At 42.9% G+C, this 250,875-nt stretch overlaps 2 protein-coding genes across 4 annotated transcripts; one reads left to right on the forward strand and one right to left on the reverse strand.

The window, feature by feature from the left end:
• The first annotated feature begins 7,892 nt into the window (after positions 1–7,892).
• TGFBR3 (transforming growth factor beta receptor 3) lies at positions 7,893–145,064 on the forward strand. Of its 3 annotated transcripts, none has more exons than XM_035123643.2 (17): positions 7,893–8,026; positions 28,434–28,612; positions 60,925–61,109; positions 85,122–85,259; positions 102,609–102,792; positions 106,416–106,584; positions 107,909–108,056; positions 111,203–111,392; positions 112,697–113,007; positions 113,604–113,753; positions 116,299–116,439; positions 122,288–122,458; positions 126,986–127,282; positions 129,720–129,840; positions 134,736–134,777; positions 137,303–137,410; positions 140,214–145,064. In XM_035123643.2, the coding sequence occupies exons 2-17, from the start codon at positions 28,552–28,554 to the stop codon at positions 140,330–140,332; spliced, it is 2,535 nt and encodes an 844-aa protein (XP_034979534.2). In that variant the 5' UTR covers positions 7,893–8,026; positions 28,434–28,551; the 3' UTR covers positions 140,333–145,064. The 3 variants fall into 3 exon arrangements, with proteins under 3 accessions (XP_034979534.2, XP_034979537.2, XP_034979536.2); XM_035123646.2 differs by having other exon boundaries at positions 112,700–113,007; XM_035123645.2 differs by lacking the exon at positions 7,893–8,026 and adding an exon at positions 8,068–8,650.
• Positions 145,065–203,621: 58,557 nt separating this feature from the next.
• CDC7 (cell division cycle 7) lies at positions 203,622–235,306 on the reverse strand. Its single transcript, XM_035123502.2, has 13 exons — positions 235,218–235,306; positions 226,597–226,657; positions 225,700–225,786; positions 221,498–221,581; positions 219,252–219,387; positions 218,408–218,501; positions 218,179–218,321; positions 216,866–217,115; positions 215,139–215,228; positions 213,164–213,336; positions 211,212–211,294; positions 208,326–208,475; positions 203,622–205,025 (listed from the first exon to the last, which is right to left on the reverse strand). Exons 3-13 carry the CDS (start codon positions 225,773–225,775, stop codon positions 204,634–204,636), a joined length of 1,671 nt encoding a protein of 556 aa, XP_034979393.2. The 5' UTR covers positions 225,776–225,786; positions 226,597–226,657; positions 235,218–235,306; the 3' UTR covers positions 203,622–204,633.
• Between the last annotated feature and the right edge of the window lie 15,569 nt (positions 235,307–250,875).

Here is a 250,875-nt window from a genome sequence, read left to right on the forward strand (position 1 = left end):
GAGCGCCGCAACCCCGTAGTCTCCTTTGACTGGACTTAACCGTCCAGGGTCCTTTACCTTTTACCTCTACTGATTAGACGGATGACTTTATATCCCTGATCATAAACAGGCTGGAGTGCTGACTTGTTTCAGATTTTTGCAAAGCAATTGCTCCTGCCACGCTCCCTTTTCGATGTCATTCATGTGTGCACTCAAAAGACAACATCAGAGCCAAAGTCATTTGCATGTGGTCATCAACTTGTCAGATTCCGAGTTTGTACCAGAACAAAATTGTGCAAAGCTCTTTCCTTTATTTCATTGCTTTTTTTCTTCCAGGGTGAATTCCTTGGGGAGTTGTCTTTCCCAGGCTGGTGTTGCTCATTTGCGGAACTCATTTGCACCTTTTAAGATCAGTAGCAATGAGAATGTAAATCCATCTCTCTGGCTCTCTTCTTATTGCCCATGCCCTCCCCTCCCACTGCTGTCCCAATTTCTTCCAACATGGGCTCTTTGACATTTAATGAAAGGCATTATATAAAAGGAAGGAATTGTTCCACTGTCATGCTATGAATTCCAGCGAAATAGTGGCATTCTAAAGTATTCTCAGTTATTCTCACTTATGACAGGCAGCTTTGTGTGAGAACATGTTCATTAGTTAAAGGTGAACTTGAGAAGTGCACCAGTTTCAAAATGTGCTCAGCTTTCCCAACGAGCATTTAATTTGTTTCTTGGGGAGCCTCTTCCGAGTGCATATTTTTCCTCTCAGTGATGTCACTCCCGTGCAAATGCCATAAATCAGAACTGATCATATCCTAAATACTATATCTATATCTATTGCATAGCCTTACTAATTTCAGACTGCAAAAGCATTTTCTTTTAGGTGAGGAGGTCATGGAAGAGACTCATTCATGCTAAGAAAGAACTATTTCATTCCTAGAATTGAGTTTCAACTGAAAATAATAATTGAGAATAGTACCAAACTGTACCTTTACTTGAGCAGCTGTTTATATTATAAAAAACAATATCCAGCAACTGTCTCATGACTGTCAAGCAATTAGATAATTTGTAATTGACTAACCACCTGCTTTTTAACTCATTAATCATTTGCAAAATGATCATTCCATCATTTATTTATTGGCATATTTATTCACTTGTATTTATATTTTTATTCATATTGGCTGCCCAATAACATAGTTTTTATATCATAAAAACAATTGCAGCATAAGAATTTCTGGCAGAGACACACCCAAAATCAAATTCACCAGATAACTTAAAACTGCTGGTTTTAAGACTATAGAAGTAAGTCCCAATGGGTTGTGTCCAATAGTACAGCTCAGCTAGTGGTATGGCTTCTGTTAGTGGACCATTAAAGGAAGCAATTTCAGTGATTTCCCCTGCAGCCTTACTGCCCTGTTCCTGCAAACTATGCCATAAGCTCTCCATAAGAGAGAGGATGCCCTAGCTGTGTAAAAGTTTGTTTAGGAAATAGAGCTTTTGAACTTTAATGGTTGTTTTACATACCCTTGCAAATAAAGATTCTGGGGCCATCTCAGACCTGATCACTTTGGCACACACAGTAAGGCTGCTGTGCTAAAGTTCACAATCCAGTTTTGATTCCCCAAACATGACTCCCCCCCCCAGAACTGTAGTTTGTTAAAGGTGCTAGGAAGGGTAAACTACAGTTCCCAGGATTCTTTTTTTTTGGGGGGGGAGTCATGTGCTATAAAAGTACATTAAATGTATGGTGTTTGCAGGACCTTAAATTTGACCAGGAAAAAAAACGTGTTGATTGTCCTGATATTCAGGAGGCAGGTTTTCATGGAAAACTTAAGAAGGTCTAAGAAGATTAAGTGTTAGTTCGATGAAGTGACTCTTCCACTTTCCAATACCCTCTAGTTAAGTAGGAGGTGTGGGTTGGGTGCAGGAAGGTAACTGTGTGAGAGAGGAAACGAAGAAGATTGTTTTTTGAATGAGACACATCAGCAGCAACAAGCTGAGTTGAACAGAGATCTTCAGGTGCCTACTGTGTCTCCCTGGAGATCTGATGCCAGAACAGTGGACTTTAGCTGTCCGTTGGAGTCTGTAAGCCGTGTTTCCACCTAGGCTCAACCTATAGATTTGAAAATAAACACAAATATTACATATTCACGGTGAAGCCAGGACCATAAAGACAAACGGGGCATTGCCCCATCAACATCCATCTCAGCCTGCCCCCCACCTGCCTGTTTTTTTTTTACTTGCAACTAGTCCAGGGGGCAGCACTACCTGTCACCTTCCTCCTGCTCCTTAGTCCCTTAGCTCCAGGGAAACCCAGCCAGATGGGTGGGGTAACAACAACTATTATTATTATTATTATTATTATTATTATTATTATTATTATTATTATCATCATCATCCCATGATTTCTAGGCATGCGTCCACTACTTTTCACAGGGAAAATCCGCTGTTTACGGCTGAATGGAACAAACATCAAGCAAACAGCGGGTTTCCCCAGGGAAAGCATTTAGAGAAAAGAAAGATCTCTTGGACCTGTGCCTAGAAATCAGAGGGCAAATGCAAGTGTGGATGAGCCCTCTGTGTTGCCCCTTGTAGAACCCAGCAGGCAGGAGGATGAGGATAACACTGAAATTAGTTGGCTCTATCTGTCATTGACTCTAGCGCCACCTGCTGTCGGCCTCCTGGCCTGCTGCCCATTCCCAATTGGCACCAGCCATCACTTTGCATTCCAAGAAGTCTCCAGTAACCTGGAGCATCCCAAGCTTCGAATTAATGGGAAAACTTCCAGTTGTGACTTTACTCTCAACAAGCACTCAGATCTTTTCCAGGAATTCTATGAGTAAGACTTACGGTAGGAGACAGTACTGGAAGTGAAGTCAATTTCAAGCCAGCGAACTGTGTTCCCATCCTCTGGGTTCTGTGCCCTGATCCACAAATAAAGTTAATCCCACAAAATTCCCGAAGTGGAGCAGCCCCAAACCCCAATTGAACTAAGGCTAGTAGCACAAGTGCCCTTTATTAATTGCTCCGACCAAAAGCCATAGGAATTTTACAACTCACAAAAGCATGGAATAAAAATATGCCTGGATCATCATTTTTGCATTTTGATCAGAAATCCTTTCTTCTATGGAAGAAAAAGCAACGGTATTGTCATCAGTCTCCATTTAGGCACACACACGCACAGAGGGATTAGTATTTAAATTCAAATCAGATTTTCTGAGTATCATCAAATTTCCTTCACTGGGTTTACACTCTAGGATTACGGTCCTAGAGGCTAGAAAATGTTTAACATTCAAATGTGCAGATATAGCTGCAGCTCACCCTTTTCACTTTAAGTTCAAGGGACTTTCCTCTCCCACACCTCTCTGGTCACACAGAAAGATTATGCATCCTAAAAGTAGCAGAGCAGTGATAAGGCAGAGCAGTGGCACGCTGCAACATGTAGAATGTTCCAGCAAGTTTAAAACAGAAAGTTGAGAGAGATTGGCCCCAACTTGTGCCCGACCCTCGTTCTGGCGGCATTCTTGCTTGGGCTTGTTTTATTCACAAATCACACCCTGAGCACATGCCTGCTGTACTGTATTCCTTGCCACAGATTTACCTAAGAGTTTAGAAGTATGAATCTGGGATGATGCTCCCCTGCTGATTCTGCAGAACAGGAGACACAAAACGAGTGGAAAATATTGGGATATAAGTGGAAATATTGGGATATAAGCAGTTCTGCTTAGGGTTACAGCCAGTCATGCCTTATTCCTGATAGTAGAGCCTGAGACTCTTAATCTCAGGGTCATGAGTTCGAGCCCTACCTTGAGCAAAAGGCCCCTGTATTGCAGGGGGTCGGACTAGATGACCCTTGTGGTCCCTTCCAACTCTACGATTCTGCGATTCCATTCCATTTCACTCCCCTGCTCAGTCACTCACTTTTCCGCGGCCACAGTGTACAATCAGTTCTTCATTGTGCTTTGTGAGGAGTTCTCCAGCCTAGTTCCTTCCCTAAATTGAAGACAAATTTGTACTCCTTCAAACCTTGGTGTTTTCCCAAGCCTGCTGATACCTTCCCTCTTGTTTGCAGGTGCTTGCTCTTTTGGCTACATCAGAATCTCTTCCCCTTGAAATGATTGTTCTGTATAGATATTCCAAATCAAAGTCAAGCCAAATTGAAGCAGCCTGGTTATTCTACCACACTGTCTCTCTCAACATCAACCATAAATGAAGTTGATCCTGATTCAAAACTAGGGTTGCCATTTTTCAAAAAATAAAAACCAGGACACCCAGAAAGTTGTTGAGCTCCCCCCACTTTTGGGAATATGGCAACCCTAATAAAAGCATTTAAGGGGGTCTGGATTAGAGGAACGGCATGGGGGGGTAAGGTTGGACCCCCCTCTGTACCATGGACCTGATCCAAAAAAGGGTGGGGAGGCTGTGAATTTAAAAATAAAATTATGTTGGGCAGCCCAAATGCAAAGCTCCGATGTGACATGTAGTTTGGCCCTTAAAGGTAAAGGGACCCCTGACCATTCGGTCCAGTCGTGGCCGACTCTGGGGTTGCGGCGCTCATCTCGCTTTATTGGCCGAGGGAGCCGGCATACAGCTTCTGGGTCATGTGGCCAGCATGACTAAGCCACTTCTGGCAAACCAGAGCAGCACACGGAAACGCCGTTTACCTTCCCGCTGTTTACCTATTTATCTACTTGCACTTTGATGTGCTTTTGAACTGCTAGGTTGGCAGGAGCTGGGACCGAGCAATGGGAGCTCACCCCATCACGGGGATTTGGCCCTTACTTCCAAATAAATAGCCACAGGATTGGGCTGTGCATGGCACGCCTGAGACTTTGTGCATTATTACACCGGGAAAAGTCTCTCTACCCAATCTGGGAGTTCTGCTTGGCAGCTCAAGTTCTAACTGCTAGACGACGTCCGTTCATTTACTGCTTCATTGCTACAAAATAGGAGCAGTGAGTCATTCACTTAAGATGAGTCAGCATAGAAGTGATTAGAAACAGGAGCCTCCCCAGGAATTTGGCTTTTATACTTACTTGATTTTGAGACTCTTCGGTGGCAATCACTGTTCTGAGTTAATTTCCTCCTAAGCAGATTTTAATGTCATATTCTTCTTCCAGAGCTAGGGTCAGTGTGGTGTCATCGTTAGAGTCTCGCACTTGGACATGGGAGACCAAGGTTCAGGGTTCAAACCCCCACTCAGTCAACTAGGTGACCTTAGGCTTGTCACAGCCTCTGCCTAACCTACCTCACAGGGTTGTAGGGAAGATAAAACGGGGAGGAAGAAAACTAGGTTATGCCACCTTGAGCAGTTTTGGAGGAAAGGCGGGATTAAAAAACGCAAGGAACAAATGGTCCTGTTCCCGGCATCTGTTCCTTCAAAACTCTGCCTAAGAAAGTGGCCAGGAGTTTCCTGTTCTTTGGGAGGGGATAATGAGAACTGTTCAACGCTGGCTAAATTGGGATGCAATAACGCTGGCTAAATTGGGACACACGGGGAGGCAAGCTTCTATGGCAGAATGCAAAGGAGCACAGCAGGCATGCTTCTGCCATTCAAGTTGGGGCAGGAAAACCTTTTTTTCAGCATGAGGGCCGCATTCCCTTTGGGGCAGCCTCCCGAGGGCCACAAGTCAATGATGGGCAGGGCTAGAGGCAAAAGTGGAAGGCCTAATGTCAATTTTACCTTTGGTTAAACCACAGAGCCTAGGGCTTGCCGATCAGAAGGTTGGTGGTTCGAATCCCTGTGATGGGGTGAGCTCCCGTTGCTCGGTCCCTCCTCCTGCCCACCTAGCAGTTCGAAAGCACGTCAAAGTGCAAGTAGATAAACAGGTACTGCTACAGCGGGAAGGTAAACGGCGTTTCCGTGTGCTGCTCTGGTTCGCCAGAAATGGCTTTGTCGTGCTGGCCACATGACCTGGAAGCTGTACGCCGGCTCCCTCGGCCAATAACGCGAGATGAGCGCCGCAACCCCAGAGTTGGTCATGACTGGACCTAATGGTCAGGGGTCCCTTTACCTTTACCTAATATAGGCTAGTTTCCACACCCCTTCCAACCTTCCAAGCGAATGACATTAACAGATTTCAGGGATGCATTTTCACCCAAGGAGTTGTGAGGGCCAGGGAGAGAGGCTGGGAGGGCAGCATTTAGTCACCTGCTCTGAGGTTCCCTATCCTTGCTTTATTGTGCAATCAATAGGCATTCACAGGTTGACTGTCAACATTATATCAGGGTCGCAATGAATACTTTTGGGTGTAAAAGTTAATGAGTTAGGCATTCTAAGGATTACCTGGAGCACCTGATGGAGAATCTCCGGGCGGGGGCAGAAATCCTGTCTTCCCCCATCCTCTGTTCTATCACTCCACTCCTTTTATCTGTTTGTCAATTTAATTGTGTCTTTTGGGATTTGGGCATCATGAGGTTGGGGGTCTGAAAGGGTGGCACGATAGGAAGAGGAGAGAGACACCATTTCATGAGAAAGGGTTGTGGAATATAAAGATTGGAATTATTATGTGGAAAGGTTCTGGGAATATAAGTTGTTGTATTAGTTTTTTTTTATAAAAAAAACTGAATTAAAAGTCAGAGCGGGGATTTGTAACAGAGAAACAAGGGGGTGATTCACTTTGTTTTGTACTGGGAGTAACTAACCGTCCCTATTGCAACTGGAGCAATCTTAATGTGGGGGGGGGGATGCAAAAAATAAGTCATGTTTAAATACTTGCAGTCTCGGTTCTGCAGTCATGTACAATCCAGCTGTTAATGATTTGAATATTTTGTTGCGTGCAGTTCCTGTCTGGGGGAGTAGCAGTTATGCAACATTGTTAGGATGAAAATCCCATTGAATCCTGCAGGAATGCAGTGTTGACTTTAAAGCTGCAATCCTAAACCGACTTTCTAGCAAGTTCTCTTGAACTTAAGTGAGGTTTGCTCCTGAATACATTTACATACGATTGTGCTACGCAGGAAGCCACCAAGAACCAGTCTTAAATTCATTGCTCAGGAATGAGTTGGATCGCTGGCGGAATATTTCCTTGGCGGTGGACGGGACAGTTGGTATAAAGAGAGTTTTTTTTAATTAAAAAAAGCTGAAGAATTTTGTTGGTTTCCACAAAGCTCCACAATTTTTGTGGTTTCCTTAACAAATTCTCAATAATTTCAGTGTCTCCGCCCTAAAAAAAAAATCTCAACAATTTTGTTGGTTTCCTTAAAAGGCAGAAATGACGCGGGGGGGGGGGGGAGTATGAAATGTGGCGCTTTGTCCTGGATCTTAGGCAAGTCAATTTGGTGTTTTGGTTTTTAAAAAAAATCTCAACAATTTTGGGGGTTCCCTTAAAAAAAAAAACTCAACAATTTGGGGGGTTCCTAAAAACAACTTTTGGGATGTCCTGGTTTTTACATTTTGAAATATGGCAACTCTACTCAAACCTGGCAGCGGAATTCTGCATCAGCTGGACATGCCCTGAGGGGTAAAAGGTGCAAATGTTGCAATGACTAATTTCAGAAGTTTTGAGTAGGAGAAAGTGATAAGCCCGACTTGTCCGGCGGCGACCTTTAACCTAGAGAGGATCCCTCTGGGAACGGCTAGGGAAACTGTCCGGATTTTGGAAGACTGAGCTGAAATATTGCACAACGTGTTTTTAAACAGCCGAGACCCGGGAAGAGAGGGAGGGAGTAACGGAGGAGATCCGGGTCTTCTCACGTTTCCTCCCAACACGAGGACTCTCCCCTTCAAAAAAAAAAATATCTGGAGGCCGTGAGAATATATCCACTCTCCGGGGCTCCCCGAAGGGGACTGAAAGACCCGCCGAGGCGCGCGAGGGGAGAAAGAGCGAGAGGGGCGTGTCCCTCACTAGCCCCGCCTCCGCCCCTCCGCCCAATGGGAAGCCGCCTCGGCTCTGAGCGGCGGGGCCGCGCGCCACTCCCGCCCGTTCCTCCGGCTCTCCTCAGGCTTCATCGGAGAGTCTTCTTCGCCGCTTCCTCCGGACTGAAGGGGAGGCAGAGCCGGGAGAAAAGGGGCAACCGCGCTCCGAGGAGAACTTCGGTTATTTGCCAGGTAGGAGCCAGGCGTGTGTGGGGTGTTTGTGTGGTGCGGAGAGTGTGGGACACGGCTGGGGTGGGGTGGGGGGAAGCGCCGCCACCGTGTGGACGCAAATGCGGGGCAATCCCGGAATAGAGATGTTTTTGAGCCGCGCGGTGTGTCCGCTTCGGCCCACGAACCTACCTCCTTCAACCCGTCGCGAAAACCTGAAACCCCTCGGAAGAAGCCGGCCAACCTCCTAGGTCTCTTCTTCCTCCCGAGAAAGCGTAAGACGAGGAAATCCTCCCGGGAAGAAAAGTCACGTTTTGTGTTTCCACCCTCGCGGGAAACATTTGATGGTAGCAGGGGTGCTTTTTTTTTTAATGGGAACAAAATCGGAACCCCTCACGAGTGGGGTAGTTTTCATATATACTGTAGGTTCGTTTCTGAGAGGAGCAAACGGTTGCTGTTTATGCGAGGCGACTTTTTATACGCCGAGAGGAGTCGCTTCCTTGGCGCAGGAACTCTTGCAGGATTGGAGATCCGAGGGAGACAGCAAACAACAACAACCGAAAGACCGTGCATCCTGGAAAAGCAACAACACGACAACAACAGAAAGACCGTGCAACCTGAAAAAAGAGAGACAAGGCATGCACTTTTGTGAGTCAAGAAAATCTTTCATGAAAATAAATCTGTAAAAAAGAGAACAACGACACACTCTTGCATTTAGCTAAAAGCCATCGCAAATCCAGTTAGAGATCCGACAAACAAAATGAAATAAAAAGTAAAAACCGGTGTGTGTGTGTGCGTGTGTGTGTGTGTGCGTGTGTGTGTGCAACACATCAGATCAGTCGGTCCCCTTGCACAATCTGCAGCATGGTCTTTCATGAAAGCAGCACAAATACTTCTAAAATAAACTCCTCTGCCTCCCCCCCCCCCCCAATGTGCATTGACTCAGTGGGAGCTTTTTGGTGAAGTTCACAGTAGGAAATTCTCTGTCTCTGTGATGGAAGTTGATCTTTTTGATTCTGTGCAGTTGTGCATTCAGGCATGTGCCCAAAGCAGTTCTTATGGCGTTCTGTGTGTTGTTTACTATTGCGCAACTGCTACTATTATGCTTCTGAGTTTTTGGCTATGATTTCCCTTTTGATTTGTGAAGCATCTGAACTATGCTGCTCTTGCTGTGTTTACATTTTGATAAAAAGTTTCAGGGACCATACTCCCATATAACAGCAATACATCACTGTTTTTAAATGGTGTAGCCAAAACATCATAGCGTAATGCTGCATTTTCTTTACTTCTTAAAACGCCAGTGTTAAGTGAGTTTTGTTCACAGCTTGTTGCAGGATTTTTGTGTGACCCTAGGAAGGTTTCTAAACTTTGTGTTGTGGACCAGGAATAAATGAAATCCAGTGGATGAATACTGTTGAATAGCTCTGGATGGATGGAAGCTTAGGCTACAATCCTGTGCTGCACACCTACTTGAGAATAAGCCTAGTTGAACTCGCTGGGGCTTGCTTTTGAGGAAACTTGCATAGGATTGGACAATTGGAAATGTCTTTTAACTCTCTTGGGAGCACCAGTATATTGGCATTTGAATGAGTGTGTTCAAGAAAGTTACACTCTGTCTCATGTTCACTTACTTGGGAGTAATATCCACTGAATACAGTGAGTTATTTGGAGTAAACTTGCATACAGCTGGGCTGCCAGGCAGTGTCATTCCAGGACGGCAAGAGCAAGTTTGGTTTATGCATTTTCGAGTGTAGGTTTGCCATTTGTGGTTTTGTGGTATTGACTGAATTGGACAGAGCAACAACCAGCATAATATGTCGTTTGGACGAGTTGTACAAAATTATATCCTTCTGATTATTGCTGTTTCATTCTTGTGGCTATATCTTTCAATGCAGAAGGATAACACTGTAAGTTAATACAGCTTTGCATGTCTGGACTGTTTCTATCAAAAGTTTGTAGCCAATGTAGGGTTGTTGAGTGTTCTGTATTTAACCAGCTGATTCTTTAAAAGGCTGTCCCTTACTTTGTCTTATGCACTTTGTCATGAAATGTGCATAAGAGGGAATCCCACTGTTTTCCTGTTTAAAACAAAAATGAAACTTAAATTGATTGAATCAGAGTCAAGCAGGTTGTATTATTACTTGATTCCTAAATGTAGGTTCAACAATCATACTTTTTTGCTGCCCCCTTGGGACCTTTTGCAACTTCACTGAAGTTGAAGAAGTTTGTAGTTCCAGTCAAATCATTGCCACAACTACTGTATGTGCCTGCCATGATACCCCCTGTTCCTGCTTTTTACTATCAAGCTGCATTATAGTGCAACTCATCAGACCCCTGAACATTCACATCAGCATCAGTGCAGCTGCTTTCAATGCCAAAGTGAATATCCTAATAAAAAAATTCCTTCAGTAGCACCTTAAAGACCAACTAAGTTTTTTATTTTGGTATGAGCTTTCGTGTGCATGCACACTTACCAAAATAAAAACTTAGTTGGTCTTTAAGGTGCTACTGAAGGAATTTTTTTTTAAAAAAATTAATTTTTAATTTAATTTTATTTATTTTGTTTCGACTCAGACCAACACGGCTACCTACCTGTAACTGAATATCCTAATCATACTGTCACAGTTACTATGCATATCATCTGTGCTGTCCTAGTGTTATTAAAGTCAGTGGGAGTTGACTTTTGAGTAAATATGCATGGGGTCAGATTGTAAACGTTTGGATGGAAATGATAGATAGGTTGGCTTTTATGATGCCTAAAGAAAACAGTGTTCAGTGTGATGCTTAAAGATGGGTAAGGGCTGTAACTTTGTGTGTAGAAGGTCCATGTCCAATCACCAATATTTTTTGATATTAATAAATATCAGGACTGATCGCTGAAATTTTTATGCTGCTGGTTGTATCTTGTAAGCAATGTGTTTCCTCTAAGAAGACAATGCGATCAATGGTATTTAATTATTTTTGTTGGGAGGGACTGTGACTCAGTGGAAGAGCACATAGTGGCCCACTTCCCCAGGTCAAGAAGGCTGGAGCTCGAAGCTATTGCTTCAGTGAAGCAGCTCAGACTGGGAGCTTATACAGTATATAGACCTGGAGGCTCCACCTCCTTCCTGTCAGGTGCTGATCCACAGAGGAGTTTCCTTGTGCTTCCCCCTCCTGAATAGCCTTACAGATAGCTAGCCAGGTCCTTTGGTAGCCACTCTTAAGTTCTTTCATGGCTTACCATCTCGTCTGCTCTTGTGGCCACAGGGGAGGTCTGAGAGCAGGCCAGGAACCCAGGCAGCTGGTGGGGAGATCTTCAGTCTGGAGTAAGGATGTCCAGGTCCAAAGGTTACTCAGGATCATTGGTGGTATGGAGACATTCTGGAGGGTCCTGCTTCCTTGCTCATCAATTGAGGAGACATTGGGGGTTGAGGTCTGGCCAGGGTTGAATCCTGATGTTGGCTTTGTGCACAAAGAAGATTTAACATTTGGTCCCTGGCGTCTCCAGTTAAAATAATTATGGTAACTAACCAGGTAGGAAGTGGCAAAGACCTCTGTCTGCACATTAGGGAGCTTTCTGAAACTTTGTGTCCTCCAGATGTTTGTTGTTGAGCCCCAGTTCCCATCAGCCCAGCCAACATGGCCCACGAGCAGGGAATTTAACATTGGGCAGGGGGCTCACCTCTGTATCCCATTTGATGTTAAAATTGAGCCTCTACCCCAGAGCTTAGATGGGATTGTGGCAAATCTGCTTTTTAAAAAAACACGCAGATGTGCAGTTTGGCATTGAGAGAAAGTCCATTTTTCCCAGAGAAAGCCTGGGAGAAAAGATAAACTCTGCAGCATGCCCTAAAGGTCACTATCCTTGTGCTCTAGTGACCAACTGGGGAACGCAAGTTCAAAGATGAAGATCCTTTGCTGCAACTTTCTGTTTTGCAAGGGCTGTAAGGCTGTAAACCTATACCTACTTTCTAATGTGTAAGCACCATTAAACACAAAGGGGCTTGCTTCTGAGCATACATGTATATGATTGCACTGTAAGCCAGCCACTTATTGGCTTTAATTTCTCAGCTGCTTTAAGACTGAGACACCATAATACTGAAACAGAATCAATCTTTGCCACGGCAAGGAACTGAATGCCTGGCAACGGACACGTTAAATGGGAGCTAGCCAAAATAAATACTATTGTTTTCCCATAGATATTTTTTGCAATTAAAATTTTAAAAAGTTGTAAAGAACAGCTAACACTGTGAGCTTATTACTAAATCTACTGCATATTATCTAAAAGTTATCAAGTGGTTTTTTTTGGGGGGGGGGCTAAATAAAGGCAGCAAACTTTTTTTAAAAAAAATGGTTAAATACAGGATTGTGGCTCTGGATGCCTTGATAGAAGAGAAAGGTAGGAGTGCGGAATCCATTATGTTAATGAAATTATTTCCACTCTGCTTTGATTCTGAAAATCAACCTAACAACCTATTATGAAATTGCTTTTAATCAAGTAACCAGAGGGGTAATGAGATCTCTATTCAAATATTTTTGATATAGTTCAACAAAGGTCTTGACACTTGAAAAGCTACGTTGTGATTGGAAACATAGAAAGCTGCTTTTCACCAGATCAGACTATTTCCCAATCTAGCCTAGCATTGTCTATTCTCAACCTTCCTCAATCTGGTGCCTACTAGATGTTGTTGGACTACAACTCCTATTATCTAAGAGTTGTAGAATGAGAGTTAATTCCTTGCACTCATAATAAACACTAGTTACAAGTTGCACACAACCTTATGGTTGTATCAACTGGGAGGGGTTGATATGACTTTGGCATGATCCAGCCATAGAGTGTAGTGGCCAGAGGGAGCTTTTGTCTCTCCATCTTCCAAGAGTTGCTCACCTCTTCCTTTCAGAACATGTTTTATGTCTGTGCCTAGTAATCAAGCCAGCACATTTTCCACCAGATTTCTGTGATAGACTCTCAAGACGCTGCTGAATGTAGCTTAAAATTCCACACGATTTTAACTAGTGTTGTAAATCTTGAAAACTACAAATGGTGCTTACTAAAAAAGGACAATAATCTCCAAATGCCACAATTCTGTTCATCAAGTGTTATTGAACTGACATGATGTTGACTTTAAATGTGGGTATATGTCACTAGTAATCATTTGTCATGTAGATCTATCCTGACCTCCTACCCTTCTTTGGCTTTTGTTTTGACTATAAAATACTGATGTTCTAGAAAACATAGTTTTTGTGATCCGCTTTGATGATTATTGTTGTTCTCTTTGATTATATATTTATTTCTTATTCTCTGTTATTAGAATGGGAGGGGTACAACACAGTTGTAGATCACATATTTTGCATGTGTAAGATCTCAGGCTTCATCCTGACAAGCTCCAGTTTAAAGTTTCTTAGGTAACATGTGCCAAGAGACACCTTTGTCTGAAACCTAGAAAGTCCCTGGCAGTCAGAGTAGGTCAGGGGTGAAGACCTTTGTTGTTCTCCAGATGTTATGGACACCAGCTCCCATCAGCCCCCAGCCAATATGGTCGATGGTAAGAGAAAATGGGATATGTAGTTTAATATATGGAGGACATACCAAACCTGGTCTACACCTTTATAATGTGCCAGCAAGGCAGTTTGAGGACTGATTCCCTAGAGATCTGAAATAGTATAGATCTATAGACCTTTCCCCCCACATATGTTGAGGGTTCTGGGTACGGGCAGGCAGTTATTTCTGAAGAGCACTGGGAACAGCTTCCCCCTTAATTTTGTACAATGGCACTAGCGCTGATCCAGCACATGTAGCTTGATATCTGTAGAAATGGAATGGGAGGGAAGAGAGTCACTGTGGGAAGAAATGCTTGTGCATTCCTATCCTAATTGCAGTTGATTCTTCTAGCCTGGCAAGTCAAGGGGCTGTTGAAACTGAGAAGGCTGAATGGCAACAAGATTCCAGTCTGATCAGTTTCACTCCTGGCTTAGGGAAAAAACCGTCCTTGAATGACAGAGCAACGTTTAGAGAGGCAGACTTGCACTGCTTCTTCACTTCTTTAAAAACAGCTGCATGTGTATGAGAGTTTGCAAAAGAATAAAAAGTATGTGTTTGTTGCACGCCATGTTGTGCACCCTTTGCAAGAATGGGGGGGATTGTGAAAACATCTAGCAGTCCAAAATGCATGCTTGGTGGGCAGTGCAAAGGCTGGATGTTACTGTATGAGGAGAAAAGGAGAGTGTCAGTGTTGCTAAATTGGGTATTCTGACCTATGTGAAATGTGTTTCAAGTAGCAGCTTTTCCCTTGGAGTTGTTGAGTGGGTTTATATGTGTGGCTTCTGATCATTGTGGGTTAATGCGTGTGTGTCTGTGTGGGCTTGAATATGGCCTACCACCTATGGGGACCACAGATTGGAAAAACATTTGCCTCCCTACCATGGTGCCTCTGTAGTGGCCATCATTCAATGGTATGATGACTTAAGTGCAATTAGCTCTTTTATAGCTTCACTGGACTGAAAAGCAGCACAATGCTGAAGGCACTTTGGGGATTACCTTTGGATCAGTTTCTTGGTCTCTTTCCATCAAAAATGTCATTATTTTCTCTTTGGGAGCATCAAGTTTTAAAATCTATGCATTGCAGCCGAAAGCAGTGTGTAGCCTCCTAGTGTAGCTGTACGCAAAGTCCCTGATTCATCATTTAGAAGGTTATTGTGCTGAACTTTTTGCAGTATAAGCAGAAACCCCCCAACCTTCAACTATACGTAGATTATTAATGCCAGTTGCAGTTCTTCATATCATTGGGGGAACAGTTCATCTCAACAGCATATGTATTTTTTCAAAGCCAAAAGGTTTTCACTCTGATTAACGTCATTTTCAATCGGAAGCATTGAACTAAAGCTTAAGCAGATGGCCCGGACCAGTTTCTCAGTTTCTGTATGCAAGGATGGTTTAGTGATAAGAATTTGAGATTAAATTTGCCATGCCAGACCTTGAAGGAGGCCTATTTAGATTGCAAGAGAATAGCTTATCTGAAGGTCATGATCTGCATCAAGCTAGTTTTCTTTCCATTTTTTTTTTTAAATTGCATATCTGAGAGGCTGTGCCTCACTGTTAAGTCATGACAGAGGAGGTTTTGGCTATGAGTTTACTTTGGCTGATTTCATCGCAGCTGTGTAGATTTAGTGAAGGCTTGATACTGCAAATGCTTTTCCCATTGAAGCCAGTGGCTGTTGGGGTGGTGGTTAGACGGGGACAAGTGAATCACTATGAAGGCAAAGTTCCCATATTCAAGATCTGTGTCCAGAGCATAGCTGTCAAGTTCTCCCTTTTTTAAAGGGAAATTCCCTTATGCTGAATAGCTTCCTCACGAGAAAAGGGAAAACTTGACAGCTATGGTCCTGAGATCTATAGGACCTTTAGGACACATACAGAGCAGCCGAGAGGAGAGGACACAGCTTGCCTATGGGAATATCCATGTAATACATGGATGGGGTACCTCAGGAAGCCTCTCTTAACTGGACCCTAGCAATTCTTCCCAGGCCACACCCTCCTCTAGCCTTCCTTTGTACTCAAGTATGTTTGCCTGGCTGGAATGTGTCCTTAAAGTCTGATAGTGCATCTCACTTTCCTGGATGGAGGATAGAGAAGGGTGTGTGACTGCGTGTAGAAATTAGTGTACTATACGAAGGTAGAAATAACATTAATTGTCGTCATCCCCCCCCCCCCAGTTTTGCCTCTGGACTCACCCACCACCTAGGGCTGAAAAGGGTCCCCACCCCTGATTTAAGCTGATGGTTAAGCCATCAGGGGAAAGCACTAACAGCAGCTAACTTGTTAGTTCAGGGGTATCCAGCATAGTGCCCTCCAGATAATTTTGCTATTGGCCATGCAAGTTAATGGATGATGAGAGATGTAATCCACAACATCTAAGGGGCACTGTGTTGGCTTCTTCTGTGCTAGTTGGTTTAGATCTTAGGTGCTGCGATTAACTCTGAATGCAGATGATGAAGATCTGACTTGGTTGGCCCTTCTCACTGGACCTGCAAGGCAAAAAAGAAAGCTACTTCCTCATACTAATAGTTTAGTATTTGTGTTCTGAGGCTCCAAGTGCCCTTTCCTCTCATTCTGATTTACTTATATTTTGTAGAATAGCAGCAGCAGCAGCAACAACAACAAGCTTCCAACACATATAAAACATAATAAAACATTAAACATAAACAAACTTCCATATACAGGGCTTCCTTCAGGTTGTATAGTTACTTATCTTCTTGACTGGGGGGGCGGGTCACATATCTCCTTACTCTCCAACATTTCTCCGATGAAAATAGGGATGTCCCAAGGAAAAGTGGAACATTCCAGGATCAAACCAGAAACCGAGATGGCTTCTGTAAATCCAGGACTGTCCCTGGAAAACAGGGACACTCGGAGGGTCTGTAAGTTCTGGGTTCTGTGTAAGTTCTGTGTAAGTTTTTGTTAAAGATGTGCTCATGCAGAGACTCTAGGTCTTCAGCTCCTGTATTGGGATTCCCCTTCTTTCTTGGATGGCAAGACCTTTCAACCCTCCTTCTGGGCGACCTTTGATAAAAGCATCCTCCTCCTTTTCCTTTTCTTGCTTTCAAAGTGCCTGTTTCACTTCCAGGCTTGTAATGATTAGCTCAAAGCATAGTTAGAGGGCGGAGGGATGACTGCTATGCAGAGGAAGCACCTTTTGACTCATTGTTTTAGAGGTGTTGTGCTTAAAAGGCTTTCCCACATGTGTGGGAGAAGTTTCCTAATTCACTTATGTGCGTTTAGCGTCTGGCTTATAACCTTTATTGAAAGTTGGTTCACTTGATCTTATTGTTGAGCGTCTTCTTCTTAATCACAGAAATAAACTGCAGTTTTATTTGTTACAGGCATGAAAGGACTATGTTTCTGTTCCATAAACAAACCTCTAACATTTGTGTGTTTTGAAAATGCTAACGTTCAACACATCTTGCCAATGCTCATGTTCAAAACCAATTCAAGTTACAAAACGCACACACACAAAAAACCAAACAAACCCAACTAATTCACATGTCTCATCCTCGTCTGTGAACTTCCTTTGTGTGAGCCTTTGCACTACTACTGCCTTTTTATTCCTATAGCAACCTGGCCTCCTTTCTGATTTCAATCTGGTAGAGATTAAAATGGTTTGTTATCTGATAGGGAGTTTCCCAGTGAAGCTTTATTTAAACAATCTTAGGAGCTTTTATTATCTCTGAAAGCTAATTGCATCAACGGTTATGAGGCAGTGCCTTAGAAAGGACCTTTTCACCCTGGGAAGGAAAAGCAGTAAACTGTATCCCGCTGCTGTGACTTTGCTGATTTTGTTATTCACAAGGTGATGTATATCCAGATCCTTTGCTGTATATTCTGAATATAAGGCATCTAGGGTTGAGTGATTAACATATTTAGGTGTGTACAGTCATGGTCTGAGCCAAATCAAATAAAAGGGTAGTGCAATTTGTAGAAGGCAGGTGTAGTTGGAAATAATGTGTACCTTCTTCTGTTCATGATTTTTAGACAAAACTTCAAGGTGCTTCAGCAAAATAGGAAACAAAAGGTAGAGGGATGTGTGTGTGTATCATTCTGCTTATTGCATGGCATAAAACATTAAAATTCATGAACACTACCAAGTTAGGGCAATTAATTTCAATAGATCTATTCTGGGTAGCACTTAGTTGTGTGCAACCCAGTTTCTCTTATAGCCACCCTTTCACGCAATAGTGGGCCGGCTTGCGCCAAGCCTACATATTTATTTAAATATTTAATGGTATGTTCCATTTAAGTTGGAGATAATGACTCTAGTTTGCATCTGTTTGCACCAAACCTTACAGCACATCTATGACAGGCTGTGTCATACTCCTTGCACAGCCTTTGAGGGGCAAACTGGGGGTGTGGGCATTTGCTGAGCAGATTCTGTAAGGGCAGCGCTATTGAGGGAGTGGGTACAGAGGGTATTGACATACCACGCCCACAGCTAAGAACATGAGTCAGGTTTTCTCCCAACAGCAAAACCATCCCTGAGCCGTTATGTAAGGATGGCTATGTAATGTGTTGGAAGAGTAGCAATGAGGGAGGGAAAGCGGATTTTCCTCTTAGTATTTTGAAATGCCCTAGCTGCACATGAAGTTTGCCTTATAGTCGGGCCTTTGAGCTCTCTCTTCTTCAACCAGAAGGTTAGGACTTGCAACCTGACCTGAAGCGAATCAAACTAGTGGTTTTAACATCACACTCACACAAGCCCTCTAATGTTTGGATTAAAGGTCAGTCTTAGGTTGAAAAAAGTTGAATATTCCTGTTAGCTCACCAGGTGACTGGGGGGGATCTCTAGGGTCTCAGGTAGAAGTCTTTCCCAGCCAGGGACGGCTCATCCTGTTTTTGCCGCTTGAGGCAAAACGGGAAGTGTCGCCCTGCCCTGTCGCTTCCACTGCTGGTGCTGATTTCCAGCAAGTTCTCATGTCCACCACAAGATCTTGTGAGATTTCGCTGAGATCTCGTGGGAAATTAGTGCTGATGCTGGCACCATGGAGGTGACAGGGCAGGTAGCAGTGCTCATTGGGGTGCCGCCTCAGGGACGTCCACTGCCTGAGGCAGCGGCTTCACCCTGCCTTATGGTTGGGGCAGGCCTGCTCCCAGCTCTACCACCTGACAACCTTAGGAACCTAGAATGCTGCCTTATATTGAACCATATTATTGGCCAATCTAGCTCATTATTGTCTACACCGATTGGAAGCAGACTGGGGTGTTTCCTAGCTCTAACTGGAGACTCCAGAGATTGAACTTGGGACCTTTTGCATGCTAAATGTGTTCTCTAGCACTGAACTATTGCCCTTCCTCACATGTTAACTGGTAAATTCAGGTATGCTTGGAGATCATGTGTTCTACCCTCCATATATTGCTTTCAAATAGGCTTTTGTTAAACTGTCCTTGGGATGGCATGTCAAATTAGATTCAAAGTGTGTGTTAGAGAACAAGATGGATTTGGTGGCTGTTTGCAGGCAGCAAAAAGTGAAAGCCGCTCTCCTCTTCAGGATGTGATTATGTATATTTTGTGGCTTCCTGTAATTTGATGGAGCGCATAGTAATACATTAACCAAAGAAAGGAGCAAAAAAGTTACCAGAGTCATGTGGGAGTAGGAGGGGGCATGACTGTGAGTGACATAACACATCTAATCTTGGCATTTCTCCAATTCCCATAGCCTTTAGCTGAGATTTGCAGAAATGTCCTGATATGCACAGCAGCAACATGTCAGTAATTCTTAGACGTCAGAGCAACTCATCGGGCAAAACCAAAAAACTATTTTAGCTCCCTAAAAGTGAAATGCCTTTGTAAAGCCAAAGTTCAGTCTTTCCCCCAAGAGCTTATGAATCTGTTTGTTTTGAGTGATAAGGCTCATGGGCTGATTATTATTACTCCCTGAGAATCTTCCAGTAATATTTGAAAATATCATTGTTTTATTTCCCTATTATAGAGATGGGGAATATTTTTGGCTCTTTGGGCCTGATCTTCATCAGGATCTAGACTTGCGTGCCAAACTTCACAAGTGGGGAGGGTTCCCCATTTGTTAGTCACCTGACATCACGGTAACATCAGGTGATTGAGCACTTTAAAATTCTGAAGTCGGGAGTACCACGTGCAGCCCACCCAGGAGATTTTGGGTGTGTGTGGGACTTTCCCCATGGGAAACTCCCTTACGCATATGATCAAACAGACTTTGCAAAGAAAAGTCAGCATAGCAAGACTGCTCAGGCTATTTTGTGCCTGAGGCAGAAAATCCCACAAGTACCTCTCCAGGTGATTGCTGGAACTGGATTGGATGCTGGCTCTGGCATTCAGTGATTATCTCATTATCTGTGAAAAACCGGGCCTGCAGGACAACACTTTTCAGATCAGATACCCATTGCAAGAATGTGTATCGGAAGCTTAACTTTCCTAAACACACTGTGCTGCAGTTTTTATTTGGCTTTCTGTTTTAAGGATTTTGCAAATTGGTCAGGTGCTGCAGGATCTACAACTTGTTTCTAAATCTAAAGCACCGTGTAGGGAAGAGGAGATGTACACTGGGATCAAAAGCTAAGCAATTCCTTTTTCTTTATTTAAAATAATGCCTTCCATAGTCATTTTTACATTTTAAACAACTAAACATTTGCATTCTGCACATGAACTCAAAAAGTTCCTAAGGTCATTGGAGCAATAAATACACTTGAGAACTTTGCTGGACCTCAGCTCTCATAATCTCTGACCATTGGCCATGCTTACTGCAACTGATGGGAGATGTAGTTCAACCACATGTGGAAGGCCACACATTAGCCAACCCTGCTTTAGATCAGGGGTTCCCAACAAAATTTTCTCGAGGACCCCTCATCGAGCCGCTATTGTGACAAGGACCCCCATTATTGTGACAAGGACCCCCAGGGAGGAGGGAGGGGAATGGAGAAGACAGGGTACCTGCGCAGTAGCGCACAAATGAAGCCGACGCGCGCAAAGCATCTTGGGGAGGTGAGCGTTAGTAGAATGCGCGCGCTGCCTCTTTGCAAAACAGTAGTGTTTGTAAAGCGCCACCTAACAGCATACAGCAGAACTACTGCCTATCTAATTCTAGTTTTGCGCTAGACTCTGCTCATGCAGGAAGTGGCCAAAACAAAAAATCTGTTATCATACGAAATATATTTAATATATTTTTTATTCTAATAGCATCTTGAGGACCCCTCTGGCATAGCTCGCGGACCCCTGGGGGTCCCCGGACCACCTGTTGGGAACCACTGCTTTAGATAAAACACTGAAAAACTTTAGTTTTCCCTTTTAACAGGAACTCACCTTAGCTGTTGGGTCTTTTTACAAGCATAGGATCAAAAGTTGGCTGAATGTGTGGTGCCAAGGCAGGGGCCTGTTGGTGTAATCCGATCACCCCACCCCAGTGTGGCTCCTGCTTGTCATCTAAACATGACTTCTGAATGCCTTATTTCTAAAGGCAAGAGGAAGTACTAATGGCGGCGCCACCCCGCCATTTAGAACAGTGGGAGAAAGGTCTAGCTCTCCTGTCTTCTTTTGGAGGGTTTCCCATAACCCTGGCCATTTTGGGAAATAGGATGCTGGATTAGATAGATAGGTCCTTGGTTTGATCCAGCAGTGCTCTCTTTGCGTTCTTCTGCCCCTGCCCTCCATGCCATCGTCTGAAGCTCTGAACAGAATCTGTATATGCACAATTGTATATACACAAGAACCCTGCAAAAAGTAAGGCCTCCCATGTGTATTGTCTCGGTTCAGAGGCCAGGGGTGGGGTCTGCCCCTGTGATTCATCTCCCCCACCTCTTCCACACATTCAGTGTACCCTGCTGGTCATCTGAACAAGGCCGTAGGTCTGGATGCCTTCCAGATGGCCAATGGTCAGGGATGCTGGAAGGCATTTGGATTGGCATCACTTTGGAGGCAAGAAACCATGTCAGAATCTCTGTATGAAGCAGCTACTTCACATTTGCTTTGCTGAAAAGCTGATTCTGTTTTTTAAAAAATAGAAAGGCATTAGAGGGCCATGATTCAACAATGTCACTTAAGTAATGTCAGTGAGTTCAGCAGAGTGACTTCTAAGAGGAAGGGTTTGCTCTGAAGTAATGCTGAGCTCAGAGGTGGCCAACTGTGATCCTCCACATGTAGTTGCATTGCAATTCCCATCAGCCCAAACTAGCATGGCCAATGACCAGGGATGATGGAAGTTGTAGTCCAACAAACATCTGGAGGGTCCAGATGTTGCCTACCCCTGGTTTAGCTTGTCACTGAATGCTGGCAGAATGGGAAGAGCCTTGCGTTGTGCTGGATATTTTCTCAGTCGAGGCTGGAGGTCATGAACACTGACAGGAAGCAAGCCTTAGGAACTTTGCTGTGATAAGGAGATCAGGAATAGGAAGCTGTTTTTCATGCCGCAGAGAAAAAGTTAGACTGAGAAGATGATAGAATGCAAATAGGTGGAAAGCAAAGCAGGGAAATAAGTGGGACGGGAAGGAGATAATATGAGAAACAGATGGTGACATTTGGGGAACGGTACAGAAAGCGGAGAATGAAGGACCCAGTAAGACAGTTATGCCCAGTTCCTGTTAGAAATGACAAAAAAGGTTGTCCGGTCAGTGTGTAATCTGAAGTATATTTATTGTTCTTTTTTGGCTTAGAACAGTTGGAGGAATAGGAACAAGTAGCCATAATCACTAGAGGAAGGAAACTGTGAAGGCCTGAGGGACTTCGTTTACGAGAACAGAATATAATATGCACGTTGGTTGGAGCTCGATGGCATTCAGAAGGTAGAAATACTGCCTTTCTGCAAGTTTTCAATGTAGGACAGCACGTGGTGCAGACTGGTCCCTCACCATTTTTCACTTTTTCTGGCTATAGACAAAAGATGAGATTTTCAGCATCATACAGCTTCATCTCAAGAATACAGGGAACTGGGGAACCTGGCTTATAGCAGATTCCTTTAATATATAGTAGCCATTGTAGTCCATGCCACTGAATGCCATGTAATATGTACTGGATTGAGATACTGACATCTTTCTTTTACATCTTAATTTTTGTGGGGTTTTTTTTTGTTTTGTTGATCATGCTATATTGCAGACTCTCTTTAGGTGTGATGAGAGGGAAGAAACCACTGGGGACTATGAATAGGTCCTCTTGTAGAAATGTGGTGGCATGTTAACGGGTCAGAAATGGGGTTGGCAGGCCTTCTTTAAGAGAGTTATGTAACCCTCCAGCACCCTCTCTTTCCTGTGCAATGAAAGACTGACTTCGGCCGTAATCCTAAACACATTCACAAGTAAAAGCCCCATTGATGCCAACTGCTGCCAGGGTTGTGCCCTTTGCTACTGAGAGACGGAGTTGCTTTATCTCCCATGACCTCTTTTTTGTCCACCACTTCAGCAAGGCTCTCCACACCACAAAGAACAGCATTGCTGGATTATGTACTGACCTTAAGGAAAGAGTGATCTAACCAACGGCTACAATTTTCCTATTCAGGGTGTCCTGTTTAGCGCGTCTGTATCAAGTGATTCTTGGTTCCTGGTTCTCTTCTGTTCATTGTCTGGGCAAATGCTCATGGGTGCCAGTTTTAAAAGCTTTCAAAATGCTTTATTCATGGACTGTAGCATGTATGATAGCTGGCATTTTTGCATTATTCAAGGAACTGTGAAGGTTGCTTTGGTAATTGTGTCTTTGCCGTTTCGACAATTCATTCTTCTTGCATCATGAAGGCCCATCATTCCATGTATCTGATAAAGTGAACTCTAGTCCATGAGACTGTTTGCCACATGGGCACTGCAGTCCAAACCCCATTGGCACTTGGCCAGGGGAGGCCTTGGATAGAGCAGAGGTATCCTTCCACCCAGCTCTGCTGGCCTCTGCACATGGAGTGAACAGATAGACATTTAGAAATGGCTCCAGTGGAATCACCACAACACCAACTTGCAGAAAGCCCTGAAACATGGTGTTGCAGGTGCGGGGAGTGGCTGAGCTAGGATCTATTGGATTCCAATCTGCCCATAGTGCCAATACATGGTAGCACTGGGCCCAATCCAGACTGCAGACTGGTGCAGCAATTGGTCTGTCCTCCTACCTCCTGTCCTGGCCAGCGTGTGGATGCTATGGTGATCCTGCTGTTCTGTTTTGCCCTACCCTGTAGCAGTCATGATTTGAATTGCACCATAGATACATAGTCTTTAGAAGGCCTGCATTTTGATGTAACAAACACAGCTGTATTTATTGAATTGTGTTGTGGCAGTTGGAATGTCGAACTGGAACCTTGGAAATTTCTACTCATAATGAGTCCCGCTGTATGGCTTGAAGCAAGTGACACTCTCTTAGCCTAACCTACCTCTGAGAGCTATTGCAAGGATAAAATTGGGCGACTGTATGCTACCACGATCTCCTTAGAAGGAAGGTGGAATATAAATGCATTAAATAAATAAATAGTACTGCTAACCTCAGACACATGTGTTAAAAAAGTTATGTCAACCAAAGAGTGCAGGAAATAACTTTCTATTTTGACCTAGGAGTTAGCTGCCCATGGCTTTTGCCATCTTACAACTGTGTGTGTGTGTGTGTGTGTGTGTGGTTAAACTGCAGAGCTTAAAATGAATGCTGCATACGAGGAAAATGCTCTTAATTCAAACAGAGCTTAGACTTTTCGGAGTTTCAAGATGAATGCTGCTATATTACTACTACTACTACTACTACTACTACTACTACTACTACAGCATTCATCTTGAAACTCTGAAAAGTTTCCCCAGCCACTCTGGGCGATTTACAGCATATCTAAAAACAAAATAAGAACATCAATGATTAAAAACAAGCAAGAATAGCTTTCATTGTAAGTGTGATGCTGGCTGGACCAGTAAGGCAGTGTAGAGATGTATAGAGTTTGCACTCCGGTGAGTCCAGTATGGATTCACACTTGCCCTTTTCTTTTGTAAGGACTATAGCCTTCCTCATATAATTGAGTTACAGAGCAACTGATGCTTCCTGTTTTCAGCAGAAACACCGGCTGGGTAGAGTGCTGATTGGTTGGCCCTTGTGGCAATCACAAAGCCTCATCACTCCTTCCTTCTTGCTGCCAATGTTTTGTGGTTTATTTTTGACCAGCATAAAAACTGGGTAAAAAGCCAGGCGTCTGATTATTATTATTTACATCAAGCCAAAAAACCCGGCTGAAGCATGGGGAGGAGACATGAAAACCAGTGCTCGATTAGTAGCCAGATAAGAGGGTGATTTAGGGGACTGGTGAGATTTGAATCTGCCTCATTCAGCAACAGCAACAATATAGACAGTACTTGCTCCTATAGATAGATACCGTACATATACACTGTAATGTTGCAGATAATTGCTTATGTTTTCCCTACTTGAATACATTTCTTCCTTTTCTAAAACATTATTCCAAAATAGCAACTTTTCCTCTTTAGTTTAAATTTACATTCCCCTTCTGCCTTGTAGGAGTTACGTAGAGCCGAGATAATGGATGATTACATTCCAGTATAGGATCATCACATGCATAGTTCTTTAATTTCAGTGACACTTGTACAGAGACGTTACTGATAGTGTGATATATCACTGCCATGAAACACTTCTTCAGATGAGTTTTCAGATGAGAAAAACATTCCTGCAGTGAATGGTTAATAACATGTTAGGTCCATCCCTTTAAAATGTAAGTGCAGTTGATTCCACACAGAGTTAGTTGGACCTTTATTCTGCTGAATAGTTTGAGAAATTAGAGGCTTCTTTTCTGGGCTTGTAAACACCTTAAAACGTCATTGCCAGCTCTCCTTGTAATTTATTATTATTAATCTTTATTAAATTTTTATACCACCTTTCATCCGCAAATCTCGGGGCGGTTCACAACATACAAATGCAATATAAAAAATACAAAATCTATCTATCTATATATAAATGTAAACTGGGGATGTCCAATGTTCAACGAAACCGCTTGACCGATTGCATTCAAATTTTGACACAAAGTCAAATGTGACTACGAGAGCAAGTCCATAACAAATACAGATGTCACACCTGGGCCAGGTAAAACCCCCAAAACCACATGTTCCAGAACTCACAAATCAGACAAAAGTGCATGCTGGGAGCACAGGAGAGGTTGCAAAACAGCGCCCTCTAGTGATGGCTACACTGGTACTGCACCTAGGAAAACTTCCATCTCCACAGCATCTCGGCTTGGCTTTCCAGATTGGGCCGAGTGGAGGTGGGGGCTTGCCTGGGTGGGGGGTGGGGGATGGGGGAGAAGGGGGCGGGATCGGTCATGGGTTGGGACAGGGTGGGGCCAATCACAGGGATGAGCCGGGGGTGGGGGGAGGAGAGGAGGGGAGGGGCTGGGATGGGTCATGGGTCGGGACAGGGTGGGGGGACTCACAGGGATGCACCTGTGCAAACAGAACATGTGTAAAACAGGGGGACTCTGAAGGTGAGGGGAATCTGAAGGGGGACTCTGAGGCTCCATTTAACAGACTGAGCCACAGCAACGCGTGGCAGGGCCAGCTAGTACATAATAAAAATAAGAGCAAAAACAAACCAATATTTTCCCTCAACAACACATTTGACAGAGTATCAGTTGTTCATCAGCCAAAGGCCTGGTTGAAAAGTAACATTTTTGCCTGGCACCTAAAGGTGTATAATGAAGGCACCAGACAAACATCTGTGAGGAGAGCATTCCACAAACGGAGCCACCACAGAAAAAGTCTGTTCTTGTGTTGCCACCCTCTGGACCTCCTGTGGAGGAGGCACACAAAGTATTGTAATTTGTGGTTTGTGCCCTGAATGCTTGACACAAGAGAGCCTACAAGTAGTATCATAAATCACAGAGTTTTCTTAATATATTGCCTAATGACTATCTTGGGCAGGAAAAGTAATCTTTTTTAAAAATGCACAGTCCATAACAACAATTAATATTAGGGGCTTAGAATTCTTTTCCAGAAACCCACACTGTAAGTTTATGACAGCACTTTAAAACTTCTTCTATATGTGGATGTATTTGTTTCTGATTTGGTCAGTTGATTGACTTTAAGTCTCGTTATATGGAAGAGGATTTTACATTTTCAAAGAAGAAGAAGAAAAAGAAGTATCTGGCCACATGTAGCTCACATGTTTTACTTTTGGAAACCCATAGATGAACTTCCAGTAAATCTGCGGTTACACATTGGAATGGATTGTAAAGAACACATTATTTTGTTCCAAAGTCAACAGCAAAGTGTTCTTCTGCAGAATACGTGCAGTACTGTGGTTTTAATTTGTGTATGAGTGTGTAGGAAGGAGAGAGAGAATCTGGAAGCGTTGGTTAACACATCAGGGAGAAAGCTTGCTTAAAAGCACTTCTTCCTGACTTGTACACTTTCCATATGCAAAGAGATCTTGGCGCATGTGTGTGTGTCCATGCAGGAGGAACAGTTTAAAACATGAAACACTCAGACCAACATTGTTCAGTGTAGCATTCTGTTGCCTCTCAGTCTTCCATGCGGGTAGACAAATTTGCCAAGATACTTCCTAATCATATGGAACCTTACTCTGGAACAACAAAATATGGACTAGCTGTTGGTTATCAACTGCATTGCTTTTCAACACTGCAATGGGTGGAAGTCTCATTCATTGTCCATGAATTATAGACACATATGGAACTATACATTTATAAATTATTTGGGGTGGTGGATGGGCAAGATTGTTGAGACAGTGGTGACTGGTCAGCTTCAGGCGTGGTTGGAGGAAAAGGGTTATCTGGACCCATTTCATTGTGGCTTCAGGCCTATTTTCAGAACCGAAGGAGCCTTGAGGCACTTACTGATGACCTAGAATCATAGAATTATAGAGTTGGAAGGAACCTCCAAGCTGTCTAGCCCCTGCAGTGCAGGAATCTCAACCTTGAAGGAAGAAGAGTCCACCACCTCTCATGGGAGTCTGTTCCACTGTCAAACAGACCTTTGAGTAACTTCTGCCCTCCCATAAAGTTTTGGGAAACCTATGCTGCGTAATCATCTTCTGAGAAGCCTGCCTTGCTTCTGACGGTAAGATCCCCATTGAGTGCCCTGTCTGAGCCCCCACAGCAAAAGACCAAGAGAAGGAGGTGGCCTTACAGCTGTTTGGAGCCTAAGTCATTTAGGGCTTTAAGCACTGGGATTGGCAGCTTGAGTTTGGCCCGGAACTGAACTGGCAGCCAATCCCTGACTGTTGACTTTGCTAGCTGGGACTGTAATAGGAGTTGAAACCCAGCAACAGCTTTAGGACACCCAAGTGGGTTCCTCACACCTTAGCAGAATGCCCCTCTCCATCTCAAAATGGCCTCATCTCATTTTGAGATGTGGAAATCCTAAGGGATGTGTGTATGGAAACCTGAGAAGAGCTGATAATTTTGTATAGCTTCTGTGATTCTCAAGATTTTTGAGGCACTAGCTGCCATCATTGATGGTAGGCAAAGTTAGGCCTGGCACACAATCCTGGCACACAATCATTTTAAAGTGAGTATAGTCAAGGCCATGACATGGTTTGGTTCATAAGCAGGAGTTGACTCAAAGTCTGCTTTGTGATTGTGCTAAATTTTGATCAAAGGCTGCCCACCCATGATCAGATTTATTCTGTTGCAACAGTGAGTTCTAGAAAGATATGCTTGTAAAAATTAAAAGGGGGTTTCTCGGGATTTTGCATTGGAGGCTCTGGCTTGGAGCCAAATAGAGTGAATGAGAGTAGAATGCAAAATGAGTGATGGGTTTGTGGTTACACTGGGAGAGAATTAAACCTGTGACTGTAATATAACTGGTTTTTCTTTCATTGTTCCTCAGTATAAAGGCTTCCTTTCTTTTTCTTTTTTCTTTTTAAGGGTGCTGGCTTTCTCTGTGTTTAGTATTGTGTAGAAAGTCATTTCTCTGTAAGACATGCTTTTAAAAGTATTATTTTTAATTTTCTCTTTGCAGGTAACTGAAGACTCTGTATCAAAGCACCTATAGGTGTTACATTTTCCCCGAAGGGTGCCCACCAGGCACACAAAGAACTACAAAGGAAGTTGATCCGAAGACCCCTGGTGTGGCAAGAATGACTTCAAGTTGTATGATTCCAGTGTTTGCTTTGATGATTGGGTGTTTAGCCTCTGCAGGTAAGTAGCCTCAATGTCAATTTGGGCTTCCAAATGTTGCAAGCACTTGGATTTAATTGCAGGTTACATTTTTTTTTAATCACTGGGAGGCATTTAGTTCAATACCAATGTAAATTTTCCCTGGTGTGACTGCATTAGCAATAAATAATATTAGGAAGCTTATTATGGTCTACTACCGTACTACAGGCAAAACTGCAAATTGTAACAGAATGGGTGTGTCCGTATTCTACCTGTGGGCTTCTCATAGGCAGTTGGTGGCTTCCATGGGAAACATGATACAGAACTATATAGATGTTTGGTCTGATCCAGCAGAACTGCTGTTTTGTACTTAAAATGGGCTATTTCCGCCCATGTGTGCTTGCTGCTCATTAAGATTTGTTGGAGCAACTCCCCTTCACATCCCATTCAACATCTGAGTTTTGTTTGCCTGGGACACAGGAGAGACCTTTCTCTGTAGTCATGCCTATGCTTGGGAACTCCCTTCCGAGAAACGCCTGCCTTGACCTCTCCCTGATTGTGAGCCACCGGAAGGCCAAGGCATTTCTCCTTAGACCAGTGTTAGATCAGCCAAACTGCTCATGTTTTTAAAGTAATTGGTTTTGAGTTTTTAATCTTCACTGTCCTGATACATTTTCATCTTTTTGTTGGCTTTGTGTTGGCCACATTTGCACATAATGCAAAACCAAGATCTAGTGCTATCTGCCCAAACAGGAAGGAGCCTGAGTGAAGCACCAGGCTTGAGAGCTTCTGCCTCCCTTCCTGTGCTGCCTGAAGAACTTTGCTAGTGTTTAGTTTCAGGTTTCATTAATCATGGCTTGTTGTGCTGTGCAAACCAGAGAGTGTCCTTTAAAACAAACACTGGTCAGTTGCAAAGCAAGCCAACTTCTCAAGCATGGCCTGATTTGCATGCAACACCAAGGCAAGGTTAATGGAAGCCAAGGTGTATAAACCCACAAACCATGGCTCATGAGTGTGGATTTTGTGGTTAATAAACCATGGTAAAGAGGCTGGGCCAGGTTTGGACAATCAAATTACATCATGGTTTATAAACCATGGCATATGCATATACTTGACTTGTTCAAGTAACCAGATTTTACGTTAAACTATGGTGTCTGATTCATATGCAATGTTAAGCCAGGAATCTCTGAAAGTAAATGTGAGTAAAGTCCTTCTCCAAGCTGGACAGGAGGAATGGGGCAAGGGCAGGGGAGAGCCCTGTGGCTTTGGTTAGGCTCTTTCCTGCTTGCACACATGACACTACACCTTGGTTTTAGAGAAAAACTATGAAAATACATGCCGGCTCAAATACATACCAGCAGCAAGTTCATATGTTTTCTAATCCATGGTGTTCTGAAATGGTTTCTGAAGCCCACAAGTGCTTTTTGTTCTGGCACAAAAGTATAGAGTCCAGAGGGAAGTGTCCAAGATGATGTAGTGGGGAGACAGTGGACAGTGGATAGATGTCTCATTTAAATATGAGATGTTCTCATTGTGGAAATGGTGACCAACTGCAGGGAAAGACATGTCTGACCAATAAAGTGCATTACAAGCTGGCCTCTTCTCTCTCTCTCTTTTTTCATCAATTGCATGGAAAATAATACTCTTTCAAAAATATGTTTAAACCATCTGGGACTTTCTCCAGGGTTTAACTTCAACGAAGGCGTCCAGCCAGTGCTTATTTTGATTCGTTAACAAGAAGTGATTCCTGGATGTTGTAATGATCTTATTTGGTGACAGATAAATATTTTAAAGTAGGCCAAATGTGTCTGAAGTTGATGTGCAGGATATTGATGGTTAATAGCAATACTTAGCAGTTTTGACTGCTCAAAGGACTTTACATACATCATCTCAGTTATCCTTATGGCAACTTTGAAACGTTAGCCAGCATTGCTATCACCTACTTCAGAGAAGTTGGTGGTTTATCCAATGCTACCAGCTGAGTTCATAACCAAAGTTCTTTTAGGCTGCAATCCCATTCTCACTTAGGTAAGCCCATTGAACATAGTGGAGATTACTTCTGAGTAGACATATCTAGGGTTCCAGCCTTAATTATTATTTCCTGCTTGCCATTGCATCAACAAATGATTTAGTTGGCTCAGACAGGATCTTACTCGATGATTTTGGAAAACAGAAGTTGCATTTCATCAGCACAAATAAATTAGTGGTTGTGGGGGAAGGGGAATGAAGTTAACCTCTTGGATATATCTTGAAGATTATTTTTTATGAATTGTTTCCCATGAGACATCCCAAAAGGATTTTCAATATTTGCCCTCTCTAAAACAATCTTGGAGGTTGTGGACCTCGATTGCTGGGGAGGAGTAATCATTTGACTAGTACAGTCTTTGGTCCTCAGTTTCCCAGCTCATTTACAAAGGTCACCAGTACCTTAGACATAGCCTTACAAAGCGGTTCTTACGAGGATAAGGGGATGGGGAAATCCATGCTTGTATGCCATTTTGAGCCCCTTTGAAGAGTGGCATCCTTTAAGACTGACTGCATTCACACAGCAGTTTATCCAGTTTTCCTGGTATTTCCCTAAGTGCTACCAGTCATGTTGGCTCTGCACTGTCTCCACCGCCAGAGGAAGCAATGCTTCTGAGTACCAGTTGCTGGAAACCACAGGAGGGGAGAGGGCACTTGTGCTGGGGCCTGTTTGAGAGTTTCCCACAGACATCTTGTTGTCCACTGTGAGAACAGGATGCTGGACTAGATGAGCCATTGGCCAGATGCAGCAGGCTCTTGTGTTCTTGCATCCTTGTTGCATCATTTCACCAAATTATGATAGGTACCAAACAGCCTTCATGTTTTATTAGATAATACTGTACAGTAACAGTATTACAGTACTATTACGGTATTAAATAGCAACAGTATTACTATGTGTTACTGAATAATACTGAACAGTGGGTTTCCCCACCCAAACCAGTGGGATAGTGTCCTCCTTACTTATAATACTAATAAAACATTTTTTAATATAAAAATGTCTGTGTATGAAAGACAATATAGCACGGTTCTTTTAACAACGAATAGTAATGCTTTCCCTTTTTGAAATCTGTTTTCCCTCTTTCATCAATTCTGTTATTTCGTTCTGATAAGGAAACTGTTGCATCTCAGTTCTAAAGTCGTGCAACACCATGGTGACGATTGGCATGGAAATGGACAATAAAAATAAACATCCCATTTACGGCTGTGATGTCTTTTTTTTTTGTTTAGCTTTGTTTTTCTGGAAGTAAAATCCTCATGGGCTTCCTAGAGTGGATTTGCAAAATAAATTAGAAATTAAGATAGTAGAAACCCCTTGAACAGCATTGTTAATTGCATCATGGGAACTGGATGAGGATAAGGAAATGTTCACCCACTTGTGTTCTCTCTCTCCCCCTTGCTGAACATCTTCCAGGTTCAATAAAGCTCAACAATTTATGTCACTGTTTCCTTCATTATATTTAGTCAGATTTCATTGGAAAGTAAAAGATACAAACTTGTTTCCTTTCCTGAGGGGAGAAATAGCATGTGGACTGATCTTACATGGCTTTCTTAATTTGAACAACTTGTAAAGACTTGAGGTTTGTTTGTTTTACTTTTTTTATTTATTAAATTTCCATGCCACCCATCATCCAAGGATCACAGGGCGGTTTACAATATAAAAATACATAACATAGTAACAATCAAAAACAATATCTCCCCTTTACTATTTAGGAAATAGTAATGTTTTGCAAATAGATGTGTATTTTTAACATAAGAAAACAGCACACACAGAGAGGTTGAAAGGTGATAAAATGAATGGGTCAAATTGTACCAGTTTTGGTACATCGGGTTATCAAATGCAGCAGTAGAAATGCTCCAGAGGTAATGAACAAGATTCTCTCCAACTGTTGTTTGACTACAGTTCTCATCATCCCTCACCATTGGGCCTGCTAGTTGGTGCTCATGGGAGTTGTAGTCAAGCAGCAGCTGAAGGGCACCATATTGGTTGTATCTTGTACCTGTATCTTGAAGCAGATCCATAAAAGAAGATAAGCAGATCCATAAAAGAAGATAACCATGAGACTCTAAGGAACCTGAAGGCTATTCAATCCAGCATTTATAGCTAATCTGCCCACATCACCTAGATTATTTTAACTTCTAATATCTGTAATCACCTGCCTTAAGTATCTTCAAAAGTTGGAAAAATGGTTTAGAAATGATATAGAGAAGTGTTTGTTTTCCTTGGAAGCTAGACCTCTGTATTTGAAGATTATTAAGTCTGAGTCCCCCTGGTTTTCTGATATTGCTTGCCTGTTCATATGACTCTTCCAGTGGCCTCTTTTAAAGCATGTATTAAAGACACCCCCCACCCCCTGATTTGAGGTTGTTGATATTGTTTCTGTGTGTCAGAATTGTGCAAGTTATGTCTTCTTTGGCTTTTATAAAGCTCTGGTTCACTAGTGGTATATTCTGGCCAAATGGCTCGCTCTTGACATATTCCTCTATTTTTTCAGAGCTTGCCTGCAAATTTGGTCCCCTGTGGCTTTGATGCAGCAGAGGATTAATAAGAATGCTCACTGAGTAAATATGGAAAATGGGCATTTCGTTAAATCTGACACTAGATTGTGCTAGATGAATTCTCAAAAGCATGATACTACAGGGCAGTAGAACATCTACAGTGGGGTATGTTCAGGATTTGGAATTCTGTACAAATAGCTATTCAGTGTGTATTATTAATTTATCCAAAGCACCAAGCCAAAAAAGATGTTCTGCGTCGCATTCTTAGGTTTTCTTTTTCTACTTTGCTGCTGTTCTTCTGTTCCACTTCCTATACTGTGTGAAGTATGACTTTGTGCCAAAAAGAAATTTTTGCTGAGGTTTCCTTGAGTGCTACTGAAACTCAAGCAAGAGGAGATTTCCAGAGAGGAAATGAGTTGTGAAATGCTACAAGCCTTTGTACTATGTAATTGCCCTCCTTGATAGTTCTGCTAAGTGATACATTTGAAGATGCAAAACTTTCAGGTGCAAATAATGCATACTTCATTGTGTTATTACTGCAAAAAATGTTTGTTTGGTAGCTAGCAAAAATGAGAGAGCATGCATTTTTATTCATTTATTGCGGCATATCTCTATGAAAATGTGTTTTTTTGGGTGGGGTGGGGTGGAATCAAGGTTAAAAACAAAATAGGCACCAGGGAAATCTTACCATCAAAATCAAACTCCAAAAGCAGCACAGTGAAAATCAATATAGGGCATGGCAAAAATAGTCGGTTTTCAAATGTCAGCTGAAATAGAAAAGTTTTTTCCTGCCTATGAAAGGGCAGCAAGGGGGTGGTTGACAATCTGCTTCTGAGCTGTGATGCTAGCAATAACTTACAAAGGCTTAAAACAATTTGGGACCTAGGCATTTCAAGGACTGCTTCTTCCTGTACTGTTCTGTCCATCAGAAGCAGCTTTTTCCGGGTAACATGGAGCTGCAACACTTGCTTCCTGGAAGACAGAGGGGCCAGATGGTGAGGTCAGCACACTGCAGACACATAGGCAGGAGGCTGGATTAGCTCCACTGGTGCAATGGGAATGCTGGATTGCCTCCCCAATTGTGGAATGCTCTCCCCAGAGAGACTCGCCAGGCGCCATCATTACATGTTTTTATCACTTTCTGCCATCCATGCAAGCAAGAGGCATTATCAGAGTTCAAGGACCCGTTCCAACCATGCAAGAACTTCCAGGGAGGCTGCAAAGCAGGGCTGGTAAGGGATATGGACTCAGGGGAAGATGTGTGTCCTGAGGGGCTGCGTTTGGTCCCCTCGCCTGAGGTTCCCCACCCCTTTTATAGAGTATAACAGAACTTTGGAATATGGACTATATTTATAAAGTGCCTATTTATAATACAGAAGTTGCAATGCAATTTATCCTTTGTAACTTACAAAGCAACCCATCAAGCACCAGGAACCTCTGTCCCACAGGCAAAATTAGACCTGGCAGACAGTTATCCTAATACTGTTTAGGAATCAACAACGGTTGTTTTCCCCAAGCCACACCCATGACATCAGGTGTTGGGAGTTTTAAAGGATGCATCTCATTGTTCCTTGGCAAATGGGCTTTACATTTGGCCCGTTTTAAATTTGGCATCAAATGCAAGCAAGGGATTGGCTTCATTTTGGGAGGCTACAGTGTGCATCTTTGCACAAAAGCAAGACCAATTAAGCTAGATGGACTTCCTCCCAGGCAAGTGGATATAAGGCTGCAATAAAATAATAATAACAATTTCATTTCATGCAGGAGTGCAGAGCCCTTACCCAGAATGAATAAATGTACTCCTTGCTAAAGGTCTATACTTCTTAAACAAGCACCAGTACAAGAAAAACAGCCAGTATTTCTGGCCAATAATGTTAACGATAAAATTCTAGCCAATAATGTTAATGATAAAATTAGGTTCTAAATCCACAAATGAAGCAGGCTTTCAGTTTTTGATATTTACAAAAGATTTCTTTCTTTTTTTTAAAGAACAGCTGGTATCTATGCGCTTGATGACTTTTATACTTGCCGTATAATCAAAACCTTGAGCAGTGACAACAACAATGTTGGCATAGGCAAATATATTCCAGTGGAAAAGTTTATCATATGCAAGGACTGTGGGAGTTCAATAGCATTTTTTAATGAGCATATCAGGACAGCAATTGTTTTTCCAACAGCAGATGCTTCATTTCTAGCCAAGACACTTGGGGCTATATTTTTTACACTACTTCATGTGTAACTTTGTTCCTCCTGCAGACAGTCCAGCTGTTTGATAGGTGTGTGTATTCCCCTGTGAGGTAGCCAGTGTTTTACAAGCTGTCAGTTACTTGCGTATGTACTGTCACCAAGCTGGTCTCTTAAGCATTTGTCCCCCCATGCTGTTTGTTGATCACTTTCTAAGCGGAATATCCCATTTTGATGTAATATTCAGTCACAGGTTCATGGCTGGAAAAAGTATTTTAACAAGTGAAAAGCGAAAGCTCCCATCTCCAATTCTTACCAATATACAAATAGAATCTGTGAGGTTTGTTGAAAACTCCTTCCAGGCCACTTAGCCTTGCCCATTCATAATGTTGATGTAAATGATAAACAGAGGAAATGTTGTTGCCACGATAGAAGGGGCTCAGCAGTGGAACAAACTTTGGTTTAGCAAGGAGAGAACTTAAGCATGAGCCTGGGTTCAGGTGGCACTTGCAGACCTTCCAAGAGTCCCTATTTTTCTTGGATAGTCCTGGATTTACAGAAACCATTCTGGTTTCTGATTTGATCCCAGAATGTCCCACTTTTCCTTAGAATGTCCCAATTTCCATCTGAGAAATGTTGGAGGGTAGGTGGACCAGAGGTTCCCCTAGTGCTGCCATACACACTTAACTGGGAGCGAGCTCTGTTGAACTCAGTGCACTTTGCGTGGCAGCAAAAATAACCGGGAAGGAGCACAGTGATTGCAAGCTCCAGAGAGTAGCTTACTGTGTTGTGCAAACTAGACCTATAAGGGTTACAAAAGCATAATGTAGAAAGAAAGCACTTAGGGTAGGTCGAAAGCTTCCCCCAAATACATACATGCATGACTGCATTCACAAAACGTGCAGAGACTGATTTTGCAGGATCATAACTGACTTTCTACCGTGTGTGGCAATGTGAGCAAGTGCAAATTTTGCAGCTGCATTATAAGGAGAATGCTGGACCAGATAAACCTTGGGATGCTCCAGGAAGGCAATTACCACATTCTCATGTATTGCATGCGCTGTCATTTTTATGACACTCTGTTTACAGTTGACCCTAGTCTTCTATTTTAATAGGCAAAAGAGAGAAGCGAACCCAGTCTGGAGGTCATAAATGCCATAATATGATATGTATTTGTATTAACGGACGCATGTGTTCCAAGTGAACTGTCCAGATTTGTGTAACTTGCCTGGCAGATAACAAAGTTGAAATGTGTCCCAGTGCCTTTGATTTACAAACCCAACCCCCCCCCCCCGAGCCCAGCTTAAGCTTCATATTAAGGATTCTGATGAGGACTTAGTTGTCTGGACCATCCATCTGCTTCTGAATAAATGTCAGTGTTAGGACATCTGAGTATTTATTAGTGGAAAATTTCCCAAACAGTTCATCCCGGGGCTGCAGTTATCTCATTTAATTTGGCTTTGAAGAACCATGTTGGAGGTAGTTTGTTTGAAGGTTTGCGTTTGGGTGCTAATGCATTTTAAAGCAGCATTTAATTGTTTTGCAGCTTCCCTTATGGTCTTTGAAAATTCATCTTTTTTTAAAAAAAAATGCCTGTGTTTTATGGTAGTGGTGATTTGATTGGATGCTGCCTCATGCCAGTTGCTGTTTTTGGATTACTACCAACAATTTTCCTCTTTGAAATAATGTTCTCAGCCATATTGTTCTCATGGCTTGTGGCCACCACTGGACTGACCCTCCCCCTGGGAACCTCAGATTTTCACCCTGGCACTTTCAGGGAAATGAATTTGGCATGGTACTTATCAGACCCTAGAAGTGTCGTAATTTGGCATAAACCTGTCTAGTGGGGAAAGGACATGCCAATTTTTAGTCTCTAGTGAGTATCAGCTGGTTCCGAGTCCAGGTTTATGCTCACATGTCCAGTTGGGGGAAGACAATGAGAGTCTGCTGTTCCACTCAGAACAAGGGTCAGCTTGTCTCTCTGATAACACATCAGATCTCCCCTCAAGCACTTGGAAGCCTTTACTTCGTCATTTCTGTGATCAAAGTAGGGAGGTCCTATTCCATACCCTCTTATGAAAGTAGGGACATCTTAAGGAAAAGCCAGGCATTCCAGAGTCAAATCAGAAACTGGGACAGCTTCTGTAAATCCAGGACTGTCGCTGGAAAATAGGGACACTTGGGGGGGAGGTCTGAGAGTGACAGGAGCTGTGTTAACCCTTTCTGTTGAGGGACACATGGTTTGGAGTTGGGCACAAGAGGGTCATAGCAGGGGCCTTCATCATTATTGTCCTCTCTGCCATCTCTTAAGTTCTTTAACCACTGATATCTGATCTCTTCTCAATCCAGTTACCTTGCAGATTTTTAGAAGGGCTTTACAATTATTATTATTATTGGCAAAAACAAAGAAAAAGGTAGCCATCTTGCTGTTTTAACTATGTTCTCTTAAACATGCTTAGGCATGGTGTGTTATGTAACTGACTAAATGAGTGTGTTCCCCTCCCATCTTTTTGTGTAGCTCCTGCAATCTTGGCATATTCCTTTGTCAATGTAAAGGATTCAGAAGAACTGGAAAGAGAGGCTGCTATATGACGAGAAAAATGGTACCAGCAAACTATTAGCGTTATCTCTTAGCTGAGAGCCAGTACAGAAATCAAAACAAGACCATATCATAAGCCATTTTTCAAAGTATTGATATAATAAATGTTCTGGCCTTTGCAATAGCAGCGGTTATTACATTCAGTCTTTCTTATTCCAAGGACATGGCTCCATTACAATCTAGCTTTGTGTTCACACTGTAACCCTGTCATGCAGGCTAGGTTGAGAGGCCGTGGTTTGTCAAAGGTTATTCACTAAGTCCTGTGGCTTAAATAGGAATCTGGACCTACCCCTCTCAAGTCCAAACCAATGTAGCCAATATAACACCTGCAATATGCTGTCTTGACGATTTCCATTTCCGTCCATGCCTTATGTTTACAAGATCAAAACTGTACATCTGCGGCAAGAAGCATGTGAGTAAATCAACACATGAACACCAGACCAACCTTGATTTTATTGGTATGCTTTAGAAGAAAAGAATTCTAATGAAATGTTTCTGAGTGCTGCACCATTTAATGGTGTTGTTAAAATCTTCTAGTATGTAGCAAAGGCATAACAGGCCTCCCCCGTTTCTTCTTTTTGTCCATTTTTGAAAGTTTACAGATTATACAGTGTCTGCCTGCCAGGAGTAAGTTTATTTCTGCCTAGATGTGTCCCACTGCACATGAGCATATATGATGAGTGAATTGGCCAGAAAACACGACCTCTGCATTCACTTTTTGTTAAAAGTTCTCCGGAGGGTGTAAGCTAGGACTCTTGACCTAGACAATACCAGAGTTTGTGTTAGTGAGAATCCTATTGGAGCAGACCAGGATCCTGTCCTCACAGTGCCAGATGCCCATGGGAAGCTTGGAGGCAGGACCCAAGTGCAATAACATTCTCTCTGCTTACGGTTCCCTCGCCCCTGAGTTAGTGTGCTACTGTTGAAAGTAGAACATACCCATTGTAGCCTTATCTTGCAGGTTGTTTAATCCTCTTTTAAAGCCATTCAAGTTGGTGGCCATCACTGTGGCTTGTAGGAATGAGTTCATTTTCTGATAGTGGCCCCTTTCTAGTTTGATGATGATGATGAATGATGTATAGGCCAAGAGAGAAGAGAGAATAAGACTACTGTAATAACACTAATTTATCCCCCCCCCCCAAAAGATGGAGTACTGTCCTGAATTTACTAGGATGCCCGATCTGCAGCCAAAAGAGATTACTCACTGGAAAAGTGCAACAGGGCAAGAATGAAAACTTGTGCCAAATAACTTTGAGGTGCCACAAAACTTTTCTGTTACGTTTCCTCCATACCGTTTCGCCCTCTCGTGCTCCTGGTTGGGGGAGGAATGGGGTTGAGAGAGAACAATAATTTGATGCCACTCTTTCTTGTGTGTTTATAAGGCAGCCTTCCTCAAGCTGGTGCCTCTCAGAAATTTTTGACTGCAAACCCCACCAGCCCCAGCTGTGTGCTGACTGTGGCTGGTGAGGATTGTAAACCACAACATCTGGGAGGCACCAGGTTAGCAAAAGACCACTGCAGGGCAACAATTCCTGGGGAATATTATTATTTTGTGACGGTCAGATTAAATTTAATTCCTTGCTCAGCCTTCCAGAAAACATCTCTTAAGTGATGCCATCAGAAGCATGTGTCAGATTTGTGGGCATTGCTCCCCTTCCTCCTTGACTGTGCTTGAACTGCCAATAAATAATAAATGTGTTGGGGAGGTGGGGGTTTGGGGTATTGTTTTTGTTTGCTACTATGATACATATTTTTGGGTTCACTTAGGATAGCTCAGTTGGTAGAGCATGAGACTATTAATCGCAGGGTTGTGGGTTCAAGCCCCACATTGGGCAAAAAGAAAGATTCCTGCATTACAGGGGGTTGGACTACTAGATCATCCTCATGGTCCCTTCCAGCTCTACAATTCAGTGAAACTGTGATTTTAAATTGTAAACCACCCTGTGATCCTTGGCTGAAGGGCAGTATAGAAATTTAACAATGAATGAATGTGTTTGAACAGTGTGGCAGATGGGGAAAGAGCATGCATGAGCTCAAGACCTGCTCCTAATCTCACCTTGAGCAGATGCTGTGAGTGAATAATGAATAGCTTTCAAAGCACTCTGGATTTACTTTATGACTTCATTGGTTCCTTGTACTGTCCTAACAATGCTCATCTGCTGTGTAATGCAGGGGTAGGGAACCTGTAACACACCGGATGTTGCTGGACTATAGCTCCAACAGTCCATGACTGGGACATATGGGAGTTGGAGTCCAACAAAATTTGGAGGGCTACACATTCTCCACCCTTGGTTTAACAGATAGACCCTTGCTTAAAGAGGCTAGTTTGGGGATGGCTGTAAAAGGGGGCAGAATTAATGTTTAGATTTTGTGCTATGGCTACCTCCCATCCTGATCTCAAATTACTTTCCATTATCTTCATTGCTTCCATTTAAACAGAGTCCTCATTTTTGTGTATCAAAATTACTTAGGATGGAGGTTACAAGCAGGATGGGGACAGCAATGTGAGCTAATAAAAAGAAGAGCAATGTTAATATTTGCCACTGGCATTTTTTGCATGTGAGTTTGGGGCAGATCTCCCCTTCCTGCTGCCAAAGTTAATATATTTGTAAATAATGTAAGTAATGTAAATATCTCCCAATACTGATTTTTCACAGAACTCTGTTCTCAGTCCTGTTTTTATGTCCTGCAGTGCTTCTAATTCATTTGTGACTCTAAATGGATGTCAAATGAGACAGTCTTTTAAAAACAATTGGCCCAGTAATCTTTTAGATAATCTCATGGAACATTAAAGCTCAACAGTGTAGTTAAAGCACAGCTTTCTAAAATCAACAAGGAAGGACTGTTTTACATGCTGTGGAAAAGGGATTGTTTTGTATTTGGTTTGGATCCCTGTTTCCCGTCCTAATGAGTGAAAATTACCCTTGGCTTTATTAAAGGCTATGATGTTGGTCAGCTGTTTGTATGAGCTTTTGGCTAGGGATTTTGTAAACTGTACGTTTCATTACTATTCTATTTTGTATAGTGTTGATGTTGTGAAGGCCGCCTTGTGTATTTTTTGTGAAAGGTAGGATATAAATTCATGAAATACCTTTATAAAATGCATTATATTTTAGTATATACATCAGTTATACAATTGTCATCATTTATCTTACACTGTTTTACTTCCACACACATCCCTCTGTCGGGTCTTATTTAGTCCTTGTTAAGCTGCATCTCCTTAATTACCACCCTTCTGCTTATTTTAACTACTGCTCATATATCTAACCCCATTCGGAAGTTTATCTGATTGTTATATTTCTTTAAATATTCGCCGAAGTATTCCCACTCTTCTTTTATATCCGACATCTTGATTTCTTATCTTTGCAGTCAACATTGCTAACTCCACATAATCTGTTAGCTTATTCTGCCAGTCCATTTTTGAGGGAATATTTTTGTCCTTCCACCTTAGGACATTAAATAATAATATTAATAATAATAATAATTCATGAATTACAATAAAATAGTATTAGAAAGTTTTCTGCAATATGGAATAAATACCGTATTTTTCTGTGTATAAGACTAGGTTTCCCCCCCTAAAAATAATGTCAAAAATTAGGGGGCGTCTTATACTCTGGGCCATCTCCCCCCCCATTTTCTTAAATCTGAGTCCCCCAAAATAAGGGGCATCTTATACATTGGCGCATCTTATAGACAGAAAATACGGTACCTATTATTATTATTATTATTATTATTATTATTATTATTATTAAGAGGCTTCATTCCGGCTGTGATTGTCATTCCTTAGGAAGTGAAAAGCGGACTTTGGTTCATAATTACATTCACGCATAATAATAATAATAATAATAATAATAATAATGTATTACAAGTGTTCAAAGCAGCACTCTGTGTATATTACCTAATCCTTATAACATGCTAGACCAGGGAGAGCCAATGTGGTGCCTTCCCATCATTCATGACTATTGGCCATCTCACTAGGACTGATGAGAGTCCAACAATGTCAGGAGGAGGGTACCATGTTGGTTACTCTATCAGTGTAAGGTAAACCAGTATAATTATTTCCCATGTTGTAGAAGGTGGGTAGAACTGAAGGGGGGGGGGAGAGAGAGAGAGGCTTTCACTGATGAGAACATAGCAGAGATGAGATTTCAACTTGAGCCACTTTATACATAGCTCTGTCTCTTAGCCAACATGCTGTACCACCTCACGAGCAATAAAGTATGTGGTGTGTGAGAGAAAATGACAATATGAGATTACAGTGGAACCTTGGTTTACGCCTACCTCCGTTTATGAACGCCTCCGTTTATGAACCCCGCGGACCCCAAAGTGTTTACATCCGGGTTCTGCGGCGCTCGGATGCGCAGAAGTGCTCTATTTGTGCTTTGCGCCTGCGCAGAAGTGCTCTATTTGTGCTTTGCGCCTGCGCAGAAGCATGCCTTCGGCGAGCGAATGCCTTGGCGAACGAACGCCTCCGCGGAACGGATTGCATTCACAAACCGAGGTACCACTGTATAGGAAAGGAATACTCAATTTGATGTTTCTGAAGTTAAGATTTCTTTGCTGCATTCAAAATTTTGAATGCTGGTTGTCGCCATGAAGATGGTGCCTCACTTTTATCTCTCTTTCTGTGGGACCAACATGGCTACTTTGGATGGATTGTGAAGTTCAGTGGTACCTCCTGGTACAAGTAGAGAAGACTTGAATGTAATGGTCTGTAGGCTTTTATGAGTAAACCTGCTCACTAAGATTAACAGGCTGCTAAATTTCAGATTGAGATTAATTGGCTTCAGTATTAAGATGACTGACCACTAGAGATTGGTCTCATATCACCTAACATAACAAAAGTTGCTTCCTTGCTTCTCGAGCCTCTCTTTTCAAGAACTTGCTGTCTTACAAGCCTCCTAAAAAAAGCCAAATTTGTATGTCCGAGAGTATGACATGTGTTGTTAAAGATCTATTTAGATAAATTTTAGACAGCTTTACATTCCCGAGAAACTGGAGATACTTGATTGAAATGGCCACTACCAAGTTGTTTTGTTTAATGTTGCAACAGTCCAAGTTTGCCCTCCTCAGGGTTGGATGTTGTCAATTTTGATGTACATCGAAAGGCTGTCAGACTCTTTAGATAAAATCCAGCTCTTTAGTGGAGAGAGATAACCATGGTGAAACCACACCATAATTATGAGGGCTGCCCTGCCCCACCACATGCAGCACTAATGGCTGTATGTATATATATCTTCTATGAAGCACTTATATGAAATACCAATGTTCCATTAGTATGTGTATTAATAAGGTTATGGAAATATAAGTGACAAATAGAGTGAAACTGGTTAACCATAAATGTTCACAAGCTGCTCCACTACAGCAAAGGGAACAGCTGGCCATTAAATTAACAAAATTCATATCGAGTTTTTAAAGTGACATTTTTGTCTTCTGTAAATGTTGTTTTCATCTTGTTATGGAAACGATGTGTATCTAATTTTAAGTGGGTAAGAGTAGGAGAAGGAGGCAAACATCTCCTTTCATATGCACTTACTAGCTGTGGAAGTGGGAGGTATTAGCAGCCAGCACCAAAATTGATGCTGCAGTGATTTCTAAACAAAACATGCATCAAGGAAGATGGAAAGAGAGAGTGTCGGTTTATTCCTTACATGGCTTGTTTTTCAAAGATCTGACTTCCTTGATAACTTCTAAAAAGTAGTTTGTGTTGGAGGGAGTCACATCCCCAAACAGGAAAAATTTACTTGCATGATTTCACGACCAATCCCCTAAAGGATTTTTGAGATAATTACAAGTTAAGCTGTGTTTTTTTAATGGTTAGGGTTTCCTTTTCAGTTGCTTCTTTTGTGTAAATATACCATTTTCTGGAATAGCTTGCAAATGAATACAAACTAACCATATCTGGACCTGCAAAAATTGTAAATCCTATGCAGACGTTCAAACCCTTAGTAGGGTTTAGTAGGGAAAGTGGCATTGTAGCAACCTAACTCTCCATTTTAGGCTAGTTCACGGGACTTCACATTTTCAAAAGAGCTATATACATGCAATTCTTATACAGGTGGAGTGGACCGATGTGCATTATTGCCTGTTCTAACTATCACATCTCTGCCATTTAAAAAATCTACAAGTAAGGCCTGAAGTTCTTGTTTGGTTTAAGTTTGGCTCTGCTTCATATTGGTCAGTTGGATTGAGAAAAATCTTCCTGTTTCAGTATTTAAGGAACCAAAAGGCTAGGTAGAAATGGAAACAACTGTGGTTCTGAGGTTGTCAGCCAGATTTGTTGGTTTATTATGTCAGGGGTGGGGAACATCAGGCATGGAAGTGGTCCTGTAGGCCTCTATCTGGGCCCTGGAACTCTTCCCAGGCCACATCCACTCTCCTAGCTCACATCCCTCAGTTCACCTGGCTTTCCATTCCTCCTGAGTGTTTTTGTTTCTTGCTTGCTTGGATGGAGGATATAGATGGCTGTGTGAAACTGGGTAGGAACAAGCCTACTATACTAAGGTATATTTCACATTTCTTGTTCTTTCTACTTTTTCCTCCAGTAGGTTGTCCAAAAGTAAATGTGACCTTTGGCATGGAAAAGGTTCCCTATCCCTGGGTTATGTATATTTTTTCTATGTTAGAGTTCAGGAGGTTCTAGGCAGCCTGCTAGACACCCATCAGGCTTAGACTGTGTTTTCCTTCAGCAAGGTTGCTGTGTAAAGGAGCTGTCAAACAAGCCAGGTCAACCACAGGGCAGGCACATGCACGGGAGGCATGGCATGCAATTAGCTTTTTATTAACAGAAAATAACAACACAGCAGAGTTCTCTGATCCGCCTTAATCCAGGTGAGATGTTGCTGAAACTGACCACTAGCTCCGTCTTTCCCCCTCTAGACTTTCACTCTGGATCCCTCCCAAGCAGACGAAGGCTGTGTCGAGGGGGTGAACTCCTCCTCTGGGCCTGTTTGGCCCATTGCTCAGCAACGTGCAGGACTCTTCCCAAGCGGGGTGTCAGAGGGAGAGACGAGCCAGCAGGACTGGGACTGTCCTGCTACTGTGTAGCAGGGCCAACCTCTGATTCCTCTCTGTCTGAGTCTGCACTCACACTGGGACTCTCAGCCTCTGACCCTGTCCTAAAAGGCCCTCCTTCTGGCTCCTCTTGAACCCTCAACCCGCCAGCTTCTAGCACCTCCCTGCTAGACTGCAGACTGCTCTTCAGTGTCCCACCATCAGGATCCGGGATCTAAGTCTTCTTCGGTGGGTGGCTCCCACACTTATCGAGTCTGTCACTGAAAGCCCCATGCCTTCAGACCAGGTTGTGGGAGGAATTAGGTTGATGGAGTCTTTCCTTTGAGTCAGTTTAGAATGGACTAGACTAGTGCTGTTGTCACCCAGGTAGGTGAAGGGTGATATCCAGCCATGATCTCACTGCACTGTGTAGTTATTTATTTTGTATTTATTTGTACAGTGGTACCTCGCAAGACGAATGCCCTGCAAGACGATTTTTTCTCAAGACGAATGCGTCTTGCGATCTGATGGTGACTCGCAAGACGAATTTGTTTTGTGAAAAATTCGTCTTGCGAATCGCGGTTTCCCATAGGAATGCATTGAAATTTAATTAATGCGTTCCTATGGGCAAAAAAAGAAATTTCAATGCATTCCTATGGGAAACCGCGATTCGCAAGATGAATTTTTTGCAAAACGAATTGACTCGCGGAACGAATTAAATTAGTCTTGCGAGGCATTACTGTATTTAGTTATGAGAGTTTAGACCTGATACCGTCCATCCTATATGAGACCTTCCGTCAGCATAACTATAAAACTAAACTCGTCAACTCCAAAATAATAAGCAGTTGTAAATGTGAGGCTCTAACATGAAATAAATAAATAAAAATCCGTGAACCTTTCTGTGACCTTTTGTTGGAAAATATTCCTTTGTTTCTAGCATTGGGCCTCCATGTGGGATAGGTTTGACTGCTTGTCATGACTTGAACTGTGCTCAAAAGAAGCCAACACACTATGCTACAAACAGCTATTTCCCTGCTGTACTGCCTATCTTACAACCTTTGTTTCCCAGTGAATTTATGTGCTACATCATATAATAGAATAGCTGTCTATTACATAGTTAATAGATCAATGACCTTGAGCTGTGTCATCCTCCCCGCCCCCTGGTAAAACATAATTTTTCATGGCTGCATCATTATTTTCTATAATGTAAGTGGGCAATCAGTGCATGTCCCGAGGTTATAAACGGTACACATTCCATAATCAATCAAAGTCTTTACGTGTTCCAACAGCGTTGGCTTACACTACTGTATAACTCCTACTAATTTCACCTGCCATTTCTTAGCTATGTGATGCATTTAATGGTATTCTGCCTGCCTACCCTCAACCCCTGGTTTTATGGAGAAGTGGTGAATGATTTTTTTAAAAAATATAACAGTAAAAAGAAATACACACTGTTAGGTAAACAGGAATTTAATTGGATGTCTTTAAATGTAAAACCATTGAAGTAGTTGCCTAAGGAGAAACTGCTCTCATTTTGGGATTAGTTTTGCCTCGTAAATCATAAGCTTATAGCAGCAGGCAGCCACTCCAAGAGGCCGTTGGTGTAGCCAGCGCAAGTTGAGTGTGCAAAACCCAACTGTTTGGCTTTCTTTGAAAATGACATGGATTTATAGACCCCGTTGGCCATTGTTTAAAGAGCAGATATAATTGCCAAGCTAATCAGAAGCCTAGCCCTAGCCCCAAAGAAGAGAGAAAATTGAGTAATTTAGGTTTGGCCTCTCAGAGCTGTGTGCAGATGCTGCAGAAGCAACGGGTGGTAATTGCTGATTTGCAAACACAGATCAATCTCCCTTGTTCCTGAGAATGTAAGTTAGGTGGGACATTAAACAGAGCTTTGTCCCCTCCCCACCATGTCAAAACATTTCTGCCTGTAGGGTACCATCAAGAGGTGCTTCACCACAGCACAGGGTTTCTTACATGGTGGACCCAGTGGGCCATTTTCAGGTGGTCCTCAGTGCCGCAGCCTGCCCAAAGCCTGCCACTTGCCTGCCAAGCAGTGCCATAGCATTTGGGTTTGATCAATGTCAGCAGCTCCTTGCATGCTTAGTAGTGGCTGGGAGACAGAGAAGTTCAGGATCGAGGGGGGAGATCTCCTTCCATCATCATCATCATCTGAACTGGGGATAGGAAGAACGAGGAGAAGAAAGGGAAGTTGTTACAGGAGGAAGAGATGACTGTAAAAGCTCCAGGGAGGAGGGATGGAGGAAGCAACCAATTGCTGAGGGACGGGAGGTCTCTGAAAGGAGAACTGGAGAAGAAATTGGAGATGGGTTAACATATTTTTCAGAGGCATGTGGAGGATGGGAAGGGGAAGGTATAAAAGAAAACAACCTTTTCCACTTAGAGCCTCTGGTGGGCCTCAGTAATTTTCAGCTGCCTCAAGTAGGCCCTACAGTAAATGATGCCCCTGATGTTAAGCAACTGAGATAGAAATCGGAAGTTTCTAGTTCTACTGGTACTTACTAGGTGGTCTTAGGCAAGCCATTCTCTTTCAGCCTCACTTTTCCCATCTGCAAAAGGGTTACATCTGAAGCACTCTGAACATTTGAAAGTACACCTTGGTTTGGTTGGCCATCTGTCATGGGTGCTTTAGTTGAGATTCCTGCATTGCAGAGGTTCAGACTAGATGACCCTCGGGGGGCCTTCACCATACAAATCCAGGATTCCAGGATTCTATGATTGTACTGTTTTCAATACCTGCTAAAAACGTTTCTGTTCAGGCAAACCTACGCAGACATTTCATCTGATTGTTAAATTGTTTCTAAGACTGTTTATTTTACCTATATGTTTGAAAAAAATATTGTCTGCTTATGAAGTCTGTTGATTTTATTGGTATTTTCTTAGCAACGTTTTATGTGATTTTATATAAACTGTTTACTGTTTATTTTGATTAAGTGATACAGTATATAGATCTTGTTACATTAAAAAAAATAGATTTTAGGGGTGTTACATCTGCACCGTAGCCTAATGCATAGCTGGCAAGTCTCCCATTTTTTGCGGGAAACCCCTGTATTTTAAACCGTTTCCCGCTGGCAGCCCAGATTGGAAAAATTCCCGTAAATCCCCCAGATTTCCTGCCTGCCAGGGAGGCTCCATTTTGGGTCCTGGCGCCACCCAATTTCCAGTGCCCAGACATGGGTAGCGAGGCACCGGAAGTCGCCTCTACGCATGTCCTGACATGTGTAGAAGCAACTTCCGGTGCCACTCCGCCCATGTCTGTGCACCGAAAATTGGGCAGAGCGGCACCGGAAGTTGCTTCTACGCATGTCCAGACATGTCCAGTGCCGCGCCGCTACTGATCCCACATTTTTCAGCGGGAGACTTGGCAGCTATGGCCTAATGTGACAGTAGATTTCTGCCATTGCTAAGGGTGAATTTAATATTTTCAGAGACAAAACCGACCAAAGCCATATTAAGAAAACACTTTGTGGAGAAATGCCAGTCTTCTGTGATTTCACACCAATAGAACCAATCTGTATGTGATTTACAACCAGATTAATTTTTCAATTAAATATTGCGTCAATAGCTGTTTGTTTCTGGCACATGTATCATCAGGCTCTTGTCTGGATTCATTTTTTGCACGAGGCCCATTTTACTGAGAGAGGCAAATGGTAGCGCCATGGGAACTGTGTTCTGTTTGTTACAAAATGAGATATGTCAACGTCAAGCAAATTGCATCTAGGAATAAAATGAAGCTGGGGAATAAAAGTGCCTCTAAGAGGGGGCGGGGGGAACTAACCACCACCAAGGCAAACCAACTCTGTTTAGGCCTCATGCTGTTCTCAAGAGCCATATCTGTGCATCTTATGGATGCTGGAAAGTAGCCAAGGTTAAGACGAAGCGGTTCTGTCCCACAATACATTAAAAAAGATTCTCCCAGATGGATATTTACATGTAATAAAAGCTCCAAACACTTCATATTCCTTCCCGCTTCATCCCACCCAGCAGATTCCTGGAGCTTACCTCCTGAGAGTAGAATGATATATATGTGCTTGGGTGTAACATAAATCACATGCTCACTAACAAGAATGCTTAAGTGACTATGTTTACTAGGGTAGAAACAAGATTTCCTATCTGTCAGGTGAACAGCTGTAGCTGTTAACAATTAGTGGGAGATGCAGTTTTATAGCTCAATTGTCCAGAACAGGTGCAAGGGAAGGCAGCCTGGCCCTGGCCCAGTATTTCAAACAGCGATTAGAAGAACGGGCCCCATGTTGTCGAAAAAAGGCAAATGAAACCCCCAAATATCTGGACAATGTATTTTTTCCCCTGTTGGGCCTATCAATTAAAATAGATACCGGTAGGCTGAGGTCCTCTAACTTGGAATAAGGTTTTTCTGTAATTGGGCCTATATAGTATCCATAAAATAAAGTCTCTTCCCCCACCCCCTTTTTCTTCTACTAAAATAAGCATGGCTGAATGCTTACCAGGTCAAAATGGAAAACCTACATTCTTTCCCGTTTCTGAATACACTAAGCCAATGCTAAGCTATATATTTTCTGGCAGCCTTCCAGCAAAGCAGGCTTTCTAATTGAAAACAACCCCTGCTTATTGCTGACCTTCAAAATGTTCATGGTTTTTCTGGGAATGTGGGCCAATGTTTGTTGTGCTCAGGCACTTAAGAAACACACAGTGTCCACGGGGATTAAACTCTGGTGGTAAATTCTGTGGGGAAGGGATATTGCTATAGTAACCCGACGATGGTTTATGCTCCTTCTCTCGTGGCTCTTCTACTGTAAATGGAAAATACAGCTGTGGCTCTAAATATTTGTCCGCGTTTTTGGTGTTTCTAAACTCAGATCACTGCATCCTATTTTGCAGTTTACCCTGTCCCTAAAGTGAGGACTATGTATTTCTTAATGATAACAAAGATGCTTACATCTTGTTTCAGGGATTCCAGCATATGGCTCAAGAAAATGCCCTTTCCTATGTTTTATGATGAGATGGGCAAGAACAGTGTATCAAAGAACAAGCATGGTTTGATATCTGAAGGTCCCTCTTGATAGAACTGATTAACGTTAACTATAGACCAGTCAAATCTGCAAGTGACCTAAGCATGTTTGCATATATCGCTGCAGTTTTATGAAGGGTTTGGGGGGGCATGGGACGGGAGAAAGATGTTTAATGTTTAAATGTTCATGGTATTCCAAATAGCTGCTTTATTTGGCATCAAACTGCTGCTTAAACTTAGCATTATTTATAAGTCTCAGCTAGACTTTTTTTTTTTGCTAAAGATATTGTAGAAGTGTTAAAGCAAATCAGGGGCATCTAAATCTGTAAGGACATAAACCAGTCTATGTAATAGTTAGCATCACTGAGGTTAAGTGACGCTCAAAGCTGTGTGTGTGTGTGTGTGTGTGTGTGTGTGTGTGTGTGTGAGAGAGAGAGAGAGAGAGAGAGAGAGAGAATTCAACTAAAGGATAATTCCAGTCAGTTTTAGAAGTGGGAAACTGAAGCTCTGAGACTTGCCTGAGGCTACCTGGAAAGTCCATGACTAAGTTGGGACAGCTGCTTGGGCCAGACAGAAATCTGCACTATTTTTTCCTAGGGTGATAGCTACTACTGCTACACTTTTGTGTAGCCTAAGAAACGAATATAGATGTTTCCAACCTTTGTGAGTACATGGCTCCTTTGACCAACTCCATTCTTTCTGCAGGCACCCCTGTGGGACTCGGGAGCCTAGTTGTGTCACCTCTTGCCTGCAGAGCAGGCAGCCTCTTGTCCTTTTTCAAACACCCTCCCTTGTGGAGTGTTCCTTCAGGCTCCTCTCTTTCCCCCTCTCCTTGGGAGTCCTCTGGGCAGCCACTGGTATCTGAGCCACCCCATGCCCCAAGAGAGGTGCCTCCTCACACTGTCCCACAGGGGCCTGGGAAGCACCCCCTGGCCAGCCCCAGAGGCACCATTCACGTTGGGAGCTTGTAGCCAAGGCTGCTGCAACAAACAGCTGTGCAAACTTTTGAGAGGCAAGAGGGCATCAGAGAAGGAAGGAAAGAGGGACAGAAGCCAGTGTTGTCTGCAGCACCCCTGACCATTAATTCAAGTTACCACAGGGTGCCATGGCACACTGGTTGAAAACCACTGGACTAAGATACAAGTGGGACTGTGGGAGTGGCTAAGTAAAGCAGGGGTGATGGAGCTAAATGCACCAGAATACGACTCATGGACAGGATGGTTTACTAAACCCATTCTTCATGACCTAGTGTTACGTATGAATGCAGCCCATGTGGCTATCATTCTCTTACCTAGCATAGATCATGCACTTCCATCTGTGGATCTAGAGTTGTATTCAGCTAACTTTTACTCAGAGCAGACCCATTGAAATTAATGAGCATGGCTAAGGTAGGTCCGTTAATTTCACAGAGCCTCCTCTGAATGAAACTGGGTTGAATAATGCCCACTGTCTTTGGACATGCAACTATAGAGCTGGATTGTGCCCAGTAAATTCTGGACTCTTGGAACAAAGCAAAGGCTTTGAATGCAGTCTCAGATTTGTATTCAGGAAATGTGAGTCTGTTTGTGTTTCCATCCATGATTAAGAATTCAGCCTTTCACATCCTTCCTCCTCAAGCTTAATAATGCATCTAGTACACACATACATACATGTGCAGAGAGAGAAAAGTATCTATCCAAACATATTCTTTGTTCTTTTCTATTTCCCAATTATTATTTTAAAAACGAGAACTAGATTTTATTAGTGATTGGAGCAACAACTTTCAGGCTAATATACAGGTCCATTTTTTCTGTTTTGATTTCTACAAAAAATAAATTTTCAGTGCAGTAAGGGTGGATGGGGAAAGAAAAATAGCTTTCTTCCCCCTTATTTTTCTTAGCATTTTTAAAAATTTGAAACCTTACATGTCAACACAGAAGAATTGTGAATAAGCATATAACATGTCTTGTTTGTTGTAAATAAAAAGGTGCAAAATAAATGCAACAGGACAGCTAACTTTGGCGATAGGGCTGCTGGACCTCTGAGCTGGGTTAATTCTTTTATTTCACAGTGGAGATCTATTTTATAATTTGGTGGTGGGGGTCATTGTTTTGTTAACTTTTGGCCAAACATTTTCTCAGAGATGAGGTTAAAGCTTGGAATATTATAGAGAGGGAGGTTTTGTTTTGTTTAAGCTCTTGAAACAAGATCAGCTTTCAGGTTTGGTGTAATGAGATTGGCGAATGGGAGTTAACTCCTATTTAAAGGGTCAATTATAGGAATTCAGCCTTCAGCTGAACTTGGAAACTTGTTGTTATTCATTAGAAAGCTGAAGCTATCTCTCCTCTGCCGTTCACCCAGGGAGGCTTCACCCACACACCCACTTGGCGATGTATAGGCTTGGGGGAGTATCTTTGTATTTTGGAAACCACAAGTTTTGTAAAGCAAAGTACTGGTTTTCCACAGTCTCTATGTGCCTGAAAACTGCCATGAGAGAAGTGGTCCTCCTCCTTTTGCCATCCAAAGAACCCACCATACTTGTCAGCTTGATAGCAGAATGATGACATGTAGGCTGCATTGGGACAGCATTTTATTCTGTTTCTCTGACATTCCCTTACCAGATAATGGTGCACTTGGGTGCACATACATCGACAGAGGCCTTCCATGGGGCCCATAGCACCCTCTCCTTGGCTCCTCTCCTGCCCCCCCCCGCTGAAATAATGTTGCTGGACTAAAAAAAGAAAAGAAAAGAAGGTAAAGGATCCCTGGACAGTTAAGTCCAGTCAAAGGCGACTCTGGGATTGCGGCGCTCATCTTGCTTCAGGCCGAGGGAGCCGGCGTTTGTCCACAGACAGCTTTCTGGGTCATGTGGCTATGACTAAACTGCTTCTGGCTCAAAGGGACACCTTGATGGAAACCAGAGCGCATGGAAATGCTGTTTACCTTCCCGCCGCAGCAGTACCTATTTATCTACTTGCACAGATGTGATTTTGAACTGCTAGGTTGGCAGGAGCTGAGACAGAGCAATAGTAGCTCACTCTGTCATGGGGATTTGAACCGACGACCTTCCAATCGGCAAGCCCAAGAGGCTCAGTGGTTTAGACCACAGCGCTACCTGCGTTGCTGGACTACCAACAGCCTCAGCCTGTGGTCAGGGATGATGGTATTCCATTGTATTCCTGCAAAAGCTGGAGGGCACCATGTTGGCTACCCTCACCTCAGAGGCTGTGTTGTGCGGAAAGAAATTACGTGAAGGTTGAAATACACAGCTGTTAGGTTTAGGTACGCACAACCTCCATCTGTACTCTTGCTGGGCATTTTACCAAACCAGACAAATCCTGTGATCTTCCCTTATCTTTTGTTTTTAGTTTCCAGTGTCATGTGTTAATGACTTCTGGCTGCAGGACTGTAACCACAGTGCAGAAAGTGAGCAGCTACTTTCTCTCCCTTTCTTTTTTTCTCGCTTTTTAAGGATAAGGAATGTACAGACCTGCACTTATTTCTGCAGCCACATAGAGAGACTTGAAGCTCAATCTGTGTTTACTTTTGTGTGTGTGAGTTTTGTTTGCTGATTTATGAATTCCTGCACAATTTGGTTTAAAAATAAATACACATCCAGTCCTGGACTCATGCTCCAGGTTTTATAATGTCTAGCATTTCCTTACTTATTGTCTTTTAATTTACCAAATGAGCTTATTATGACTGAGTTTCAGCAGTACAATAAACAATACTGCTACACGTTGGGTCGAGGCTTTTTGGTTGTATTCTGTTAAAATACAATGGCTTTAAAAATCCCTTAAGGGTTATTTATATAGAGATAGCTCCGTGGAGTTTGGTTTTCTTCTCCCTTGAGTTTCAGTATGGAAACTTGACTGTACAACTAGCTGAAAGTTTCCTGCCCTTGTTACTTAAACAGAGCACTTCCATCCATTGTTTTCTGTCCAGCTTCCTACCCTTTCTGTAGTTAAGAAGGTTCAAACCAAAGACAGATTTATGGGTTATCTCTAGGTGGGGGTTATATGCTTGTGTTTGGTGGGGGGGGGGAAGGCTTGACACAAACCTTACACTATGAGTCAAAGTGATGAGTTAAGTCCAGCATCTCTGGTTTTATGAGCCTTTTCACTTTCTTGACATTTCCTGGTTTGCCAATTCATTGCAGTAAAATATTTTCAATAACTGAAATGCTTTGCCTCCTCCTCTCCCCAGTTTGTTTTTATTGGGCTCTTGAGGGTAAATGGGTGTTGCGTTCCAGAGTCTCTAAAATCCTTCCATTTGCAGGAATGTGACATAGAATTACTTTCTGCACATATCATGGTTCTTGGTTACAGACAGTCCAGTGTAGTATGTCAAGAGGAGAAGTGAATGAAATGTGTTTTTTTTTGGGGGGGGGGGATGAGAACAAAGAGGCAAGTAAGGGGGAAAGTCCAATGTAGCTAAATATTGGAGGTTCAGGACAAAAGACACTCACTGATTTAGTCCACGATGACTTGCTACCACAGATAGCTAGTAGCATGCACGCCATTGCTCTTGAAAGAGTAGCCACTAGGAGACAGTGTCTCTAAAATATCTCACTGAAGTCTGGAAGAGATTGAGGGAAGATGGAACATAAGAGAACAACATAAGAGAGTAAGCCTGTTAAAACTAGCTAAAGATGCATCCCCACCTCTGGCCTGCTGGCAATTGCCATCCCCCCCCCATCTGCCTCCTGGATGAGGCCACAGAATTATGGAGCAGCATTGCAAATGGTTTTACTTCTTCAACCTATAGAGAAGCAATGAGTTGTCTTGACCATGTGAATCCTCATCCCAGAACCTGTCAGGCTTGGACAGCAGGTTGGAACTGAGCAATACCAGGATGAGATTGTCTTATCCAGGGATTGAGGCTGTCATATTATTGAAACACAAGTGTCAATGGATCTGAATATTGGTTAGCCATCTGGGCCGACTCGTGTCCCATAGGCTGCTTGTTCACTCCCTGGAGCCAGCCCTGTGCTCAGATGAACTTGCTCACTTTTTTCTTTCTTTTTTTAGGTTAGGGAGTGACTCTTGCCCGAATTATCCCTTTACTGCATCTGTAGCTGTTATCTTTACCAATCTTCTTCCAGGTTCCAGCTGATTCTTTGCAAATTTACTATCCATTCCTGCAGAGCTGAGCTTTGAAACTTTTTGCCCTTAGGCTGGCAAGGCAGAGCTGTGCGAGATAGCATCTGAGCACATTTACAGAAAGTGCAGGGATATAATCCTGAGAAACAGCCAGCAGAAGCCTAGTGAACATAGGAATTACAGGTTTTTTAAAATACAACAACAAATAAGAACATAACCAAAGGCCCATCTAGTCCAGGATTCTGTTTCCCGCAGAGACTGACCAGATGCTTATGTGGAGCCTGCAAGCACTTTCAAAGTAATTTATGGTCTCCACAACAAATAGTGCAAAGAGAGGAGTGCCCCAGTATGGAGCCCTGTGCATCTGCCCCCCAAGACTTCTAATTACTTTCTACAGATGTTGCATCTTGGCCTGTATTGCATGTGCAGCACTCAGCAGAAGTGGCATCAATCAGGTTTCTTATTCATTCCCTTATTATTATAATTATTTTGTGTGTCTGTGTGTCTGTGTGTGTTGACGAAAGTTTTAAATAAACAGCTAAACTGCAGTTCTCATTCTATCTAGGTTTGTACTGTACTGTGTATGTTGGCAAAGTGTTTCCTGTTTCAGCAGAAATGCCTTTAAAAATATAATGAAAACCTTCTTTGGATGTGCTGTTTGATTGCTGCATTATGCGAGCTGCTCCACAGGAGGTTTGTTCTCCTTTTAAGCAGAAACTCCTTTTGTTTGAACGTGACCTCTTTTCAAATTAATAGTGTTGTACCTTGGTCTGTAAGTTATCTTGCCCCAAGTTTGCTTCCTTGGCACTTTGTAAGTAAGGGATGATGTGTGTAAGAAGAAGCAACATTCTGAAACTCCTGTAGGTAAAAAAAAAAAGTAATTTGTCATTATTTCCACTAAGAGGGTATAGCAGCAGCTGCTGATAAGAGTAGACCATTTTAACCCTGGCCCATGTGTGTTCTTATCGATCATGGCCCACTGTGGAGGCAAACATTATCAGAGGTATGGTTAGAAACAGAGAAGAATGCAAAAAGCTAGTGTTGTCCTGAGACAGACTGCAGTTGAGTTGAGAGCCAGTGTGGTGCACTAGTTAGAGTGTAGTTAGACCTGGGAGACCAGGGTTCAAATCCCCACTAGCTCACTGGGTCAGTCACTCTTGGCTTAATTTACCTCACAGGGTTGTTGTGAGGATAAAATGGGAAGGAAGAGGAAACATGTATGCCACCTTGAGTTCCTTGGAGGAAAGATGAGATATAAATGCATTCAATCAATTGATAATACTAGGATGTGTGCTGGGAAGGACAGCCTGGTAGGTGGAGAGAGTTGGACAATTGCATAGTTCATGGCCACAGACCGTTAAAGCAACCTTCCCCAACTTGATGTTTTGGACTACAACTCAGTTCAGCCCCAGCCAGCATGGCCAATAGTCAGGAAGGATGGAAGTTGTTGTGCAAAAGAGTTGGAGGCCACCAGATTGGGGGAAGCCTGCATGACAAAAGCAAGCACATGTACAAGTTAAGCTCCCCTGAAATGGAGTTTCAGTGGATATTTTGTACCATGGAATAATAATAATAAAAGGTTAGCGAGGTCTTGAACGGTGTTGATTCTGGTTGTATTAAAGACTTGGTGTTGAACCCACTTTAGTGAAAGTGGTGGGGGAAACAATATTCCCTGCAGTTTCTTTTTCTCCTTATGACACCCACCCCACCTCCTGCCAGGAGAGAGATGGATCACTCTTGCCGGGTGTGTGTGTGTGTGTGTGTAAAATGCTCTCTTGCTCACCGAGTAGGGTCATGACAAGCCGTGAGTACATCCAACCCTGCCCATAGCCTCTGGGAGAAAGCGTTACATATATGCATATATGTAAGGATATAAAGATGATGTTTTTGACAAGGCAGAACTGAGACAAAAAAGAGGGCCATGTTGCTCATATGCAATTACATCGATGGAGGGAGAGGTGCAGTATAAGACGATTTGTAATCCAGCATATATTTCTAGACAATCATTGCCATTTAGTGTACATTTACAGTATTTGTTTGTTTGCAGATGAGGGCAGCTTATAGGCATGAAATGCCTCCAGTACCTTCCAGATCCCCAAAGGCCCATGAATTGGGTAGATGGCAATTTGTAGCTTTTCAAAAAATGACATTACAAATATCCCTGGTGCTCCTGAAGCCTGCTGTTTCCTGTTTTGCTTTAGCAGCTGAAAGAAAGCTCTTGAGTCTTTCATGCGATGCACACAGTATGGCATTTCAAATGTTCTCTCCTCTGAAGTTCTGCTAATAAACATCTGTGGTTTCTTCCTGTGCGCTGGATCTCACTGGGGCAATCTTGGAGCTTTGGGGGAATCCTGTAGAAAATAGTTACCACACTCTGGAGGTTGCAGCACATAGCCATGCAATTTGTTTGACTTGGCCACACTTTTCAGCTGACAGCCTTGAAGAGTTTGTTCTCTGTGGAAATAGAACGCACTGCATACTGGCCTTTCTTAAGAGTTAGAATCAAGTCCGCCATGGTTACATGTTGACCTCAAGGTTGTAAAATCCCTCCTCTTCCTACATTGTAGTTGCTTTATTACAGCACAACACACGTTAAACATTAGTGACCTGGTGATATGGGAAATCGGGGTGCTAAAATTAAATCCAATAATTTCCAGATGTTGGTATGAGAACTGCATGTTTTTATTAAAAGCACATAGCGACAGGAAGGGGGAGAAAACTTGTTTTCTTAAAAAACCAATTATTTTAATAAGGCAGTTCTATGGGATTTTAGAGGGAGGCTGCCACCCTGCATTTTTTTTTTTACAAAAGCATCAGCATTGCAACTCTAAAAATTACATGCTGGGAATTTTAAGTGAAATTATATAAGAAATCCTATTATAGTCACACTGCTGTTTGACCAAGAGATAGGTTTGGCTAAGGGCAGCGGATTCCCCAGGGCTTTTCTTTAATATACTTGTCATGTTTCTAGTTTTATAATTTAAAAACATCTGTATTAGGTGTCCTCCTAATTGATTGATTGATTAGATGGATTAATTAAAATAAAACTGCTGGCAAAGTGAAATGGATGTTTCTTCCATAGATTTTTTTTATAAAAAACCCTCTGCCCTTTGTCTAAAGTTTCCAGGGTGATTAGTGACATGTTTGTAGTGACATTCTTTCTTTAACCAGGCAGCTGAACTTAAAACATTTTTGAGGATAGCCAAAGGAAGCCATTTCCACCGCACTGAAATGGGTGGGTAAAAATCAAATGAAGTGCTAGTTATGATTTGCTGAAGCCATGAAGGCACATTGAGCTAAGTAAAAAGAAGGGTTTTCTATGAATGGTGAATATGTTTTGGAAGATGCCAGTGGTTGTGGATGGTTTAGAGGGGGGCGGGGGGGGGGAGAGGCCAGGATGTGGTGTTCAAATAAAACACTGGCACATTTTGCGTAGTAGTTGGTCGAAGGTTTGGCAATGGACAAGGAAGCTGATACAGCATGAAATGGTTTGTTTTGATGTTGAATGCACTTTGCCAAGGGAAGATGACTCAGAGGCTATGGGGCTAAATGGCACAGTGTTGTGTCTTCATATTTATCTGATTATCACTTTTAGCCGGCTCCAAATCAATCCGAGAGTGAGTTATAAGGAAAAGTCACAATGCATGTGAAACAATAAAAAGAACATGAACTTTGAATTTATTTTGCAATGAATTAAAATCAGGGCAGGTTTCTACACATGTTCCAACCATCTTGACTAAACACCAGAGTGTTATTATAATATTTTGATATTATGGTACACTGAAATGTTTAAATGTTTGATTGCCCTTAGATCTTCCCGCTACACTTGCCATCCTCTCCTGCCACACTAGTGTAATGTGGTGCACCCTTTGAGAACCACTGTCCTACCCACTACCAAAACGTGGGATGGGAGAGATAAGTCACTGGCTGCTGTTGCCTTCCTCCTGAAACTCAGAAATGTTGCATCTTTCAACATGCCTACTTGAGGGAGGGCATCCTGGAAGCACCATTGCAGAAAAAGCTGAACACTCTAGAGCAGAAGTCTTTTGGAAGTGATATGTGGAGTAGAACTCGCCAGATGATCTCCAGTGCTGCAGATGTGATGGGAAGCTCCTATGGGCGGAGGTGGTTCCTAAGATTTAACTATGGCTCACACACACACACACACACACACACACACGTGTATACGTATTCAGCTATACTGAATAAATTCTAATTTACATTGATGTGTGCCTGGTAGGAGCTCAAACCACAGTACCTCTTCAGTGACCTCTGGAATGAAAAACATACAAAATCTCTGTAGGCTTGTGCATAGATTTGGAGACATAGGGCTGTTTTCCATAAACATTTGCCTTGCTTTAGCTTCCTGCAGATGTACTTTATATGCAAACTCCTCCACACACGTCAGCTGTCCTGCTGTCTTGCTATACCGCAGCCATAATGCTCTATACACAGTGTGAAAGTGTGTGGTTCTATACCGTGTTGTAGGGATTATTTGCAAGGATATACCCTGCATTTTGGGTGAGAGGGCTGTTATCAGTTTAGGCAGTTGCTGTTAGACGCAATAAACCAGGCACCCAGACATGTCCGTTTGTTTAGTGATAAAAGCAGCATTGTAGCATAGGCGGCTTACCTGACTGGTGTTTTTGTGTCCTAGATCAGTGCAACATCAAAAGCGATACAGTGAATATACAGTGTTTTTGCAGTTGTTTGTTCCAGATTTGCAATGAAGATACGTAATAAATAATCATTTATCTTAGGCATCTTCTTAAATTCTAGAATATTGTCCTAAATTCATTTCTTTCTTAAGAACATCTTAATCTGAGGTTGTATTACTTTCTGCACTCTTATCTTTCATAAGAGTAGAGAGGTCATCATTCTTGCTTTACAGATTAAGATACGGCAGTGGAAAGGCTTTTTGCTATTATCACCCTGTCAGTTTCTGGATGGGATGGACTTTGAATCTTTGATGCTTTAATCCTAGTCTAACACCTAAATGCTGAACAACACTGGCTGTTGGAAGATCAGTACAGCTTAGAAAAGAATTGTAGAGTTGGAAGGGACCACGAGGGTTATCTAGTCCAATCCCCTGCATTACAGGAATCTTTTGCCCAACATGGGTCTCAAACCCATGACCCTGAAATTAAGACTCTCATGCTTTATCAACTGAGCTATCCCAGGCTATAATAGGAATGGAAAAGCTTTGGTCAACCAGATATTGTTGCACCCCAACTCCCATAACCCTCAGCCAGCATGGCCAGTGGTCAGGGATGATGGGAGCTGGAGTTCAACCGCATCTGGAAGGTCACGGGTGCCCCATAAGTGTAGAAGAACCATGAATTGATTAAAAGTTGATTCGCTATAAATTATCTAGGCTAGGAAAGCACATTGCAGAAGGCTGTTTTTGTAACAATGGATACAACGCAAAGAAACTCACAGCTATAATCCTAATTAAATACCATTTTAAAAGTATAATTGTATGTAAAACTCATTAAAATTTATAGGGCGTAGTTTTAATTGAGTTTATTTTTAAGTTATAAATTCCATATATGATTTTCAGTCTAGTCTGTACTTATTTGTCAGAAGTAAGTCCCTCCGAGGGCAATGGGACTTTACGCTGAAGAAAGTGTGTTCGGGTTTGTATTCTAGCAGCACAATCCTAAACTGGTTTAAGAGAATCCACTGCTTCCCTGGATCTTATTCCTAGGAAAGTGCTCATAGGACTGCAGCCTTAAGCACTTAACATTGGTTTCAATGAAAGAAGAGTATGCTTGATTTCCCTCCAATCACACCCTGCTGCTTTAATTCACATTAAAGATGTTGTTTGTAACTTGTGTATTACCAGTTTGAAACCTTGCGGCAGCTCAGATAATAACAGAGTCAATGAGAGAACTGCCTAAATGTTGCCCTAATCTAGTTTAGCCTTTCCCCTCAAAATCCTGTTCATTTGTCATTTACTTTGCAGGTCCCGTGCCTACGAGCGAGTGTGCGTTGTCACCTGTCAATAGCTCCCACCCAGTTCAAGCCTTGCTTGAGAGCTTTACAGTTTTATCCGGTTGTGCGAGCAAAGGGACCGTTGGATTACCACAGGAAGTTCATGTCCTCAATCTCAGGAGCCCCGAAGAAGGCCTTGCCCACCATGAAAGAGAGGTAAGAAGGAGAAATTGTGCCGTTGTCTATGTGCCGCTTTTGAGGGCCCTTCACGCAACCATCACGTTCTGAGAATGGGGTTTTAGCCTGGCTAGCAGGTGCAAAGCAGAGGGGAGCAGGGTGTGCAAGCGAAGAAACCACCCCAGAGATCTTAGTATTATCTCTGTTTAAAAATAAATAAATTGTCATTTTCAGTTATATACATTTCAATAGTTTTACAATCATTTTAACATTTTGAAACTCAACTTCCTTCGTCCTCTTTCTGCGATTCCTTTAATTTATATTTATCATTTCCTGCATATTCTAAATTAACTTAACTTATTCTTTTCTTCATCTACTTTAATTATTTTCTCTTATGAAACTGCAGGTTGTTACAATAATCCTGCCAATGTTCTTATCTGTTTACAATTTATATGTACCGTACATATTCTATAAACCATTTTCATTCTTTTATAAGAAGTCTGTTGTCTTGATTTCTTATTTTTCCAGTAAGTTTCGTCGTTTCTGCATAGTCCATGAGTTTTTGTATCCAATCTTCTTTCATCAGGACTCCTTCTTTCCATTTTTGGGCAAGTAACATTCTTGCCGCTGTAGTCACATACATGAATAAATTTCTATACTGTTTAGGTAGTTCTACCCCTATAATTCCCAGAAGGAAAGCTTCTGGTTTTTGTTTTTTACAAATGTTATTTTAAACATATTTTTCAATTCATTATACTTCATTTCCCAGTAAGCTTTAAGCCTAATGCAAGACAACCACATATGATAGAAAGTACCTTCTTTCTCTTTGCATTTCCAACACTTACTCAATTTTGATATATACATTTTTTGCCAGTTTACTTGGTGTTAGATACCACCGTTGTAACATTTTCATTAGAGATCTTAGCATTATCGCATGGGATTCTGGGACACCCCTCACATTGGCTTCTGCAAGGTCACAAGGCCATGCACTGCATCAAGTACAAACCAAGAGGGTGGCATTGACCTTCAGAGGCTTGGCTCCTTAACCAACCTGGGCCCGAGTAGAACTCTGAAGCCAGCCAGTTACTCAGCAAGATATTTTTATCTCACTCTTCCTCCAAGGAACTATGGGTGTGTTAATGACATCCCATCCCCATATTTGATCCTCATGATGCCTCAATGAGCAGTAGCCATGTGTAAGAGGCCCTGATGACATTAAGTTTTACAAACAAGAAGTTGCTTTGGGAAAGGGGGAATGTAGAGGGGGAAGCGGTAAGGAAGAGGGATGCTTTCATTTGTGTGCTAGTCACCATTTCTTCTCCTGCAAACACAAACAGGGTTCTTCCTCTCCAGCAGACTCAGATGTCCGTTTGCAAAGAGAGGGGGAGATGGAGAGGAGAAATGTTAGGTAGAATCAAGCATTCTTCTGCTTGCCACTTACTTGCTTTAGATTCCCTGTTCCCAAAACAACTTAGTCGTGTCCATTAATATCAATGGCCTGCTTTGAGTAGGGCTAATGTTGGATACAACCCAGTGGATCTGGCCCCTCTTCTATGTGTTTTCCCATAGTCAGTCCATGGCATACTGGTTTGAGTGGCATACTAAGACCTGAGAGACCAGGGTTCAAATCCCCCACTTTATCCCAGTCACTCACTCTCAGCCTAGCCTACCTTTACAGGGTTGTGAGGATAAAGTGGGGAAGAGGAGAATTATGTACACCACTTCGAGTTCCTTAGAGGAAAGGTAGGATAAAAGTGCAATCAATCAATCAAAACATGAGAATACTCTGACAAATATTTGGCAATCATCTTCCAGGCAGAGGAGCTTCTTGGTAGTGGCACCCAACCAGTAGAACAGCCTCCCATCAGATAGAGATGAGTAACTATATAACCTTTAGAAGACACCTGTAGGCAGCCCTGTATCGGGGAACTTTTTAATATGCAATGTTTTATTATGTTTTTATATGTGGTGGAAGTCACCCAGAGTGGCTGGGGCAACTCAGTCAGTTGGGGAGGGAACAAATAAAATATTAAGAATAAGAATAAAAAAATTAACTCCTTTTATATGCTCTAGGACTTGGAACTCATCAGATTTCCAGAGTAGTTAGTTCATTCCTCACTTCTAATATGTTTAACTTCATTTACAATACAAGAAAGGAAAGGGTAACAAGAAACAGATTTTTAACAAGAAGAGGATTTTTCTTTCTTCAAAGCCAAATTGCTTATGTTGTAAATTATCCTGAATGCACTTGGAGCTTTGCCATAATCACTATAAACAAATCTTTAAGTTCATATGCCTTTAGCCTTGTAATGGATCTTCACTGCCTGTGGAGAATGGCGTTCAGAAAGCAATTGCTCCTAAATTCAGTCGTTCTTGTGCAATGTGCAAATGAGTTATTAATTTAGACATCATATGGAGGGATTAGCAAAAGAACTTTTGTTCTAGTTGCTATGAAAAAAATAAAGCAAGAAGAAGAAATGTTCTTGATATTAAACTTGCTCAGTGTTGTTTTGCTCTGAGAATAGATCAAAAGAGAATGCTGGAGAGAAAGAGAAATATCTCATCGCTTGACAGCTCACGTCGCTAGCACATGCCCTAGAAAATACTCCATGATGTAGCTGTATGTATTAGCTGAACATGAAGTTTTTAAAAGTAGACGGGGGAGAGAATCAAGTGGGAGGAGGAGGAGGAAGCAAAATTCTCAGCAGCCCATTACCCGAAAATAAATGCTTTTATCCGAACCCTGAGCCGAAAAACTTCAAAGTATGTATCCCACTGCCTTCAGGAGAACTTGCTTCCAATTAAGTGTCTTTAGTATTATAGTCTAAGGATGGAATGCTGTGCCAGCACAATGCCACAAACAAGGATATTAATTATATACTGGTGTTGCAGGGACTTTTTTTTAAAGTATCACCAAAAGATTTGCCAGCACAAATATGTAGGATGGAGATGGACCAGGGCCAGAGCCACAGCCACAGCATGTGGGCATTCTATCCCTGTTGACTTTTGGATTCTACAAAAACATTCCATCATTCTACCCAAATTGGCTTTTGGATTTGTTCTCCTAGTAGCTTTTTTAAAATAAAATAAAATAAAAAATAAAAATAAATCCTTGTGTTTGATATGATACATTTGTAAGCCACAACATGGGTCTCTGTGAGCTGAGACTGTGGATATGAATTTTAGCAATAAACAAATGGAATAAAAAAACCCCAATCCAAAACGTAGTCTGACTTCTTTTTGCAAAAGCTCTCATACCATCATTTTGAACAGTAACCAGAAGGTCCCAGACATGCTACTAATTTCTGATCAGAATGGTGTCTCTCAAGTATTCTCATACTAAATAACACCAAGGCCACAATCATTGCATAATTTTGTACTTAAAAATGGAAAGTGTAATGCTGGTGGTCAACAAAAGAGGTTTAAAGACTGTCTCAAGGCAAATCTTTAAAAAATGTAGTATAAACACTGACAGCTGGGAAACACTGGTCCACGAGCGCTCCAGTTGGAGAACAGCCTTTACCAAAGGTGTCATGGGCTTTGAAGAAACTCAATCTCAGGACGCAAGGGAGAAACATGCTAAGAGGAAGGCACGCTTGGCAAATCCACACCGTGATGAACTCCTGCCTGGAAACCAATGTCCCCACTGTGGAAGGATGTGTGGATCCAGAATTGGCCTCCACAGTCACTTACAGACCCATTGTTAAAATTGTGTTTATGGAAGACAATCTTACTCGGCTACGAGTGATCGCCAACAAAGAAAAAGAAGAGAATTTTGTACGCCTCTATCATGCTGGGTCACCTTAAGCACACCCATCTCTGTGCTAGACTGTGCTCCAGAGGATCCTTAGGTAATGTAGTGACACTCATGTTAAGAGGATATTAAAAGGATGGGGATGAGAGAGAGGGAGAGAACAGCAGAGGAACATAGGAAAATACCATATACTGAATCAGACCACTAGGTAAGGTAAAGGACCCCTGGACGGTTAAGTTCAGTCAATGGTAATTATGGGGTTGCGGGGCTCATCTCGCTTTCAGGCCGAGGGAGCCGGTGTTTATCCACAGACAGCTTTCCAGATCATGTGGCCAGCATATCTAAACAAGTTCTGGCGCAACACAACACCGTGACAAAAACCAGAGTGCACAGAAACACTGCTTACCTTCCCACCGCAGCGGTACCTATTTATCTACTTGCACTGGTGTGCTTTTGAACTGCTAGGTTGGCCAGAGCTGGGAGAGAGCAATGGGAGCTCACTCCATCGCGGGGATTCGAACTGCTGACCTTCCGATTGGCAAGCCCAAGAGGCTCAGGGGTTTAGACCACAGCACCACCTGCGTCCACCTAGTCCACCCAGACCACTAGTCCACCTAGCTCAGTATTACCTACCCTGACTGGCAGTGGCTGTCCAGGGTTTCAGGCAGGAGTCCTTCCCAACCCTACCTGGAGATGCCTGGAATTGAATCTGAGATCTTCTGCATGCAATGTTTGGCTTAGTATTAGATGCAAATATGGCCACTCTCACCCCTTTCCAAAATCTACAGCCCATAAAGAGTCTTCCATTTAATTTCACTCTCTTTGGAGCAGACACTTTATGAATATTCAACTATAAATCCACAGGTTGATATCGAGGACAAACCAGCTGCCTTGCTTTGTAGTAACTCACCTAAGTGGGCTTTCCCAGAAGTGTTTTCCATATCTGTCTTGTTTTGTTTTTTAAGAGTGTTGTTTAGTGGCCTCTTGTGTACTCTTGCATAGCACATTCCACATCCGCAATCTCTGCTTTATTTCCCGTATCCTTCTAAAAGTGAGGTTGTTGTAGCCTTTAGGGATGGCTGCTGAGAAAATGAACAGGAAACTAGGAAAAGGCTGGCTGGCGACAGTGGAAAGCAGAAGGCTGTAAACAACTGAGCTAGATCAGAATTCTTTGCTTCTAGGATACAAGGCTGAAAACAAAGCAGAGCAAAGGTTATCTTCACCCTCATTGTAAAGAATTGAGGCTTAGTGCCCAGGTTTTACTCAAGGAAATCCACAGCCTCCATCACCTTGTGTTGAGCACAGAGATGCTTCATCCCTTGAGTTGTTTCCTGCTGCCTGGCATTCTGTTTACAAAAGGCAGAGATTTATAAGTTGACTGTTCAGTGCGTCCAAGATCTTGGCACATAAACAGTATTTTCCATTCTGTTTTTTCTTTGTATACCCTGCTAACTTGTAAAGTGGTGGCAAACAAGCTCGCACATGCACCTGGTGATCTCGGGAGCATGGTGAAGACGCTCTTATTTGAAAATCCATTTCACCAGTTGTCTTGTTAGAAGTGTGTGCTTTGTTTGTTCCTTAAACTTGTCACATTACAGGTTCTGCTAAATTACATATGCCTTTACATGCTGAGAGGGAGTGCAAATGCCTTCTTGCAACAAATCCCTCATAGGCCTCATGCATTAAACATTCTTCCGCCGTTATCCTCGTTCTCATAAATATACAACATGTTGTGGTAATGTTTTTTTGACACTCTCTCTGAATATGCGGAAAACAGAAGTCTGTCAAATGTAACCACTTGGGGGCATCAATGATGATGGTGATGGTGATGATGATATGTTGCAAGCAGAGAGGTCATGATAAAATTAATGGAAATGATTTTTGCCCATACAATATATAGCTCAAGTATTTGCACAATTGTGTCAAAAATGTTTGCTGGGTGTTGAGACACAGTTTATAATATCTACTCTATGGACATCCAGCCCTGGCTTTTCCAGGTAGGACTGTGAATGTCTCCTGTCTGAAATCCCAGAGAGCCACTGCCAATCATAGGCAGTATTGATGGACCATTGGCTCTGACTCAGTATAAGGCAGCTTCATATGCATGGCTTTCCAGCTAAATATTTTAAAGCACTGTCTTTTCCACCTGATTTCCTTAGTTTTGCAGCTGTGCTGAAAAAAATGATACAATTTGGAGGAGGAATAAAAATGGTTTTTGTTTTGTTCTTTGGTTATCAAGATTTAAAATATTTCTTAGACTTGTCGGCTGTGTAATTATATACATGTCTGCGCAGACGCAAAGCCCATTGAATTTAGTACGATTTACCCCCAAGTAATTGGGTATAAGATTTCAGAATATTTATTATTATTATTATTGCTACTGCTTCTGGCTTAGTAACTTTGGGGCTGGTGTTGACTTATTTTGCATTTATATATCTTGTGGATGTTGTGTTGAATGTTTATTATGTAAGCTACCTTGGATGAATTGTACACAGAAAGGTAGCCTACAGAGATATACATACAGTGGTACCTCGGTTTTCGAACATCTCCGTTGATGAACGTTTTGGAACTCAAACACCGTAAATGCTTTTGTTTTCAAATGTGCCTTGGAAGTTGAACTGGAAATGCAGCTTCCATATTGAGATTTCCATTTTAAGGCTTCAATTTTGATTTTTTGGTTTTCGAATGTTTTGGAACTCGAACGATCTTCCGGAATGGATTACGTTTGAAATGAGGTACCACTGTACAGTATATGTATTTTTTAAAAAGACTGTTGAGATCTCAGGGATGCGAATAGGTAGAATTAAGGCACTTCTCCCTGTATAGGAACCCATATAGTAGTGCCTCTGTTGGTTTTAGAGGCACCCCTTCTCTTGCATCTGTGGGGGAAAGCTAAGTTAAGGATGTGTTTTCCACCATCACTTTGCTGCCTGTATTGCTTTCAGCAGTCCCAACTTTGGTATACCCCCCTCTGATTGCCCATTCTCCGAATGGTTAGATATAACTTAATACCTTAATAGGTTGTAGTTGTTGAGTGGATTTTGGCTGAAGGGGAAATGGAGCGTCTTCTGGGATTCTCATGAACAGGGAACTGAGCTGTGGAGGGAGAATATACTGTACTATAAATGTCCCAGTCCAAAACAGGTGATTCCAAGATGCCCATGAGACGCTCACAAGCAGTACTTGGGTACAACAGCACTCTTCCCACCTGTTGTTTCCAGCAACTAGTGCTCAGAGGCATAATGCCTCTGCCTCTCGAGATAGACAATGACTAGGTGTTATAGTCCAACAACATCTAGGTGCTTCCTCATCCCTGCTATATAGAGGTTTCAAGATCTAGCCTGCCCACTGGTCTTATCAATTTGGGGACCCCACTTTTACTGGTGGCCACAAGTACCGTTTCTGGCTTTCTTCTCTGTGTCTTAGTTTCTCTCTACCTCACTTTCCCTTACCCACCCAACTTGACTGGAATTGGGCCTCACAATAGTAAGTCCTTCACTATTTCTGTAGGAAGAATATTGATAGTTTACATTATGCCTAGTTTGTGGGCCTTCTTAAAAAATCTTGAACAGTTAATCCTCTTACACGTTCGAAATGTTGCCCGGGAATGTATTGATTCAATCCACTGGCCTAAAGTCTCAGATTTACTGACCTCCTTTTCTCGGCAGGTGTAAGGAATTTTTAATAACGCTTAACTTTTCAGTAGCTACTTAATGCTTGGGAAAGCAGTGTGATACTGTGGAGATTGACATCCAGGAGCATAAATAAAATTTACCACTGAGAAGCTTAAAGATTTAAAGGTTTCTTCGTTCTTTTCATAAGGATGTGTTTATAAATCTTCCTTAATTACAGACAGAAAACGTGAATCAGTAAAAAGCAAATTAAACTGCCTGGAGCTTCAAGCAAACAGCTTATTATCAAAATAAGAAAAGTATAACAAAAATATTAATCTCTTATGGGCAGTCTTAAAGTAAATTATGTGCTTATACATATGGAAACTGTTCAAACGTTGGCAGCTGAATTACCTAGAATTGTGATCATCCTCAGCATGAGAATGCTTAATGTACACCTTCAAACAGGATGTAAAAAGCCAACAATAGAATTGATCCTTGATATTTCTGGTGAAGCAGGTAGCAGATGCTTATTTCAGAAACTCCTATACAGGCAAATTTTCTACCATCTAAAATCCATACCGTATATTGCATATATGAACTTGAGAAGATAGGTAATACTGTTGGACCTTTGGTTCATTTTGCACACTATTGTCTCCTTTTGGCTAATGGCAGCTAGCCAGACAAGGGCCTTTTCTAGCAGGTTTCCTGAGATCATTTTAATTAGAGAAGTTAGGGATTGACCAATTTCAAAAAGCTGAAGGAACTACTGGGTGTGGTCCCGTGGTCAGAAATACTCAGTGAGAAGGGAGTCCCAAGAAGAATGGGAGTTTCTAACAGGAGAAATATTGAAGGCCCAAATGCAGACAATACCAACAAGAAAGAAAAGTAGGAGGCATCTAAAGAAACCGGTGTGGCTGCATAAGGAGCTTGAAGGTGAGCTGAGAGTTAAGAAGGGCATGTGTAAGAAATGGAAGAAAGGGGAAATCACAAAGGAGTACTGTATATACGAGTAGCCAACAGTTGCAGGGGGAAAGTCAGCCTGGCTAAAGCTCAGAATCAGCTCAGGCTTGCAAGAGGGGTTAAAAATAATAATAAAAGGTTTATTTGGCTATGTCCGAAGTAAGAGGAAGAACAAACAAGTGGTAGGTCCTCTGCATGGGGAAGAAGAAGAAATGCTCTTGGGTGACAAAGGCGGAACTACTCAACACCTACCTTGCCCCTGTCTTCACCCAAAAGGAAAGTGATACCCAACCTGGTGACAACAGAATAAATGATGTCAGGAGGGAGCTGCAGCCCAAGATAGGAAAAGAGGTAGTATGGGAACACCCAGCTACAAATCTCCAGGGTCTGATGAGCTGCATCCAAGGGTACTAAAGGAGCTTGCAGAATTATCTTGGAGAATTATTGGAGAACAGATGAGGTCCCTACAGACTGGAGGTGGGCAAACTGGTCGGTAGTTACCTGGGTCTTCCTCCCCTCCCCCCTTGAAGATGGGGACATCTTCAAGGGGAGGGGGAGGAAGATCCGGGTAACTACCGACCAGTGAGATTGCCATGTGGACTCTCCTTCCTTGGAGGTTTTTGAACAGAGGTTGGATGGCCACCTGTCATGGATGCTTTAGCCGGGATTCCTGCATTGCAGGGGGTTGGAATAGATGACCCTTGGGGTCCCTTCCAACTCTACAGTTCTAAGATTCTATGACCTGGGGACCTTTTGCATGCAAAGTCTGCTCTGCCGCTGTGTTGTTGTCCTTAGCTCAATATTTCAGCTTTATATTGTTGAATGACACAGGCAATCTTTGAAGTGTGAATATGATTTCCCAATGCTTCTAAATGATAGGAACGCTTCTAAAGATTCCTCTAAAGAAGGTTAGCTTCTAAAGATGGAAAAATAAGAAAAAGGGTAGAGCTTCTAGGAAGATATACAAAGAAAAACAGAATAAAAACATACATATTTTCCTCTTTTGAGGTAGGAATTGATTTGCAAAACTATGAAAATACGCTTTTTTGATAGAGATTTGCATTCATGATATGTTGTGATGGGGAGATCCAGGATAACAATGAAACTATGGAATCACTGCCATCCTACACATCAGTTATAACAGCGAAAAGAAAGAAGAATAAACCCAAATTCCAGGAGGCAAAACTCATTTCCAATATCTAAACATCGTAGTTGAAGCAGCATGTTGAAACCTATCCTGTGGCACTCGTCATCATAAATGTATCAAGCTAATTTTAAGTGTTACAGCTTATTTCACTCCTGCAATAATTAGGAAATATTGTCTGATCTCATTCAGAATTGCAGCTAAGTTTTTTGCTGTTATCAGGACAGCAACAGCTAGTCCTGTGATTCAGTTAATGATGTCAGACAGTTAATTGCCTTGAGTAGTTCACAGTGTTTTTGGCAACATCTATATATTGAGGAAACAACCATCTATAGCCCCTTTTATCCATTGAGTTAGTTGCAGTATTCCTGCCTACACAGAAAATTATGTCTTGTTTAATGTGGCATCTGCATCTTATTTACTCTGGACTGAAGTCTCTTCTGGGTTGTTTTCTAAGACTGTTCAGAAAATTACTGGTCATTGAATTTGAAAACTCTTTCATATTTACCAACCAGAATTTTCAGAGGAAGTTGTATGAGGGCCAAAAGACTATTTGTTTAGCGCTTCATGTCCAACAGAAACATGGAGCTAATCATAGTTTACTCAAAAAGAGATAATAACCAATTATTTTCATGCAGAGTGAACCCCAGCTGGGTTTCTCTCTCTCTCTCTCTCTCTCTCTCTCTCTCTCTCTCTCTCTCTCTCTCTCTCTCTCTCTCTCATTTTCTCTCAAAATCTGCAGTAGAAATTGCATAAGAATCATGTATATTTTGTTTGCAAAACACATTCCCTGACTGGGAAGAATCATGTATATTTTAAGGAAAATGCTGGAGAGGAGTATGGGATCATACAGAAGCCCAAAGAGTTTTGCATATACTGATTTGCTTCATAAAGCTTGGAACTATCATTAAGATCTGGTCAAAAGTAGGAGATAAGTTGAACCTGAAAGATGCACAAGAATATAGTGAAACCGGGAGAAGCACAGTGATGTTAGACACTTCCATAATCCATTTACTAATAGTTAATTAGAGGTCTAGTCATGATAGGGTACTGTGAAATAACACTTTGGCCTAATTCAGACTGAAACAACAAACCATGGTTTCTTGCTGCCCATGTGAAGCTTGGACACAAAGGGTGAATATTTAAAGCTTCCATTCCTATTTCCCACTTGGCCAAACTAGGGAAACTGTGGTTTGTACAAAACCCAGTTAGTTAGCAAGCCAATATATCAAGCCAGAATAAAAACCAAAAACTGCTACTTAAACAAACTAAGAATGGAAGCCTATAATCTCCTCCTAAAGGAGAAAGGAAAGTGTTTGAGCACAAGCAAAACATGGTTACAAGCAGTTGCTGACTTTTCAAACAGCGTGCTCTCTTCTCTCCTTCCTTTGTGTGCAAGGGGGAAGAAACCAGAAGCTTCTACTCACTGGCAACCACGGTATGCCACCGCTTAAACCAAAGTTTGCTCGCAAAACAGCATTCCAAACCATGGTTATGGATTGGGATGCTTGTTTGCAGGCAGACTCTTGATTAGATGAAACCATATTTGCTGTATTTGGATGTGCAGACTGTCAACCAGAATCGGAAACTTCTGATTATCTCCAGCCTTTGCATGTGTTGGAAGGGGGAGTGGCAGAAGCTGTATGCCAACTGCAGTCTCACACTTGCAAGTGCCAATAGCGGCACACCCTGGTTTGCTGTTACATAGAGCAACTAGAAATGCTTTAAATTATAGCTCCAAATAACCCAAGCTTGAGTTACACAATAAAGGGCTCATCCACACTTCCACTTGTCTGAGCAGTTTTCCACTTGTCCCGTACTTTCTAGGCACTGGTCCAAGCGGTTTTGCTATTTTCCCCAGGGAAAACTCGCTCTTTAGTGATAAATCGGAACAAACAGCAATCTGCTGAAAACCTGATTGCTGTTTGCTCCAATCCAGTGCTAAACCACAGGTTATCCCAGAGGAAAGCTGTGGGGCAAACAGTAGTGTGGATAAGCCCAAAGTGAAAGAGAGAGAATCAGTAGAAATGCTGCAATGCAGCACAAGGCTTTTACTCTAACATACACACCACATTTTTTTCCATTCTGTAATACTTAAATATAGACGCAATTACTAAGCCCCAGTCTCTTAAAGCTCCAATGTTTTCAAGTCCCCTATGACTCATATACTTCTTTTTCATACTGGCTCTAAGTGTGTGTGTGTGTGTGTGTGTGTGTGTGTGTGTGCATGCGTGCTTTGTTTTAACAGCATAGTGTTTCATTTTAAATTGGACATTTCCTGCATTTGACTGAGGTTTTTCTTTTTCTGAAACACACACCTGTAAAACGATCTACCTCTTTCATACACAGCTGGAGAAATGCATAATCTGTTGACTGAACTGACCTTCGGTGTTTCATAAATGCAGATATTCTTCCATGGGACTGTCACTTAAAAACGCTATTTTGCAATTAACCCAAGACAAAAATTGCTTTTTATTAAGTGGCCTGTCAAGGGGTATTAGTTAAAGTAACCTTTAAATTATTCAGCATTTTACACTTTGTAATGGAATGAGATTGCAAAGCTACACATACTTCCCTGAAAATAAGTCCGATTGAACCGGATCAGAGCAAATGCCTTTCTAGTCTAGCACCCTGTTCTCACAGTGGTTAACCAGGAAAGGGGCTCAACAGTACTATTTCCACTTGTACTCCCCAGCAATGGGTATTCAGAGACATACTGCCTTTATTTAACACTGGAGGCTTATCCTTCATGTCTAAATCCCTTTTCAAGCCATTCAGGTTGGCAGCCATGAATTTCACCAGCCATGAATTTTAGTGAATTGCATAGTTTGTACTGTGTGAAAAAAGTTACTTTCTGTCTTGTGACCTGCCTCTTCCAACATTTAACTTCATTGGGTTGCTCCAAGTTCTAGTATTATGAGAGAGGGAGAAAAACTTCTCTCTGTCCACTTTCTGTGCATACTTTTATACACCCCAGTCATTCTCCCCGCATTCATCCCTTTTCTCTAAATTATAAAAGCCCCCAATGTTATAACCTTCCTCTTAAGGTAGTTGACCCAGTTCCTTGATCAGTTTGGTTGCCAGTTTCTCTGGATCTTCTCCAGCTCTACAATCTCCTTTCTGAGTTGTGGTGCCCAAAACTGAACTCAAGTATGATCACACATCATAGATTTGTAAAGCAGTGGTGTGATATTGGCAGTTTTGCTTTCCTTCCCTAATTACGCCTAACATGAAACACACCCTTTACACCGCTGCTGCTCACTGGGTCAACATTGTCTTCGAGCTATCCGTTGTGATCCCAGGATCTATTTCCTGGACAGTCACTTCTCATTGCAGGCCCTGTAAGTGTCTATCCCCACTTCGTTACGTGTCTAGCTTGTAACGTACATGGCATGAAGAGGATGGAAAGCAAGATTGGCTCGGACATGCCATTGGAAAGCTGGCTTTATCAGAACGATAACATCCCCTTTGCCACCACTGGAAACTGCACTAGCAAATGGAACAAACTCCCTTGCCGTGTTTACACAATTTCTTAATGGGCAGCACTGTCTGAATTTTTGTCTCTAAAAACATACCTGTTCACAGAGATGCTTCTGTTTTCCGAGTAAAGAATCCTGTATTTCTGTCGCAACAAATCTAGCTGTAAGACAGCTTAAAGAGAGATCCTTTCCCCCACATAAACAACGTGACTGCCAGGTCTAGAAGCTCCAGATGTATCAACTTTTTATGTCCAGAAAGCACCAGGTACCTTGCAAGTTCTGGCACACAGTCACTGGGTATAGCATGTTGAAAGCTTTTGAACTCTCATAATTCCTATTAATGGTGTCATTCTGTGGCCGGTACTATTTTTAATGACCTGATAACTTGGGAATGGGGAACCTGCAATCCTCCGGGTGCTGCTGGACTAGAACTCCCATCATTCCTCACCATTGGCCATGCTGGCTGGGCCTGATGCAAGTTGTAGTCCCTCAATATCTAGAGAGGAATAGGTTTCCCACCCCTGTCTTAGGAGGTACTACTACAGTTCTGCAGAAATGCACATAGGATCAAACCTATACATAGGAAGGAAGTCCCATTGTGTTCAATGAGGCTTACCCCCAAGTAAGTGTGCATAGGGCTGCAACCTAAATCTAATAGCACCTGGAAATATCTACGTACATCTTCCTTGTCATGGATGCCTAGTGTGATTTCATGTGACTATCATCTTTGTTTGTTTAATTGCCAATTATTTGAGAGAGGGTGCAGTAAATTTTTCAGGGTGAAGTCTTCTTTATTTAAATAACTTACCCCCACATTTCTGTTCTGGAATGTCCACTGCTAGGGCTGTTTTGTGGTAAAAAAAAAGTTTTGCAAAAAATAATAATTGAGATGGCCAGGTCTCATGCTGTAGCTTTTGAGAGAATAGTCTCTTGATCTCTGTGGGGTAGTTGGCAAAAGCTGGCCTTGTGACTTTAAATAGAATTAAAAGAAGCTAATGGGTTCTTAAAAAAAAAAATGTGTAAGAGGCAGCCCCTGACTCCCATGGATACTTTTGATTGTGCAAAAATCCTCTTGACCTCTGTGCGCTGTGTTGAGCCGAGACACACAGATGGTTAAGGGTTTTATATGCTCATTTTGTAAACCAAAAGATTTTGCAGGAGATCTTGTTTTGCTTTTCCAAATCCATATCTGTATTAAGGCTCAGAAGCAATGGATTTCGTAGTCTCAGCTTCAACTCCTGGCCTCATATATATATGTAGAGTTCATTCGGTTTAAAAACGGCAGCTGGATGAAGCTGGACTAAGGCTTACTTACTATGCATGCTTCTAGATTTGCTCAGGTTATACTAAAAAGCTGGTAACCATTAGCCCAAAGCTGCTAAATAGCACTGGCTAGAACTGCTGCAGGACTGTGTGTTTTCTGTAAAACTGCAAGCATAGTATCTGCTGAGGAATTGGAATGTCAGGGAACTAAGATGTCTGGATTTTTAAAAAGCTAATTTCTTATCCTCAGTGTTGCAGTCAAAAGCAAATAAAAATGTAGGCAAGGGCTGCTGAAGGCCAGGCTAGCAGTCCTAGTGCTCAGAGCAGATAAAAGCACAATTTTTACTCTTTATCCTCATGTTATGGTACTTATTTCTGCCTCCTCACTTTTCCTCTGTTTCTGCTCAGCATCCTATTCTACCCTTTTCTCCATTTCCTCTCTCGTTTCCCCACTCCTTTCTCTCAGTTACAAAGAGAAGTTCTCCAAAATAATTAGGTTTGGAAAGAGATGCAATTATGCCAAGTATGTTAATTGTATGCATATTTAACTATGCACAGGGCCAAAAAAATAATATGGCTTTCCTTCGGCTTCGGCTTTTTCATTATTACTTTTTGCATGCTTTTTATACCAGACCAGATTAGTGTGCCCAACGTAAAAGGCTGTGTGAAGATACTGTATAATTTGGCTTTGGCAGATCTCTGGTAGTTTTTGCAGAGCAGGTGCTTGAAATTGGAAAGCAGCTGAGGGCTAAAGAGATAGGCAACATTATGTGGCAAAATTAGGACTTAGCAGGTCTATGTTTCTGCGAGTTCCTTTAGCTTCCTTACTTTATAGCATGGGTGTCAAACACAAGGCCCGGGGGCCAAATCCGGCCCGCCAGACCTCGTCATGTGGCCCGCCAAGCGCCCCAGGCAGCAGGACCCAGCAGCGGGACCTTGCTGCTGAAGCGCCGCGCCGACAAAGCGCCGACAAACAGCTGGGGCCGGGGGGGGGGTCCCTTCGCGCTCTTTTCTGGCCCTGAATCAAGGCGGCGACCCCCCCTTCCCTTTCTTTCTTCCTCTCTCTCGTTCTTATTCTTTCTTTCCCTCTCCTTCCTTCCTTCTTTATCTCTGTCTTCTCTCCCTCTTTCTTTTTCTTTCCTTCTTTATTCCTTCTTTCCTACTCTTCTTTCTCTCACCTCTTTCCTTCCTCTCTCCCTCCTGCTCCCTCTTTTCTTTCTTTCTTTCTTCCTTACTTCCTTACTTCCTTCCGTCCTTCCCATCTTTCTTCCTCTCCCTCATTCTTATTCTTTCTTTCCCTCTGCTTCCTTCCTTCTTTCTTTCTCCCTTTCCGTCTTCTCTCTCTCTTTCTTTTTCTTTCCTTCTTTATTCCCTTCCTTATTTCCTACTCTTCTTTCTCTCCCCTCTTTCCTTCCTTCCTCTCTCCCTCCCACTCCCTCTTTTCTTCCTTCCTTCCTCCCTCCCCCCTCCCCTCCCTCTCCCTCTCCCTCTCCCTCTCCCTCTCCTCAGAAACATAGGATGCTGCTTTATACTTCTGGCCCTTAAACCCTGGAACCAGGAGAGCAGCTCCAACCTCAGCCAGTCCCTTTGGTGAAGGGTGGTGGCTCACTGGCCGAACATCTGTCCTGCATGCAGAAGGACCCCAGCATCTCCAAGTACTAGTAGCTCTGCAAAGGTCCTGCATGAAACCCTAGCGAGCCTCCACCACCCAGTGCAGTTACCAAAAATCATTTTTCAATAAATTGTACAATAATTGTACATTTGAATATCTACTTGCCATTATTCTGACTATGTTTCTGCTTTCAGAGCTAGTTATTACTTACATTATTACAAAAAACAGTAATAATTGAATGCAGTGACAATAATTTATGATAATAAAGAGTGGACACATAGTCCTACAGATACAACTGGCCCTTTGAGGGTGACCAAACTGCTGATGCGGCCCCCGATGAATTTGAGTTTGACACCCCTGCTTTATAGGATCCCTAAAACATTTCCAAATTTTAATTTAAAACAAAAGCCTTAAAAAAAACAAACTTTGATTGATGGTTCACTCAAAATGTGGCAGCAAAGTGGGATGTAAACTGTTTAGGAAAGTAGTTTCCAAAGAATGATTCTGGGAACTTAGACATTTCTTGGATGCTTCTAGGGCTTCCTGAATGAGAATGGCAATCATGAATGGCAAACCACCTCCTTCTAAAAGGCCAGAGTTGCCAATCTTTTCCCATAACATACCACTGGGAGAATACCAAGTACATTTTAGAGCTCATTCTGAATTATGATGCCCAAAAGAGCTGGCCATCCCACCCCTCTCTCAACTGAATGCATATTCTAGAGAAGGCTTTCCCAAACTTGGTTCTTCCAGTTGTTTTTGGACTACAACTCCCATCATCCCTAGCTTGCAGGACCAGTGGTTAGGGATGATGGGAACTGTAGTCCAAAAACAGCTGGAGATCGAAGTTTGGGAAACCCTGTTCTAGAGTAGCCTTTGCCAAGCCGGTGCTCTCTAGATCACGGGGAGGGAACTAGATCTGGCTGACAGGCCAGATCCTAATCTCCCCCATGGGCCAAATCCCAATCCACCCACTTCTCAGTCACCTGATGTCATAATAATGCCAGGGGACTGGCATTCTCAAAATTCAAATGAGGTGGCTCACAGCCAATCCAAGGGCACGGCACTAGGAGCACACCTTCAAAGAGGTTCGTAATCAGCTGACTGTCAGTTACAAGGAAGCACCTTTGAAGTCTCTGCATAGAGGGGAATGCTCCTAAAACAGCAGCATTTCCCCCTCTGCAGAGAAATTACTTTGGATCCAAAGCCCTTTAAATGCAAACCACTTCTTCTGAAAAGAATTAAATGCAAATGTTTTGAATCCAAGCTACTTCCTCCAGCCCCAAAAGAGAGCTCTCTAGTGCAGCTGATGGTTAGAACGTCAGCTCTCCAGGACTCATTTCTTTGCACCTCCCCCAACCTGTCTTGATTGCCCCATATTTCAGTGCCCCATATTTCAGTGTTAACTGCAAAGCATGTCGGCATTGTACGTTCTTAGATATGGATATCGAAAGATATGAGTCTAGATCAGATCATAATAATTTTTGGGTTCCAGTCATGCAGGTATGTTTGGGGATGCTAAACTGTAGTTTGAGGGGATCAGGTTTTATTGTTTCTCTCCTCCTGCTGAATATATAGCCATGTCTCCTCATACCAGTTTTGTAGTCTTTTCAATAGTTGGCTAAATTGGGACATGGGTGTGATGCAGAAGGGATCACATGGTTGCGGACCACTCCATCATGAACACATCACATCCTTTTCCTCTTGCACCCAGAAGAGGAAACACAATCCACCTTGGCTCCAGCTGTGTCTCAGCAACTTAAAATGGTTGAGGGAATCCGCTTTTAAGATGATGGGATTGTACACAAACAGAGGTTGGCCCATAATTTTGGGCAAGTTGGCAGTTGTGTCCAAAAATAATTGCTAAGTGGTGTTAAATAGCAACTTGTATTCATTATGACTGATGCCCATACTCCTTACTCCCTGCACTGGGACAGTTCTCATGTATAGGGATTCTTGCTGTCCTGCAGCACTGCACATCTCATGGCCAGAGTGGAATACTGTAACTTATCAGCTCTGCCAGACCAAATGATGCGGGGAGCCAATAGTAACCTGGCAGGATCCTCCACTTTCCCTTGCAAGGCCTCCTCCAGGGTTTAGGGGGCCTTTGGCATAGTGCCCCCTGATGGTCACCCATCTCTGTTGGTGGAAATCTGCAGTAACAGCAAGAGTGCTCTAAGCACCGCCAGGTACCGGTAGATAGGTCTTAAAAAGGTAAAGGACCCTGACAGTGAAGTCCAGTTGCAGACAACTCTGGGGTTGCGGCGCTCATCTCGCTTTACAGGCCGAGGGAGCCGCCATTTGTTCACAGACAGCTTCCGGGTCATGTGGCCAGCATGACTAGCTGCTTCTGGTGCAATGGAACACCAAAACCAGAGCAGCACACGGAAATGCCGTTTACCTTCCTGCCGGAGTGGTACCTATTTATCTACTTGCACTTTTTGGTGCTAGGTTGGCAGGAGCTGAGACCGAGCAACGGGAGCTCACCCCATTGTGGGGATTCGAACCGCTGACCTTCTGATCGGCAAGCCCAAGAGGCTCAGTAGTTTAGACCGTCTTAATTTTTCATGGTGTCCCTGATGGAGGGCTGATTTGAGTTTGGAAAATTAAAAGGGCAGCTAAGTCTCAGCACTTCTTGGCATGGGAAGCTGGAGAATTATATTTTAAAGGGGGCCCAGGGCATGCATTCTGGGCTCTGCTGAGGCACTAGGGCCTTGGCACTAACTTAAGGTTGACAGGTGTTGGCACAAGCTCTCTGCTTGCTGTCTTTTGGATCTTGATTGCACACCTGCCTCTGTTCTCTCTCACCCCCCCCCATTTTGCACTGACCCCTTCGGAAAGGGACTCTTACAGCCCTGCCTCTGTGAGGCGCTAGTAATGTTTGTGTGAAATGCATCTCTTTTTTCATTTATTGTGGGGGAATAACTATCCTATCTTTTGCGTCTTCAATTTGCCATAGTGCAATTTGTCTATCCAACAGGCACTTGTCAAAATGTGGGTTTCTTCTTTCAGTAATCCATCTGTTTAAGGTTAAATGCAAATGCCATTTTTTCCACATATGGAAAAATGCATTCACATTGTGGTACAATGTGTTTCTTGCTATACTGAAAGATACTTTTTTCTATAATGCTTTCAAGGCTAAAGTATTGTTAGCAGTTCACTTTGCCGTTCTGTGACTGGTTTGGGGGAGGTTGCATGTGCTGGAAAGATGAACAGTGTGGGCAGGGACATGTACGTTTATTAGTCCTTTTGTTTGGCTTTGGGGTATTTTGTGTGTCTGAAAGAACCATCAGATAATAATGGGATTTAGAAGAGAGTGCACAGATAATTCATTGAAATACCATAACTCTGGAGGTTTCAGATTCTACTTTTTTAAAAAAAAAAAAAACGTAAGCTGAAGCTCTACAGCAACAAAATGTAACCCGATCCCAGAGCAGATTATAAGTATTGGAATGCTGTTAATATACCACCACCATCTAGATCAGGGGATCCCAAACTAAGGCCCGGGGGCCGGATGCGGCCCAATCACCTTCTAAATCCAGCCCGCGGACGGTCCAGGAATCGGCATGTTTTTACATTAGTAGAATGTGTCCTTTTATTTAAAATGCATCTCTGGGTTATTTGTGGGGCCTGCCTGGTGTTTTTACCGTGTTTCTCCGAAAATAAGGCACCGTCTTATATTTATTTTTCCTCAAAAAACACACTATGGCTTATTTTCAGGGGATGTCTTATTTTTTCCCTCCTCCTGCCACAGCCGGCATTGCTGCTGCGCCTATCACTATGTCTTATTTTCGGGGTATGGCTTATATTCCTTGAATGCTTAAAAATCCTGCTATGGCTTATTTTATGACTACATCTTAAAATAGGGGAAACAGGGTACATGAATAGAATGTGTCCTTTTATTTAAAATGCATCTCTGGGTTATTTGTGGGGCATAGGAATTCGTTCATATTTTTCCCCGAAATATAGTCCGCCGCCCCCACAAGGTCTGAAGGACAGTGGACCGGCCCCCTGCTGAAAAAGTTTGCTGACCCCTGATCTAGATCTAAATCAGGGTTTCTCAAACTTGGGTCCCCAACTGTTTTTGGACTACAGTTCCCATCACCCAAACCACTGGTCCTGCTAGCTAGGGATGATGGGAGTTGTAGTCCAAAAATAGCTTGGAGGCCCAAGTTTGGGAAACCCTGATCTAAATGAATGGAACTAAAATTATTTGTGATACATTATATAATGCAGACATGAATTCAGGACATGGCGTAAGTTCTGTAAACAGAACAATTTAGGGTAGTAAGGGTTGGCAGTTGATGCCCCTGGCCTAATGTAGCCATTTGGAAGGTGCTGCTAGCCCTTTCCTCCATGGCCTGTCTTCTTTCCTGTCTCCCTTCTAGGCTTCTTGAAACTGCTTGGAAGGAAAGGTCTTCCAACAGCTAGGGGGAGCACAACCATCCTTCTAGCTGTTTCCAAACTGGGATTTTGTGGGAGTCTATGGGTTTATAGGAAAAGAAAAATAGTAATCAGTTGAAGAAGAGGGACCACAACTATTAAAGTTGCAGGAGACCTCCTGTTCTCTCTCTCTCATCTTTATCTCTCTATCTCTATCTCTATCTCCCTACCTAGCCATTCTAGGCAAAGCCAACCTTTCTGCTCCCAGCTGAAGCTTCTGGTTGGCTACATGCGCCATCATTTTTCTTTTTTAATCAGTTGGCAGCATAGAGAACCTGTGAAGCAGATCCATATAAACTACTGTTGTTGCATATTTCACACTTGAGAAGATAAAAACCATGCTATGGTTGTTGCCCCCCCTTTTTTTATTGTTCACCTTTCAGCAGCTCTGTCCAGTATAAAATAGTACACTTGCAGGTTATGAGGCCAAAACGTGTGACTGAACAAAGAACAATAAAAAGAAGAACTGAATGAATAACTTATTAAGAGCAATCATTCTGAAAAATCTAGTGTATAGCTAAATTAAAAGTCAGTAGTTGGAGAAGCTTGGACCAAAGCCAGCCCCTGAAAACCAGTTTCCTCCCAACTCTCAAGTTACAAATTGAAAGAGAAAAAGAGGGTCATGGAGAATGGCATGGGGCTCATGAATATAGAAATCATATGTTGGCAGTACGTATGTTTTCTTATGAGTTGTGTCGTAGCAAACTTGTGACAAAGGAGGTGGCATTGGTGAAATTGTTGCCAAAGTGTGACAAGGCAGGGTTTGAAAAGCGTTGAAGAAGTGTGGCAGACTTTATGAACATGCCCTTCAGATTTACTAATTTTTATCACAACTCCCATCATCCCTGACCTTTTGCTAGGGCTGATGGGAATTGTAGTTTAAAACATCTGGAGGGTACTATGCCGGGAAAGGCAGTTTTAGAGACTTTCCCAGAAAGCATTGCACTTGATTAGCTTTCTGTTTGCACCCAAACAGCTACTTAAATTTATAAAATGTTTATATTTCAAGACATATAGTGCTGTAGTAGTTTTGTGATCTGAAGATACAAAGTAAAAAAAAGTGCATTCATCTTGAAAGTCCATTTTCTTTCTTAATGCTTTTCTGAACAGCTGCCTCAATATGGATACTGTAACTTGATATATTTTTGCCCTGGTTTATTAGCACAAATTTGTAATGGTTGTTTTGGAAAAAAATGTGCTGAAAATTAATCTGGATCCCTTCACACTACAGTGGTTAGTTCAGCATTACAAAACCTTGAGCATTAACTTTCATAACAGTCTTTGTAAGCGTGTGATTTGAGACCTTAAAGTCAGCAAAACCAAATTATACTTCAACAGTGCTTTTTTCTTTGATCATTTTTCAATATCTGTGCCCCAGACTGTTCCTATAATACAAATTACTTTGCCAGAATAATGGGGCACGAGCCCACTGGTCTGTTTTTGTAGTTTGGTTGCTGTGGTGATCCTGAGCCTTCCATAAAAACTGGTATCTCCAGGGAAACTGAAAGTTTGCAGCTGTCTTTACTTCCTTGATATTGTATGTGTCTGCAACGCTCTTTCGAAAGAGATTATTAATAACTGCAGATGCATGCAAAGCCTATATTGAAAGATTATTCACTTGATATGCCCATTTTTCATGCGCTGGATGTATTAGCTACAAAATGCTTTCAGTGAACTCTAAAACATTCTCTCATAACTAGGCCTCTCTCTTTCTTATTGACTGCTATATCTATAGCGGAAAAGAGGAAACAAGTGTTTTCTGAAACTTCCATTTCCATCTTAACCAAAACTACTTATATCATCCTTTGAATGATGGTGCATGTGAGTTTTGGTTGTTTTGTAAGCACATATTATTGATGTTTTCCTGATCGGTGCATCTTCAGAATACAGGCGATGGATTGCATGATAGCTAGCCTATGTCAGCTACTGCCGCCTAAGACAGGGAAGTCTTCGGCTTCTTCCCCCGCCTGCCTTTTTGAATTGTTTTGCCAGTACATTAGCAGTGGCAATGCTGGCAGTCCCAGACTTGAGGCCATCTTCTTTCTCAGTGTCCTTCCCCAGAAGGAAGCCGTGTGGGAAGATAGCCCTGAAGAGTGCCTGTGCCGCCATGACTTTGCCACAACACTGGGTGGCAGAGATAAGGGGGCTAGGCTTGTTCACATAGCATTAAACCAAGGCTAGCTAATGTGCTTCCCTCCAAATGGACTACAACTCCCATCGTCCCTGACCATTTCTCTTGCTGTCTGGGGCTGATAGTTGGAGTCTCAAACATCTGGAATGCACCATATTGGCTACCTCTGCTCTAACTGGTGCTATAACATTTCGTCCCAAATGTCATTCCCAGTGGAATCTCAGACACTTCCTGTACCTTCAGGTTGCTCAGTTTTCCTCTTTTTCACGGCCACTGTCACCTGGTGTGTGTTTGATTTTTTAAGAGAAGTGAGAAGGAAGTTAGATTATCTTGTTTATACAGCTCTTGAAGGAAATATGCTAGTACGTTGTGGGGTGGGGGAAGAGAATTTGGAAAAATATGCCCAGTATTCCAAACATTGATAAGTTCAAGCCAGAAAACTGTGATTGCCCACTTACAATGAAGGAAGAGGTTTTAGGATAATGGTTAAACTGAAGTATTATTTACTGTTGAGCAGGTGTCTTTCTAAGTTTGCCCGAACACTGTCGCAAGATCCAAAATATCTCATCTCTTTCCTGGAATTGTTTTCATTAGCAGACCTCATCCCGAGCTTGCTAGAGTTCTCCTAGACTTCTTCCCTAAAGGTTGTTCAGCCCACACGCCAGACTTTGCCACGGAGAATCGCTCCTGCCTTTTCCTCAAAAGGGCTCATGAGGCTTGTGCCTCTGTGGGCTGGTCAGGGGCCATACGTCCAAAATCTCCAAACCTGCCCCCATAAGTCTGTTAACAGCAATTTTAGGAATGATGGGGACCATATGGCAACTGAGCTCCGTGGAGCATTGAACTCCTGGTGGCTTTAGGATGGTAACTTTTCCCAGCAGTGCAGAACAGCTAATAACAACATTGTGACTACACTTAATCTGTGGGGTCAGGGGATGTAGTATTGAATTGTCAGTGGCTTTGGAATTGCTGTGCAGACTGGGTTTGAAGAGAAAATGGGCCCTCTACTGAGGGTTCGGTCTTCCCAGTCAGAAACAGGTTTCCTAGCTTCCCTGCCATTTATGAGGATTAGACTCAGGAACGCAAAACTGTGAACTTGGAAATTAGGGTTCAAATTTCACCTTGGTTCTAAACTCAGTAGGTGGCGTTAAGCATGCCTCTGCCGCAACTCTACCCCCATCTGTAAGTGGTAAGGGTGTTCGCACATTACGTTTAAAGAGTATACAAGTGGTGTACTCATTAGTTGAGGCCTACTTTGAGTTTGTGTGCATGATTTATTTATTTTTGCTCTGCACACATAGCAAAATTTCTTGAGATGGCTCTGCAGATGTACAGTATTGCTAACCCCTCACCCCAGCCCTGGCAGTGCCTAGGATGTTACTATTTCAAATTTCACATCAGTCATGAACTGAGTAGGCGGGCTTAAGCACATTCCTTTTCCTCAGTCCCATCTGTAACATAAGAAATCATCATCATCATCATCATCATCTTATCAACTTGTCTGTGTATAAGGATTACTGAGAAAATGTACACAAAGCACTTGAAATATTAAAGAGGCGCTATATAAATCCTAAATATTAATTATCTTTGGAATATTTCTCAAATAATGGCCACATTTTAATTGGTTGGTGTGTATTTGTGTTTTTTACAGGTCACCTTACATTTGAATCCGATTTCTTCAATTCATATTCACCAGAGGCCATTGGCATTTATACTGAACTCTCCTGTTCCCTTGGTATGGAAGGTGAAAACAGAAAGACTTGCCCCAGAGATTTCGAGGTTTTTCACTGTAAGTATTGGGAGCTTCATGAAGCTTTGTAGCCACTTCATAATGGACCCTACTCAGTTAGTTGGTATTCCTTTCAAAGAAGGGGAAGGGAAAGTCATGCCGATAGAAAGAAATGTTAACTAGTAATCAGGTTTCAGAGCAAAGGCTCTTGGGAGCAGTTAGGTGGCTTGTGGAAGCAATTTGAGTTCTCTCCAGTTATTTATTTGAATTTTTTGTTTAAAATGGGGTTTATGGCATTGCCCTTAATGTGTGATCATCGACTCTAGTGGGCTTCCTATTCTGAGAGGCTGTGTGGCCTTGTGACAGATCATCAGCCCTGGAAGGCATGATAGGAGCAATGCCAAAGGCAAGAGCATGGAAGAAAATGTTAACTAACAAACAACTTGCTTTCTGTGTGGTCTGCAACCAAATCTCTAATCACTTTGGGACGAGCCTCTTGATGCAGAGTGGAAAGTCTTTTTTATTATAATTTGAGGTTTTGTTAAAGGTACAAAAAAAACTAGGCCCGGGATGAAGTCATGTATGTGCTTCTCAAATACTGGCATGTTGCTCCTGGAGAAAGATCCAGCTATTACCTACTGTTTTGAAAATCACTCCTTCACAGTTTGCCAGGACATTCAAATTTGCTGTTTGTAAAGCTGAGCAGACTGGTTGTTTGGATTGCATTTTTAGGCTATGATATCATGTCTCATGATGTGTCCTTAAAGCTTCACTATTTAACATCCTAATTTCAGAAACAAACATTACTGTTGCTGGTTGTAGAACAATTGCACGGGGTCCAGTCCTGCTTTATAAGGCACAGCCCACAACATTAAATAGGGCAAGTGATATTCATCCTGAATTGGAATGAGAGAGAGAGAGTGAGTTTTCTCAAATTGCATCTGGAACCCAGCGGACAATCCAGAATGTATTAATGAGAACAAATGTTATTACCACATGTACTAAACTCATTGGAATGCAGTTTATAGCATAGTATTACACTATTCCTGCTATGAGCATGTGGGACAGAAAACTCTGGTTCAGGGTAGCTAATCTGGAAGAAGAGTTGTGAAGCTGTCTTGTGAGCTGAGCCTGAGACCCAGTCCAAATATTGGAGGGGCAGGGGGAATTACATTGCTCAGTCCTCCTGGTGCTATACTACAGGATTCAAAGATCCATTTAGTTCCCTGTGTATCTTGACCCTGAGATGGCCATTGAATTCAGAGGTGAACTATTGTAAATTTTTGTTTCTCACATCTTTCCCCTTTCCCAATATTAAGTTCAGTTTACTACACACTTCTGTGTCAGTTTGCAAAATGCATGTGTGAATAATATGTGTGGCCAGTTCTTAAACACATTGAAAATTTCTCCTTACTAGCCAGAGTGTTCAGAAATGTCTACCCTCAGGCTGGATTGTGCTGCCCTCACAGTTCCTCCAATGTCTAGGATGCAGAATTATTCAAGCTTACTCTGACCCTTGTACTGAATATTTTTTTGCTTGATTGCCAGACTTTCCATGCCACTACATCCTGGAAAACATAGTATTTTGAATCCTTGCACGTTCCCAGTTTGTTTTATTTTTTTAATTTTGAAAAAAAGTCCATTGTTTATAAAGAGAAATATGTGTGTCTTGCATGATGTACTAATGTCAGAATTATTGTGTCTGTCTCTATGGAAGAATTTAGCTGGATGATTCATAGACTTTCTGGCTTCTCTTGCTAATGTAAAAGGACATTGCTTTTTCATTAAAAAAATGTGAAGAGGTTATTTTCCATCAAAAACTCAATATTTAGAGATGAAGCTTCTGCTAATAAAAAGATGATGAACTAAGAGGACCTATACTTTAAGGATCAAAAGGAAGGCATTCTGGAGCAACTGGCAGCCAAATTAAAAACTTTCAGTTAAGTTGCCACATAACAGTACCTCTCAGGAACCTCTCAGGTAGGGCACAATGATGCTAGCTTCTCCTGTATTTTGTCTCTAGCATCAAACAATCAGAGAAATCAGCTTTGAACGTGGAAGTTCCATTTTTGGTTATCGTGGTTAATAGCAATTAAATGATACAGAGTTCGAAGCCCTTCACATGCATATGTAAGGTAGCCAGTTCTTTGTGGGCTGGTTTTCAATGAGATGGTCAAACTGTTTCTGGATGACATTGTTCCAAACTGCAGGTGGGGCTCACATAGCCATGTGATCATCCACACTAAAAAAACAAAAACCTTCCACATAGATTAGGGCTGTCATACATCCAGAATCTCTTGGACATATCCAAGATTCGTCTGTTGGAAATGGAGTCCAGGGAAACCCAGGTGTATGGCAACCCAGAAGTGTTGGGGTTTGGGGGTGAATTTCCGAAGAAGAAGAAGAAGAAGAAGAAGAAGAAGAAGAAGAAGAAGAAGAAGAAGAAGAAGAAGAAGAAGAAGAAGAAGAAGAAGAAGCAGCTCAAAAACTTCATTTTATTTTTGGAGATTTTGCAAACAAAAAGCTCAACAATTTTTGTATCCAGATGGCAACCGTAACATTGATGACAAGAAAAATGGCTCTAGGCTAGCCTTTTCCCTCCCTCAATGGTTTTCTGAGTGCAGGAATTTAGGGAGCCTTGTTTGGTCCTGCTCAAAGAGAATATAAGGCTATGTTCTATCCACTGCTGGAGGCAGCATGCCTCTGAATGCATGTTGCTGGGAATCTCCAGTGGGGAGAGTGCCCTTGTGCTCAGGTCCACCTTGTGGGATTCCCATAAGCATCTGGTTGGACACTGGGCAGACAGAGTCATGTACTAGATGTGGACCTTTGGCCTGGCCCAGCTGGGATCTCCTTGTGCTCTCAAAACATTAAATGGCATGATATCCCCTACGTAACATGCTTCAGGTGTACCACCTTCTGTGAGAACTAATCCTCGTATGTTTTTGTATGTTATGGAAAAGATATTTTAAAGCGATAAAGCGGGGGTGAGGGGGTGAGGAAATGGGCCGATAAGAAAGGGTTAAGAAGCCCCCTCCTCACTCCACTCTTTGGCCAGAGTCCCCCTTCAAATTGTAACTTCAGCTGCTGCATTTTTTCAAAGCAAAAAAGAAGAAAAGAGTTCTGAGGGGGGAAAGAATCACCGAACTATATGTAATTCCTCCGTTAGTGATATTGCAAATTGTATCTTTGATTTTTCAGCAACATTAGTTCTTATACATATTTTATTTGTATTTTTATCACCCGTGCTCGTAAAATCTTTCTCGGGCGCTCATTATCCCTTTTGTGCGTCCTCTGTGAATAGACAATGTTGAAGAGGACTGACTAGAACTATAGCCTGTCGACAACTGTACTTTTGAATGTGATTCATGAGGGAACAAATTCACAATGATTTTGGAGGATTTTTAAAACCTGTTTTGCATTGAAAAAAACTGGTATGTACTTTAGGTTGGTTTCTTCCCCTCCGCAGCCCCTCACATCTTGTTAGGAAGTGAGTTATGTTCTCCTCTACTAGGGGGATTAATTTAATAGCAGGAGTAAATCACTGTGAAGGGTAGATTGTTTGAGGTCTTTAGTGACTTGTTCATTCAAGCAGTGCTGGAAATGAAACACACACACACACACACACACACACACACACAATCCAAATTGGGGCGCATAGGATTTCAGCCTTAGCCTTATAGGAACCCAGGGGGACTTATTCCTGTGTAGAAATACATAGGATTGTACTACCGTAGGTCACATGACAGAACACTGTTCCATGACAAAACACCTTGTTGCATGTTGCCTATTCACCTCCTACTCCATTCCTGTAGAAACTATCACTTGAAACTGGTAAATATCATTCATATTTGAGCATGGAATCACCTGATCCCTGTAAATGGGATCCTGCTTGAAAGTAGGATTTGGATCACAGGGTTTATATGCCTCCATGGAACATCTTTCAGAGCCTTATTTCTTCCTTGAGCTTCCTTCTTTGGACTTGGCTATACAGCTGCAAATAAAACGTTTTAAGTGTGTTGTAAAGTGCAATACTGTATACAAATGTGACACTAGATGGCGGCAGTGAGATATGGCAAATTCAATGTATTTTTCAATACGTTTTTTAGAAAAGCACTTTCACAGCATTTTTAAAAATATGCGTGTGGATTCCACCTTACTTTCCAAATCTCACTTGGAGCAGAGGTGGATGTAGGTGTGTTAAGTGACTCTAATCTGAATAGACCTACTGTAAAACAACTCTTGGAATGCATGGCCAAACCGACTAAGCCTCTGCTGTTCCCATGTACCACTTTAACTGCGTAACCTGACCCTTTGCCAGATTAAGGATCTATAATGTACTGCATTCACATACCCATAGGAGGAGGACAGTGTTCTGGCTTCTCATCCAGCTGTGGCAGATTTCTTTGCCGTTTAGCATTTCAGTTAAAAGAAAAGTCTTTGCACAAGGAGCAAAACAATTAAACATCTGATGCAAAGCGGTTTCATTAGCGGAGCCCTTAAACACTAGAGATACTCGAAGGCAATAGGGGAGAACGCCATTCCTTTCCCCCTTGCAGGTTTTAAATATCTCCAACCTGCTGTTCCGTCCTAGAGGGTAAGGGAAATCCCAGCCGCACTATTGCTAATTCCTCTCCCTCCTTTTCCCCCCCGGCTTCAAGCAAGTTTCTGCATGAAGGTATTGGCAGGAAGCCATGCTTTTTTATTTTTTATTCTAGTGTCGAAGAGGTGGCCTTTGCAGGTGTTACTCAGCTGGTGGAAACTTTTGCTTCAGGAGGTAGCCCTTTGACTTTCATGGCTCGAGATCTTTCCTGCTGGAATGCGGCTGTTTGTTATGGAAACTACAACGAATCTTCCTTAGATACTTCATACAGTCCATGGCCACAGAGACATTCGTAGGTTTAAATATTCAGCAGAGGGCATGTGCAATGGTTTACTATTTTGAACATTCTTGACACAAAGCCAGCGATATTTATTCAAAGGCCTTTATAGCACACCCTTCCCCATATGGGACCATGTAACTTCCTCCATCCCCAAAGGTTGTGCAAAAAAGTGCACCTTGACCTGACATCAAAATGTATACAGCGACAAGATGCACCTAGGAGGGGAGGGCTTTCCAGAATTTGGGGACCTCCAAATTCTGTCTCTCTCCTAACAACAACAACAAGAACTTATTATTTATACCCCGCCCATCTGGGCGGCTTCCAACAAAATATTAAAATACACTAGTCTATTAAACATTAAAAGCTTCACTAAACAGGGCTGCCTTCAGATGTCTTCTAAAAGTCTGGTAGTTGTTTTTCTCTTTGACATCTGGTGGGAGGGCGTTCCACAGGGCGGGTGCCACTACCGAGAAGGCCCTCTGCCTGGTTCCCTGTAACTTGGCTTCTCGCAGCGAGGGAACCGCCAGAAGGCCCTCGGCGCTGGACCTCAGTGAGCTTCATATATGCTGTGGGCCTGAGGACTGTGATGCAAGTCCTTACCTGTCACTAATGTCATTGGGGTGGGATTCATGAGCATCCCTGCCATACCCAGAATTCTGGAACAGGGCATTTGGCTGCATGACTGAAACATCTTGCTCCTTGCTCACAAGTATTGATTCCAGAAAGGTTATGTACAAGGGTTTTTTTCAGGGTAGGGTCCCTCAGGCTGCAGCCCTTTGAGAGGTGTGCAATCTACCATAGGTTCCTAACTCTATATGTTTGCACAGGTAAGTAATCCCACTGGCTTTAAAGGGATTGCTTGTGGTGTGCTTGGTGGTTACTCTGCTTAAGGCTAGCAGTTAAAAGTCCTGTATCCATTTCTAGAAATATAAAGTGAAGCTGTGTCATTATTTCTGGCGAAGCCCGGTTTGCTTCCTTCTCCCAAGAATATGTTTCAGAAATGTTGGGCCCTTGCCATCAAACCACAGACCGCTCTTTGGTGTGCACTGGATTTTGGATGGCTGTCAAAACTCACTGAAAAACAAGTGCTATTTCTTTTCCTGTGCCTAGTATTTAACGGGAAATCAGGAGGCTACATTTCCAATCACTTGTTAAATCAACCCAGATGTGAACGGAGCACTAGGCTAAGAGGAGAAGAGGGTAGGATAGGGTAGGAAATGCAGAGCTAGTGATAAAACGTGAATAAATAGTGACCTTCATATGATTTCAAGTCAAAGAGGAGGACAGGAGGCAAGTTTCCTAAAGTTTGTGTGTGAATAATTTTATGGGATTTTTAAAAAGTTCCTTTTGTGTCCAAACCAGAAAGTACGTAATTGCATTTTATTTTATTTTTTACTCAATTCATTTGTCAGTTCATTTCTTCACTCTACCTTATGCTGCTTTAGAGTATGTGGAATTAGCTGTTTAAATTCCTGTTTAAAGTAAAAATAATTCCTGTTTAAAGTACATTAAAAGCCACTTTCTTAGGCCACTAACCATGAGTCATCTCCAGTGTTTGTTCTACTCGGAATAGACCCATTGAAATTAATGGGCACCACTAATTTCCATGGGTCCACACTGTGTGAAAGTTAAGTCGGCTACAACCCAATATTTTGAATATCTCCCACTAAACTAAGGATGCCAGAATGGAAGGTGTTGTTTATATAAGTGATTCCAATTGGGATTTTATTCCGCACTTGGATTAATTGAACCTGCCTAGAATAGTGGAATAGAACTAGGTGGGGAGAGGGTTTATGGTTGAGAAATTATGGACTTGTAATTATGTTAGGTTCCAGTTACAAGTAACATATGATGCACCAGCTTTTGTTATCTGCTTAAAAAACAAACACAAATACACGAAAATAAGCAATTGTTGCTGACTGATGCACTGAAATTATCATTGCCCCAAGCATTTTTACTACATACTGCATGTTCAGGATATAGACTGTCATGTTAGAAATATGAATGCGACTAGATCAGCGTGCCTCTTACAGTGCTCTGACTAGAAAGCACATATATTTGCATATGTAACAGACCATTTACCACACACATCTACACATTTTGATATATGGTATATCTCTTTTTACACGCAGCAGGACAAATGATACAGCCAGATTACCAAGGAGTTGCCTGCACATCACAGTAAGCTACCAATTGCTAAATCACCATCTATATCTACATCAAAGCCACCTCAGTGCCAGGAGGAAGATGTTCTCTCCCAGGAGTGGAGAACATCTGGACAACGTATGTTGCTGGACTACAGTTCCCATCAGCCCTGACAGTTGGCCAGACTGTCTGGGGCTTATGGGAGCTGAGGGTCTAGTAACAACCAGAGGGACAGGTTCTTCAGCCCTGATCTATCTCTCCTTATCCATGTTTGCTGGGACCTTCAGTCCCCTCAGACGTTGCCTTAGAGCAGGGCTTGCCCACCTTTCTGGGGTCAGTGGACGCATTTGGAATTTTGAGAAAGTGCCATGGACTTCCGTCACAAAATGACCATTAGGCTTGCTGACAGAGAGAAACTCTTTGCACGTCTCTGTTTGGTACAGCAGGGAGGGAAGGGTGCACAGCCCTAGCATTCACTGAAATGTGGGCAGGGTTAAGGGATGTTTTTGATGTCTGAGAGACTGAGCGAGTACAGTCAGAATCAGCATTGTTCATGCATTGTGGAGTTTTGAGGGGATATTTCTTTAGACTTTTTGCCGGTGCTATAAGAGCTACTGGCAGACACATTGGCACCCCTAGGCACCACATTGGCAACCCCTGCCTTAGTGCAACCACCTGCAGGTTTGGGTCATATGACGCAGTACTTCTTGGAAGCTGGAACAAATCAGATATTCATGAATGTTCGCACTGGACTTGTTGTTCACCTAACATTTCTGTAACTTGTATAGAAAATTAACAGATTTGCTCCTATTCCGTCAACACAAACAATTGCTCCACTTTGGTTATCCCCCCCCCCCTTCTTTGCTGGCAGGAAGCTCTAGGCCGGCCTCTTAGTTTAATTAGATGTAATAATGAAGTAGAGATGGGAGGATGAACAGAGATAACATAAATGGAGGTGGCAGGGGTGGGTGGGAATTGGATTACAGAAAGGCCATCTTGAATATTATAATTGTTGCCCCACTGAAATGTAGTGCTTGGGAAACAGCCCAGTGAGGTGCTCACTTTGTCCCTGATAAGGGGATCTGTACCTTCTTGAGCAGGCTTTTGCTCATCAGATAACTCAAGCAGAAAATGGCCTTGGCAGTCATGCAAGAGCAAATTTTCTGTTCATCTGCATACTTTTAAAACCAGATTATGGTAAGGAACATAAACAACCATAGAGTCAAGGGCGTAGATTATTCTGTCTCTTTCAGGGGAAAATAAAGAAAAATCTGCAACGAACCCTAGTCTGGTATGAATTTATGATATCTAACTGCTGGGGGAAAATGTGCTGGTTTGAAATAAACTTTGTTTCCACAAACATTTAGCGTAGCCACTTTTTGTCTTTTCGGGATCTACAATGAGTTTCTGGTTAGTGGAGGGAGAAAGTGGTATATCATGGAATCCTATTAGTTTTAATTCCTAATAGTCGTTTCCATATTGTTTCCCTTTATTTCTGTAGCTTTCTATTCAGACTGGTCTTGTCTGTTTAGCAACCCACAGCACCCATTCCAGCACCCATTTGTCATGTGTGTATCTCAGGAAGTTTTTTCACATATTTGAGAAATGTTCTTTTATTTCACTCTTACTGGTTTAAGGACTATTTTGGTGACCCCATGAGATTGTCACTCTCACCTTTATGAGTGCCATGGAAAGATCATGGACATGGGGTGGTCAGATCCTGAGGAAGAATGGGAGAAGCTTGGGGAATTGGAGCTTGATGACACAGGTGAGGGTCCTAGTGGGATGAGGGGAGTGAAACTGGGACCCCAATAGGTGCTGGGACCCCAATAGGACGCACCCTCTGACACATATCTCTTCCTGTGGCACCTTCCTCCTGTCATTGAGGAGACTCCTCCTTTGCAGCAGGTGACTTGAAGCAAATCAGATTCTGAGCCGCTGATGAAACTGCCTGCATCTCCCATGACACCTCAAAGACCCAACACACTTGAAGGAGTGCCCAGTTCCTTGCCCACTTTTGAGACTCTGGCCACTTGTTGCACTAAGAGCTATGGCTCTTCAAAAGAGAGGTGCAGGGACCATGTCACTTGTTGGATCAACGTCTTAGCTTGAGTTTAGCCATGCGCCAATACCTCTTTACACACATTCCTTTGTGCAACCTGAACTTTTCCTGTGCACTGATTTGATTTATACGTTAAAACCTTTGACAGAAACTCAATCTGTAGTTCAAGTTCTTTGCCTACCAGTGAGGGCCAGGACACTTGGAACTGCCACAGAATGACTTTTTAAAAACTTTATGAATGAAAATATATTGATCCGTTTCCATGTTAGAGTCTCGCTTATAGTAGCAGTCCTCCCTTTATTCTTTTCTTTACACCCCAACAGATGCTTCTTCCTGGGGAGTCGTACACATTACCGTAGTTGTTGAGGTAATCAGACCTGGATAAGCCTTTCTTATTTAATTCATGTGGAATTCCAAGTTACCACATCTACATTCATTTTGCATGAGAGGTGGCAAAAGCTTTAACAACTTCAAATTGCAACACTTAGAATAAAAAAAAATCTAGCTTGCTTGGCCTTTCAGATACAGCAAAGTCCAGTCTATGTGCCTCAGTTATTGGAAACTGGCCAATCCAAGGAGATGTCACAATTCCTTGTGGGTAAGGAGAAGTTACCTACAGAATTGTTGGAAATCAAACCTGGTTTCAGCAGCAATCGTGTCTTGGGGGAGGGAAAATGCATTTTAGAAACCTCGTTGCCACGGTTAGCTGAAAAGCTCAAGCCGCTTCAGAGGAATGGAGAATAAAATATAAGAATAATTCCAGTATACAATTGGGAGCGAAGCGTAGCATAGTTTGAAAGACAAACCCTTTCACCCTGTGTCCGTTTTTAAAGTGTGTGTCTCTGCTGTAACACAGGTGGAGCTGAAGCTGCACACAGCAGCAGAGGGGGATGACAAAGACTTGTCAAATGTTGGAAGCACCAAGAAGAGCAGGAAGTCCCCAGTCAGCAGAGGTGTTAAGTGCATCAGCTGAATTGAGGGAGACATCTGGCAGTAGGAAGAATACATATTGCCCCCAAAATTGTACATATGAAGCCCATCAATTCTGGTCGGGTTGTGAGACTCTTAAGATCATTTTAGTCACTTTATTTCTTTGTAACTCTTCCATTTTGGGGTAACTACTTAGCAATGCTCTGTTTGCATAGTTAATAGGTCATGTTTTGAGAGCACAGCATCTCACAGGTATTAGGCATATGTTAACAAAATGAATAAGAAGCACAGACATACTTACAATCTCATATAACTAGCTAAAGAGGTACCCATGGAGCTAAGAAGAGAGTTTGTGTAGAAGGACTGCTGTTAACGTGTAGCTTTTATCCTGTTAGTCATGTTCAATGGAATCCATTTTTCCCCAGTGGATTAATATTTTCAAAGACCAGCCAAAGGTTTCTGATGCATAGATTTTTGTGTCAGCAAAGACCAGCCAAAGTTCTCCGATTTAGAGAATTTCTCGTCTGCAAAGGGTCAGCTGCCTCATTTTGGGAAGGAGAACACTTTTGGCCGAAAGATTATTCTGAGAAGATCAAATGAGGCAATAGGAAAAAGAATAGGGAGGAAAAGCAGAATAGGGAGGTTCTTACATGAGCTGCTTCCTGTGTAAAAACTGCCCTTATCTGGAGCTCAGTGTGATGACTAGTGTGTGGTTACATTTGGTAGGTGCATCATGTGCTTAATTTAGAAAAGTGAAGCCTAAGTCATGGCAGATGGTGCCTCTATGGAGTTGGTTAAAGTGATTGGCAGAGACATTTTCATAACTCCAAGCCTTGGCACAGGGGTTGTTAGCCAGCCACCTGACTTGGCTAGGAGGTTCATTAACCTGTGACCCTGAAATTCAGGATCTCTCCCCCCCCCCAACTGATGCCAAAGTTTTGTGCTAGTTTTGTGCTGCCAACTGAACAAGGTTGGGTTTTGGGGTGTCCTTATGGCCCCCGGTTTGAGTGTCAGTTACTCAGTTTGGGGGGGTGGGGTGGCACGAAACACAGGGTTCACAGCACTAAACTAGCACAAAACTTTGGTATCAGTTTGGGAGGGGATCCTGAATTTTGGGGTCACAGGTTAATGATGCCTTGGATAGGTAGTCGGCAGGTGAACAGTGTGTGTACCTTCTGTGTGTCAACACAGGATCTTGCTGAATTAGAGAATGTTGGGCTCCAGCTGGGAAGTGAAATGTGTTAAAATTAAGAGCCCCAGCACACCATAGCAGGATTCCCTCTACTCTTTTGTTGTATAAGCTCCCTCATACCTGTTTACTTGGCAGGTAGGGGATCAAAGCAGTATGGGTAGGTGGGAAACGTAATTCCAGACACAAAACTTCCCACTGACTGCACTAGACCTGAATTTGAAAGTTCATTGAGATTGTGCTTCCATGCTGCAGAGTTCACAGGTCTCTCTGTCTCCTGCATCCCTCCATCCTGCAAAAAGGAAGTTTCATCCTCCCTCTGTTGCTGCAGATTTCCAAGTTTGCATCCAGTGCAAAGTTCTCTATCTCTCTCCCAGCACATGGTTTTAAAACGGCATACTCTTGGGGTGATAGCCTAACTATGAGATTCACAAAATAATTCCCTGAGCCATTAGTTAGTTTCTTTGTTCAAGCAGGTATTCTGAAATGCTCCTCTGCCATCATGTGATATCCTCCTCGCCTCTTGTCAAAAGGTGCTCAGGAGCTTAGCCAGTCCCTAAGCACCTTCCTGTTATTTCAGGCAAGTCCAGTTGTTGGCTTTGGAATGCTACCTTCGCAATTCACGTGTACCTTCACGTCCTGGATACTTCGAGAGCAGCCTCACTCTCCTGAAGCAGATCCGTTCTATAGAGGAAGCAGTTAACGTTTGATGAAAAGTGGTGAAACAAAAGTGACGGCTGCCTTTTCTTTCCCTCTCTGGAAGAGCTTCTTGAACTCAGTCCAAAGAAAATAACGTGCTTGGCTCATTGAATGTAGCCTTAAGCCCTCATAGTAAAACTTTGAGACCTGGCAGGCACAGCAGAGTCCTACTTTGCTCTTGCTTCCTCTGCTTGATTTCAGACTGCAACACTTTTTTTAAAAAAAGCAAACCATATGAAGCTTTAATTAATTAGCATCAGTTAACCTGTAATTCCAGGTTGGAAGCAGCAGCACCGAGCCACACTGACTGTGCATGCAGGAGTTTTTTCTCTCTTCTCCTTAGTCTTAAAGGGCAGGTGGCCCTTTAAATAGGGTGAAAGGAGAGGATCATGTGCTCAGTCAGTATGTTGCAGTGCTGTACTTACAGGCCAAAACCCAATAGTTCCTTCTGCCAATCTTATCTTTAAATAGACAGGGCAGGTACTTGGGATGCCATGTCAATGATGGGCAGCCAAGGGTGAGAAGCAGTGCAGGTAAACGAAGCAAGAGATGAGTAATTATCCCACAGAATTATTATTTCCAAGGGAGACTTAATCCTCCAAATGGTAGGCAGAAAGTCCTAGCAAAATAACTAGAGCTTGCTCACTTAGCTTGGAAATAACTTTGCCAAAATGCACCCTCAGATTTCAAGCACTGAAGAATACACTACTCGAGAGAACACACCAAACTGATTGCGGCATCTGATTTGTAAAAGGCAGCTCTTCTAGGCAGCAGCAAAACAAATATTTCAGTTTTGCTTTCCAAATGGACCGCGTGGTTCCTTCTGTATGCTCTCTGTGAAGAGGCGTAGGCTCGGGTAACATAATACAACGCAAATGTTAGATGGCAGTTTGTTAAAACCTTGTTTGCTCTCATGGATTTCCCAATACAGGATCAAGCTGTTATTATTGATGTGTGGTTTATGTAGCCAGCATAACTCCCTCGGAGCCTCAGGCTGTAGCCGCATGTAGCCTGGATCTCTGGATGCCTTAAGGCTACTACTTGATTTGTTTGCTTTCTGTCTGATGCTGTAGCAGAATTTGGACGGACATGCTCAATTGTTGGGAGCTGCCAGGTCTAAACTAGAAAGCCGTGGGCCTGTGCATAGCTACTGTGTGTGGTTAGCTGTCAGGGCTTCAGCTTTGAGCAAATCCCCTAGACGGTAAAGGGCTGAGGTTCTGGACCGACTCTGTGTACTCAGGCTAGACTCTTCTCAGGAGGACGGACTATAAAAGACTTCTTCTTTATGGTGGAACTTTGGCTGATCAGCCACCATCTCTCTGGCAGGTTCCAACTTGACTGTTGTCTATGGATCAGTTTGAACAACAGCCCCCTTCCCCAAATACACATTCTCATAAACTTTGTGTTTGGGGTATTTCCGATGCCAAAATGCGTGGTAGGGAAAACCATGCATGCTTCCCACCCACCCCCCTCCTGTTATAGGAAAGGCTTCCTACATGATAAAAGTCCTGGAATATGTGGAATTGAAACAAAAGCTAAAATAATTATAAAAAGGAAGAAGTGTTACCACCATGTTTCAGTGGGGAGCCCCTTGAAGCTGCAGATGAAGCAGGTTGATGCATGTTGCATACCTGGCAGTTCTCTTTGTTGGGATGTAGACTTGCACGTACCTGTTCCTGCCATGTTGTCTTCAGGCGTACTTATTATTTCTCCCCACCACGACTCCCCAGTACTGCAGTTCCTTCACAGACCCCCACACCTGATGGCAGCTACAGAAAATGAATGGTTCACCAAGGCTTCCATTCCAGAGATCTCTCCGTAAGTGGAGAAATGTTCACACCACACGTTGTCAGGGCTTAAGAAAGACGTGTTGAGACTACCGGGTGATGCAGTGCCAGAAGATGGTTTAATGAAATGTAAAACAGTGACATTTGGAGCCCTTGCTTTATAGAAGACAGGGTATACTTATGTAGCGCCCCTTGTTAAAATGATGCATGAAGCATTACATCGAATAGATTTTTTTTAAAATGACATGTTTTATGGTGGTCGCATGACCAGCGGCAACAAATGAAAGGAATCTTCGAGAGTTGAAACAGAGGTTAGTTTAAAGTTTTTGGAACTATTCTGGCAGGAGGCGAAGGGTTCTTAAGCTGCTTTCTGTGATTTGTCTGGGTGAAATGAACTCTTGGGATAAGAGGCATCTCTTCACAAGACAAGCTGTACAATAGGGCCCCAGTGGAGACGACCCATAATAATAGAATGCTGGATTATTATTTTTTAAAAATATGTTCACCAGTGAAAGCTCTGAGCAGGATTGGTCATATTTGGTCATTCTGTGCCTAGTATAGAATTGGGAGTATTTCACACTTGACATTTTTCTTATGCTCAGGGTCAAGCTATACTTTACAAATGCGTGTAATGTGCAACATCATTTTTCGTTGTGCGTGTTTAATTACAGCTGAGTTGGGAGCCCAATTTGTCATCAGGATTGCAGCACACAGAGAGCAGAGATTTATCCCTTCCTTCCCCAGCTATGAACACCACCCACAAGCATGGCTACAAAGCTTTTTAAAACAACAAAAAAACTTTCCTTTGCTTCAGTTTATGGGCATTTGTAAATAATAGCCATAAGGTCAGACAAAATAGCAGAGTGATAATATGCATTAAAGAGGTGGGGTAAAAATTATTAATTATTAACCAAACAAACATAAATCGTAAAAATGCATATTCTGGGACATCATTTGTGAATGATAGATATCCATTTTTAATGGCTGATGGTGTTAATTAAAAATTTAAATTGAAATATCACTTTAAACAAAACCTAGCTTTTAATTGTGTGGAACTATTTTGTGCTACAGCAACATCCAACTTTTTTACAGTTAAAAAGTACCCTGCAGTTTTGTGTAAACAATGCTTTACTGAAATGTATCTATTGTTTAAGGCTACATCTGTGTTTTTCCAGATGGAGTCAGCCAAGTGTTTTCAAATCTGTTTGCAACATGTTGTTGTTTGGAACAATACACGGTTGACATAGTTGTCCGGGAGATACTGTATTTGCAACTGCCGCGGCAAGTCAATTGGTCAGGGTGCTTAAGAAAATGTGTCTTCTGAAACAATCACATCCCTCTGTCTTCCTTTGTCACTTCTGTGCTCTGCTCGAACATAACAGGTCCAACTTTCCCACTGGAATAAGTTTCCTATGATGCAATCCTTCACTCTGTGAGATTTAACAAGATGAAAGACAACTTATCTATTTTCCTATATTTTCTTCCTCCAAGATAGGATGGAGCTGGATTGAACAGCTCATAAACCGCTGAAAACACAGGAAATGAGCTCCCAGTATAGCTTTTAAAATAGATAACCTGTGTTCCCTGTGTATAACCTCCTTTGAATCCCATATCTGTGTTTAGTTTTTGAAGTAAGTGATCTGCAGAAGTGATAGTCAAGTTTTAGAGGGCTGCTCTGGTGCCCACTACCTCCCACTACTTTTTCAACCCTTTCTATTCTGATCCAGCTGTTTGCTTAATCCACTATGAGCTAAAGGTTAATACCATTCAAGGATCACCTTGCCGACAGAGATGTGAAGGAAGCGACACGCTAGGTAGGAAGCAGTGAAGCCCTCTTGTGTTGTCAGCAAAGCAACATATAGCCTAATTACCCTGTTTCTCCGAAAATAAGACGTAGCCATAAAATAAGCCATAGCAGGATTTTTAAGCATTCAAGGAATATAAGCCATACCCTGAAAATAAGCCATAGTGATAGGCAACTTAACCTTGTAGGTTAAACTGTACCATACTTAATTAAAAAAATAAGACATCCCCCGGAAATAAGCCATAGTGTTGTTGTTTTTAGGAAAAATAAATATAAGACGGTATCTTATTTTTGGAGAAACACGGTAGGGCAGGAGTCCCCAAACTAAGGCCTGGGGGCCGGATGTGGCCCAATCGCCTTCTCAATCCGGCCCGCGGACGGTCCGGGAATCAGCATGTTTTTACATGAGTAGAATGTGTCCTTTTATTTAAAATGCATCACTGGGTTATTTGTGGGGCATAGGAATTGGTACATATTTCCCCCCCCCAAATATAGTCCAGCCCCCCACAAGGTCTGAGGGACAGTGGACCGGCCCCCTGCTGAAAAAGTTTGCTGACCCCTGCGGTAGGGTCTTTCTGGCATATCTATGCCATCCAAAAAATTCTCTGCGAGTGGGCATCAAAATGTGATTCAATATAAGCCATTGTGAGTGGTGCACACAGAGGCAAAAAATACCTCCTAGCTTCACATATATGCTAATGAAGTCTGAGGTGATGGTGACTTACCACGAAAGGGATTTTGGATTCACGGTGAATAGGTCAATGAAAATGTCAACACAGCTGTGAAAAAGGTGAATTCCATGTTAGGAATCTTTAGGAAAGGGACTGAACATTGCCGCTATCATAATGCTTTTATACAAAACCATGGTTTACTTAGATACTATTGTCATGTTCTGGCCTGGTGCCGTATCCCATGAAGAATGCCGGTGAGGTTAGAAATTGCAGGACCACAAATAGTAAACAACTTGCTCCAACAAAGGTTGAGGGCAAACCGAGCCATTTTAAGCTCTTGCTCTCAGACTACCTCTCTCAGGCTCTACCCCATTGCTGCTAACCTTAGATTCCTAAAGGGTCAACCCTCTGTCCTGAAGACTGGTGCTCCTCCATTGTATACCTTCCCAGCTGGTGTGCTGCCAGACAATGAGGTCCTGTGCAAGGCTCCTTAGTCCCAAGGGAAGAGTCCAGACTCTGGCCCTTAAGATATGGGAGTATTAGTGGTCTCTTGATCTCCAGCAGCAAGCTCTGGAGTCCTGTACCTGGTCTAGTTTCTTAGCAGGAGACTCTTCAGTCTCAGAGCCTTGATTGTTTCTGATGGGGAGCTAGATCTGTAGCTGATACTTTTCAAGTTCCATCCTCTTCTTTTGCATGTAGTTTTCATTACATCAGATACTGCTCAGATTCACAGTACCTTAAAGGCCTTCTGAAGTGGGATCTCCTGTGTCCCTTGAAGTAATGAGTGAAAATATCTTCTCTGAACCTTCTTTGTTGAGTAGTAAATGTGTGTTTTTGTTTTGTTCATTGGTTTAACCATATAGTGGAGGAAGGCCTATCAATCTCTAAATTTTTGGCTTACATATTTCAAACCCTTACACAACTTTGTTTTGGTCAAAGTAGCAGTGATAGTTTTTCCTATTTTCAATGGAGCCTCATCCATACAACTACACTTTTGTTCTTCATCACTGTCAACAAGACAAGGAGAATTCAATCTCACGTTCTTTGTTGTGATGTTCCATTGAACGTGAAAGCGCATTGTACAAATGGTTCACGGTATTGCCTGTTTAGCAGATGTTACGGAAAGAGCCCCTGTGAGAAACAGGTTTTGGTGTGACAGGTTTAAATGACTTTTTATGGGGGTGATAGTTCTGCAATCATGTGGATGTTGCATTAAAAGGGTGTTTCTATTCTCCTCAGGTATCAGCAGGTTCCATTGTGCAGTTTGAGAAAGAAAATTTCTCCTTGTCCGCAAAAATAGAGGAAAAACCTCTCCCTCAAGGAAATAAGCATCTGCTACAGTGGGCCCAAAAGGAATATGGGGCAGTAACATCTTTCACTGAACTCAAAATATCCAGGAACGTTTACATCAAAGTGGGTGAAGGTAAGTGTCTCCAAACTAGTAAGATTGTACATGGAGAATTGAATTGTATTCATGTCTGTTTTTGAGAAAGCATTCCCCCATACACAATCCTTCTTCATGTCACAGTGGCTGCAGACTCATTATTTGGATATTAGGACTGATCCTAGCTTCTTCCTTCCAATTTGCAATTTGTGACCACCAAGGCAGATTTCACCTTGAGCAATTCATACTAAAGGTATTATTAGTGTGATGTCAGTCTTCAGTTAGCTACCATATTGCATTGTTGCCTGTACTTTTCTGCCCGTTCAGGTCAGCTGGTCTTTCCCTTTTATTTGTCTACTCTCACATTTATTCTGTAGCTTTTTCTGATTCGCCATTGCTCCTTCTGTCTTCCTACAAAAACTCTGTTGCACAGAAGGATTTCACAAAGTATTAATTAGTTAACAATAGTTTGAAATCCACTACAATTAACTTATTGTTCCAGTTTCAGAGCTGAAACTTTATCTCCTTTCAACATTTGATAGCTCCTGGACAGTAATCCCTTTGGTTCTCCATTAAACCTTTTCAAAAATGAGTTCCAGCGGGGAAGAAATCTTACCTCTGATGTATAGCCCTTGGCAATAATAATTTGTTGAGGAAAGCTGATACATGATGAATGGTTCTGATATATTCATAAAGAGTGTCCTCACATTGTCAAGCCAAAAGCACTTGAGATTGCTCCAACTTTGGATCGTGTTGGCTGGAAATCTGATAGCAACACCTAATTTGTATAGAATGAAGCAAAACACTCTCATCCCTATTAAGACAAAGGTGTGACTCAAAGAAACTAGTAGGGTTCAGTATACAGGTCTTGGTTGCGGGCAAGTAAGCTGGCAGCATACATAGAAGACAGGTATCTATTACTGTATTTACATCACACAATTCTAGTGCATTCTCTGGCAATTGTTCCTCCTTATGTCTTCCTATCCAAATCAGATACCATGCTGTTTACCATTCCTTACATACTATGATAGGAACTTCAATTCAGTGCAATAAAGGAAGCCATTTAGCTCAGTCTTGTCTATGCTGATTGGCAGCAGCTCTCCAGCGTTTCCCAGCCCTACCTGGAGGTACCAGGGATTGGACTTGGGACATTTTAGATATACAACATGTGCTTTTCCTAGGGTTGCCATATTTCAAAAAGTGGAAATCCAGTCAGAAAAGTTGTTGAGATTTTCCCGGACATTTCAGTGATTTATGCCCAGACACTGTTTCTGATGGCCAAATCCCAGCTATGTCTGGGGAATTATGGGCATTTGGCAACCCTAGATTTACCACTGAGCTGTGAGTCTGCCCTACAGGTTGGCTAAACGGTATGGAAGTTAGAAAATATCAGCAATATTTGATCTCAAAGAGTTTAAATGAACAATTGAAAGAAACTGAAATGCTGTCGAGACCCTTGCTTGCTGTTGACAGTATCAGAAGAGTTTTCTGAAACACAAATGCAGGAACTCTTTCTGTTTTTTTAACGATTCACCTTAGAACCTGTGTTCCTCTTTCTGGAGAACTGGTTGGTAAGCTATTTCTCAGTTTAACAATAATGACATTACTAGTTCTGGCGAATTACATTTGCATGGCATCTTTATGTACGTTAGTTTGAGTTCAGCATGGACAACCTCGGGATCACTTTCCCTCATTTGTGTGGGAGGAGTTGGCAGAATCGTGACTGCTTTTGCATCCCATCTGGCAGGCTATTTAACAGATGTTTGAGGAGTGCTCCGTCAAGCTGCGCAAATAGATTTCATCTCTCATAGTTCACATAGAAGGATCCTCTAGAGAAGAAGGCAAAGTGAGCATTCAGATACCGTTTAGTATGGCAAGGGATCAGGGGGGGAAACACCCCTTGCCATTAATGCCTTTAATATACATATCGATGATGCAACTACACTTGGGAATACTGTGTACAGATCTGTTCGCTGAGCCTAATAAATAAATGAATTGTGAAGTTGGAAAAGGTGCAGAGAAAGGCAACCAATCTGGTCCAGCAGCTGAAGCAATTTCCCTAGAGAAAGGATTGTAATGTTTGAGGCTTTTTGTTTATTTTAAAGAAAAGGTGGTGACATGATAGAATTGTATAGAATTGTGCATGTTGTAGAGAAAGTGGATAGAGGGAAGTTTACAGCCAGTCCTTCATCAATGATAATATTTTACTATAGGTTGTGGGTTTTTTAATGGTTAGGTGTTTAAAAAAAAAAAAAACCACAACCCACAACTGCAGCATGTTTAACTCAGATTCTGCACCAGGAAACACAGAATTTTGTAACTGAAATATATTATGCAAAAATTCATGTCTCAATTTTTGTTTGTGAAAGTATCACTTCTAAAGTAAAAAAAATGTGAATGAAATGAAATGCTGAAACTGAAAATATCAAGAAAAAAACTATTCTCACACTGTAATTATCACTGTTTTAGAAACTTGCCTTGGAGCATGAACAATAAAACAAAATTTGAGATGCAAGTAGAATTGCAGGACTTGTCAAACCACTGCTTTTATGAGCATTTTACAGACAGCTTTTGAACATTGCTGCAATTTATTATAATTTATTAACATCGTAGAGGGTTGTCAGCTGTGCACAAACGTACAGAAAGGTGTTAGAATGTGGTTCTGACCACAGAACAGCTACTTGAGAGTCTCACAGAACCTTACAATGAAGAATGGGGAGGTGTGGAGCAAAAGCTCAGGGGGTCAGGTTTGGGTTTTGTTTTTATGGGTTTTTTTTTTTTGCCTGATCAAGCCCCTGTCTAGGAAATGGTATAGCTTAGGATCCAGGGCAAGCCTCGCTTCGTCTCCACAATCAAGAGACAAGGTAATTGATGTGGCTGTGAAACCATGGTTTGACATGGGTTTGCAAACTATAGTTTGTTAACCATGGTTAACTACTACATGCTGTATGCACCCTTTATGTGCTTAGCTTAACGGGGACAAATTATTATTAGAGATGTGTCCAAAAATCCATTTGAGTAAGGTACTTTGCCCTCTGAGCTGGGCACAGTTCAAAGTAGGATTTTGCACCCTTTCCCTATCACTTCCCTGTCAATCCCCTCCCCGCAACCTCTTTTCCCAGGTAAGGAAAAAGGCCTTACCTTGGGGAGGTAATAACAAGTGATGGAAGATCCACTTCCACACAGGAACAACCCCATAAGCTCTCTCCTTTGCTGCAAATGATGTCCTGCTAGGTATCATAGAGCTTGTACCGGTAGTTAGAAAACCAAAGACTAAGACTTTTGAACTCCCAGGCGGAAATTATGCTTAACCCCATCTCAAAGGAAGATGGACCTGCCTTAGAATGAGCTCATGGTGTTTTTTTTTATTGCGAGGAGTTGACATTTCTTTCTCCCACCTCCCATTTGAAGTCTTGCACTATTCCCAGTCAACATGGTTAAGCATTATTCCTGCCTTGGGCCTTTCTGCTCATATGGCAATTCTAAGCCATTTCAGGCCACAATGAAAGGAACAATGGAATCAAGGGAGTGCAATAATAGCCTTGGTGAATGGGAAGCCCTTGAGCTAGGATCCAGCGGGGAAGGGCACATGGTAGCTTTAACCTTTACAACCATATTTGATCATCTAAGGATGATTTGTTTTATTTCTTCTTCTTTTTTAGATCAGTTTTTTCCTGCAACATGCAATATAGAGAAGAATTTTATTTCCTTGAACTACCTTGCGGGATACCTGCAACCCAAGGCAGCAGAAGGATGCATTGTCTCCAGCATGGATCAAGAAAGAGAAGTTCACATAATTGAACTAATCACACCAGACTCTAACCCATACAGGTAAAGTGCCCGTTCCTATTTCTCCAAGCCAAGAATATTGTTTATTTCAGCCCATCCTGCAGCTTTAAAGGAACAGATCCTCCGTCTATGAGAAAAGCAAAACTCTGAAAAGTTTATTTGATATAAATACTTTTAGATTGCGGCACTTTGAAACAGAAGTTTCAATATGGCTGTTATTTGGCACATGAGGGATATGAAAACAGGTTGTAGAATTTGTCTTCAGATTGGAAATCAATGTGGCAAATTTTATCAAGGTCAAAGAGGCTGCTACAGGGAGGGCAATAGCTCAGTCAGTTAGAGCGTGATGCTGATAGTGCCAAGATTGCCGGTTTGATCCCCGTATGGGACAGCTGCATATTCCTGCATTGCATGCAGTTGGACGAGATGATCCTCAGGGCCCCTTCCAACTCTATGATTTTATGATAAAGGTGGGCTCTGGCCTAAATATTTGAGAAGATACCTCAGTTGATCATGGGCTTACGGGTCTTGTTCAAGTGCTGCTTCACACCCCCTCACCCCCCCAACCCCATTATCAGGATCGTACACTGAAATACTCATTAACTTCTACCTCAGCAAGTATCGGAGGTTGGGGAACACAGGAGACCTCATCTCACTCTTCAGGAATAAAGGAAGCCCTTGGGAGGGCACTCCAAATTTGACACAAAGTGTCACGTGAAAAGAACAGATGCATTTACATTAAGTTTCCATTATCCTAAAGATGAGCAGCAGGCTAAGCTAATAACTGCATTTTGAAAGTGTCCCATTCTTCATCACTGCCCAAACATACTTTGCTTTTTTGCACATTATTCCCCATTGTTTTCAAAGCTCAGCAGACAGATGCATTTCTCTCACTTATTATTCCATTTTTCCTTCCGTAGCAATGCTGCCAAGCTATAATTTTGAGGTACAATAAGGTGACATGTGCTCCAAATTAATGGAATAAATTGGATAGAAACGTCCATTTAAAATTTCCTGAAGAGATGGGGAAATAGCGGGGGTGGGAGAACAAGCTCCGAGTGGTTCTCTTTAACCAGCACCAAAGCAGTGGCAATGAGCAACCAGCAACCTCTAATTGAGAAAACAAAGCTGCTGCTGGACAGTAATTATTAGCCTAAAAAGCATTTTTGTTTCCATTGTTATGTAAAATTGTTTTAGCATGTGTGGCGTAACAGTCTGTTTTGCACATGTTGTACCGTCTGGGATAACCTCCAGCGTTTTAATCAGCTGGCCAGACACTGGAAACATGATGGATTGAAAGAAGGTTGATAGCTGGAAATTTCTGGCGTGCTGGGGCCTCACTCTTTTTTTTATTTTCCACAACCAGTGCTTTCCAGGTGGATATCATCATTGACATTCGACCATCTCGGCCAGACACCACACTTGTCAGGGATCTTGTACTTATCCTCAAGTGCAGAAAGTCTGTCAACTGGGTCATCAAGTCACATGACGTGAAGGGGAAACTGGAAGCAATTGTAAGTAGATACGGCTTGTTGTAAGGGAGGCACGGGTGCTGTTAACAGCTTAGGCTTTTATGTGAAGAAGTGAGCACATGATAACAGACATCTTCTCTCAGTATCTCCTCAACTTTTGCTATTAATCCTGGTTGTTGGTTCTCCCCACCCATCCTGGGTACTGAGTGATGTGCTGCTCGATTAAGAGGTGGTGCATTGCATCTGTCACCAGTTCTATTTGTCTAGGAAAAAAAGATGCCGGAACTCACCATGAACGCCCCCCTTCTTTGTCTTATAATGGCAATGGCGCCCACCTGAGAGGTGCCGGGACTTTGATGCCCCATTCACGGGCTCCTTGGAAGTATTTTACTGGCCACCGTTGGAAACTGGATGCTAGACCTGATGTTTGATCAGTTCCAGCAGAGCTGCTTTTAACCTTCTTAATTAAGTTGTGCTTCCAATTATTTGTTTATTAGCTGGACCAGTTTCACTCTTCTGCAATTTTGCTCATGTTTTTTCACTCAGTGGAAATGGCAGGGGTCCTGAGAGGCAAAATTAAGTTGCCTGTAAAGAAAGTTGAAGGAGTTAATTTGAGTTGGTTGTGCTCTGATGTATAGAATCATAGGAAAGACTATAGACAGGAAAGTTCCATTTCTTTTAAGTTTTGAGGCAGCCTGTGATCTCCAGTTTCGGCTTGACTAAGGCTACAGCTCTAAGCATGCTTTTGTGTGGGATGCACCTTCAAGTACACACAAGATTTCACTGAAAGTTGTGGTCCGCTGCACACTTACCTTGGAGTGAGCCCCATTGGATGCAGTTCAACTTCATTTCACATGTAGGTGTGCACTATTGATCACATATAATTCTTAATTGCAAAGTGTACCCTGGTAGGAGCCTTGAGCCAACAGCTCAAGCAAAGGCTTACATTGATGCCCGTTTGGCTGAATAAGAAAGTATCTTATTCATCCCAGCCACAATTGATCATTGCTTGAAGGAGGTGCTATCAGCTCACCATGTAAAACAGAGAAGACTAGGGCAAAGGCGTCAAGCTGGGTAGAGATGAATCCAAATTTTGAGTTGCCTTTTTTACTTTCCAAATTTGTTTTGATTAGCCCTAAGCATCTACAAAAATACCAGTGGAAGATGAGAGATTTAAAAGATAAAATTCCAAATTCAAACTAACTGCATCTGACCAATAGGAAAATCCGTGTCTAGTTTGAGAATATGTATTTTTATTTTATATTCACGCGTCCCAACATTATGTGCCAGAATAGTGCCAGAACATAAACATAGACCCTGTATGCTCCTATTTGGATACATTAAATCTTAATGGGTCTATATGAATAGAGAGGGACACAGTCCTTTAAAACGGGCAGGTTCTAGTTTTGACAATTATATTCTGAAAAATATTTGTTCAGCTGTTTTATCTAACATTTAAAAGAGAGAGAGAGAGCAGGAAATCCGGAAAATTTAGGGATTGTCATAATCTCAGATCAATCCAAACTTGCCTGCTTATTTGAAACATGTGTAATAAAAATTGTATTCAGATTTGAGTCCACTCAAAAGATAGTATTTTGGGCAGAAACAGGGCAGGCAGGCACAGCTCAAGACCAGAAACTCCTCCTCCGCCCACTCCCCAAAAGGGGATTTGCTACCCTTTTTGTTAATGCATCTCCTTTCAGTACCACCTGCAGCAAACCATTCAAACACATAGAGATTTCAAGATTGCTTGGCGTCTTCTGTAGGAGCATCAAAGGAAGCTTTCAAACATGGGTTTTGAAAGGTTCCATTTCTTCTTCAGTTGACAATTCATATTGCTAACCTTAATCATCACAAAAATGCAAATTATTCAGTGCACAAAGAGTCAGGGAAGGCCTTTTTAGTATTTTGCGGGTTGATCCATGTCCTGATTCTTAAAAAAGAAAAAAGCATTTTGACATGGAAAGGATATCTTTTCCCTGCAGCTTTTACTCAATAAAGCTGACTTCTATATTCATCGCCCATAGGCTACGATTGGTGTTTACTATGTGCTAGAAAATACTGGCATCTTATGCAACAGTATATAGTTTATTGACTACTTAACATTGCTGTAGTTAAAATAAATTCAGTAATGGGCCTCCATATAGCCCATGTGTGTATGTAAGATTGTGGAGTGTCCACACTCCTTTTTAGCCACATCCACAATTCCATGCACCCCTGAAAGTCTGTCCAAGGGTGAATGTTGCCCTTGGAACCGGAAAAAGGTTGACCACCCCAGTGTAAAATCAAGGGCCAGTCTAAACATTTCAGTTGCCTAAGGAGGGCCGGTGTGAAGTTGAAACGTTTTCAGTGTAACATTTCCAAATTCGATTATCTTCTGGATGATCTTACATTACCCCTGAGATTACTGAGGGGTGTCAACTTGAATAAAATATTGTGGGGGGGGAGGTGAACACATTTGAATGGCCATGACCATTAACCTTGGGTGGGCCTGGCCCCCTCAAATATTTTATTGGGCGGGGGGGCTGAATGGATCTTGGCCCCTAGGAGCTGGCTCCTATGGGAGTACTAGTCCAACAACTTCTGGAAAACCCTTGACTCATCTAGCACATATTTCAGATTTGCTACATCCAGTAGCAGAGTAGAGGCCATCCATCCAATGAGCCCCTTAACATGTCATGACCATCAGTGGGACAATCCCAACATGGAAGTTGTTTCAGTTAGCCTCCATGTAATTTACGTTACATGTCAGCCTCTACGAGCCCTGGATATGCTTTAGCTCTTACAGCTACTTACAGTCCTTGTTATCCTTCCACATTATCAAGAACTTTTGTTCCTTATCTAAAAATCATTGTGTTGAGAAGCGGGGGGGGGGGGAGAAACAGGTTGTTGTCTTTTGAGATGACACAGTGGCTCTAAGTGATTATACTGTCCCAGCAAAGTGTGGGGATGGAGCCTCATTCATGGCAAACCTTTCACAGTTCTGTAGTGGGAAAAGATTTGGTCGTGTGGATGACAAATCAGTCTGCCTGGAAGAAAAGTTCGCTGCAGAAATGATGAAAAGAAGTTGTTGAAAGGAGTTCCTTTTCATGTTATTTTTTACCCCATGTTATTTTTTACCTGACATGATTTCACGAGACTTGGAAAAGCCTCATCCAGAATCCTAATGTTATCTCATTTCTGCGCAGGCAGCAAACAGTGTTGGCTTTGGAAAGGAAACGGAACGCTCAATGGTGATGACTAAAAACATATTTCCCAATATTCCCTCCTCTCATGAGAGTTTGATTACGTGGGCTTATGACCATGGCTACCATCCGGTTACTTCCTATACAAAAGCACCTGTTGCTAATAGGTTCCATCTACGCCTTGAGGACACTGGTAAGTCAGGAGGCTGGCTTCTATCAAGTATGCAGCAATTTTCCTGAATTCTTCTTGCTCCTTTTCCTCGCCTCAAGAGCCTTGGATTCACTAAAGCTTTGAGAGTTGTAATGGGAGATATGCTTTGATCAGGAGATACTAGGTTGAATCCAGACTTCCAGGGAGCAGAACCCCACCTACTGGGTGCTCCAAATTGGTGCTGGGGGCTGCAGGGGGAATGGGAAATTGGTGAAAATGGCCTCAAACCCCCTTTTCTCCAGTGGGAGCCTCTGCCAGATCGAAGACCCTTCTGCAAACAGAAGCGGCCTTTTCATTTGCAGAGGGTCAAGTTTGGATCTAATCCCCTGGGATGAATGTTACATTGGTGAAATAAAGTTGCTAGCCTTGCAGTTTGATTTTTTTTGGAAGGTCACTAGCTTCAGCTAGGGAAACCAAGAATATCTACTACCTTCTGCAGACTTTTTTCTCGCCCAACACCCATCTGCTGTTTGCCCCTGAAAGTGCTGCGTGTATTACCTTCTGGGGGCAAAGCAGCTTCATGGGATGTTCTGCAAGAAATGGCAACTCTCCCTGTTCACTGCAGTTCCAAAATATATTGGAAGCCTCCCATGCCTTTTTGTTAAGAAAGAAAAGTGGCAGGTCCTATCAGAGTGATCTAATAGCATTTTTGACATACTGCAGGGCTTGCCGGTGTGGTGCCTGTGGGGGCAATGGTACCCCTGAGGTCTTCCCCTGTCACCCACAAAAGTCTCTGAGCCCCCCTGCCACTGCTCCTTATTGTGATAGAATCATAGGGTTGGAAGGGACCTCCCAGGGTCAACTAATCCAACCCCTTGCAGTGCTGGAATCTCAACTAAAGCATCCATGAGAGATCACCATTCAGCCCTGCTAAAAAACCTCCAAGGAAGAAGAGCCTGCAACCTCCCAAGGGAGTCCATTCCACTCTCGAGTAGCTCTTACTGTCAGAAAGGTCTTCCTGATGTTTAGTCGGAATCTCCTTAAAAGTAGATACAACTGAATGAGCAAGTTGGAAGAGCAATGCTGTTTCTGACTTCCTCTGACATCTCCATGTGTTTTCCAAGGCTCAGATTATTTCCACTGGATCCAATTTTTAACCATATCCCTTGGGAAAGTAGTGTGTAATCCTGATTGGAGGAACGGTGCACAAAACACTTACTCAGAAATCCCAAAGCACCCACAGGCTTAAAAAGGCTGGCAACCCCTGATGTCATGTGTAGCTTAGCTCAGAGTCAAAAGAAACTAAAGGAACGTCGTAACTTCTCCAAATTTCTGTCTTTCTTTAGAAGAGATGAATGATGAGGAAGACCATTTCCCACCAGAGCTGAAGGAGCTGCTGCGTGGCGTTAACCCGCTGCCAGCTCCACTCGCGCCCTCAAGCGAAGGCGTTAGTTTTGACTTCCACTTCCATCAAGATCATGATGGAAACTTGCCATCAACTGATATGGTGGACACAATTAGGACCAATCGTGGCTTTGAGCATCTCCTTCCAAAAGTCCCAGAACCAGAAGAAGTTCAGGGTAGCGTTCATGTTGCCATGACGGTGAAGTGTGATGACACGTCCATGATTGTAGCTGTAGCAAAAGACTCACTGGAGGTTGGTATGATCTCTTAATTTCACATTGGAACAAACTAGGATAGAGTGATTTGACTATTGAATAAACTATGGAGTGTGTTGCGTATGAAACGAAACCCCCATAGCTACAAGGGAACATATGGTTGACATTATCTGCCCAACCAGTGATCAGTCCTCTGCTTTTGTCCCAAGGCTGTCAAAGGACTGCATTCACTGCAGCTGGAATTGTGAAGCAGTTGTTCCCGTTTAAGTCAGAGCCAAAACTTAAAGATGATAAAAAATATGCTCCAAAATGCATTATCTTCTTTTCTCCCTTTGGAAAATAAATCATCTAAATCATCTCAGCGGGTCTCTCAATAAAATGAAACACTGCAATGGTGCTCTGGTGTTTTATTTTATTTTGTGCATACAATATTTGCCTTTCCACCAGACTGAATATTCTATAAACTGACTAATCTGCACTTTTGGAGGGCAATCTTTTAAAACAAAATTTTGCAAGATGGTAAATAAAAATGCTTAATAGTCAGATTTTTTTTAAAAAAAAACAATGCTGTCATTTAGAGCCCTGATTTGTAGTTTGGGGTGTAATTTTGCATCATGATCTCTCCCTTTTTTAGGCTAGCGGTTACATCGGGACACAACTCTCTCTGCTGGATCCTACATGTAGAGCTAAGACAAACAAGACCCATTTTATTTTGGAGTCATCACTGCATGATTGTGGGACTCAACGAATAGCCTATGCCTTGGATAACGTGTATCTGAACTCTGTGAGTCTATTACAGCAGAAATAATTGTCTGTATCTTGCAATCATATGGTTGTTGTTGTCTTGGTGATACTTTATTTCTTGTAAAAAAAAATTGAACATGATAGAAAGACAGGCTTAACAGCAAGAGGTCCCTGTCATTTCATGTATATGAATGCAATTTCAGGCATATTTTCTTGAGTGATGGCTTCTCGCTTTTTTCCCTACTTTGGGAGGTAAATAGCTTTCCAAAATAGATAGAAATCAATGAACTTACATTGATGGAGCATGGGCATCCATTTTTTCTCTTATGGAATGGGAAAGCAAAAGTAGCTAGTCATCTCTGCTTGCATTCTCTTTCTGCCCCACTTATTCTAGCATAAATGCAGAATCCAACTTCACTGTGTTTGCCCAGCCAGGGAAGCTCAGCTGGGCTAATAGGATCTGCTTCCTGTTGTTGGGAAAGAAAACAAGGCAAGACCTGCTAGCTGTTATTCTGTGTTTAGAACAGAACCCACTGCATTTCAGAGACAAATCTGGAGGGTCCAAAGTAACTACTAATCTCCAAGTATGTAATGGGAAGAGAGACAGCCCAATGTGGGGCCTTCAGAACAGAGCTTCTGTGCTGCACTGGGCATGCTTAACTGATTTTTCATTTTTCATGCTCCCAGAAGGGAGGCAAAGAGAAACAGTGCCACTTCCACAGCAAACGTCTGGTTACCCATCAAACAGTACATCTTCCCCTTTTCTGCAAGAGTGCGAGAGAAAGCTGCAAAGCCAGTTGTCTTGCCTGAGTGCCTAGAAGCAATTCTTCCAACCAGGAGAGTGGCTATTTACAAGCCTAGATTAATGTTCTTGAATCTAGTGGTGTTTAGAATGGAAACAGACAGTTTGCATCTCTTATAACATCTAGTTCCTTTCCCAGGATCAGGCTAGATCTGTAGGAGTTCTCCTATTGTTGTTCAAGCCTGTTGTTTTTGTTTTTGTTACATATGAACAGTGGTTCAGTAAGTAATAGCCTGTTTGAGGGCCTGAACTTGGCACATCAACCTGGCAGCTCTCAAATAAGTTTCCATTGTAAAGAAAAATGTATGGCATGGTTAGGTAGCACACACTAGTTTTTGTTAAGTGCATTTTAAATTACAGTTAATATATGTTCAGCACCTGAAATTTGAATCCCAAGTGCATAATCTGATTTTCCATGTAGCTAAGCAGGTATGCAAGAAATCATACGCCACTTCTAAGATTTCTATCTTCAGCACTAGGTCAACATTTTCACAATGATCGTGAATAGATTTTGGCCAGCTCAGGTTAACAGAAAGGGACATCTCTTGGCTTATGAGATTTCAGCACATAGTGGCAATTTTGGCATATACTGAAGGACTTATTGTCCAACTCAAATACAGTGAAGGCAACCTGATCAGACATAACCTAGTCCAATTTTAAAAAGGAGAAAAACTCCAGAAATCCTTTATTTGGCCAGACCTTCTGGCTGTTGATCTAGAGATGTACCCAACCAAAAACCATGGATCAACAGGCTGTGGAAAAATGCACATCTGGATCTCAATTCAGCAGTTGCCCCGCCATTTTTAATGGTGGGTTAACCCAAAACATGCCAAGACTTAAGTTTTACTCAAGATCCAAAGCTCAATTTTTTTTTCTGAGTACTGAATCTCAGGCCAGTTTCAACACCATCAAAGCAGATATAGAATTACGCAGTAAACGCCTGAAAACAGTAGAACTGCTCCTTTGGATAGCAACAACCCCGACATCTGAGCAAACAGATGAAATTGCATTAAGGAAAAGCTGAATAGTCAGGAAATGCAGAGGAATGGAATATGTGGGGAACGTTTGTATATGAAAAGTGGGCAGGAGATGCCGAACGCAGCCCAGTGTGGGAGTTATAGCAGGATACAGAAATGAGAAGGAAAACTAGAAAGCAAAAGAACTATTTTAAAGGAAGGGTTAGAAATGTATGTTAAAAAAAAAAAAGAATCACCATGTCAAAACTCTTGGCCCAATTGTATCTTGTGCTGATTTACTGTAAAGTAGGGTGTATACCAGTCCAGTCCAGTGAGCCATTGCTTGTTAACAATGCTGAGTATATAGCTTTACCAGAAGCAGAGCTGGGGCTGCTGGTATCTTCATCTACATACCAGTGACCAGACTGCAATACTTTTATTGCTCAAGCAGGCTCCAGATTTGGAAACAAGCTGAAGGCATTTCCTTTTACTTGCTCCAAGCTTGCCTTTAGAGATTCAGTGGTGGGCTTACTGGAAAGATGGGGGTTCAAATCCCTACAAAGATCTTGCACCAGTTATTATGTCACAGTCTCACTTACTGCACAGGGTGTAAGGATAACAGGGGAGAAACCACCTTGGAAGAGCAGGCTGCAGATGGGTTAAACAGTAATCCCTGTAAGGGTGCTCTGATAACACAATTAGCTTTTCCCACCAGCAACATTTCTTGATCCATGTTTCTGACTCAAGGGGGCAAGTGAGGTGGAACTCCTCCCCAAACAGCTATGGTAGAACGACAAGTTTTCTACTCTTTTCTTCCTTTGTCAAAGATTGTTATCCATGTGCCGTCACCAGTTGAGGCCAGTGGTTGGGCGGTTGACTATGAAGACATGGAATCAGGGGATAATGGATTCCCTGGGGACACTGATGAAACAGACGTCGTCATTTCCAGCAGGACTGAAATTGTTCGGGTATGTTTTAACAATTATCCACAGTCTGGCTGCATAAAGAAAATTTGGAACAGGGACGAAACTCACTATGACCTTGACTTTCAGAGTGTGGAGTGAATCGTCCCCGTGGTGCACAGGCAGTTGTGAGCTGAGACACAAACTTCTCCTGATGCCTGTGCAGTATATGCCTTCATGTATACCCCCTGCCGCCCCCCGCCCCCCCAATACCAGAGAAGCATAGGATCCGGAGGAAGCAAGCCTTTTTGCTTCCTTTTCAGAGCAGTTCTAAAGGCTTTATGCCCGTCAACTGTCGTCAACTGCCGTGCCCTTGCATGGTGAACAGTAACAACTACCCCATGATTTTATCATTTTTAATAAGCCTTTTTATAAGCCTTTTGTCCTCTTCATTGTGTGCCCTGAAAAACCCCTCAAAGCATGCCATGAACCCATATTGATTTAGTCCTCCTTCCCTGCAAAAAAAAAAAAAAAAAAAAACTGCCCATTGTTGGGCTCTGGGGGAAAGTGAGGACCCTTAAAGTTTCTGCTTTGTTCTGGGTACATATAGACTAGATGGAGTGATTTTCTTTTATCATGAAAGAGTCAGAAAGTAGCCATGTTAGATTGCTGTAGGGGGGGGCATGCCATTGTAGTACCAGACCTGGGCAAATTAGAGAGCCAAACAAAACAGGAGGAAGGAGTTACTTCTGAATCAAGCACTGGAGGAATAGTTGGGCCTTGGCAATTTTTCCATTTTTGTGAACCACTATTTATTTCCAAATATTGAAATAAACACTTCTGTAGACTGGTCTATCTCCTTTTATGTGAGTGTGCTGCAGCCGATGATTGTATGTGTTGGCAAAACATTATGCCTTTAATTCAGTGTCTTGCTGAGACAACCGATCTCAGTGGTCACGGGTAGGAGGAGGAGTTACGCTAAGACCAGACCATGTCATTACCGAGGAGGCAGACTTAGTCGTTGTCTGAGGACTATCCCTGCCTCCGGGTCTGGTCCTGACCGGACGGATATTGGAATCAGCAAGGGATACCCACATGACCTGAAGGTGCTGCTGTGCAATGCCAGGTCGATGATGAATAAGACCACTGCCATTCACGACCTGATTGTGGATGGAGGATTTGACCTGGCATGTGTGACAGAGACCTGGTTGGATGAAGCCGATGGGCCCGTTCTTGGCGCTGCTTGCCCACCAGGTTTCTCTTATGCACAGCAACCCAGGCCATCTGGGCGGGGAGGGGGGGTTGCAGTGATTTTTAGGAAGTCATTAGTTTGCACCAGGCGTCCTATTGGTAAGACTGAGTTTTCTGAGTGCATGTTCTGGAAGTTGGGCAATAGGGGCAGTACAGGATTCCTTTTGGTGTACCGACCTCCCCGCTGCACCAAGGATTCCCTGCCCGAGCTGCTTCAGGTCGTGTCGGATGTGCTCCTGGAGACACCTAGCTTGGTTGTCTTAGGGGATTTTAACATCCATGCCGATACGACCTTACAAGGTGCCGCTCGGGACTTCGTGGAAAGCATGGCCACCATGGGGCTGTCCCTGAATAAGTCTGGCCCAACTCATAGCCGCGGACATGCCTTGGACTTGGTGTTTACCTCTATGGATGTTGGTGATCTGACATTAAGTAAAAGCGAAACAAAAGAAGTGCCATGGTCAGATCACTTTCTGGTGCAACTGGACTTCTCCACAACCCTTCCCCTCTGCAGGGAGGTGGGACCGATTCGGATGGTCCGCCCCCACTACTTAATGGATCCAATTGGCTTCCAGAGAGTGGTAGGGGATGTTTTATCCCATGTCGATGGCCTTTCAGCTGATTCCCTGGTGGCCCGCTGGAATGCGGAGTTAACCAGCGCTATTGACTGTCTGGCTCCGAAGCGCCCTCTCAGATTGCATGGAGCCCGGACAGCCCCGTGGTTTTCCCCGGCGCTGAGGGCGATGAAACAGTCATTGAGACGGCTAGAGCGCCGGTGGCGGAAAACTCATTTTGAATCAGACCGGACACGGGCTAGAGCTCAACTTCGAGCCTACCAAGTGGCAATGGCGGCGGCGAAGAGGACCTTCTTCACCGTCTCCATCGCATCTGCAGAAAACAGCAGCAGGAGACTCTTCCAGGTGGTTCGCAATTTAGCGGAACCACCTGCTCCATCCGGGCCCAGTACGGGCCACATGATCTCCTGCAATGATTTTGCAAAGTTTTTTGCAGATAAAGTCGCTCAGATTCGGGAAGAGGTAGACTCCACCGTGGGAGCAGGGCCGGGGCAGGGGAGTGCTAGAGTCCTGTCTAGTCAAGTTTTGTGGGATCAATTTCAATCTGTTACCTCCGAGGATGTGGACAGGCTGCTTCGACGAGTGAAACCAACCACCTGTCTCCTTGATCCTTGCCCATCCTGGCTTATAAAAGCTAGCCGGGAAGGGCTGGGCGATGGGCTTCGCGGGTTGGTAAATGCTTCTCTCCGTGAGGGAGCCTTCCCAGACCCGCTGAAAGAGGCGGTTATTAAACCGCTTCTTAAAAAACCATCTTTAGATCCGGCCAATATGGCCAACTATCGCCCAGTCTCAAATCTTCCATTCTTGGGCAAGGTGATTGAGCGAGTGGTTGCTGAACAACTTCAGGCACGCCTGGAAGAAGCGGACCATTTGGATCCCTTCCAGTCAGGATTCAGGCCTCATCATGGGACTGAAACTGCCTTGGTCGCACTGGTCGATGATCTCCGGCGGGCTAGGGACAAAGGTAAGAGCTGTTTCCTTGTTCTGCTGGATCTCTCAGCGGCTTTTGACACCATCGACCATAACATCCTTCTGGACCGTCTAGAGCATGGGTGTCAAACACAAGGCCCGGGGGCCTAATCCGGCCCGCCAGACCTCGTCATGTGGCCCGCGTAGCCGCCGCCGACAATAACAACTCACAGTAGTTCTGGAGCCTGCGATTGGCCGAGGGTCAAAACCGGGGGCGGGGCTGCAGGTGGAGGCCGGGGCGCTGGAGCCGCGCTGACGGCCTTGGCCAGGGAATTTCAATTTCGAATGAGGCTGAGGGAGGCGGTGGCACAGCGGCCAGACGGGGAAGTGAGATGCAGGAGGAGGAAGCCCGCCGAGGAGGTAGGAAAGTCCTACAGGCACCGCCAGCAAAATTGGTGCCAGGACGGAGCAGCGCTGGATTTTTTTTTTGCGGGCTTTGCTGTTGTCTCCGAGAGTGAGTGAGGCGGCACTGGGGAGCCGCCGCCCGCCGCTTCCCTTCCTCTCCTCGGCTGCATCCGGGAGGTGGGCGAGCGAGCGGGCGAAAGGGACGCGGAGTGAGCCTGAGGGGGAAGTAGGCGAAGCGCAACAGTCGCTCTCTTGATGGAGCCGGATTTCTCTTCCCTCTTCCCCCGTTTTCTCCTCATAGACACTCGGGAGGGTGCCTGGCTCTTGCTCTGCCCCCCACCCCCGAGCCGCCCTTTGGCTTCTCAGTTCCGGCAAAGCTGCTCCCCGGGGGGCGGCCGGGAGGGAGGCGGCGGCAACAGCACGGGTTCCTGCTCTTCCCGCTCTGCCGCTGCCGCCTACTCTCAGCCACTTTTTTGGGGGGGGGGAGGTTTTCAAACCTCCTCTGCCTGCAGTCCCGGTAGGGAGAGGCGGCAGCGAAGAAGACAACAGCGCCGGTGGGGGGAAGAGCAGCTCTGAGGCGAAGATGCACGTCCGCTGGGGCTGCCGCCGCCTTCCTCCTCGGGAAATCCGCTGCCCTCCTTCAGCGCGAGGGGAAGGGACTCTGGCGCTGAGGAGGGAGGATGCAAAAGCAAAGCAGGGAGTTGGCGCTGCACCGCATGTTCCTGCCCCTCTCCAAAGCATGGGGTGGGTTGCAGCGTGTGGCATCCTGCCTAGCGGGGTTTGGGTGTGCGCAGGGCGGGAGAGGGAAGCCCTCTTTCCATCTGCAGGTTTTTAATCCCAGCAGTGGCTTTCTCCTTCCTGCCGAAGGTTTAGTTGAGCCCCCCCCCCAGAAGCCGTCAATCCCCACCTTTTGTTCAAATTTCCCTCGTTTACATCCCCTCCCACACATGCGCCACGACGCAGGAATGTGATCCGCGTGGGGGCGGGAATGAGCTTACATTATTACAAAAAACAGTAATAATTGAATGCAGTGACAATAATTTATGATAATAAAGAGTGGACACATAGTCCTACAGACACAACCGGCCCTTTGAGGGTGACCAAACTGCTGATGCGGCCCCCGATGAATTTGAGTTTGACACCCCTGGTCTAGAGGGCTTGGGAGCTGGGGGCACTGTCATGCAGTGGTTCCGCTCCTTCCTCCTGGGCCGTGTTCAGAAAGTGGTGGTGGGGGATGAGTGTTCAGACCCCTGGGCTCTCACTTGTGGGGTGCCTCAGGGTTCTGTCCTCTCCCCCATGCTTTTTAACATCTATATGCAGCCGCTGGGAGAGATCATCAGGGGGTTTGGGCTGGGTGTCCATCAGTATGCTGATGATACCCAGCTCTACCTCTCTTTTAAATCAGAACCAGTGAAGGCGGTGAAGGTCCTGTGTGAGTGCTTGGAGGCGGTTGGAGGATGGATGGCGGCTAACAGATTGAGATTGAATCCTGACAAGACAGAAGTACTGTTTGTGGGGGACAGGAGGCGGGCGGGTGTGGAGGACTCCCTGGTCCTGAATGGGGTAACTGTGCCCCTGAAAGACCAGGTGCGCAGCCTGGGAGTCATCTTAGACTCACAGCTGTCCATGGAGGCACAGGTCAACTCCGTGTCCAGGGCAGCTGTTTATCAGCTCCATCTGGTACGCAGGCTGAGTCCCTACCTGCCCACTGACTGTCTCTCCAGAGTGGTGCATGCTCTAGTTATCTCTCGCTTGGACTACTGCAATGCGCTCTACGTGGGGCTACCTTTGAAGGTGACCCGGAAACTACAACTAATCCAGAATGCGGCAGCTAGACTGGTGACTGGGAGCGGCCGCCGAGACCACATAACACCGGTCCTGAAAGACCTACATTGGCTCCCAGTACGTTTCCGAGCACAATTCAAAGTGTTGGTGTTGACCTTTAAAGCCCTAAACGGCCTCGGTCCGGTATACCTGAAGGAGCGTCTCCACCTCCATCGTTCTGCCCGGACACTGAGGTCCAGCTCCGAGGGCCTTCTGGCGGTTCCCTCACTACGAGAAGCCAAGTTACAGGGAACCAGGCAGAGGGCCTTCTCGGTAGTGGCACCCACCCTGTGGAATGCCCTCCCACTAGAGGTCAAAGAGAACAACAATTACCAGACCTTTAGAAGGCATCTCAAGGCAGCCCTGTTTAGGGAAGCTTTTAATGTTTAATGGATTTCTGTATTTTAATGTTTGATGGATTTCTGTATTTTAGAATTTCTGTTTTGTTGGAAGCCGCCCAGAGTGGCTGGGGGAACCCGGCCAGATGGGCGGGGTATAAATAATAAATTATTATTATTATTATTATTATTGCTCCTCCAGTTGTTCTGTCTGCATGAGCATCGCAGGTTGCCTGATGGAACAATCCCACTTCTCCTCCCCCAACCCCCATAGAGCCCATTCCAGGGGATACACAGGAAGGAGAGGAGGAAAGCCCCATTGCACAAGCAGAAGTCATAGAATCATAGATCAGAGTTTGAAGGGACCCTGAGGTTCCTCTAGTTCAGCCCCCTTCAATGTAGGAAAATGCAGCTGTCCTTTATGGGGGTCAAACCTGTGGCCTTGGTGTTATCAGCACCATGCTCTATCTAACTGAGCTATTTGAAGTCCCTACACAAGACTTCGCTGACGAGGCTGGTTAGATTCATCCCTCTGTCCCTATGACCACCCCACAGCCACAATGTTATTTTGCCTCCCTGCATCCTTAATTTGTTTTGTTTTTCTTGCTTTAGTTCAACTGCACGTTCCACCAGCTGAACTCTCCGAAATCTCCTAAGCACTATTCACCTGAATCGCGCATCGGCAACGTCACCTTCAGCATGGAACTTTATGAAACAGGCCTCTTCCGTACCCCAACCCAAGGGTTCTTCTCCGTTGCAGAGAACGGCCAGATCTTTGTTGAGGTAATGAACTGTGACAGAAATGGAAATCCATGAAATGTTCTCCAAGAACATGGGAGCTCGGCTAAGTCTGTTCTTGCCTGCCCTGCCCTGAGCTGCAACTGCGCTGTCGCCTCAGGCAGGCAGATGTATTCTCTTGCGGTTTCTGAAAGGGAAATTGTAGAGATCACAAGAGCGAGAGAGAATGCTTTTTGTAGCAGAGACCAAAGTCTCCTCTCAGCATGGGCAAGCTCAATGCAAATACATGTGTCACCCTCGTCAAAACCTCTGTGACAGAGCAGCCATTGAAGACGGTTGGCTCTTTGGCAAAGTACAATCAAAACATTTTTCTAACATTAGTACAAAGAGCCATCGGCAAAGCATAAGAATCCATTTTGTTTAGCAGTGCGGCTTAATTCCACCTGCAAAAGAGCAATATTATCTGTCCCAGACCTTAGGCAAAGCTGGATTGAGACCCAGATATTTATAATGCTGCCCTTCCCGCAATGAGTTCTCAATTGCCACTCACACCCTTGTATGCTCGTATCAACCCTGGAAGATGGATTAGGCTGAGAGTTAGAGGGACTGGGCTTTGCAGATGTAACCAGCCCTAGTTTGGTTCTAACCATTACACCACAATGACTCTTGTGCTGTTGGAAAGTTCACACAGCTGCACTGAGCTGGAGAGATGACAGCTACAAGGCAATATACCAGATCTGGCTACGCCCACTATGGATTTGGGCGTGGAAGTACTTAACCAAGTACTTCCTGCTCTTACTACTGTATTTCCCTACAAACTGGAAGGGGCAGCATGGGACAAGTGTGCACGTGGAACAAGTGTTTGCACCACTGTGGTCTTGACTCGCACAGGCTCAGTGATGTGCCCCCTGAATGTCTGGTGTCTCCTTCATTTCCCATGTCTGACTGAACAGCCCTACCCAGTCACACTACTTTTTTTAGTGTTCTCCTCTCTCCTCTCCTCTCCTCTCCTCTCCTCTCCTCTCTTTCTCATTAGAAAATAGACAGAAAAGACTCCAGGGAGTCGCTGAATAATGGGATTTTTATGAATACGACTGCGGGGGGGCGGGGGGACAGACACTGCTAGGATACAGTTTTGGATTTTAGAGATCAGAAAGAAATGGTGGAAGGGCTCTGCCTACCTTGCAGTTGTGATCATCCTCCCATGATGGCCCCAGGGATACCCTCCCAGGCAGGCCCATGAAGTGGGGCTGGGCAGCTGGGTACACTTGTCCCGGGCCTCAGAGGGATAAGTTGGCGGCCCTGCTAGGCGACCGGCCAGACTTACACTGTCATGTTTAAGTTTACAGCCCCGGGCCTCAGACCAGCTCCGCACACAATTGTGACCCTTATTGGAAATCCCTTTAAATGCCATTAAATGCACTAGAAGGAAAATATTCATGGGAAGGACCTCTCCCACTTTTATGTCGGGGTGCACTTTTAACTTACTATATTATTATTATTATTATTATTATTATTATTATTATTATTATTATTAAAATGTGTATACTGCCCTATATCTGCAGGCCTCAGGGAGGTTCACAGAATAAAATCACAACCTAAAAGCATGAAATACACAATCAGAATAAAAATGTAACAACCCATTTACCTACCTACCTACCTACCTACTTGTTTCCTCAGCTCCCAGCTATACAGATGAGTTCCTTTGCAATTTGTGTATTGCGCCCCTCTCCCCCCACCCCCTCTGTGGCATTTGCAGCATTGTGTAATGCTGCTCTGGTACACCTCAGCCACCACAGTCTCCAGGCCCGAGATCAGGAGCGTGTACCACTGTGTCATGCAACTAGCAATACTTTTGTGAGAGCAGTTGGAACGGCCCCTGGGGAGGAGCTGCATATCGGATGCTCTCTTCCCTGTCACAAGAGCTCTAGTCCATCTTGCCATCAGCACCAACAATTTGTTGCATGGCAAATGGGCTGTGCGTTCTCCCAGGCTCTGGCAATGCTTGTATTTTGCTGGGACTCAGCTTCCGGCTCTGGCACAAAGAGTAGTGCCAGGGCAATGGAGAATGTGTGTGAATTGTGCTCTAGGTCACAAAAGTGAAGCAGCACTGAAACACACTTCAGATGGGCCGGGTGTATTTTTTAAACAGTTTGTTTTTACACTAATAAAAATGGTAATTTCTTTTGTCATTATTGGATGAATCCCACTGACTCCAGATCTCCAGTTGGCCCAACTGTTAGTTCTTTGGACAGATGTTCTAATTTTTTCATCACCTGTCCTGGCACAAGCTCTGTTTTCGTCTTTCTACACAGTGGAAAATTTATATCTGTGCCCGACATCTGTTCCCCATCCCACAGTGACAGAAATTATTATTTTTTTGTTTTGTTTTCAAAATGCAAGTCTGTACAGTCAATAAATTGTCCATGATATAATCTGAAAGAACTCTCTGGGTTTTTTTCCTCTGCACAAACACTTTGAACAGATTGGTTTTGTTTATTTACATGCAATGCATAGGGACCTCTGCTTCACTAACCTTGGAATAATGGCCTTGTTTTTTGAGAAAATTGGATTATTTAAATTTATAACCTGAATTGTCACAAGGGCAAAGGATTCATAATAGCAATTTTATGTACAGTTCCTCTCACTGATGGGCCTACTCTCTGTATGAGACAGAGCAGAGAGTTTTGGGCCAAAGTAAAAATTTAAAAGTTAAGTCCAATACTATGGAAGTAGGCCATTGGCAGTTGCCATTTTTTTAAGGACAGTAGTTTTGTGACTTTAATAACGGTATGAAGTCAAAAATCCACAGAACACAAAACCCATATTTGCCTTTCAATGAGAGACCGTTCCAAGTAGAGGTATAATAGTCCCCCATTGTAGTGTGCTACTCCAAGTAACTCTCAAACACAGGGGTAGCCAATGTGTTCCCATCCAGAGGATGTTGGACTACAACTCCCATCAGCCCCAGCCAGCATGGCCAAGGCTCAGGGATGATGGCAACTGTGGTCCAACAACATCCAGAAGGCCCCTTATTATCTATACCTGCTATTTCAAATGGGTTGATAGCATGCAGTCTTCAGGCTCTTTGTTTGCCCCTATAAGAATACCGTGTGTTTAAATAATAATAATAATAATAATAATAATAAAAACTCACCATAAGTTTCTAACTCTTATGGTTGCAGAGAAGTGCTTAAAGAAAACAAGGAAGCAAGTAAATATAGGCTAAATCCTGTTAAGTGTTATGCACTGCCATCCTAAGCAACTTTACTCAAATAAGTGCCATTGTGCTCAATAAGGCACACTTACTCCCTAGTTAGTGTGTTTAGGATTGCAGCCAAAAGCTGTCATAATTTCTAAATCCTATGTCTCAAGTTTCCTTGAGGATGAAGTGGGTTTTCTCTTCAGTTTTCCAAAGTAATATATATATATAGATAGATATAGATAGATATAGAAAAACTGCCATTTTTTGAAACAATGGTTGGGCATCTCATGTGGCATGTCAAATACTTGTTCCAACTAGTTATCCTTAGCAGCAACCATCTGTCTTGTATTCTGATTCTGACATAGAGCTTAAAGCTGATTAAATTGCCCTTTCCTTGGATGTCTAGTATACAAAGGTAATTTCATATCCAGAGCACATCTGGCACCATAATTACAATGGTATGGTTTCACTGTTGGGTATTGCTCCAATACAACTGCCATTCCTCAGGCAGTGTTGGGGTATTTGGGGCGGTATGGAATCAGTTGTCAAGGTACAGTCGCTACATTAGCACATCACACAAAGCCATGCTTGTTTTAACCATGGTTTGTTAGATAACCCAGGATAAGTCTAACTGACAAGCAAAGTGACCGTCACTTGTTTTGCCTACATTTGGTTTTGTTTCCTTATGTTTCTTGCCTTGTACCTCCCTAGTCATGTGAGCCTCTGGAAAGGGCCATCAAAACAAACCAAGATTAAGCAAAGTTCTGACATTACATGAAGTCATGGTTAATGTAAGCCAAAATCCATAAGCAATCTTCAGGCTCTGGTGTGTCGTCCATGAACAAGCCATAGTTGGCTGCGGTGGGTTTAGATGTACAGATAAAGCAAAATGAAGCTAAACAAGCCGTGGCTTAGGGTTATGTGTTAACCAGGCCAGGTGCAAGGTTTGTGTGTGTCAAACACACCAAACCTAATCTCTGCTTTTTATATATTGCTACAATCCCTTTTATTGGACTCCTAACATGAAGAAGTTTCATTGCATTGTGCCATTTAAATGTGTCTACAGAAACCTTGATTTTGAAAGATTCTTAGTGCTATGAAACCATTTCAAATGCAACAACTTTTTAACCGTGCTTCCGCATTCTAGTATTTAGAAAGTGAAGATTAGGCAAAGGTGGAAATATTTTCACTGGAATCTCCAGGTGGGTACAAGGAACAAATGCCTATGAGCCAAGGCTAGCAATCTCTGATTTACTTTTCTACTGTTATCACACCTGCACACTGCAAAGCATTAAAAATGTCGATATTTCTAAGAAAATGCCAAATGCAACATATTAATTACAAATTCTGTTTTCTTCCTGCTGCAGATTTCTGTGACCAAGGCTGAAAAATCCCTGAGCTTTGCAATCCAAACCTGCTTTATATCTCCACATTCATACCCTGACAAGATGTCGGAGTACACCATCATTGAGAACATTTGTCCTAAAGATGAATCTGTAACATTCTACAACACCCCAGCTAATTTTCCAATGCAAAATGCACAGATGGACAGAAAGCGGTTCAGCTTTATGTTTAAGTCTGTATTCAACACTTCCCTTCTCTTTCTTCATTGCGAGGTGACTTTGTGCACAAAGAAAGAAAAATATACTCAAGAGCTGGCCAAGGTCAGTATTTGATAAATTTCTTTAAGATTTGGACCACTCAGCTTGCATTTAACCTGGAAGACACTGGCCATCTTGGGCCTAAACTGAAAAACACAAATGTAGGTTAAAGACTGCTAGGGTTGATCTAGCAGCTATAAACTGGTACCTGTATGAATGAGATATAGCATGGAGGGATGGCTAACGAAACCAATTAAGTAGGGTTGCTATATTCCCCCAAATGGAAAAATCAGGACAAAGTTGTTGAGGTTGTTTGTTTGTTTGTTTGGTCGAAGTTGTTGAGCCCTGGTTGCCATATGTCTGGATTTTGCCAATTCAGCAGTTTTTTTGTTTAAGAAGCTAAGCTTTCCAGAATAATCATGTGAAGCTATATTTCTGGGATCTCAGGCTGTTAAAACATAGAGGTGTGACTTCATATGATGGGAATTTAGTTTCCTGAAGGCCTTTTGGCTGACACAGACGACTGCTTAAGGGGAAATGTCACTTCTGCAGCAAATCTTTACATTGGAATTGTGTCTGCCAGGAACCATTTGGCCCCCTCGTGTAACAATAGGTTGCTGTTGTTGCTATAGAATATTTACCTTTTTCTAAATGCTGCATATACGTGTGGAATAGGGCCATATTATATGATCCCTATACTGTACTACCGGTAAAGATAAAGAGCCAAAGCTGTGAGTTAGTTGTGTGCCTATGTTTGACCGGTAAATTCAAACTGAGCACTTGCAAGCTCACAGCTCATTCTCCTCATAGCTGCCAAGTTCTCCCTTTTTTTAAGGGAAATTCCCTTATGCTGAATAGGCTTCCTCGCGAGAAAAGGGAAAACTTGGCAGCTATGATTCTCCTAACCAATGTTCTAGCTCTCCATAACATATGGTGACTGAAGCTTTTGTGCCTAAAGTGTCACAGGTACACGTAAGTGTGTATTCTGGATATAAGCATGTCCCTCCACCGCAGCAACCCCAAAATCATGTAGCAGTCAACCATATATAAATATTAAATCATTTATGAATGATTGCAATTAGTAGCATTGGGAGGTTATTTATTGAGGTTTTTCCCTGTGAGAACTGCTGTGGCTCTTGACAGCATGATGAGCATTTTCTACTAAATGGTTACAGGTGATAAACAGAAATTGCTTTCCACTATGGGAGTGGTGCAAATTTATTCAATGCTCATGGCATTAGCTGTAAACAATGCATTAGCATTGATTTTCCAGATCCTGCTGAGATATAATAACACTATTGTTTTTGAAATTCCATGTGTGAGTTATTAGGTTGACCTGCCTTATGAGGATTTGGAAGGGAAATAGATGGGTGTTTTGACTTGTTTTCTGCATTCCTTTTACAGTATTGCTTATCTTGCATTTGCATAGAAAATTCATTGCTATGGAAGCATTCAGCATATCTGTGTGGAGAAGGGATTTTTTTTTCATTTGTTTTAAGTAGATAAGATCACCCTTTCTCAAATAAGTATACCTGGATATCAATCTTCTCTGGTTGTGTCATTTGGTAGAATTCATCATAAGAGTGGGACCCTGACATTGTGAGTTTCTCTTCCCATAAGTCACATCAGTAGTTTAGGCTGGCAAAAATTGGGAGGGGGCATACAATATCCCTGCCCTGGCTTGCATAGTAAACTGTGCAAAAACAAGATGCTGACAGGAAGCAGGGGACAGAATGCTTTCTAAAATAAGGTAAAGGTAAAGGACCCCTGGACGGTTAAGTCCATTCAAAGGCGACTATGGGGTGTGGCACTCATCTCGCTTTCAGGCCGAGGGAGCCGGCGTTTGTCTGCAGAAAGCTTTCCGGGTCATGTGGCCAGCATGACTAAACCGCTTTTACCGCAACGGGAAACCGTGACAAGTGCCAGAGCGCATGGAAACGCCGTTTAACTTTCCGCCACAGCCGTACCTATTTATCTGCTTGCATTAGTGTGCTTTCGAACTGCTGGGTTGGCAGGAGCCTGGGACAGAGCAATGGAAGCTCACCCTGTTGCACAGATTCAAACTGCCGACCTTCCAATCAGCAAGCCCAAGAGGTTTAGACCACAGCGCCACCCCATCCCAGAATGCTTTCTACAGCATTGCTAAAGCAACATCTGGAGCAGTTTCTTAATACATAGGATTGGGCACAGAAAAAGCTACACCAGTAGCTCTATCACAAGATTGCATTGCATGGAGGAGAACCTTGGCAACCTCGGTGACTGATGGGTCTTCTAAATAATCTAAATATTGAGGCAGTGTTTACATCTTGAAATACCGCTGCTGGGGCTTCCTTGGAGTATGATTGCCATGACTTGGGGTTGTGATAATACTTTGTTGACTATTCCTTAAACATCTCTGACTGCTGCTGATAGCGAAGCAGCTGTGCGCCTATTCTGATAATGTAGCAGTTTTAAGTGAGTCCCTGATCTCACAAGCCACATGTTCTCTTCATCCCTCTAGTGCATCCCTCCTGATGAAGCTTGCACCTTTCTTAGTGTTGATATGATCCTAGCAATGATGCAGAATAAGAAAACCTTCACCAAACCCCTTGCTGTGATATCTCATAAAGGGAAGCCAGAAGGTACTGAATACATTTTGAATCTATTAACAGAAGTGCATTTCTTTAGACAAGATGTTAATACTTGATTTAATGGTTTTTTTCCCTTCTCCTTTTTTTAAAAAAATGCTCCAGGCACATAGAGTTTTGTTATACGGTATGGCATTATTGTTCCCAGGCTACAGGGCGCCATCATCTTTGAGCGCTAACATTTGCTTGCTCTTTTATCTCCCATACATATTTATGAATATATAGTTTGGCTGGGAAAGAAACACATTTCTGATGCTTTATAACAATATGGGATTCGTAAACATTAAATAATTCTGTGCAATTGCTTCCAGCAGTTCATTATTGCTGAGGCCCCTAAAACTTGTATGTAAATATTTATTTAGGCATCATAATTACAGTGGAACTTCTAATGTATTAAAAATATTAAAGGATGGTACAGTATATTGTTGTAAATATACTGGTACAGTACCATATATTGTTAGTAATATACTGGTACAGTATATTGTAAAGTGGGCAGCCACAGGGAGCATGGCTTCACCAGCCAGAGCCTAGGAGGCTTCCACATTTTTTCTCCCTATAAGAAAAAGAACTGCTTTTGAAAGGAGCTGGGGACTTTTAAAAGCAATTTTGTCTGATGCAAGATATGATTCAAATAAAATAATTAAAAAGATATTCAGCCCTTGAGCCCTTCTAAATAGTTATTTGGATCCTGTCCACTGTGTGCAAGTGGGGGCTGTTACAGTGGGCAAGTAGTTTATCGTCTTGGATGTGTGTTTCTCCTGCACACTCTTTTTCCACAAGGCAAGTGCCATTTATGTGTAAGACCTCAGCCTGTTTGGAGTTGCGGAAGGTAAGTATTGGGATAATACTTTTTAAATGTTCTGATTGTTCCTTGTGGCCTCAAAGGGAAAAATAACTATTATGTCAAATTGTTCACCAGTAGACTCATGCTTCAGGGCCTTTCTTCAATTTTTATTTATTATTTATTTATTTATTTATTTTTGCCATAATTGACCATCTGTGGGTTGTTCAGGGAATAATTTGCCCTGCTTTGTATGTTAGAATGTCTATAGCTTCCACCTGCTTGTCCTAAAATGGTCCCATTGCAGGGCAGGAGTGTGGGACTTGCTGTCATGACCTTCAGGACTGAGGCCAATTTTCTATACCACCAATTTTGATGAATTAAGTTAATCCTTTTGTTCCATTCAGTTGAAAGGCACTTTGGTGATGTCACTCAGAACTTAGATTCCAACTGGGTCTGTTGCCTGACTAAAGGAAACTTACCAACTTTGCTGATTTAGTTGATCAGTCAGTCAATTAAATCTGCACACATTTGCATATGAATAATGCCATATTTTCCTGGAAGTCCCACGTGTTTCATTCTAAAGGAGGAGGGGAACATAGTACTGTGAAATATAGCACCAAAACTTTGTCCATCGATACATCTTACTTATGCTAAGCATAGTTGAATTGTTACAGTACTTCAAGATCCCATTCTTTTACCACTGTTTTGTCCCAAAAATAAAATGGTCTGGCAGTGCATTCCTGCAATTGGAGGAAGATTGTGACTTGTCATCACCTTGGCCTGAAAGCTATGGAAAAACTACTTTGCCACCTGTCAGTTTCATTAACTGTGGGATCGATACCAATATGTCTTTTATGAAACAGAATATCATTTTTACTCAAATGTAATGCACCCTCTTTGGCCAAATTGCACCACCAAAATTAGGGTGCCCATTAGATTTGATGGCGCATTTACATACGCCAGCAAATACTTCCTTGGTTTCAAAGTTTTGAAAATGGAGGTGCGCATTAGATTTGATGGCGCGTTAGATTTGCATAAATACGCTACATAATTTTGACACATCTCTCTCATAATATACATTCTTTTCCGATTCTAGAATCCTTGCAGCTATTTAGCTCCCAGCATTTCAGATGGGCAAAAATGCAGCGTTTGTGTGGGTAGAACTGACAAGAATTGTAAAGGGACTCTTGTCTTTCTCAATTTGCTCTTGCTCTTGTTCTGCCTTTCAAAACGACAACATCAGATCATCTTAACATATGAAAACTGCTAATTAACTATTTATCTGAACTTGCCAGAGATCTGAAAAACTGGAGGAGCCATAGATTCGTATTAGCCTTAAAAATATCCCAAGTGTGATTGTTTACTGGCATGTATGGGGTATTAGGGGAGGGGTAGTGCATCTGATGGGGGACACGTCATGCTCCTTCAGGGGTAGTTTATCCACCTTTGGTCCCCATTCTGCACTCAGCTCTCACCTGTGGCTCCTAGAAGTTGTCAGCATGCGACAGCAGTCACACCCCATTGTATTCCGTGTTTACACTATGGCAGAGCTTGAATGTAGAACGTGATTGACAGGGGAAGGCGGCTATAAATAGATTTTATTGTTTTAGACATTGAAAAGAGGAAGGCAGGTCAGAAATCTAGGGGTACAAATCACATGTGTTTGCAAAAATCAATGTCGATTCTTTGTACAGCAAATGGTGGAGAAATATCAGTTAACAGTACAGTCCTCTGTGCAAAATATCCTTTCCTTGGTCCCCTTTGACAACTGCAGCAGCAGGGTTGAACATTTAAACTTATTTTTAAGACCTCTCAGTAAGCATCAGCCTTGCCTACTCTTGTTTAGTGTTCACATGGCAGTTTAATTAGAGGGTTTCAGTGGTTTCACTTGGAAATCAAAATCTTTCACTTGCATGCTAGGGCTGTTTGAAATTCTGGAATGCTTTCCAGGGGGATTTAAAAGCCGAGGATCAGCACTCCTTTAACCTCAGTCCCGCCGAGCGTGCTTTTTGGACGTTTCGGCAGTTCATGGGACACTATAGAGCATTGCTTGGGGGACTTTGAGGAGCAACTGTTTCTGTTTAGCAGCATGAGGCTGCGCTGAGTCTTGCAGCTTTTTCTTTTCTTTTGGTCTCAACGCAAATGAATCCAACTGAGGATAATGCCAGAATATTTGATCTCCAAACAGTTGAATTAAAAATGCATGGCTGTTTAAGCTTTCTAGGCCTGCTCTGCAGTCTTCCATTGATTACAATAACTGGAACAATCCACTTGGGGGTGGATAGTAACTTGGGTGGCAATTCTGACTCGCTAAGGAATCTAGTGCTGGGCTTTTTCAGTTCCTTGCTATTTTTTATTTATTTCGCAACTAGATAAGAAAACAATAGTGTGATACAGAACATGGTGCACAGAGGTTAGGCTGGATTAATTGTGAAATGTTTGGTGGAATGAGTCCTGGAATTTTTCAGCTGTCCAGCATATGGATAATGTTTCTTTGTTGACGTGCATCTTCTCTATCCTGAATCAAAGCATCCTTTATTAGGGTTAACTGCCCTTGTGAACAAACAGCAAGCATTGAGAAACGAATGGTTGTAGGTCTACAAAACTCCTAAACAAGAGCATATACATCTCCAAGAAGTTGATTATCATCTACTTTGATGCAAAGCAGGCCAGCTATTGTGTGTAGTGTTGTATTATTGGATCCATTCCTGTTAGATCTGCACCAGAAGCCAAACATGAGAGGCTTGAAGGCTCTGTAGACAGGGAGTCAGAACAGAATGTCCAGTTCAGGATGTCTCCAGTCCCCTCCACAAGTCACACACGTGACACCCATTAGTACTGATGGGGTGATATGTTGCAGGTCTGGGAGAAAACAAACCCTGCCAGGTTTTGTTCTACAATGCTGTTTGCTGCAGGCTCAGCTCACTGCCTTATGGAAGCAAATCCCAATGGAATTCGTCAAGCACTTTGATCCCTCTGACGCAAACCCGGCCCATGGTTTTCTTTTAACCACCCACTTTTGCAGGGTTCCTGCATCCTAGTATTTCTCGCTCATTCCACGCTGCAGTGGTGGACACATGTGAGATGATATGGGATGTTAGCAAATAATTTTGTGACGCAAGTTTAATTAAATAATCACATAGCAGAGGAGCAAAAACAATGCAGGGACTGCGATAAATTGGCACCTATCGTAGGTGGAAAATGAAAGACAGCTGTCGCTGTGATGGTCACCTATTGAACAGTGTCCATAATATAACTTAATGCAAGGGAAACTCCTTTCCTTTAAGCGTGAGAATTTTCAAGGGGCTTCAACCCCCCCCCCCAAAAAATCATTTCCTTGCTTATCCACATAAATGCTGAATTAACGCCTTAAAAAACAAAATTTAAAGTCCTCCAAGTTTAACATATGCAAGGCTACCTTGTCTCCTACTGCATTATTTCCACTTTAATGATTCCTTTTCTTTGAAGCATGTTCAGTCCCACTCCCCAGGATTAACAAAACAGGTCATCTTGAGTTTTTGTTTTGTTTTTTGTTTTGTTTTAAATAGGACAAATAAGTTTAGGCTACCTAGAAGGTTTATTTGAAAAGTTGTAGGATCACGGTGAGCAGGGAGGTGGCGTGGCAAGGAATGATGTGTCCCATTATTCTTTACAAACCGTCTCTCCCTTATTCTCCATGGATAAAAGGGCATTGTGTGAGTTGGCCATTACGCAATAGGTATGGATTGCCGCTGGAAGCCTGTTATGCTTAGAAAGAGCAAGGAGCACACAGGAAATGAATAAGATGGTGGTCCCAAATCCATCATCCACTGGAAAGAGATGCCAGCAAAAGGGGATGAAGAGCTGTTGTAGGAGAAAACCAATAGCAGATGGGTGGAGATGCTTTCACACCATCTTCTAAACCTATGTAGCACTGCTGTATGCACGTTTTGAGAGGGAAATTGGTTTTCTCCCTGTACACCCTAATCCAGACTGAATCAGTTCTGACTGGGTTTCATAATATATTGCAGACTCTGCATTGGAATTGCTGATGTAGTGTATGAAATTCTGCTGAAGCGAGGATCATTCATCTCTGTCTTTTTTTCTTTTCTTTTTTTTTTGACAGATAAACCTCCTTCTTACTCGAAACCTCCTGAAGGATTAGCACGTAAGTTAAACATGCCTCTCTCTTCTCCAGCAATACACCAGAGCGTTCTGGTGGTAAAGTGTCGAACTGCTAATCAACTGAAATCTTTGACTTCATAAGGTGTTCATTTGCATTTTAAAGGACTTAGAATCAAATGTAATTACTTGCGTGCCTGTATTATCTATCACCGGAGAGGGATCCCACTGGTGTTTAGTCCTGAAACTATTCACAGCAGAGGCAGAGCAAGTTGTTTTTATGGAATATAGTACTTCTGCAGAAAGCCATTCTGGAGAGGTAGCAAGAGTGTTAGGTTTGGAAACGGAGGACTCGGGTTCAACTCTCCATTCAACCATGAGCTTCACTTTGTGGCATTGGATCACACAGAGTTGTTCTGAAACTAAGGGCCTAACTACTTATTACAAGAATACAGATCTTCTTCCCTCCTGGGAAGTCACTCAGAGAGAGAGAGAATTTTTAAACAGAGAAGGAGCAGTGACTGGGGCAGTGATGGTGAACCTTGGCACTCCAGATGTTTTGGGACTACAAATCCCATCATCCCTGACCACTGGTCCTGTTAGCTAGGGATGATGGGAATTGTAGTTCCAAAACATCTGGAGTGCCAAGGTTCGCCATCACTGGACTGGGGTGTTTTGAGGTGGGTTTTTTTTTAACTCCAAAGTGGCTTTTCTTGGAGAGAGATGAAAGGAGGGAGGGCTGGATATTGAAGTTCAGTTATGCATGTGTAACACGTAGATGGGCCCTTACATGCCACTCTGGATTCCTTGGGAAATAAATGAGATATAAATGCAGGCAACAAGCAAATACAATCAAGAGTAGTGCAGAAAGGAGCTTATATAACAGGATTCAGCAACTGGCCTGAATCCAGTTCTCCAAGACAAGGGCATGGAACCTGTCCTTGAACTTCCACTTCCATCAACCACAGCCACCATGGGAAACAGTCAGGGATGATGGGAGTTGTAGTCCAAAAACATCTGGAAGTCCACGGGTTCCCCATCCCTGCTCTGAGAGGTGCTGCTTTATGCTCAGGTGCGTGCACACACACGCACCAGTATAGATGTGGACATTTGTGGCATTTGAGGGCACAGAATTGTCTGTCTGGCATCTTTGGTGGCACAGGAACTTGTATGTCAGAGTGGCCATTCAGGGAAGCTAGTTGCAAACGTAAAATATATAATAAGGCCTCTGGTTTCTTGATTAGCTCCAGATGTAGTAGTTAACGTATTTTGTCACCGAGCCCTTAGTCCCTAGAAATAATACATAATAAAACTGAGTCTTAAAAGAAATTAATTAGGATTGCATCATGTACATGTGTCTGTATGAAAGAAGTAAAAGATCAGGATGAGTGGAAGTTGCTGTCGTTTTCCAGCATGCGTTCAGAGCGACGCATTCAGGGACCAGATGCACTCTCGTACAAACTGCCCTGCCTCTCCTGTAGGGAAAGCTCAATATTATGGGCTGGAACTGATTTCCATGATTAAAACATCTGCCAAAAGTGGGGGGGGGGGGCAATTGTTTCTATTTATGCATTTGCTGACTTTCAAGCTGGCACCGCTTCCCAGCTTAACAGCCTTTCTGCTCCCCACCTAATAGACTGAAGATGCTGGGGAGCAAAATTGGCAGGGCACTGGTTTAATTATTTTTATTTTTAAATCCCTCCCTATCCCAAAGGCACATACTTGAAGGATATGAGAATTTAAAAATAAATCTGCTAACATTAGAAAATAAGTTATTTTAGTCTTACAAACTGAAAACAAGCAGCAGCTAGCAGGAAATGTAATGGGCCTAAAACTTGAACTGGCTTTAGGTGGCCCAGGGCCACATTTTCGGCCGTATCTAACTTCCATGCTTTGTTCCCATGGCTCATGCACTGTTGTCATGCTGCCAGATGTGCCGAGTTCTGTAGGTTAAGTCTTTCCTGCAAGTTGGCATTGGGTTCAGAAATATTGATGCACTCTTAAAGTGCAATACAGTGGCTTGTTTCAGCAGGCAGTTAGGGGTGGCAGACAAATCCTATCTGCTCTCAGAGTGGTCTACTAGCAGTTTCCCCTGCATTACTGCATTTGGTACTATTTTTCTAGAAAAAAAGATGCCAGAACTCGCCACGAACACCTCCCTTGTTCTCTCAGAATGGCCATGGCATCCACCTGAGAGGTGCCAGAACTGAGTTCCGGAGAGGAATGGCCGAAAATAAGCCTTGACTAATTTATTTATAAAAATATTTGTATGCCACTATTCAGTTAAGAAAAAGAGTCATTGCTGTTTACCATACATAGGGAGAGGTCTGAAGGCAGGTGGGCATGAAAGGAGGCACAGGGTCTGTTTTTAGCAAGGGAAGGAGGAGAATGAATTTGAGTTCCTAGTTGGTGGGCTCATGGGCTACTAACTGCTGGGCACTGATAATCAAAATGTATGGGGAAGCACACTCACACTTTTTGTTTAGAATGCTCTCTCTCTCTCATTTTTTTTAAAAAAGCATTCTAAATAGAATTTAGAATTTACTTAATTTATTTTCTCCATTTTCACAGCTGTCTTCCACGGCCTGGACACTTTGACAGTCGTGGGCATTGCCTTTGCAGCCTTTGTTATTGGTGCGCTGCTGACTGGAGCACTGTGGTTTATCTATTCTCACACAGGTGAGCATGAAAATTCTCTCTCACACACAAACACGCAGATTGCATAATAACATAATATGTTGACTGTGGGTCACCTGCTGGTAGCGGCCAAATGGAAGCGCGTTGAGTCAGATTAGAACCTTAAAGTCAGGATCTACCAATATAACTAAACTGCCACAACAAATATCAGCCCAGCAGAGGATTAAAAAGCTGAGGAGCAGTGGCATAGCCTGGGTTGCCAGTGCCCAGGCCCACACGGAGGAGGGAAATGTATGCAGTACACATGTGCATTTAGCTGCCTAAGGGTATCCATGTCACCCAGGAGATCACAACCACGGAGATAAGAAAACAAGAGTCATTCAGTTTTCTGGAGAGGTCACTTCCTGGTTTACACGGAGAAGCCATTTTCAACAGAGCCTGGTGATGGAAGTGTTTAGCTGTATTGTGCAGGAATTTTGCAAGCCTAACAAATTTTGCACTCAGGCCAACCCCCCCCACCCCACCCCATGCTACGCTACAGGTGGCCTGTAACTATGTTTTTGGTTTGGGCAAGGCTAAATAAGATTGAAATTATTTATGTTTGAACTGAATCTTTAAGAGGAATGGGTTTCTATTTGACTTTTCTGTATTGTTTTTATTTTAAGTGTGAGCAGCAGGGAGGAAAGACTTGCAATTGGGTTTTATTTTAGTTGTGTGCCTTGCGTGATTTGTATATTTTGGATGTTTAACTGTTTTATAAAACTGTAATAAAAATCTAAGTTTAGCAGCGGGAAAGGGTATTAAATCAAAGCAGGTCACATTGAGCCAAGCATGGCAAGGGAGGGCTTGTTTTGTACTCTGAAAACTAAGGATCTGTTTGAATGAATCAACGGTGACAGGGGGAGACTAAAACGTGTAGCGAGCATTCGTTGAGAAGCTATAATTTAGAACAAAGGGGAGAAAAATAATTATAACCATGCCCCAGGTGTCTACCAGTCTATCCAGTTCCTCCTCTTGAATAGCTTTGGTGGAGTGGCAAAAGAAGTATTGCCAGAAAGCTGAAAAGAACTGGAAGCTAATAAACAGGGGCACCTGCAACTTTCCCCTAGGAGATTCTCTCAAATGCCATCCACCTTCAGAATTGGTTTAGGGCTGTTGTTACAGCAACCGCCAGCAGACCTATCAGCTCTCGATCCCTGTTTGTATGTTTGAAAATCCCAAGCTCCAAATGGCAACCAGGGAATGAGGCATGTGCCAAAGGAAACAGAGGAGGGCAAAGCTGGCAGAGAATAGGGAAGTAGGGACTGGCAAACCCACTCATTCAAATTCGAGCCATTTTTCCAGCCACATTTTCCATTTCCCACTAGTTGGTGGGCATCTCACTAGCCGGTGTAGATTTATTGCTGCTAGGCTCATTCTGTGTACTGCTCTGAATGGATGGAGGCCGAGGTGCTGCAGTTGGAGGCCATTGCAAATAATGTTCGTTCCACAAGCAGAGAAAAACTGGGTTCTCTCTCCCCCCCTCCACCTTGGAAGAGGAGGAGGAGGATGGAGAAACGATTTAATCTCCAGCAGAGATCGGTGCCACCGAGACAAGGGGGCATAACCCCATACTGTACTTGAAAGGGGGAAATGCATCTGTGGAAAGCTGTCCGGAGAAAGAGGAAAGGAAGAGGTGAAAGGGAGGGAGGGAGAAGAAAAAAACGAGACTATATATTTTTGGCATTCAGACTTTGACAGCTGTGCATGCCTTTTCCCCTGAAGACGAAAAGGTATTCATTCTGCACAAAGTTAAAACAAAATGTATACAGATCATATCTGGTGCACTGTGGTTGCTGCACAGCTCTGTGTAATAGTGGAATGGGTGACAGCAAAGCTGTAATAGGACCCAGCAGCTGGGAATATGGGCCAGTTTTGCAGTTTGCAGAGCACTTTCCTGGCAGAGACTTGCAGGGGCCCTATTAAGGGAATGGAAGCAACTGTATTTTCTGTGTTTAATATGGAAATAGGGTGGTTTCCCCACCCCCAGCCAGCATTCAGTGTTCCTAATTTTTAGTGCAGGGAAGCTCTCCCCCACCCCCTACCCCCAGCTTCCCTAAACATGGCTTTTTGCTTACAGTGATACAGGATGAAGTGACCCATTCAAGTGAGGAACTTGAGAAAAATCCCAATATGTGGCATGAACCCAGTTATTGCTTAGATGGTTTTCTGCTAAAAGGCACAGCAGTACATTATGCTGCGGAAAGCATCAGACTAAGTTCTGATCTGCATTGCAGGGAATGTATGTGCTTTTATGGATTCACACCAATAAAACTAACACATTTAAATAAGTGTTTTGCCATACCCACCTTCCACAAGATCATTCCTAATCTAGTCCCTCAAATACCGTAAGTGTTTCATGAGAAATATGAGTCCCTTCTCATGTCTCCAGCCGGACATTCTGCCCTATTTCTCCTCCTTGCTATCCCATCCCTTCCAGAGGCCTCTTGTGGAAATAAGTCATTTTACTCAATTTGGGGGAAAGGGTCACTGGGATATAGTGCAGCAAACAGAACCTTGAAAAGTCTGTACCAGGGGGACTTGAGTTTGCATTGTTGAGCTTTGGGGCAGAGTCCTATATTCTTAACACAGGGCTGTTGCGAGGACAAAATGGATGCTGTATTTGAGCTCCTTAAAACAATAGTAGGATATGAATGATATGCACATATATAAATTAGAATCACAGAATTGTAGAGTTGGAAAGAACCTTGAGGGTCATCCAGCCCAAGTGTGATCAAGAAGATTGTGGAGATGTTCCTTGTAATGCCAAACTTTTTCTCCCTCCCCTCCTGTTTGTTTCCACCAGGAGAACCGGCAGCAAGACAGCCGGTCCCCACATCCCCGCCGGCCTCTGAAAACAGCAGCGCAGCCCATAGTATCGGCAGCACACAAAGCACCCCCTGTTCCAGCAGCAGCGCAGCCTAACCCAGGGGGCATGATGCAAGCCCTCGAAACCATGTAGGGGAGCAGAGGTTCGAAAGGAGCTGTTTGTTGCCGTTTGCTTCAAAACGATTGGTTTGGATTCTTTGGCAGAACAAGGAAGGATTTTCTTCGTGTTCCTCGAACTTCTTGCAGCATGCTCTAGGCTCACACACGACAAAGCTATTTACAAACAGCTGTGGATTGTGCAGAAAACATCCGCAGGCTCTCGATGTGAGACACTAGTCGGTTCCCCAACCATAAACGCTGTGTTGTCTTGACAGAATCATAAGTACTAGGTTCTGCAAACGTCAAGGAGACACGAGGTGTTTCTGTAAAGGGATTTCAGTCTCATAAGCTGGGGGGAAAGGTTTTGTTCTCTGTCTCGTTTGATCCGGGGATTCCACCTCACCAGAACGAGAAAGCTTCCAGCACAGAGGATTACCCGTTGCCATTATCGCAATATATACATCTTGCTCGTTTCTGTGGTTTTTGAGCTTAACTCAGTGCTGTGTTTGGCCCACCATTATCTTGTCCACCACATCAGGGATTTGCCTTCGCCAACCTTTAGCAAACAGAAACTAAAGTAATGTTTCCATACATAACATGGGGTGTGGGACATGTGTTGATTTGATATTTCTGATGACTTCCGTATACGTCTGTTTATCCATCCCAAAGCCTGCTTGCAATCAGGATGCAACATTCAGTGCCATTTCAGTTTCTTAATTTATTTTTTATTAATTGGAGCTATCAACCTTTGCAGAGGAGTTAGCCCAAAAGTCTTTTACAGTACAATGTCTGCCACCTGCTACAAGTAGGCCAGCAATTTGCATACAATTTGCATGCAAAGCCACATGGCGCCAATGCGCACATGCTGCTCCTGCACATACAACGAGCATTTCCATTGTGTGTGCAGAAACTTCCCTGAAATTATGGTGAATGAGGGAGACCAGTATATGCCCCAGGTGCTGTGTCCATACTGAAAAACCCATGGGGGTGTAACTTGGGGTTATTGCAAGTAATATTAAAACCACATGTGAATGGTCAGCACTTGTGTGCTCCAAAGTGAGGTTGGCTATGGACCAGTTTTGAACCTTAGGCCCCTGAATATACTTCTGCAAATGTGGTCATTGCCAAAGTTCAGGAAAATATAGAAAATATAGTCCTATTTGTGGTAGGACTAAGCCTTTTGGTTTTTTGATTCACAGTGATCTAGAAGCACATTTTTAGATCTGCCAATGAGTGCAAGTGTTTCTAGTTGTGACTTGGAGACAACTACGGCTCTGTGTTTTCGGACTGTTCTACAAAATATACATAGATATCATTGTCTTTTTTGCTGTATATAATCTGCAATTAGCTTACTGTTATCGAAAATTCTTAGGTCAGAGCTTCATTCTTTGCTTCTTCTAAGTTTTCCAAAATTTTGTGGTGATTTTTTTTTAAGCATTGAAAGGAGAAAACTATTGAGCTAATTGTTCTGTATGACTCACCATGAATAGGAATGGAAGGGTTCCTTAAAAGCCCCTTTCTGGTTTGTATCCAGTTGCTAGTTAGTCATCGCAACGTTGCAATTGGATATCTCCCAAAGTAGCATTTGGAATGCAAAAAAGAGCAAGCCGGTACTAATTTTCATAATATTTTTTATAACTCTCGCCTCCCGCTAGCCTTAAAGTACCTTACCTCCCAAATGAAAACCAAAGGTTGCAATTTGAAACTGTAGGAATATTGAGTTGTCGTTTTGTGAGCTGAAACAGAGTCTCCTGAATCCTCCTCCTTGAAAACAAAATAAGAGATATTCTCCCTTTGCAAACAGTTCACATAACCTTCAATGGATATGGCTTTTTTGTTTTGTTTGGCCTTGCTGTAGCAGGAGGCACAGCGGGGCTTTGCTGAAGCAGGTCAGATCTCTCCCCTGGCTTCCGGGGCCCATCTGAGAGGTGGCGGAACGCCATTGTGGCACGTTCCAGCTAGGGGGGAAAGCCCTGCCTAGATATAACACAGGTTCAGTTCCTCTGTTGCCCTTAACCCGAACCACCCTTTTAGCCTATTGGGTTTTACACTGGCAAAAGTGACAAAACTTCACAGGGGCTGGTGAACCGACAGAAAAAAAGGCTCTTGGCCTATTCGTAATATATCAAAAATAAATAAATTTGAACTTGCATAATTCACATTCTCAAAAGTGTTTGCGGGGTTGGATTAGTGAGAGGTATGTGGATAAGCAGTATGCTACCTGTGTATTTAAAAAGAATGCGCTTTGCCTAACCTTCAGCTGAATGTATTAGATAATCATATTCTATGTATGAAAACCTTTAAAATGTCTTCAAAGAAGACTAGAGTCTTTTAAGTCCATCATAGCTATATTTTACTACATTAAATGTGGGCACAAGTATAAATATATATTTAAATATAAGTGGCTTTATATAAGATGTTTAATTTCAGTTACTGTGAATTCTACGGTTTTATACGCTCTTTCTCTGCCCTCCTCTAACCCTCCCCCACCCCCCAGATTTTTTTAAAACCAGAGATATTATTGGAAGTATTATAAACTTGGTTGTTGGAATGAAAGGTTACATTTTTGTGTAAAATAATTAAAATAATTTTGTGTAAAATAATTAAATGTATATTTTTGAGAGAAAGAGATGCTGCATTATCAATATTTCTATCAAAATTGACTGAAAACCTAGATCTATATTTACGGACATACAAAACCAAAACAGGCAATATTTACAAGCAGACGAATGACATTTTTCTAGGCTTATGTTCAAGAATAATTAATTCATTGACCGTGATGCACTTAATTGTGAATGCTTCAGAATGCTCACTTTATTGCCGTATATACCAATTTTTATTATACTTACTTAAATGGAAAGTTCTGGAGCTAATGGAAAATTTCTGTTGGTTAATTGACAGTAGAGCAAATGCCAGGTGCAAATGATATCCCTAAAAAACATTTATGCTGCTTATGCAGTTATTTGTTCATTTGCTTTGATCCAGAGATATGTGTGCGCTAGGATGCATAAGCACATCTCTGGTTCCCATGGGTTGCTCCAATAGACTGGAGGAGCAAAAGGCATGTGTGGATTGGATCCGTTCCCGGAAATTAATAGGAAGTTCTTGTGAATGAGAGAATTCCATACCTGCTTTGCAGCTCTGTGCTCATCACTGGTAAAAGGTGTAAACCACAAAGCCATTTGGTTCAAAGTATTGCTGTTGTTTTCTAGGGTGAGCTGTCAAGTCCTTATATTAGCAATAGTGGAGGGCTGAGTAATGCTTTTTTTTAATAAACCAGCCATGTACTAAGAAAGGGAATTTATGAACAGATACCTTTGCCGTAAGAGAGAACAATGGTTTCTTCCAATGCCATTGAAGTCTATTTTTATGCTACAAATGTGAGCTCTACATTTTGAAGTCCTTTATTATTTCCTTCTTTTCATGTTTGATGTTGTGTGCTATTTCATTTCATGTTGTATAGTAGTGTTTTTGAGAACTTTGCATTGTCTCACTGACAAAGTGTTAAACTGTGCAAGTGGCTAGCCTGCACCTCGGTGTGTCCAAAAGGAAATTTATTCCATTATGAGTTTCACATTTCAGAATGATTTTGGAAGTTCAAGGATAACATAGCTTCTGGGTCACCTCTAACTACAGGGTTTAGAATTCAAAGTAATTATGATGTTAGTGAGGCAGGGCTTTCCTTTGCAGAAGCCATACTGATTCTTCTTTGGCAAAGCTTGTTCTTCAGTATATGCAACAAACTTAATGTTAATATCATCTTCTAACAGTTTATTTGTCTAGGGAGACAGGTCTCTGATTTCCTGGTTCCCCCCTCCCTGTTTCCTTTTTAAAATTCTTCCTGCATCAGCTACCTTCCAATTTTGAAGGCTGATTTTAATAGGCTGCATATTTTTGTTGAAAGTTCAGACATTTCACATTTGAATTCTTTAAAGGCTATCAGGTGAATGCCCGGGCAACTTGTTAATTTGGAATTTGACATCAGCTTTTGTTACCACCATTTGCCATTGCTCTTCAGGCACCCTTAGTAAAAAGCAAGGCATGTCCCTCACAACACTTTCCCGACCGACACCGATAGAAAGAATTCATCCTGTTTTTTGTCTCCTCCTCCTTTCATACCCTATGACATACATGGCTGATTTCCTGTTTCAGATACATTAACAGATCAAGATATTGGATTTTTTAATGCTATAGCAATTAACTCCTCATATTCCTCATTTGCTTGCCTTATCATCAACTTGCCTTTGCACAATGCTTGCCAGTGCGAGGGAGGTCCCATCACATAACTTAAGCTACTAAAATTGGGAACGCAGAATTAAGGTTTAAGGAGAAATGATTTCTCACTTGTCAAGCTGTTTCCCCACCCAGAAACTGCATACACACCAGAGTACTTTGCTTGTTTTGCCCTTACAGTATCTAATCACTCACGTTTGACTTTCCAATATCTTTGCATTGAACAGCTGTTACTTTAAGGTCACGTAAAGTCAACATGTCACACATTGTGTAGGGTTGACACAGGTTTAAAATACTGTAGATAAGTCAGAAATTAGATTGTTACAACAAGAGAAGAAAAAAAGCCCATGTAAAAATCCATATAAACTCTTTTTTTTGCTCTCTGGCGCCATCTGGTGCATCTACGCATTCACATTGTATTATTGTGACGAATGTAGCTGAGTCCAGAGTTCTGTGTATTACTTTGAAAGAGGATTGTATGTTGATTCTCCCCCCCCCCCAAAAAAAGTTTATGATGATGTGTTCTTGTCTTTTCTATGTGCATCTACCTCATGCTTCAAAAGAAGACCCTACTGCTGATTGTAAGTGCAATCCAACAGGTATGGCGGTTTGGCATCCACCATTCATTCCAATGGGAATTATGTAATGCTACTCAACAAGGCCCATTGGAATGAATGGAGGAGCCACAGCAGTCACCTGTCTCGGTTTGCACACTGTGTGAGAATAAGTGTAGATTTGTTTTAATGAGGCAACAGTTGTCCTGTTTTGTTTGTCTGTCTTGGGGTGTTCATGAAGCAACTGAATCGCTATCCGGGCTCTGCCATTTCCAAAACACAATACGCTTTATCTTTTTTTATACAAGAATATAACTTTTTTTAACTGAGCGGGAGAAATATGCCTGCTAATCCCTGTGGCCAGTATGAGCACCCCATTTGTCTTTGTTTCTGTAGTTTGTGTGTATCTCCAAAATAAATAAATAAAATCTATAACTGATAAGTTGTACAGTTTTGATAATGCCCATGCCATGTTACCTTGAATCTTCTCTGCTTAATAAAGTTATAACAATTATTAATAAAATCTGGTGTGTGTGTGTGTTCCCCTAAACAACAAACTGTTCTGAATCGTTTTGAGCTCTACCTTACTGAAAGAGGGCTCTCAAATCATACGTTTTGCATGAATGTTAATAGCGGATTTGAACACTCCATAATGTGTTGGAATAGCGGGGGATAGCGAGTGGCCCTTAGTGAGTTGTGCTGGAATCCTTCTAGACCCAAAAGGGAGTTTAATTAAGCATATCTTAGCACTGTATGGTTAAAGACCACAGCAGCATTCCCAACCGTTTTTTCTATTACTTATAGGCGCATCAAAACACGCTCCTAACTAGTCATCGGGAGCCTCGTGTGAAAGGCAGAGTCACTTCTGTGATTGGTTGCCAGTACAGATTGTTTGTTTGTTTGTTATACCCTGCCCATCTGGTTGGGTTTCCCCAACCACTCTGGGCGGCTTCCAACAAAATATTAAAATACAATAGTCCTTAGGTATTAAAAGCTCCCCTAAACAGAATCTTCCTGTTTGAAGGAGAAGGTTGTGTTAGGGTTGCCACATTTCAAAAAGTAATAATAATAATTTAAAAAAACAGGACACACCCTGGAAAGATAATTGTTAGAGCTTTTGGGGGGGCTGGACATTCAAGGATAGCCCAGGCAACGTCAGTTTAGATGGCATTGGGACAATCTTGTGAGATCACTTTCAGCTAGCCACATGTTGCATTTAGAATCAATCTTAAGTCACGCTGATTTCGACACAGCTTGCTTCCACATTTTGGCTCTGCGTTTAAAATGTTTAGGGCTCTTAGCAATGTGCTTTCATGCCACCACCCCGATGAATCATGAAGTCATTTCATAATAAGACACAGACCATTGCTTGTGTAGTGTTATAGCTCACAGAGGCACAGAAGATATGTACGAAATAAGCATGGGAGGCAAAGGAGCTTTTCCCCCCTCCTTATTAGAACATCGTTTTCTTCTCCAAGTTGGAATTACGATAAAACATAAAGCCTGTCCTTCAGCTATCTTGAAGACTTATTCATTTATGCTTTTAAGAAACGTTGCGTCATGCATTTAAGGAGGAAAAAATATTTTAACAACCAGCTAGTTCTGTCGATTGCGTGACTCAAAAATGTTATATATTGAAAGCTCAGTATATTGCGAAAAGAACATAAGTTTTAAAAGTGTCATTTCCTGCCATACACTTGTGAATGAAACCAACATTTTGGATAACAAAGACTATTAACCTAGTGTCGGTTGTGAGAGGAATATAGACCAGACCCTTTCCACTCTAAACAAAGTTTTATATATATAGTGCAGCACGGCCAGGACCAAGGCAACGTACGAGGCCAATGCTTTTTTTCTGATAAAACTAGAACAAGTCATTCCGTAATTGTACAGCTGAAATTTATGGGGACTGCTTGCTGCCTTTGTTTTCGTTCTTTATTCCCAGCGCCTTAACCTCAGAGCAGACCTTCTGAACTTATGTGCCTTTACATGGATTGCATAGTGCGCCTACGAGCAGAAACCAAATTACGTCACCCACCTGCCTAAAAAGCTCAGAGCTTACATTTCTCTTTCATGGATTTTCTCATTTAGTGGAAAACATAAGGGAAATCTTTGCAGCCAGTGTGGAAAAGGAGTTTAAGCCGAAGCAACGTTTTTCTCCTGCGATGGCACAAACAAATGATTTTTGCATCTTGCCCACCTCTCATTTTGTCCACTGAGTCTTTTTCTTTTCACTTCGAACTACGTTGGAAAACAAGCGCTTAATAGAAGGTTGGGAAAGCCTGTGAACTGAGTTGCCATTTGATTGTTTGTGTAACTATCAAGTTCTCAGAGTATTTATATCTAAATTTTAGAGGGGGAAAACTTGGTTGTAGTTCTGTTTTCTTTTTATAAACCTTTTGCTGGTTGCTTGTTTTCCATTATAGAATGACAACACGGTTCCAGGGACTAAGCCACACACTCCACTTTATAAATATTGTTGAAACAAATACAGGATTCTATTTCATTTAAAAGAATAATGGATATTTTTCAGCGGAGGGAACCATTCCTAATTGCTAGGCCCTCGGGATTCCTGAGTGGCTAGGACCTGCCAGTCACTCACACACTACGGAAGTACAACACAGGCTTGCTGAAGTCCATCCCCTTCAACATTTCTCCAATGAAAATAGAGATGTCCTAAGGAAAAGCAGGACATTCTGGGATCAAATCAGAAACCAGGATGGCTTCTGTCAATCCGGGACCGTCCCTGTAAAATAGGGACACTCATATCCTCCAACATTTGATGAAAATAGGGACGTCCCATTCCATAATGATAATTTTTACTATTTATACCCCACACATCCTACTCAGTTGTTCCAGACACTCTGGGGTGGTACATAATAAAACATTAAACATGAAAATATCTTCCCTATACAGGATTGTCTTCAGACGGCTCGGCGGTTGGATAATTCCATACCCTCTAAGATTTCTCTGATGAAAATAGGGACATCCCAAGGAAAAGAGGGACATCCCGGGATCAAATAAGAAACCGGTGCGGCTTCTCTAAATCAGGGACGTCCCTAGAAAATAGGGGCATTTGGAGGGTCTGGAAGAGTCTAGCCCTTCATAAAGCCATATTTTCTATAATGTGCAGTTTTCAGCATTCCAGGTGTGGAATCTTGTTGAAGCTTAAAGGTAAAGGGACCCCTGATCGTTAGGTCCAGTTGCAGACAACTCTGGGGTTGCAGCGCTCATCTTGCGTTATTGGCCGAGGGAGCCGGCGTACAGCTTCCAGGTCATGTGGCCAGCATGACAAAGCCGCTTCTGGTGAACCAGAGCAGCACACAGAAACTGTTTACCTTCCTGCCAGAGCAGTACCTATTTATCTACTTGCACTTTGACGTGCTTTCGAACTGCTAGGTGGGCAGGAGCTGGGACCGAACAACGGGAGCTCACCCCGTCGCAGGGATTCGAACCGCTGACCTTCTGATTGGCTAGCCCTACCTAGGGTCTGTGGTTTAGAAGCTTACTCGGGAGTAAATTTATACGTAAAAACTTCTCAAAAGGGTTTGCACAGAACCAAGGGAAGTGTTGGATGGCAAAAAAAACTCAAAGGGGGGGGGCAGAGGGTCTTGGCTGATCTTATGGAAATGCAGTCTTTCAATGATCCTGTGACCAAATAAATCCAATTCAAAACCTGACCTTAGACAGACAATTGCTGAACACTGAAGTTCTACTTTTGACAAACAATTGCTTTTACTGGAAGAGAGGTTGATTCTCCCTTTGGCCACAAAGTCACAATACTTCTTAGGATTCCTTTGTATTCAAATAATATATTCACCTACTTTTTATGCCCTTTACGAATAAATGTGTCGAGGTGTTTGTGTGTGTTTGTGTTCGTACGTGTATGTATGCAAAGCCAGGAGATCAGGACAATAGTTCCTTGGAGAGGGCTGTCTATTCCAGCAGGCAACTCGTGGGATTGCCATATTTCAAAAAGTAAAAACCAGGCACTCTATTTGAGCTTTCTTTTTAGGAAGCCACCCAAATTGCTTTTTTTAGACAACCCCCAAAGTTTTTGAGCTCCCCCCCCCTCTTACCCATTAATGTCTGGACGTATGGCAGCCCTATTAAAGGCAATCTAAGTGAGAGCAAGTACTTGGGCTTTCTATTGGCAGGGGGCGGAATGGGTTGGCCCAGATGTAAGGAGGCAGCGATTTCCATCCCTTCCTGTGTTCATCTCAAACGACATCTATTCTGCTGGAAGGGACGCAAGTGGCGCTGTGGTCTAAACCACTGAGCCTCTTGGGCTTGCTGATCAGAAGGTCGGCAGTTCAAATCCATGCAACGGGGTGAGCCCCCAGTGCTCTGTCCCAGCTCCTGCCAACCCAGCAGTTTGAAAGCACACCAGCGTAAGTAGAGAAATAGGTACCGCTGTGGTGGAAAGGTAAACGGCGTTTCCGTGAGCTCTGGCACTCGTCACAGTGTCCCGCTGCACCAGAAGCGGTTTAGTCATGCTGGCCCCATGACCCAGAAAGCTGTCTGTGGACAAACGCCGGCTCCCTCGGCCTGAAAGCGAGATGAGTGCTGCAACCTCATAATCGCCTTTGACTAGACTTAACCCTTCAGGGATCCTTTACCCCCCCTTTTTTAACCTTATTCTGCTGGAGTTCTGCTAAAACCCACATTCTTGGTCTTGCTATTGTCTGTGGCTAAAAGCAATCTAATTCCAACAGGAGGGAAATGTTTTTTTAAAAAAAAAAAAACCGACGTTGAAAATAATTCCATCCTTTACATAGCATTTCTGGGTGAAAACAAAAGCCACCATTGTCACTGGACGTGAATGCAAATTGCGGGAATTTGTGCTCGCACTTCCATTTCGGACAGAATTCTCCGACATTGTCCCGGTCAACTCTGATCCTCTGCAGGAGGTTCCTGAGCAGAGAATTATTGGTAGAAAGAGTTCTCCAAATGTAGGAAGCGTGAAAACTACTTCAGCTTATGGGTCAGGACTCAGTATTGGGCCACAGCCTGGCCCTTAAGTGGATTGCATCAGCAGCACAGAAATACATTTAAAACATAAAACAGTTGGCAACTTCTAGAGGACAACCCCATGGTCGAATGGAATTGCTGTCTAAATGTACATTTTTATTCTTACAGTAAATACGTCATGCTTAAAATCAATGCACAGCTGCTGTGGTTAGTAGTCCGTTCCTGACATGCTCACCACTGAGTTAAGTGGAAAGGCAAGGAAAAAAAATGTTCACTGCTCATCCGGATTTTGGGGTCTTCCTTAAAAAGCTCAAGAACTTTCTGAACCATTAGAATAAAACCGGATTTTCTAATGGCGTAAGTATATAGAGGAAACATTTAACCAACAGTCACCTTTATACAAACATTCAAGTGCAGCTGTTTAATGAGGTCTTTAAAGTTATGGCAAGGAAATCTTTTAAACGCATATTGAGGAAGTTGTGGAAATGCAGGGAAATAGGAGAATTAAGGTCCTTGAAGTGCTGCATTCGGATTCCATTCTTAGACCAAGGTAAAGTTGTCAAACCAAGACACCGTTTCCGGTTTTGCAGAGTTTGTAAACCAAATGGTTCTTAAACTGGACTGTTCTTAAACCAAGGTACCACTGTATGTCATAACACTGCAGGTAAATTCTAGGATTGCTGCCCAAGCCTACGGCGTCATTAATTACAAACCCCAAAATCTTGGATCCCCTCGAAACTGGTTCCAATTTTTTACAACCTTTTTGCAGTTTAGCAGCAAAAAACCTCCATTTTGCAGTGCCCCCTCCCAAAAAAAAATCTGGAGAAATGGATGCTCAAACCCAGGGGATCACAGGATGACCCAAAACCCAACGTCGTCTGATTCACTCCAAAATGGTGCCGAACATCGGCAAAAGACTTACAGCAGCTTTTTGCAGCTGAAAACCAACGTTCTGCAGCAGCCCCAAAACAAAGTCCTCGACACCCTAACCGGCAGGAGTCACAGACTCACCCTAAACCTGACATTGTTTTCGCTGTGGGGTCATTTTGTGGGGAGCCGTAAAATGTGCGCTTCTCACCGCCAAATTTTGCAGGGAGGTCTTGTTGGTGCTTTGCACCATTTTGGAGTGAGTCGGATGATGTCGGGATTTTGCCGAAACCGTGAAACCCACAGGTTAGGGCGCCGAAGGCTCCTTTTTCGGGCCACAGCGATACGTGGGGTTTTCACGGACAAACATTGCAGGCGGCCTGTGGCTGGTATTTGGAACCTCTTTGGAGTGAATCAGATGACATTTGGTTTTCGGCATGCAGCAATGACAGTGTGCCCTAGAAGTGGACTCTGGGCCTGCACGATTAAGTCCCAACACCCACAGCATCCACACACACGCACACTCCCAATCGCCAGGGGTTTTGTTGACAGACTGCTTCATTCAGGAAACACATTTGAGCTCCAGATGCACTTTAGGGAACCAGACGTTCCTACTGGGTTTGGAATCCTGTTTTGCTGGCGGGACCTGTGCACAACACATCAGTCCTCCCCAAGCTCCTAACTCATTTGCCATCTATTTTGAATCAACGTCTCATTTTGGGGAAGCCAGCTTCCAAATGTTAAAAGCATTTGCTTTCTGTCCTCCTGGTGCACAGGCCATCCTCTCCCATTCCTCCGCCTGCTGGGCTTCTTCTTTTTCTCTCCGCATTTTTTATTTCAAGAAAAACCTAGGAAGGATTGCAGATCATCACAGCTGGAGATTATTTCAGACATACCCTGGCAGTTGGCTGCCTCTCTCCTTCTTCTCCTTCTTCTTCTCCCACCCAGTTCCTCCCCAGATAGCATGGTGCCATAGTTTGGTACCATACAGGAGCTACATCTAGAGGGTGGGTTGGTGGTGAGTCCTTCTCAGGGGTGCTGACAGAGCTGTAGTTTGAGGAGCGAGTCCTAAGTTTGGAGAAGGGGAGAGTGAGGAAAGAGGCACAACACTCTATACAGCTTGGAACCAGAATGCTTACAAGATAATTTCACCTCTTATGCACCTCACCAGTCACAAGACTCTGCAGGAGAGGACCTCTTCTAAACAGCATCTCATCAGGAGGTCTATCCCATACAATGTAGGAATCAGGCCTTTAGGGTGGTGGCTTCTACTTTTTGGAATGGTCCATTACATATCAGGCAGGGGAGATTTCTATTATCTTTTTGACCCTTATTGAAGACTTTCTCCCCTTTTCAACAAGCTTTTACCCTTATCCCAGTCCCAGTCTAAATTGTATTGTGTTATAGAAAATTTGGGGTGGTTGGTTTTTGCTGCCCAATTCCCCAAGGGGCTGAGTCCCCTAAGTCCACGATTGGTCAGAGATGAATGGATGAATGCAGGATGCAGCGAAAGCAAGGCAGATCTTTACTTTTCTGTTGCAACAAGAAACAAGCAAGGAGGCAAGAGAGACCCTGAACGAAGAAGAAACAACTCTTTTAAGGGTTTGCATTTTGGCGTGGAGAAGGAGGACACCCCCTCTACAAACAGCCAGAAATTACATCACACATAAGATGGGGTTACTGTGGCTCAGGCAGGGTGATATTCCTGAAGATTTAGCAAGTTTTACATAGTTCCAGACACAGTTTACACAAAACGTTAGCATTTGATAAGACAATCAGGATGCCGGTCAGACATCCCTCAAAACAGAGCATCTGGGCAAACAGTGACAATTAATACGAAGGAGGTTCATAGATATAGCAGAGGGGGATTAAGGAGGCAGAGGAAATATTTAGAGTCTTTTAGGAGAGCTAAGATGGCTTTTGGATTGCTCTCCTGTACTATTTTAGACATGTGGTTTATATACTTACGGTATGTATGTGTGTTCACCTTGTACAATTACCCACATTTATACTATATTTGAGACCTTGGGATTCCTATAACATATGCACAATTGTTTCTCGTTGTCATTGTGTTTATTGATAAATTGCTTCAGGGTTTCTCAGGACAGGAGAAGCTGTTTGTAAATAAAATGAAATCAATAAAGGGCTAGAAGGTTTCTTTGCTGTCTGGATCTTGAAGAGGGAAAGCTCCGGCCATGGCCAGATCTCTTGGACATGCAGGAAATTTAAGAAATATGGTCCAGGATGCTACATCCAGGGGATTTTTAATGAAATGCAGTCCAACGTGCTCCATCGTCCCAATACGGCAGGGCTGTGCATATAACAGCACTAGTTCAACACTAAGACTCTCCCAAGAATAAGAAACTGTCATGGAAATTTAGGGATGAAACTGGTTAAACTGTAGAGATTGTTTATCTACTATTTGGGGTGTGTGAAATTGTCACTTTGTTCTCTCTGGATTCAGCTAGCTTGGTGAAGAAAAAACATTATATATGTGTTGTATATGTGATATAACATTGTGACACCAGATGGCACTGTTTGAGTCCTGTCTTTCCCTACCAGATTTCCCTGAATGAGTTTACAACGCGTTTAACTGAATCGCTTCTTCGATGTGACTAGATCCAACCTCTGTATTTGGACATACAGTAACCATGATTATTTCGGAGATAAAGTAGCAAGTTTGGGTCTATGTTTTAGGTACAATTGGACACCATTTGGAATCAAGATGGCACACCGAACCTTTCAAAACCCTATAGATTTGCTAACCACTGATTTCACAATAGCATTGATTTTTATTTTATTTTATTGGCCTCAACATGCCTGAGCAATACTCTAAACCTACATCTTTGTTTAGATTTCTTCCTAAGGAACATAAGCAATACAAAACACTGTAAGCAAAACAGGATGAAAGCAGGTTGAATGCTCATTGTCATATAACTTCCCTGTAAACAAATCAGAAGAAATGCCCCATAAAAATTGGACATAGGCTAATCACCATGCAAGTTTTGTGTAAGCAAATCAGGTTGAATACTAAATAAGCAGCTTGTCTGCAGGAAACAAAGGAAGCTGACCAGTGATAGGAACTCAGGTATATAAGCTAGGCGACAAGTGGCTCCTTAAACCAGGGTTGCAGTCACCAAAACTGAGTGCCTAGTTGCCATTTTTGGGCCAGGCGGCTCCAAAGTCGTCTTTTCCAATACAATGTGATACTGTTGTTCCTGAAATGCATTCTGACTGCAGATAAAATACCGTGGCTATAATTCTATAGGAATGTGTTGCTAGTGCGTGAAAACAGGCAAGATCCAAGGATCCCTAGGCACGCACCTCCAGATGGTGGAGACGACAGGTGCCACCCTGCTGCCTGGACATCTTCACTTGGTTGCAAGTGGCCGATAGCCAGGTACAAAATGCAGCTGGCGAATTTCAAACACTGAAGCTGACTTATACTGAGTTCGATCATCCACCCGCCTTGTTTAGTGTTGCCAACAATGAATAGCAGTTGTTCTCCAGAGTTTCCAGAGTCTTTTCCGGGGTCTGCCAGGAGATGTCAAGGATGGAATTGGACATCTTTTGCTCAAAAGCTATGTGTTCTACCACTGAGCTGCAACCTTCTGTTTGCCTACTGTCTCGCCAGAGTGGTGCATGCTCTGGTTATCTCCCGCTTGGACTACTGCAACACACTCTACGTGGGGCTACCTTTGAAGGCGACCTGGAAACCACAACTAATCCAGAATGCAGCAGCTGGTGACTTGGAGCAGCCTCCAGGACCATATAACACCGGTCCTGAAAGACCTACATTGGCTCCCAGTACGTTTCCGAGCACAATTCAAAGTGTTGGTGCTGACCTTTAAAGCCCTAAACGGCCTCAGCCCAGTAAACCTGAAGGAGCGTCTCCACCCCCATCATTCAGCCCATCATTCCGAGGGCTTTCTGGTGGTTCCCTCACTGTGAGAAGTGAGGTTACAGGGAACCAGGCAGAGGGCCTTCTCGCTGGTGGCGCCCGCCCTGTAGGATGCCCTCCCATCAGATGTCAAGGGAATAAACAAGTATCTGACTTCAGAAGATTATTTGAAGGGAGCCCTGTTTAGGGAAGTTTTTAATGTTTGATGTTTTATTGTGTTTTTAATATTCTGTTGGGAGCCGCCCGGAGTGGCTGGGGAAACCCAGCCAGATGGGCAGGGTATAAATAAATATATTATTATTATTTACTACTACTATTACATTTATATCCCACCTTTCTTTGAACATGTAACCCACAGTGGCATGCATGTGGTTCCCAGGTGGTCTCCCATCCAGAAGCTGACCAGAGCCAGACCTGCTTAGCAAGATAGTGGCCTCATGTGCCTGCATAACATAACCTGAATTGTGGGAGGGAAGTCCTTGTGCTTGCCCCTCTTTGTTTTAGCGTCTCCTTTGAAGGTTGATTGAAGATTCTTCGGGGACTTTTTTGGGCCCAATCTTTCTATCGAAAAACTGGGGCACACCCAGGTTTGAGCCATCAGGTCTGGCCCCCATTGTGTGCAATCTGAGCCTGAGAAACCATTAGTAACTCATCATGTTGTCCAGACATGCAGAATAAAATCCCCCAATTACTCATCGATGTTGTACTCATCTAGCATTGTGTATCCCCAAACATGTTCTCGTTCCCATCCAAAGCATCTGCTTTTATTTAAATCATTTTACAACTTTGTTTCTTTTCTTTAGACACAAACCAAACATGCTGCGCCCCACCCCCTCCACACACACCCGAACAAGCCCCTCCATCTAAGCCTGCTGTTCTTTAACAACGTCCGTATTCGGCTGCAAAACGTTTTAAAAAGAAATGTTTTCTTCGAGTTTGGTTTGGAAGTTTACCCCAGCGTAACAGGGTAACTATTCCTGAATCACTTGTACTCTTCTGAGGGCTGTGTGTGGTTTCAGGTTAAGGGCGGCGGCATGCCAGTCAATTAGTGAGTAAAGTCTTATTCAGAAACAATCCCAAATGGGCTTGGCCTCATATTCAAAATGGGCCTTGGCAAATCAGAAGCACATGAGCTGTTCCATCGCAGCAGCAACGAAATACTGAGCTGAGTACACAAGGTTCTTGTTTACTCCATAATAGTTTAGACCGAAACCCTAATCCTAATAGCATGTGAGCAAATCTTGACACAGGGCGAAAAGTGGAGCTCCCAGAAATGCTTCCCAATTTACTCTACTTCCCAGTAAGTTTCCAAGAGAGTATAAGAACTGCCTTTCTGGAATACAACAAGGTCCATCTTGTCTAGCGTTTGGTTTCCAACAGGAGCAAGGGATTCAGCTACTGTGCCCCATTAGATCAATATTTGCCCATCCTTAAGTTGCTGGAAAACCCCCTGTATATTGAGGCTTGGAAGCTGAAGGGGGGGAATCAAGAGAAAATCTTCCATATCTAGATCAGAAGTGAGAAAGACTCCTCTAGTAGCCAGTATGGTGCTCTCGAGATGTTGCTGGACTCCAACACCCATCGTTTCCAGCCGGCATGAGCAATGGTTACGGATGATGGCAGTTGTAGTCCAACAACACCTGGGGGTGGAAACAAAACTCTGACTGCAAATGGGCACTGTCAGGAGCCTGGGAAAAGCTGGTTGTCCCCATCAAGCCAGGGAGATTATATGTGCAAAAGCAAGTCTGTATGATCAGCATCAAATAGGACTGTCTTACGCCTGGATCTTCCTGGACATTTCTGGGATTTCGAAGGCAGAATTGACGTTCAGGGGGAATTTCCAAAAGATGGCGGATCTTGGGCATGTCAATTGAAAAATCATTTGGGGGCATCCGCGACTGGACCCAATGGTCAGGGGTCCCTTTACTTTTTTATTGGCCACTTGCAACCAAGTGAGGATGTCCAGGCAGCAGGATGGCACCTGTCGTCTCCACCATCTGGAGGTGTGTTCCTGGGGGTCCTTGGGTCTTGCCTGTTTCCATGCACTATCAACACATTCCTGTAGAATTCTATCCGTGATTATTTATCTGCACAGTCAGAAGGCATTTCAGGAACCATCAAGCCGTATCGAAGAAGACGACTTGCGAGCCGTTTGGTCCCAAAAGACCTGAGGCCATTCGGCAATGGGAAGAGAGGGCTGAAGAGATCTCAGACAAAGCGTTTGGCTTTAAGAGGCATTGCTATGCAGCTAGCGCCTGGGATGACAGCAACAGACGCAGAGTGTCCTCATCAGTGGTTTTTTTCTTTCTTAAAAAATGTTTAGGGGTGCTCTCTTTTTGACTCAATAAAATCACCATTTTATAGTTCAAATCAGGAAAAATAAATACTGTACAATAAAATGGACAAAAGTACAAAGATTCACAAAATGTTTAGGGGTACGTATACCCCTGCATCTCCCCAGGAAGAAAAACCACTGGTCCTCATATAGCCCTTTATTGCAGTTAGGCAACGAGAAGCTTTTCAAGAAGCTGAGTTACCCCCTTGGCTGCTCTGCTTTCTCTTCACCTGTTTGGATGCCAAATCTGAGTCTTGAAAAGCACATACAGTGGTACCTCTGGTTACGAACTTAATTTGTTCCGGAGGTCTGTTCTTAACCTGAAACCGTTCTTAACCTGAAGTACCACTTTAGCTAATGGGGCCTCCCAATGCCACCACGCTGCTGGTGCACAATTTCTGTCCTCGTCCTAAGGTAAAGTTCTTAACCCGAGGTACTACTTCTGGGTTAGCGGAATCTGTAACCCAAAGTGTTTGTAACCCGAGGTGTTTGTAACCCAAGGTACCACTGTACAAGCTTCGTTCCTCCTCTTTCCTTCTTCCCTCTTCAGTTCAATGTACTTTTAAAGGGAGGAAAACTGTACCGATCCTCTCTGCCTCGTGACAAGGGTGGGTGGGTGCGTGGCATGTGTTAAAGGTTTTGTGGGCACCTGGGAAAGTCCTCAAAGGCACCACTGTGCCCATAGGGGCCACGCTGGCAATCCCAATTGTGCACAAGGTGGAAAGAGAATGCGTGTGCAATGTGCAGGTAGAGCATAATTTTGTGCTAATTCACAAAATTAAATATTCTTGCAAAAATACAACACTGCTGTGAACCTCGTGGACCAAACTGCACGTTGCTTTTATCATCACCCAATTGCAACACGCGTTATAAGCTCAGGGACATTGCACACAGAGAGCAAATGACCTTCTAAGTCTTTTATTTTTATTTTTATGGAGATGTCTTGTCCAAGGCCATCTAACAAATGGTCCTTGATTTTGGCACAGGAAATGCGTTAGCGAAACACATGTTCATTTACTTCAAGTGCTTTGAAGATTTCGTTCTGTTTTTATATATATATATATTTTAAAAAATATTCCAGATTGTAAATCTGGTTCTCTTCCAATATTTCAGCTTGGAATGCTCGCAGAAGTCATATTCAAGGCACAATTGGTGTGGCCTAATATATATCCATTTCATGACTTCGATAGTTTGTTTTCTTTCTTTCTTTCTTTCTTTCTTTCTTTCTTTTTTCAAGTGTTAAAAACTGTTTATTAAAATCTGGTGATACTGTTTCAGAAATGTACATAATGCTGTTGTTGCAGGTACAGCCCACAGAGGACAGTACATAAAGTACAGGCTCGTTCAAAGTGTTTTTATTTTTATTTTTGTTTGAGAATACATATGCCATCCCCTCTCCATTCCCCAAGAGCGGTTTAGTGTTGGGCATAGGTTGACAGTAAAGTTAAAAATAATATCTCTGAAGGCAAACCCACAAAAAAATAGATATGGGAATATATACAGGAAAGACTTTTGCATGAGGTTTTGCACTCTTCAAAGGCAAGACAGGACAGCCTGTGGCAAAATGTGATAGTTTGTTTTCTTAGTGGCAGGTTTTTACCAAACAAGAGGAAGAGGAACCTAAGCTATTGAAGGTCTTCTATCAAGTTCAAGGTTCCAGCTTGGTATTGCCTCAAGCAACCCAAAATGATCGCCTCCCTCACAGAAATCCAACACAAAAAACCCATAACAATATGATCAATGATCCTAGGTGGGAAATGATGTTATTCACAAGATAAATAATAACGGGAAAGGAATGGCCTAGCTTCAAAACATTGAGAGAAGGTTGCTGACCTTGTATTCTTAAACAAAGTAGAAGCATTGCCATAATAACAAATGAGAAGCTGGCTTTCTTTTAGAGATGCATGTAAAGAATTTCCCCCAGCTGGGGGAACTGTTTTTCTTTTTAAAAAAATTAAACAAGTATTTTAGGCTCAGAAATGGAGATTGGCGCAAACATCTTATTTGAACAGGCAAGCCATGTTTTGCAACGAACACCTGCGTGTGCTGAGGGACTGAGGGGATAGAACAGGAAAGGGACGAGGGGAGAAATCTCGCCTGCCAGCCTCTCTGATTTTGGCAACCATGACAATTCAACATACCAAAAGGCCTGAGAGTCTTTTCCTCTTTTGGTCTATTTTCTAGGAGGAGATATTCCACTTTCGCACTATAAACCGTGATATCGCTTTTTGTATGACACAAGCCATGCGCCTCCCAAAATGGGTTGCCCTTTAGTGCATCTTTTCGGCTTTTCATTAGGTCTACCCAAGCTCCACCATGCAGAACCAGGTGCGAAAGATACCAAATCAAATCAAAGGGTGTCTCTGAGCACATTCTGAGTCTAGGATTATGGTCACAGGGCTGGAACAGGGCTGAGGTCACCAACCTTTTGCAGATCCTCTTTGCTATTGTTCATAGCTGCCAAGTTATCCCTTTTTTTAAGGGAAATTCCATTATGCTGAATAGGCTTCCTCGCGAGAAAAGGGAAAACTTGGCAGCTATGTATTGTTAAACAATTCGGACTCAGAAACACCTGCAAAACACCAATGGATCTACCAATAGATCCTGATATCCCTTTGGGTCACCCTTCCCCTTGCAGTTTACAAATCAATACATCAAATCAAACAACAAACCCTATAATTAAGATTCCAAGCTCCTTGTCATGTCACCAAACCAGCGTATAGTCCCAGTTCAAGGGAGCCGACGTTTGTTCACAGAAAGCTTTTCTGGGTAATGTGACCAGCAGAACGAAACCACTTCTGGTGCAACGGGACTCTATGATGGAAGCCAGAGTGCACAGAACTTCCTGCCACAGTGGTACCTATTTATCTACTCATACTGGTATGCTTTCGAACTGCAAGGTTGGCAGAAGCTGGGACAGAGCAACGGGAGCTCAACAAATCTCATGGATTCGAAGCGCTGATGTTCTGATTGGCAAGCCCAAGAGGCTTGGTGGTTTAGACCACAGAACCACCCACTGTCTGTGGACAAACGGCAGCTCCCTCGGCCTGAAAAGTGAAATGAGTGCCGCAATCCCATAGTCGCCTTTGACTGGGCTTAACTGTCCAGGTGCCATAAGAGCAGGACTTGGGGGCAGATGTTGAGGAACCCACTCAGAGCTAGCTTGCCCCATCTGATCATGCTAGAATGCATTCAGAGGACGGAGACCAAGATGACAAAGGGTCTGGATGTCGAATGGTTTAAGTTTTAAGGTTCATTATTGTTTCACAAGATGTGTTTCTCTTTAAAGGCCAGAGTAAATATCATGACCTAGTTTTACAGCTATGAGGTAGTATAGCAGGTGCTGTGAAGTTTGTGTTAATTAAGCTGTGTCAGCAATATAGAATGAGCATTGTGTACCTCTCTCAGTACCCTGGTGGGTGGGTCAATGGATGGGTCATGTTTGTAGAGTTAATGTAATTTCTGTTTTTGTCATTAAAACCAAGCAGAAGATTTTTTTTTGCATTCTTTTTAATTACTTCCTAAATGTGTAGTCTCCCCAGCATGCTTTCTGCAGCGCAGTCAAACTGTTGAATTTCTAACACTGGAAACCTAGTTTTATGAGGAAGAGTTGAGGGAATTGAATATGTTTAGCCTGGAGATTGAGAGGAGGTATGATAGCCATCTTCAAATATCTAAAGGGCTGACACTTAGAAGATGGAACAAGCTTGATTTCTTCTGCCCCAGAGGGTAGGACCTGAACCAATGGCTTCAAGTTACAAGAAAGGAGATTCCGAAGAAACATCAGGAAGAACTTACTGATGGTAAGAGCTGTTTGACAGTGGGGTGGTCTCTCTCGGGAGGTGGTGGTGTCTCCTTCCTTGGAGGTCTTAAAGCAGAGGTTGGGTGGCCATCTTCTAGGGATGCTTTAGTTGAGATTCCTGAATTGCAGGGGGTTGGAGTAGACGACCCTAACAGTCTCTTCCAGCTCTACAATTTGATGATTCTACGAAATAATCCACACAGTAGTGGGTGACATGGTGGGACAACAGGTTTACCTTCTGTCAGTCATGTCACTATTGCTGCTTCCAGGAGGTGGAGAGGGCAGCAAGGCTGGTAAGGTGAAAATGTGCTTGTGTGAGCACCGGATTGGCTCATCTGGGGCATCTGCACGGCACCAATCTTGCTACCTGCTCGACCCTCTACCTCCCAGTAAGCAGCAGTGATGCAACCAACTGGAGGTCACTGCCCCAGCATGCCACATTTACCATCTCAAGAAGGGAGGAAAGACAGACCATTAGGTTCAGCCCCTAAAATGACCTAACTGCAACACTGTGCATGTTTGATGTTTGACAGTAAGAGCTGTTCGGCAGTGGAATTTGCTACCAAGGAGTGTGATGGAGTCTCCTTCTTTGGAGGTCTTTAAGCAGAGGCTTGACAGGCATATGTCAAGAATGCTTTGATGGTGTTTCCTGCTTGGCAGGGGGTTGGACTGGATGGCCCTTGTGGTCTCTTCCAACTCTATGATTCTATGATACAGGATAGTTTGGTGAAAAAGCATGCGGGACTCCTCAAATTTCAATCGTGCAGACAAGGGAATCTCAGCAGGCGCAATTGGTCATGCAAGCTACGGCTGTTGCATTTCCCTCTTCCACACAATGACTAAATCTTCAAAAGACATCTTGCCTTTCTGCACCTTGATGCTTCTGGGAGGAACAAGACCAGACCCAGACTTGGGCCTCAGTTTGACGGTCCCTGCCCATCCTCTTCCTTCTCCTCTGCAACTGCTGGTGCTCTCCTCCCCACCTGCCTTCTAGATGCAGCTTTCCACCCATGCCCACTTTCTATCTCTTGCCTTGCTCAGTTTATTGTTTCTGAGGAGGCTCCCTCCCTTCTCTGCACAAGGGAACTGACCTCCTGCAGAGCATACGGTTGCTTCTCAGGAGACTCACCTCCCCCAACTCAGACTCCCCACTTCTTGTGTCAGCCTGTCAATGACACCGTAACCAGGATTTAGAGCTTGTAGACTTTCTCAGCTATTCCCAATAGGAGCAGGTAGTGTACAGGTCATGTGTCGTCGTCCCCCACAAGTGAAAATTGGCCAGCTTATTCTATAGTACAGGATGCATACTGAATAATGTACATTGCTATGCATATAATAATACATGCATGTATGGGAAACAGCAATAGCCCCATGGTAGAGCACATGCATTGTCATGCAAATGGTCCCGGGTTCAGTCTTGACATCTCCTTAAACCCAGGAAAGCTGCCGCCCATCCAAATAGACAATATTGGGCTGTATGGACCAGGGGCGGCTGTGCTATACAGCTTCCTCTGGTCATCATTTGTGATGTAACAAACTGCCTATCAAGAACCTGAAACACTTGGAGGCGTTGGTTTATCTAGCAGATTGCCAAGCTGTCTTTTGGAAGCCTGTCTTACACTAGATGACAAAATGACTTTGAGGAATCTTTTGTGGAAAGAGAAATGTGCTGCTCTGGTCTGGGTTCCTGATAATGACGAAACGGTTAAGAAGGCCCTAGTGCAACAGAACATTGCTTACCCAAACAAGATTTTCAGTAGGAAAAAAGTGATTAAAATATTCTGGTTTCTATTGGGACAAAGCATTTGTAGCAAAACCACATCATATACCTGAGACCTCTGGGTATAGGGCAGTATACCTCTGCTTGCCTTCTATCACTGTGCCATACAGAGCGTGATCACGTACGGTTTATGTGTGTGGTACAGAAGCTGTACTTCTCAGGATAGAGCAGGGCTGTGCAGATTTATTAAAACAGCAGAGAGCATTATTGGCTGCTCACTCTCCACCTTAGAACAAATCTACACCACCAGGTGCCATAGAAAAGCACTAGACATATCAAGAGATCCAATGCACCCTGGTCACCATTTCTTTGAGCTCCTGCCATCAGGACAGAGATATAGAACAATGCAGGCATGAATGAGCCATCTCAGGAACAGTTTCTTCTCTAGAGCGATTTTGGCCTTAAATGGAAAGTCTGGACTTTGAAGTCATCCTATTTTACTTGTTATTTTGTATCATATTTACTCTTTTTAATTAGGTTTTGTAGTAATTTTGGATTATGCGGAATGCTTTATCTGAGTGGATGTAGCAACCGAGTAATTTCGTTGTTTCCGCACGTGGGCAATGACAACAAAGATATCTTATCTTATCTTAAGGTAAAGGTAAAGGGACCCCTGACCATTAGGTCCAGTCGTGACCGACTCTGGGGTTGCGCGCTCATCTCGCATTATTGGCCAAGGGAGACGGCGTATAGTTTCCAGGTCATGTGGCCAGCATGACAAAGCTGCTTCTGGCAAACCAGAGCAGCACACGGAAACACCGTTTACCTTCCCACTCTAGCGGTTCCTATTTATCTACTTGCATTTTGATGTGCTTTCGAACTGCTAGGTTGGCAGGAGCTGGGACCGAGCAACGGGAGCTCACCCCGGGTTTAACCCACAGAGCCACCTGGGTCCCTTATCTTATCTTATATAAACTCAATAAATAATAACACTTCCACTTTCCGCCTAGGGCTGCTGAAGAAAGGGGCTCATGAAATGTACAGGCTACAGGTGATGGACTGCATTCAACTGGCCAGATCACGACTGCAGCGCATTGGTTTGTAGAAAAACTGCATATACTTTCTTCCCCATCTGTTTGCAACACCTAGCATAGACCACACAATGCTTTTAATACCTTCCTTTTCAGTTTGCAAGGTAGGCCCCCTGGATCAAAAGGAGGGCAATTGTTTGGGATGGTGCACAGATCAGTTTGCGTAACCCGATAGGCCCAGTAGCTTACATTTGCAAATATTTCTTGCTAATGATACACACGGGCAGAAGGGAACCTCAGCTCATTTCCTTCTTGGGCAGAACGGCCCTCTAAAACGAAAGAGGGGCTTGAAAAGTTCTTTCTGACATGAAGATCAACATTGAACAGATGGCGGCATGCAAAACGGATATGCAAGCCAGTGCCATTTAGCGTCTGAGACAAGTGCTGGCTCAATTCTCCCAACTTAACTCCCTTGATACAAAGTCAGTTTGTGCAGGCATTATGGCGGGCACAGGTTCAGTCTGGAATACTGCCAAGGTTGCCAGTACCCATCCCTTTTAAAAACAAAACTTCATATATATTATAAAACATAGATGGGTTCCGCATCCGTCAAATGGGAAAGTGCGCAGAAGGATTAACTTTGCAAACCAAAATTAAAAAACATGGAATTGGATACATTTTTTTGAGGCCAGCGATGGTACATAGACGAGACTTGGGTCACACAGCAGCTGGAAGATGAGATGAAGTATTTTATCCATCCCTCAACGCCAATAAACTAGCGTCTCCCTCGGACGCCCTGGTTTGGTTTCCTCCCTGCTCTCTCTTCCCATGGACTCTCCCTCGTGGCTTCTGCAGCAAAACACGTGCCTAGCTGTTGTGGGGGACTGCAGGGAGATGAGTCCCTGAAGATGATGTCATACCTTAGTTTGAGAACATGTTCGGAGCGAATTAACTGGGATCCCCAACAGGGAATGGTAATCAAAAACTCCATATAGCACTGTAGCCAATGCCTTCTGCCTCCCCCCCTCCACCCAGCTTGGCTCTCTGTCCTGGCAACAATGAATGAGTCGCCTCCATGATGCATCTGGCAACTGCTCATCAGGCCTAATCCTTTATCCCATGAGAGTTTTCGGCAGAGGAAAGAACAGGTTTATGTCAACGCTAGTCTAGCATTGTGACAGGGAGGAGCCGAAATGACCCATTTCCCAAGGAAGACCCACCATGCCCAACTTTTCAACACAATCCTTAGCAGCACGTCCCTATTTCCATCAGAGAAATGTTGGAGGGTATGGAGTTATCCGAGCTCCGAGCCGTCTGAAGGCAATCCTTTATAGGGAAGTTTTTTTTAAAAAAAAAATGTTTCATGTTTTAGTATGTTTTTATATATGTTGGAAGCTGCCCAAAGTGGCTGGGGCAACCCAGTAAGGTGTGTGGGGTATAAATAGTAAAATTATCATGATGGAATGGGGTGTCCCTATTTTCATCGGAGAAATGTTGGAGGGTATGCAGCTGCAGGCAACAGCAGGATACATTTATATGGGTCTCCCCCCAGCATATAACCACATTCCAGGAAAATGCAATGTTAGGAATGGCCTTCTATTACTGCCTTGGACCTGGGATCATGGACAGATGAAGTGTAATGTTATTTTTTGGAACAGAATGTGAAAATTGGCAGCCTCCCGTGCTTTGTTTCCCTCCATATGGAAAACATGACCCCAGTGTGCCCCGAATGCTTCATTTTTCAAACGGTATATGATGGAGGTGGGGGGGGAGGAGGGTTTGCCACCTTTCCAATAGCTATTTCATGGCAGGCTGCAAGGTAGGTGGACGAACAACTTGCAATCCCCAGCTTTTAATGTTACAAGCACGTAAAGTACAAAAGCTGTTTGGACTAGGCTGTCATTTCCCTGTGCTTAATGAAACGTATGGCGTTGTAACCAGCTTGGCATTCCGTGGAATTGAGAATAAGCCATCTCGCCATTCTTCCCAAGAAAGCTTGTCGTTTGCCATTCTGCCTGACAAAGGCAACTCAGAAGCTTGTCTCTCACCTGGGTCTTATTCATTTAGTCAAAAAAAGCAGGGTTGCCATATTTTAAAAAGTAAAAATAATGACACCCGCACCCCCACAAAAGTTGTTGAGCTTTTGAGCTTTTTTTAAAGGAAGACCCCAAATTTCTTAAGTTTTTTTTTAAGAAGAACCAATTTGTCTCTTAAATTGAGGCTCATACAACAAAAAAATATTTAGAATATAGATTTAGAAAAGAAAAATGCGGCTCCCTTCTACGATTAGATCGAAGACGTATACAAACCCGCAACATATGAACAACTTGCGTATAAATGCAGACTTGCCATGGACAAATTCAGTGATTTTTGGAATCCATTCTTACAAATACTGTAATAGGTTAAGACCTGGTGAAGTACAATAACAACTTTGTGAAGTAAAAAACAAAACACAAAAAAACCCCATGATTTTTCACTGCCCCGGACATCAGTTCCGGACATATTGCAACCCTACCCTAGACAAAGATGTTTCCTCACCATGAAAACCCTTTGCTTGTACCTCCTGCTCCTTGGAGTGTTTAAGTTTCAGCATGACATTTAATACGTGTGCAGACTTATTCTCCTGTACCAATTATGTCTGTTTTGACAAACATATGGTTGTATATCTACACCAGATGCTAACTAGAAACAGACAATATAATAATGCAAAAGCTCTTTCGAATGCAGTATTTTGGTACCCCTCTGTAGCTGGTGTACATTATTCCCCGCCCCCCAAAAAAGAGGGGGGGGGGAAGGAATCATTTATGTCAATAGATCATTTCATCCCTTCTATCTCTTTTCTTTTAATTGCTGGTATGAAAACCAAAAAACCAACTCTCTGATCCTTATTAAACTGCCTCGTTTAGTTATAATTCTCAGAGGAAATGCCACTAAATATCTCAGCGAACATTACTTCTGCAGATATGAAGAATGGAGGAAAGAGAAAAATTATTGTGTGGGGAGTGAATGTGCTCAACAATTGCATCTAAAATCTGGCAAATGTTCTATAAATCGGTGCTCTGAAGAACATGTGCTTGGAAGGATCTTCCTATGATCTGCTGCAAGGCATTCTGGGAATTTTAGAAACAGCAGGAAATCATGCAACCTTTCCAGCTGTGAACTGGCAGAGCCAGATTTTTCATTCTGGCCCCTTCTACCCCCAATCTACAGTTTATTGTAATCACTGCCCTCGGTGCACCCTTAACCATAGACATGCTAACTGATACAAGACCCCACTGGTGGCTTTTGTAAGCCACGAAGCTGAATGCTTGTGGGAGGTCCCAGGTTCAGAAAGACCAGGGAGACTCCCACCTGGAACTCTGGGTAGTTGCTGCCAGTCAGTGTAGACAACACTGAGCTAGATGGTGTCGGGATGCTGTCAGCGGTTCCCGGCTGGTTGCCCAGAAAAGTATAAAGACAAGGAAAAGTTTCTTACAGACCTTTTTTATTTCAAACATTACAGAGAGAGGCTATAGAGCCCAGCCTCTTGGATAATGGTGTTATCCCAAGTGAATCTCCCACTTCCTCATTCATTCGTCATCATCCTCACCTCCTCTATGGGTGCCGCTAAGTGCCCTCTGTCTTCAAGTTCTTTGCTCTCCTACTTTTAAGGCTCACCGGGTTCTGGGAGATGGTGGGTCTGGAATGCTTTTTGGTGGCAAAGTGTCAGCCAGCTGCTGCTCTGGTTCTGCCTGCTCCTCCTCCTTTCCCATAATTCCCCCAACTTTCCCCCTCATCTGCTTCTGAGCTGTGACCTCCAGCAAACCACTGCTGTAAATCTGTATGCCAGGGGCTGGACTGAGGAGGAATGGTGGGTCAACCCCTTCTCCTGAACCTTCCCGAGAACAGGAGGAGAGGATAGTATAGATTTAGAACAGTGGTTTGCAGAAGGACATCAGAGACTGCAGAGGGGAAAAGCTGGGAAATATTGGGAGAGGAACAGCAGAAAGAAGAAACACTGGGGAGATACAGCTGACACACTCAGTGTCTTTGGAGAGCATTCCTGAGCCCCACTCTCCCAGGACCAGATGGGCATTGAAAGTAGTAGAATAGAAAGCAGAGGCAGAAAGCACAGATCAGCTGGCACAGGGGTGGCGTAGGATAAGAGAGACGGAGGGGGTTTAGCTTTACTCAGACCAACGCCATTATTTAATAGGGACTGCATTCCTTTGTCTCTCTCTGTGAATACTGAATAAATTACATGGTAAGAACTCTTCTTGTTTAATCTGCTTTTTTGGCTGAACCTTGACACTATACAGTAACTGTCTTCCTCTTCCTCCTCCCTGGAAGGGTCAAGATAGGGAGGCAGTCTCTACCATTCCTCCTCCTCTGCCCAGTCCCTGACAGATAGCCCAATGGTCTGACTCTGCATAAGGACGCTTCCTATGTTCCTGCCCAATGAAGAGTATAGCACAGGTGTGCTTATGACACCTGCCGGAGTGTGTCATCTGAGATGGTTCCCTCTCTCCTTGCTTGCTCCGTCAGAGGCCTTTCTCAGTGGCGCTGCCTGTGACACAGCAGGAGAAGGCAAATGGCCAGTCGGCCTAAGGCCAACAACAAGGAAGTGGCCCTGCCATAAATGCATTTGCCAAGGTGGATGCTCACAGCCAGGAAACTGGACAGAAGAAGAAGAGATTGCCACTAGGGGTGGGCAATTAAATCAATTATACTTAACAGACTGTGTATATTATTAAGGAGAGCATGCCTGAGTTATTTCTGTTTGCTAATTCACGTGTTTCCTTAAAATACAGCTTTACTGTCTTTCAAAATCTGGTCAAGCTACCATAGGGTTGCCATATTTCAAACAGTGGAAATTCAGACAGAAAAGAGCTTTTTCTTAGTTTTGCCCAAAGCTGTTCAGCTTTTTTGGACAAGAGTGTAAAAAAGAAGAAAAGCCGCTTTTGAGCCATTTTAAGGGGAAATCAGCAAAATTGGCTCTGCCAACATGGGCTGCCTGCCATATGTCCGGATTTTTGGGAACATTTGGCTGATTTCTGCCCGGACGCTGTTGACAAATGTGGTATTCCGGATACGTCCGGGAAATTCCAGACGTATGGCAACTCTAGGCTACCATCTGGCCTACCTGCCTCCTCCCGCCTTGTATGGGTTTGTTATGAGAATGAAATACTTCTTTGAGTCCCTTGGAAGAAAAGTGAGGTCCCAGGTAGAATGCATGATCCCAAACAATGCTGCATTAACCTCCACAAAAGTGGAGTTGATCCGTTTTCTCCTGGTGGGTTTCCTACAGTGGAACATGTGGTAATCACATGTTGTAGATAAGCAACAAAACAAGGAAGAGTCCATGTGGATACATTTATTAGGTGGGCATCTGGTTATTGTCTTCTGGGAGAATCGTGGTCACGAATATGAGGTTGTAAACATGAATATGAATTCATTTACATAGAAGAAAAGTTGGTATTAATTTTGTTTCTCTCACTGGTGGGGTCCTTGTCTTTGAGAAATTGTCTTTCTTTCTTTCTTTCTTTCTTTCTTTCTTTCTTTCTTTCTTTCTTTCTTTCTTTCTTTCTTTCTTTCTGAGGAGCCACCATGTAGCGAAATCAAGAAAGGCGCTTCTGGCATCACAAAAGTTAACTTTTAATCTATGTAGTAAAGAGGAAGCGAAAGCAACAGACCCAAGCATTCACATCTGAAGACTCTGCCTCCCATTTGGCCTTAGGGCAGGCATCCCCAAACTTCGGCCCTCCAGATGTTTTGGACTACAATTCCCATCATCCCTGACCACTGGTCCTGTTAGCTAGGTATCATGGGAGTTGTAGGCCAAAACATCTGGAGGGCCGCAGTTTGGGGATGCCTGCCTTAGGGGGTTCCCTGTTGCATTTTCTGTTAGGGTTGCCATATGTCCTCTTTTTCCAGGACACGTCCTCTTTTTTCAGGGGTAAAATTTCTATCCAGGTGGATTTTTTTAATTTGCCAAAATGTCTCTGGCTATACTTTCTGGATGAGACACAGACATAACTGGTGGCTGAAGACTTGCTTTCCTCTTCTCTTCTCCTGCCCCCGTTACCAATATATCACAGCTTCTATAGCCTACGTATAGTAGGGGTATTTAAAAGGAGAGTTGTCATTTTAGCATCCTATTATTTTGCTCTTCAAAATATGGCAACCCCACCTGAATGCAACAGGGGAATGAAATGGAAAAAAATAATGCTAGGGTGCTTTGGCAATTGAGCAGAAGTAGCCAGTCTGCTTTGATCTTATAGGTTTAACAGGTGAAATGTGCAGAAATCACCAGTTAATCCCTGAAAATGAAACTGCTGCTCAAAGTGCAGTTACAGTCGGTGGTCAAAAGGTTTGCTTCCTTAGCACACTTCACAGATGTGTCATGTAAAAGGGAATTATACATATACAGTGGTACCTCGCAAGACGAAAGCCTTGTGCAACGAAAAACTCGCTAGACGAAAGCGTCTAGTGATTCTTTGTTGCCTCGCAAGACAAAGCTTTCTATGGCCGCGTCTCACAAGATGAAAAAAAAAATTGCTGCTTTTTTGGGGGGGCCATCTGCCATTTGTTTCCACAAGACGAAAATTTCGTAAGACGGCCCAACCCGTGGAACGAATTATTTTCGTCCTGCGAGGTACCACTGTAATGCTACTGTGCTATTGTCCCTAACCCCCAAATTGTGTGGCACAATTGGCCGCATCCTGCTACTCCTACTATAAGGGGTGAAGGTCCCCACAGGCAAGCTTCAGAACGCAGAAAAGCAGGGCCGGCCCTAAGACAAGGCTGGGTGGCGCAATGCGCCAGGGCGCTGGGGCGCCAGGGGGCGCTGCACTGCGCCCGCCCACCAGACAGCCGCGCTGCACCCACCAGACAGCCCAGCTGCCGTCCCGCTCACCCTGCTCCTTGCCACCCGCCCGCCACGGGTTCGAGTCCTGGCGGGTCGGGGGCATGAGGAGGACAAGAGGCCGGGCGCTGCGCAGGACTGTCCCGTCCCCCCCAGCAGAGGCCTCCGCGCAGGAGGAGGCGGTGGTGCCCCGGAGGTCAACCAGGCAGCCCGGCCCACCCGCTGTGGCGCCCCTGAGCCCGGCCCGCTCTCAGCGCCCGCCCCGCCCATGCCATGTCCCTCCTCTGCAGTGAGTTGGGGGGCAGCGGCAGAGGGACCTTTGCGCCACAGCGCTCAATGTGGTTAAGACGGGCCTGCAGAAAAGCATACAGCCCATTGGCTTTCCCTTAAACAATTTGTGTGTCAGACAATTTGTGTGTCAGAACAAATTGGTGTGTCATCTGCAGTGTGTAGGTGTGTTGTGCGAATGCTCCCGGGGCTGGAAAGGGGCTAGTTTAACCTCCGGTTTGCTAGTAAAACTGAATTACTGAGTCGCAAAATGATGCATGTCTAAAAATGCGTCACCAGCATGAAAAGTTTGGAAAGCTCTTCCTTACAGCCTTCAAGACCTAATTCATGGTTGTTGGGGTTGGAGCAAGCAGTACCAGCCAACCTTAGGGCCAGAGGCCTAGCCCTATTCTAACCACAATTCCCCTTCATGCACACATGCATTGGGCTTTTGAAGCAGATAAATCTGTCCTACTACATGTTTCAAAGTCACACTTTCCTCACTGGGGTGGAATCTACAGACATATAAAAAACGCTGTGAAAGTGTTTTTTAAAAAAACGTTTTGAAAAAATACATTGAATTTGGCGTAGCTCATTGTCGCCATCTAGTGTCACATTTGTATAATGCACTATACAATACATTTAAAACGTTTCATTTGCAGCTGTATAGCTGAGTCCTGGGTGTCCTCTCACAGCCTGGGGGTCCTTTCTCCCAGAGGTCAATGTACCGGTTTTGCAGCACCTGGGGCACACGGAGGACAAAAATAGGCCGCTGAAGAGTTATTGGTAGCTGTCAGAAAGGAAAGGATAGAAGCGTGCGAGAGAAGCTTTTATTGAAAATCAGATCTCAGACAAAAGGTCAGCAGCAGTGAGGGGTCTATTGTGGTCTCCTCAGCTAGAGGGGGTGAGGAATTCCCACTAGAGTTCAGAAGATTTATGAACATAAAAGCACTATGAAATGATGGGAAAATAGATGGAGGATGTTAAATTCCACTGGTGTATTAGAAGGCAATGCAGAGCGTGGAACCCTGGGGTTAGGCTGCTCCTATGAACAGAAAGAATGTCAAAGACTGCCCTGTTGCTATGAAAAAAGTCTACCAGAGGAATGCTTTCTTTTATTATCACTAATAATACACGTTTGGGGAGTTTTCCAGAGCGAGCACATATTTTTGCTGGTGTAGTAATTTTTAATTTAAGTCCCCCCTCCCCCATTGTCCAGAGAATGCATGCTTCCGAGACATATTGAAGGTGTGTTTTTTTAGGAAGACCCAAAAGTTGTTGAGCGTTTTGTTTTTTAAAAGCAAACCGCCAAAAAAAAGCACGTTTGGTCGATTGACTGACATATGGCAACCGTAGTAGAATCCTTACCTTATGGCCCAGGACTCCTATCCCTTGCAGCGCTGACTGACTGGAACAGAAATTATTTATTGTTTTCTTAATACACTTATTTATTACAGTTATATCCCACCTTTCCTCTAATGTGTTCTGAGCGCCATAGATGCTTCTCCCTTGCTCTCTTGGCTGCCTCTCAGACCACGGTGACAGAAGTAAGGAAGAGACAAGTCTCAGCACCCTCAAAACTTGGAGTAGGCAATGGGAACGACACACCTAGCCAGACTAAATGCCACACTCCAAGTTTAAAGAGTTCAAGATCAGGGTAAGGCATTTAGAAGTGCACAGAAGCAATGGAGTTGTCCCAACAGGTTGCCACGCTCACCTGCCAAGCTTTTAAAGGCAAAGTGAGCTTACCTGAAAGACTTGTGTTCCTTGCAGGAATATCAAGCATTCAGAAGCACATGGAGTTGAGGAGAATGGGCCTCTTCCCCAGGGGTGCAGGAAAATAGGGGCGGTGGGGGCGGTGCGCCCCGAGCAACGCGATCCCGGGGCGACATCGCTGCTGCCCACCCCGCCCCAAAATGCGTGCCACGTCACTGCGCATGGTGTGCCCCGCCCCCCCAATGTGCGCCACGTCACTGGGGGCAGTGTGCCTCCTCTCTGCCCCCGGTGGCGAAGCATGAAGCTCCGCTGCTGCTCTTCCCAGCAGTGGAAGCACCACCTGGTCCTGGGTGACCTGACAGCCCTCTCCCCTTCTGACTCTCATTCTTCCACCCTTGATTAATGCCCTCCCCAGACCCCATCAATGCCTCTCCCTGGGAGGGGAGAGCTGGGGTTTCTGCCTCCCCACCCAGAGCTGCTAGATCCTTGGAGAGGGGAGTCCCCACCTCCATTCCCTGGTCTCAGCCCCTTCCCCCCCATCCCATTTCATCCTCCTCTTCTCCCTCCTTGTTCATCATAGCCAGCCAATCCAAGCCCGAGCCTGATGCCACCTTGGGATTCATTATACCTTCTTATTTTTATCCTCACAACAAGCCTGTGAGGTAGGTTAGGCTGAGAGAAAGAGTGAATGGCCCAAGGTCACACCGTGAGCTTTATTGCCGAGTGGAAAATTGAACCCTGGGCATGCAAGTCCTAACCCAGGCATCCCCAAACTGCGCCCCTCCAGATGTTTTGGCCTACAACTCCCATGATCCCTACTTAACAGGACCAGTGGTCAGGGAAGATGGGAATTGTAGTCCAAAACATCTGGAGGGCCGAAGTTTGGGGATGCCTGTCCTAACCACTACGCCAGGCTTCCTCAACCTCGGCCCTCCAGATGTTTTTGGCCTACAACTCCCATGATCCCTAGCTAGCAGGACCAGTGGTCAGGGATGATGGGAATTGTAGTCTCAAAACATCTAGAGGGCCAAGGTTGAGGAAGCCTGCACTAGAAGAGGAGGAGGAGTTTGGATTTGATATCCCGCTTTATCACTACCCGAAGGAGTCTCAAAGCGGCTAACAATCTCCTTTCCCTTCCTCCACAACAGACACCCTGTGAGGTGAGTGAGGCTGAGAGACTTCAGAGAAGTGTGACTAGCCCAAGGTCACCCAGCAGCTGCATGTGGAGGAGCGGAGACGCGAACCCGGCTCCCCAGATTACGAGTCTACCACTCTTAACCACTACACCACACTGGCTCACTGTACTGTATTCATACCATCCAACATTTCTCCAATGAAAATAGGGACGTCCTATTCAATCACCACCACCACCATCACAGCCTCTATATATAGCCTACATATAGTGGGTGTATTTAAAAGGAGAGTCGTCATAGCATCCTCTTTTTTTTTTTGCTCTTCAAAATATGGCAACCCTATCGCTGTTGCTAAATACATCTAACATGCTGTAAACTGGACACGGCCAGGTGTACACAGAGAAGCAGATTACCAAGAAAGAAATGAGTAACATTTTTTTTAACAGGTTGGGTCTGGTGCACGGGAAGGTGGTGTGGAGGGGCCTGTACTTTCACCCTCTCATGTCTCTGTTTATTTTCCCTGAAACGTCCCATGCGGTGTGTTTGTTTCTTGCCACAGCATGCTTCCTGCATGTAAAAAAGATGTTTTGTCAGTGGTTTATTGCCATTAGCTTGCTTAAGCTGGGAATGCCTTTTTATGAGCCAGAGTGGGGCTCTCGGTATCTCCAGGGTGCCCTAGGAAATAGAAAACCTGTGTCTAATGGATGCAGGGATGTGGAATTTACAATCAAACATGAATTTTGTGTAAATAAATGGGTGGATTCGACGCACATGTTCCGTATTAGGTTTCATAAGTAATGAATGCAACTCTAAGCAAGGGGGAGTAAAAGAAATGTTGTTTATTGGGCGTTTTGACCAGATGGTCCGATATTATGAACCACGTACTGAAACCATTAAAAACCCAGTGGTCATTTAAAAACCCTCTAAATATTCTAGTCTCCACCTTGGCTTTATGGCTATTCCGGGGTGTAGGGTCCGTAATGTCTGTCACATACTTTCCTATATAAGATTCCTTTCCAGCTGCAGCCAGTTGATATATAAAGTGAGAGGAACTTCAACAAAGGTGGAATCTACACACACATAAAAAACTCTGTGGAAATGCTTTTAAAAAAAAGTTTTGAAAAATACATCAGATTTCCGTAGCTCACTGTCACCATCTAGTGTCACATTTGTATATTGCACTTTACAACGCACTTAAACCGTTTCATTTGCAGCTGTGTAGTTGAGCCACAAGTCAGGCTCTGTACGCACCACTGCTTAGTCCACATCCAGTGCGCTCCCATACTCTCCAACATTTCTCCAATGAAAATAGGGACAGCCTATGGAGAAGCGGATATTCAGGGATCAAATCAGAAACCAGGATGGCTTCTCTAATACAGGGGTGTCCCTGGAAAATAGGGACACTTGGAGGGTCTGTCATTCCAGGCTTTTGGAGTTGGGCTTTGCTTATGAGGAAGTGCCACAAACTGTCTCCAAAGGTTCCAGGACGTGGGAGGTTATGAGAGCAGCTGTTACTGGCGTTGTATTTTGGGTTTTTAATAGGAGAAGGGTGAATCAGCAAAAACTCTCTGCCCTTTGGCATTCTCTCCAATGCATTCCTTCTCCAAGTGAGCCTCGAATAGTTTGTTGTTGTTGTTCTGAAGAATCTGAGGCATCATCAGATTTGCGGTGTGGATAACGCTGCCCTCAGAGCAGTTGGACCATAAGTCCTTAGGGGAGTGTGTTTATTCATTGGGTGACAGAAATATGAGTTGGAGAAAGGGAGGTGGGAGAAAGTTGACTGACTGGGGCTTTTCCTCCTGGATAGTTCCTTTAAACTATTCTGCTTGTTTTGTTACAGCACATTTTTGAGATGATCACTGAGGCAGGTAGTTCATTTTTTAGTCGGCCTCCTCAAAATCCCGATTAGGACTGTATCGTTAGTTCTGCTTAGGAATAGTATCTTATAAAGAGTTGTGAATTACTTTATCAGTAAATGTTTGCGGGCTTGCGGAGAGATGTGATGGTGGCTCAAAGTTTACGAAGTGACAGTTGTTATCTTTCCGGATGAAACCCTAATAAGCCCTGAAATCCTTTCCTTGCAGCCTCCATACCAGACACTTTCTGAGTTCCTCGATATTGGTTTCTCACTAGACTCGCTAAACTTCCAATTTACCCCTTCTGCCATTTTAGTAACAGGGCTGCTCCACTTTTGTAATGAGAAACACAAGAGAGGTCTTTTTTTTTACCTCTTTCAGCCTATCTGCTGGGTTCTGTTTTAATGGTCTGATTTTATACAGCTGTTTGTTTCTTTGTCATTCCTTCCACACTCTTCTTTTATTGAACTGATCTCCTCAGTTCAGTGGAAGTTTTAAAAACTGGTCTAGCCAAGACAAGAAAGGCTGTTTGTATTAGCTGGCTGTGATCTGCTGCACAATTGCTAGCAATTAAGTCATAGGAAAACAAATGACCCTTGTACATGAATCGGTAAAGGTAAAGGTAAAGGACCCCTGGACGGTTACATCCAGTCAAAGGTGCCTATGGGGTTGCGGCGCTCATCTCGGTTTCAGGCTGAGGAAGCCAGCATTTGTCCACAGACAGCTTTCCGGGTCATGTGCCCAACATGACTAAACCACTTCTGGCGCAACGGGACACCGTGATGGAAACCAGAGCGCACGGAAACGCCGTTTACCTTCCCACTGCAGCGGTACCTATTTATCTGCTTGCACTGGTATGCTTTCAAACTGCTAGGTTGGCAGGAGCCAGAACAGAACAACGGGAGCTCACCCCGTCACGGGGATTTAATCTGCTGACCTTCTGATCGGCAAGCCCAAAAGGAACAGTAATTTAGACCAATGGGGTGTTGTGGCTATCCAAATGGTCCCGCCCCACAACAGGGAGGCAGTTTAGGTGATCTCACCGCAACATGTGCCCTCCATGATGGAGGACACAATTTTCATGCAAGCCTGGTATATTAGTAAACTTGTGCCTCAGAAATGACAATTGGCCATGTGCAATGGGTCTGAACACTGTGCTTTCCTGTTATTTGTGAGTTCAACTTCTCTATTGTTTATCATTTTATTAGTATTAATATTCCTTAAAGTATTTCTTGAGAGAAAGACGTTTTACAGTCAGAAAGGTATATTTTAGCTGTTAGCTTGGAGGGACCAATTTTGATAATGTAGAAAAGCGTAGGTTGAGCTTTTTTCTTTTTCTTTTTTTTTAAGTACAAAAACACCACAAAAACACGATTTTTCTATGGACTCTCCTAAGATCCAGGACAAAGCACTACCTTTCGGAAATTCCCCCCTGACATCAATTCTGCCTTTGAAATCCCAGTAATGCCTGTGAAAATCCAGACCTATGGCAGCCCCACTTTCTAGGAATCTAGCAGATGTGAAAACAGGCATGAGCAGTGGCCTTAATATTTGAACATGGGGGAGGGGGACACACTGCCCACACCCCTTCTTGCAAAGATACAAATGCATCTCAGTTTGAGTCCCAGGTATTGAAATGAATGGTGGGAAATGGTTTCAAATGTCCTTTGGCAGAAGTGCAAGCCCACAGGAGGCCAAAGTATCCCAGGGTAAGGGATATTATCTGTGTCTCATATCGTCATACAAAGGGGGGAGAGCCGATGCTTACCTTGCCAAGACATGTTCCCATTTCTTTTTGACAGTCTGGCAAGATGCCACCAAACCAAGAAAGGCTGAGCAGCAGAGCAGATAGAGCTTTGCGAGGCTTACGAAGGTTGTCAAGATTTCTGACAAAGCCCGGGTCTCATCAGATCCAGCTCATCCGCTCGTTTCCACCGATCTTGTTACAACAGCACTATATCAGCAACATGTTTCCAATTTGTAGGCTTCGTGGGGCTTTAACTGCACTAACTAAAGATTTGCCCGGTTCTTCTGTTTCTAAGGAAGGCTGCTGGCCTCGTTGCAACTTCAGTATGTATAGGTATTTAGGTGCAGGGAATGAGAGTCCACGGATTCCAGGTGTGAGGTGCCGTGGTCTCAGACCACAGAAGGGACCATTCGCCCAGTATTTCATGCCCCCAAGGGGAAGGAGGAGAATTAAGTGGCAACAAAGGGTAAGTACTGGCGCACAGGGCAAAGTGTGTCAAGAGAAATGGTGGGGGGGGGACTTTAAAAGCCTAAATAAACACAACATTCTTCATGGGTGGCTCCCAGGTGCCTTGAGGCACTTCCAACTGTCACTATGTCATCACAGATGGGCAAATTCGGATTGAACAATTATAACTGACTGGGAGACCTTGCGCAACAGCACAGTGACTTGCTCAAAAGATTGGAATTTTATTTTTTGCTATAAGCAAAGTGACAGATAATGCAGATCCTCCAACTGCCCCTATTTTCCAGGGACAGTCTCGGATTCACAGAAGCCATCCCGCTTTAATAATAATATAATAATAATTTATTATTTATACCCCGCCCATCTGGCCGGGTTCCCCCAGCCACTCTGGGCGGCTTCCAAAAAAACAGAAATTCTAAAATACAGAAATCCATCAAACATTAAAAGCTTCCCTAAACAGGGCTGCCTTGAGATGCCTTCTAAAGGTCTGGTAATTGTTCTCTTTGACCTCTAGTGGGAGGGCATTCCACAGGGTGGGTGCCACTACCGAGAAGGCCCTCTGCCTGGTTCCCTGCAACTTGGCTTCTCGTAATGAGGGAACCGCCAGAAGGCCCTCGGAGCTGGAGCTTTCTTATTTGATCCCTGAATGTCCCACCTTTTCATAGGATGTCCCTATTTTAATCGGAGAAATGTTGGAGGGTATCATGTGACACCCCTGAGTCAAGGAGATAATTAACTATACAACCTTTACAAGACATCTGAAGGCAGCCGTGTACAGAGAAGCTTTAGAAGTTTAATGGTTTATTATGCTTTTATATGTGTTGGAAGCCACCCAGAGTGGCTAGGCAACCCAGTCTGATGGGTGTCATCTTCTCAAGATGATTGAGGTGGCCCTCCCACTTGCAGAGAGGACTTTAGCCATGATCAACCAAATGATCTTACAATCCCACTTCAGACCTCCCTGCTCAACATGGGAGGTGTCAAGGTTGGAGGAGATGGGATGGCAGCACACACACACACACCCTCTCAATGTTTGTTCGCAGTAGGGCTGCTTTGTCAATCGAAAAACTGTGTTTTTGTTTTTCAAAAATAGCTCAACAACTTTCCAGTTTTCCTTAGAAAAACTCAACAGTTTGGGGGTCTTCCTAAAAAAAGCTATTGCAACCCTAGCAAAGTGCCTTACAACAGCCCATGTTTAGCTTCCTGTTTGTGTATCTGAAGAAGTGTGCATGCACACGAAAGCTCATACCAATGACAAACTTAGGTAGTTGGTCTCTAAGGTGCTACTGGAAGGAATTTTTTTATTTTTTATTTTGTTTCAAATTATTTTCATTACCTTGCGTAATCTCATGCTATAACATCTACCACTGAGTATTTTTCCCCGACCTCTTAGGATTATATTCTTGTTACAGGAATTGCAATTTATTACCAAACTTAAAACCATGGAGAGGCCTGGTCTGAATAGAGATATTGGGTTCTTATCTCATTATACATGATAAAGCTTTCTTCAGCCATCTCACGCCTTGCTTTTCCCTGCAAGACCAATTGCAGTCATTAACAGTCGTCCACAGGTTTACCACACCTATCAGTCAATCACCCATTCCCATCACCCTTCTGAGTAATACCCCTCCCCACCCTCTCACTATATATAAGGGTCTGGTGACTTCCATTTCAGTGTATCTGAAGAAGTGTGCATGCACACGAAAGCTCATACCAATGACAAACTTAGTTGGTCTCTAAGGTGCTACTGGAAGGAATTTTTTTATTTTGTTGGTTTCGATTATATTCTTGTTATGGTATTTCCCCATATAATCCATATATCATATCCAGTCCTCTTTCGGTCTCTTGCCATCTTTATTTCTTAATCTATTTGTCATAACGGCTCTTAGTCTTTCTCTTTTAAATAGCGGAGAGTTGTACGGCTGTTTTTAAACTTCACCTTTCATCGAACTAATGAAAGATGTAGTTACGGCATGTTTAAAGAAGGCCAAGTTGCTCTTTTTATCAAGCCACTTCACCAAATATTTACTAAAATAGGGGAGATGCTTGTAAAAGTAAAAATAGCTGGTTACTTATTTAAATAAAAAACGATCCTTACAAACCTTATTTGGTATGATCTTCTGATAGTGTTTATCGTTTGGGTGTGTGTGTTTTTTTACAATTAGGAGGATTTTTTTCCATTGTAGATTCTAACAGTATAAAAAGAAAGGAACGCTGCCAGAAAGGAATAAGTTATCTCTCCTATAAAAACTTGATGCAAAGCACACAGCTACGTTTGGTTCTGAGAGGCTATAAACATGTCAGCCATGAAATTTGTGAATAAAATATTTGTTTAGTGGTATGAACGCTGGAGTTTGTTGTGTGCAACAAATGTATCATGGCTTGGAATTTTTCAAATAGCATGGCAGTGAAAAACTCGATTTTTAATGTATAAGAAGTTGCCTAGAGCAGGTTTTCTTTTTCTTTCCTTTTTTAAAAAAGGTTTTCATGTCAGACTAGTTATTTTACATGGGCCAGCAAAACCATATCTCAGAGAATTGGATGGCATCTGTTACGCTGTATGTGTAAATTAAGATACAGTTCCTTATTGTATTGTTAATGTGAGCTGATTGTATTGTTTTGTTAAATTGGGTCCTCCCTAACAAGAGGGCATGTGTTGCAGTGCGACCTGGCAACCAGGCTCTGTGTTGTGGGTGGAAACATTGGAGTGGCCACAACACCCTATTGGCATAGCTGCCAAGTCTCCCGTATTCCCCGGGAAACCCCCGTTTTTCCCGCTGGCAGCCCGGATTTTTAAAATCCCTGTAAATCCCCCGGATTCTTACCGGCCCGGGGAGGCTCCTTCTGTGCATGTCTGGAGTCTCTGGACATGCGCAGAAGTGATTTATGGCGCTGCAGCAATTTTGGAAATGGGCAGAGCATGCGTAGAAGCGACTTCCGGTGCTGCTCTGCCCAGTTCCAAAATGGCCGCAGCGCGACTTCCTGTGCCGATCCCGGATTTTTTAATCTGGGAGTTGGCACCTATGCCTATTGGTCGTCCCTCGATCTTGGAAGCAATTGGGCCTGAGGGACGCCAGTCAAAGCGATCGAGGGACCACTATTTAACCTGATGCACGGCTCCCTGAGCTTCCTCTTTCGGGCTCAGTGCATTGGAAGACCCGCCCACCTCTCCCTATATTTAGAGCTTGCGCTTGACCTTGCTATGCCGTCATGTGTCGTCTGTCGTTGGGACAGGGGCACTGCAGGAATTTCCCCCACTTGGCTGATTGGCTGGTGCCATTTGGGTTTCGCCTGCCACGTAACAAATCGTCACAACTTATTAGGTTGCGGATAGGCTCTGGTTCAGGTGATAGGGAAGGGTATTCCGTTAAAGGAAGGGTATGTGTAGGGTATTCCGTTAAAGGAATCCAGGGACTCAATGGTTTGGTCAACCCTGCGGGGGGTTGTGCCCGTGCCTGAGTGCAGGGGGACATCTGGGTGGTGGACATAGCCTGTTCCCGGCTTTCCGGCTATCCAGGTGTTCACCCTAGGCTGACCTATGGTTGGTGCCCTGGGTCAGCGATACCTGCAAGGGTGCAGGGAGCTAGTCGAACCACTCACTTGATTGTAATCAATAAAGTTTTGGCCTAAATTCTGCCAAAAAACCAAAAACCAAACCAAAATTTGAGTCCAAGACATAGTCCCCCCGTCCAATTTGAAATCATACCAGACCTTTGCAAATGTGCCAGCTGTTTTATTGCTGCACCACTAGGCTTTTGGTTGCACTTCCTTCTGCAACCCACCCCCAAATAGGTTTTATTGTTATTTTTCATTTGTTCATGCTTTTATACCAAAAAAAGCTGCAAAACAACTTATAACAGCATAAAATACAAAAACAGTTCAAATGAGTTAAACACTGGAGAACGAGTGACTTGGGTACAAGTAGCTGTTGTTTCTGTGTTTTCATAGATTCACTCGCCATCCAAGAAAGGAAAAGTATTTACAGAGTTGCCCTATTTCAAAAAGTAAAAACCAGGACACACCAAAATCAGTCAAAGTACCCATAAAATCACAGCTAGGAGCATTCTGTTTGCCCATTATTAAATTGCCTTGTATTAGTCCATAGAATTGTTCGTTATCTTGGAGTTAATTTGCATCTTCCAGGCCTGGAATGAGAGGTTTCTGGATAAAATTGACTGCAATGTGTCTCAATTTATTTATAAAGCTGGTGAACCCTAAGATGGGGCAGCGCCAAATCCTGGAAGGTAACTGTGTCTGAAGGCTTGAGCTTGGAAAGGATTGTGAATGTCTTTGGGGATGAGGAGTTAAATATCCAGCTGTGTTTACAGAGATTTGATGTGGGAAAAGCAGTTTGGCATAGGGGAGACACTTGAACTCTGAGCTGTCTGTCTGGAGGCTTGGATGTCATGTCTGGACAAGGCTGGCTGCTTTTTTCAAGTCCTGGTTGTGTAACGCTTAGTCCCCAAGATGCTGGTCCTGCGCTTCAGTATTCCCACTGGCTTCCTTCCATCTCAATAGCCTCAAGGGAACCAAATACTTGCTGGACCAAGAACTGGCTGCTTTCTTAAGAAGAGTATTGTTTTGATTCCAGATGGAATCCTTAGGTGAATTTGGGGCAGTGGGTGGGTATCATCAAGGCAGGACTTTAGGGCAGATATCAAGGTCCTCACTCCGCAGAACATGTTCGGTATAGTGATTTAATTCACTGAAATTGGGAATGCTAAAACACATTTGTTGTTGTTTAGTTGTTTAGTCGTGCCCGACTCTTCGTGACCCCATGAACCAGAGCACGCCAGGCACTCCTGTCTTCCACCATAGGTGCCAAGTTCCAGATTGAAAAATCCGGGACCAGCAGTGCCGCGGCACCGGAAGTCGCTTCTACACACTTCCGGACATGCGTAGAAGCAACTTCTGATGCCGCTGTGCCCATTTCCAAAGCGACTTCTGGCGCTGCAGACATTTTGGAAATGGGCACAGCTGCATCGGAAGTTGCTTCTACGCATGTCCAGAAGTGTGTAGAAACGACTTCCGATGCCGGCGCGGCACCAGAAGAACATGGTCGCCGGCAGGAGCTCCGTAATCCCGGGGAATACGGGGTATTTTGCCATTCGGGACACCTGCGGGAAACAGTAAGAAAATACGGGGGTTTCCTGGGGAAAATGGGGTACTTGGCAGCTATGGTCTTCCACTGCCTCCCGCAGTTTGGTCAGACTCATGTTGGTGGCTTCGAGAACACTGTCCAACCATCTCGTCCTCTGTCGTCCCCTTCTCCTTGTGCCCTCAATCTTTCCCAACATCAGGGTCTTTTCCAGGGAGTCTTCTCATCTTATGAGGTGGCCAAAGTATTGGAGCCTCAGCTTTAATTCTGGAATGTTCCCCAGGAACATTGCCCATCACATGCTGTTTTCCACTCAGCAGCTGAAAAAGTACCTAGAAGCTGTTCATCTTCACAAGCAAAGATGGGCAGCATTGTATTTATGTTGACATTTTTTTTTAATTTGTGGGAAATTAGCCAACACAGACGCTCTCATTCACAAACCGTGTGAGTGTGAGAAATTGTGAATGATTGGGATCAGACCTACATGGTCTGATTAGAATAAGCTGAGTACCGTATGCACTTGTGCATCAAACTCCATACAAGCACCACCACAACAGCAACAATTTATTTGAAAACCGTATAATAATTCTACGGGCATAGTAATTTCAGAGTTTTTCTTAGGACATGAACATGTCACATATAATAAAAGCAAGCATCTTTAAAATACACCTGTATGTTTAAAGTGATCTAACAGATGCCAAGTCACACTTATGATGAACAACTGATTTTGAGGTGAAATATTATTATTATTATTATTATTATTATTATTATTATTATTATTATTATTATTATTATTATACCACCCTATACCTGGGGGTCTCAGGGTGGTTCACAGAATAAAATCAAGATATAAAATCACAAAATACATAATAACAATAAAAATAACAACCCAATAGCCCCCTCCAAAAAAAAAAACCATTTTAAAAGGGCACAGGATGTAAATTAGATCAACCAAAGGCCTGGTTAAAAAGGAACATTTTTGCATGGTGCCTAAAGGTGTGTAATGAAGGTGCCAGGCGAACTTCCCTGGGGAGAGCATTCCACAGATGGGGAGCCACTGCAGAGAAGGCCCGTTCTCATGTTGCCACCCAGTCTGGACCTCTCAGAGAGGAGGCACACGAAATACAAGTTCTTAATTGTGCCTTGAAAATGCAGTCACAGATCAAGCAAGAACATTTTGAATTAACTTTCTATAAAGGGGTAAAGGCAGCAGAAGCAATTGTTGGGACAATAAATTGGCCTCGAGCCTCTTATTCACAATATATTAAGTGCCTGGGAGCCGCTGGAGGACAGTTCATTTCCTCTCTGCGAAGCTGTCATCACAAGCTGGGGGCGATATTCCTTGTTAATGTGTCCTGTTTCTGAAAGAGGTGGTGCTGTTGCGAGCTGCATTTTACAGAAGGGATTCGAGTGCATACTGGAAGGATAGGTTTGTGCAATTAATGGAGATCAAAGCACGCTGTCTCCCGAGCACAACAATTTAAAGCAACAGGCCTTTTGACGTTTGGAAAGCAATAGGAACCAAGTCCTAATGGGATAAACTCTGCATGCAAATGAGAAGGGATGCAGCAGAGATGGTCCTTGTAGCCGTTTTTTTGGTAATCCACTCAAGAAAGTTGTTGAGCTTGGCAAAGTTGTGGGGGAGTGGGCAAAGATTTTGGAGAAGTTTTTTTAAAAATTGACATTTTAGAGCTGTTTTTAAGAAAAATCGCCCAGAACGACACTGCCAACATGCATTGCTGTATTCCCAGACATTTTGCCGATTTCTGCCCGGACACTGCTTCCGACTGTAGTATTCCGGACGTACGGCAACCCTAGTAACCACGCTGAAAATAAGTCAGAATGAATGGTCAATAAAGACCGCAGAGAGGCTAATCCAGGCATCCCCAAACTGCGGCCCTCCATATGTTTTGGCCTACAACTCCCATGATCCCTAGCTAACAGGATCAGTGGTCAGGGAAGATGGGAATTGTAGTCCAAAACATCTGGAGGGCCGAAGTTTGGGGATGCCTGGGCTAATCTCTTCATAGGCTCTGTGCAAATAAATCAGGGTGCATGCTGAGTAAATAGGCCATCTGGATTAGCCCTTAAAAAGTGAGTTGAGCCCCATGTACGAAAATACTTTTCATGTTCAAATGAAACACTAGATGCTAATGGTCATTCACACAAAATTATTCCACCCTCTATAAATACATTTGAAAGCCTGCTTTCCTCCTTCAGAGAGACATTTCCCCCAACTGTTTTCATTTTTGAGGTGGAAGTATCACACATTTTTGAAAAATCAAATATTCCTGGAGATTCACATGTAGTTCTATCTTTAAAATTATATGTGTAAAAAACACTTATGTTGTGAACTCACCAGTTGGGGCCAACAGTTTTTGGAAAACCCATTCTCACTGAATTTCAGAATGTGTTGAGGAACACCAAAGTTCTGAAATGACATGTACTGCTGGAAGATGGGATTTAATTTCTGGAAATTTTCACTCTAGAACATGCGGAGTATCACAGAAAAAAACTTCTGTGAAAGTACATAGTAAAAGCTTGATGCCCCAAAATTGCTGAGCTTTCTTTAATGAAAACCCAAAAGTTGTTGCATTTACAAAATGTGATTTTTCATTTGACTTGTCTAAGATCCAGGACAAAGCGCCACATTTAGGAAATTCCACCCCAGACGTCATTTCTGCCTTTGAAATCCTGGTAATATCAGGGAAAATCTGGATGTATGGCTACCCTATTTTTGCATCTGTTGTGATCATAGAAATGACTGCAGTTTTTGCATGCCTTCCTGCACAATGGAGGGATTGCATGGAGATAAAGCAAACCCTTCACATATGTGAATTATCCCTATAGTGATAAAATTATTAAGAAATGTGAGTAGACCTCTGGCCAACACTTTTACAGCAGGTTGTTTGAAGATGAAAAAAAGTTAGATCTGTAAAGTGCTTAGTATACAGTACTTTAATAAACGCCAATGCCATCTGATGGACATCTGCTCAGGAGAAAGACTCGCTGGGTTGAGCGGGGTTTACTCCCGAGTAAGCAGACATAGGATTGTAGCTTACAAACAACCTCTGAGTGGTTGATTTTGCCAGTCTTGTGAGCCAATGCAAAACTAGTATGTGAGTTGTTTTGAAAAGAAGAAGAAACTCCCACTGATTATTCTACCAGGATGATGTAGGTTCTTATTTCACTAAATAAAAATCCAGCTAAATGAAAATCCAGATTGGTTACACATGCACATAGAGAGATATAAACAGCTCTTGCATACTTCATGGAAGAAGAACGAATGAATGAATTTATTTGTTTGTTTAAAGTTTATTTGGGGTTTTCAGGTTTACAAGCAACCAGAAGGAAAACAATTAAGACACAATCAATAAATCCCTTTTGACTTCCCTTCTCCCCTTGTGTAGATTCTTATGTCAACGTTTTCTCCTGTATCTCATCTGTCCAATTCTATCTTGTTTTTTAATTAATCAGCTTTTATCTACAAGTCTCATATCAATCCTACTAATAATTTTAGCTGTTTACAATAGGTTTTTTTTGGAAAGATTAATTAAGTATCTCCCCCATTCCTTATTAAAAATTAGATATTCCTGATTCCTAAACCTTCCAGTCAGCTTTGCCATTTTGGCGTAGTCCCCTGATGGCGAACCTATGACACGCGTGTCAGCAGTGACACGCAGAGCCATTTTCAGTGACACGCAGAAGGGGCGCCAAACAGCTGATGTCAGAGGCAGGCAGCAGCAGAAGCAGGGAGAGGCGCCGCTCCTAACTGTGGCTAGCAAGCCTGTCCTGCTTGCTTTGCTGCGAGCCAGGCGGTGGGTGAAGAAAGGGTTAACTTTCAGGGAAGGAAATCAATTGTCCCCTCCCCCCCACAATAAAGCTCCTTGAAATTAACCCACTGAGCTCTCCTCAGGGCTGAAGCAGGGATCCCAGCAGCCTGATCTCAGTACCACAGCACTTTCCCAATTCCCTCCGCTTGCTTTGCGCTCTCTCTCTCTCTCTCTCTCTCTCTCTCTCTCTCTCTCTCTCTTCTCTTTCTCTTTCTTTCTCTCTCACACCCCTTCCACCTGTCTGTCCTTCCTTCTCTCTCTCTCTCTCTCTCTCTCTCTCTCTCTCTCTCTCTCTCTCTCTCTCTCTCTCTCTCTCTCTCTCTCTCTCTTTCACACCCCTTCCACCTGTCTGTCCTTCCTTCTCTCTCTCTCTCTCTCTCTCTCTCTCCCTCCCTCCCTCCCTCCCTCCCTCCCTCATCCTTCTCTCTCTCTCACCCCTTCCATCCGTCTGTCCTTCCTTCTCTCTCTCTCTCTCTCTCTCTCTCTCTCTCTCTTCTTTCTCTCTCTCACCCCCTTCCATCTGTCTCTCCTTCCTTCCTTCTCTCTCTCTCCCCCACCCCTTCCTTCCTTCCTTCCTTCCAGTTTGAGCATTTTGTAGTGAATCCACCAAGACAAAGTTATTGGTCTTTATTTCATTTATCTCATAAAATTTATACACCGCTTGATTCTTTTTTTAAAAAAAAAACCGCAACGTGTTTTTTTTTAAAAGAAGAAAGCAATAAAATCATGGGCAAAAGCAGTTAAAAACAACTATTAAAAATTCTAAGTCAGTGATAAAAAGCACATGCCAGTATGCTTCATATTAACCCCCATCCCCCACTCTTAATACATAGACCCCCCCCTTCGTTACACACACTCAACCCCCCCTTTACTCCTGTACTGAGTTTTCAGCTTTACAAAGCCCATCTGAAACAAAAAAAAAGGTCACTAATAGGTAGGTTAGTTAAATAATTCTCCCTCCCTCACACTTATCTTAGTTCACAGCACCCCACACAAGTTAAATAATATCAAAGCCAACAAAAGAAAATGACTGACAGATGAATAAAGAGGTCACTAAGCGGGTAAGTTAAATAATTAGGTTTTGGTTTGTTGTTGTTGTTTAGTCGTTTAGTTGTGTCCGACTCTTCGTGACCCCACGAAGTTTTTGGTTTATTAAATACAATTATATATTACAATTATACATTTTTGTTATTTAAACTATAAATATCGCAAAATTATGGTTTTTTTCTCGAAGTGACACACCACCCGAGTTATGCTTGGTTTTTGGCGAATTTTGACACACCAAACTCAAAAGGTTGCCCATCACTGGCGTAGTCCATCAGTTTTATCTGCCATTCTTCTCTGGTAGGGACTGTGTTTTCTTTCCATCTCTGAGCTAACGGAAGTCCGGGCAGCTGTAGTCGCATAGATAAATAGTCTCTTCTGGTCTCTTGGAATCAGAAGAAGAATGTATTTAAGCCTAAGGTGGTTTGGGGAACTCAGGAATTCATTGCCCGCTTTCCCTGGCCATCTAAACAATACTTTTGTGGAACATTAACAATGTTACCGCACAACTAGCATGTTTGGAAACTCCTCAGCTATCACCTTAAGGGCAAGGTTTTTCTTTTAACAAAAAGTTTATAATTGGCATTATAGGTTTATAATAACAGGAACAGCTGACTAAAAAAAAAACCCATTCTACTTCTTAGCATAGTCTAGTCATACAGAAGAATGCAGCTTACGGACTGTTTGTCCTAAAACAATTTGTGGAATGGTGTTTTCATTTTACTGGTCTCCTTAAACAATTTTTGGAATAACTACAGGCAAGTACAGACCCTCCAAGTGTCCCTATTTTCCAGGGACATCCCTGATTTAGAGAAGCCGTCGCAGTTTCTGATTTTATCCCAGAATGTCCCGCTTTTCCATAGGACAGCCCTATTTTAATTAGGGTGACTTCCAACAAAGATTAAAAATACATTAAAACATCAGTGATTAAAAACTTCCCTAAACAGGGCTGCCTTCAGGTGTCTTCTAAATGTCATATAGTTGTTTATTTCTTTGACATCTAATGGGAGGGCATTCCACAGGGTGGGCGCCACTACCGAGAAGGCCCTCTGTCTGGTTCCCTGTAACCTCACTTCTCGCAGTGAGGGAACCACCAGAAGGCCCTTGGTGCTAAACCTCAGTGTCTGGGTTGAACGTTGGGGGTGGAGATGCTCCTTCAGGCATACTGGGCCGAAACCGTTTAGGGCTTTAAAGGTCAGCACCAACACTTTGAATTGTGCTTGGAAACATGCTGACAGTGTGAGATCGCTTTTTTCACATTTAAACACTCACAACTCCCTCCAGGTTAACAAACAAGCAGGAAGCAGGTTGCACTGCATTTTTCCCCCTCCCTAGCATTTTGGTTTATTTTACATTTAAAAACTTGATTTTAATAGTCAGAGACGCACTGCTCCCTGCAGCCTGAAGTGATATCCCAGAATCCATAGTAATTCTTCGGGATTCTTCATTCATTTAGCTGTAGTCGAGGCCTGAACTCAATGTTGTTGTGGTTTTAAAGCGCCATGGTGGTGGTGGGGAACGACGACACACAACTGAAAGGGAAGAACTCTACCAATGCCTCTGGGGAGCAGTGAGTTAAAATTAAGTTCCTAATAAAACGAAAGTTCTGCCAATCCCTCAGTTGCTGTTTGCCCTGGAGAGAAGAGTTTTCTGCCCATCTGTCTTGGCTTCTGCATTAAGAAATGTCATTGGATGCAATGGATGTTGGCCTTTGCTCAATTCAATATCTGGCCTTGGTTAAAAAATTAGTTTTTAGGGCTTTAAATAATATGGAATCTATCTGGTCTGGTTTCAACATTGCACACTACGCCTTATGCTGGTTTCTTGCCTTCACGAATGCATATCTAAATTATGTCCCATGTAATACCCTGGGTAATCCAACTTAAGTATTATGAGTAGTGCTTTGTTTAGAGCATGCTTTTGTGCGCAGATTCTGGAGCAGGAAATCGGTAGATTTATTTCAGATTTCTCCTGCCCTCATTATCCTGTTTCCTTTGCGTGCTCACCAGATGCAAGAGGGGGGAAAGCAAGTAGCATAGTGTTGCTATTAAAACTGAACATCCGAACAGAAAAGTTGGTGAGCTTTTTTCCTCTCTTTTTTTAAATGCATTTTTTTATTAAAGTTTTCTTAGTTTACAAAAGTATCTGCAATGTCTCTTTTTCAAGTTACATTTTCTACAGATCAGTTTCGTTTGTTGAGACATTAGTGTTACATTAGGAAGAAAAGGGGGAAGAGGTGGAGGGGGCCACATTGGGTGGGGGTGGGGTCGGGCGGCGATGTTTCTATTTTACTTAATGTATGTGTGTCAGCATCACTTGTGCAGGTTCTCTTTGCTATTCGCTTGTGTTCTTTTGGTGGCGAGAGAGGTTGGGGGTTTGGCCCAGGTTGTGCTTGTTTGTTTCTGATTGGCTGTGGTGAACTTTTTTTCATGTGTGAGTGGGGTGTGTGTGTGTGTTTGGATCAGATTAGCCCTATTGATTCGTATGCTGTTGGTGGATTCTTGTCGTTGTCTTGTTGGGCTGTGTATGTGATAAGCTTTTTTGAGTCCTGCCCAAAATTGCTGAGCAAAGAAAATTGCTGGCCGGGGCTGCCATCTTCCTGAGCGTTTAGGCGATTTCTGCCCGGACACTGCTTGAGGCTGCAGTATTCCAGATACTGAAATTCCAGACATATTGCAACCATAAGTAACATCTCTCTAGATGGGTTAAGAGGCAGGCATTGTTGGACTGGGTGAGATGGGATGGGGCACTGAGAGCAGTTCCTTATGTTCATTGGGGGTGGGGGTGGGGGAGTCGGAAATACATTCCATCCCAGAATAGCTTTGTGTCGGGTTAGGGTTCAGCACTGTGATTACTATGAAGATTCTGGGTGGGCAGCAACAGAGAAACTTGAACTATACGAGCCTCGCTTTGGATCCCTTGCATCTTATAGGAGTTTAAGATGGTGTTTCTGTGCTATCTCATGAAATGAGAGAATTTAAGATGAGTCCTGCTGGACCAAAGATCTAACTAGTCCAGTATCCTCTTGTCCATGGTGGCTTATAGGAAACCTACAAGCAGGACATGAGGGCAATAGCTCTCTCGTACTGTTGTTGCCTACTGTCTCTGATCCAGGTGATAGGACGATTGGTAGTCATTGCAGGTCCCTTTGCAAGACCCAGGTGGCGCTGTGGTTAAACCACTGAGCCTAGGGCTTGCTGATCAGAAGGTCGGCGGTTCGAATCCCTGTGACGGGGTGAACTCCCGTTGCTTGGTCCCAGCTCCTGCCAACCTAGCAGTTCGAAAGCACGTCAAAATGCAAGTAGATAAATAGGGACCGCTACAGCGGGAAGGTAAACGGCGTTTCCGTGTGCTGCTCTGGTTTGCCAGAAGCGGCTTTGTCATGCTGGCCACATGACCTGGAAGCTATACGCCGGCTCCCTCGGCCAATAATGCGAGATGAGCGCGCAACCCCAGAGTCGGTCACGACTGGACCTAATGGTCAGGGGTCCCTTTACCTTGCAAGATACCAGTAAGCCGAGCTGTAGCTTCCCAGCACCTGAAAATGACCAATAGTTGATATCGTTTTATATGGGATTTTGTTGTAGTTTCATTGCTCCTTTATACAGACTTCTATCGATTTATCATGATCTACTCTGACTCACATTTCAGTGATGTAGATTTTGGTCTTTTCAACTGGATTGTGTCTGTACAACCTGGCCAAAAAAGTAGACGTCCTTTGAGTCCAGTAGGAGTGAAATCATCACATGCTTTAACCCTCTCTTGGCAAACTTTATAGCATTTATAGCAACATCCCTACCGAGAGAACATTTATGACCAACATGATCTACTGTTTTCATCCTGTTCCTCAGAGCATCTTCAAATTTTTTCATTGCTGGAAGCCTCCTGCCCAGAAGTGAAGGAGCTCCTGCCAAACGGTGCAGAAGTCTTTAATTTTCGAGCCTTTCCGCCTCCAGCCACCTGAAAGATAAATACTCTTCCTTCAGCTTCTGTGTCACGTTCAGCTTGTTCTAATTGTTCTACCTGGGATTTTCTTCCCATTGGCCCCTTATTAAAAGGTTCCCGTACTTTTTAAAAGTAGATTCCAGGAGCACCCCTTAAGCTTTCCAGTGAAATAATAAGCATGGACTTTGCTTTTTCCAAACCCTACATTGTAACTTTGGATGACACCACTTAGCCAATAATTCAAAGAATATGTGCTTGGCTGGAGCAAGCCACAGATATTTTCCTCTCTTTGATTTTCCCAAATCTCTCCTAATCTTGCTACTGTTTAAGTGGGCTTCCACTAGGAATAGGGAGGGAATTACTAGAAGCTTATGCCAAGTTGGGTGAGAATGGTCCAACTATTCTTAGGGTTGCCATATCCTCAAAGGTGAAAATGTGCACAAAGTTGTTGAGTTAATTTTTTTTTGGGGGGGGGTCAAAATTGTTTTTTTTAATATATGTTTTTTATTAGTTTTACAACTATGTACAATAACAAATCACATAAAAACGAAGAAGAATCTGTACCATACAAAAAAGGAAAAGAAACCACAGGTATCCATTTACAACATTACATTTCTCAAATAAAGTATCATTTTATACAGATTGTCAACCTGGGCTTGTGTCTCAAGTTATTGCATTTTTGTTGTTTTTGATCCCTGATTCTCCCCGTTAACCTCGCCAGCTCTGAGTATTCTATCAACTTCTCCCTCCAGTCTTCTATCGTTGGCACTTCCATTGTTCTCCACTTTTGTGCTAAGATAACTCTTGCGGCCTTGGTGGCGTACATGAAAAGTTTGTGGTCTTCTTTCTTTATGCTTCTGCTTAAGATTCCTAATAACATTTCTTCAGGTCTTTTTGGGAATGTGTATCGTAACAATCTTTTTAATTCGTTATATATTTGCTCCCAATAGGTCTTTACCTTTTCACAGAGCCACCACATGTGGTAAAAGTCTCCTTCTTTGATGTTACACTTCCAGCATTTTTTATTGTTAGACTTGTTGATTTTTGCTAATTTAACCGGCATAAGATGCCATCTAAACATCATTTTCATGATGTTTTCTTTTAAAAGAGTGCAGGCTGTAAATTTGATTTGGTATTTCCATAGGTTTTGCCATTGATCAATACTAATATTATAACCTAGATCTACTGCCCATTTGATCATGCACTCTTTAGTTGCTTCATCCTTCATATTCCAATCTAGGAGGAGGTCATACATCTTAGTTAACAGTTTTTCTTTGCCTTCCAATATTTCTGATTGAAATTTAGATTTTTTACTCTCGAAACCGTGATTTTTGATATCTTGTTTGAACAGATCATATATCTGGTGGTATTGTAACCAACCTATGCCCCTTTCTTTCAGTTGATCATAGGTTAAGATTCTCCAACCCTCTTCGGTTTCTACAAGAATGTCTTCATAGCATAACCAGTTTGTTTCCATATTCGTTTTTTTAATTGTTAAGATTTCAGTTGGCGACAGCCACCTTGGGGTTCTCCTTTCTATTAAACTTTTAACTCTACTCCAAACCTCATACATCATACCTCATACAAAATTGTTGAGGGGAACATCTGCCATAAAATATAAAGTTTGGGGGCTTTTTCATAATTTTTATGGATTTTTTTCAATATACCCCTTGCCCTATGTCCAGGTTTTCCTGGACATTTCACCAAATCGGCAAAAATCCCCCCAGACACTGCTTGAATCCCAGCCGCGTCCAGGAAAATCCAGACTATGGCAGCCCTAACTATTCTTGACTACAAACTCAAGCTAGATGGGTTGTGAGTTTGCCCCACCTAAGCATCTCTAAAATCCTGACACCCACACACCCATGACATATTATTCAAGAAGTGAACTCCTATTCACGTGGAGGAAGCCTAAAAGTCCATTCACTGTTAATAACTCATTCTTTAATTGCTTCCCCCCCCCTAAAAATCAAATTGCCCCCCAGTGGGGCATGTGCCCCATGTTGGGAACCATGGCTCTAGATCAGGCATGTCAAACCTGCGGCCCTCCAGATGGTTTGGCCTACAACTCCCATGATCCCTAGCTAGCAGGACCAGTGGTTGGAGAAGATGGGAATTGTAGTCCAAAACATCTGGAGGGCCACAGGTTTGACATGCCTGCTCTAGATGGTCTTGGGCTCCAGTTTCCATCAGCTGCAGCCAACATAGTTTATGACAGGCATACGCAAACTCGGCCCTCCAGATGTTTGGGGACTACAACTCCCATCATCCCTAGCTAACAGAACCAGTGGTCAGGGATGATGGGAGTTGTAGTCCCAAAACATCTGGAGGGCTGAGTTTGCCTATGCCTGGTTTATGAGCAGGGATGCTGGGAATTGTAGTCCAGAAACATCTGGAGGTCAGCATGTTGGCTGCCCCTGTTGTGTGAGAATTATAGTAGTCAGAGGCCCCAGTCTAGATAGTCTGACCATCACAGGTTATGTATAGTGCAGGCATCCCCAAACTGCAGCCCTCCAGATGTTTTGGCCTACAACTCCCATGATCCCTAGCTAACAGGACCAGTGGTCGAGGAAGATGGGAATTGTAGTCCAAAACATCTGGAAGGCCAAAGTTTGGGGATGCCTGGTATAGTGTAATGCAGATACAAAAGAAATTGACCCACCAGTACGGACAAAAATGTAAGAGAAGAAAAGCTCCACATGCATAGAAATGTAGCACATCGGGAAGATTAACCTAGCATTCTTCTCCTTGACATGCTAGCTTTCCAGAAGCACTTCCATAATGTAAAAGAAAAGAAAAGAATGAAGCCTTTTTAATCACAGGTTTAAGAGTTCATCATTTGTGTTTAGAATGTTTTTGACTTGGGAATGCACTGAAGCATGCAATTGTCCACTTGTGACTTGACGTGACATCCAGGAAGTCTTCTGCCACTTGATATTCCCAAACACATAACTGTTTCTTCAGAATGAGCCTCTGTTTCCTTTCATTTATCAAAGTGCTTATTAGCTGCCTCCCCCCGCCCCCTCCCATAAGTCTCAATGAAGTAATACATATGCTGCAAGACGTAATACAAAGCTGCCTAAAACAAAACCATCTTGGCCAAATGAGATTCAGAAGCATCAGGGAGTTAGGTAAATTTGGCAGATCTCCCTAAGTTCGTGTTCTATTAAAACAGCATTTCTCTCACTTTTGACTGGCAAATGAGATTTACCCGGAAGTCAGAAGCTCATCTTTCTTCAGTGTTGCTATTTAAACACAGGGGAAGTTCAGCTATTCTACCTGGGTTGTCTTTTCTTATTTTCTTAAATGCAATGAGAACTGGTGCTTTGTGGACATTCCTTGTCTCCAAGGAGCAGCATGTGGGGGCTGGAGGAAGAAAATCAACAGAGACATGTTTATTCTATATCTAGAGGACCGCAGAGAGTGGCATCTCCATATGCTTTGTGAAATCCCTGGACCTAATTTATTTGCCAGTTTTATTGTACGTCATATACATTTCATAGTTAATGAAATGCAAGTGGAGCATTTTAAATGGTTTATTCCATCCCTACAACCAGGCGCCCTCCACCACACTTATTTTCCCTTTTCCTCTTTGCACATTGTTTGACACTAAGCCAGAGAAAGCAGCTTTGGTCCAGTAGTATCCAAAAGAGCTTGAAGAATGTTTCGCCCAACTGTTCCCTCTACGGGAAAAGTTACAATATTTAAACAATTGTACATTCCACTGTACATCCTTTACAAATGGACAGATTTCTGATGCAGTGTTGCACTGCTACCGTATAATATTTATGGTATGCAAGAAAAGGACCCAGGTGGCGCTGTGGGTTAAATCACAGAGTCTAGGGCTTGCTGATCAGAAGGTCGGCAGTTCAAATCCCTGCAACGGGGCGAGCTCCCGTTGCTTGGTCCCAGCTCCTGCCCACCTAGCAGTTCAAAAGCACATCAAAGTGTAAGTAGATAAATAGGGACCACTCCGGCGGGAAGGTAAACGGCGTTTCCGTGCGCTGCTCTGGTTCGCCAGAAGCAGCTTTGTCATGCTGGCCACATGACCCGGAAGCTGTCTGCGGACAAACACCGGCTCCCTCGGCCTATAGAGCGAGATGAGCGCCGCAACCCCAGAGTCGGACACGACTGGACCTGATGGTCAGGGGGCCCTTTACCTTTACCTATGCAAGAAAAACTGGTCATGAATGAGGGGGCAGGAAGAGAAAGCAGAACCTTTGGGGCAACCTTTTGCATTGATTTCTTCATCTAATTTCAATATGATTCAGCTGCACTCGGTGGTGAAATTGTCTAAATTTGATTGCAAAGCAGCTTTGGCCCTAGTCACTTTAGTGCTAAGGGAAGCAAGCATGCAAGCTTCAAAAAGTGCGCAGGTGTGCTAAGGAGAACAAGAATACACACTATTTCAATACATTATTAGATAGCAACTCCATGGCACATACAGCCTCATGACCCCTGGTGCATTGCATCTTTAGTGTTGCCAAATGTCCGGAATTTCCTGGCCATACACGGAACACTGCTGTCGGAAGCAGTGTCCAGGCAGAAATTGGCAAAATATCCTGGGGAAATCTGGATGTATGTCAGCAACGCAACTTTTGTGTCCAGATTTTCACTTGTTGAAATATGGCAACCCTAATGTCTACTCAGCAATAGCATTTGTTGTCATTTACCTTGATTTGCTGTACTTTCAACACAGTCTTTTGTTTAATTAATGTCAGAAGCAAAAAAACCAAGGAGGACAAAACTGATCCCAGAGCCGTTTCCACTGTTGACAAATGTGTGTGCCAAACGTCAGATTCCACTCGCTGGGGAAGTGCTCCAGCACCACTGGATAAGTCTTGTTTGTGGGTAGAAATGAGCACAGCAGGCCTTTTGATTTTTGCCAGAATATTCATAAATGCCGGTGTCCCTGAGGCAGAGAAAAAGTAGTGTCTGGCCCAAATTCCATTTGTAAAAAATGTATAAGCTTCTGCTGTTTGCTTCTTGATTTGGTTGGCCGTCCAAATTTAGCTGCTACATCCGGAAATGGTATTAGTCATTCTTGGGGTGTCATTCCCTATGTCATCCATACTGGCCTAATAATATTGTCGCCAACCCCCCCCCCCCATTTTAAAGGCTTTCATGGGCTTATAGGTTGGAAGGGACCCAAAGGGTGATGTAACCCAACCCCCCTGCAGTGCAGGAATCTTTTTGCCCAACGTGACCCTGATCTCAAGAGTCTCTTCCTCTGCTGACTGAGCTATCCCTGGAGCTATTTTAATCTCAGCTACAAGAAAACAAGTCCCATTTGAACCAAGTGGCATTTGAGTTGCGAATGACCAAACAATGAGCTCAGCAGAAATGCAGGTATGAAAAGGACGCTGGGTTTCCTAAACTGCCTCTCTTTAGAACTTCACATTTCCATTGACCTCTATAGATTACGTATATATTCTCACTTGAGGAGCAAGCACTAACTGTTTCTTTTGGCACACTGGTTGAGCGGGAAGCCTCTGTGCTCATCAGGGGATGGAGCTGACTGGGTGGTCCCCAAGAAGCCATTGTGAAGCTAATCTTTTGCAGAAGCTTTGGAGGAGGAAAATGAGGCGATGGTGTAAGAATGCACATTTTTAAAAAATTGCCTCTATTTTTTTTTTTGCCTCGAGCATTTTTTTGCCTCGAGTGAATACATTGTCTTCCTCACTACTACCTTGCTCTTGGTCAGGGGTCAGAAAACTTTTTCAGCAGGTGGCTGGTCCACTGTCCCTCAGACCTTGTGGGGGGCTGGACTATATTTTGGGGAAAAAATATGAACGAATTCCTATGCCCCACAAATAACCCAGAGATGCATTTTAAATAAAAGCACACATTCTAATCATGTAAAAACACCAGGCAGGCTCCACAAATTACCCAGAGATGCATTTTAAATAAAAGGACACATTCTATTCATGTAAAAACATGCTGATTCCTGGACCGTCCACGGGCCGGATTTAGAAGGCGATTGGGCCACATCCGGCCCCCGGGCCTTAGTTTGAGGACCCCTGCTCTTGGTCTTCGTTTTCTTGAATTAGGCAATTCCTCACAGGTTATTTTTATGGCCATCTGTAGGGTTGGCATACGTCCGGACATGACCGGGATTTCAAAAGCAGAAATAATGCCCAGGGGCAAATTTTTGAAATGTGGCACTCGGTCCTGGATCTTAGGCAAGTCAATCGAAAATTTGCATCTTTTTGGTAAAAAACTTTTTGGACTCCTAAAAAGAACTCCTAGTTTTTACATTTAGAAATATGGCAAACCTCTAGAAAGCTTCCTGGATAGAGTAGCCACACACAACACAGCACAGGGTCGTTCATTCCTTTAAAAAGCTCAACAATTATGGTGGTTTCCTAATATATATATATTTACTTTTTGAAATATGGCAACCCTACCATGTGTGTTTGAACTTTGCTCCGGGGGAAGCATTTTGTTAGTCTTCTGGTGCGTGTTATATAACTGAGGCTGCAATCTTATACCCATTTCCTCAGGATCCCACATGTATAGGATCCCACTACTGTATTAAATTAAAAATCAGAATGTGCAGGGAGGGGGGATGAGGCCTGGCCCAATTAGACACAGACATTGTACCAGAGCTTTCCAAACTTCTCGTGCTGGTGACACTTTTTAGACATGCATCATTTCGTGACCTAGTAATTCAGTTTTGCATCATTTCGTGATGCAGTCATTTAGTTTGACTAGCAAAGTGGAGGTTAAGCTAACCCTTTCCAGCCCTGGAAAGGAGCATGGGGAGGATTCGCATGACACAGCTACACACTGCAGCTGACACACTAATGTGTCACGACACACAGTTTGGAAAGCTCTGCATTATACCATCGTGCCAGTACTGTAAAGCTTTTGCTCTGCTTTGCAGTTATGCTTGTTTCTTGGCTTTTCTCAAAAGACACTGTAGCTGGCTTCCCAACCTCCAAATTCATATGCCTTATTTCCAAGGCTTTTTTTCCCAGCCGGAACTTAGTTCCCGCACCTCTCAGGTGGATGTCATTGCTATTCTAAGAGAACAAGGGAGGCATTCATGGCGAGTTCCATGAAAATAGAATTGCTATAATGCTATTTATACATGTACAGCCACATGACGTCCCCTAAAGAATCTTGGGAACTGTAGTTGAAGGGTGCTGGGAATTATAGCTCTATGAAGGGTAAACCCGAGTTCCCACATTTCTTTGGAGGAAGATGTGCTTTAAATATATATGATGTGTACAGTTGTGACCGACTCTGGGGTTGCGCGCTCATCTCGCATTATTGGCCGAGGGAGCCGGCGTATAGCTTCCAGGTCATGTGGCCAGCATGACAAAGCCGCTTCTGGCAAACCAGAGCAGCACATGGAAACGCCGTTTACCTTCCTGCTGTAGCGGTTCCTATTTATCTACTTGCACAGGGATTCAAACCACCGACCTTCTGATCAGCAAGCCCTAGGCTCAGTGGTTTAACCCACAGTGCCACCTGGGTCCCATTCAGAGCGCGTGGCAGATCCATCTAATTACTATCTAGAAGATACATTAACTTCTGTATTAAAAGATTGCATGTCTTCAGGCAGGACCTTTTGATTGACAGGATACAAAAGGAAGAGAAGTGGGAGAGAAAAGGAAAGTGAGGGCCGGAATAGCTGTTCCTTCACTGGCCAGTTGATAGAGCTAGGTTGGTCTCCTTGCCACAGTGCTTTTCCTGGCTGGTGGAAGAAGCCAGGGAGCGGCTTCCTTTAGTTCTGCAGTCCTGGCAACAGCATTCTGGTTAAGAACTTAATTCGTTCTGGAGGTCCGTTCTTAACCTGAAACTGTTCTTAACCTGAGGTACCGCTTTAGCTAATGGGGCTTCCCGCTGCTGCCGGCACTCGATTTCTGTTCTTATCCTGAAGCTAAGTTATTAATCTGAGGTACTATTTCTGGGTTAGCGGAGTCTGTAACCTGAAGCGTCCATAACCCGAGGTAAAGGTAAGGGACCCCTGACCGTTAGGTCCAGTCGCGGAGAACTCTGGGGTTGCGGTGCTCATCTCGCTTTACTGGCCGAGGGAGCCGGTGTACAGCTTCCAGGTCATGTGGCCAGCATGACAAAGCCGCTTCTGGCGAACCAGAGCAGCACACGGAAACGCCGTTTACCTTCCCGCCACAGCGGTACCTATTTATCTTCTTGCACTTTGACGTGCTTTCGAACTGCTAGGTTGGCAGGAGCTGGGACCGAACAACGGGAGCTCACCCCGTCATGGAGATTCGAACCGCCGACCTTCTGATCGGCAAGCCCTAGGCTCTGTGGTTTAACCCACCTGAGGTACCACTGTACAAATAAACTGGTCAAAGGTATTAAGCATCGGGGACACTTTCTGTGCTTTCCTATTTGGGCCCATATGACAGTTTAGGTCCTTTCATTGGCACGGGAGACCAATTTCCTCCTGTGCAGTGCTAGGCTACTTACTATATTGACATTTCCTGGAGCTTGAAGAGCTAGTCCCGATTTGTGGTTTGGAAGCGATCCAAGGCTTGCTCCCAAGGCAGCTTTAATAAATATCGAAAGTGAGGACTCCAGTCACATGGTCTCAAATAAGGATAGTAATCATTTCACAGGAACCCCACAGATTGCAGTATGCTTGGATATAAGATGAGGCCTTCAGCAACTCAGCAGGAAGCGGTTGTGGTTGTGTGTGTTTTTTTGCCAACATGACACCCTTGTGCTGGCTAGGGCCAATGGGAATTGTAGTCCAAAATTAGGGTTGTCATACATCCAGATTTTCCTGGACGTGTTGGAATTGGAGTCCAGGGGAATTTCTGGGAATCAGCAAAATGTCCAGGTCCCCCCCCCCCCAAAAAAATCTAACCAACTTTCGGGTGTGTGTGTGTGTGTGATTTCCCAACTTTCCCGGATTTTTACTTCTCAAAAGATGGCAACCCTACCAAAACGGTCCCTCCCAACTTCTATGATAATCTTCTGCATGGCACCAGTCTGGTGAAGATGGATGAAGTGCTAGTTTTTTTGTTTGTTTCTCATGCTGCTCTTTATGTCTATCCATTTTTGCCCTTCCATTTGGCTGTTTTCTTTAAACACGATAAATAAGAAGTCATGTAGGACCAAGCTACATATAATGCAGATCTATCCTAATCTCTTGACATTTTCATTTTGCATTAACAAGTTTCTGTAGGAACTCAATGTGCGAGTAAAGCAGCATTGAAGGAGAGCCAGAGGATGGAGGGGAGGGGAGAGAGGTAAGGTTCATTTAATCCTGAACTATTTTCCTGACCTCTATCAGCCCCTGAAGCTGTTTTTACTTGCTTTCGTGGTGGTGAATACACAGGGGGTAAAAATAGGTTTAGTATGAAAAGTAGTGTGAAATTATAATTTTTATAATAATTTCACACTACTTTTCATACAAAAGCTATTTTATATTACATCATGTCAGCAAAACTCCCATGTAACATGTAGTTTCACCATAAAGACACACTTTGTATGTTGTTATAAGGGATTTCCCCCAATAATTAAAACTGCTGTCTGGTCCTGGCATCCCCAAATCTAGTTTCAAATCTGGTTCATTTCTGGACATCGCTTTTCAGATTGCAAGATGATTCACGTTAGCCAGTACCCTACCTGCAAGAACTTGATAATTTAGTGTTGCAGCACCAACACTATCAGTATCCAACAGGTGCCTTCAGCGTATTCCTTTTGTTGCCTGCTGAAGACATTCTTATTTAGACATTCCAACCCATACACGCAAGTTTTGTTTTAATCCCATTCTATTGCGGTTTTAATTTAATGTTTTAAAATCCGGCTGTAATTTTTTTTTTAGTGGTCGTTTATTGTCTAACCTTTTTTTGTAAGTTGCTTTGAGGTCGTCACACACACACCCCTAACAATCAAGCAGCATATAAATTTTATGGAACAAGTAAAACAAATAGACCTCCTATTGAAGAAAGGAATGTGTCTAGGTGCCCTTCTGCCTAGTTTGAAGTTACGAAGAACAGAGCTGTCTCCCTTGTACCCAGCAGCCAGTACAGGAATTAAGACGAGAAGCAACTTGTTAAAAATATCCTTACTTCGCTCCATTCTCTCAGAGGGAAATGGAAGGGAAGCTGGCTGTTGCACTAGCACCCACCCTGTATTTAAGGCATCAGTTCCTTGCTTATTCAGACAACAGCTACTCTGTCCTGACCAGGCAAAAAGCAGTTAATTTTTAAAAGGAAAAAAAGGGTGTCGCAGCTCTCCATGAGATGTCGTTATGGGGAGGAAGGGGGGACTGCTTCCTGCCCTCTGCTTTCTCTGTGATCTAAGAGCAAGGCAAGGTTAAGTCAGTTCTGCAAGACTCTTCTGCTTCAGTCATCCAATAAATCTGGTGGTTTTTTTAAATGCTCAAAGACAGGCAGAAATGGATTTAACTCCACACTCCCCCCCCCCCCAACGAGGGAGTGTTGGTACTTGAATCTGTCCAGATGCAATTGTATAAAAACATCACATGCCCAGTTTTGGGATATTCAGCCAGCTGAAACTCGCAACATTTCCATATGTAGTGAAAAGGCCAAAGGCAAAAACACAAATTAAAAAAACAAAACAACCCACCACCACCCTTATTCAGTTTTGAGAGCTTAGCATAGAAAGTGGTCCTTTTTGCTTGGCGTTAACTAATATTCTAGTAAGGCCACAGACACAATGCGAGAACATAGGAGGAAATAATACATCTACAAACACTGGCAGAAGGCTCAGCTTGCCAAATTTGGCCACAGTTCCTTTAGATAAATAACTTCTCGGTGACGTGCTGCGCTGAAATTACATAAACAGCAGAAATTGCTAAGACGTAGGCCCCAGGGTTTTGTGGGTTTCAGGACTTTCTGCAATCAATATTCTGACATCTGCAAACATTTATCTCTAACAGCTGGTGCCAAAAGCAGTAAAACACACACACACCAACAACTTACCATCACTCTTCCAAAGATCTTGATTCAAGTATCATTCCATTTAAAAGCTGCTTTTCATCTGCAGCTTTGTGCAATTATTTTTTTTCTGTAATAGAGACCTTATATGGAAAAGGTTTTGTTGCAAATGTTAAAAAGTGTGGGAACATGTAATTATGTAAAAAAAAAAATTAAGCCTGCAGACCCATGCACAATTACTCAAGAGCAAGTCCCAAAGAACTCAATGAAACTTACTTCCCAGTAGACGTTTATAGGACTCTGCCATTAGTATTCCGTATTAAAATAATTTTAGGGGGAAATCGTGAAATAACACAGAAGTTAAACGGATATATCTTTAGTACAAGGTGACAAAAGCTACACATTCAGAGACCAACCTCTTGGGGAAGCAGAAAATCCACTACTATGGTATTCAGTTCTGCCAATTAGTGCTTATGTTGTAATTATTAGCTTATCTTACATTGCCTTTAATGTAGTGAATGGTGTAGCTTTAAAAGAGGATTTGGCAAATTCATGAAACATTAAAGCTATCAATGGCTCATCATGATGGTTGTATACTATCTCCAGTATCAGAGCCAAGATGTCTCTGTCATTTACAGTAGGACATGTGCTGGCTGAGCCTGTCCTTTTTTCTTTTTTTGCAACCAAAGAACAAAAATAACACACACACACACACACACACACACAATCAATCTTATAACATATTGTTGTGCGCTAATCATATCCATTTTTAAAGTGTATGAAATATAGGTTTACTTTTGGTCATTCTAGGAAAATCAAATTGTTCCGACAATCGTACACATTATACAAAATAACGTGAGCTAGTGCTTGACAAGCAGACAAATACACAGGTCTTGCATATGCAGATATTATGACACGCAGTGCGGAGCAACTGGTACCCATCTCAAATGCTAGCAGAGCAGGGAGGAAAGGTAGAAGTTTTCAAAGAGTACAAGAACACAATCCATATTTTCCTTAAACTCCAAAAATTGGGGGGGGCGGGGGGGCAGGGAAATCTTTACGGCAAGCACTAAGCCTTATTAAGCTGAATGGCCATTTAATTATATGAAAATTGTTCAGTCTTGATAGTGACATGGATAGGGAACAGGAACGGCTGGTAGGGAATGGCAACACTGCAGATCTGGCCAGCTTGGAATCAGTAATGCTGATGTGGGTGAGGCAAGGGAGCAGCAAGCTCAGAGTGGCATGGCTGCACCAGCAGGACCGGCAGGTTGGCTCCACCGGGGTGCTGGCACTGCCCTGTCCTGACCACCATTCTGCCCGAAATGTTCCAGTAAGCGACAGAAAGGCTGAGGCTGGGAGGCAGCATCTGCAGGGGCATCACTCCCCACCTGCCAGCTCCTGGAAAGAAGGGAAATGTGGGTCTTTTAAGTTGGCTAGGATTGGACACACTAGAGTAACCATGTTCACAGCTGCTTCTTGTTCCACCTAAAATGCATGCATTCAAAAGCTGTAGTCCGAAGCCCTTAGAAACTACTGTTGTCGGCTCAGAATTCTCTGTTTCTTCCTCCGAAGAGAGAATGCGTTTTGATGACTAGGACAAATTTTCAAGTATACTTGTTGGTCTGCGAGGCTGGAAGTACAGTGGGAATCTTTTCTCTATCACAGTCTCACATTAGCACCCTTCACATGGTAAAGGCACATTTGTACAGGTATTAGGAGCTGATTAAGAAGAAGCGGTGCTCCTAGAAGTCAAGAACAAGGCAGCCCAAAGGAAGCCTATACAGGTATCGTGCAGAGGCCAGACTGGGACCACTGTGGGACCACTGTATGGTGTAAGAGCATGGGGAAAAATCTGTCCCAGTCTGCCTTTGATTTGGACTTCAGTATGTTTAATAGCTGACAAGGTTTTGTTTGTTTTGTTTCCGGCAAGTTGGATGTAGCTATGAAGCAATTTAGAGGAAACAATGTCCCTCTAGGGATTTTGATTTTGTTTAAAGATAAGGAAACTGTGACTTCCAATGCTTCTGGTGGTACAGAGCCGAGCATCTTTTCACTGCTTCATATTTTTGAAGAAAGGATGAAGCAAGGCATCCTTTGCAGTTATTCTAGTAGCAGGATTTAGGTCTAGCAGTTTATCCAGAAGATCATAGGCCTCATCAGGGACTTTGTCCCATCCCAGTTCAGCTGCCTTTTCAGAAGTTCTAATAACCAGGCCATCACGTTCATGACAACTTGGCTTCTGATACTGCAGGTGCTTTTTAGATGTCTGAAGTGCAGGCTCTGAAATGTTGAAGATTTCAGCTTGTAGCGGAGGTTCCTGAGAAAGGTTGATCTGCCCATCACCTGTCGATATGTCAAAGCTGGTTTTGCTTCCTCTCAGCCTTTCACAGAGCATCCGTAAATCCTGCGCTGGGATATCTTTACTACACAGTATTGATTTACCTGTGTGAAAAGCAACTGTGGTTAGAATGGGTGCTCGACAGCTTTCAGAAGAAACATTATAACACTAACAAAGACAGTGGATGCACACATACAATACATTAAAGCAGTACTGTTGACCTTTCAAAAAACATAAGCTAGTTTGTCACTTAGCAAACTGGTTTGCACTGAACATTAAAGCCATTATTTTAAATAAACTATGGCTTAATGTAAATGTGCAGTGTGCGGACGAATACTGCTCAAATGTCCCCACTTCGTCCCTACCTGTGCCATGCTTGGAGGAAAAAACCTGCATCACTGGCTTGGCATTGCATGTGTACCAGAGCTCATTGTTTTCCCCAAAACCATGAACAGGAAGGCCATGGGTTCTGCTTGTGGTTTAAAATAGAGAAAGAAACCAACAACATTTAAGCCAACACTGTGAATTGTTTCCTGCAAGCACAGCACAGGACGTAGGAGCCAACTCCTAGGGGCTGTGTGGGCTTTGGCCCCCACAATAAAATATTTGAGGGGGCTGGATCCCCACAAAGTTGATGAAAGTATGAAATCTTTATTACGGCCAAAGGCCCACAATATAATCTTATGCAACACAATGTACAAAAACACTGGGCAAGACAGGATAAAATAAAGCAAGAGTAAATAAAGTTTAAAAAGGACTTAAAAATTCAATACATATAAACAGATATAATTTGCAATAATTCCTTGGATAAAATAGATGGAACAGTACGTTTGTTTCGACAAGTTTCCGCTATAAATCGGGTAATAGAACAGATTTTCAGTAATCATGAAGTAAACCATTTTTCCTTTTGTATGAGAGAACTGTAACCAAATATCTTGCTACTAGCAGTGTTCTGCTAGGGTCGCTGTCTTGTAGCAAATATGTTAACTGAGACTCCAAGTTCTCAGTCAAACTTTCTGTTATTAAGGGAAGTAGAAATCTGGTCCGGGAGTCCGTGTGCAAGGGACAACAGAATAATATATGATGGAGAGATTCTATAGTTTTGTTATCACATGCACATAATGCTGAAATTTGTCCTTTAGTAAACCTATTGCCCATAACGTTGGATGGAAAAACGTTAAATCTTGCTTTAGTAAAAGCAAATCTGTGGGCCGCAACAGATAAAGATGACAAATAAGATGGAATCTGCGGTGTAAGCCGTATACCAAGATTCAGCGGTGAGCATGTACCACTTCCCATTATGACATTTTGTTGGAGATCAAACTCATCTAGTTTTTGCGTAAGTGTTCTTTTGGCCGAGGCGAGATCTAGTTTCAATAGGTCCGATGGAGACAGTCCATAGGACACGATTTTTGTATGTATCTTCTCTGCCCATGGGCTAGCGAATTTGTCTCGCCAGAGACATTGACACAAAGTTGATGGGCATTCCCATTCAAATGGTGTGTGCACTGTGTCATGTGGTCAATTATGTAGGGCCCCACAATATTTTATTCAAGTTGGCACCCCTGGCACAGGAGTAAAGAGGGGCTTTTGAGCTAAACTGGTTTAACGTTATGCACAAATTGGGTCAACTGAACCTTTCATAGAACCAAAGCTTGCAAAACAGATTTCTCTCTCTCTCTCTCTCTCTCTCTCACACACACACACACACACACACACAACAAGAGATGAATCTGCCACATTGCTATTTTGTAATGGAATACAAAACAGCTAACAGAACTGAGTTAAATCCTGACCAAGTCCAAAAGAACTTTTGATAGGTGTGTTTTGGGGATGTGCGGGTATGCAAAGAACCCATGTTGCACCTGTGGATGAATAGGGATAGGAGGAACACGGGAAGCTGCCTTGAACAGAGTCAAACCATTGTTCCATCCAGCAGCAGCTCTCCAGTTTTTCCAACGGGACATTTGCAAGACTACCCAGGATGCAAAGCAGATGCTCTGCCTGTGTCATATACACACGTGTGAATCTGTGAAAGAGCAGTTCTGGTGACACTGGCAGTAATTCCCACTGTGGGTACATGAAGCACAGGTACATACTAAGACAAGGAAGGGCATATGGCTGGAATACTAGGTTACGAGGCCAATTGTCTGCACACTCTCAGCTATTCTAAGAGGGAGACACCTTTAGAAAGTATGCAGCCAACCACTATGTGCTTCGGTTTAGGGGGGACAGACAGCAATTTATTTTGAGGGACACTGCAGCCAATGCTGTGGGACATTCCTCATCAGCTGATGACAGGCAGGAGAAAAGACTTGTGGGAAACAGGCTCAATTCCCTCAGTTTTCCGGATTCGCCAAGCAGCAAGGTACCGACGGAGTCACTGAAAGGAAACAATATACAGTACCTGCCTGCTTCCCCCTCCCCACCTCGGGAAAAACTCAAAGAGTAGGACTAAGATACATGTCACTCAGGAACAAATAACAATTGAGAGCCCCACATTAACATCAGTGCATCACAGAGCACCCCAGGGTGGGGTCCACTGGCTCTGGCGCCCCTCTCTTACATCTACACTTCGGGTAAGGCCAATTGTTCTTTTCCATATATTTAATTTAAAAAATTATAATCAAATGTTAAGTAACTGACAGCAGCAGTTTTAAGGTGTGATTAGCTTATGTATTTACCTGTTGCAACTTTTATTTGCATGAACACAATCTAAACACAATCTGTTAAGTCCAGACCAACGTATTTGGTTGTTCGTGAAATATCAGGAGTAACAGATACCAGATAAATATTTATACGATGATGCATGAAGGAATAACTTCTGTGAGGAAGTAGTGGTGATGACAATGAAGGCGCTGGCAGCTATTTGCTGGCCTGCCTTCAAGTCACCAAGGGGTGAGAGGTCAGCTGTTTTTGTCCTAACAAGTGCCAGGACAAGCACACAGGGCTTAGAAAAGGAAGTGGCAGAGGTCCAAGAAGGCAATCAGGCCCATGGGAAATTTGCAGGGGGCAGTCTAGGGCAGAAGGGATGAAAGAGGAAATGGTAGAGAGGATTGAAGCAAGAATGTAACTATGGGAGATTTTAGGAGAGGAAAATGGGAAGAATTCAGAACAGTGGGCAGGACCAGGAGCTGCTGCAAAGCCGAAGGTCATTTATTGATGAAAAACAACCAGACACATCTTTGGTAGCAACCCTCTATATCTATAAAGCTTAATTTCTATTGGGATTATTTAAAACTACTTGAGGTCAGCCTGATTCTGGTGTTTAGACCAATAAATTCCAATGCCATTCGAATGACTCTGGGAATATAAACACAAATTATCTACAGAAAGCGGATGGCTACAAAACAGTCTGAACGTACACTGAATCACAAAAAAAACCAAAAAAAAAACCTGCGCACCAAATGTTTTAGCAGCTTGAATTGTTTCCCTAGATCCACGAATAGTCATAATCTGTGCCAAAGCTGTTAAATCATCACTCGCTTTGTAAAATGGATACCGGCCACTCAGCAGAGAAAGGAATATGATTCCTGCAGACCACATGTCAATTGCTGCAATTAAAAACAAACTTCAGTTACAATTACTTATACTCCCAGTGTGTTTGAAAGACTGAGTAAAAATCGAAAGCTGATTTTAATTTACATTTGCTCACGACAATGATAACTGGTCTTATAGAAAGTTACTTTCAGAGTTAGACTTTCTGCTCAGCATATAACTGCTCTATTTTCAAAATGGGACCGCTGTTATAAAAGAACAAAGTTAATAGGATTGCCATATTTCAAAAAGTGAAAATCCAGAAACAAGAGTCGTTGAGCTTTTTATCACAAAAAAACAACCCTGACGTTTCTGAGGCAATTGTATGGAAAATCAGCAAAAATGACACTGCCAACATGGGCTGCCATACACCCGGATTTTCCCGGACATTTTGCCAATTTCTGCCTGGACACTGCTTCCAGCTACAGTATTCCGGGTATGTCTGGGACATTCCAGTCGTATGGCAACCCTAAAGTTATAGGTTTGTTTTGTTTTTGTTAATCTCAGTTAACAACTGAATCAGAAAATCTTTGAATTGGTCTGAGCCAAATCAGGCTGTTTCCATGAGGGACCACATTGGGGTCTCAACCGAATCTTGTGGTTGGTGCGTACCCCTAAACCAAAGTTTGCATGTATGGGCTGCTTCATTCACTTCAATGGAAAGGACAGTTCCGAACTCTTAAAGATGTTCCCACGTAAATGGGAAAGCACTTGAAAGCAAGAACACATGGGATCCATTGCAATGGACAAAGTATGTGCTCTAATTTGCCATGCCATGCCATCAAACTCTATGGTTACTATCCCAAGCTAAGTATGTCTATGTCTCACTGACTTCAGTGAAAGAGAGCTAAAAGTACATGCTTGCAACTACCAATGAAATCACATCAGTGGAACTCAAATGGGCTTAATTTTTGCTAGTATTGCCATATGGTTACATCAGAAAAGCGAGCTGAGCGCCGCATCCCATAGTCGCCTTTGACTGGATCCAGGGGTCCGTTACCTTCACGTCAAGCCAGTGATATGCGAGAGTGTTGGTGAAACATATATAAGTATGATCAACATCAAAGAGAAGAGGTGGAATAAACTGGTGTGGCAAAGTGGATAGGGTTGGAATGGCTTAGAATAGTTAGGGTTGCCATATTTTGAAAAGTGGAAATCTGGACACAAAAGTTGTTGAGCTTTTCTTGGCAAAGTTGTTGAGATTTTTTAATTTTTTTTTTAAAAAATGAGTTTTTGAAATATTTTTAATGGAATCTGTCAAAATCTACACTACTGACATGGGCTGCCATACACCCGGAATTAAGGCCTAAATGCCGACGTATGCTGACCCCAGCTTAGTTGAATATTTTCAGGTCCACATCACGTTTGCTGCTAGACTGGGATTTGCTGAATTGCTGCTGGCAGGACTGAACTGGTGAGGGAAAGTTCTGGCTTCCCAAGCAAGGGAAGGTTCTGTTCTGGCTTCCCATGCCTACCCCCAAACCTTCCTGAATGCCTCTTTCTTGGGGCCCATCAGACTGTAGTTGAAGTAGCAAGGGTGCAGAGAAAAACCATTAAAAGCAAATCGAAAACAAACTCCTAGACTTCACAGACCTTGGCTCTTGCCTATTAAACAGGACTAAGCTGGAAGGGCAGGACGTTTCTTCCCCTAGCAAGTCACTTGACCATGCCTTCCAGTCATCATGAGCAGATTTCCATCTGCTTAAAAAGATTAAATATCTAAGGCCAGCTTTTTCATGTAATCTTTTAAAAAATCTGCTGCAAGCATATTATGTTAGTTATGCTTGCTCTAAAAGAATACAAAGATGGATATGATCTCTCACAAATCCCAGAAGAATAAGCAGTGGGGAGGCATTGAAAAATTCTTCAGCTGATGCAAAACCCTCAGTGTTGGAACTTTCTGCCCACTTTCCACCATTTAAAGGAAAAATGCTGCTAACTCCCAATATCATAGTAAATATCTTTCTTCTTCTTTGGCAATCACTTGTCTTCCATGAATATAGTCTTAACAGTGTGTGTGTAAGTGACTGTGGAGGCCCAATTCTGGATCCACACGTCCTTCCAGAGTGAGGACATAACGTTGATAATGGCGAGAATTCCTCCTTTTAGTTCATTTCTCCCTTTCGTCCTGAGTTCGCGCTTCTTCAAAGTCCATGACACCTTTAGTAAAAGCTGTTCTCCGACTGGAGCACTCGCAGGCTAGTGTTTCCCGGCTGCTGGTGTTTATATTATATTTTGGAGGCATTTGCCTTGAGAGAGTCTTTAAACCTCTTTTGTTGTCTACCGGTATTTCGCTTCCCATTCCTAAGCTGGGAATAGAGTACCGTAGTTGCTTTGGGAGACAATAATCAGACATTTGAACATGACCAGTCCAACAAAGTTGATGTTGAAGAATCATTGATTAGATACTGGTGATCTTTGCTTCTTCCAGTACACTGACATTAATACACCTGTCTTCCCAAGTGATATGTATAAATCTTCAGATACACCGTTGATGGAATCTTTCAAGGAGTTGGAAATGGCGTTTATAATTGGTCCATGTTTCACAAGCATACAGTTAAGTTGGTAGTGCAATAGCTATCTATGTTAGGTATACACCTAACTTGTTTTTATTTCAGGTAAGAAGCTTGGAATAAAGAAACATGTTTTATAATAACTTTTCTTTAGATAACAGTCCAACTACATACAGTCTGGAAGACCTACAGTGGTATCTAGTGCATGGAAATATACAATTTCAATTTGTTATACTGCACCTGTAGTTTGATTTGGAAACTTGGTTAACACTTCTGGTGCTCTGAATCCTGGTGTACCAGCCCTTGGAGCAACCTGCTGACGCCTTGGGGATTAAAACATGAAAAGCGCATTTAGCAAGTAACAGCACAGTTTGAGCTTTTAGGGGTCCAACGGTAAATAAACCAACTGCTACGACTTTATGTGGTAACATGAGTAAGAATTTGTAAAGTAATAGAATGCCACACTCATTAATTCCTCCCGATGAGATGGCTGCAACACCTTTTAAATTTAGAACTGGAATCCTATTCCTCCATATATCAGAGGTTGAGAACTACATGTGTGCAGGGGATTCACAGCTAGCTACCACACCATGATCACAAGGAGTCTGTTTATGCATGCAGATCCCATTCAATCTCAGATGCCTAGCAGGGCACAAAACATAATAATAATAATAATAATAATAATAATAATAATAATAATAATAATAATAATAATAACAACAACTTATTATTTATACCCCGTCCATCTGGCTGGGTCTCCCAAGCCACTCTGGGCGGCTTCCAACAGAAGAATAAAACACAACAATCTATTAAACATTAAAAGCCTCCCTGAACAGGGCTGCCTTCAGATATCTTCTTAAAGTCTGGTAGTTGTTTTCCTTTTTGACATCTGTTGGGAGGGCGCTCCACAGGGCAGGCGCCACCACCGAGAAGGCCCTCTGCCTAGTTCCCTGCAACTTGGCTTCTCGCAACGAGAGAACCGCCAGAAGGCCCTCGGTGCTGGACCTCAGTGTCCGGGCAGAATGATGGAGGTGGAGACGCTCCTTCAGGTATACTGGACCGAGGCCATTTAGGGCTTTAAAGGTCAGCACCAACACTTTGAATTGTGCTCGGAAACGTACTGGGAACCAATGTAGATCTTTCAAGACCGGTGTTATGTGGTCTCGGCGGCCGCTCCCAGTCACCAGTCTAGCTGCCGCATTCTGGATTAGTTGTAGTTTCCGAGTCACCTTCAAAGGTAGCCCCACGTAGAGCGCATTGCAGTAGTCCAAGCGGGAGATAACTAGAGCATGCACCACTCTGGCTAGACAGTCTGCAGGCAGGTAGGGTCTCAGTCTGCGTACCAGATGGAGCTGATAGACAGCTGCCCTGGACACAGAATTGACCTGCGCCTCCATGGACAGCTGTGAGCCCAAAATGACTCCCAGGCTGCGCACCTGGTCTTTCAGGGGCACAGTTACCCCATTCAGAACCAGGGAATCCTCCACACCTGCCCGCCTCCTGTAAATCTTCAACTGTTGCATATTGGCAGCAGAGATCTTTGACATAGTTATATGACCTAGACCACTGGTCTCCAATTAGCTGAGTACAGAGGACCCCCTGTTTTTCAAACAGCCAAGTCATGAACCCCCTACTTTTGAAAATTTTGCTATCACTATGGTAGTTTTTGTTACATGAATGGTGCCATGGACCCCTTGAGTGGGATATGCAGACTCCCTGGGGTCCACAGACCACCAACTGGGAACCACTGACCTAGACCCATTTACAAGCCAAGGCGTAACAACCGGCCTTTTGAACCTGTGGCACTACCTTGTGCTTCCAACTCCAGAGAGTGTTCTATAACACTGGACCAGCTTTCTGGTGTGAGACACCGTGGAGATTGTGTCACAGAAGAGTTGAAACTTAAGAGGAATCGAGTGGTTTCTGCAGCCTTGCACAGAAAGTGTTGACAGTATTATAAAGAAAACCTTCCGCAGAAAACATTTAAACAAATGCACTAAGTCAGAATTTGTGAGTGCTGAAAATCTAGTTGTGAAAACCAACACCTGCATGAGCTTTTGGAATATTTATCTGCTGTTGCATTGCAAAGATCTAATATTATCTTGTGCTTTACTAAACATGGATTAATTGGACAAATGTTTCTTCCTTTAATCATTTCTTGCCAGCAATGTGATTGCATCAAAGTTAATTACCTTGAAAGACAAACACTGCAGACTCTATCTTTTGCATAACAGTCACAGGTCATGCTAGTTGGATAACTGCTGGCAGCTTTCTTCACTGAGCCATTAGTCACAGCTGAAGTTGTCTTCTTCTTCGCCAATAATTTTCTAGCTGCAATATCTGTCACCCTAGGCTGCTTTATGAGCTGCAATATAAATTATATTTTTTAATCCAAGACACATTTAAACACAATTTTGACTCTAGCTGCCCTCAAAGACATAAAAGTTCTATTAGGTAGCATTTTTAAAGGCAGGTTGCCAAATTCAGACTTGTGAGTGATAAATCCCAATGGCTATTAAAACTAACAAGGTATTGTAAGAATTCTAATTTAGTGGGTTTCAAGGAAAAGGTATATAACTTGTGTTAATATCTAGAATACGTTAATATTATAAAATTATAGAGATGGTAAACTCCAGGCCAGAATCTGAACAAAAGGTTAGTCATTTTTACACTAAAGGGCTTTACACAGGAACCAGGTGATGCTCAACAGAAGCTGCTGCCAAAACCAGAAATCCAATCTCAAATACAGTGGTACCTCTAGTTGCGGACACGATCCGTTCCAGGAAAAATCTGCAACTAGAGCAGCACTTCTGCGCAAACACAGAGTGAATAAAGTGCTTCTGCGCATGCACGAAGTGCGCCGAACGCTTCTGCACGGGAAGTGAAACCCGGAAGTATACAATTCTGGGTTTGCCACATTCGCAAGCCAAAAAGACGCAACATGAACCTAACGCAACACGAGGTATGACTGTACCATTGTCCCTCCGTAATGTTCTAAATTACTGGGTGTCACTGGGGTGAGTAAACACATGACTTGGGAACTTACATGTTATGGGGGAAAGTAGGGGGAATTCAACACAAAGCTGCCATTTTGTGGGCATCTGCCGTCAAATCTATTTCAGTGCTATATCTGTGGCAAAGTTGTCTCATTGCTTTCAAAGGGACTTAAGTGTGACCAGCTTTTCCTGTGCTGGGGCACAATGCACTTTTAGACAGAGGCGAAAGGGGGAACTAATTCTCTCACAATTTACAATAACTTTCATATCTCTTTGCTTAGAAGCAATTCTTATTCATTAGGTTAGCATAAAAAAATTCCTTCAGTAGCACCTTAACATTATTCAACAGAACTATTGGTGCTCTAGTTGTCTACAAAATATCTCTCTCTCCTCACTTTTCAGGCCATCAAAGTGTGTCTAATGGCTAATGTTGCTGTTGTTGTTGATAATAATTATTTATACCCCGTCCACTCTTGGCGGCTCCCAACAGAATATTAAAAACATGATCAAACATCAAACATTAAAAACTTCCCTAAACCGGGCTGCCTTCAGGTGTCTTCTAAAAGTCAGATAGTTTATTTCTTTGACATCTGATGGGAGGGCGTTCCACAGGGTAGTCGCCACTACCAAGAAAGCCCTGTTGAGCCATGTGGCCAAAAGGCATGATAATCAAACTGTATGGGCTAGTAACTTTTGTGTACTCAATTGCAAGACCGTTCTACTGCAGAGTAAAAAAAGTCCTAACAAAGTTTCTCAATCCAGTTCAGTGGAACTGCACTACTTTATATCTGTGTCATGTCTAGCAAAACAGACCAGAATTATTATTAGACCTTTCGCCTCTTTGTTAAAGGGCACTCACAAAATACCGTTTCACATGCCTGATCGTTCTTAGCTAGACGAGTACATTGCTTGAACAACAACAAAGCTACAAAGAAGAAAAGGTTTAGATGAGAAGACACACATGCTGCAAGCACATCCACTGGCTTTCAAGCGGTTCGGGTAAAAACCACCACCACAGTAATACAAAATAGGCATTGTGCCAACAAGTGCAGTCCACATGCCGCATCTGCCTAGCAAACATTGACCTATGTAGCCTTTAAAAAAACGATAAACACTGTACATGCTGCTGAATATGCAGTTGATTTATCTGTGGTTAACCAGCAATGCTTACTTTGGAATTGTCTTGAGATGCAGAACTGCGGACATTGAAATTCCTCTCCCCAAAGACAGAGCGTTGAACGTGAAGGCTCTCAGGCCCCTCCTGCAGTGTCAAAAGAGGACAATAAGGATCCCATCTTTAACACACAGTCAATTGTGGCATGGCTTTTAAAAAGCGAGATGGCGCAAAAACAAAAAGCTGTATATAAGCTCTCTCACAGGACTAATTTACTGCAAAGAGAGCACAGTCTAGGGTGAATGCTTCTCACCCCGATTCACGGTAGTCCTCCATCAAGATTCAGCTGGGTAAGGGTATGCTTTCAAAATTCTGATAAATGACTTCAGAATGTCCTGACAATTTGGAGAAAGGAGGCCGAATTTTATGCCGAGAAAAATTATTGTTGAGATAATGGAGCTAAAACTATAAATCTAAAAATTTAATCTAACACGGTGACAGAACTAGCCCTCTGCAGGGGAGAAGAAAATTCATTTGGGGAATGAATCAACTTTCTAACTGGCATGTAAATTCTCCTTATATGGAGATGCTCAGTCAGTTAAAAGGGCTAAGCAACACTAAACACACAACGGCCCTGACTTTCAGATTTCCTAACACTGCATTTGTGGTTTTATACGTGGATACACTTTGACTCCCCACCCCACCTGCTCAATCTACTGAACGAACAGATAAGGGTTGATTCCCCCACCACTGTCTTCAGTTCAGGGACATTAGGGGCTTACAGTGTAATCCTAAACACATCTACTCAGAAGTGAGTCCTAATGAATTCAATAGCACTCCCAGGTTAAGTGGGGCTAGGATTTCAGCATTATGAATTTTTTTTATTATCCTACGCAATACTTGCTTGGGAGTGAACCACTTTAAACTCAAGAGGACTTACTTATGAGTAAACTGCTTAGGACTGTATTACAGCAAGCCATGGCAATTGAGAGCATTATAAAATAGATCTACCCACAAAGCTCTCTTAAAAACAATCTTAGTAAGATTATTTCTAACCTTAGACCCTGATTTTGAAAACAGTTTAGGATAACTGATCTGAAATAATACTTACAAAGCTACAAGGAAATTCTAATAAAATGTAACCTGGAAATTTTATCCTGCTGCTCTAATTTACACTGACTGAGCAGCAAGGTAGTGTAACATATCAAAATGCCAGCATATTCAGAGTTAGTTTACTGACTGAAGATGGCACCTGGGGTTGGCATCTCAGTGCAGATGTACTCTTGTCATATCTAATGCATCTTGTCATGTCTAATACATGCCTATATCCAGCCTTCCCACCATTTTTAAATGGCAAGAAGCTACAAGTGATTACAGCTCTCTAATGTGCACATGCAGTGAGAGAGAGAGAGAGAGAGAGAGAGATGTCACCTGTTCATAGTGTACACTCAGTCAAGTGTAGTGCACCTGACTATAGAAAGGTGTTTGTGACAGCAAGAACAAGCTCCAGGACTTTAGTCATTCCTGCAATAGCTAGTCTGGAATACAGTCTCTTGGACAATGCCCTCATACAAAAGTTGTGCAAAAACCATTGCCGCACAGAAACAAATTCCTATTTTATGAGTTCTATGGCTTTTGTTTTTTTAAAAAAATATTTTTTACATAAGCACAAAGATTTCGAAAAACGAGATTGAAGATTTATTTTGGTACTACATCTCCCCCTGGTGGATGAAGCGGCTCATTAAACGAATTCACGCAACAAAATTAAGGAAGAAGCACAGAACCTTTCTTTTCTGTTCTTGTTTAATCTCTGTTTGGGAAAGGGAACAGGGCCTTTTATTAGCCGTTCTTGCAGCTGGCTGACGAACTAGCTGCCTAGGTGCTCTAGCAGTAACTGAAACCTGGGATCCCAAAGTTATCTGAGGCTTATTCCATGCACAACTTTCCTGCTGGGCTTCCGACTGGATAACTTTGAGAAGTTCTATTTTTGTGTCAGGAGTTCCTTGCGCCAAACCAAAGTCGACCAGGGCATACCTAAAAGACAATTTGAGAGCACACAATTTGTTAACGATTTAATACATACCTCAGCTGCAATAGTGTTATGTTAGAACCCCATGAGCTTTAGCTGTTATCCTGAAGGAAGTTTGGTTGTGCTATAAGGTAAAGGGACCCCTGACCATTAGGTCCAGTCGTGACCAACTCTAGGGTTGCAACGCTCATCTCGCGTTATTGTCCGAGGGAGCTGGCCTACAGCTGCCAGGTCATGTGGCCAGCATGACAAAGCCGCTTCTGGCGAACCAGAGCAGCACACGGAAACGCTGTTTACCTTCCCGCCAGAGCGATACCTATTTATCTACTTGCACTTTGACATGCTTTCGAACTGCTAGGTTGGCAGGAGCTGGGACCGAGCCATGGGAGCTCACCCCGTCGTAGGGATTCGAACCACCGACCTTCTGATCGGCAAGCCCTAGGCTCTGTGGTTTAACCCACAGCGCCACCCGCAGCATGTAAAAGAGGTGGCCTGCATTCCTGTGTTCCAAGGATTTTAATTCTTTTTTTAAAAGTGCACATAATTTGGCTCCTTAATTTGAACAAAGGAGCCCTCTCCGTTTTGACAAGGTGCATTATCTAGAGAAAAATACTTAAGTAAAGCAGGAAGCAGCAAACCCTCAACAGAGACTATAGTAGCTTCTCTCTCTGACTAGGGTGGGAAGCATCCCTGCATGGTCTTATATTCTACAGAAGATGTGACAAAGATATATTTCAAACCCATTGTTAGAGCCCCCTTTGACGAATACTTATAAAACTTTGGGTTAGAGGGGGGCGTTCAGCAGAAACAGCAGGACGTATTTAACTCTCTCACTACTTTCCCCCAAAACCCCTAGATGCGGCAAATACTGGTCTGTCTCTCCCATTGTAAAATATGCTATACTTTTGCCTGCTGCTTAGCAGCAGATCACAACCCTGTGCTTGTCACTGAACATCTAGTACAGCCTTTACATGGCATACTGCTGGACATTGGGAAATGGCAGTTTGTTATGCTTAATAAATGTATTCCACAGAAGATCATAACAGTGTCAAACTCGGGCAGACGTACCGTTTCATTTGCCTGTTGTACAAGAAGTTACTGGGTTTGACATCACGGTGAACAATGCCAAAGTAATGAATACGCTTCAAAGCTTTGAAGAGATTAAACATATAATCTCTTACTTCTTCAAAGGAGAGAGAGTTCAAGATGTCCTGTAAGAATGCCAGAATAAATAATTGTGCAGCAACTTGCAATTAAGCGTGTTTAGTTACTATAATAGAAGGGATTTGTAACTCACCAAAAAGGATTCGTGTTCCAGGTATGGCATAACAATAACCACATGATCGTTTTTTCTAAAACAGTACCTAACTCCCATGACATTATCTTGTCCCCTACAAGGAAAAAAAAACACGAATCCTCTCATTAAGCCCATGTATTCAACATTTGCTAGCATTATTCTCTCTCTATAGTCCTATTCTTAAAACCTTTCATTTAGAAACAGTTATATCTAACACTTAGTTACTAATCAGTACATAGGGCTATATGTATGCTATGACACAGAAAGAGTGCAGAATGCCATATTAGATGGGTGGCAGCGTTCACTCCCCTTGAGGTAGGGCATACATTTAAAATAATGTAATTGTAGCTTTGAAGATGGGCTTGGACAGTTATGTGGGCGATGGTGGCTGATACTTTTTTCCTGTGTTAGGAGTAGCGCCGGCATACAGTGCCCAATATATCTCCTCATCATGGCAAGCAGAAATAAAAATGGTGATGCAAATTAAAATGAATTTCAGCATGAACTGTGTAAACAAAGCAAGTCAATACAAGCATTTTCAAAATTACAGAACCTTTATTTTTGAAGGAGTAGGATTTACGATAGATTGCATTAGCAGTTTCCCTCCCCTTAAATGGCACACTAAAAAATGTAACAGCCCTACATTGTTAACATACTTCTCTGGAAAACTGATTACTTTATGAGCCACATTTGATGTGTTGTGAGCATGGGTCCACCCCATTATTAAAATTTCAGTAATGTTCCTCTACAGGTAGGCTTCCTCAGATCATATAAGGCCATGTGACCAGGCTTCAAAAACCGATTCTCCTGTAAATTTAAGAACTTGGTACATTTCTGGACCTACCCTGCTATTATAAGACACTGAATTTCAGCAGCAATCCGTACAGGATGACTGGTAGGAATCAAATGCTTCAACGCCACTTTTTCTTCATGGCCTCCTCGTAGCTGGGCTATGGCCAGGTAAACAGAACTAAACGTACCTGCAAAAAGGCAAAATTTCTTTGGTATACATTGAACTTTCATGAGCTACAAGAAAAAGCAAATTTCATGTAAAACAGATCTGGTTCCATGCTGACAGTCTAGTTTCAGGTACATATAATCATGAGAGCAGCGGTATTTAGAGACAAGACTTTGTGAATGTTGCGCTGTTAGGGGAACAAGGAGAAAATAATATAGAGTACCTGTTTTAAGTGAATAGTTACATTTTGAATACTGAAGAAGTGAATTCTTCAGTATTCTGAAGAATTGAATTGAATTCTGAAGAAGTGTGCATGCACACGAAAGCTCATACCAAAATAAAAACTTAGTTGGTCTTTAAGGTGCTACTGAAGGAATTTTTTTATTTTATTTTGAATACTGTAAAGGTATTTCAGAAATTCAGAGCGATCATTAAAAAGGAATACCATCTGATAAGACTGAATAATTTATCTGTTGGGTTAAATGTGACAAGAGATTCTCAAGCGGGGCAAAAGCTTTACAAGAATCTTCAAAGGGGGTATCTTGTGGAGAGGTTAAAAAAAGAGATATTTTCTTATAAAATAAATAAATAAAATATACTATATTCTCAGTCCATTTGACACATTTGCGTAGTCCAAAGCATTTATTATCGCTTACAGGCTTAGAAACCGCTGCACAACTGGCAATTCTGATAACACAAAGTTCCCAATTGTGGGGAGGTTTCTAAGCACCAGGAAGGTCAGGAGTGGAGCACACCAAGACTATAGAGGGTGGGGACAGCACACACACACACACACACACACACACACACACACACACACACACACAAATTCTACACACTTCACACCATCAAACATTCTTTGAATACCTGGACAGGGCTAAAGGTACCACCCCAGCAAAAGATGTATGTTGACATGAAACATTTTTTTAAAAAATCAGTTGTGGATTGAATTGGTAGCACAATGCAGTTAGGTTGCCAGACAACTGTTCCTCTCCTATATCTAGCACCTGTTCACTAAGTAATTGAGAGCTAGAAGACATACTTATCAAACAGAGGAACCAAGATGCTCCCACCTCCCTCCAGAGTTGTTGGCACTTCCTCTTCCCCATGTTCATCTAAAGGGATCTTTTTTTAGCAGAGGTAGCAGAAGATAACGGAGGACATCTAAACAGAATACTAGGGAAGGTTCCAAACAAGCAACCATTCACACATCCTGTTGCTACTGCTGGGTAATGTGAAAAATGATAGCAGGCATGAAGCTGGATGCTTTGCAACCATATGCATTTTTCCAGACATTCTTCTCATGGAACAAGCATTAGGACAACCATGTGTTCTGGCCCTCAAAAATGACAGATGAAATGGTTAAGCCTGTTTCTGGACCATAGCACCTCCAACTGCAAGTGGGGGCTCACACATGGCTGAATACTCCACAAAAAGATTCCCTGAATGCCCCCGCACACACAAAATATTCCCTGCATACAGGGAACTTTTCTATACGCATCAGGATTAAGTCACACAGGCTCCCACCTGCAGCCTAAAGTGGACAGACCGGGTGGCATTCAACTAAGTGTTGGTGTTGACCTTTAAAGCCCTAAACGGTCTCGGTCCTGTATACCTGAAGGAGCGTCTCCACCCCCATCATTCAGCCCAGACACTGAGATCCAGTGCCAAGGGCCTTCTGGCGGTTCCCTCATTGCAAGAAGTGAGGTTACAGAGAACCAGACAGAAGACCTACTCGGTAGTGGCACCCACCCAGTGGAACGCCCTTCCAACAGATGTCAAGGAAATAAGCAGCTATCCTATTTTAAAAGACATCTGAAGGCAGCCCTGTTTAGGAAAGTTTTTAATATTTAATGCTGTATTGTTTTAATATTTGATTGGGAGCTACCCAGAGTGGCTGGGGGGACTCAGCTAGATGAGCGGGGTACAAATAAATTATTATTATTATTATTATTATTATTATTATTATTATTATTAGTTTTATCTGGAGTACATCTACTGAAATTAATGAACATGACCAAGTTGGGTCCCTTAATTTCAAGTCTACTCTGAATAAAACGTAGTTGAATACCACCCACAAGGACAGGTTAAGCAACATTTTCTAGGATAAAAAACCAGAATTATCATGATACCTTCACCAATTTTCCCCTTAATTCTGAACAAATTTGCAAGCTGTGGCACTGCTTCATAAAGATGTTCAATATCTGTACTTGCTCCTGTTGAGGAATTAAAAAAACACTTTCTCATTAATATGTTACATATCATTATTGCAAAGTGAACACTTCAATAGTGAAATTAAATATTAGCATAAACTATCCTAGTCCTAAACAACCCATTACTGTACTGCATATAACACTAATGTTTTACAACAAATGTAACTGATCTGTAGAAAACGCATTCTGGAAAAAAAGGCAATGTGTGTGCATTGTAAATGAGGAAAATATTTAATAATAAATTAAAGTAAATAAATAAATAAAGTCTCCCATGGGTTATATGGATACGTGACTTTCTCTTAAAAATAAATAAAACATTTCTACAACACGCACATTCCACTGGAATACTCATCACACAGAACAAGAATGTCAGTGGCTGACATCTGAAAATAAGTGGCCAGTTCTATTCTATCAGCATGGCTCAAGGCACATGCTATACACCTCCCGTGATGATGAGAGATGCAGGAACACGAAACCTTCCTCTGGTATGCAGAACAAACAGTAATAATATTAATGCACAGCGCAATCCTAAACAGATTTACACACAAGCAAGACCAGAGTTCAACAAGGCTAAGTGCCAACAGGTAGGAACCCTGACTGGGCAGCAGCAGCAGCACACTGGCTGGCTGGAAGGTTCAGGGCATGCACATCACTGTCCCAGTCTGTAGTTGCCCGATCCCATAAAATGATAACAATGGGGCCAGCTTGGGCCCTCCCTGTTTTGGGTTAACTGCTGGCACTACCTGCATCCCAATTCAGCAGGTGAGAGTGGGGAACTCCAATGCCAGCAGAGAATGGTGTGCTGGGAAGAGAGACACCTCTACCTAATTCAACCCCAGCCCAGTGCGAAGTGGACTTTGATCGTAGCCTATGCGCACACAGGACCGTATTCTTAGTGAGCCCCACTTGACCGCAGATAGAAACACCATAGCATACTTTACTCAATGAGTACTCATGGCACCCACTTGCTATATAGTTCACACACAAAAATACCATTAGTTAGGAGTTTGCTATTGTTCAATAAAGCGGTAGAGAAAATAGCAAGCCCTTTGCAAGTTGCAAATAGCATCTATTAAGTTTTATGAAAGACAGCACAGGAATGCAAAGGAGTGTTAATTACATTCATTCAGTGCACGCATTTAGCTTCATTTTTCCTCCAAAGAGTGAACCAATGCTTAAGATTATTTTTTTCTATAGTTTGATTAGAACTAATCGCTTAAGAACCTACAGCTGGGGTCCCCAATGTGGCATCTGTTGGCACCATAGCACCCCAAGAGTTCTCCCTTGGTGTCTTACCAAGGCTCACTGCCCCTCCCAGTTTTTTACACTTTTAAACTGAGATTCTTTGGGGACAGGATTCAGGCCTTTTCTGTCTACATTTCATTTGTTCTGTATGGGAGGATGAGGGTTTTACCACTTTTTCTTTTTTTGCCTTCCCACCTTGCGTCGCAATAGTCTATATTCCAAGGATATACAATTGTGCTTCGGTCCAAAATAGCAGGGTGCAATGGCAACAACTGTTTTCAAAGCACTTCTATGAGCCATCAGGTTGGTAGATCAGATTACACTACACAACATCTCTATCGTCTATGTTACCAGCACACAACAAACTAACCATCAAAGGATGTCAAGGACCAGGCTATGTCAATCACTAAAAATATTTTCCAGAGACAAAAGGTGGGCTTGGAAACAAAGCAGGCAGCAGATTTGCACTATTACCTAGAGCTGTTGAATTCAAAAGCTAATTCAAAAGCCACTGCTTTTCATACTCTTTATCACTAGATGGCATGGCAAGGATGTTATATTGCATTTTCTGCAAAAACCAAGGCAACACAAACAAAGGTACCCTAATTCTGTTAGACAATTGTTCTGTATTACATGACTGTTCTCTGTAACATGACTAGAGCAGGCTAACCTGTGACCCTTCCTATGCTGTTGGACTACAAAATCCACCATCCCTGTCCATTGGCCATGCTGACTGAGATTGATGGGAACTGAAGCCGAACAACATTAGAACAGACTTGCTTGACCAGGCCTGTAGCCCATCAAGTCCAGGATCCTGTACTCACAGTGGCCAACCAAGTGCCGTGGGAAGCCTGCAGGCAGGACTCTGAACACAACAGCACTCTCGCCTCCTGTTTCCAGCAACTGGTATTCAGAAGCATACTGGCTCCGAACAGGAGGGCAGAGTGGGGGCCATCAACAGCCTTATACTCCATAAATTTGTCTTAAAAGCCATCCGTAAAAGCCTCCTTGAAAATCCTCCTTAAAAGCCATTCAAGTTGGTGGTCATCATTGCCTCTTGTGGGAGCAACTTCCATAGTTTTTAACTACACACTGTACTTGCTTTCGCCATTCTGAACCTTCCAATATACTGATTTATTGGATGTCCATGAGTTCAAGTGTTACTAGGGAGAAAAACTTTCTTCTGTCCTTTCTCCAGCCATGCATAATGTTATATATTTCTATCATGTCACCTCTTACTTGACTTTTCGCTCAGCTAAGAAGCCCCAAATGCGGTCATCTTTCCTCATAGGGCAGTTGCTCCAGCCTCTTGATCATTTTGATTAATTCGCTAGTCTTGGATGGCCAGATTAGCCACCCCTGGACTTGACATTACTCTTTCTAAAGCTTAGGAAAATGCTGTAACCCTGTTGTCTTACTGTCATTGTTATTTTACAAAGGGCTGTTGCTGACATACCAATAGGGTTAAATGAAGGCGCTTGTGGTCTAAACCACTGAGCTTCTTGGGCTTGCCAATAAGAAGGTCAGTGGTTTGAATCCATACAACAGGGTGAGCTCCCATTGCTCTGTCCCAACCCCTGCCAACCTAGCAGTTTGAAAGCACACCAATGCAAGTAGATATACAGGTACCACTGCAGTGGGAAGATAAGCAGTGTTTCCGTGCGCTCTGCCGCTTGTCACAGTGTCCTGTTGTGCCAGAAGCGGTTTAGTCATGCTGGCCACATGACCCAGAAATCTGTCTGTGGACAAATGCCTGCTCCCTCGGCCTGAAAAGTGAGATGAGTGTCACACCCAATAGTCGCCTTTGACTGGACTTAACCATTCAGGGGTCCTTTACCATATCTTTTTACCTTTACCTATAATTTTGGTAAAATAGGCTTTCATCTGTGAACCACTTGAATGTCATTGAACGTGTTCATTATACTTAACCAGCTGGAAGCTACTGAAAGTTGTTTATCTAAATGCAGTATTCTTGTTCTGAGGCTTAGCATGCTGTAATGCACTGCTCTTTTCCACAACAAATCTATTTTTGATAAGCCAGGCTAATCCCGACCTGCTTCAAAAGATACCACACACATTACATCTTCAGCTGCAGGACAATGTACACACTTTTCGCATCTGCTCCCCCTTTAAGGACAGCTTACTCAGTTGCCTGGCCCTAGAGCCACTGGGCAGTCTCTCATGCTGTTATGAAGTACACTATTTATCCTCTGTTGGGCTGCTGCAAGCCATGTCCACAATTACTCCTCACGACCCACAAAATTGTGAGTTAAAGCTAGGGGCCGGGATCCAAAGAACCATAAAGCTACATCTGTTATGTGAGCCCAAAGGGGTTTTAGACTTGCATTTCTCTACCAACATCCCTCTATTCTCTTGCTTTAAAGCAAATTGCTTTTGAAACTGAGGGGCGTTTCAGAAAGAGGTTTGTGATATAGGGATCAGTTGATCACCATAAAAAACCAGGCAGGCGAGTGTAAGCCCTTTGCATGATCCCAAGCAGTTTCTTGGATCCTAGCCATAAAAACCTAACAAAACTCTCTCTCTTTAACCACTCTCGTCTAGCTTGAATGAGATCAATTATGTAAGAAAAACAAGTTTGGCTGGAATTCAAAACAAGAATAAACCTGTACATATGAACCAACCAAGTACATCAAAAGTCCAACTTCTTTCTGCTACAAGTTCCTCTGCAATTGCATTCACCAGATCACTTTTTGGCTCTGATAAAGTTTACATCCATTTATCATCTTAAGAGAACCTAGCAATCATTGCACATACCAGGGTGCAAATGTGCAATGATATGAAGACAGGAACAGGGAACGGACAGGGGAATTAGTGACAATATTGTAGAGGGCGTTCAGATGTGTGACAATGTATACCTGACGGTTTCTTGCTGTGGTCGTATTTCATACGAGAGTCTTCACAATGCAAGGGAGGGTGTTCATCTGCATCCATCACAAAACTACCTACAAGCAAACAGGGAAGCAATGATAACAAAGTTCAGAATAGGAAAGCTAGGCTTTTGAGGACTAAACAGGTTCAAACAAGTCTGGTCCCTTTCAGCTATATAAAGAACAGTGATGTTGTATGAGAATGAACGTTGGATAGCCTGTACTGTACAGTCTGATCCTATGTATCAGAAGTCCCTGTGAGGTCAGTAAGATTTACTATAAAGTATGCATAAGACCTCAATCAAAACTGACAGTCCTTAATGAATATAGAAATATATTTGCTTTTCTATTCAACAGCAATTAAAGAGATATTAGGAATCAAACTTTTAACCAATTATCAGAAAGTATTGGTCAAATGTTGATTTTTTTCGTAAAGATAACAAGCAATGCACACCAAATTTTGAAGAGCTTCCCCACCCCACTAGCTAAATATAGTTTTAAAATCACATTAGGAGACATTAATGGAAAATATGTAAGTAATAAAAATCCACAAAATGGTCAGATTCTAAGCTATGACGCGCATTAATAGCTATATGTACACAAGAATTCTTCCAAGGATGGAATTTATTTCCCACATTTTAACTTCCTTCAAAATGTCAAGTAGATGTCACCCTCCATGTCTTAGTGTTTGCAATTATCCATTACATTTAACACCTCCAATTAGGGCGGAATTGAGAAGCTGATCCTGAAAATACGTGCTATTTTTATTTAAGTATGCACATGCACAAAAAGCTCAAAATTCCACATTAGGAAATATTGTTAACAGAAAGCTGCCAATTACTCAAGATTCCCGCAGATAACCACAAATCTCTTTTAACTACGTACCCTCAACATCGAGGTGTTCAGACCATGTACCTTTCACAGGATGTTCTCGAGTCTTGATAACCTAGAACACATTAAATGGTGTTTAAGACATTGGTGTGTAGGCATTGAGAAGATTAAGAGCCCACGTGGCAACCATTTTCAAAATATCCCAAGGGTTGTCATGCAGGTCAGCAAGGCAGTAGCTTCAGACAATTCACTGGAACCTATCTATTGGGAATGGCATAGTTGCATCCTGCTCCACAGATTCTGCATTGTGCTGGACTAGATGATGCCAAACATCCCTTCCATCTCTTAAGATCCTATGAGTGAAAACAGCAGGCTATCGTGTTCATTATCTAATCACTTACAGCAGTTCATTCCATATGCTTCAAATGAAGAATTTTACTAGCACAGGACACTGCTATAGCACTCCATTCCTGTATTGATAAATAATTGGATGTTTTTACTAAAAGTATGAAAACATTATTGTTTGTGGATAATGAATATCTCAGGAGGCATATGATGAAACAAATTCCTTTACCTTTCATTCTACATACGGCTCAGACCCCATCACCTGGAAAGCATCACCATCCAACAGCCATTGGGAAGATTTTATGCAATGACTTGATGGGCTCAGGTGATGATATACTAGTAGTCAAGTGATTACATCACAAAGGACATTATCTTAACTGTTAATAAAAGACACACTGAGTTGAATCCAACTGTCAAGAGTAGGACTCAGTTTGAAATTTCATTTAATCCGTGGACTTCTTGTTAGTCCAATTGATTTCAATTAGTGTACTCAAGAGTATGACTTAACCCTTCATGTATGACTTTAACCCTTGATATCTGAAGATTGCATTTTTATATACAATGGGTCTATCTTTTTTTAAAATGGCTTTTAGAAACTAATGGACTTTACTCTGAAGATTTAAAATTCTAGTGAGTGATTAAGTTCTCAGTTTGGTAAAGTTCTTCTAATTTTATTTTGAAGAATTTTTTCAGGAGCGAGATTAATGTAAAATTTTACTTCTTACTAAGCTATGGTGTTTTTTTTAAGTTTGCTGTTATAATATTATTATTTCTGGGGGAACTGAACCAGAGTAATTCAAAAACAAATTCTGTTCAGTTACTGGAATTTAGGGAACAGGCTTCTATAAAATAGTTGATACCAACTATTTTATAGAAGCCTGTTCCCTAAATTTACCTTACCTATGTATTCTAACTACACCTACTTTTTATTTATTTTTTGGGGAGGAAACCTATAGCAGATGGGAGGCATTTCCATTAGTTAAAAACCATAATAAAAGTGATAGACTGAGCTTAGCTGCATAGCTTTGCTGATCCTGCAGCTTTTAGAATTCTATTACAAAAATCAATACAGTTATCAAACATAAAAGAATTCCCTCACTACTCAATGGGTCTTGAATCCTTGTCTCTGGAGGACTGTGTGTGCATTTTGCAGGCCTTCTGTCCAGGGAACCATAAGGGTGCTGCAGTCTGAACTTCTCATCCCTCCTTTTTTGTACTGCACTCCACAACAGTGCCTGTGCACAGTCTGTAGCTTAAGGGGGCTTAAAGCCCTTTGCATGAAGAGATGCCTGGTAACTGGTAGCATCATTGGGACAGTTGCTGCCTGTGTCACAGAAGCAGATGAAATAATAAGCAGGAATGTGTGGTGCCATCGTATGCATTGTGATACAGGGAGATGTTCTGGGGGAATCGTCCCATCAATTCATGGGTTTCTTCTGTGTGCTTGTGAGTGTTGTTAACAGCACAGACTTTGACTAATAGGCACTGGAGATGCTTCCACAGATGTTAAGGGCATGGTTGCTCTTTTGAAATATGGTGGTCACTGACTCAAGTGTTGTAGCGGACTTTCCCTCCCTTTCACAACTGACCCATAGAATTACTGAAACACTCACCTGCAGGCATGGGGATATGGGTCCCCATGGCAAAGGGGGAAATTAGTCAAAAGAACCTCACCCCTTCTATCATGCCTTTTGGCAGGAAGGTAATCGTAGGCTTAATTCAAAGGATTCAAAGTAATGCAGAACAAAACAGAGTTTAGGAACCAAAAGCAAAGCTTACAATGATAATTAAGTATTTCAGAGAATGACTTAAATAAATGTCATTTATATCCTGAAATTCTGATAAGCCATCATTCAATTTAAAAAAAATTCAAGAAACAATAAACAAAATGACTGTGTATACAGAGTCTTTTAAAAGGTAAAGGGACTCCTGACCATTAGGTCCAGTCGTGACCGACTCTGGGGTTGCGGCACTCATCTCACTCTATTGGCCGAGGGAGCCGGCGTATAGCTTCCAGGTCATGTGGCCAGCATGACAAAGCTGCTTCTGGCGAACCAGAGCAGCACACGGAAATGCCATTTACCTTCCCGCTGTAGCGCTACCTATTTATGTACTTGCACTGGCATGCTTTCGAACTGCTAGGCTGGCAGGAGCTGGGACCGAGCAACGGGAGCTCACCCCGTCGCGGGGATTCAAACCGCCGACCTTCTGATCGGCAAGCGCTAGGCTCTGTGGTTTAACCCATAGCGCCACCCACGTCCACAGTGCCACCCGTGTACAGAGTCTTTTAAGCTCTCTTTATTTCAGCCCACTACAAGCTTGAACAATTATTGACCATTTTAACAGATTGAGGAATCCAGCATTCAGCTAATTGATTGCAAGAATATTGAACAAAATACTGTATGTAATAAGAGCTATCTAGACTGCTTTTGAAAAGAATGTGAAATAGCTGCCAAAGTATAAAACAGTATCAATTCAAATTAGACTATTTTTTCCTTTTATCAATATTAGATTAGCGATCAAGGGCAAATTTTAATACCCTTTGAACAATTCAGTAACTGCAGTTAAGTTTTTGTATTTTCTCATTTCTTCTTGCTGGACAAATATTATAGCTCAAAATGTGGAAATCATAGTTCCATGATCATTGTTTGAGCTCTATCAAATCATTGGTCTGGAGAAAAGAACAACATCTGGGGCTTGTCAGAGCAGGTTAACTTTACAAGGTAGCTCCTTGTAGCAAGACTCCTGGTCAAATACAAGCCTTCCACTGCATTTAAACTGAAGGTTGCAAGCATAAATATTAAAATAACCAAGCACAAGCTACCTTAAACTTTGTCGTTTAGTTTGTACATGATGTGAAACTATTTCTAAAAGCACTGAATGGAATGCCACCCAACATATGGAATGCCCAATACTTTCTTTTTAAAGTCATCTCAAATTTACATACTGTATTGATCTTAAACATAGCTTTAGGTTATTTGTTAGCCTTTTGCCGTGAAGCCCATACAGTATGGCATAGTAATTTTAAAAAATTTTAATTGTACCACATGCTGATCTGGTACACAAAGCAAAGATGGGCTTTGGTCAAAGCAAGATATTTGCTATGCTGATTTTTTTGTAAAAAGAATATTTCTAGTTGAAGATTTGACAGTGTCTACAATTATTTTAAGAACCCCCCCCCCAATACACGGATACAAAAAGCAAACAATTATAGGGCTTGCCAATCAGAAGGTCGGAGGTTAGAATTCCCGCGACAGGGTGAGCGCTCTCTCTCTCTCTCTCTCTCTCTCACACACACACACACACACACGTTGCTCGGTCCCCGCTCCTGCCAACCTAGCAGTTCGGAAACACGTCAAAGTGCAAGTAGATAACTAGGTACCGCAAAGAATGCCTATACCCAGAATTACTGGATACTTAAATTAAATTCAGTATTTATTTAGCTGTATAGTCTTGCTTCTTTTTCCTTAACACAAGTCTCTTAGCAATTAGAAATACTTTAAACAAAAAGAAAGTAAGACAAGATGCAGGAATTGTGAGAGTAATGAATGGAGCTTTTAGGCAAGCTAGAGCTCCAGTCTTTCATTTGAGAAACTAAAGCTACAATCCTACGCCCATTTACCTGGGAATAACCACCATTAAACTAAGTGGGACTTATTTTGAATGGACACATAAATGACTGCACTGTAAGCTACTGGTTCTCAAGTCATGTGTATTCCCCAAGGGAGGGCACAGAGTGGGGAAGACACAAAGATCCACTGAAAGGTAGGATCTTAAAGCAGTATGAGCCTTCTTTCTTGCACTGACAATCAAGACCTGGGTGGATTGAATAATACCCTGACAGCGTACCTCCACTGATCCACACTGTATTTAAGGGAGTAATAATATTCACACTACCTCATCATTGCATGAGGTAGGTTTTATTTTTAAAAGATGTGAAGATGTGAGCTGTGTTGTTCTACTGTCCTTCTGATGCCAATTCATTCTTACTTTAACAAAATGTTAATTTAGCTGCTTGATTGCAATAAAAATATTTTTAAGTGGTTTACAAAAGGAATGAAAGATTTCAATGATCAATGAAACAATTAAAAACAGGTATTGGAAACTTTCAGAATACAATTAAAATCAACAGTAAGGTAAAAATACATGTGAATGTGTATTAAGAGTAGAACCTCACAAGCAGCAACAGGGCACATGGAGCTGCTTGTGAAGGTATCAGACTGCTACAGAACTCATTATCAGCATTTATAAGGGGTGGGGAGTAAGAAGAGGACAACCTGTGGGGGTTTGTTAGGAAAGAAGGGCTCAACTTTTGCGAAACACTAAATTGAGCATCTGAATTGGGTCATCACACAATGAGGTCAGAGCAGGAAGAACCTCAAAATCAATGCCCCTTCCGTTTTAAGAAGCAGATTTCAGAATGGTAGCTGAAATTTACAGCACAGTTCTAGTTATGTTTACTGGGAAACAAGTTTCAGTATGTTGGGGTGTACTCAATAATAATCAGTCATACCCTGGAAGTCAAGCAGAATCTGTTATGGAAGTCCAAAACGTTCGAAAACCAAGCTCCTACAGCCAATCAGAAGCCGCGGAAGCCCCGTCAGACGCTCGGCTTCCAAAAATAGTTCACAAACCGGAACAGTCACTTCTGGGTTTGTGACGTTCGGGAACCAAAACATTCCAGAACAAATGCTGCTCGACTTCCAAGGTACGGCTGTACTTAGGAATGCATCCATTAAACACATCAGGTGTGGAAAAGCATTCCCAGCCAGACAGCAGGGCCAGCAAGGGATATGGCATGGGGAAGAATCCAAGATGTCCATAGTTGACCGCCAGGCCTTTACTCAGAAGAAACTCCATATGCCTTCAGCAGGATTTCCTCCCAGGTAAGGGCACAGAGGACTGCAGCCATGCAGTGCAACACTATGAATGCCTACTCAGCAGCAATGTTCAACAGAACTTACTCTCAGACATGTGGTATAGGGTTGCATCGTTATTTGATTATATCTCATGTCACCTTAAAAGCTAAATCATGTCAAGACCCTCAGGATTTTTTGGGGGGTGTCTTATTTAGGAACACAGGTGCCTAAGGTTGGGGTACAGCAATTTTGGGTGTCCACAAGGTTCAAATATTGCAGGCTTCCTCAACCTCGGCCCTCCAGATGTTTTGAGACTACAATTCCCATCATCCCTGACCACTGGTCCTGCTAGCTAGAGATCATGGGAGTTGTAGGCCAAAAACATCTGGAGGGCCGAGGTTGAGGAAGCCTGAAATATTGCATGCTAATTCTTCTAACTTATATTTGGGGTAGGAAGCAGAGCACCTCAGGAGGGGCCAAGCAAATCCAAGGAAGGGAGATGGGTTGAGTGCAGGTCCAGTGATATCACTGGGCCAACTAGGCAGCCAACCTCAGATGGGCACAGAACGGACATTTGAATGGCACAGCATTATAAAGATTAGTTTTTGTTATATCTTGGAAATTTCCAACAATATTTTACTTTTATTCTACACCTTCAATGCAGCTTCTCAAAGCTCAAATTTGCCAAAACTTACATACGCTCAACCATGCTGCAAAAGAGACCAGCTGGCTTGGCAGCTAATGCCAATTGAACCTGAGCCAGACCTGAAGAAACTGGTGGCCAAACCCACAAAATGAAATTTTGACATGCCTTTTAAGAGACTTGAAAGCGCCGCCATTGGCAGGAATATTCAAAATTACTTGTGCGCTGAAACATTTCATTTCATTTATTTATTTAATTTCGATACTGCCCTACACCCGAAGGTTTTTAAGGAAGCTAATCGGAAATGGCTGCATTACTTATTCTTGCAATCCGGAATAAATTTTGCCATTTCAAGTTTTTAAAAATTGAAGTTAGCAAATAACTTTGAAATCCAAAGTGAAAACCCAGACAAAAAAATTGTAGAGCTTTCGGGGAAGAGGCGGTTTTTTTGTTTTTGTTTTTAATTATTTCTGAGGAGAATAGGCCAAAAAAAGACACAGGCTGCCATACACCCAGTGTTTCCTGGGCACGCAGGCGATTCCCCACCGGGACACTGTCAGCGGCTGCGGTGTTCCTTATGTGTCGGGGAAATTCCAGGATTATGGCAAACCCCCTCCCCCAAGAAGTTCCTTGCTACGATGCTGATCAGGGGCTCAAGGAACGAACCGTGTGGGGAACTCTCCCTTCTCCCTCCCCACAAGTGGGAAACCCACCCTCTCAGCATTCCCACCTGAAGATGCGGAACAGGGCTGTCTTAAGCATATCTGGCGCCCTCCAGCCCCCCCACCCCCGTTTCCCAAAGTTGTAAATCTGCTAGAAAAATGCTCATTTTTGCGTCTTTTTAAAAAAAATGTTGGTCATAAAACATTGCTCAATGTGGATAAATCAGCCCACAAAAAAGTCACTAAAAGTCTATGTGTATCAAACATATTCTCAATTGAAGCCACAGTTAGTTTGCTTTCATCTCATTAACACATACTGTATGCTTCAAATACCAGTTAAGAGATTTTGCATACTATTGGTCAGATAGTTGTTAACATCAGTAGAATTCACAACAAGAAGAATGCACATTTCACAGCTTCAGCTGCTACAGACTTTCACTGAAAATAATGCATTGGTCAGTCTGAAGTCTGAACCATATCAAGTAAACTATGGAAGTAGCATATCCACAACACAAACTGTGCCAGTACTTTCTTTTCAAGTCTAATTCCATAATGAGTACAATCTGAGGGAGCCACTACTCCCAGCCTGTGAAAAGTAATAGAACCTGGCTATCAGACATTTTGAAAATGTGACAGTTTACAGTACATTCTTGCAGCCCAATGCCAGGTTCCAGGCATTGCAGTGGGTTGGAATAGATGACCCTTGGGTACCTTCCAACTTTACAATTATAAGATTTAATAAAAGGTCCTTACAACATAATGCAATTTAGTCCCATATGATTATGCAATTATAAATAAATGAGTCCCCCACCCTGAGAATAATGCACTCAGGTAAACTGGTTTGTGCAGATCTTTTTGGGTAAGATACTTTGGTCATAATAACCAGCTACATCCAACTAAATCCTACTTAGGGCAGTTACAGGTGGGTAGCCGTGTTGGTCTGACATAGTCAAAAAAATTTTAAAAAATTAGGGCAGATACTTTGAAATTAATGTTTGGATTTTTAATTCATTTCAGTGAGTCTACTCTGAGCAGGACTAGCATCGGAGGCAACTCTCTCTCTGTGTGTGTGTGTGTGTGTGTGTGTGTGAGAGAGAGAGAGAGAGAGAGAGAGAGAGAGAGATGTAAACTTACAAAAGAGGAGGAGGGCAAATGGGACAAAGCACCGGGGCGGAGTGAAATCAGGAACACACAGGGGATCACTTCTTTTTTAACCCTGTGGGTTCCAGAGTTTGGGTCCTGGGGTGTTTCTGTTTTGTTTTTTAGGCAGAAGCAGAAGTTTTACTGCAACCCATGGACGTATAAGGCAGCCTCTTGTGGCATACTGTTTTGCAAGAAGATTAATTTGTCAGTATGTAGCAGGCTTTAGAGAGAATGCCTTCTTCCCAAGACAAAAGGGGGTGGGATGAGCCTTCCAACTCTCCCGCTCAAGGGGGCATCCTAGCGAGGCGATCTACCCAACTCTATGTATAGAGGCTGGAGGAGAAAGTACGGGCAGAGCAGAGGGGCTGGGGGAGAACCCGCTGCCTGGGGGTCACTCCGGTTCCTCACCCCGCCTGTGCCCGGTCAAGAAACGGTGACAGCAGCAGCAGCTGGTGGAAAAGGGAAAGAGAAGGAAGGGAAAGGAGCGCGTGGCGAGTGAACCGGAGTTGCGCCCTTGCGGGCTGCCGCGATCTCAGGAGCAGGCTGAAAAGTTGCTGCCGGCTGGAACTGGCAAGGCTGGCTACATAGCAAGGCGGACTCGTTTCTACGCGTCGAGGGGGCTTCTCCTCCTCGGTAGTGAATGGAGGCAGCCGCAAGCGACGAGGGTGGGGAAGAAGGCGCGGAGGGGAGGGACTCCGAGCGGCTCACAGCCTTCCCTCTTTCATCACCCCTTCCGGCGGTTTTATTATAGCAAGGGAGGGTGGCAGGGAGGACGCTGCCGAGCGGGAGGCAGGCGCACCGCTGCCGTCTGAAGAGAAGGCCCAGGGCTGCTGCTGCTGCCGCCGCCGCCGCCGCCGCCGCCGCCGCCTCCTCTACCCGTTCCAGTGTTGGCACATTTGGAAGGCGCCCGGAGCTCGGCAGGCAGGGGATTCCCGCGGCCGAGGGAGAGGAGGCGGCGGCGAGAGAGAGAGAGAGAAGGAGAGAGAAGGAGGAAAAGACAAGCCGGCCTCTCGCTTTCCCTACCGGGAAACTTCTCCTTCCTAACGCACGCGCGCCGAAGTCCGATCTCTCCCTCCACAAAGCGCTTGACGGTGCCGCCTTCCGCAGCCTGCTCTTGGGCGGCCAATCCCCAGCGCCCGTGCGAAGCGGTCAGATCAACCAATCCAGCCGCCGCCTTGAAAAACGCGGAGGGGGATTGGCTGGGTGAGGTTGCTGACGCGCCCAACGCACACGCCGCCCTTCTCGGTGCTGGGAGGAAGGCGAGGAGCGGCACCGAGCTGCCGAGCATGCTCGCTGGCAGCGGCTGAAGCTACGCTGCCCTTAAGTTGCCCTGACTTGCTCTATTCCTGCTTCATGGCCTAAGGCCCTAAGGCCGCCCTAAACAGTCAAAAGTTTTTAAAAGGCGCTGCAGATTTGGGGGAATGGCCTGGGTTTTGTGATCTTACCAAGGGAGGGAGGTCGAGGAGGCCCAGGACATCATAATCAGATGACACACGCAGAGAAAAGGAAAATAATTAGCGCACCTCATTTGGAATCCTATAGAAAGTTTGTTGTTGTTTAGTCGTGTCCGACTCTTCGTGACCCCATGGACCATAGCACGCCAAGCACTCCTGTCTTGCACTGCCTCCCGCAGTTTGGTCAAAATGGAAAGTTAGAGGAGATTATTATCATTTACACGGATAGTAATCGCTGAAAATGCAGCTGCTGCGATTGATAGACCAACCGAAACGTAACTGGATGTCAATTTTTAAAAAATACAAAAACCACAGCAGTATAAGTACTGGACAAAAAACATTGATCAAGGAGCGCAGGAAACCACTTTGGTTAAATTCTGCAAAATTGGAATCAATTGGAATCATTTTGATATTCATTGGAATCCGTATAATTGGGAAACTGTAAATATTGGAAAATTAATTTTCAAAATATTTTTAAAAAGAAAGAAAAAAATCTACAGTATCACATCTCCAAATAGCTATTTCCCATAAACTCCCATTTTGTTATTCTGAACCTTTCCCCATTTCAGAACAGTTGATCTTCAGCGGATTTGCACTGTCTTTCAAAGTGGGGAGGGGGGGGAGCTGTTTCGGGTTTAAATGGCTACAGATCCGGAGGAAGATTTTGGATTTATCGGAACATGGAGCAATTGCCTTAGATTTCTGAAAACAATTTGTCCCCCCTCCAACATTTCCATAGTGGGGAGGGAAAACTCAACTTCAGCCCCACAGGATCTGCCAGAAAAAGGCTGTCTAATTTCTAGAAATGGATAAAACTTAACCTGAAAAACGCCAAACGTTAAAGAAAGGAAAGTTCTATTCTTGATGCTAATCGCTGCTCCTGTGCCTCATTACTTCTAGCAACTGCTTTTTTGCCAGTTATTTATTTTGTTAATTTGTGAATCTCCTTCCATGTAAGTCTCAAGCCAATTTAAACACATGGCATGCTATGGTCCATGGTATCACGAAGAGTCGGACACGACTAAATGACTAAACAACAACAACAAGCACATGCCATTAAAAAAAACAACTAAAATAGTTTTAAAAACAATGGCACTGAGCGGGTTCATTCTGTCTGGTTTATACTAATTGATACCATTCATGTGTAAGAATTTCTGTTTTCTGGATTCATAGAGGCAGCCTTCTACAGAATTGGAGCAGTAGTCCATCTGACTCAGTAAATAGGTAAAGGTAAAGGACCCCTGGTTAAGTCCAGTCAAAGGTGACTCTGGGGTGCGGTGCTCATCCTGTTTCAGGCCGAGGGAGCCGGCGTTTGTCTACAGACAGCTTTCCAGGTCATGTCGCCAGCATGACGGAACCGCTTCTGGCGCAGCAGAACACCGTGACGAGTGCCAGAGCGCACGGAAATAACGTTTACCTTCCTGCCACAGTGGTACCTATTTATCTACTTGCAATGTTGTGCTTTCGTACTGCTAGGTTGGCAGAAGCTGCGACAGAACAACGGTAGCTCACCACGGTTGCATGGATTCGAACTGCCGGCATTCCGATCGGCAAGCCCAAGAGGCTCAGTGGTTTAGACCACAGCACCACACGTGTCCCTATCTGGCTCAGTATTGTCTACCCTGGTGGGTGGTGACTCTGCTCACTTTCAGAGAGGAGTTTTTCCCCAAGCCCTATCTAGAGAAGTTGAACCTATGACTGGTTGTATGCAAACTACAGTACATGCTATTCAACACTGGGGGGGGGGTCTTTTAAAACCTGTGGGCTGTGGAAGATTTTTGCCATGAAACATACCTACAGTATGCATATTTTCCTAATTAGTACAGTATATGAAGGAGTTAAGGACCTCAAGAGTTCTAGCTGCTACTGTAGGCTCAGCTAGGTCACACACACACACCCCAGTTAGGGAGTGATGTGTTTCTTATCTTCCTTTCCTCATCCTCTTTCTTTATGGTGTAGCTATGGAGGGATAACGTGCCACTCAGTATCTCCCAGCTTCAGACACATGTCTGAAGTGATCTGGCTGTATTTCTACCTAAGAATATTTCTACCTGCATTTCTTACTGTTGCTTCATAGGACAATGCACAACTGTGACCTAAAGTTAGTACGGTAAAGCATTTTAAAACTTACTCCAGAGTGTGGTTTGTTTCATACATGAGGAATTGGGGGGGGGGGTCCAGCTGCTTCATGCAGCCGAACAGAATAAGTGAGGCTATACCTATCAGTGTCAGAAACTGAAATATGAAATCTAGGCGCTAAATAGCACCTTAAACCGAGGTTTTGGCTGCAACAACAAAATGCCTGGGCGTGCTTTTTTTATAACAAGAATACAAAGCTGAAAATGAATGAACGGCAGCTAAATTATGTTCATTTTTCAGACGGTCTAGTCCTTCCCCTGCCCACCCCCCTAATATTCTCCTCCAGTCTCCAGAGAGTAGTTGGAAGTGGGGAGGCAGAAAAAGGTCCTCCTTCCGCTCTGCAGTTTTAATGTGGAATCTTAAGCGCAGTACTGCGCCCATTGCTCAGAAACTGCTTGCCCTAATGAAATTCCCTGCCACAAAATGCGCCTATAGAACCATGGGAGTTTCAAACACAAATTCCTATGCCTTACTAATCTGCCTGAAGATGAGAATTAAACTTTGCTAGGGGGGGGGGGCTTTCTCCTGTCTGAGAGTCTGCTGAAGCCCTGTGATCTGAAAACAGGATTGCAGCCGCTTTCCCTTTGGTGTTAAACCACACATGTGGGTCTCTACAGGATTAAATAGAATTAATATATCTTCTTGCCAATTCCCATTTCATGGACCACCTTCTGTGGGCTGCCAGTGTTGTGCGGGGCCAGGGGCAAAAGAAGGTGAAAAGCAAGATGTGACTTCCATAGGCTACATTCTAGCTACTCCGTGTAGGTTTCCACACTCTCCAGCCTTTATTCAGACAAGCAAGGTCACTTTCAAGTCGTACAAACGCATGCTGTCTGGGCTAGGGAGAATCCCAAGGTCCTAGAGAATCCCAAGGTCCTAGAGAGACCTAGATGGCTTCATTCCAATACATGGGCCTCCGATTTTTCCATCCCTCTATGCTGAGCTTTGGCCTTCCCCACATCATCTAGCTGCTCTTTTTGGGGGGTGGGATGGAAAAAAATTTCACTGCTAATTCAGCAGAAATTTTTTTTTGTCAGTATGGGACTGTTTAAATTTTTAATTCAGAATGCAGTAGGAACGCATCACATATTTAAAAACCCCACTTGGCCTTAGAGTTCATCTGTTTGGCCTTTTTTTTTAAAAAAAAAAAAAACTTTCACACCTGCAGAATTCCAAGAGAACTTGCTTGTTTTTCTCTTTTTCCTATTCGTTCTAATACTCTTTCCAATGCATAACTTTGGTTTCTGTTTATTTTCATGGATTAGCATATGGTCCTTTGTCTTCTACTATCAAATAAGGTTTTGAATCTGTTCATATTATCCATGTTAATTCATGCATTGGGCTCTGTGACTATTCACACAAATATGGCAAAGCAGGATTTGGCCTCTCAGTCACACTTTTGCAACAGAAGATAAGATGAGATGTTAGAAAATCTCAACTTATGACCTTAATATTTATGATAGTGTCAGGACTGCACTGTAAAACTTTATATTATTTAATTTTCAACTCTGACACTAAAGCATCATTTCATTTATATGCAAATAAGAAGAGACTCTGCTTTTTCTTCACGGTAGAAGCTGTTTGAATTATTCACATCTTATTAATAAAGCTTCATAAATGCATATTTTTTCACTCAATTGGTAACGGCCAAGGGAGAGAATCTGTATATCAAGCCTTTGTTATTATGAGAGCTGTAACAAAATACAAAGATTTAAGGAGTACATAATTGTAGGTTATAGAGTTATAATGGAAACAATGCATTATATAGATGAATTTTTTACCCCTTTCATTATCTTGTTGCTGTTCTTCTTAGTCCTTGGCAGAGATATCTTTTGGAAGGTAGATTAGAAAGAATTAAAGTTCCGTATATTTAGTGACTGAAACCATGCCATTTAAGGATAATATTTAACACTGTTATATCATTTTCTTTCTTTCTCTATGAACCTCATAATGTATATTGGCATTCCCCAATCTAGTGTTGACAGTCTTTGGGCACATGTATGCAGGATTATCATTTTTCTTCGTTGACAAATGAGTATGACCCTTTATTGATATGGAGCGGGTGGGACAAAATTGGAGCTGGGGAAAATGTTGTTTTGTTTTGTTTCCCTGAGGGGATACTTTATTGTAAGGTGCATAGGTTGAAAATGAGGAGTTTGAAGCTTCCTCTCAATGAAACAGGAACGACCACTAGGCTGTTGTGGTGTTTCACAAAATGATAAGCCAGACTTTCGGGTTTAACATGGTTCTTCCAATAAGCTGAGGGGTAGGTTATGCAGCAAGACAGTGATAGGCCCAAGGTCACGCAGTGAGCTTCACAGCTGAGTGGAAATTTGGACCTTGGTCTCCCAGATCTAATATCAAACCCCCTAGCCCAGGGGTCGGCAACCTAAGGCCCATGGGCCACAAGCAGCCCACAGGGTCGTTTAAGCGGCCCCTGAGCCGCCCCAAACCGAGCTGCCCGCTTGGCGAGTCCCCACATGCTGTGCTAAACTGGCACAGTGTGGCGCAGGGACTCGCTTCCGTGGCACCGGAAATCGTGTCTGCGCAGATGCAGATGCCAGAAATCATGGGCACATGCACGATCTGGCCCACGGAGGGATTTCCGCTGGAGTGAACTGGCCCAGGTGAGGTATGGTCTTGACAGCTCACTCGATGATTATCTTTCTCTGCCCATTGTCACAATCGTGATGCTCTGAGCTAGACACTGTCTGTTTTTTTACTGCATTTTTATTCCATCTTTTCGTATGTTGCATTTTGTCGTGTTACGATTTGCACGGCAAAGAATGCAAACGGTGAGGCGAAGGCATGCGGCGTAAGAAGTGAAGTAAGCGATTAAAAAAAAAGCAATTCAAGATCTATATAGATATTGAATGATGACCACGTGAATGAAGCTCACGGGCCACTGGTGGTCCGTGGACCACACTTTCGGAACATCTGTGCTTGAGCACTCTGCTTCCCTGCACCACAGTGCCTTTCTTTTAGATGCCGTGTAAATCTGCCAAGTGTGGCTTCCTCCTTGCATTCGCAGCGCTGTCGCCTCCGTTGACGCCAGCTGTTTTTCTTCTTTTAACACCAAAGCAGCTGGCAGCAGAGTCAGGCCCTTTGTGCACTGAATAGACAGCCGTGGCAGCAGGCAACAAAGGCACTGCGCCGGTATAGTTGCTCACTTTATCTGCCATTCTTTCAGCTCTAAAGAGCTACCAGCAAAGAACAAACCCCAACGATTCATAAGAAAAACTACTTCGTACTCCCGACACGAAAGAACAAAGAAATGAATGCTGAGAAAACGGTGCTTCTCACCCGCCTCTCTTCAGTTTCTGCGGCCCAAGAAAGGTGTGTGTGTGTGTAAATCCCAGCGGGCAGAGCAACCCGTTCTGGTGCCCACAGCAGACAGCAGCATTAGGGCCTTGAAACGAAAACAGCCCATCAAAGGCAGGAATTCTGTACTGCATGGAAAAGGAATACATACAGCACTCAAGGCATCTGGCTTAAAATATTAAAAAGGAGGACAGCAGAATGGAAAGGGTTCTTTTCTTTGAGAAAATTGCCTGTGGACTGTCTCTTAGTGTTCTGAAGCCGCTCCCTGAAGCTGTTTTATATAATACCTAGTTTTCTCCTGTTTCAAAAGTGCTAATGATTCTGTGGTTGCAGAATCGGAGAAAGCTCCTGGTCCCTCCTTCTGCCCCCTTTCATTCTCTTGAAGTCCTATACACCAGAAATCGTTTTAAAGTTGGATGGGACTGGGGGCAAAATGCCCTCTAAAGTATTAACTGATACTTGTTCTGAGGGGTCTCATTTAGAAGGGGGGGGGGGAATGGGTAAGTTAGGTATATACTTAAAGTCTGTGTTTTCCCTTAAGAGCGTTGGTAGAGAACTGAAGGAAAGTACAGTAATGTTCTTTATACAACTGCTGAGTTAAATTGCTGTTTACTTGTTTAATATCTGTATCCTCTTCATTCCCAGTCTTTAATTGCTGTGCATATCCTTTAAGGTAACTATAGCTGTGGTTATGATGGTCTGTTGTGGAGAAGATTTGGTATGTTGAGAAATGAAAAGTTTTAAATTTGTTCCCCTGACCCCTCCCTCCTAAAATATGAATAATATTGCCTGATCCAATTAAAGCAAGTATTCTAGGGCAAATTTCAAATATACAAATATTTCCCTACAATTATGCAGCACATATCATCTCTATACATAAATCATACTGTTTTCATACTGGAAAACATATGCTTATATTTATCCCTGCAATAAATAATACTGCAAGAGAAATATATTTAAATGACATTTTAATAAAATATGCAAAATGTAACTGAAATTTCAAAGCAACTGCAGCTTGTGAAATCTTGTCTTTCTAGCCTCTTGAGGAATATTCACCCTGAGAGCCTGTTCAGCTGGAAGTAAATCAAGCTTTCTTCTCTCAAACAGTTTTGAGTTTTATAGTTAGTCTTTATTTAGACTAGAATTGGTGGCGGGCCTGGAATATCACCAGCTGCAGCTTCTTGTGTAGTACACAATTAAAGCTTTTATATTATTTGGATATTTATGGAATATACTGTTCTCCCCTGTACATTCACTGGGCAACATATTAAAGCACACCGATACATGTTTCTGAAGCCAATGAAAACATCAGTACAGAGTACAAATGGCATAACATAAAATAGCAATGAGTAAAATACAAAACTGACTTTGAATAAATTTTAGCTTCTTAACTCCAGAAATCTAGCAAAACAGGTGTTTCTTCAGCATCTTCCCATAAGAGTATAATGTCCAGGTGAGATTCACCTTAAGTGTAGAGATCATTCCAGAGTTTTAGAGCTTCCACTGAAAAAGCCCTACCTCAGGCTGCTGCACTGCTGACCTTGCCCCTTGTCCATTGCTGATCTTAAAAAATGTGCAGGATGGTATGGGAAAAGGTATTCTCTATTTGGGTCTCCCACCATTCCGGGTTTTAAATGTCAGCATAAGCTCCAGGCTTGGAAGGTATTGACAGCCAGTAGTCCATCCTCAAGTCCTTGAAATAAGAATGCAAAGAGACTGTTTAAGTTATAACATAGGAATGGAGCCTAGGTTTATTATATCGTCTTATCGTATTTACAACAGCAGTTGCAGAAGTGACCAGGCTATAGTGTGGATTGCATGACTCAACTGTACTGTGGTGTTTATGTGACGGACAACCAACAAGTGGTACAAACAGAATAGGCTGGATGTGCATCAGTGTATAGGTAATGCAAAACTGTCCAATTTGCGCCAGTGCAGATATATCTAAGGAATCTGTAAAACTGTTCAGAGGACAGCAAGGTGTTCAGGAAAGACGTACAGCCTGGGATCAGCTGAAATGTCAAATGCTTTGTGTTAACAGACCCGAACTTTTGGATCAAACTCTTAGCACTCACTCTACTGATTCCCCCCCGCCCTCCCTTTCTATTCCCCAGGAAAATCAGAGGCATCAGTAGAAGCTAGAAATTCAAATTCCAGTGTTGAGTGCCTGCTGAAGCTCATCTACCAATGAATAAATATTCTCTCTATGAGAGCGGTAGCTGGAAGGAACGGTTTGGCATCCTGATTTCTCTGAAGGGAATTATTCTAACGGCGTGTTTTCCTTGATTCTCCTGCTGTCTCTACTTATGTTGCCCAAGGAGACATGCCTGTCTTAAATCCTTCCACCATAGAAGCCTCTGCACCTTAGAATATAGGTTGAAGGTTACCCTATAGATAAAAGAAAAGAGGGTGGAATTTAGACTGTAGGAATTCGGAGAATAATAGAAAAAAGCAGATAAGGGCGAAATATGTTGGGGGGGGTGGGAGGGGGGAGAGAAAGAAGCTTATACAGTATTCTCAAAAGGTATCAGTAAGTACCAGATTATGAAGGGAGAAAAATTTTTTTGAGATCACAATGGCATATGAAAAACACAAAGTGTATGGATGGTAAATAATAAGCCCAACCTTATGATTGAGGAATCATTTTCCTGGGTGTGAATTTTTGGCAGTGCTTGAAATTGTGATGGGCAATAGTCATATGAGCATTATTTTCTTTCCTTTGACTCGGTGTTTAGCTGCAGTGGTGCAAACAATGGTTTGGGGCCTTGCATCTAAAGCAATACCATAAGCTTGAAGTGCAATTCAGCAATACTTAAGTCAAGAATCTCTTACTACCCAAAAATTGGGGCACAGGTCTATAGAGTTTGTAGGAGAATTAGTTACCTTCCCATCTTTTCTATTCCATGTAAACGATACAAACTTTATTAAGCTAGGGTGATGAGGTCTATTTCCTCCATTTCTGATATTCAGGCTATGTTTGCCATGGAGCAAAATGGTCTTGGCAGGCTGGGGGCACACCCAAGGTTTGCAGAAATACAAAAAAAAAACGTGGGAGTAGTAAGGGCCCCACGGGAACCCCAAGCTGCCCAAATAGAACTGAATGTGCATGGTACATGATGGAACACTAACAAACTGGAACAGAATGGCTGGAATCTTGGACTGCACAGTTCACGGTGCAACATTTTGTTGCATGTCGCACTTGCATACAGTATACTGTACTTTATCTTTTGTTTTGCTAGTGACCTTATGTTTCAAGTAGAGCCGTAATCAAAAGTGACATGAATCATGTATGTGTTCACAAAGTTCTCACAACTAGTATTTGAATAATATATATACCCAGACACGTAAACATCTGGAACATGCAGTTTTCATAGGCAGCATTTATTTTCCGTATAAGCAGCCCACTTAAAACATTTGCATTTTAAAATCATTGTGCATCCTAAGTAGTTCTACAGTTTTCCTGCAAGGTGAGCAGGGAGTACTACTTTGGCAACCGTTACATCTGTTTAAGTATGGCAAAAGAGAAAGAAAGGGAAAGGATTAAGTGATATACTTCACTGAAATGATGATAGTGACAAGTTACTCTTGGGTAATTTTGATCTTCAGCATTTGCTCTTGCATATCTTCCGGCTTTGCTCAGGTAACATAATAGATTTTGATAGGGTACAGGCAAACAGTATAACCTTTGCCGAATACTCATGACAAGATATTTATGTGATGTTAATTTCCTTCTTATGAATTCTATTTAAAAGGCAAAATCGTGCTGCAGAAATCCCTCTGTCTCTACCTTCATGCATCCACTATCCACAGCAACGCAGGATGTCAGGACAGTTGTGAGAACGTTGATGTGAGGTGTAGAGCTCACAGCAATCCTTTGACCTCTATAGCTATTCTATTTGGAAGGAGCATCCTGACCCTATGTAGGTTTGCCCTGGCCTGAATCAAATCTCATCCAGTTCAGAGAGTCTCAGCTCCAGAATAAATGCTTATAGGATTGCAGGCAAAAGATATGCATGTTTTCTCAAAAGTACCATTATATATGCAGCGAACATGCATAGAATCATATATGGAATGGAAGCTTTAGCCTATTTCCTTTGAAAGCTCAGGCTGAGATCCAAAGAACTGTAAGGAATACCCCAGAGCTTGAGAAGACCCTAGACTCCTTCTGTTCATCCCTTTGACATATGGCTTTGGGGCTACTTTGCGGGAATTAGAAGCTCAAAGTCCCCTTAGATACATAGCACTACTCAAGGAGTTCTTTGGACTGGAGCCTCACTCGGCTCAGTACTATTTGAGTACTGTAAAGGTAAAAAGGTAAAGGACCCCTGACAGTTAAGTCCAGTTGCGAATGACTCTGGGGTTGCGGTGCTCATCTCACTTTACTGGCTGAGGGAGCCGATGTTTTGTCCGCAGACAGATTTTCTGGGTCATGTGGCCAGCATGACTAAGCTGTTTCTAGCGAAACCAGAACAGCGCACAGAAACGCCGTTTACCTTCCCGCCAGAGCGGTTCCTATTTATCTACTTGCACTTTGACGTGCTTTCGAACTGCTAGGCTGGCAGGAGCTGGGACCGAGCAACGGGAGCTCACCCCGGGGATTCGAACCGCTGACCTTCCAATCGGCAAGCCCTAGGCTCAGTGGTTTAGACCACAGCGCCACCCACGTCCCTTTTTGAGTATTTGAGTACAGCTGCCCAAAGAAGATCAAGTTAGGGGGCACCCAGGGCCTATTGAAAAGAGACAGGAGACAAGACACATGGAGAGTATTGTGCACGCCCAACAGTCTCTTCGCTTCCTGAGGCAGTTCTTGTCCCTGCTTCCTTAGAGGTTGAGTCCTTGGGTGGCAGTGAGAGGGAAGCAAAAAGGGCAAGACTATTTGGGGGATTGCAATGGTCAGTGGTGGGTCCCTTGCTGCATTGTGGGCAGCATCGGATGCTGTGGCGGGGCAGCACTGCTCACCTGTCCTCCAGTGAGTTGTCCATTAGTGACAATGAGCTCCGATTACAAGACTGTCTATTCTTTCTGATAGGGAAATGGGAGGTGGTATTTCTGTTTCAGTTTAAGTACTATTTTCCAGCCTTGACAGAGCACACAATTAGTTTGAAAAGAGAATCAACACAACACAACAAATTCCGGTGGGAATTTCTGAAAGGTGCCGCTTGGTCCTGGATCTTAGACAAGTCAATTGAAAAATTGCTTTTGACGGTTTTGTAAACAACTTTGGGGAAAGCTCAACAGTTTGGGGGGTTTCCTTAAAAAGCTTTTGGGTTGTCCTTGTTTTTACGTTTTGAAATATGGCAACCCTAGGCAAGGAATTAGACAAGGAAACAGATGTGGAAAATTTCAAGAGTGGGAGAGAGTACATAGTATTTTTTTCCCAAGATGCTGGTTATCAACTCTTGTTCTGAAAATAGACAATATCATCATTTCTTCTTTAATTTAGGCCTTGTTCAGCTGGTGGAGACTTTTTTCCGTACACCTCTTGGAGAGAACCTGCTAACAGAAAAGTACTGTACTCACATCCTTGTTGATATTTGAGAATAATAAAAAAGAGAGTAAAGAACTCCATACATAATGTTACAAGAATTATAACAGAAAGGTAAAAGACCATAAGCCACTGCTCTAGATTGAGTATGCAAATTATAAAGTTTACCTTGATGGGTTTTATCCAAGGAAATGTTTTAATAACTTTATCAACGTCAAAGGTGTCATCTGATATTTCTTGTGAAATCTCGAGACTATCCTTTCATCTGTGTTGTAAACACATCAGCAAGTATGTAGCATGTCTTGACTTTGAAATGCTGTCACCTACTTTCTGTAGTGTTGTCAGCAGTCATCTTGTTATAAAAGTGTTTCGTTTCCAGCTCCATTTCCTTTTGGTAGCATCGACGTACCTCATTCTTCTGCTGTGTTCATAACCTCTTCTGTTTTTATCAGAAATTTAATATGACAGAGTTTCTCTTTCCTTTTGCATCATGTTGTTTTTCTTTGGTCCTTTGCTGTCACCAAGGCAGTTGTGCTACTTTGAGGCTACACTCAGAGTGTTTAGCCAAGTATCTTCGCTGTATTTTGCCAAAATCGCTGCAGGGATTTGAACACAAGTAGATCCTTGATGGTGTGATCTCCCGAAGTTTCAGTCAGCTATTTTCTTTTAATTTAGAATATCCCCAAGCATGAATGCTAAAATGGAGCGCTTACTTTCTTTTGGGTAAATTGCCACATATAGTTACAGGCATTTTAAAAAATACATGTACAGTACATTCTCACAAAATTATGGGGCTCACAAGACTGTATGCTCTTCCAAAGATATCCATGCAGATAGAAAACTAGATGCCAGGGCAAAATATATAGAATCCTAGAATTTTAGACTTGGAAGGGATCCCAAGGGTCATTTAGTCCAACCCTCTTGCAGTACAGGAATCTCAACTTGATCATACATTAATTCACCCCAGAGGTTCACTCCATTGTCTCTTGAGACCAAGGCTTTTTTTTCCAGCTGGAACTCATCGGAACTCAGTTCTGACACCTCTCCAGTGGGCACCATTGCCATTCTAAGAGATATAGAACATTTTATTTTATTATATTTAAAATTCCAGGTGACCTGACTGGGAATAAACTGTTTTTCTTTTCTAAATTGCACTAAAAACCACTTCTGGGTTTGAACCATCTTCACCCACACCTGCACTCTAATGAGTACAATTGTGGATCTCATTTTTTCAGCATAGATATATATATATTCTGTACCAAATCCAATACCAATAGGAGGTAAGTCCCAGAAAAATCAACATGCCATGTTGGAACCAGGAGTTACACTGAAAAAATGATAGCTACCAATTAATCAGCTGGGGGATGGCTTAGATTTCAGGGCATTAGGAACGCATCAAATGACAAATTTGTCTTGGGGTTAATCAAGTTAACAACTAGAATTCTTTTCAGCGCTGCAAGAATACAAAGAACATCCAAATGGGTTGGTGATACTCCAGGAACCCTAGTAGTTTCTTTTATTAGATACACACAACAGTTTAAAACAGATTTGATAGCCATGTTCAAATATATAAAAGGATGTCATATAGAAGAGGGTGAAAGATTGTTTCCTGCTGCTCCAGAGAAGCGGACACGGAGCAATGGATTCAAGCTACAAGAAAGAAGATTCCACCTAAACATTAGGAAGAACTTCCTGACAGTAAGAGCTGTTCGACAGTGGAATTTGCTGCCAAGGATTGTGGTGGAGTCTCCTTCTTTGGAGGTCTTTAAGCGGAGGCTTCAACATGAGTTTGACCACACAGCCCCTACTTCTGTTGGCAAGGTGGTCCTTCATGGCCTGCTGGCGAATCTGGGCATGGCATACACATTTTAGATTATTTTTTAGAAAACAAAAACAAAAAACCCAATTGTTTTGTGCAGGCGTGGTGTATTGGGAAACTTGTGCTTCGAAAATGAACAATTGGCCATGCACAATGGGCCTGAACATTGTGCTTTCCTGTTATTTGTGAGTTCAACTTCTCTGTTGTTTATCATTTTATTAGTATTAGCACTTCTTAAAGTATTACTGTACTTGAGAGAAAGACGTTTTACAGTGGGAAATGTATGTTTTAGCTGTAAGCTTGGAGGGGCAAATTTTGACAGAGAATGTAGAAAAGCGTAGGTTGCCATATTTTATTGGAAACCCCTCGATTGTTAAGCTTTTGTTGTTGTTGTTTACTAAAAGGCCCCAAAGCATGATATTTTGATGGGCTCACCTTAGATCTAGGACAGAGCGCCGCCTTTCAGAAATCCCCCCCTGGACGTCAATTCCACCTTTGAAATCCCAGTAATGTCCCGGAAAATCCAGTCGTATGGCAGCCCTAGTGGGGGGGGGGATCCCAAAAATGAGAAATAAAATGATCTCAAAGCCATTTAGAACACTGGCTTCCAAACTTGGATTTCCTAAGTGGGCATGAGTTAGTGCAGTGCTGCATAAAATGTATGCTCAGCCTCTGGAGAACAGAATGTTGCATCACTCCTGGGAGATTCCCTCTGGCTGACATACAAACAGTATTGGTGGGGTCCAGAGGGACCTGTATTTAGTTCTCTTAGGGCCCAATTTGGCAAACGCTTATGCACTTGACTAACTTCAGGAGAACTATTTGCATTCGTAAGCTTATTCAAGTGCATAAGTGTTTGCAGGACACAGTGATCAAAGGCCGGGTAATAAGGTCAGTAAACACCTTTTTAAAAATGGAAACAGGGAGAAGATCACTCCCTGTTTCCTCCAAGCAAATGAACTGTATTGCTTGCATTTTATTTCTTGTAGGAGCTGGGGGGGGAAATGCAGGGAACTAATTTTTTAATTTTTTTCTCCTTGACTTGAGTTGCTGTTTTTCATTTTAAAAGAAACTTGGAATAACAGGTCATTAAAAACCCCAAAACAAAACAGGGCCTGAGCGTTCAGAAGAAGACAAACTGGAGAAAAGCTATTCAGGTAGCAACACTGCATTGGAGAAGGAAAAAAGCAGGCAAGGGATTCTTCTAGTTTGCAGCTTTTCTCCCATAGCCACAGAGTGCATTACCCCCTTTTCCCTTGCCAGCAATTTTTGATAGGGTGGGGGGAGTTTGCTTGTACCCGAGGTCATGTTGCAGTTTGGACATATTGGCTACACGAAATAACGCTTTTAACTTTTAAGTAGGGCTGCCGTACGTTCCCTAAGAAAAATCTCAGCATACCAGTAATCGCCCATTATAAACATGCAGGGAGGAAAAACACCCAACTATTTTGAAACAGTTATGTGTAACACTTAGTTTAGGGCTGATTTTCCCAGACATTGCAGGGATTTCAAAGGCAGAATTGGATGTCTGGGAGGAACTTCTGAAAGGTGGCGCTTTGTCCTGGATCTTAGACAAGTCAATCGAAAAATCATGCTTTTTGGCGTTTTTGTTTTAAAAAAGGTCAACAACATTTTGGGGTCTTCCTAAAAAAAGCTGAACAACTTTTGGCGTGTCTTGGTTTTTACTTTTTGAAATATGGCAACCCAAGACAAAGATTTCCCACAGATGAGGGGAATAGAGGAGGGTAATTTCAAGGGTGGGAGAGAGTACATGTTTTTCCCCCAATATGCTGGTTATCGACTCTTGTTCCGAAAATGTCATCATTTGTTCATATGGCACCATAACAATAACTGCTACCTGGTAATTATCTGCATGAGAAGGAAATTATCCTGTTATAGGTCCCCTTTCTCATTTCTTTTGTTGTCATTATAACTCAATCAGTGTTTTTTGGCGTTGAAAAGAGCCTGTGATTCTTTACTCAGTGGGAAACTTCTTCAGAACTTCTCAGGCTTTTAACAAATTTGTACTTGGATGGGACATGTCTCCTCCTATTGTTGCATGGACCATTGACCCATGGCTGTCTGGTGTTCGTGATTTTTCTGGTAACATTGCTCCAGAACATACAGGTTTATGGCTTGTTATGTGATCTCTGTGAGTCAAAAAGACTCAAAACATATGGCTGATCAGATGTTAGGCTTGGGGGAAATCAAAAATTAAACTGTCTCAGAGCTGTTGAGAGGCTGCTTTGCTATATATTTTATGCGATTTCCGTGTGTTGAGGGAAATGACATCTTGGGAAGAGACTCTGAGGAAGGGGGGGGGGGGGAAGAGCTCTAAAAAAACCTGAACAGTTTGTATGGTCGCTTTAATCTTTAAAGTCTGGTCAGCTAAAAGCAGATGTTGCAGACGAAGATAGAAACTTGCCTGAGGCCAAAAGAATTGGAGAGCACCCTTTCTGAAGG

Source organism: Zootoca vivipara, chromosome 7, assembly GCF_963506605.1.
Source record: "Zootoca vivipara chromosome 7, rZooViv1.1, whole genome shotgun sequence".
Taxonomy (NCBI): domain Eukaryota; kingdom Metazoa; phylum Chordata; class Lepidosauria; order Squamata; family Lacertidae; genus Zootoca; species Zootoca vivipara.

Coding starts and splice junctions, on each gene's coding strand:
- TGFBR3 (XM_035123643.2), top strand. CDS start 28,552: ATGACTTCAAGTTGTATGATTCCAGTGTTTGCTTTGATGATTGGGTGT. Junction 61,110..85,121: donor TTGCCCACCATGAAAGAGAG/GTAAGAAGGAGA, acceptor TGTTTTTTACAG/GTCACCTTACATTTGAATCC. Junction 127,283..129,719: donor ATACTCAAGAGCTGGCCAAG/GTCAGTATTTGA, acceptor TCATCCCTCTAG/TGCATCCCTCCTGATGAAGC.
- CDC7 (XM_035123502.2), bottom strand. CDS start 225,775: ATGGATGCAGATGAACACCCTCCCTTGCATTGTGAAGACTCTCGTATG. Junction 217,116..218,178: donor TACAACAGGCAAATGAAACG/GTACGTCTGCCC, acceptor ATTGTCTTTTAG/GTATGCCCTGGTCGACTTTG. Junction 205,026..208,325: donor TCAAGCTGCTAAAACATTTG/GTGCGCAGGTTT, acceptor CTTTTCACACAG/GTAAATCAATACTGTGTAGT.